Source organism: Tetrao urogallus (genome assembly GCF_951394365.1).
Source record: "Tetrao urogallus genome assembly, chromosome: 4".
Classification (NCBI taxonomy): Eukaryota; Metazoa; Chordata; class Aves; order Galliformes; family Phasianidae; genus Tetrao; species Tetrao urogallus.
In genome coordinates, this window is record NC_136817.1 from 61,802,610 (window position 1) to 62,026,565 (window position 223,956).

The window sequence follows — 223,956 nt, forward strand, 5'->3', positions numbered from 1 at the left end:
AAACTTCATTTTTATTTTTATTTTTTTAACCCCTTTACCTTTTCCCTTTCATTACCATATAGGAAAACCTTTCCCCTTCCTCAAAAAAATTGAGCCTTATCTGATTCCATCAAATGCTCCCTCCCCAATTATTAACAGTTCCCAATTATAACATGAAATAGTTTTCACTTACACACAATGCTATGTAAAACCTCTTCCTCCACACAGACTAAATCTAATCAACATACATATGGAGACAAACCAGCAGTTCTGGGCCCGATAGCAATCAGTGACTGCGAGGAATAGGTGACAGGTGGTGAAGGATTTGGCACAGCTGACTCCAGCCCGGTTTCCTGGAAGGTATGCAAGAGCACTGCAATCTGGCAGTGTAGTGCCTAGTAAGCTCCATTTAACAGAAAGCTGGAGCTGTATCACCACCTCTTCCAATGCTCTCCCCTAGGTGAAATACACCTGGTTGAGATGATTTCCCTACTCCACTGTGTTATGGAGTTAACAGGGTATTTAGTAAATCCATATTTTCCACAGAGGAAAAATATATATAAATTAAGGAAGGAAGGAGTGAAAAAGAAAACAAAATCTTATCTCTCAAGCAGCTAGAGAGCTTTCTAGTCAGGAGTATCTGCTGAAGTTTTGTCCTCGACATAAAAAAGATCTAAAACGATTTCTGCTTCTTAGAAACCTGTCAATGTGGATACAGCAAAGTAATTTTTTTTTCCACAATGTATTTCTGTGTAAATTATAGCAAGTATTTTATCACAGAGCTAAACATGGTGTATTGTAATCCAAAGTACTGAAGAGATAAAACACAGTACTGTGCTACGTGAAGTACAAAAACAGTATTACATCCCAATGTAGTCAAATAAGTAAAACAACTATCTAGCATGGAATTTACTAGTTCCCTATTCTCATTAAAAATAATTAGGCATGTTAACTTGATTTAAAGATTTTTTTCCATCAAAGAGAATAGAAATAATTGAGAATTACTGCTTTTGATAATTTGATGTTGTCATTCATAATTGAGATTTAGGTAATCTTAAAAGAAACAAGATTTCATTTGCTATACTATATATAATCCTAGCCACTGATGTTAAAGAAAGATTAACTGAAATAAGCACAAGTCAGATAAAAAGATACTGAGATGCTCAGAATATCCATGAGCTAATTTCTGAGAGAAATGAGCAAGGTTTGTTTATCCTTGCAAACCTATGGCTGCAAGACCCTGACTACAAATACATCAATAACGTAAAGATCAGGAAAGAAAGAAAGTTCTTTAAGCTTAAGGATACTGATGATGGCAGAAAAAGATGAGCCTAAAATTGATTGTGAATAAGTGTGAACTAGAAATGAAAAAAAAAAGGTTCCTTAACTATCATTAATACCTTTGTGGTCTTTCTAAAGAGGTCCTCCCTGACATCTCTGTGAGTGAGGGTCCCTCGTTGTCTTAAGAGGCATTAAAAACTGGACCCTAGGATGCCAGATGTTTGCCCTTTGGAATCTGCCAATGTTAATTTATGGATTTAGGAAGTCTAAAGCTCAATCTTGGCTTAGAGATCTTGAGCTAAATGTCCAAATCAAAAAGTAATGAGGAAATGGTTGGACTCTGGCAATATTTCTCCTTCACAGCAAGCAAGAACAGCAGGGCCTCTCCAGGCACAGGCAGTAGAAAGCAGTTGGTTCTGAGAAACCATGAGTCAGCAGTGAAGCCCTTATCTTAAGGTATAACTTTAACTCTTCCTTTAATACATGCCTCTAAGCCAACAGCAGGCACAGTCTAGACATTATTCTCTGTCCTGTTTAGTAACCATATGAATGTATTGACTCTTTTGATTATTTTCACCTAATTCCTGAGGTTCTTTGACAAAGCACTTAAACTGCTTAGTTTAGGTGATCTGTACAAAGCTATGGTGACAGCATCTGACCAGCCTTTGAGATCACTGCATGATTGTAAGACTGTTTAGTAAGCAAGATTTAATCTTACCAGAAGACTCCTTTGTTTGTTACACACATTTTCAAAGAAAAGCAGGAAATTCTTTTTTTCACTAAGTAATAAATACATTTTTAGGAGGTAACAGAAATATTGAGGTTGAAGCTTATGCAGATTGAAAAATGGGGACATAAATTTGGAAAACTCACCAAATATATCATTTTTAAATTAAAGAAAATATGAATAGAAATCCATGAAACTAAATTTTGGAATTTTTAAAAGCCTTTGAGTGTTTAAAGGGAGCTTATAAACAAGATCGACACTGATTTTTCACACGGTCTGATTGTGATAGAACAGGAATGATTCAACAGGAATGATAGAACGGGAATGGATTCAACCTAAAAGAGTAGGGATTTAGGCTGCACGTTGGGAAGAAATTCTTTACTCAGAGGGATGTGAGGCCCTAGCAAAGGATGCCCAGAGAAGTGTGGATGCCTCATCCACAGAGGTGCACGAAGCCAGGTGGGAAGGAGACCTGGGCAGACTGAGCTGGTGGGTGGCAACCAGCCACATTCACACAGACCTCAAATCACCCCCCAGGTTAGGCAATGAATATAACTTGATAAATCTAAACAGTTGCAATGTTCACCTCTCCTGCATGCAGTTTACTCTTCTACAAAGCAGCATTATTTCAAAACAAGAGTATTCTAATATCTACCCCACTGTATTTTCATTTATCAGAAAGTTTTTGCCATACTTAAGTAATGTCATATTTTCTTTTCCTCGCTGCTGAAATATGCTGCCTTGGCTTTATAATGTCAGCAGATGTTGTAGAGTACATGAAGACATGTGAGGCCAGTACTCCAATCCTGCTGTCCAAACAGATGGACACGAGATAAGACAGCCAAGAGAGCAAGCACGGACACCTAGGACAAGAATCTCCAGTTGTGGATGCAAAAAACTTCAGTTTTATATTTATGAAATATTATATGAAATATATGAAATATTGCTGTCACTGAGATTTAGATTTCTCCTAAAGAACACAAGCAACTGAATGGCTCTATAAACTTCTTTTTTTCTAGTTGCTCTACCTGCAAAGTAGTATTTTAATAATATGTTCTGTTAGCCAAGCTGTATCCTAAAGTTCCCTAAGAACCAAGTCATCAACTTTCTGCTGGCTGCCTGGCTTAAATTCAAGCATATAGGTGACCTAATTGCATAAATCTAATCTAGAGGTCTGAAAGTGTACAGAAGTGACACATAATGACAGGACTGACATATAATGCATCCAACCAAAGAAGGAATAAGAGACAGATAGTTTCAAATCATTTGTAATGGCATTTCATAGAATCCTTAGAGTCGGAAGGGATCATTAAAGGTCATGTAGTCCAACTCCTCTACAATGAACAGGGACATGCAGAGCTAGATCAGGTAGCCCAGGGCACGATCCAACCTTACCTCAAAAGTCTCCAGGATGAGGCATCAACCAGATCTCTGGGCAACCTGTGCCAGTGCCTCACAACCTTCACTGTAAAAGATTTCTTCCTTATATACAACCTAAATCTACCCTCTTTAAGATGGAAGCCATTTCCGCTTGTTCTATCACCACAGACCCCACCACAGCTAAAGAGTCTGTCCCCTTCTTTCCTGTAGCTCCCCTTCAGGTACTGAAAGGCTGCTATCAGGTCATCTTGGAGCCTTCTCTTCTTAAGGTTGAACAGTCCCAGCTCTTTAAACCTGTCCTTGTAGGATAGGCTTTTCACCCCTCAGAAAATTTCTGTGACCCTTCTCTGGACGTGCTCCAACAGGTCCATGTCCCTCCTGTACTGAGGGCTCCAGATCTGAACACAGTACTCCAGGTTAGGCCTCACCAACATAGAGTAGAGGAGCAAGAGCACATCTCTCACTCACCCTGTTGGCCACACATCTTTTAATGCAGCCCAGGATACAGTCGGCTTTCTGGGCTGCAGGGGCACGTTGCTGACTTCCCATCATGTTCAGCTTCCCATCGACCTGTACCCCCCAGGTGATTTTCGTTTGATTGAGCTGCTCTCAATCCTTTCATCTCCCAGCTTGTATTGGTAGTGAAGGCTGCCTCAACCAAGCTGCAAGATCTTGCACTTGGATTTGTTGAACCTCATGAGGTTCTCCTGCGCCCACTGCTCAAGCCTGTCTAGGTATCTCTGAATGGCATCTCATTCATCTGGTGTGTTGGCAGCACCCCACAGCTTGGTGTCATCAGCAAACTTGCTGAGGATGCACTCAACCCCACTGTCCATGTCAGTGATATATAAGATATAAAAAATATTGATCCCAACAGTGACCCCTGTAAGGTCAGTTTGAAAGAAGGCATATGTTTTGACTCATTACATAATATTAGAGCAAAAATTCTGACAACTACCTTTACTAGTCCAAAAACTTTATGAGGACACTGGGAGGGGGGAGAGGCAATTCTGTTTTAGAACTGAAGAGAACATCTCTAAAAGGAATCCAAAACAGTGCCCGAAGGAAGCAGATACACTGCTGATTGAAACTGTATTCAAGTAGAATTGTTGCAAAGAGTGAAGCAGTTAAAACATTTAAATACCTAAACCAATGATTATACAGCAAATAAAGAAGAAAATTCTGGTGCTAGTATGGTTAATAGATCAAAGTAAAGTCATTTCCGAGGATGAAGTCTCCAATTAGCTATTTTGGTTCACACCATTATATTTTCTGATACTAACAGTTGATTGGACCTGTGGGACATGTAGTACCCGACTATAAACTTCATGCCAACAGTGTTTTTAATATGAATGTATTTTCTAAATGGTGAAGCAGAACAGAATGAGCTGTCTTTGCTACTCAAGAGTTTAAGAAGTAGAATCACAAAAGCTCTTGTTGGATGTTGAGACTCTACAGACATCTTTGGAAACCACTACGTAATCAGCTGTGCTCCACAGCAGTCTACTCTCTGAAGGAAAACCTGTCACTTAATTCATTTTAAATCTAAGTATTGTTGTGGTAAGTTTTATCATTGAGTTCCCATGCCAAACTGCAAATTGAGATGTTGTAAGTAATCCATTACAGCTCGTTGCAATTATCAGAGCTTAACAGGAACTCTTTCCTAGAGGTCAGTGTTGATTACTACTACTTTATTTCCTAAATTATATTTCTTTATTAATTGATTTATTAATCAATATTTAACTTGTATAGAGTATTAAACTGTTACTTAGAACTAAAATTACCCACGTCTTCTCTAAATCTTTTTCCAGTACTGATATACGGCTAGTATTCTGCCTGTCTTTTGAAGCTTATTTAACAGACCAAAGTTTACTAAACAAAATTATTTGTCTGCTTATTTAAAAACTCTTGCATCCAAGTTTAGATTGCTTTTTAAATTAATTGAGTTTAGTAGTCATTTTCCATTTCAGCAGTAATCAAGAATGTATCATCAAATATTTTTTTAAATACATTGGACACAAACAAATATTTATCAATTACAGCTGTATGTCTGTAGTGTTATTTGCCTATCTACTTTTACTACTTCTAGCTAAAATCAGTTTGTGTTTTAATATACACATTTCTAGCAGTATTTTTGCCCCAGGATTCCCACTTGCTTCCTTAATTTTCTGTGGTCTCCAGTACCTCTTGCATTCCCCAGTTTTGACACCTGAGAGCTGCTGCATCTTGCACCTACAACTGGAGAAGCATGATAGTACAGGTGATTTCCCAGATCTGTTTGGCTTAGCATTACAGAGCACCTCTGATAAACAGCTGTACCATGAGAATCAAAAGTATTTAAGAACCTTGGATCCAAGAACAACAAGCATGTCAAAAAGATCAGAGCTGAACAGAGAATATTCTAGCATTTCAGTTTACTGTGGAAGCAATTGAGTGATGAAACAAGCTGCCCAGAGAGGTTGTGAAGTCTCCCTCCTTGGAGGACTTCAAATGCTTCCTGGGCATGATCTGGAGCATCCCGCTCTGTGTGGTTCTGCTTAAGCAGGGATTGGACCAGATGACCAACAGAGGTCCCTGTCAACCTCAGTCTGTGCTGCTCTGAACTCAGAATATGTGGCACCACAGAATGTGTTCCCAAAGCAGAGAGGTACTGACATGCGGTATTTTCCTCTTTCTTAACAGAAGCATAGAAAGAATATTGAACCAGTGTTAGAATTAACCCCTTAACTTCACCTGGAAGCTAAGGGATGACTCTACTTCATCTACTTCTTTCCACACTCACAACCTTACACAACTCAGCTGGAGGATATAAATATTTTTAATTAATTTTTTCTATAAAGGGAGTTGATATCACAAAAATCAGAACAAGCCAGTCATGCAACTGCAGAGATTGAAGTGTCAGATCGATAGGTCGATAAATCATCAATGAAACTCTATTAAAAAAATCTTCCTTTACATATTCATCAAGTAGTATTGTTACTGCTTGATCCATGGAGAATGTAGTCAATTGAACAGTTGCTACTGCTACATAAAAATACTTAAATCTTTCTCACTGTGGTGGTAGTGAAATGGTTATAAATTGATAACTTTCTGAACATAACACATTTTCTTGGAAACTCAATGCTTTTTTTTTCTGGCTTTTTTCATTTTGAAGTCATATAAAACCAACAATAAGGGAGAAGTTCAGATCAGAATCTACAATAATGCCCATATTTGAAACATCATAAGTTTCAAGCCCTACAGGAGGAAGAAAGACTCAATAATAAATGATGGGGAAAATGTACAAAAGAAAAAAGCCAAACAACAAGTGCATATCTTGTAGTAACAGACTGCACACCCTAAGGAAGATATGAATGTCCTTTGCCTTTTGTCCAGGCATTCTTGTATTCCAAACTCTTTTTAACTGATAAGATGGACTCAATTTTTCTGTCTTATAAACAAGCTGAAGAAACAACAAAGTTTTCAAATTCCTTTACAGTAAGGGCTTGTTTAAGTTACAAAAGAAATACGAACTGTGTAGGAAGGTTATCAGGCACACACATTCCAGTGATGCTGCCAAAGCTGCTTTCCCAGGAGGTATTTAACTAACAGTGGACAAAGAAAATCAAGGGTGTAGAGAAGCATCTAAAGATAACCATTTCAGACAGGCAAAATTCAGGAATGTGTTAATGGTGTCCAAAAAAAATGTCCACTATTTTGTAGATATGAAGTGTTTATGTCCACATATTCACATTTTTTTAATTTAGTGCCAATAATTTAATTACTTTTTTGAATATCTTCATGTTTCTTTTGCCAAGGACAGATGAATGGATGTGAGGTGATGAAAATCACAGCAGCAATGTGCACACCAAACACCAGAGGTGATCATTTGTAAGGTGTCTCTGGTGCACTGTTGATCTTGTTTTGAGTAAATGTGTTCCAGCTACAGGCAAGTCACAGTGACAATTTTACTGGCCAGCTCTGGCCTGAGGCTTACAATGTGAGCGGGGGACAGAAAACTGCCCACCCCAAATGTAAAAAAATAGAAATAAATACATATATAAAAAATAAAACAGTATTAAAGCTTGATCCATGCAGGAAAAAAAATAAAAAATGAAATGTGTTCAAGAAGTAAATATATTTAGAAAAATATTCTGGTTTAAAGAAGTGCAATAGGAAGAGGAAAATGGTGGCTCTCATTGAATAGTCGATAGATCAGATGTCCTCTGCTGAAGATGTCTATTGCATATCTTAGACACAAATGTTTTTACCAGTTAGAAGAAGCTTATAAGAAATGGGCACTGCAGAGAACTGTCTGTGCAGGCTACAGCTTGGATTTCTTATGAGAGAGAACCAATATTGAACGAACAGTGTTAAAGAGGTGCCTTTTTTTTTTCTTGCAACAGTTGGAGAATTAAATTCCTTTAAAAGCCATTTTTGTTCTCTGTAGAACTATAAGCCAGGGCTGGTCCCTGAAGCTATTTGTGCATCACCCCTGCTGCAGGAGGATTAAACTATTTCTCAGTGCACTGAGCCGATTCATTTTGCTTAGCCAGTGCAGCTTCTTTCTGGGCAGGGTAGAATTTACAGATTTACGATTTTCATTACCTAAGGCTAAAACTGTTAACGAGGTTTAAGTTGGCTGTGGGGGGTTGAGGGAAAGCACAGCTCCGCTTGCATAGCTTGACTCAAACAGCCCTTCAGAGTAGTCACTGGCTATTTCATTTGCTCAATATCAATACTTCCTTCCCAATTCAGATACTGAGGTGCAACTAGGGGCTTTTTCTTACAGCTGCATGTCCTTGCCCAGGTTAGACTGCTGTTTTCCCTAACAGTCAGTTCTAAATCCAGATTTAAAAGGAATGCATGTCATCTGAAACCAGACATCCTGAAAGCCCCAACCTTACTACTGCCGTATCCTCAAGGGTTTTCTAACTTCAGAATTTCTCCAGCATATAAAGTTGAGACTCAGTACTCAGAAAAAATTCATTTTATTGCTCTTTAGACATGGTTTAGTGAGCATGGTGTGATGAGTTAATAGTTGGACTAAAATGATCTTAGAGGTATTTTCCAGCCTTCGTGCTTCTGTGGTCCTGCTCATACCTATCACCTGTAGGAGACAGTCGTAAATCCACCATGGAACTCAGTCCAGCAGGCACTCTCACATCCACTACCCACTAATGTCTCTCTCAACTGCTGTGATGAGAGCTCTTTTATTTGAGTTAGCTGAGAAGAAGGTAGGAATCCCTTTCACACGGTTATTAAACACTCCCCTGAGCAATGAGGCATCCCTCTCTGGGCTCCGAGCTGAGCTCCATGTGAAGCATTCAGCATTTTTCCTGCTGAAGTTGTGCCACTGTGGGAAAATAACTCAGAGCTGCAGCAGAAAGTGTTGAGGAGGAGCTGGCATATGTGCTAAAGGCATCTCTCTGGACCTGCAGGGACTTGTCCTTCCAGCTCTGCACATCACAGCAGCAGCCCCCCATGGACAACCTGATGCAGTAATGGAGCTCCTCGGGGCTTCAGATGTCACAAAATGGCAGAGAAACTGGAACAGCTTCTTTTGAGCAGAAGATAAATGTGTGCACACAAGGAGGAGGCATTCTTCACAACTGGAGAAGAAAAAGCTCTGAGCCAGCTGCCTCCCTCCCGCCCTTCCCCCCTTCCCCCCTCCATGTGCAACCTGCACACAGCAGTGAGTTACAGATGTTCAATTTTTATTTATTAATGCTGCTTCCTAGGAAGGAAGAAGTTACTTTTCCCACGTAAATGACCAGAAGTGCTCCATTCGCATGCCAGTTACATAGTAGAATGTAACTGCTGGATTGCTGATGCTGCTACAGAAAGATGAACTGCTGTATGAAGTAAGGACATTGAACAGTTATTTGCCAGATATTTTCCACAATGCATTGTATTTAATATATTTAATTAAACATAATTAATTCAATTTAATTAAAAGAACTACCCTCTTTCCAGTTTTATAGCATGCACCACAGAACTGAATAATATACAAAATATTTTGGCGTTACCTACCATGCCTGCTCAAATAGAACAAAGATGGCAATAATTCTTCATTTTATACCACACTGACCCATTTTCACTTTCACAAGAAATATGACATACCTGAGTGCCAGGGAAAGATCCAGCTTCTGCTGCACAATATGATAGACAGCACAAACTTGGTATTCTACAAGGTTCTACAAGCTACAAGGTTCTTTGGAAGCCACAGTTCAGCACATCCAGTATTTGCACTGGAAGGAATCTAAAACCACTTAGGAAGTTGATTAAAAGAGCTCGAAGAAATAGTGCACTACAGACATGGGGGCAACACTAGAAATAACAGAGGTGACACAGAGCATCTGGGACTGCAGGTTTCCTTTATTTATCAATATTCACCTTTAAACTCATGTAAGGAAAATGGGGATCTTGCAGACTTCAAGCAAAAGATTTCTGCATGCTGTTATTGTTTTAATCATTGTTTTTGTCACCTTCTCAGAGAACGTAGAGAAAAAAAAAACAACACCGAAAAACTCTGGCTTGGGGTTCATTTTTCATATATTAGTGAGCCTCAAAAATGTTTGTTGTATAAGTTAGCTGTGCAACAAACGTGCTCTTGGGCAAGACAACGGGCAGAAATGCTATGAGGTGAGGTGAATTTTGCTTCAAAGGAACAGCCCAGCTGTGATCAGTAAAAAATATGGTTAGATTTGACAGCATGAAAGATACAGTATTGAGTTTCCCTTAGAAAAAAAAATGCATTTTAATAACACAGGGAAAAAAAAAAAAGAAAAAAGAAAAGAAAAAAAAAAAAAAGGAAGGAAAAAAGCCCTACACTGAGGCACTTTGCTATGACACAGAAATAGGTGTTTTACAGTGAGTAGTACATTTAAAAACTCCATGAATTTAAGCCTTCCATACCCAAAGCATCACACTGTGCTAAGTTCTGCTGAGTCTATCATGGAAAGAAAATTTATCCAGGTTTATTAAAGTAGGATGTCACCTGAGTTACACAGCATAGGAGAGTGAGGCTGACTGAGGCTGCTACTCCCAATGTAAACCATGTCAGAGTGACATGCACCAACCACTTCCAATGGCTTTTTAATCATGTGTTTTTCTCTCAGAGAAAATAAATTCAGTGAAATGTAATTTTTATTCAAAGAATAGGCTTGTGTTGCTTTGTAGATGCTCATCGCTGGGTTAATTTACAAACTCCTGTTGGGTTACAATTTGAAATGAGCATTTAATGACATGTATGTTCTCATCCAGAAAAAAAAAACAGCAGTTTAATTGCTGTATTGCTGACATTATCATTTTCCATAAGTATTCCAAGTATGTCAAGAATGCTGTCAAGGCAGTAGACGCATGTAATTCATGCAACAGTAAAAGATTAAAAATGGCAAGGGCTGATAAAAAAAAGATTTAGTGCTTTAACATTCAACTCCAGTTCAAACAGTCCCATTGAAATTGTAGAATCCCAGAATCAGAGAATGGTTTGGGTTGGAAGGCACCTATCACTGCAAACATGTTTCTTGGCTGCAGAAGGATTTGGTTGAGGCCTTAAATGGAAATCTGGTATAAAACACTTGCTGTCATATCCATATACATGCAGCTGCCAACAGTTACACACCTGAGCTGTGAAACAAGACATAGAGCTGACATATAGCACAAGCTTCTAATCTATCTGGAAGAGCTGTGTTACAGAGGTAATTTAGCTACTGGTGATGTGTGTTGAAGTGTTAAAATATATTATAATTATGAATAGATTCACTTTCTGGTGAAAGATAGAATGATAACAGAGGGTGTATCGACCGGAGCAAGAGGAAAAATCCCCAATTTGTGATTTCAGTCTCTAAATTTTCATAATGCAGAGATCTTGCCAAATTTTAACAAATATAAGCTAAAAAGCAAATCATTTATATTTCATCAGTTTTGCCTAAGAAAAATAAGGAAATTTTATCTCATTATGCATATAGCTCTGAAGTATACAATATAGAAATTCTGTATATTTAATTGAGATTTAGAGGTACGGAATAGATTGAAAATATTTGAAAGGTTCAGACTGAGCTAAAATTGGGCAAGAGAGAACAGAACAGATACAATATAGCAGAGCTAGAATGAAAATGGTAATCCAGAAAGAAAGAAAGAATACAGTGGCAGTCATCCCTGAATACCTGGCAAATAGTATCTCTTGGAAATTTACACCCTGGGAATGTTTGGGCAGAAGAAGGGATAAAGGCTGCTGGGTTCTGTGAGGTTGCTTTGTTTCAGAAGAGCATAAAGAGACAAGTGGAAGAAAATGAAAAGTGGGAAAGAAGGACAGGTACTACTGGTGGAGATTGAATAGAGTCAGTGCAAAGGCCAGAAAGGTTAACTGCGAAGTTTTACTTTGATCTAAAGCAAAGAAATACTTACCACTGGATTTGGCCAAATGCTATTTTTTTTATTCCTTACTTTTATCCAACTGATGCTAGGCATTGCTTAATAGGAAGCTTAACAAACAGCATTTCTGGTTGATTGTCGTTCAAAAATACATTTATGACTGTAATCCACAGCTCCTTATTCTTTTTTTTTTTTTTTTAATTTGAATAGGGTTTCAAGCCACTGCTAATGTCATTTTCAGGAACGGATCTCTTTTGCTAGTTAAATTCAGACCCTCAATCAACATTTCTTGCAGTCTTTATTTCTGTCTTTCATATTCACATTATTACAAACATCTTGGAGGAGTGACTTCTTCAACCTGCAGGTGATCAGAGGAAGTCTGTACTGAGCAGGGTGTGCTACAGTCATGTTGGGAAGAGATATCTTCTGACATCCTATGAAAAATGTTTCTGTCATTTAATTCTTGCTGCTTAATTCCTCTGTCAATTCACATAAAAAACATGGAAAGAACACTAACAAAAGTAATATGCTTTGCGTTAAGACAGATGTCTTACCTCTGTAATCTCTAGAGAAATTCTTCTTAAACTACGTATAATTGCAAGGAAGTTCAGAGATAACAGTCAGGCAAGTAAAGTCAAACAGGCACCATGTTGCACTTTTCATATTCAACACAACTGTACAGGTTGCATTCCCCTAAATTCATCACCTTCCACCTCAGGAAGGGAGAATTACATAATAGCACCTTGCTTAGCTCACTTCTCTAGGGGACAGCAGGAGCTCACTAATGTCCATTCACATCATGTTCAGCATGATAACTTCTTCAGCCCATGCTGGGAAGTGCCACGGAACCACAGCTGTGATTCAGTCAGTCTGCAAAGATTGTTATAAACCTCGTCCTAAAACAGTGATAATGCTAACTGACAATCATATCCCTCCTTTCAGGTGTTTGTGTACCTCCTGTTGTACGTGGTACAAGGGAATCCATGCCCCATCTCACTGCACCTGAGCTTGGGAATGATCTGCAGAGAGGGATGCTTTGTCTCATCAGCCCTTCTTGTCTGAAAAAAACAGTAATAAGTTAAGGAGTGAAGATAAATGTACAGAGATGCATTCCTTTTTTCTTTTTTTTCCTAAAATGAAAGTTGGTAAGGGAAAGCTGTGAAGATGAAGCAATATTTGGCACTCATACAGAAAATTCACCTTCTCCTGGCAGAATTTGTTACCCGAAACCTGCAGGTTTACTTGGAAATGTGGCATCAACCCATGATTGCATCCAAGCAGCAAAGCAGAGTGCTCCAATCAGCTCAAACTATGAATCTGCTCTTGTTTCTATTACAGCATGGAAACAAAGGGTCTCACACACTACCAGCATGAGATAACTTCTTCACCACAGTAAGACAGAAGTCAACATCTCCCTAAGAAAATTTCACAGGGCTCTCAGCATATTTCTCTACTGGATATTTTAAATTTCATTTTTACTTCATATTCCCGACTTCACTGCTCAACCACAAGCTAGAGGTCTAAATGACAGGAATTAAGCTTAAAATCCCATATATCTGTCTAATTTCTGCCAATCATTATGCAAATCAGGGCTATTTGTTCTAGCATCACTAGGAGAAAGAAACATGCACCTTCTGCACACTAACTGCACTTCTGCCAAAGCCCTTAAATCCAGCTTGCTGATGGAAAGGATTTTATTAATTACAACACACAGTTTGTAATTTTGACATCTCCACTGGAACAATGCTCCTGGTTTCTGAGCTACCATCAAGTCATCAATTTGCTCATGAACCATTGCCCTGCCTGCATCTGCTCCTTCAACAGTCTGTGCCTTTGTGCTCCAACTGAAATCTCCTACTGCTGTACAGGCACTGAGTCATAATGATGATTTCCTCTCTTAACTCATCTCTATCTGCCCCTGTTAAATGAACAGAATGTAAATGACAAAACATGTTCACTCACTGGAACTGTGGAAAAACAGCACTTTTGCAGCATCTCATTGCCTTTTTCATTTAAGACAGTCATACAGCCCCTAACAACCATGGAATCATAGTCATAGGATTATTTGAGTTGAAGGGACACTTAAAGGCCATCTAGCCCAACTCCCCTGCAATGAACAGGGATACTTACAGCTCCATCAGATGTTCGTACAGCCTGACCTTGAGTGCCTCCAAGGTCAGAGTATCCTCCACCACTCTAGATGACCTGTTCCAGCCATGACTACAGCCAGTCTACAACTACCATAAAATGGGCTGCTTCGATTGAAAGAGGACAGTCTCATACGAAGCCTTGAACAACTATAATTTAGGCCAGAATATCTGAATCTGAAGCTCAGACCCTCAGAGCTTTTTCTTCTTTCTTCCTCTCGTCACATTAACCATTTTAGTGGAAAGATCACCAGCACAATAAGTTACGTAATACAAAAAGTTTGAGCAAAGAAATAAGCACCATATGATATATCCTTAGCTCTGGGGAGCAGAGCAGCTGCATCACACAATATGGATGAATAGTCCCTTGACACCAATGAAAAGAATGAAATTATCCCACACTGATGGAAATTTAAACATTTAAACTGGAATATATTTGCAAACATCAGAGACAGATTTCCACTGACAAAATGTTAAATTTATAAAGTATAATTGGCTTTTAACCTTTCCGTGTGCAATAAAGCCATAACGTATTTTTATTAGTTGCTGTTTCTGTTTGTTGTTGTTGTTTGTTTCTGTTTTTTTAGGGATTTTAATGCCATCTGCATTACTGTGACAATGTTTAGCGTAGAAAATACCAACATTTCAGGGATAAACATATCTGGACAATAATTAATTCCCTTTATGAATAGCTGTATGTGAGAAAAATCAGGCTTCTTCACACCTCAAATCATGCTTTGCCCCTTCAGAACATTTTGTACCCTGTGATATAAAATCATCTCGGGCTTCACTTTAAAGCTCCACAGCATTTGCATGCTTCAATTCCAGAAGTTTCCAAATAAAGATTCAGAGAAGAGCAAAATGCTAGAGAGAGAATAGCCTCCCAGGATTTGGTTTTTGAGCTCGTGTCTGTTTTTCCTGCATAGGAACTTACAGTCTGTAATGCTGGCCTGGAGCCAAAAACTGGCAAACTTGACTTTAAACCCAGCAGCTCCTGCACAATAGGTGCTGTTAGTGCACTAGGAGTCAAATCAAAGTAGCATTCAAACACTCAGAGAGATTTGGGCACGTCCGTTCAAGAGGCCGATGCAAAAATATGGCCTGAGTATGCTGGTTAATCCACTCTGTTGTCCTTCATGATGTCCTTCAGCTCTTTCTTTCGCAAGCTAAGCTGCCCCCTGCGGCCCCCATACACTTACAGGCATCCTTTCATCTCAGTGCTATAACATGGTAGCCCAGTAACACAACATTTGTATTGCCAGCAATACAATATATGTATTGCTGTTGGCCACAGGGTTTGTACTGATTTCTCCAGACCTCAGGATTGAGGCTTGTCACGCTTGCTTTGTCTGAGTGTTTCTGGATCTGCCTGGAGCTTTGCTTTAATTCAGTTCAACAATTTTTCTTCCAGCCAGGTGGCTACGTATAATTTGTTTTAGTTTTGCTTATCTTTTAGGACACTAGTTTTTATAGGGAGAGTAGTAACAAGTAGCTATTCTGTGTAGGCTGGGCTATTCCTGACTGCAAGACAATGTTATGATAGAGAGAAGTAGGAGCCTGTCACCTGCGTAGGGACTACATCAGGACCTGCAGAGGAGTGTGGGCATGGGATGACAGAAGGTGGCCCAATGCTACAGATGTCTCGTCTGCAATGAGTTAAAGAAGTGCAGAACTGGAGCCAGACCAAACCTATTTTAAGAGTAACAGACATCAAAGAAATAGTATCTAGCATACCTAAAAGGCACTGCGTATAGGAAGATCAGATAAAACATGGAGCTGCAAACAAAGGCCAGAGTGTACAAGCACAGGAGGAAACAAAAAAATCGCCCTAAATGGATCTCCAAACAAGAAAGAGCCATTCACGTGACATCCTGGTTCTCCCACCAAGGGATTCGTGGCACAGATGTTTCATTGCTGCCCTAATAGGGCGCCAGGCTGAGGCCAGTGGCCTTAGGATTCTGCACAGCTGTGGAAGGGTGGCCCAAGCCCAGGGGAAGGGGAGCTGCTAGAAAGTGTGTGCTTCACAATGCTAACTGTTTTGTAGTCACTAAGACTTTTTCTGTACAGTTGTGTTCATTTTCTTTTTCTTTTTTTTTTTCTCTTTTTTTTCTTTTTTTTTTTTTTTTTTTTTCTTTTTTGGTGGGGTAGTGGTTAAACTTGGACTGATACTCATTTCTGGATGAGACTGCTAAGACATTAACTATACCGGACAGAAGAAAGTTGGTGTTTCCTTTCTGCCCACAAGATGATTGTATAGTAGCAGTGTTCCCATTCTCTTTCCCTAGATTTACACACTGGCTGATAGAAGATTCAAGTTTGTTTCAAGCATGCCAACAAGTGCTTTGTTTCTCAGTGAAGTTTTTATACTCATATCTGCATTTAGACAATCAGCACAAACCAAACTTTTAAGATACATGTTCCGTTTCCTGTAGTATCCCTGCAGTGGTGCTGCCTGAAAATAATTACTGCAGCATCTTTCTACCAGCTCCTTTATAGCTTTTTCCACAATGCAGAAGAAAAGCAGTCAGGATACAGTACAGTTATTCTGCCTTCTCAAAGGTCTGTGTCTAATAAACTAGATTTCATAAAGCTGAAAAAGGCAAAAGCAAGGCAATTGTTGCTAGTTGGATGTGCCAGTAATCATATTTCAACTAATTACTCAGAAACTAGAACAGCTTAATTGAGAAACAAAAGAAGCAACTCAGCAAATGGACTTCAGCTGATTTTAAAATTAAATAAACCTCACCATCCAATTTAAATGTTTCCAGTCAGCACTTTAATAGACCTTTCCAAGGCACAAGTACCCATAAATATCTCAAAAAGTAAATAAAATTCATTGTCTTTAAAACAACCCCTCTATGACTGTACACACACGTGTAGACACTGAAGGGCCAATTTTTTTGTAGATTTTTTTAGACTGAATGTAAGAAAAATGTTTTTTTGTGATAAGGATGTGAGGCACTGGAACAGGTTGGTCAGAGGGGTGGACGCCATGCCCTTGGAAACATTCAAGGTCAGGCTGGACAGGACTCCGTGCACCTGATGGAGCTGTAGGTATCCTTGATAATTGCAGGAGATTTGGACTAGATGGCCTTTAAATATTCTGTCTACCTCAAAGGAGTCTTTGATTGTATTCTATGCTTCTATAAATTTGGTAGATTTAATGTAGTTGTGTCAGTCTGGATGTCAACTGCAAGAACTCTTATTTGACAGAAACATGAACTAAAAAATGAAGTAACACTGCCATCCCTGTAAATGGAGGAAAACCTTTCTGCCACTGCAAGCAAAACCAACAAACAAACCTCCTGCTGAGAACAAACCTGTTTTCTTGCTAATATGCTGCTCCTGCCTAGCTGTATGCAGAGAGTTTCTGTGTCATTAGCTAACACAAATCCAGGTTCAAAGAGATCTTTGAAATGACAAATCTAAAATGACAGGAGATGGAAAAACAAACTGTGTACTCAGCAAGGTAGAACTCTCTTTAGTGACGAGTGTAACTGGAATACACAATAGGGCAGAAATATTAGCTTTAAGGTCCATTGTACAAACAACATTTAACAAGTAGTTAGAAGTTAATGAATGATATGTGTAGGGATAGCTCAAATGGTGCTAAATTCTGAAAATACTCCTCATGCAGGGACAATAAAGCCTTTGACTTCTAACTATAAAGCCCTAACCTTGTCTGAATTGTCATACCTATTTTGCTGCTAATAGTGTAGTGAAAATTTACGTCAGTATCAGGCTTCCCTCATTGATTTTGTTTGGACATCTTGTATAAACATGCAGCACTAAATTAGAAAATGGAGGATCACGGCATAGAAGTACATAGAAGTACAGCCAAAGGGAATGGCAGGAATAATGTTTAAGAGAGTAGGAGTAAACACTCAGATTAGACTAGACAAGAACAGGAATAAGGAAAACTTATTTATGTAAGGCCAGCAGAGAAGCTGACAAAATATTCAATGGGAGCCATTTGTTGCAGTGTCTTGTACTCTGAGCTTATATCCAGACAGAGACCTCCCTACACTCTGTCCCAAGTTGCTCAGCTCCAGCACTCTCACAGAACATTGTATTTGCAAAAGAGATCTGTTGGGAGCTCTTAGACTGGATCTGATCTTGCATGCAATTTTCCTAAAACTTAATAGGTTCAGCTGAGATATGAAATGAACAAAGTTCAGTGCAGAGGTAAAAAGAATTCTCACGGGCTCAAGGAAAGCATCTAAGCCCCAAGTCTGTAGGCACTGAAATAAGTATGTCTTGTCATCAGCTATGTATTATATGAGGTCTGGAGACCTTCTGTGGGTCTGCTTTGAAAACCTCTTATTGCAAATCAGATATTCTGTGGCACATTAATTGGGGGGTTGAGTCCCAGCTGTCAGAAATGTCAGCATCTTGGCCCATAGAGAAGGACCTCAGCAAGTGTTTTGAGGGTTTCAGTGACATATGAACATGGACTTCAGTGTCTAACATGGCAATATGCTACCATGGTCCCTTTGTCTATCCAGATCTAGAAACTTAAATACTGTGAATCTGAGCATTGAGCTTGAGTCTGCATCTTCTGTTCCTCCAGTTATGAGTGCTTTCTGATCTCTCTTTTGTGTAGACTCCAAGGACTAACGTCAGTTATTGCCTTCTCTGTTTTTGGTACTTTAAACTTGAAACTAAAGAACAAGTAGTTACCAAGGGCATGAAATGTAAGGACACACAGTATACATCTGAGACCTGGGAGCCAACATCAGAATCAAGCAGTTTAGCAGCAAAAGCATTCAATTTCTCCTTGAAATCTCCTAGTAAAACATCCAAAAGAGGCAAATTCTATGCCTGCATTAAAAGAAGTTTCATGGCAATTGGGATTCAAAGACAAAGTAATCTGACTTCAAACAACAGTAACTAAAAGCAGAACAATAAAAGATAGTGATTAACATTACACAAATTTATGAAAACTATTTGTACTTTTTCTTCCTTGTTAGGGAGAACATAAATAACAGCAAACAGTGAATTCTGAGTGTTTCCGTTTATGTTTTCTGACAATACAGGATCTAAAGAACATTCAATTACAATGTGCAGCAATGCATTAATGCCAAAGAGCTCTTTGTCATGAGACATCATGAAGATCAAACATAGAGCTGGTTTGGCATTTTCTAGAGGAACCATCAGAGAGTTGCTGCTTGTTGAAAACCAAAATAGAACTTCTGAAACCAGTTCTAACAGAATTAGTTTCCCAAGTCCAGGCTGGAAATCCTGATGAAGAACAAGGAAAGAAAAACCATTTTTTACCTGCTGTCCTAACAAATGAGCTTGCTGCACAAGGTGCTTTGTTGACGTGTTCTGCCTATTCAAAATTTCTGCCACTCAGAAGATGAATATCTTTTCTTCTCCTCTTAAGAGTAGCCTACAGAATGGGCTATGAACTTTTATGGTGTGATCAAGCAGGTAACTAGACAGTTATAGAAAATAGCTACTGAAAGAGAGAGCAACAAAGGTGAGGAAGGAGAAAGGATTAAAACCACAAATTTGCATGCAAGTACGTACTTCAGATACAAAGCATTATGAGCTTTCCTCATCAAAAAAATGTTTAGAATTTTTTTCAGTAAAATTTTTGGGGGATACTGACAGGGTTCTTTTAGCTCAAATTTAGAACAAATTAGCTATCGTTGTTTCTCCTAGGGCTGTGAAATCTTGCACATGCATTAACTCACCTGCATGAACTTTTCTGCTCTCAGACATAAGACCCTTAATGCTCGAGAGACACAAATTCCAGAAGCAGTTCTGCTTGTTATGTATAATGAGGAATTCTAGATTCCCCCATGCTTTCCCCACAGGGGTGGAAATTGTATTGAATATTGTAGGAACAGCTGGATTTCATTTTATAAACAGACAAATTAGGCATGCACAACAGAAAGGCAAATGGCATCTTTCAAATTTTGCTTTTTTGTTTTGTTTTATTTGTTTGTTTTTGTTTATGGCATTATCTCTAAATACTTCTTTTTTTTTTTTTTTTTTAAATTTCTTGCTAGCCATGACTAGGCTCTGCCTCACCTACATAAAATTCATTACATTTCATTGAAATATTGAGTGCTTCACAATACTCCCTGGGCAATCTTCCAGAATTATGTTGACTTCCTGAGGAATGATGAAAAGATCTGACTGCACAGTTGTCTAACGGCACTTTCCTTTGATGTACTTAGAAGTGTCATGCATTAAAAGACTAAACAACCCAATAATTGCTAGATAGAACTGAAGTAGGTCTGGAAGTTCCATTATGTCATGAAAATTGTGTCAAGAGACGTAAAAAAATTACTTTAGCTCAATCATCTTCAGTCTGGCTCAAAAAAGTGAAAACTTGAAATCATTGCTCCAGATGTCAGAGCTTGGATGACTCTGATGCTTTGGGCTAAATGGATGAACGTGGGTGTGAAAACTACTCTTTAAACAACATGTTTTCCAGGTAGGCAGCTCAACAGTTCTTTAGGTAATCACTTGTGCTTTTATCTAAGGCAGTTGCTATTAGTGCTCTGAAATCATGTTTTCATTCCCTGCAACAAAAGCATACATAAAAACAAGAGTCCTTACTAACCCAGGATCAAATTCTGGCATTTGATAAAACAAGTGCGAATTTCTGCAGAATGAAAAGTTCATCTGTGTTCTTTATTTTCAGCATTGAATTGGCTTTTCAGAAGTACACAAAGAATAGATTTTTTATAGTAAGATACTGTAGGAAGGCCCAAACCAGTGCTGTAAGCAGGTTCTGCAAGGTTTTTCTATCAAATGTGTATTAATAATCTCTACTATGTTGGACTTTCCAGACATAAAGGAGATAATTATTTTCTCCTTTAGAAAAGTACACATTTGCCACAGGACTGATTCTTAGTCTTGAAACAGTAAGAAGGTATAGGCAAGTCAGTTCTTCCTTCATTCTCCCAGCAACTCTTATCAAAGCCATTGAAAGCAAGTAGCTTGGAAGTGAGCTGAAGGTGTCTTTCGCAGGCAACTAAGAATGCCAAAAGCATGTCTACAGGAAAAAGAAAACAAAACAAAACAGAAAAACAAATAGGGAATCTGACTATAGCACGGAATTTGCTAGACTATATCCTGCCATTAGGAGTGGGAATGGTAGCTCTGGTGCATTTTTCCTAAAGTGTTTTATACCATCCACCCACTAGGTGGTAAAGATAGATAATTCCAAATGCATCAATTTGACCATGTTCCTCAAAAAATTCACAAGTAAAAAGGCAGGACCAATCTGTACAAGCCATTTCACAAAAGAGACCACCAAATGTGCTACATGCCCTGATATTGGCCGTTGTCATACTTTACGTGGATATAAAGTAAAAGAAAGATGTGTAGAGATAAAATACTAAAATGCTTTTGTATCTGTCTATAAGGAATCACCAAAATCGGTGAAACATATGAGAAAGTAGAAAAATACTGTAAAAAAAAAGACAAGTCTTCAGTCTGATTCACTGTGATACTTTGATACTCTAATAAAAGCATAAAATGGGATTGGGAGATGCTGTGGAGTAGTTGAAAACACCTAATTTTTGTTTGATCCTATCAGAATGAGGGACCAAGCAAAGAAATGTATCTCAACTAGTGATAAGGTAAATGATAAACTCTCAGTGCCAGATATTTGATATTGATATAATAGATGCAATAACAATAGAACCTGCAGGCATTATAGCAAATGTTTGTGAAAATCCAGATAAAGTTGCATTACTGATACATGTTGGCATTAAATGACTGGTTTCAGAGTATGAAAGTTAAGGGCAGTATCACACAGAATCACAGAATCACAGAATCACAGAATCACCCGGGTTGGAAGGGACCTCAAGGATCACGTAGTTCCAACCCCCCTGCCTAGCAGGGCCACCAAACATACACATTTAGATCAGGTTGCCCAGGACCCCGTCCAACCTGGCCTTGAACACGTCCAAGAACGGGGCATCCACAACCTCCCTGGGCAGCCCGTTCCAGGGCCTAACCACTCTCCTTGTAAAGAAGACGTTGGTGGTGCTGCTCACCAACGCTGAGGAGTATGTTGCCCAGTGATCATTTCAACTGCTGTTAATATTGGGAAAAGAATCATATACAGCCCCAGTTTGAGTGGGTACAATGCATGCTGAAGACGCTAGATAGTACTTGATAGAGATCTATGGAAAAATAACTAATCCCCACAATTTACAAAGCACCACAGATGGCTCACTGAATTTCAATAGCACTGGAGCGCCTGATTCCATTACATTCTCTTGAAATCCACAGAACACAATCTAATGGTGTTACAATACAACACATTCCCAAATTATATCAAATTGTAATTCAAACATGGCTGGCTGCACCAATACATACTAATAGAGCAAAGCACTCATACCCCTAATCCTCCCTGACGCTGCTGGCTTACATTTTTCTCTCTAGTGTCTTATTATGCACGTTCTCACTACCCTTATAAATTTTCATTGATGTCTCTTCTCTCTTACTTGAAATGAAAACATCTGGATTAAAGCAACTAAATTCACCCTGTCAGTTTTGTATGCATTCAATTGTTTTTAAAACAGAGCTCTCAGACTCTCTGTATTTTCAAACTTCCTCTCTGAAGATTTTCAAATCTTCATCATTAAGAACACCCAAACTCCCAGTGGATGGTTTGACTTTCCTGTCTTGTTCCTTAGAATGATTTGTGCTCGAATGTAAATATAGTCTATCTGGTTTGTTATCTGTTAGCAAGCTACAGATTCACAAATAAATAGAGCTACATGGCAACATAGCCTACATTTTTTATTAACAACAAATTGAACTGAAATGATCCTCAATCTTAGCAAGCTGTTCTTGCTAGCTCTGACCCACGTAGGTATTACTTGCCACTCCTGCGCTCAGCCTCTTGCACTAGAAACATTAATGGGTCTTAGCCTAGGATGGAAAGCTTTGTCCAACTATAGGACCAGTTCCACCACAGTTTATTATTACTATTTTTAATTTTTTTACACAAGGGTCTATATTTCTTTTTGTCTATATCTCTCTTTAGTGTGTTGACACCAAAACCGTATTTTGAATTTTCTTTCTGCAACATTCTCCTCAGCAAGGCATCTACAAGGCAATACCAGAACAAACAAGCTGTGTCACAAACAATTAGATGGAAATTATCTCAGAATCGCTAAGAAATGTGGGCACTACTTGTAGAATAAAGCTTAATGGAAAGAAAACAGAGGAAAATTACATTTTAACCTCAGAGAGGATTGAAATGATCCTTCACATCAAAGAGGAAAACAATGCATGCCAAGTATCCTTATCAAAAAAGACATTACCTTTCTCCTCCAATGTCACCCTGCAGAGGGAAGTCTATGTGCTGAAGTGAGCAGGTCAGCTGAAACCTAATTAATTAGATGATTTCCAAAGGTTTTTGACAGAAAAATTCTGGCACAAACTATCAAGGCCCAGATGCACTTCTGACTGTCTGGGGAAGGGACAGTTACGTTCTCTTTCCATCACATCTCAACAGCTGTCTATATTTTGCATTCTCAAAGCAGCACAAATTACTTAGGGCTCCTCTGTACTCCTGAAGCATACAACATAGAGGCATTGATCAGAGTGGAGCTGCAGGAAATTTAGCCAGCTTGTACAATGAACAGGTACTCAAGCTGGCAAGAGATGCAGCAAATAAATGCTTCTTTCCAGTAGTAGAAGGCCTACTTTATGAGGTCACAGAATCACAGAGTGGACAGGGTTGGAAGGGACCTCAAGGATCATGAATCTCCAGCCCCCCTGCCACATGCAGGGCCACCAACCTCCACGTTTAATGCTAGACCAGGCTGCCCAGGGCCCCATCCAACCTGGCCTTGAACACCTCCAAGGACGGGGCATCCACAACCTCTCTGGGCAGCTGTTCCAGTACCTCACCACTCTCTGAGTAAAGAATTTCCCCCTAACGTCCAACCTAAATCTCCCCTCCCTCAACTTAAAACCATTTCCCCTCATCCTACACATATCAACCCTTTCAAAGAGTTGATTCCCCTCTCCTCTGTAGGCTCCCTTTAGGTATTGAAAGGCTGCAATGAGGTCACCCCGCAGCCTTCTTTTCTCCAGGCTGAACAAGCCCAGCTCCCTCAGCCTGTCCTCACAGGGAGGTGCTCCAGTCCCCTGATCATCCTAATGGCTCTCCTCTGGACCCTCTCCAACAGCTCCCTGTCTTTTTTGTACAGAGGGCTCCACACTTGGACACAGTATTAGATGGGGCCTCACAAGAGCAGAGTAGAGGTGGACGATCACCTCCCTGTCCCTGCTGGCCACCCCTCTTTTGATGGACCCCAGGATACCATTTGCCTTTTGAGCCACAAGAGCACACTGTTGGCTCATATTAAGTTTTTCATCTATCAGGACCCCCAGGTCCTTCTGCACAGGGCTGAAGGTCTTCTACATATTTGGACTGTGAGGTGTGCCTTGGCTATTGGTTCCCAGCAGTGGCACTCCTTGAAATCATATTTAATAAAATTGTAATTCAAGCAGAGAAGAGAAGGAAGGCTGTAATCAAAAGGACTTTAAGTACAGTATGTCACTAGTCCTTTCATCTAGAAACAAGTGCTACCCACCACTGACAACTGTAAGACTTCTAATATACAGCAGTCTTTATTGTCTCTACAAATAAAAAAAATATTTTCCCTCAACTTTTCTATTTTTTTCCTTAGGCTTGGAAGGACTATTGGACCTTTCTTTTTCTTTTTTTTTTTTAATGCAAAATGGAAAATGATAGCTACCAAACTATCAAAAGTTCAGTAACTAGCTATGCCTAAGAATGTTTTTATTACATTCTTCATCTGTCAGCACAAAGGACCCCAAAGATCCTAATATGGATTTTGTGAAGTTTGTAACTGCACCAGTCATAGCCTCTAGCTGAAATACTGACATTTATGTAAACCAGAATTACACAACTGAATGGAAGATTTCTGTTCAGGCCAGACCTGTCAGCAGAACTGCAAGAGCAACACTAATGAGCCCATATTATTTCTTCTGCCATTTATTCTCTGTTAGCACTTCTTATGATGGTATCATGCAAAATCTCTGCAAAGTCCTTTCTTCCCTCCCCACAGCCCTCCCAGCTCAGACCAGAACTGTGGCAATGTTTCTCTTTGCAAGTCAGCTCTGTATAAAATATGGGAGAGCAGGATCTGAGCCAATAATGGCTTCAAATCCTGGGAGAAGTCTGTGTAGACAACTTGTTTAGACTTTCTATAGGTCTGAGCACTGACATTGGAATAAGCAGGGGAAACAAAGACCCCATTACCTCCTGCTGGGTTTATCCTGGGATCAGTAGTAGACAGAGCACCACTAAAGGCATTGGCTTTGTCACAGATTTCTCGTCTAAAGAAAAATAAGAAAAGCTGCAGCATCAAAAGTTCAGTAGACTGCTTGGCCAAGGCAAGGTAAATAGAAGAAAAACACCAGAAAAAATAGTCTGCATTCCAGGTTATTGTTGGTGAAGGATCAAAAAGTATTAGAGAAAAGAAACAGAAAAGGATCAAATGTTTTGTTTCATCTCCAGCTTTCTAGCTTCAGCTATGTGAAAGTAGAGAGCTACATGAAATGCTACAGGGTCTCTTTGCACATAACTCTTTTACCAGTGCCTTCCAGGAATAACTGTTTTTCAAGCCTCTGATAATTTTAAACATATATATATATACTATTTCTCTCAGCTCCAGCATAAATTGATCTGTTAAAAGGCAGATTTCCAGCACTTACGCACCATGGGCCAGTGGACCGTGTCCAAACAACAGAGAAGGAGACATCATTCTCAAACAATGTTTATTAAAGCACTGTTTTATTCTAGATGCTGAGCTACCCACCACAGTGTGTTACTGCTGACAGAGAGGGGTCGATAGCATGAACTGTAGACACAAGCTGCCACACGCAAGTGGCAGACATGAAAGGAAAGCATTTTCCCTAGAGATCACAGAATCATTGAATAGCCCAAGTTGGAAGGGACCCATGAAGATCATTGAGTCCAACTCCTGACAAAACTTCAGTGCTGAACTTCAGTAGCTTGCGCCCCAGTAGAACATGCCAAATGACATGATTCATTATCCTCCCCAGGCCTGCATTCAGCCCTTGCATTTCTTATTTTCACTGTTGATATGGATCAGGTGGCAGCTGGAGAAAAGAGGCCAACTTCCAAGTGCTGTTAACCTTCTCTGTGCTACTGTATGTGTCAGTTGCACAAGCATTTGCACACATATGAAAATTGCCTTTCACATTCACCAAAACTTTGCAAATCCAGTTCCGCATGAGCAGTTTTGAAAAATCAAAGTTCTTTTAACAAACTAGGAAATATTTTCCTAAGTTCAAATATTTAGTTTTATATTTAAGTTACTCCACATTATCTTAATTTTCAGGTTGTTTTCATTTGGCAAATAGTGATTTGTTAAAAAGGTTAATAAATGGTGTTCCTAATAATTTCAAAACTTCTTAGAAATATCTCTATTAAAATCATGAAACCGGTATCATCTTATGCCATGTTTGGTTTCAGCTGATTATTGCCAGAAAAAAAAAAAAAAAAAAGAGCAGAAACATCCTGATTAGGTCTTGCTATAAAATGTCAGGGAAGTAGTGTCTGCAGGGATGAGAAGCAATTAAATGTTCAAGTAAAACAATCAAATGTAGGAAAATGTGCTCTGAAAGTCAAAAGTCATAAGGTCAGCAGAGAAAATCATGCAAAAAAGAACAGATGTGAATAGAAGTTAGCAAGAAATAAAGACTTCAGGGCCTCTGAGGTGTGAAGAGCTGATTAGTCTCCTTTGTGAAGAGAATAAATAGAGAATAACATAGAAGAGAAATACAATTGCCAGGATGAATATTAGAGAGATGTGAAGCTGACAAATAGAAAAGAGATGCTGAGACCAAAACCAGAAAAAAATTAAAATGCCACAGTAATGTATTTTGCTCTTATTTCCGTGTAAGAAAAATAAAGTTGGCTGCTATAGCTGCCATAAGACAGAATGATGCTTCCTAGGAGTAGTTCAAATGTTTCCATAACAGTTTTTAAGGTTGCTGCCATCAAACTGTCAAATGCTGATATTTTTAGTAAGTTCATAATTTCACGTTTTCAGGCTAGCAAAGATATTTCACTTTTTTTTTTTTTTTTTTTTTTTTTTTTTTTTTTTTTTTTTTTGCTTATACAGGAAGAAGTAGATAATGTATGGTTGATAAATTCAGGCTGATGAGGTCCCTTTACTAGCTGAGAGATTCACTTTCACGTTCAGGTCTCTGCATATGGAGCACTCTATGAATAGCTACCAATTCAGGGCCAAAAGAAAACAAAATGTATAGATTTTAAATTAAAAAAACCCTTCATTTTCAGACACCTACCTCCAATACAATAGGGGATACATATCATTCATACTGAGATAAAGTTTCACTCTTTGTGAAAGGAAAGCTGTAGATGAATCACATGAATCAAAGATGAGTTAAATCAAATCCAGTCTGAAATTGTTGCTATTATCTATTAAGCAGATGAGGGAAGTAAGAAATTAAAATAAGCTCTTAAAATATTGATAAGCCTGGAGTTGCTGGGACAAAGATTCTTTGCTTTTCCTTTAATTTTATATGACGTTTTCTCACATACCACTGGCTCTGTTTGTTTAGAAATATATTCAGGTCTTATAAAGACTTCTGAAAAGGCATAATGAGTTCTGTGATTTGCATAAAGAAAATTGTATTTAGAAATGTCTGTTCCACTTTTTTAAAGCAATAGAAAAGAGTTTCTACTCAGTTGCATTTCTTCTTTCCATTCTCTGTGAAAGATAAAGGGTTCCCTTTGATCACTCCAAATCAACCTTTTCTCCAGTCAACTTTGCTCACTTTACATTCTGATGCCTCAGTTACATTTATTCTTTCCCATAGCAACATTAGTTTTCATTTCCTTAATACTGACATCTGCTAAAAAATTTGGAGATCTATAACTGCTGCAGTTAATGGGAAGTGCACACCTCATTCTTTTCCTCCAGCCTGAATCAATCTGGAGAGATAACAGAAGCACCTCTGGTATTAAGTCTTCCTTCACAATAAGACCTATTTGAATTATACTACTATACATTCCAGCAAGATAGCTCCCTCTAATCTTTTTGCACAGTATGTGTATGCAGGAAAATAAGCTCTTTTTCTTTTCCATCTGAATGTTAGTCTAGTGAAATATGAGTATTTGATTATAAAAAAGCCCCACACATTGATTACCCTCAAACAAGGCCACAAAATACAAGTGGGCATGGGAGGCTAGCTGGGGTGGGCAGTGGCATTCACACCAAGATTCTCATTAAGGTTTCTCCTCATCTAATTGACTACAGATTAACAGGTTCCTCCTATGAGCAGCAAGGCTGCTTTCTGGCTAAGAGGCGGAGCAAGCCAGATAACGCAAAGGGCAGCCCAGTTCAATTGGCTGATCCGTGCAAGCATGCATGAGTCAAGGACTGCAGCTTTTTGAGTTGCAGCTCTGACACTGAACCTCCTAAGGAAAAAGCTCAACACTGTCAGAGCACAGCAGCTGCACTCCTGCACAATTCCTGCATGCTCCAGGCTAAAAGCAGGGGAAATTGGACCTTTCTGATAACACTAAGCAGATCTGGCATGTGGATGGAGGAAGGACAGTCATATTGACCTCAATCTCCATGGGAAGAATGGAAAAAAAAACTTTCTCCGCCTTCAGTAGTTACTCTGACACCTGTGGTTCAATGTAAGATTTCATTACAAGAGAGATGTGATCAGTCTTTTCCTTTCTTTACAGTGAATTTTCAAAGCAGGATCATGTTGGTTTTTTTATACTAAGGTCTTTAACACATCTGGAACAGCATCACAGAATCACAGAATCACCCGGGTTGGAAGGGACCTCAAGGATCATGTAGTTCCAACCCCCCTGCCTAGCAGGGCCACCAAACATACACATTTAGATCAGGTTGCCCAGGACCCCGTCCAACCTGGCCTTGAACACGTCCAAGGACGGGGCATCCACAACCTCCCTGGGCAGCCCGTTCCAGGGCCTAACCACTCTCCTCGTAAAGAACTTCCCCCTAACATCCAACCTAAATCTTCCCTCCTTCAACTTGGATCCATTTCCCCTAGTCCTGCTATTGTCAGCCCTTATGAAGAGTTTACTCCCCTCCTGGGTGTAGGTTCCCTTCAGGTATTGATAGGCTGCAATGAGGTCGCCCCGCAGCCTTCTCTTCTCCAGGCTGAACAAGCCCAACTCCCTCAGCCTGTCCTCATAGGGGAGGTGCTCTAGCCCCCTGATCATCTTAGTCGCCCTCCTCTGGACCCTTTCCAAAATCTCCATGTCTTTCTTGTACTGAGGGCTCCACACCTGGACACAGTACTCCAGATGGGGCCTCACAAGAGCCGAGTAGAGAGGGACAATCACTTCCCTGTCCCTGCTGACCACCCCTCTCCTGATGGAGCCCAGGATCCCATTTGCCTTTCGAGCTGCCAGAGCGCACTGCTGGCTCATGTTGAGTCTCTCGTCCAATAATGAACATAACAGCTAAGTGATTAAAGGTTCTTCAATTATCTTCACTTCATGATGCCCAAGTACTCTCTATGACACTGTCCAGAAGGTCATGCATAACTTGGCAGAAATAATTTTATCTTTTGTCAAGATTCTACTATTGTCAAGAAATGGCAAGCAGAATTTTTTCAATTTTTCTTTTTTTTTTTCTTTTTTTTTTCTTTTTTTTTTGCTGTGACAAGGGAGACTTTTTTAATGTATTCATTGTAGCTGTGCTCCTACCTTCGTGTTCTTACATGTCCATTCTTCCATTTAACTTGCCTTGTATTTTACGTGTAGATACAAGTGAGGTGTAAATCTCTAAAATCACAGGAGAGATCTTGCTCACAAAGGTGGCAGTAAATTACCACTTAAAGCTCCACACCAAACATAAGTCAACAAACATCATAACAATCTGCATGGTCTTTCTGAGGTACTGCTATTAGCACTGACCTTGTAACAAGCTGGAATGCATGCCAAGTGATAACTCTTCTGAGTGACTATCAGGGCATAGCAACGTGGCTTTTTGCAATTCTAAACAGACATATGGGGGGAAAAAAGAAAAGACTTGGCATTAGAGGCCCTCTTGAGATGCACTTGCATTTCTAAACTGCATTAGACTCAATATGAAGACAATACAACTTTGAACACAAGAATATTTTTCTGCACAGAAAAGAAGGAAGTAACACCATTCGCTGCAGTCTCTCAGAAATAATCATAGTGCATATTGGCTGCACCAAAGAAAAGAGCTCAGCAGGGAACATCTGTCCTCAACAAAACACTGAAGTGTCTTGTATATGTCTTTACTGGCCCTTTGATAGACTTCAGACATCTTCCTTATTAATGTAGTATCTGAGTGCATGTGCTCTCAGGCACTCCACTCTTGCTATTGAATAGTTATAATATTTAAATCTCCTCTCAATTTTTATATTTTCATATTGTTACTTTACCCTACCATGAGATTCCTATATCAGAGAAATCTTAAGAGCTCATTAAACCCATTACAGTGGAATTCTGAAGAGGAGAAGAAAGCTCATGTGATATTAAATGTATACATATTTTCTTAAAAGCATTAATTCAAGAAACCTTTCTCTAGAGTTACTTTACCTTCTGATTTTCCTGGTTACTCTTGCCAGAATATGATGTAGGGAAGTGGTTCTCTATGCATGACTGAGTTCTACAGGGTCTATTCTGTTGCTGGCAGCTGCTGTCTTCTCATGAGTACATCCTCATTTTCTTGTTCTCATACTGAGGAAATGACAAGGTCTAGCAGTGTTAAAATGCACAAAGGATTCCTCTATCCTGCTATGCTCAAATAATGGAAGCTTGTGCCTGACAGTTCTGTAAAGCTGCCCCAGTGCTGGGCATCAGTTTATTGTATTTCAGTGTGTTTCATAGAAAAAAAAATCTCAATTTTGTTCCTTAATATCATTCCAGTGATGGAGAACCATCACTGTCATGAAGAGTGGGCTTTCCTTTGTTGCAAGAGAGAACTTTGTTGCCCTGGTTTATGCTATGGCATTATGCTATGATACGTAATATAGTTTATATTGCAAATTATATTTTCCCACTTCTGTTTGACTGACAGATGGATTGATGAACACTGGACTTGCAAAGAACTTAAAAAATTACTTCCTCCTCCAAAAAAGTGCACGCTGCCAGTCTTCAGTTAATGGCAATAATTTTACATATAAAAATGTATTTTGATAAGCAAAAATTTCTTTGTGCCTGAGAGCTGAACAGGTTGCTGTTCTAGCTAAAAGTAAGCAGTTTTCTGCTGCTTTGTTTCCACACACACTTTTCTCCAAATCTAAATATTCTGCTGGGCACTTATTTTTTTAAGTACTTCTCCAAAACGTTTTGAACCAAATTTCTTCCTGATAAATTTTGTCTAAATCTCATTTTTACTGCCAGGATTGTATCACATTTACATTTACCTAATTAAAATGAAGAGCAATTCCAGCAATTTTGTTTATCTGTCAAGAATTTGTGCCACTGAAAAAGAAGGAATTATGTCAAAATACTCTTTTTCTCCATAAGAACCATAAGATATAATCACTGAAATGTTTCTGCTTTGGAAAAGCATAGTGCCTTAAACTAAATGCTGGGTAGTACAGGTCCTATCAACTTTAGCCAAATACAATCACGTTCAGCCTGCTGAGACACGTGATCTTTTATTTGTATGTAAAATTTAAAAAATTCACTATAACAAACCTTGGTTATGTGTCTTTTCTCTGTCCGAGTGTCTGTGTGTGTACAACCTGCTAGTTGTCCGGGAAAGGAGAAAGGGAGGGCTAAGTCCTTGAGATAGCCTACGTATTCAAATCCTTAATTACAGATTTAGGTGCATTAAAAGGTTCTTCTAAATTTGGAAGCAACGTCCCAAATGTCTGCATATAATAATTACATTCATCCTCAACCCACTACCAAAAAGGAGCAGCACCTCTTTACTCTTCCACTCCAGCTTTCCCTCAGGGGTGAAGTACTTCAAGAAGCTAAGTTTTTTTTATTTTTAGAGCTAGGGATACTGCCTCCATCTTCCCTCCTTCCCTGTTCAAAAATTTCTCCAGTATCTAAACCTGGCATGCTATCTGCTGAGAGCTCTCTGAACTTATTTTTTGTTTTCTTGCCATCTTTTATTCCTTTGATCCAGGTAGTAACCGTTGTTCTGTTCTTTGCTGTCTTCAGTGGGCTGTGCTTCCTCTCCTTCTTCTACCATCCAGATAATGCCCCAAGTATCTTTCCCCTCTCTACTTCACAACATGGTCTTCCCCATTTTGATCTTCCTTTACGTTAGCACACCAGGTCCCTCTTGTCAGCAAGGTTTCTATATTTCAGACACACAGACACACCAAAGAGCATCTGACTTAAAATGTCATCCATAATCATGTTTTCCATTTCAAGCATTTTACGAATTCTTCCAAAATTTGGTGCACCACATTCTGCTCTCAGTTTGCTAACATAAATCTTATTTTCATCCTGGCAGTAATTCCAGATTTACAGTGGTATAAAAAAACATATTTTTGCACTAAAACTTCATTTGTTAGACATTCTCTTTTATTTAAGCAGTGATATGGCAGAACAAAACCTCTGAATGAAAAATAATGCGGGGATTTATGTATTTACGATAATGTTTAAGAACCTTAGCAAATATCATGAATCCTTTTTTGCATGAGAAAAATAAGTTTAAAAAAAAAAAAAGCTGTTCAAGAAGATCTATAGCACAATTTATTCCTGCAAAAGCCAATTCCATGTCTTTGCCACACCAGCTCTCCCTCACACTGATTGATTTAAAATTCATACTTACATACCAGAGAGAGTTTTTAGTGTTTCAGCTCTTCTATCATGATTCAGGCCGTTTTCCTTTGAAATTGAAACTATTGCCAAGTTACTGTGGCACCAATAACACTACATCTGCAGCACTGTAGAACCCTGATCAGGTAGGGAAATTTCAGAGCAGACTTAAAATGAGTACTGTTGTTATATATTGATTATCTGAACAACAACAACAACAAAAAAGCCTGTGGTGCAGGCAAATATTCAAAATCCTTCCACACCATAAGTTTCCATGGTAGTTGTGAATCACGAGTGCCCAAATTCAGTCTTACAAAATTCAAAAAGACAGTAGATACATTTTCAGAGAAGACTCCTGGAGAAGCCAAAGTGGGAGGACAAAGTTCGTGATCTGATGGGACAGTCTGATTTCACAGGTTCTGCCTTGTGTGTGAATGCTGAGTCTCCACTGAGAAGCTAGAATTTTCTTCTCAATCCATGTGAATATTTCTAAGGACCAGAACGGCACTTCTCGCATCTACTTGTCCTAGGTGATGTCCGTCTCTGTTTCTGACACTGCTGCACAGGGATCTCCATATATTAGAGAGCCCACAGAGCAAATGAGTCCAACAACCTCTCAATGTAAATATGAATCTACACAAAACTTGTTTAAACCCTTTCTGACACAGCTGTAAGTCAAATGAAAGGGAAAAGAGGTGTTATTCAGACTAGAACAAAGCTGGCTGCATTTGTACTTGAAAAAATTGTGCAGGAGACTATGAGGTGTTGATCAGTCAAGAGATAGTGCAGTCCATAGTGGCAGCTCTTAGTCTTGACTTCTCTGTATCACCAATAAGTGCTCAGCCAAATACTCTTATATTTGGATTTATTCAACCCATGTCACTTAAGCCTGCTTTGATGAATACTTAAAAAAAAGCAGTACAAGAAGCAAACTTTTTAAGCTCTCAATAGTGGCTCTGCAAAATATTTGGTATTCTTTCTGGAGTCTGAGCTCCTAACTCATGTCTGTACATAATCATCTCAGCTTTCACTTGGGAAACAAAATACAAGTTTCCAAGTTCCTGTGGCTTAAGAAGATAAGTGGAAAATGCACAGCCTAAAGGCTTCCACATCAGAAAATCAAATATAAAAATCTCAGAGGTGATCTGGTTTAAAATCGCGTGATTTGTAATCTGCTCTTGTACATCTCTGGCCTCTCTTTAGACTTATAAAGAGACTGGATTTAATTGCTTATTGTAAGCATAAGGCTGCAAACACTTCTCCCATACAGATTATTAGCAGGGGTCTAGCCCCAGTTCTGTTAGTCCTAACATATTTCTGGTCTTTCAGCTCATGGCCATCACACAGTAAAACCAGCCTGTATGGTACCTTTAGGGTTGTTTCTTTAACATCTGCTTATTACCCGTCACTTTTACACTCTGTTGATGGAATGTGATCTAGCCAGCAATAATCACTGATGAAAAATAGCACTGCAAATAAAACACCTAAATAGGATGTTTTATACTTATTCCTGATCTCAGCGACTGTTTGAGGTTTGAAAAACAGAGATCATAAATTTAATGCAAATGAAGTTAACTCATTCTCTCTCCATTGCTGCACAATCAAATAAAGTAGCAAAGGAAATGAGTGCAATTCCTTGAACTTGTTTGCCTATGCACCAAGTTCTGAATGCATATCGTGTGAGGCAGTAATTACCTTCCTAACTGATTTACTTCTTCTACTGGGGCTGCAGCTTCTGAGCCACTCTAATTTGGCAGGAATCCCATATATTTATCTATTATGAGATGCATAATATCCTGAACTATTCCATGCACTCATAGCTTAATTTGGAGAAAAACCATGAACACACCCGGGGTTAGACCATGGGCTTACACTTTTAGAAACAGAAATGCTACAGAAACCACAGTGAAAGACCTCTCAATAAAACACAAGAAATTTAAAACAGATGCTTTTTCCAGAAGGATTTGGTGTGAAAGACAATGTGAAAGCAACAAAGGTGGAAGAACACTGCTTTTGCTTTTGTACAAATCCCAAACAGTGATCCAAGAGAGTGAATAGACTTTGGATTTCCCCACACTCAGGCCCTTAAAGCTTGAAAGGCTTTAAGGTGGGTATTTCCAAGTCAGACAATGAGGTATCTGTCTGAAGATGACTGCAGTGATGAGCCCTGTAGTCAGAGCAGGGCTGGCAGCAGAGAATAAGAAGCAAAAGTCACTGAGGCGCTGCTGCCCACTGCGTGCTGAGATTCTCCCAAAGGCCATATAATCCTAAAAGAGCACAATCAGGCCAGAAACATAATGTCCCCAAGTTTCACTGTGATAGTGATACTTTGATAGCATGGGCTGACAATTTTTCCAGATCTGTTCTGAGAAAGAAGAATTTACCTTTAAATAAAGGCAGCCATACTACCTTTGTCATGACTTCATGGACTAGTTCAGCCATGTCTCCTTTATTCATCATAATTCTAATGGCGCTGGATGACTTTTGGTATACTAAGTCTTATTTATTGTTGTCTTTTTTTGCTTAAACTGAGATGTCTAGAAAGGAGAGAGAAACAAAATCAGATTTCAAATCTTAGAATCATAGAATCATAGAATCACTAAGGTTGGAAAAGACCTAAAAGATCACCCAGTCCAACCGTTCACCTATTCCCAATAGCTCCTACTAAACCATGTCCCTCAACGCAACATCCAGTCTTTCCTTGAACTTACTTGATCTTACTGATACATGAAAGATTACTAACCAATGAAATATTAGATGATCACATGAATACTTTAACTTATCACTTTGTAATTTACTTAGTCACTTTTCTCCCATTACAGATGGCCTTGAAAATTACATTAAGAAATTACCCTGCTCTTTCATTTTTTATTTCTAATTAGAAATGTGTACTAGCTGCTAAATTGCTAACCTGATATGAATGAAAATGTTATGGCAAAGCATCCTAAGCTAAAGTTCCGTAATATCAGTGAAAATACCTTTGGGGAATGGAAGTGAAGAGTTCGAAGTAGAGCCATGGCCATGAGATTTTCAGAACCCAGTCAAAAGAAGAATTGCTTCAACACTGGTCTATCATGTGTCATTTCTACAGAGAAATATGAAGCAAAAGGTAGTACAGAGCAGAATTCTATCTTACTATTTATTTACTTTGTTTTGTGTACATGATATAAAATGTCTTCTTTTCTGTGTCTTTTGTACCTTCCAAATAATATTGTTGTTTCTTTAACAATTTAGTGCAGCTTAAGATGTTTCAAAATAACAAGCATTTCCCTGATAAGACTGTGATTTTTCACTCAGTAAGACAAATCTCCATTTTGCAATGGCTGTTTAATTATAGTGGATGGTAATTGATCAACAACTACAATTATGAGCAGTGAACAAAAATGTTTACATTGATTTATTACTGTGTGTTCTGTCATTGCCACTGATGAATGTAAATAACTCTGATAAAAATACAGTATTCAGTGGATGGGAGGAATTTCACTAGAGCATAGGAAAAATTGCTGTATGCCAGTGATTTTTGTTTTGAAATAAAAACAGAACAAAACATAGCAGATGAGTAGGTGGTGCCCACCTAACAATATTTTGTTAGCACTGATGATTAATTTCACACGGATCAGAAGACTGGGGATGATTCTTCTTACCATGCCTACTTCATAGAATCATAGAATGGTTTGGGTTGGAAGGGACCTTTAAGATCATCTAGTTCCATCCCCCTGTTATAGGTCACTGGCCCTAGTGGATGTCAAATGACATCAATTGCATAACTGGAAATATTATGGTTTCCCCTAAAGCAAGAAATTTCTTTTCTCTGTATCTCAGCCCCAAGAATCCCAAACATGAAACAAATAATGGTTGTTTAAATGGTTGTTTAAAACAGAGTTTTAAAGAGTGTTGTTTTTTTTTTTTCTTGCATTTCTACACTTTAGATGCAGAAAACGCTCTCCTCTGCAAGTTCATCCCATCTAGAACTACATTTATCCAGAAGGATTCTTGTGATATCCTCCAGTAGAATCAAACTGAACTGCTTCAAGTGGTTTGACAACAGCTTGTAAGAGAACATATAGAATTTAAACCCTTTTCTAGGAAATTGCTTTCTTTTTTCTAAGTAACAATGCTGAGCTGTTGTACACATAACCATAAGATTGTATTACACGTCCACAACCTTTTCTTGTACTTCTATCTTTTCTTATACATCTCATCCCTTAGCATCATGTCCAACATCAGTTTACTAATTTCTTCAAGGCCTGCTCAGCACACTTATAGATGTCAAGAGACATAATGTGAATTTATTAATGTGGCAGTGAAAGAGGATTCATATATATATGAAAATATATATATATGTTCTGATAACATATGCAAACAATAAAGTACAAACAGAAACTCCAGTGTAGAATACAAGTGCAGCAAGGAAACACACTGTATTCATTATCCAAGTTACCATCACCGTCTGCATATCTAATAGTTCACACGGGTAAAAAAGCTATATATGGTAAATGTTGAATATATGTTTTCATCACTAATAATATGGACGTCTGAAACAGGAATCAAATGGAATATGACCATTTATTTGCATGTTATCTTTCTTAATGCCGTTCTCTAAAATAAATTTTTATTTCTTAATGCATTAAAAAGGCAGTCTAAATCTGTGCCTAGAATAGAAGATCCAAAGCAACCTCAGCTTCTCCTCCTCTGGTGACTTGCATTGTTCTCAGCTTCATGTATGAGAGAGAGAGAGAGGTTCTTCAATGAGGGGAAGCAACTTCAAACTGCCACTTTCAGTAGTTTTCCACTTATACATTAGGGGATTTTCACTCTACCACTTCTCAGCCTTCCTGAAGATAAGCAAATCCTATCTGTCAATAGAAGCCATGTTTTTTTTCTAGCTTCTCAACCTTTATCATTATTTTTGTTCATACCCTTCCCAATCCAGGCTGCCCCATGCAGAATACAGCAGTCCCATGAGGGCCCACTACAGCTCAAGGATTTCTTTATTTGTTCCACGATACTTTATCAAATCAAATGTTTGTTTTTTTTTCCCAGCATGCCAACATTATTGATTCATGCCTGATATGTGGGCCATTCTCAGTAATGGATCCTTTTCCTAAGGACAATTTCACTAGCAGTTCCTATCTACATCTTTGACATCTTCAGCCACTTTTGCAGCTCTGTAGTTATTTTAGAAGTTCATAAATTTTCCTGCTTTCCAGAGAGGGAACACTAGAACAGCAATCAGTTTGGTGCTTGTGATGCAGAGATGCATATAAATGGTATAGGTATTATACAGAAAAAGTAGAATGGGAATTTATGCTATGGTTTCTCACAGATAACTCTTGAGGAATTCATTTTAAACTTCCACATTTCTGAATATCTGTTCTTGAAAGAATGAAAAAATAGACAAACAAAATATAAAAACCGTTGAGTTTTACAAACCCTGGAGTGGGTAAAGAATTCTGAATAAAATCTGATGTTTAGAAAAATTAAATACAAATACAATTATTTACTACTCATTTACTCAGTATGATCTCATGTACGCTGTTAATAACAGCTATCGGTTGTAAAGCCCTAAGCTCTTCATTCAGCAAATAAGAGCTGTTTTTCTGAATCTCAGGGAAAAGATTTAAAGAAAAACAAACAGCTGGATTATTAAACATTAATTCAGATGCACTTACGAAAAAGAAACCACTTACCTCCTTTGTGATTGTATTTACAATAAGCACCTTTGTTATATTTTACCGTTAAGCTACCAGGAGATATGGAAATACAATATGCTTAATGGAAAATGAGGCTTCCATAAAGAAAAGGCTTATTTAAAGTTCATTATAACCATACAAAGCTATCTAAAACTCCCAGTTTCAGACAATGAAGTGAGGAGGGTCATCTTCAGAGAAAGCTCTGTTGCTAGGAAACTCAAGCCACTAAGTGCTACAATAGGTTGTAATGTACTCTTTTTGTCAAGAGAAGCCAAAGACAGATGTACTCACCAGAATGGGCAACATTTTTACCAGGTGTGCTTCATTTCACAGGAAAAGGAGGAACACCGGCTCTCCTCATTGAGAGTTGCGCACTTTCATTTTCTTGTTTTGCAGTATTACTTTTTTAGGTCATCCTGGTACATTAAGGACCCCTATAGATAGCTGGTTCCAGTGGGCAAAATAAATAAAGGCAGGGAATAGTCAGATGTTGAAGAGGCTGCAGTTCAAAAGATTTAAAAGGAAGAACAGAGCGTAGCAGTTAGCAAGGCATGACTAAAATAGTGAATCATAGAATCATTAAAGTTGAAAAAGACCACTAAGATCCTCTACTCCATCTATCAACCAATCATATAATCTAGTCCAGCCATCAACCTATATTGCCTAGCTTGAAAACAGCTCAAACTGGAAGAGAACGCCCACTCTTTCATCGCTGTCAGAAAATATGTTTTGGGATTTCCATGTGGACGAAGAATGGATCAGCATTCAGACGTACACAAGCACTAACTCAGTGCAGTAGCCTATTTGCTTTTGTTGGCCTCAGAAATCTGATACTAAAACCCAACCACCTTCTTTTGAGCAGCAACACCAGTGTAATAGAATTATGGAATCATATTCATATCATATCTTATTGGAAAAGACCTCCAAGATCATCTAGTCCAACCATCGACCTATCCCCATCATGCTCACTAACCACGTTTATCTGAGCTACATCTCCGCAGCTCTTGAAAACCTACAGGGATGGTGACTCCACCACCTCTCTGGGTAGGCTGTTTCAATACATCACCACTCTTTCTGAGAAGAAATTTTCCTAATCTCCAACCTGAACCTCCACTGGCACAACTTGAGGCCATTCTCTCTAGTCCTAACACTAGTTATCCAGTAAAAGAGACCAAACCCCACCTCACCACAACCTCCTTTCAAGGAATTGCAAAGAGCAATAAGGTCACTCCTGAGCCTCCTCTCCTCCTAAACAATCCCAGTACCCTCAGCCACTCCTCTTAAGACTTGTGCTCCAGGCCCCTCATCAGCTTTGTTGCCCTTCTCTGGACATGATCCAAAACTTAAAGTCTTTCTTGTAATGAAGGGACCAAAACTTAACAGAATACTTGAGGTGCAGCCTCAAATTTCATTCATTCCAAGGAACAGTCCTAGGGCACCTCATAATGAACAAATTCCTACAGAAATTATTTTTAGGAAGGGAAATGAAAGTTCTGAAAGCAGTTTGTCCTTAACGTTAAAAAGGCTACAGAGACCTGTGGGCAACTTTACTGTAAGATTACTGAGATAGTTCCCACACAAACGAAAAAGAATTAAGAATTAATAGAACAAAGACATCTTTCTAGGGACAGGTCGTTCAAGAGTCTCTGTACCTCTGATTCTGATTCTAAATGACAAGAAATGAAGGTATGATAAGGCTGGAGGGGTTGAGAAGGAGCTGGAGCAAGGAGTCTGGGGTCTGTAAGGATATTAATTGAATATAAGAGCTGAAATTAAATGGAGTTGAAGTTTTATTCATTTGTAAAAGCTTCTGTCTCTGTAGTTAGTTTGGATTAACTGTCAGACTCTTCACTGGCATAAAAGACTGCAGTAGGTTGATAATGAGGCTTTATTACAGATCTTCATTTGGTTAAAAAAATAACTACCCTAGACTGCCTAGAATTGTGCCTAGTGTCAACCAGAGACCTTTTTTCAACAGCATTCACATTTCACTTAAACTTTGGGATTGCATTTTTTTCCATCACTATTAATAGCGAGAAATATGAAAACATAAACCACACTAGTGTATGAAAACTAGGACAGCATTTTCTTAACACTGACTACATAGAGGTCTTCTGAAGTCAAAAGCCTCACTAAGAGCTGTGAAATGAAAATTAGTGGAATGAATATTCATTTGTGCCTACTGTCCTTTTGTCCTTCCTCTTATATTCTGTTCCCTCTTCCTTGTGTTTCTTTCCAGCTTCTTTAAGAAGGTTTGCACGTTTATTACCTTGTATTTCTTGCCTTTTCCTCGCTATGTTGAGAATTGGGAAGCCACATACCAAAATTTTGGATTTGCCCAAATGGCTATCCAACTGGAAGGAAACAAGAGGAACAATCGACACATTGACAACTACATGGTTCTGCAGTCTAGGCAGGCAAGAATTATAAATAATCAGCATGCACAGTGGGTTAATAAATGTGTGTTGTTTGATAAGTATGTGATGAGTGGCATCCTTACAAAATGGCCATTATCAAACTGTAATACTTTATACAGGCTAAAGTGCACAAAATTAATGAGGCATTTGTTCTCAGGGAAGAACCTTGCTAAGAAAATGTTTTTGTTTTTGTTTTTTTTTTTAAAACACAATGAATCATGTGGATTAATTAATACCAAATGACCTCATTTTTGCAAGGATGTGCTATGCTTTCATTCTGAATTCTGCTCCTTTAGTCTACAGAGGGGCTTAATAACTATGGAACAGATCAAAAACTATGGCACATCAAACAACAGATCTGCTTTGACAGCAACAGAAAGCCATGTACTGCTGCACAAACAGTAGTTTGTAGCTAAAGTGAAAGAACCTTAAATTTCTTAAGGAGAGGAAAGAGTCTTATAATAAAAGGTTTATACTGGATGCAGGACTTGACTTTGTCTTGACAACTAAGCTGTCTGGATTGCTATGTTCTGTAGAAGCACAGGAGCCAGTAGCTTCAGACAAAGAACAAGATACTTGCTGTCAGCAGCTCCCCTCTGTAAGGGGAGGTCTGCATCAGAGGCATAACCAGAATGCAGCCCTGAAACAGAGTAGGGACGAGAGATGAAATGAAATGGAAAGAAAGATGGAGAAGATACCCTGAAACAGAAGATCTGCAGACACATATTCTCAATTTGTTTTGAACTCTAATACCTCTCTAGAAGCCAGTAAATGAAGATATAAACACCATACAACTACCAGATGGGTAATTCACTTGCTGAGCTAAAACATATTATTAGCTCTGTTCAATTCCTAGAAGAAAGCAGTAAAGTGGTTACTGATTCATTGTGCAAGCTAATGGCTTTGAAAGGCCCCTATCAGTTAATGTTGAGTCAATCTCCAATGAAACCATAAAAGGAAGGCCTATCAAGAAGCACTTTCCCAGAACACAGTGGCAAACTCCTATCCACTTTCCTTCTTGCAAAATTAAGAAAAAATATATATTCAGAGCTGGGATACAACAGTCTGCAGCCCTGATTCCATCAAAATAAATAGGTTCATGTTCCTTGCTTCAAAGCTATTCCTGGAATATTTTCTGTAACACCATCATTCTTTGCTCCTTCAGAATGATAACTGCCAATTCTCTGGTGAGTGCATAAGCCAGTACTCTCTTTCCCTTTAATAACCACCAGATTTTGCAAGACAATAAATTCCTGAACAATTATCTGAGTGGACATTTGCTGCATCTCTTCCTATGTTATGCAGCCAGGAATATCCTCCCCTGGGCAGGTGCCATGCCATTGATTACTCCTAAGGGATGGCAAATTAAGGGGTTTGACTGACATCCCAATATGACCCCAGAGGTCTGGGGTCTCGCTTTGCTTCTGTGTTTGCCCACCCATCACTGGTGGTCAGCTGCAGAAGGGCAATCGCTTGTGTGTCCACTGGCTGATGTCTAACCTTGAATTTGCACTCAGCCTCAGAGGCTTCACCAATCAAGCACGCACCAAATTACATTTGACTGTGCAAGAGAAACGCATGCACAATAATTCCAGTCACACTGCAGGATTGAAAAAATACTTGAGACATGTGATGAAGTTTGCTTCCTTATGTACATCCCAGTAACTCTGTCTCTCACTGTCACTCACAGCTTGGTTCATTTGCATCTTAAATATAATTATAGTCAGAGCAAGATCATGGTGCATGAATTCATTCCATATTTACCTTTCGGTCTCCCATCAGTTCATGGACCAGAGGCAGTTTCAAAAGTGAAGGGCGCTTTAACACCTCCACGTCAGGTTTCTTCTCACCCTGTAGTAGCTCTGTAGGGACTTGGGGTTTTGTCAGGATGAGCTTCTTTGTCAAACATCTCAGCATAGCTGTAATTATGAAACCATTTACTTAGAACAGTTTTTGACACACATACTCTACTTTATAGATGCCTTGTTGCTTAATTTCCTTAAAAGTAAATATGAAATGGAAAGAGACTGGACTGCTACAGTGGTCATCTTTCACTTAATGAAAAGAGATACAGATGTGTTTTAGAAGTAAACGTACTATAAAGATTTAATTAGTATGGCCACTTAGGCTGATTGAAAAATGAATGAATATTGGTCACTTCACTGTGGGCAAAAGTGGCTTTCCTCTTGAAAAATAATTATGTTTTTCTGTCCAGCTGCATCAGAGTAGGTAGGAGAGTTTAGATTGCTTTGTTTGGTCAAAAGATGACAATTAGATGGAGGTAGATCTGTCCATTTAATTTGGGTTCCTTTTTAAATAGAAAAACCTCATCTTGAAATAAAGCCAAATTTAAATTCAATATTCAAATTGGTATCTGAATATTTTCCTTCACTTTTTAGTGGCCAAAACTATTTGCTAGGTTGAATCTGAACTGGAAAAGCAGCTTACATCTCCCTCTGCAGCTCAGTTTTTAATTGTTTTGTAGCAGTAGAACATTCAATGTCATTCTTGATAGTGAATATTATACATGCTTGAGTGGGTAAGGTTGGACCAAATGACCTCCAGAGGTCCCTTCTAACTTCAACCGTTCTATGTGTCTGTGATTCTGCCTCTATTAGGAGCATAAATAAATAATTGAAAATTCATTATGTTCACAACCAACCATCTTCAACAGTTATACAACCACACTACATTTTGCTACGAAAAACAAAAGCTACTATTCTACAGGGATATGGCATCAAATGGACAGCCTGTCCTGACATATCAGAAAGCAATAATGGCTCAAGTGGTTGGGAGAAAAGTTATTACTTGTGCTTGCCATTCTGTTGCCAGCATTTTTCCATACTTATTTTCATTCCAAGCATGGAAAGGCATCACTTTTTCTACACACAGAAAAAATGCTAAACAAGACCATGTCCTCCTTCAAGAGCTTATAAAATAGATGAGACATTGCTATATTCTTTCCTATTTGTCAGCACTGGGACTGAAGGTTTTCAGGTTGAAATTCAGGTCTTTTGGCTATATAATAGCTACAAAGAATAAATACAAATAAATGAAAACACTGAATCAGGGATTGGACACACTGTCATCCTGCTGTCCCAGTGCTGTGTTAATGACCATCTGATGCAGCATTTCACAGCTTAGTACCTCGTTTTGAATGGGGTTAAAGCTGAACTAGTCAGTTTAAATAGAAAATTATAAATAAGTTCGAAAGATTCTCTAAGGCCAACGTACCTGAAAACACCAGGAAAGATTTTAAGTTGCTCCAAGGAGAATGTGAACTTTGTGGGGTTGTTTGTATAATGTCTATGATAGTTATCTTACATTTATAGTCTGACTTCCCAAACCAAGACCCATTTGAAATGTCACCGAGGATCTGAAATGTCTCAGTTTAATAACAAGAGAAAACGAGCACTGAGAGGTCACCAGAGGTATACAGCTGTGGCAGTGTGCTGACCTCCAGAATATGTTACTTGAAATCATCAGATAAGTTTTCATCACTTCAGAACTGAACACTCTGCTAGCACGGATATAAACAAAGGAAGCATGATAAAAAAAAGTGTTTACTGAGCAAAAGCTGAACATCAGCCTGTTTGAGGAAAGATGACAGTTTATTCTTCCCACTGGGAGTTGCTAAATGCATCAAATATTCATCCATATAGCTCTGTGCAGTAGTGGAGGCAATGCTGCACCTCCAAGTAGCATCCTAAAACTTACTGATTTTAAACGGCAGAGCCCAGGTCTTGCACTATGCAACCCAGTGCAGTATAAAGCCTGGTCCAGGAGGTATAAGTGAAAAGAAAGATGTGGATAAAAAGAAAAGGAAAAAAGAAAGAAAAAAATCTGACCTCTCCAGGACTGAATGTCGTTATCTAACTAGAGCTGCTGCAAAGGGAGATACAGCACTGGAGGCAGAGTTCTGGCCTGGATTGGAAGCCCAAGATAAGCACATAGATGGGTTTTTAACACACCTTTCATGATTCAAGTCTTCCAACCAACTGCCCATAATCACCGAAAATCTCACCATAAAACTCTTGGCCAATACATCTGATAAGCTCAGAAACGGTTATTTTCTCAAGATAGGATGAAGATGACAGAATATGCCAAACAGATGTTGAAGCTGAAAAGTGTCTTGTGGGGAGAAAAATGAGAATGATAATTAAAATAGTATCACAATACACATGTACCTATACCAAATGAAACTTTCAGGAGTTGCTTTAATTGTGGAATATCCCAGGTTTTTGTGCTTCTTTTTGCCATCTTCAAATACCCTGTTTAAAGCAAAGTAATACTTTCCTTTATAGATATGCATCAGACAATTAAGGTTATTATCTTTCATGTTTCAGTATCACACACTTAAGAAAAAATAAAGTATTTATAAAGTGCTTCAAAATTTGCCTGTGAAGGTACAGAAATCCTAATTTATGGAGTTCTGGGGTATCTGTGCCCTGCCTGAACTGATCATGATGATATAGACGAAGCACAACTGGAAAGCATTTTATGTCTACTCAGGTTAGAATTACTTTAAAATGCAGGGTTTTTTCATCAAGTGATAACATAGGAAATAAAATCAATTTTCTTTTATATTAGTATGATAGAACAAACTGAAATCACTGCCTGTAAAAACATGACTAGACTGCAAAGCTGCTGACTGGGCATTACCTATAGAAGGCGTATAGCTTGTAAGACTTAGAGTAACATTCATCTTTCATCTTCACACAGGCTCATTAAGCTATCAGGATGCTCACATGCCACAGGGTATCAAGCAGCAAAATTCTTTCTGAAGAAGGATTGTAGCGGTTCTCAGTCGTTGGTCAGGTATGAAATCACTAACATCCATTTTAAACAAAAGATTAAACAACACATAACTTTGAACAAATGTATCTGAGTTTGTATGGGAGAGGATGACTTGCTGATGGCAACTTTATCCTGTTGTACATCAGATAATCAACAATTCTGTATATCTCACTCACTTATTGCATCTTTTTCTGCATATAAGCTACTCCTGACCAACTGGAATGATCAGTGCTATTACTCAATTCTGTGAAAATTATAGCTCAGTATTTCCAGACAATACCTCCAAAATAAAGGTACTGAAATACCTGCTGAAAAAATTTCTTATAGATATACAGTAGCTTATGTAATAGTCACGTTTGAGTTACCAAAGGGTTTTATTACTGACAGTCAACACTGAATATGTGATTTTGTCACTTGCTCACTGTCTACAGTGTAAGTAAAGATAATATTACCATTATGGACCTAATATTCTGTTCCTCATCAGAAGGAAGGTCTCCTCAACATAAAGGAAACTGGAATTGTGTAATCTTTTTTGAAGATCACTGTCCCTGTTCAAGAAACTTATAGATGTGGCACTGAGGGACATGATTAGTGGCATGATGATGATGGACTGATAGTTGCACTAGTTAGTGGTCTTTCTCAACCTTAATGATTCTATATGAATATAATTTTAATTTTCACTCCTGCCTGACTTTACAAATACTTATTAGTGTTAGTAGTATTAACATTTTTTCATAAGCAGACAGAGTTGTAGCTCAATGCACTGTACTGATAATGAAACATTTTTAAAAATTGGCATTCAAATACTTGTTTTATCTGTTAGTTTGTGTAAGATAGCAGTTTGAAACTCACCTTTGCAAGGGACATCAAGGCCTGGCTCAAGTTGGTGGTCAGATCTTAGCGCTGTGGGTGCCCAGGATGTTCAGAAATACAGCCCCTATATATTCAGCTCAATGAACAGGCAAATGGAGTGGAATCAGCATAGTGTCAAGCGGGCATCAGATACAAGGTGAGATCTCAGGCACTTGTATCTTCCCAATGATGAATCCATGTATTTTTTGTGCTTTCCAGCTGATGGTCAAACAACAAAACAGCTGTTTGGATGAAGGTGTCTTTGCAAGAGCTGTGCTTGTGCAGTTCTCTAGCACAGTGTGTCAGCAGGGATTATCATAGAAACATAGAATTGTTTGAGTTGGAAGGGACTTTCAACGGTGATCTAGTGTAACTCCCCTGCAATAAACAGGGACACTTACAGCTTGATCCAGTGCTCAAAGTCTAGTCCAGCCTGACCTTGAATATCTCCATGGGCAGTGCATCCACCACCACTCTGAGCAACCTATCTCAGTACTTCATCACTCTTTGTGTCCTAAACATCTTTCTCATATCTAAATCCTCTCTCTTTTAGTTTGAAAACAATTCCCAAGAGACCCTGCTAACACATCCGTCCCCTTCTTTCACTCAGCCTGTCCTCGTAGGATATGTGTTCTATCCCTTGGATCTAGATTATACCTGTGGATGATACAATCCTAGAGAAGCTGTATTAGAAAGAAATACAATCTTTATCCATCAGTCCATCATTTGAAGATTCAAAACTAGTCTTAGCTGGCTACTCTTACAGCATCTGTGAATGGATGCATCACAGCAATGACATAAAGCAGGTAATCAAAAATGTCATGGCCTTCTCAAAAGGCAGTGTACATACAAATCTACAGTCACTTTAGTCTTAACATCCTGAGTAAAAAGAACTGCACCTTACGAAAATCCGTCAGATATTCCTATATAAGCAGCCCTATCAACTGACATGCCTAAATGCTCATCGCTGATTTAGCCTGAGAGCTGTAAGGCAATACTTAATGAACAACATCTAGAAGAGGGGAACTGTTCACACTTGCTTATGTTGCTCAAAAGCCCACAGGTGTAAAGGATGATTTTAACAGCTTTGTAAATTAAACAGCAGCTGTGATTTGATTGAACTCAAGCAATCAACCACTAAAGCTGTTTATTAGAATAACAAAACAACAACTATAATCTTTGATTGCTGACAAAGTAATACTTCACAAATTCAGCATATCCACAAAGCCAGGATCACAGGTGTATTCTCCCTGTCCTAAGCTGTACATGCAGTGTGCATATATGCTATCTTATGCTGGAGAACAACTGATCACTCTGTATCAATCCTGAAGATCCCCTTCTGTTTCCCAAATGAGGTTTTCAGTTCAGTCAAAAGAACATTTTGAAAAGATAATCCTCTTCTACTCATTACAGTGGCATCTATAGAAATGGAAAACAAGATGGGAAAACTGGTTGCCCTGGTAAACCCTCCAAATCTTGTGCAGCCCATAGCAGTACTGAGAATATGGCATCACTCTCTCTTATAAAATGTGCTCATTTTTATTATTAACTTCCTCATTTTACAGCATGATTCACTGTTTTGTTCACATTTGAACTAACATGAGATAAAGTCCCCTACTTCTGTACAAGATAAATGCCTGTTTTTTCTTCCACTTGCTCCTAGGTGACTCCATTGGTAGCTGAGACACCCCTGATTTTTGCCTCAGTATATTAAAAAAAAAATACAACACAAAGTCACACAGAATAAGAAGCATAATTTCCTCAATGTTGTTAAGATTTATGAATTCCTTGGTTCTCCAAATATTTCTACTTGGCTTTTATCCATTATTGCATTATATCTGCAACAATATTATCTTTGCAGGAAGAAAAACAGAAAGGAAGTCAGGAATATTTTTGGCCATTCATGCGAAGCTTTAATAATTTTCTCTAATTTTTGCTCAGTGTCACCATTAAGAGTGTAGTTTCCTGGGTGTAAGTTTTTTTCCAGAAAACAAAGCTATACTTTATTACAATATGAGATTACAATTTATATTCTGCTGTAAGTCAGGGCACATAAAATATTAAAAACATTTTTCCAATCTAAGCACTGAGGTCTTGTTAATCTTCTGCGGTTTTAGAGTGATTTTAAAAGGTCACAGTCTTCTTTGTAAACTTTATAATACAGTGCACTGGCATCTTTCCATCATCCAACAGAATGCAGCTCTCTCTGAAGTCGAGTGGAGTAACACCTATTTCTAGAGAGCTTTAGGGTTTCTTCCCCATGAGTGTTGCTGTTTTTATCACTCTCATTTGGGATGTTTGGGATCTCATTTTATTTCCTGCCTGGTTTTAATGGAACAGTAAAGGAGGAGATACTGTCCATGCAGAATATATCTCTACTAATAAAGAGAAAGCATTTGTCATTTTGGTTACTTTTTATGCCTTGTTATTTCTGTGCCGAGGGAGTAATACCAATCTTTCCATATGGCCAAAGTAGCTCCTTAAAAGAGATTTCTAAAGAAGAGAGCTTTGTCTTTCTCACTGGGATTATATTGCATTTGAGATCTGTTTTCTCTTTTGGTTTCAGTCCAAGAACTTTTAAAGTCAGAGAAAAAAAAAATTAAGTGTATCTAACACACCCTCCATTCTAATATAAAGATATTTACAACAATAAACAATGTATTCAAGTAAAATGAAACTGTGTATGACAAGAGCATATGCCACAAATTAAGGCCTAATAGGTGAATTATTTGTTATTTAAATGCTGCACTGCCCGCCAGGGCTTTAGCACCTTTGTAGTGTGTGCACAACTCCTAAGAGTAGCTCTAAAACCCTGCAAATGTTACATCAGCTTCAGTGGAAGAAGCAAGTAGACTTCTGGCCACATGACAAACAGGGCTATGCAGCTTGCTAGACCACACACATTTGGGTAAAGAGGAAGGAAGACTGTTTAGTTGCCTTCACAACAGCTTCTGATCTGCAGGAAAACTATTCACAGCTCCTACAGTCATAGGATCCCATATGTTAGATGGGGCATCAAAAGAAGCTTAGTCAGCAGGGCAAGAGAGGTGATTTGCTCTGCTTTGCTCTTATGAAGGCTCACTTGCAGTACTGCATTCAGATCTGGAGCTGCCATTATAAGGATATGGAGCTGCTGGATTGGGTCCAGAAGAAATCATGAGGATGATCAGAGCACTTCTCCTGTGGAGTCTGAGAGAGTTGGGGCTGTTCAGCCTGGAGAAGAGAAGGCTCTGAGGAGACCTTATAGTAGCCTTTCAGAACCTAACAATCTACAGGAAAGGTGGAGAGGGACACATCATCAGGGAGTGCAGTGATAGAACAAGGGGCAATGGTTTAAAGACAATTGAGGGTAGATTTAGATTAGATATCAGAAAGAAATCCGTCATGATGAAGGTGGGGAGGCACTTAACAGGCTGCCCAGAGAAGCTGTGGATGTCCCATTCCTAGAAGTGTTCAAGGCCAGGCTGGATGGACTAGTGGAAGGTGTCTCTGCCCACGGAGGGATCCAGATGGTCTTTAAGGACATTTTCAACCCATACTATTCTATGATTTTGTGTCTGGTGGTCTTACTGATGTTCTGGGACTCCTCTTTTCCAGGCCTTCCATAAAAATGGAAAGATGGTCACTGCTACAGAAATTTAGAACTGATGTGTTAGATAAGAGATGAGAAACAGACACAACCCTGCTACCTCAGCCTAACAGTGGTCCAACTATCATCAGCATTCAGGTACGTGCAGTTGAGATGTGTTCTTGAGAGGTCTCTTACTACTGCTTAGCTCAGCATAAGCAATGAATTCTGAACACCGTGATAGAAACACTGTGAGGAAACTACCAGGCTGGCAAACACATGGCAATCAATGAGAAATGAGTTTGCACGCCAGGCTTACGTAAATGTCTACAAAACATGTTTTCTGTGAAAACATTAATTAATTTTGGGGTACCCTTCTCTGAAATGGCAGAAGGAATTGCAGAGGCTGCATTTCATCAACAAAACTTTTGCTTGTCCTTTCTAATCAGTAGATAAGAGAGGGGCAATGAGCCACATGAAAAAATATATATATTTGGGGATTATGTACTCTTATAGTTAACTGTTTTGCTTATTGAATGAAATACTCTGACACAGAAAAGATGAAGTTGTTAGGATCAGTGCATGAAAGCAGGAATGAGGGAATTAGCATAGCTATTCCCTGACATTTTGCTTACTGCAAATTCTTAGTGCCACAGAAGGTAATGGCATTTTAAAGACTTCAACTGCAAATCTGAAAGAAAAAGCTATGCAGCAGCTTCCAGAAACAGCTGAATGAGATGTTTTGTGGGTGATGTGTGAATTCTGTCCCTCTGGATCTGTTGATTAATCTGAAAGATAAACTGCAGAACAGAATGAATCCTACAGAATAAGTTCCCGAAGAGCCTAATCAAAGCTTATCGAGGTGGCTATGAAAGACTGCTGTTTCCTTTAGCAGCCTTGCCATGTGGCACTAATTTCTTCTGTAGGCTTGTTTCTATGTTTGTCTGCTACAAACATTCTAGCTATTCTAGGACTGAAAAATGGGGTAAGTTCATATTCAGAGAAAGTAAATTGTGAACTTATTATAATATGGCTCCATAAGTACTTAATTTTAGTATTAAGAATTATTTTTCCTTATCACTGAGGAATGTGGAGATATTTCTGATAACTAAAAATTGTAGTAAGAAAATCAGAGAACATTTATTAGCTGCTTCGGGGTAAGACAATATTCAGCAAATTGTTTTGTATTTATATCAAGGCCAATTACATGTTCATGTACTATCTATATACACAAAATGAATTCCTGCTCACTCTGACCTATTTTCCTTCTTTACATAATTTTTTGACCTGTATCTAGCATTTCAGTTTGTCCAGTATGACTCATACTAAATTTCCATGGTTAGAGCAATTTCAGATGTTGCTGTTGACACTTCTGGCCTTCCAATTCACACGTACCCATTTTAAGACTTTCTTGCTGCAGCTGAAAAATAAAGGATTTACCACACCATGTGATTATGAACCCAAATAAAAATATACTACATGGTATTCCTTGTGAAAAGGGCACAGTAGAGATAATATACATTTAATGATAAAGAATGAGAAGGCGTTGGAATCTGATATTGAATAGCTTTTCTCTGATAAATACCTGTGGCAGTGGAAAGTCATTTTCAGTGTTACTGGCTGTAGAGTTTCACAAGTTCCTGTGTTAACATACAGTCAGAAAAAAAAAGAAAAAAAGAAAAAGAAAAAAAAATGTGCCTTCTAGAATATTAGTGTTTATCCCTGCAAGAAATATGTGCCCAAATGCCAACATAAGTGTTCTCAGCTGATAGAAAAAGCACACTTACATTTCTATTCCAGTGTTACTGGCTAGGTGAGGGATGAAAGTTTGATCCATTCTTTTTCTATGGCAAAAACAACATTTGCATCACTATGTAAGTCCAATGGCCAATAGATCAGAGAACAGTTGTACATATAGAAATAGCCTCTCTTAACTATTTGACTTCAGCACCATTCTCCACCCAGTTGGTTATTTCTGTGTTACCTGCAACATCATAATTCACTTGATCAGATCTTATTTTTGTTATTATGGAAATAATATTGGAAAATAATACTGAACATTTCCACTGCTTTGAGGAAAGCTTTGTGTAATACTGAAGATACCTACCAAGAACCTTGACATGATGTCCCATGGAGAACAGACTCTCTTCCCTAAGCCCCACAGTGCAACATGTACTGAAAAAGGATTTTCCAGACCATGGGGAAGGATGCTGAGTGTTGTTCATGTGCCTTTCCTCCTCAGCCTACCACGCAGACACTGTTGACTGCATCCCATTGCACGCTTGGGTGAAAGGGAAGATTACTCATGTTCACACCCACTTTGAAGTAATGAAAACATGAAAGAAGAAGGGAATTAGACACTTGGAAGCAAATTCTGTTAAGAAAATAGAAGCACCACATTTAATGAAATTGCATCATCGTTGGAACTCTCAGAAAAGACATGAGGAGTCAGAGACTGTGCACTACTGCAGACTGCTGGAAGCAATGAATGACAGTGAACAACATGCAAGAAGAAATCTTATGTCAGCTCAATCAGGAATAAAAAGCTATGTACAGAGGCCATATGCAAATACATTTTAATCTGGCTGTTCTTTATCTAGAAGCAAAGCAGTGGGGAAGCTTATCTACAAAATGAGAAAAAAATAGTAATAATAAAAAAGCCAACCAGAAAAATTGTCTTCTCTTTCATTTTGGTGTGAAAGCCTTCTCCTAGAGAAAAGAGTCCACAGAATGGAGTGCGTCTATTTTAAGTACCTGCAGTGTTAAGGTTTGAAACTTGTGACATTTGAAAAGAAAAAAAAAAAGAAGAAGGAAAAATTTCACTGGTTTGGAAAAGCATATTACATTTATCTATGCATTATTCATTATCAAGTGCTTGCCTTTCTTTGTGCTGCAGTGGTTTTAAGTGGGATGCTAATCCCATGCCTGCTACTATTTGTCAGCAAAATCAAAGGTCACCAGATGAGAAGAACAAATTAAATATCATGAGTTGTCCAGGCAGAAGTAGAGGCTTTGGCAAAGGCAGGATCTCATTATCCCAGGAAGGTCTGGTACACTGGGTCCCATCTGCGCTCTGGGTCCACAGCCATATTTCAGTTTCCCAAATGAACAGGTACCTGGTGGATGCCCCATCCCTGGAGACATTCAGGGTCAGACTGAACAGGTCTCTGAGCAAACTGTTTGAGCTGTAAGTGTCCCCCTTCACTGCAGAGAAGCTTGACTAGATAATTTTTAAGGTTCCTTTCCAACTCAAACAATTCTATGATTCTAACTATATAAAACCAAAAAATTACTCTGCTCTGCGAAAAGCTCCTCCTTCTGGAATGCCCCAATCATGCACCTACTTTCCACAGCAGAACAAAATCCTTCTCACCACCTGCATAATTTTATCATGACATCAAGGTTTGGTGCCTGTTCAAACCATTATGTAAGTGGTACCCTTCGGTCAGGCTGTCCTCAAGGATCTAGGTGAGCCAACTGCAGCTGCCACTTCACTTCTGTCATCCTTCATGTCTTAATTCTTCCTCTCATCTACATTCTTCTTCCAGAAGAAAATGCAGAAAGTTCTCTACAGGAAGAGATCTCAAGGGATAGGATTGAGTGCAAGAGAACTGCTCCACTTGTAGCTTCCTGAGCAGACAAGTTACTGAGGCAAAAACAGTTTTCATTACAGTTTTGCTAACCACCCCCGTAAAGTGCATTGCACTCAAAAGCACTGGATAAAATATAGGTGCCATTGCTACTATTTTCTGTTAGCTGTCTCAAGGTGAGTATAAATGTGGCCCTAAATTTGTCAGGCACAACTTTATACCCTCAATATACCTTCAGTTGATGATACCTAATTTTTATACCTATACCTAATCTTTAGCAATCCCACCCTATGAGAGAACTTATATGAAGGTAGGAATTAAGATAAGAAGGAAGAATAGCGCAGAGAGATATGCAACACATCACTGGCATAGACACAGATATGCATAAGAAAGAACTTGGTGCCTCTTATGAAAAGTGAAATGAATGAAACTCATACAGTTTTAACCCTACCAGCTGTAACGTTTCTTTTAAACAGAATGTGTTAGCATGAAGGAGTGGAATCTTTGTGAGTCTCATCACTTTTTTATGGGGGTGGCTGATCGCAAGACACTGCTACTCTACAACAGTGAAGTCTGAACACCTCTTCACAGTTACTAAAGAAAAAATGCATTGCATTCAAGTACGATTTTACCACATTATACTTCAATATCTAGATATAACATGATATACTGAAATACAGCCTGCGGGCAAATATCTATCTTCAGCAAGTAGATAGCCAGCCCCGACGGATTATCTCCTCCTAGACATTTGTATAATCTCCTACTGTATGATGCTTCATTGCAGACTTCAGCAGGAAAATAGTAAGGAAAGAAGGAAGACTGATTATTCTAATTAGTAGACAGCCACTGTAGTGCCAAACGTTAAGATTTCTATCAGGATATCCAATATGGGAAAGAATTGGTCAGAATCTGTGGCAAACAGAAAGAACAAAGCTTTGAATAATGGAGCAGCAGTGATGTCCTCTGCTGCATGGAAAATTGGAGTATTCAGAACTGCTGATCCACTTGCAGTGCTTTGGTAGCCATGGCCATAGGGTGAGCCTCTTCCCTACTACATTTCTACACATTAACTACATGATCTCAAGACATGTAACCATGAAGAACAGTACCAACCACCAATGCTTTGTGACAGTATCACTCCTTGTCTCCTCATCTACATCTACCATACCTCTGCCATTGTGTTCTGATCACAGTTTACTAATTAAGGCCAGTTCACTCCCTCCCTAAGTAGGTACATACTCAAAGAGCTGTGTTCTAAAGCATCCATCTTACTTATCCATACTCTGGATCTTGCTTACCAGTATTCCTACTTGGCAGCTGTGTGTACATTTTCAAAATTAGTAGCAAAGACCAATAGCTGAGACAGGTAAGTATCCTGGCAAGATTAAATAGGAAGAGTTTAGAACAAAGATGACATTGTCACAGGCTTAAAATTTTACTATGTTTTAAATATAATACAAAGAACAATCTGCAATTAAATCTAAGACAAAATCTTGGATCTTGTTATACTTTTCCCTGCAAGATTAAAGAATCACCTACAATTGGACTGCTTCTTACAAGGGTCCATCCAGACACTAATTAAGGCTTCAACCTTCTCCTGGATAAACTGAGAAGACTGAACTTCTAGATACCTTCACAGTCATCTGCTGTGAACCTGTATAATGTGAAACTTGAGAAGAAGATGAGTAAATGTGATTGCTGAAAATCATTGATCAGAGATTTCTAAGGAAACAAGAGCTGCTCCTTAACATCATATTTTCCTGATCTAGTGTAATATAGTCCCAGATCACTGACATGGCCTTAGCTGCGTAGATCTTTTTTGCCCCATTCCCACTAAAGCTGGCTTTGGCTGTAACCTATTTCCAAACACAGACTTCAAGCCCCACTCTGTTTTTTTTCATAAACTGCTGACACATCACTATAGCAAAGCATTCCTTGCTTGTGATAAATGAGTGATAAAATCCTACAGGAGATGTCAGGCATACTAATATACAGAAGCATCTGCAGTATTGGAAAAAATGTCAAAGGACTGTCAGTCTGTGCCACGCCTGCACATAGAATGCCTTGTATGAAAGGAGCATCACCTTGGTTGCTTAGCAGTCACAGAACCATGTATCACACCATTTCTTCAAGTTTCTATGTAAAACACACCCATATGGACAATACGTGTCAGTGTGCCATATATCACTGATTCATCTCCCACTAACGTCAACAGAAAGAGTGCTTTAGGCTTGGCAGATCTCATAAAAGTATTAGCATTTGTGCACTTTGACCTGGATTCACATTCACTTGAATTCATATCAACAGAAACCAAAATTACATTGTGTAGTTCTGACAAAACTAAACAAAAATCTAGAACGTGAATCTCTTTGAGAAACTGAAAATGATACCAAATGTAAAGGAAGGCAGATGATTGTATGTACCTGAAAGCAGAATTCCCAGCCTTCCTAATATTGCTAAAATATTGCTAAACAATTTAAAGAAAGCTTTTCTTTTACTAGTATTTCGATTTCTTTCAAAACATTTCAGCAAAAAATAGATGAACTATTTTTTTAACTGATTTTGCTTTATTTTAAAAGGATAACTAAATTTATAAAACACAAAAATAGAGGAATTTGTTCTCATGTATTCATTGGAAAACACTTTGCCAAGTAGTCAGGATTCCTGCTACTCATGTCTAGAGTGCATCTAATACACCAGGCCCTGTTCCTTGACTGCATTACTAAGTGCTGCTATAGAACAAGCAATAAATAACAGCTGTAGCTCACTTCGCATATCTCTGTATGTTTTCATTTTACTCCTTTAACTATATAAATCATAGCTTTATGATACTGTGTAGAGGATTAACTGGAAAATTAAATTCCCACTCCGAGCACTCAAACACTCCTACATTTTCTTTTGATGCCAAAGCCCTATTTGGAAATTGATGTGATCTCATTACGATTCCATAAATTTTAGATTTTTACTGCAGTTAAGTGAGTCAGTGCTTTCTCCTATTTAGTGCCATTTGTGACATTTCACATAATTTTGTACAGTATTTGCTCCCCAGCAATAAACCTACAGGAGGGAGAGGTAGTGTTTCGGTTGTATGTGAATTCTGTATCTCCCTTAGAGGAAAACTTGGTTAAGGCTCTGCTGGATATCATAGCTGAAACTGTAGTGATCAGTGTCAGAATCAGAACAAACTTATGAAGCTGTCACACCTCAGAAACAGGGAAAGGGCTTTTAAAGCAAAATAAAGTGGAGCTTCTAATTGAGTTTCCCTGTACATAACACCATCTTATTTTCCCCAGTAAAACAATTAGCAGGGCAGCAGTGTCAGCTCTCTGAAAATAATTTCCAGAATCAACCGTCATTCTCTGCCCTAAACCTTTCACTTTTGACTTGAGTTGTGTGAAACTATTCCATGTGGCCTAATTCAAACCAGGAATAAGACAAAATTACCACGGCATGGCCATTTTATTTTCTGAAAAATGTTATTTCCAGAATGAAGTTTCTGGGCTCTCAGGATAAAGTATAAAACCTCCAAGTTCAAGAATGACAAATCATAACATTACTTTAGTTAAGTCCTTCCCTCTGACTGTCATTAGTCTGCTTGTTTGTTCTGAGCATTTGAGATAATCCAACTAACATTGTGTTGTATCTTGAAGTTTGCATTATCCTGGCAGGCTTCTCTGTTACAGTGTTTGCTTTGAGGACAATTTATTGCGGCTGAAAGTCCTGGAATGAAATGTCTATCTATTAATGTCAAGGAGTAAGTTGCCATAAAGAACTTCATACTGAAGAAGAAATATTGGTTGCACATGTAAAAAAAAAAAAAAAAAAAAAAAAAAAAAGCAGTATTTAGAAAGAAAAGTAGTTTTGGTTGAGATCAAATGTCCATGTGGCCCAGCATGCTGTCTCCACAGCAGCTAAAAGCAAAATTTGGTACAAGGATGCTTTCCCCTCACTTACCAGCTTCCAGCTATATTCAGTTCAGGGGATTCCTGGGCTGTATGTGCTTTTCTGTATATTTCATAAAATCATAGAATCATTTAAGTTGGAAGTCCTCTTTTAAGAGAGACCATCCAATCCAACTCCCCTACAATGAGCAAGGACAGCTCAATCAGGTGCTCAGAGTCCTGTCCAGCCTGACCTTGAACATGTCCACAGACAGGGCAACCACCATCCCTCTGAGAAGCCTGTGCCAGTGCTTCACTATCTTCCTAGACTCAGTGAAGTTCTCTTTCATGAAATTGTCCAGTATTGCCCTGAGTCCATGGCAAATTCAAGCCCAAACTTCTGCTAAAGCAGCCACGTCGTGGTCAATCATGTTCAAAGTTCTTCAACCAGCCCTGGGAAGAACTGCTTCCTTCTGTCTAATTAGAGTACAGTTCCCATAATTTTTGTTCAGTCTCCCTGCTTCCTTTTCATGGAGAGACAGAGAACAGTCCCCATCTAACTTCTCCAAATCTTCTGTGATCTTATGGCTTTCACCCCTACCTGTTCTTTTATAGTCAGAAGATTCCCAAATTGCACCATTATTCTTCATACAGGACCCATTTCATGCCTTTGACTCTTGCTTGCCTTCTCTGAATTCTATCATGCCAAACTCCGACCTTCCCAATGAGTGCCAATGTTAGTTTGGAGCCCATTATGTGAAGTTCACACAACTTTTTTCTATGTTCATCAATTTATCTGCACTAATTCCATCTGACATTCTCTGACTGAACAACTTATCTGTTCTTTCTGCTGCTCCTCACTCAGCTAGCACTTCAATATTCACGATCATGAATAACTTAGTACCTCGGCAAACTTTGTGCCAGTACTGTTCTTGACCTTTTGGAGGTGATAATACCTCAGTGGCATTATGGTGAGAATGCAGAAACAATGGCATTTTTTCTGTCTGTGAATTTTAACATCACAAACCTTAAAGGCAAATCACAAAATTTCTCCTAGGAATTCCATGCACTGGATTTCTTTGCCTGCTGCCACAATATTGGCAAACATGCTGTTAAGAAAATGTCACGTTGCATAAAGAAGAGAGTTGTGTATAAGGTGTGAAAAAGAAAACCTGAAAGGATTGGGGTGGTTATGTACACAGAAGACAAGAGTGAAAAAATGTAATGGTCTTCTGGCACGTTAAAGACTGCAACAAAGAGAAAATAGCAAAATGTTACTCAAGTCCACTGAGGATAGGATGGGTAGTAATGAGCCTAAATTGCTGCAGAGGAGAAAATGCTTTATCATTCAGGATAATTAAACACTGGAAGAGGCTGGGTGGAAAACTGTGGATTTTACATCACTGGAGGTTTTTTAAAAAAAATAGACAAGCATCTGCTAGGAAAAATGCATTTTTCATCTCAGCTTGGGACTGTGGATAGAATGGGTTTAAACAAACAGGCTTCCTAGTGATGAAACACAACAAAAGTGTTCAAATTTCCCTGGTTAACAGAAGGACTTAGGCTCTCTGTAAACATGATCTGGTTCTCAGAGCTGCTGAACTCCTTCAGCTCTCGATAGCTCATAAATAATGAAGGTATTCCCATCCTTTGCCATCCTAAACTTTTTTTGCTGTCTCTAGGTCTACCTAGACTTGATTCTACCATCAGCTACACAGGAATTAATTACTGTCTTTTACTTAAGTGGAGCCAGGGTTTAGACTCAATACCCCCTGTGGGTCCCTTCATCCAGTTTGGGATGTTCTATGATTTTATTCTTTGAAACAAGGAACTCATTTTACCTGTGAGAGGACAACAAAAGCATTTCAACCTTTGCCTGATACAGTGCTTGGGGTTAGGAAAGAAAGAAGTATTTTCCACAGTGTCATTTCTGAGAGAGGATGAGGTTGCAGTGAGTTTTTGTCTCTTCCATTGTTTTGGAGAGGTATTTTTGTTATGTTTTTATCCTGTCTGAAATGTAGAGTATAACGTTCCTTAAGAAGAGAAAGTAGCCTTTTTCTTATTAATCTTTACTGTCTGTGGTGTGGGAAAGCAGACAGCAAGGATATATCTGCTTTTGCTGGCAAATTACATAAATAATGCTAAACGGAAAATATGCTGATTGCACTGAACGCTAACTAAACAAGGACTGAAAACCTCTGTGCCACCCAAGCACTTATTAGTACAAAGACAGGAAAACACAATTTCTTCTGCACTGAATATCCCAGAGAAATGCAGACACTCAACGTGGATATTTGTATGTTTATGCAATAATGATGAGTAAAAATTCACCTATAAATTTCAGACATTGCCATAAACAAAATGCAGCATAGTGTCTCCGCAGGGCACATGGGGCACCAGAAGACACAGCGAGTTCTGCTCAGAGATTAGAATTCAATTTAAAGAAGAAAACATCTAAATGTAATTGCTACTTTTGAACACCTGCAGTTTCAGAGATGGAGGGAAATTTTTTAGATGAGGGGTTGAGATGAGGAAATAAATAAATAAATAGAAGAAGTGCAATCAGAAGCAGAGCTAAATCAGTTGAAGCTGGAACAATGCTGCAGGAGTCACTGACGCTTTGACAACTCACAAAAGCCAAGATGCTGGTCTAGAATATTCTCTGAACATGAAGCCCCTTTTTTATTGTACTGACTCCCATTATCAATGCAGAAATTGCTCCTATAGTCAGAAAATTTATTTGCTCTGAAACAGATGTGCTTCAGTCAGCTTTGGGAATCAGGCAAGTTCATGCCCTACAACTCTGAAATCCAGCAGGCTGCTCTTGATCCAGGATTTTTTTTTTTTTTTCTGAAGCTGTCTTCACTGAGTATTAAAATTAAAACTTCTGACAGGTGTGTATGAGAGTTTGTGACAGCCCTCTGCATCAGTGAGAAAATTTGATGGTCCTATTGCTGTGATATAACTAAAGCATGTGAAATGAAATGTAACTTCCAGTTCATCTGCAGGCAGAATAGGAAAGGTCTAAGCTCATACTGAAAACAAATGTGCTGTGGACACAGAAATTAAAGCCTGCCTTTTGGAAAGAATGGGTTAATCTTTAAGTTGACTTCAAGCATTAAACAGAAATGCTGTCTCGATATTTTTTTCCTCTTTGCTGAGACTAGAAGCTGTAAATACAACAGAAGGCAGGGTCCCTGACAAGATTTCAATCTTGTATAAACAAAATACATTCAGATTTCTAAAAAGCATTTTGCAGCCTGATTTGAAAATTTTGGCACTATCTAAAAATTAATGTTGTCTTTATCAAACAGATTGAAAGCATTCAAATTATGGTTAATGGAGCCACCAGCACTTAAGGATGCTTGCAGGAAAGAGCCAAAAAAATAAATCCTGGACCATGCTGTTACTCATTGTAACAGCATGGAAAATCAGTAATAAGAAAGTGGCAGGGTTTATTATACACCAAGCCAAAGCAATTAACATTATAAACAATTACTTCATTACTGACGCAAAAACAGTTTAGCTTTTAACAATGAAGAAAGAAAGATGTTCCTACCTACCCTGAAAACTAGAAATGACATCCGTGAAATCCATTACTAATTTCCTGAGTAAGGCAGATTATCAAGCTTACTTCAGTTTAATTCTACCTGAAGCAGAGTACACGCTTTAGGTAATCTACATCCTTGGCTTACAATTGCCAGTGATAGAAAATCTATCAAACACTTCATAATTTGCTCTACTAATTGTTTTAATTTGTTTTAGTAAAAAACTAATACATATTCATTTAAATACAGCAATAGTTCTTTTATCTAGACTAAACGGAATTAGGTTCAGACCTCTAAGTTTCAGGTTTGGCAGCATTATTTGCCTTCTTGACATAGGTTTCCTGGCTACAATTAATGGTGCTTCAGCAGAAGTGATAGAATAAGTAGAAAGCAGTGCACATCAGCCAGCATGATTCTCAGAAAAAGAGTCCTTTCCACTCTTACTGCCTTTTGGAAGACAAAATGGAATGGGGATGGGTCAATTCTATACTGTGGAGCTATGACACGTTTTCTAGAGAGGTGAGAGTGGCGTTACAGAAAACATCCACCACTGTGCCTTCCTCTTATGCAGAAGAACTAAAGGAATGAGAGTCAAAATATATGTCCACTCTTTGTAGAGTAGTGCGTGCCAAAACAGTGTAAGCTTCGTGTGCCAAAACAGTGTAAGCTTCTTAACTGCTTAAATTATATGAATACTTCATCAAAAAGCATTGTGTAAGCCACAAAAAAACAAAATCTATATACTCATCTCAAAAAAGACATGCTTTGCCATAAGCCATCCTTTTTAGGCAAGGAAATAACAAATAACTGACAATTAAATACATTAAGCATATAGCAATGCTCACTGGGAATTTACTTACTGAATCTCAAGTTGGCAAAAAGAATACCTGCATTACAGGTTAAAAAATCTAAGAGAAAGAGTAAACAGAATTACATTGTAAGTATTAACAGGAGTGAAGAATTTTATATTGCACATATGGATTTTCTAATTTGTTAACTCTGCCTAGTAGAACTGACAAAAATCATATTACTAACAGCGCCATCTCATGAAATTTCTGTGTTTCTTTGACCATTCTGCACTTGACAACTGCATTCAGTCTAACAACGAAAGGACTATTTATTTAAAACTCAAAATAACATTTTGACCTTCATCATACCAAGCTAAAAGAAAAAAATTACACATTTGTGAAGTATCAATTTGCATATTTATTAATGGAAATACATAAGCACTCTGCATTTTTCTTTCCAAATTAGTTGAAAGCAACTATAACATATAATTTAAGCATTAAAGCACATTTCTGTGAAATATATTTAACTCTTAATGATAAAAAAACCTTTCATTGAGCACAGAACAGCCCTTGTTATCTAATGTGCCATTGCTGTGACTTTTCTATTGAAATCTTTAAACATTCCCAAAGGTCAAAATCTTTGGCATAAATCAAGAGCACATTTTTTTATTAACTTGATTAAAGATTGTTCTTTTCTGTGATATTCAGTAAAGCCTGCTGTCTACTACAGAATACAGTATAAAACCTCATGAAGAGTTGAAATGTATATATTGAGTGGCAAAACAGTCATAAAATAAATTGTAATGGTCATTCCCTTTCTGGAACTGTGATGTATTTAGAATTGTACAGGTTGGTTTCTAAAGCTCAGATGAATTTAATAGACCCCATTTCTCCGAGTTGTAAAACCTCTGTCTCAGCTGATTATTGGCATGCTGTTCTGGAATGGTAACGGTTTGGCTGAGATCGAATACAATAAATGAGAAAATGCAGGACATACCAGGAAGGTAATTTCTCATAACAGGTTAATGGATTCACTTAATATTTCCATAAAGTCAACATCTCTTCAGTGCATACAAAGTGTCAGCAACCTATTTTTGCCACGCTGGATACAGGCTATGAAACTTGCTGTGGAAACAGGTTCAGCCTCGCTGCGGAAGCTTCGGCTGTATGAGCAGGGGATATTAACACATACACCTGCATCTCTCCTCAAGGGACTTTCAGATACAGAAAGGCAGAGGTGATTCAACGGTAGGCAGCACAGTGTGCCATGAAATACCTGCAATTGCCCATTCAATCAGTGGCTTACGTTTCTATCTGACTATACTGAAATCTTTAGGATCTTTTTTATGTGTTGTTTCATAAATCTGCCAAATAGCCTTTTTAAAGAACGTCTGACAGAGACATAGCCCTGACAAGAAGCAAAATGATTGCAGGTTTGTTTCTGTCAAAGGATTGAAAATTGTATCCTTGAAGCATCACAGGAAAAGCAATACATTCACATATCTCATTTTTAACACAGTTGAATCCTCTTTAAATGTCAATATGCTGTTTTAAAGGCTATCTTTATGACATTTTTACCTTCCTGAAGGAAACCTCCCTGCAGCTTCATGGTATCAGCGTGTCTTTTGGTCCTCCCCTCTAAAATTCATGGAGGTCACTCCTGACAGAAGGGTTCTTATGGGTGGATTTGCTATGTTTGATTAAGAAACACCATTCTTAGAATAACAGAATCATTAAGGTTGATCACTAAGATCATCTGTCCAACTGTCAACTCATCCCCAGTATGCCCACTAACCACGTCCCTCAGTGCCACACCTACACATTTCTTGAACGCCTTCAAGGACAGTGACTCCACCACCTCCCTGGGCAGCCTGTTCCAATGCCTCACCACTCCTTCTGAGAAGAATTTTTTCCTAATATCCAAGCTGAAAATCCCATAGTGCCACTTCTCAAAAATATTGCTGATGCCTTTCCAAATTTTGGCATTTTCAAAACTGTGGCACACACAGAACGATTATCTTTAGGTGCTAACCATTCTGAAATAATGCCACTTACTACTAACTACTGCTCCGAAGTAAACTGAACAAAACACACAGTCTGCGAGGAACTAAAAAGATAATTTCTTGAGAATCAGATTTGTTTGATGGCCTTAAGCCAAACTCCTTATTTCACAACATCTTGGTGTGTTTCCTCACTCAACATTCATGCTGAAGTACAGGCATTGAAATTTGTTGTTTTCATATACAAGATTATTGCTATAAAGAGGCATTCATATAAACAGGTGGGGAAAGAAGCAGGAAAGCACTTAAGTTAGTTGAATGCCAGCATACAACAAATAGTTGCAAAAGGAAGTGATCAATTTGAATCTATTAAAGCAATCTTATAATAAGAGTCTCTAAATCACATTATGTTTCCTCTCAGTTTGGAGTTATTTAGGACAATATGAGTCCTTTTGGAGGCATTCATTGAAAGTTTTGCCTGGAGGCAGTCTTCAGACAAATAGGCTGTAACCCTCCATATTCTGAGCATTCAACTAACAATACTTACAAGAAGCTTTGAGATTTTTAAACAACAGAGGAAATCTAAATTCATAACAAGGGCCAACTTTCTTTTATGCTGTCTTTGTGAGAATCAGGAAGTGAGTACCCCTGAGTTCTTACTCACCAGCCCTCAGGAAAAGAATTAACAATCAGCCCAGTTTTGAAGATGAGGAAAAGAAAAAGGTGAGGCTTGGTTTATAATTCACTGATACCAGTGTAGAAGCAGTTTACTAGCAAGACAAGAGCTTGCACAGAACTAGGATGGCTCTTTGTCAGTGCTGTTACACAAGTACATGTTCAGATGAAATATAATCACAGCAGAAACAACAAGACATTTAAGCCTGAATTTCTCTTCTCAAATTTCAGAAAAAAATATATCCTCAAATTAGTTGAGTGAAATTAGAAACAATTAATTTTGTAATACATGCAAACAATTATTTCTTCCCGAATCTGAAAAATCTGGATTCATTTGTTGCTACATGAAACTAATTCTTCCGTGTTACCATTCTTGTACTGTATTTTAAATTCTACCTGTGCCTGCTTGTGTTTTCTCTCTTGTTTCTTAGCTTTCTCTGGCTTAAATTCTTATTATTACGCCGAAAGGAGCTTGGATTTCAGGAAAGAGGGCATTTTCAGCTATACCCATCATCTAGCATAGTTAATACTCCAAATCCACAGCTGGAACAGTTCCAGCTGGCTAAGCAGTTAAAACTAAATAATGTATCCTACATTATTCTCTCATCACAGAAAAGCAAAACTGTGTGATACTCATGTAGGACAAAGCTAGTATTAATGTAATACAATTATTCATAGAGCTCACAGTTTTTTTGTCCAGCTTATTTTGCAGCTTTTTATGGACACAGTGTGCAGATTTTGTCACTCAGTTGATTAGAGAAACTGCAGTATTTGCTATGACAAATCATTAAAGCTACAGTTTCTGATTTTTTCACTGGGGTTGATTGAAGAGTGTAAAAAGCACACATTTCCTATCAGATTTGCACAGCTGTGGGACAATAACATATCTAAAAACTGGATGAAAAACAAACTCAGAATTAGTGTCGCCCTGGGAATTTCAAAAACATTGCCTATCATCTCAATTGGAGCACTTTCTTAGAAAAGCATTCTTCTCAAATGAAGTAAAAAGTATGAAAGTAGTTTCTACGAAACTACTTGCAAGACATGAACCATCTCATGTCACTGTAAAATCTGTGACTGCAATTTAGGTTGAAGGGTTCTTTGATTGTAATTAAACTCCAGCTTCAAGACAGGGAAAGCAAATTGTGTTCTCCACATGGCATTTCATTTTCAGATGCTGTTCCTTTACCTTTTTCCTCTGGAGGCATGGCTTTGGAGTTCAAATTATCAAAAGTGAGCTATAATTTTGGATCTGATAGAAAAAAAACTATGGGTGACTCACATACGCTATGCATCCGTTATCATAACCCTAAACACATGATTATCTGGTTGATTGAACTTGCAGTTTCCATGTGAAAAAGATGTAATTTCTCCTTTGAAGAACACTTTGGCTACAACAAATAATCACAGGTGTTCTTTTTCAGCTTATGACTATAATCACAGTAAACCAAAAGTGGCAGGTGTCTTTTAAGGAATAAAGATGATATAGGCTTAAGAGCTAAGACCCAACAATTTTGCAATAAGATATAGAATAGATCCAATTTTTCAGCAAAGCACTGAGTGCTGCTCAAAGCCAGTAACACTGTCTTAAAAATCAAGATGTAGAGATCCAGGCAACAATTCTAAGAAAAAGAACTGTTGACAAGGATGTGTGTTGAGAAGGATGGCAGGTCTCTACTTTTGGAATTTTTAAAGAATCAGTCTTGGGACTGATATCAGATAAAGTTTTCATAAATTATATGATGGAAAAGAAAGCATGCCAATGAAATTTCCTACTGACACAAAATTTGGATGAGTATAACATCACATGAGAAGAAGAATAACATGACCCCAAGCAAATCAAGTAAAGCAATGAAATCAGTCAAAATACCAATTTAATTTTACAGAGAAAGGGATCTTAATTTTATCAACAGTGACAAAAACATAAAATTTTCTGAGATGAAGACAAAATAAAAGCAAATGACAGTTTGAAACTGATTAGTACAAATGTTGTGGAAGCAAAAACTTTTTAACGGTCTAGTAATTATTTTTGATATAATTTAATAATTTTATGCTGTGAATTGGTTGCCATAGCTTCATGCACATGCACTGATTAGTGTTTTTATCCAGTTTTATAACAAGAAATTGTAACTTAAGTATTCTTAAGCACACTTCTTATGTATTTTTAGACTGATTTCCCCTGGAAATAAGACTATCTGATCATATCATTTTAGTTTCTTCCCAAAGAAGCTCCAGTAAATTTAATTATTTTTTCTATTCAGAAAGTATTAGTTGATACTTCAAAGATGATAATGTTCTTACTCACAATATACATGGATAGAAAAAGAGCAAAGCTTCTGCAAGTATGAAACCATGATCTCACCCTGCAAGGCAGAAAATCTGCAAAGCAGCTGATAAAAATTCTCCATCTGTAGGAAAAGCTTCAGGTAGTACTTGCTACCAAAGCACCTAAGACGCTAATACTGGAGAAACTATGCTGTAAGTACCCTATCTTCCTTCCTCAACCCTGCATGAAGATCCTAATGCACAACTCACCTAAAATCTGTATGGAAAGTAAAGGTGTTCCTACTAAATCTAGGCTTTTCAAGGAATCATTTAGAATTTAGAAGGAAACCATTTCCCCAGCACATGCTCTCAGTATTTTCTATTAGGCACTCAGCAACTGGAGTCTAGGACTGACCTTTCTCAGGGAAATACCACTGCTAGTAAGCTATAAAATCATTCTCATACTTATTTGCCATGGCCTAGTAAGCATTTCATTATTTTAAATACAGTGGAAGTGCGAGAGGAGGAATTTAGAACTGTGCCCTGTATTGGGGCCAGGACGGCTCTGCAAAGTGAACACTTTTGTTCTCACAACTGCCTTTTCTATGAACTACAGCTTGAAGGAAACCTTCCAGCACAGTGAAAAATAGCTGTAGAAAAGTCACACATTACTCTGTACAGACTGCCAGTGACTCCGGCTGACTGGGCCATAGGTAAATGTTCCTATATTTGCTACTGCTAGCAATATACGCAGTATAGGTATTAGCTTCACAGGTAATGTCAGACTCTACTGGTCAACAATAGAAGTTATGGAAATCACACTTTGCACCAGAAATTCTTGGCTGGTGAAAGAAGTAAACTCCTTAATTCTGTCTTGATACATTCCCTAAGGATTCATGGTTGTTATTTTTCACTCCAGTTGCTTCCTTGTTCAGCACAAGTGCAATGAATAGGCACCAGGCTGCCAAAAACCCTTCAACGCCTTCAATAATTGAGTGTTATCTCTTAGGAACCTCGGCACCAGTCACCTTGGGATTATAACACCTATGCCACAACAAAGTAGCTGAACTTTAATTCCCTGGCTCATGTGTGTAAAGCCCCTGAGTCCATGATTAAATCAACCTGTTTTCAAATGCTCCAGAGCTGTGAAGCACATGTTCTGTAACAGCAGCCAACCAAACTATGCAAAGCTTTAATCTTTGGTTAAAGCCTCTGCAATTCACTTTTTCCCTGTGGGGGACTGAATTGCTAGTAATCCTAATGAAACTTTTCCATCTCTACATACCTATGTCAAACAATATTTCTTTCAATTTAAAAACAATTGCAGTTGTGACAAATTTGGCAAATCTAATGACCATCCTGTACGTACCTCCTAGATGCAAGCTAACTATTTCCTTTTTTTCCTAATGAAATACATCTATTACAAAAAGATAATTCCAACAATGCGAACTTACTGATAGATTTTTCTGTACTTTGGGTAGATTCACTATAAGATATATTCTTGCAAAATAATACTATATACTTGGTTGTGTCTTTCTATTTCACAAGGATCTATACAAACTGATTTCTGATAAATCAGAAAGACAAAACTGGAACTTGAAATGCATGGAGAGTTAATCACCTGTAATTGTTATCCTCTTCTACAGTGAATGTTTCCATTTATCACCGAAACCATATCCATTTCTACAATTCTAAACAAGCCATTCTTTTAACCAAAAATGCATAAAATGAAGTGTTCAGGAACTGCTATATTTGCAACGTGAAATTAGAGGATTTTCCAGGTATAAACAAAACTTGGTTCTTGGTCTTTCTGTTAATAACTCATAGCAGCAATTCAGATTTCAATAAAGCCAAACAGAATCTTTGCAAATGATGCAGACCTCTTCCCTAAACTGTCTGTGTTGGGATGCCTTTGTGTTTTCCTAATATAAGCTTCTAAAAGTTCTGCTTGTCTGCTCAAAAGCAAAACTTTAATGGTCTCAGAGATCCTCTGGCACATTCAATAGCTGAAATATGTTCCCATACTATGTTCTTCAGAAGACCTAATTTGTCCCTTTGTTTATTTTCAATAAGCAAAAATGAATAGCTTCTACTCCTTGTCTGCAGTTACAACCCATATGCAGCATAACCAGAAAACAAAATATGGAGAGCAAGTATAGGAATTTCTTATCCATATCTTGCTGAAATTCCTAGAAAAGCTATAAAGTGAATTTTACTGACTATCTCATACAAGGAATTTCACCAGTGTCTTTGGGTCTTCGTTTTTAACGCATGTTCTGGAACTGTTTTTGGCAAAAACCTAACATATGAAACAGTTCATTATTTCCTTTTATGGAAAAAAAAAAGACCTTGTTTCCCTAATGTTATATTTACCTACATGGTAAATTTCTGATACAGAGGAATCTTCTAGAGGAAAAATAAAGAGTAGCAAGGGAGTTCAAGCAATTAATTGGCTTTATTAGCCTGGACATTGTTTGGCATCTTATTGTTTCTTTTATTGTTTACAGAGAATACACAGCATATGTTTCTGTGTACCTGCTTCTCCAGGGTCCCAAACTAATTGGGCCAGTGTCTCACAAATTGCCTAATTGGCTGAACATTCCTATCCCTCTGATTTTAATCAGTGACACATGGTGCATATCAATAGCCTGCTTCATTATGCCCGAAGAAGATCCAGGCGACTGTCCATTTTCAATTAAATTGTATTTAAAAAGAAAAGCAACTTGACCTTTTAGAATACTGCATAATAGGTTTAAAAACTTAAGCTGCTTTTTTCATTTTTTTTTCCCCCCCCCTTCCTGGAACAACTATCCAACAAAGAGAAATAAGCATCCCTTATTGCAGTGTATCACCAAGGAACTGCCTTTGACGCAGCATTGCATCCATTAGCTACATTTTGTGACGATAATAACACCTGAAAAAAAAAAAAATCAATTGCAAAAGAGTTCTGTCTCTCCACAGCCTGAGAGCACCCTGTTAGCATTTACTGTATAAACAGACCTAGAAGATGCAAAGAGTAGACTCAATCGAATCACAACTGGGAGAGCTCCATACCAAAAAGTTCATCCTTTAAAAAGAAACACTGAGAGAGAGAAGAACTTATGAAAGGCTTTGCTAAAGGTAAAGAGCAGCTCAGTGACAGAGATAGTAACAGAACACGCATCTTTTAATTTCTACAATGACAATCAAATGGCCAACTATATTTATTTCTCCTTAACTCTGACTCAGGTTGAAGTATCCTTTATTCTAAGACGCTGGTGGCATCCCTGAAAGGCTGTGAGACAGCCAACAAGATTTGATCATCAAAATAATTTTCCTCCACTTCAGATTTTAGGAGGTTGTTTTTTTTCTACCATGGGTGGCAGCTGTTGTCAATGTAGCTCTGCATATGATACAAAAAGAAAACTGAATTAAAGAGCTGTACATTAGATAGTCAAAGACATCGGCGCTGTGAAATACCTAGCTACTACATAAGATTTAAAAAGCATCCTGTTAAACAATGAATAGAAGACATGAGAAGTGTTTACTGTAAAACATCACTAGTCCTGCAAAGGTTGGAAACAAAAGAAAAATCGTGACCCTCCATTATGCACTGGCCATGTTGTTAAAAAGCTCTCTGCTTTTTTAAACTGTTGGGTTGTGCTGAACAACTGACTAACTAAAGCACACTTTTCTTTGTAACAATAAAAATCTTTAATTCATGTGCCCCAATGTTCAGGAATAATATTCTTCTTCAGTTTGAATGTCACAATGGTTTGTATGAGTGAAAAGTGCCAAAGTGCCAGGAACAGTCCCACACATATTGTGCTTTTTCAACATTAAATGAGATGAAAGCAAGGCAAAAACAAACAACAATACAACTGAAAAAAGATAAAATTACTAACTAAGAACAATTGCCTTACTAAAGAGTGCATCACATCTTTCCAGATTGAGGTCAGAGGTGATTTCATTTTATTTAATTGACTACAGGAAACTTTCAGTGTCTCAATACAACTATTCTCTTAGGTAGAATATTCAAAAAGTACCTATTTATCCTCATCTAGAAATTTATCTGGCAAAGACAAGAAAGCTACCAAAAAAACTGTACAATGTGGACACTACGGGACATTTATAGAGGATCCTCCAGGGCCCTGGACAAAGAAAAACCACTCTTCATTGCATGGATTGTCTCGGATAAAGTTGCCTTTGTGAATTCTGCCACCTCCCACTCTTCTTCCAACTCTAGAAACACAGACCTCCAAACACCAGTGGATATAGTCAAGTTGGTTTCTCCAAGCTTAGGTGAGAAATATTTGTGGACAGTTTTGCTAGATTGATAAAGGCATCAGGACCCCAGGAGCAAGAAGACAAGTTATTCTGTGCTGACATTCACAGGTACCCTCTTCTAAGCAACTAATCAGACACATCCAAAATCCATAGCAGCCAGCTGATTCAGGCTACATTCAGACTGGACAGAAGATGCAGTTTTCATCTGAAACTAATTAGGCATTCCAAAGACTGGTCAGATAATATAATGAATTTGTTGTCACTAAAAGTCTAGAAACAAAGTGTGGCATCTTTCTAAAAGCTGTGCTCTTTGTCTCAAGAAAAGCGATGCTGGGATTAGAGAGTTCTGTTCTCTGGTCTTGCTTACAGAAGAGGTCAGGTGAGACTATCTTAATGGTCTCTTCTAGCCTTCGAGTCAATAAATATTTCCATGATTAGCACAAAACAAAGAAACTGAAATTTGAGACACCTGACACAAATGCTCCTTCTTTCCTTAAAAACACTGGAAGGATGTGCAGCAACTTTTAAAGAGAAGCTAAAGACAGCTTTTGCAGGCCTATCAGAATTACTGTGTGAAGAGCATAGCTGAAAACAGCACTCAGAACTGTCTTTCACTAGAGGACCTCCTCGAGCCTTTGTACAGAAACAAGATAAAAGGGCAGCAGATCAGTAGCATTCGTTCTCTGAAACGTTTTCATTTCCAGATAGCCTAAAATGTTAGCTTAGAGTCTAAAAATTTAGCTTTTATAAATATGCTTTTCTAACTTTTAATATGATTTCAACTTTTCTTGAATATTGTTACTGACAAATTAATAACACAGATCAGAGAGTTGGCCCTTAGAAGCCTTCCTGTTCTTCTCTATCACTTTAGGAATTTGGCTGTCTTCAAACTCAAGAGACACAACAAATTACTTTCATTTTAATGTTTAACTTCTTGAGTAATGTATGGGACTTCAATATATAATTAACATTTTAAACATTTACTCACAGAAATGTTTCATTTCTAACTGTGATAAATGCTATTCTCACACTAAACTCTCAGACTGTGTAAATTAGTTGTTCCTGTCACTTTAAAGGTTAAATCCACTAGTCTCAAAACACAGATGACAGATTAACCTTCATTGAAAACAAAGTGGCAGATTCCATTTTCTTTCATAATACCCCGCAGTCATACCTCCTATTCATCTAAGAGCCACAGAAGGAGTGTTCAGCTCTCTTATCTGCTTTGGGGATTTAAAACCTGCAGCACTTTCTTCTCTGGAGAGTCCTCTAACTAATAAGCCTAGAGAACTTTCTAGGAAAGATTTATCTGGCCAGCTAAGAGAGAGTGAATCAGTAACCTACAATATTAAAGAGTCCTTTCGTATGTCTGGATTCTAATTAAGAAAAACATGCCCTCAGTCTCTGCTGAATACACTGAAAGTTCAAACTTTCTTAAGCAGGGGAAGAAAAATAAGACCTACCCTTTCCAGCTACGTACTCCAACCAGCATTAGCAAGAATCACACTCTCAAGATCTCAGTATTTTCAGCTAAACACTCTCTGGGCAGATTGAAACAGGTGTAAACAAGGGGCAAAGAACCCTCCAGCAGCACCATGATGGGCTGCAGTACTCACTGCTGCTTGTGTCACCTCCTGATTCTGGCTTCCATTTCAGAGTGCGATACAAAGGAAGGCATACACCCATAGCAATCTCAGCCAAGGATGGAGAAGCACACTTCTTTAAAACTCATTGTAGCTCTCTAATTTCTGTGCTGCCATTTTCTCTTCTGAAAGAGGATGATATATTCACAGAAGAATTGGGCAGACTAGCTGGTCACCACCTGCAAAACATAGCTTAAGGCATAAATCCACGTGCTGATCAATATGGCTTCAATCACTATTAAACAGTCAGTTCCATTCTCCCCTCAGGTATCTGCTTGCAAACCAGATTTGCAGAGGATAGAGCATGCCAAATTTATTATAGAACAGTATTGCCCTCCTGTGGCCAAAGACTATTCTGAAGAAATGAATCTCATGAGATTTACTTCCCTTTTATTTATTTGCTTGCTTATTATGCAATATTTCAGATACACTGGCCAATCTTTCTGAAAAGAACTCAGAACTGGGAGATTTTATCTCTGAACCACTACAAAATTTAGATTCAGAGCTGTGTTTGTTATGCTAGGGCACCACAGCTGAACAGAAAAAGAAAGAAGTAGATATTATGTGAGGCCCTCTGGCTCATTACATTTCTCCAAATGATGTCATTCATATCAAAAATAATTATTATCTTTGCTTATCGTCAGTAGGCATGTTTAACAGTCACACCTTTTCTTTCTGTGCACCATCAATTATTCCATCTTCTTCTACATTAGACTTGCTTTTTTATTGATCCAAAGTAGAAGCATATCCAGCCCTTTTCCAAATAAAGAGACAGCACTTTACCCCTTCTCTTCTCCAGAGACCTTCCAGGCCTTATCCAAAGTCCATGTTAGCAAAGGGGTTCTCTTCAATTTTAATGTCGTTGGATTAGGTCCTTAGTGACTATGAGTCAGATGTAACCTATGAGTTTGCAGACAAACAAAACTGTGAATACCAAAAACACTCTGAAATCCCTGTGATTAGGGACAGTCTAGTTTAACGAACACAAATAGCACTTTTCACAAGTAAAAAAACTCGGACATAGGAATTGGACTTCTGAAGTGCTGGATCAGCCATACAACTGGAGAGAAATTTGATGTGAGAAAAAACTTATTTATGCAAGTGACAGTATGAATGTAGAATAAAGCAGACTAAAATTTTCACCATTAAGTCCAAGCACTGATGAAAGTTAAGTTACAGTGTCTGTGAAGACAAATTGCATTTGATGTAGCCCATAACCTGATCTATTTTACTTGCCAATAGTCAGTTATTATGACTCAGCTTTTCTGTCCAGCTGTCAAGGCTGGAGAAATACAGATAAGCATCTCTATCCTTCTTTTACAACTGCAGCAATGCTATGCAAAAATGATTTACCTTTTCTTTCTCACAGATGGTCATTTTCTGACAATCTAATCACTGGCAATCTCACTGCCACAATGAATTTAAAGAGAGTATTGCAAGTAATTATGGTGATTTAATTCTACACTTTAAAATATGACTGTTCATGCTTGACCCTCGTGGCTCTTCTATGACATGGAATAGAAATAATTCCATGTGATCAAATGCCGATATAGAAGAAACAATCTTATCACTACGCCTAATTTTAAAAAGTACATGGCTCAGATTGATTTTCTAAAACTGATTTACGACATTTTTAGGGTATGATGATAAGGAAGCAGTCTACTATGAACTTCAATAGACCAGAAAATTCTTTATGTTCATTACAGAGAGAATGGTGAGGTGCTGGAACAAGCTGCCCCGGGAGGTTGTGGATGCCCTGTCCCTGGAGGTGTTCAAGGCCAGATTGGATGGGGTCCTGAGCAGCCTGGTCTAGTATTAAATGGGGAGGCTGGTGGCCCTGCATGTGGCAGGGGGGTTGGAAATTCATGATCGTTGAGGTCCCTTCCAACCCTGGCCATTCTGTGAGAAACAACTCCAAAACATCAATTTACACGTGTTTCAGTATCTCCTCTCTCAGGATTTTTGTGTACTGCATTCAAGTTAGAAATCCACTTGCAAATAATCCACGCAGCCAGAGAAAGTTGGTGAATATGTCTGTATTTAAAACAAAAAACAAAAAACAAAAAAACAAAAAAAAAAAAAGGTTTTAAAACTTTTTTCTTGAAAACATACAATCAAAAACAGTATGAACAGGACATACTTACTCTGCCCTGGCTGTGAATTGCTTAACAATGCACAACCTATAAAAATTTTCTTCTGATTAAAAAACACTTTTCTTCTGGATAAGAATTGACTGCAAATTTTCCAGGCAACTCAATATTTATTTCTGATCAATGAATTTTAATGATCACCTCAAGAGAAACAGTATATGCCCAGCATGATAGTCCAGATGGGTACAAAGTATATGATGGGAAGATAAGGTTTACATACCCAGCTGCGTACATAGAGACAGAGGGCAGAATAACAAATAACTTACTCTGCCAAAAAGATCTGAAAAGGATTTTTACATATGCTTCCCATCCAAAAATATTTTGTGCAGACCAAGCATGCAGAACAGCAGCCTGGAAGGAAAACATTCAAAAAGATTTATCAAGGCCACATTGAACACTGCCCACTTATTCATTAATAAATGTTTTGTAGATATGTGCCACTGAGGACAACGCTAGAGAAATTTGGTTTGTTAGCATTTGGTTTAATTGGGAAGATAACTAATGCATTTTGAATGAAGGTATAAAAACAACAGCATTTTTCCAGCTGCTGCTGTTTCAATCTGTTGCTGTGTTGCAGCAAGAATGGCCAGCAGCCACGTCTTTTTGTAAAATGTTCTGTATCACACGTGAAAATAGACAGACATTCATTCAGATTTTGTTCTGATAACCCTGAAGACTTTATCCATTTCCCTTTGTGCACATTCTTTCTAACATTAAGGCAACAAGGAAACAGCCATGTTTGGATCTTTTTACTCCTTCCCTAAGACAGCAGATTTTGGATTGTTCACTTTACATTTTGGTCTTCCCCATTATTTTGTTATATTTTTTTTAACTTTGGATACTATCTAGGAAAAAAAAAAAAAAAAAAAAAAAGGTTAATTGGCCTGCATTTAGATTTCAATTTATTTCAATGTTTGGCTGGCAGATTTGTTAATTGAGAGCTCAGTGTTAGTTATTCCACATTTAACACTATGCAGAACAATTCTTCTTAATTAAGCACTTTTCCACCAAAAATAATTTTCGCAACAGTACACTGATTTTTTTTCTTTGTTGATAGCTCATCTCGCAGAAGCAACAGAATCCAACTGAAACAACAGGGTGCAACAGCAGGATGCCTCCAGCTTGTGTAGTTTTGCCTGCCTCTCTGCCTTCTTTTTGATCAAGTCTATAGCAAAGAAACTCACTTCATCTCCCTCCTGTAGCTCACGCTCACCAGTTATCATGTACTTGTTAGCTTAGTACCTCTTAGTCTGTTCTGCAACCCCACCTGCACTCCTGCCAGCATTCTCTGCTTGGACTATGTATGTTTCAGACAAGGAACAAGTCTTTTTCTCTGTCTCAAAAGTTATTTTTTGGACTGCCATAGCACTATAACAAAATGAGGAGAACTGCTCTCAGTCTTCGGATTGGTGCAATTTCATCTCCCTTTACAATTATTGTCCTGCTGAGTTCACTCTTCCTGAGAGAATGTCCAGCCATGGCTACTTGGATACTTTTCCTTTGAATGCCTCATAGACAATAATGATAACAAAACACTCTGAAATCAGTGTTTGGCTTGTGAAATCTTTCTAGCTGAATTGTGGTTTCTCCCTCCTTGCATTATCTGTCCTTGACACCCATTGGGATTTGCTAAGATCTCAAACACAGCAGTGATTTATTAATTCTAGAATCCTTCCTTTGCATCTTTAAGAGTAAGAGGACTTCTGTAGAAGATCCCATCTGTTTATTTGGCTCAGTTTTCTATAGCTCCCATAACCCCTCTTCCTCCTAAACAGCTGAAATCTCAGGAACAGTAATTAGAAAGAAAAACTACTCCTTTTACATTCTTGCAATGTTCATGCCAGTGCTTGTAACAGTATGAGATGCCAAGCCTGCTTTGAAGGCCACTCACTAAAAATTCAATCCCGATGTAACAGTAACTTGAAAATTACTGCTGCTCCACTTCAAGACAACAACTGTCTGACAACAAATATGCTACAATACAAAATGTTTATCATATGGCTAAACAGATACAAAAAAAGATGCTGAGCTACATCTGAATAACAGAACTATGACATATAACGCTTTCTTCTGCATCTAGAAGAGTGTTGGCAGTTCAGATAAATTTTGAAAGGCATAGTTATTGCTTGCTAAAGTTCAAAAAGTACATAGGCAATAAAGGGGAAATTGAAGGAAAATAAAGGGATGAATATAGGCATTATATGATTATAGTTTAAAAGTAATGATAAAAGAGAAAATAATGGAAGCTTCTGAATATATCTAAACAAGGAAATGACACAGCTGAAATTATATGGGAACAGGAATTAAAAAGAGAAACAGAGAAGCAAGAGGTAGAAATGATTTGAGAAGGCACAACAGCCAAATATGAACACAAATATACATTTGCTCAATATTGAAGACCTCCTGTTGTCACACCTCATAGTGTGAATGCGCACTACAGGATTAATCAGGGTTGTTGCCCTATTTTTTCTGCAGGGAAAAAAAGAGATTTGGTTAAACTGCAGAGCTTTTAAGGAATCCCTAACAAAGTTCCAGACAAAAAAAAAAAAAATGTTGCTCTGACAGAAATCTGAATAAAGGAGCACATCTGTCAGGTTTGTTTCCACACTGCACTGCTGAATTCCCTAAAGGATCATTCAGGAGGAACAGAGTTACAGTCAATTATTTGTTATAGCTTTATGAGAGAATAACACAGCACTTGGTATTCAAGGACATGACATTTGGCATTTTTCAGAGTCCTTTTGGTATTACACGTTCTGTTTCATTAAACTTTTCTTGCATTTTCTATTGAAGTAGACCAATACATGAGTTGCAATGATGAGCTTCAACTCACAGAGCAGTTGCATTTCACTGGCAGGTGAGACACCTGCTAGCAATTATTTTAATTGGGGTTTTTTGCACTCATTATTTATTTCCATACTAATAATTTAAAAGAATCACAGAATCACAACAACTAGAAAGACATCTGGAGACCTACGAAGTCCCTATTGTCCCATCAGCAGTTATCAAGAAAGAGCTTTTAATGCACTCACTGGGAAATGGATCAAAAGGAAATTTGGATCCACCAGAGCAGCTGGACATTCCCTAAGCAGGAGCACTAAAACAGCTAGGAATTTCAACAAGTAGTTTATTTCTTCCCAAAATAAATCAAATTTTCTAGAAGAACAGAATTCGTGACCTGGTTTTGATATACTCATCTTTAGTATCTATCCTGAACAGTTTAGCTAAGGAAGAAATTTCAGCAAGATAACTGCAATAGAAAACTGTTAACATGTATGAGAATCAACCGCTCCACAGAGATGTTGTACAATATTACCCCAATACTTGCTTCTTTTTTTCACTCTAATTAAATTCATAAAATAAAGGATCCATTTTATGAGAATGCCCATTTAAAAATAAATTCCAACCTGGTTAGTTTTCTCTGATGTTCCATTAATTCACAGGAACGATATAGGTAAGAAGTTACTGTAATAATACATTTTCCCAACTTACATTTTCTGCTCGTTATGTGATTCATTTTCTTCACTTTGACATTGTTTAACTTCCCGCTTGAATGCACAGAATTAAATCCAATGAATAAAATAAAGAAGTCGTTTCAGAAAAAAAGTTACAAAGTTTAATTTAATTTAATTTAAATGAGCTGTGAGGGAAAAAAAAAAAAATAGCTTCATCCACACTACAACAGAGTGGTTTTCCTATGATTCGAAACTGGAACAAAGCAAGACTAAAGCTTCAAAGACTGAACAAGGACACCTTATCTGGGTTTGCCTTTACAGGGAGTTGAGAGACATCCGCACAGAGAATCACAGAGGCAGATGCTGTGATGAGGACTATTCATCTAATGGTTTTTGCAGAGAGAAGGAAGGCTTACAACACTAAGTTGTAAGAGCTTTGAGTTAAGAGCTATGAGGTTCCAGGCCTTCTGTAGATTGAACACAATGTGTTTTTAATACCACCATGACTTCCTATCACTGTCAGCTATTGCAGACTCTTGACGGGAACATCAGAAGAATCCTGTTTCTGGTGGGCCAGCTGAAGGAGTCAAAATGTCTGGTTGACTCTGACCCTGGTCACAGATTTGCAGAACAGCAGACAGCAGACAGTGAAGAAACTAGGCTTAATCTCTTGTCAAACAGGATTGTGCCTTTGATGAGAGATTTCTGCTCAGTTAGTCCACAAACTTATCTATGACTGCTTTTCCCTGGAAAACACGAGCATATCTGCGCAAATGCACTTTAAGGTGAATCAGAATATAAGGAACTAGACACTTCCATGAGAACGCACAAGAAGCGAGCATCTGGCACAAAGAATATCTTGGGTCACTGACTGAGCAAAGACCACAGGGAAACTCCAAAGCCATCCTGATTTGAAAGGTCCCTGTGACTTCAAATTACTACCCCAAGAGTGATTTATCAGCAAGAATTTGGATCTTTCTATGGCAAGAAAGATTTTAAACTACTAGGATTTAATCCTGCATAAAAATGAAATACTGCACAGACAGGCAGAACCGGTAGGATCATAGCAGAGTTAAAGGTATGCTTGTGGTTCACTTCACAAGATCAGGCTGCAACTAACTGCTGTGCTATCTTCTACAGGGAGTTTTGGTTTGCAGTCCCTGTTAGAATGGGATAGATGCTTTTATGACAATTTTACCCTTCCATCAAATTTCTTACTGTGCCTCCAACTGAATTTTGTATTAAAAACTACAGTTGGGGCTAGGTTTAAGGACAAGAGTAGGAACAAAGAGAATCGGGAAAATGGAACCCACTCTATTCTTCTAACCCTCAGAAACAAAGACAGAGAAAGGGTGTTAATAGAAGCTCATAATTACTTTAAAATCTAATAGAATAATAATTGATGTAACTTGGGCTTAAGGTAGAAAATTTCAACTTAAATTTCAACTTGTGAATTTAAGCTGATGGATGTTGCTCACCTCAGAAACTTAGAAGGATGGTGGAGCAGTGAAAATACTATTGTTGTTCAGAGTTTTCAGCTACAAAATAGCCTTCAGTCTACCTTAAGTGGTGATTTTTTGGAAAAACAGCAAGAAACCTGGCTTAGAAGATAAAAAAGCCTTCTTCAATAAAAAATGCAAAACAAATCTGGTCTGTTTCTGCAGCATTGTTACAGTTAGGTTAACATTTCTAAAACGAGAGTCATAAAAATGTTTATTGCAAGCTGCAAAGGCTAATAAAATGAGGAATTTAGTAGGAAATTTGTTCCATAATATAGTGGTTAATCCTAAAACTGATGGCTGATGGACTTGTTTTCCCATCACTTCACTAACATACTTCATATTTCAAAACATCAGCATATCCTTCATTTTAGAAATGAGGCAAGTCTGTGAGACTTTTGCCTGCTTCTACAATTCAGTTTTACAGCAACAGCTTCTAAGTCCATATGACTGAGAGTCTCAGCACAAACTTAGGAAAATGTGGAAGAGAAAAAAAGATGCTTATATTGCCTATGGAGAAATAAAAAAAAAAAAAACCCACAAAACTGGAGTCCAGTAAAAATCCTCCTCCTCAGAGTGCCATTTGCTCAGAAATCTCATTATAGTTTGGGCAGTCTATTTGTTTTCTGATTTATAATGCATGAAGATTTGGTGTTGACAGTAGTACAGCACTACACTTTGCTCTGCTCAAAGTCACACACAAGGTCCAAAGTAAATTCGAAGTAAATTAATGCAGTGAACCCTTGGCTCCAGCCAGGCTCTAGTATTGTGCTAAATAAAATGCAATGCAGAGACGCCCAACCATGCCAAAGATCTCATAATACACAAGTTTTGCAGCATGCAAAGAAGGATTTAGCAGGAAGACCAAAGAAAGAAAAAGTTTATTCTGTCTTTCCCTCAGAAACACCCATGCAGAGTATGCTCTGCATCTCAGTGCACATCCCCTGCTCTTCCATGATGGTGGCATTCAATTTTAGTAGATTTTTTAATTATTGGAGAGGATATATACCAGCCCTGGATTAATCATTTAACATCTTTCCCCAATATTACATATTTTTGCTTAATACAGTCTGACTTAATATCCTCCAAAAACACCCCATGGCCTGCTGCACCTCCTGGCTGTGTGGCATGAAGGGATGTGGGCACCATGAACTAATGGACTCTCCTGTCCAGGAGCTTTGTTCAGCACGCACCATTGACCTCAGGGTTGTTCTCATAGTCCACCCCCTTCACTAACAACCCAATCTACTCATTACTACATTTCCTACGGTCCTCCTCCTCTCCACACCATCGCACTCTATAGGCTGTTCTGGGCAGGGCTGTCTTCTTTCTCCAGTGGAGAACAAAGTCCTTCTCCCTCATGGAGAATAGAATCCTAGAATCATTATGTCAGAAAAGACCTCCCAAAGACCATCCAGTCCAACCGTCAACCCATCCCCACCATGCCCACTGAGCCATGTCTCTCAGTGCCACACCTACACATTTCTTGAACACCTTCAAGTACGGTGACTCCACCGCCTCCATGGGCAGTCTGTTCCAATTCTTGGCCACTCTTTCCAAGAAGAACTTTTTGCTAAGATCCAACCTGAATTTCCTCTAGCACAAACCAAGGCCAGTACCTCTTGTCCTTAATGCTAATTGCCTGGGAGAAGAGGTTGACCCCCCCCTCACCACAACTTTCCTTTAAAAAGAGAATCATTTAGGTCTCTCTTGAGCCTCCTCCTCTCCAGACTGAGCAGTCCTATTTCCATCAGCTTTCTGCATAAGACTTACACTCCAGATCCTTCACAATATTGTTGCCTTTCTCAATGTCTTTCTTATAGTGAGGGGCTGAAAACTGAACTCTTTACTGAAAATGCAGCCTCACCAGAGCTGAATAGAGATGGACAATCACCTCCTTGCTCTTGCTGCCTGTACTCTTTCTGATACAAGCACAACAGCACTGGCCTTCTTTGCCACCTGGGTACACTGCTGGCTCACATTTAGCAGGCTGTTAACTAACATCCCTAGGTCCTTTTCCAGCACACAGCTTCCGGTCACTCTACCCTAAGCCTGTAGCATTGCCTGTGGTTTTCGAAACCAAAATACAGTACTCGGCACTTGGTCTTGTCAAAGCACATTCTGCTGGCCTCAGCCCAGCAATCCATCCCATCCAGGTTGCTCTGTAGAGCATTCCAACCCTCAGACAGATCAACATTTCCAGCTTGGTGTCACCTGCAAACTTACTGAGGGTGCACTCAATTCCTGTGCCCAGATCACCAATTATTGTTCTTGCTTTCTGCTCTTCCTCAACTGCTCTTTGTTTTTCATACACTCTTGCACAGGGTTCTAATATCAGAAACCTTAATTGATTGAAGGGGCTGTGCCAGACCTGAAGAGTTGCCTTTTCCCACACAGCGGGTAAGGATAACTCAATTGAGGGTCACGCAGCACAGGGAGCAGCACACACTGGGCACAGAAGGAGAGTGCTTTATATACGCATCCATAACTGTATTTCCACATTTTGCGAAGCAAACGCTCAGAAAAAAAATTAAAAGATGCCGCTCCAACCCAATTCCTCTCACGCCAACAACCCCTCCCTCGCGGAGGAGGGCGCAGGGGCCGCCCCTCAGCAGCCGCCCGCCCGCCCGGCATCTCGGGACTCGTAGTTCCCCGCACGGAGCGACATGGCGGCGCCACGGGCGGCTATTATCGCCGCGTTCCTCCTCGCCGTCAGCGCTCGGGCCAGCAAGTATTCCCGAGAGGCCAACGAGGGGCTGGCTGACGCCAAGAGGCGGGAGGCCGGGGAGTTCCGGGTGGTGAGGCTGAATCAGGTCTGGGAGAAGGCGCAGCGGGTGAGTGGGGCAGCGCGGGAGGAGCTGCTGTAAGGCGGAGGAGGGCCGACCCGCGCTTCGGCCCCTGGGCAGCCGGCCGAGGCGGTGCGTGGTCGGCAGCGGTTCGTGCATGGCCAAAGCACCGCGTTACCAGACCCTAGCGCGGGGTTAAGCCTCCGATTAAGAGAGTTTTTGTCTGGGTTTTTAGGCCTGGTGCCTCTGCCGGGCACCTCACGGGCCGATCACGCTGCCCTGTTCCATGGGGCTGCCAACCGCGATGCGGGGAGAGGACCCTCAGGATGCGCCCCGTTCCTCTCTTCTGCCGTATGCACTGGGTTAGGAGAAGCGTATCTTCCCATAGTTATATCCAACAGTGACACTTTGTGCTGCGGAAGCAGAAAGAGAGTGTGAAGCCCCTCTGGTATGAGGAGGGTCCGAGGCTGACTTCTGCACCCACTGCTTGAGTGCTTCAGCTCAGTTCAGTGGCAGCAGCCATCATCCCTGCTTTGCTTATGGCAGGAACTCAACACTGTAGGATAAGAAACCCTCCATCGTGGTGGTTAGATTCCCTCTGGTGAGGACACTAAGTGATGTAGTCTCATGCAGGTGAGCCAGCAAATGGGTATTGCCATTCTCAGATTACAGAATCAAAGTGGCTTAGATTGGAAGGGACCTTAAGGATCATCAAGCTTAATCGAGCTCAATCTTACCCACATCATGGCTTCCAAGTCAGCCATCCAGCCAAGACACAAATGCCTCCAGTGACAGGCTACTCACAACATTCTGCACAACCTGTGCCAGTGGCTCACCTCCCTCTGAGTAAAGAATTTCTTCCTAACATCTATCTTAAGTCTCCCCTTTTATTTTAGAGCCATTTGCCACTGTCCTGTCACTATTAGTGAATGTGAAGTGTCAGTCTCCAGCCTGCTTCTAAGCTCCCTTCATGTACCAGAAGGCAGCAATAAGGTCTCCCCAGAGCCTTTTCTTCTCCAAGCTAAGTAAGCCCAGCTCGTTCACCCTATCTTCATAGGAGCCCACTGATAATCTTTACGTCTTTCCTGAGGACCCACTCCAATAGCTCTTCATTCTTCATGTGTCAGGGACCCCATGCCTGGACACAGTGTGCCATATGGATCAGAAGGGGGAAAATCACCTCTCGCCCTGCTGGCCACAGTTCTTTTGATGCAGCCCAAGATGTAGTTGGCCTTTCAGGCTGCAGACTCAGACTCACACACATATGATAGCCATAATTGTGACTGTTATCTTAAAATTCATTGTACTCTAAGCCAAAAAAAAAAAAGCAATTACAATGCAGCAGAACAACCTCTACCCTGCTCTGCACACCCATACTCATGTCCAGAGTATTGTGAGAGCTCAGTTCTTCCAGGCAAAAATAAGTTAATCCTGGATAGGCATTATCCCATCTAAGCTACTGAATCGAAACTATGGTATTCTTCCTTGGGCTACACTTGGAATTTGATAGGGTTTAGTTATAGGGTGATACGGCACCCTGCCGTACCACTGTGGAGTTATATTCATTGCCCAGCACATAAAAGAAAAAAAAAAAAAAATGCTCCTCTGCTCAATGGGAGACAGGTGGAGGACAGGGCAGCAGCATGCAAGCTAGCAGCTGAAGAAGAAACAGCACTGAGACTAGAATTAAACTAGTATAGTATTGTCTGTTTCCTCTTATCCTCCCCCCGTTGCCCCATCTCTCTCTTTTTTTCTTTAATCTACGTCTTCTGGAATTCAACCTTGAAGCTTCACATCATCAAGATTAATTCTTGGCCAAGCAGGCTAACATAAAAAAATGGAGATAAGCCTGTCAGGATAAGCTAAGTAACAGTAACTTTCATGTGTGTGAGGCAGATTTTAGAGAAGCAACACGTACTTGAGCTACACTTACTACCATTAGGCCAATAGTCCCATACAGAAGGAAGAACTGTACTCACCCAGCTGATGAACAACTACACAACACCCCCCTCATCAGAAAGCAGCCTGGACCCAAGATGTCCTGTCCTTAATGGCTGGCCCTTATTTTAGCCCAGGGTTGCTCCATCCTGGATCCACCCCTTCTGGTCACATGGGGGCACAGGTGCAAACAGTTTAGTAGCACTGCCTAGACCAGCCTAGGCTTTACCCTAGGTTTTATGGGAGATTTAATGTAAATTTAACTGTTTGCACCTGGGGGATGGGTTGATGGGAGAACAATGGACTTAATTTAATTACTTATTTCTCATTGGGAATTTAAAATGTTTGGTTAATGAAGATGCATCCCCAAGCTTTCCATTTAGATGATCTGATGTGATTCTCTGGTACTTTTAGAAAACCCAAAACTATGTGCTTATGAGGTTGTACTAACTGCAGTGGATGTCTAATGTGAACTGTACTGTGTCATCTTTTATACATTAGTGTGTCTCTGATGGCAGTTGCACATTTAAAAGGTTATATTGTCCTATTTTGCAGTATTTGTCTGAGTTATTGTTGTCTGAGTTACTGATGGTGACTTTTTTATCCTGGATTTGCTCAACCTGTGAACATATTATGGCATTAGAGTACAGAACTGCCAAGTAATGATGAGTCATTTCCTTCACAATTTATAGCAAACTTCCTCAGTCTTCCTCTCAGAACATCAAGACACAGTTCTGCTGAGCAAAATAGTATTACTTGGTGCCACCACAGCACTGAAGCTCTGGCTGTCCAGGTCAGCCTTTTCCAGAAAAGTAAATAAGTAAATAAGGTTTTCATTATTTTAATGCACAAAATTCATAACTAAAGTGGTTTCTGCTAAGTGCTTAGCTTTCATCAAACAGTTCTCCAAAGGCAAATGCTAAAGAAGATTACAGAGAGGCTTTAGAACTAGAGGGATCAGAAGTTTTAATACATTCTATAAATTACTTATTTATCTGTGATTCCAAGTACTCTCAATTTTGGTAAATTATTTCACTAGGCTAAGTGCAAGACACAGAGAAAAACCTGGTTTAAAAATTGCAGTAATTAAGTAATCTTGTGTCACTGAATATAATAGAAGAATTTACCGTGAAACCAGAAACAGTAACGTGCAGAGGTTCCTGAATTCCCTACAATTTAGTGCACTAACTCAGAATAATTACACTTTTCCTAGTAATTTTCAAATAACCTGCTGATGCTCAGATGAATGGCTGAGTCTTTTCAGTACCATCAGTTTAAACATCAGTTTCTGATGTTTAAAAATTATACCGAGATCTGAATCTGTGTATGTTAAACATACTGAATTCTCACTGAAAATGTAAGTTTTTGTAATCTTTTATCTGATTTTAATGACGGGGGGAAAAAATGGAAAAAAAAAAGAAAAAACATCTAGTCAGTAAATTTGTGCTATAGAATGGATGAACCCAGCCAGTCCAGGGGTGGATCTGAACTCCCAGGAGCTGTTTGCTCAGCAGCCTCAAGTAGGACAAAAGAAAGCTCAGGCAAAACTTCACTGGAGGTCACACTGCTGGCACGTGTTTTGATTACCTCTCTACTCTGGGCTTTTCTTCTTGTTATAAACACACATGCAAGAAGTTCTTAAGCATGAGCATGATTTGCTTCATTTTCTTGTTTCAAAGAATAACTGAAGCGTCTAGAATCTGGAAATTCAAATGTTTGGGCTCAGCTTGCAGCAGTGCTGCTTAGCCAGCTGCATGTTAGCTATTGTCTTTGTTCTTGTTTTCTCTGTGTATTTCACAAAATTTCAAGCTGGCTCATTTAAATCCTTTTTTTTATTTATAGTGTCAACCTCAGTATTTTCTCTTTTTCTTCCATTATGTAGGACAAGAATACTGCTAGGTTTTTATGTTTTTAATGCACATAAACCATGTTGAGTAGTGGAATCTTTGAAAACTGTGTACTTTGTTGCTAGTAAAAATTGCTGATAAATGGGTTGTGTGACCAGCAAGGCTGTGCTCAGCATCCTGGTAGTCTGCAAAACCATGCTGACAAAAGAAATTTACCAACTCACTAAGACTGTGTGGTTAGGTCCAAAAGAAAGCATACGTGCTGGCAAGGCACAACATTTGAGAAGTTTGGCCATTATTGCCTGTTGTATGTTAGTAAAACTGAATGGAGTCACTTCCTTCTTCTGTTTTCATTTAGCTTCATCTCTCTGCTGTGAAACTAGCAGAATTGCACAGCGATCTGAAAATACAAGAAAAGGATGAGCTAAGCTGGAAAAAACTGAAGGCTGAAGGGCTGGATGAAGATGGAGAGAAAGAAGCCAAGCTTAGACGCAACTTAAATGGTAAGGTACATCTTTGCAAAAGAAATTGAAACTGCATGAAACATTTGTTTAGACACCTCTATGTGTGTTTGAACCATTTAGTAACAGATTGACTTTCAAGTCACTAAGACACTCTATGCAGGAGTTGTTTGGAGATCAGCAGGGATGTCAGGAGGCTAACAGCCTCCTTTGCTTCTGATGTTTTCAAAAGAGATCATTAAACTCTTCATCTTAAACTGTTAACCTGACCACTGTGAGCTGCAAAATCTAACTCTGAAAGTCAAGGATGCAGCAGCCAGCCTTGTGTACAATCATAGCTGATTCTAATGCATCTCTATCTTCTATTTCCCCTGCAGTCATTATGACTAAATATGGAATGAACGGAAAGAAGGACTCCCACCTAACTGATAGTAACTACATTAAAGATGGTACAGAAAGCGATACACTGGATGACCCAAGACTGGAAAAATTATGGAGCAAGGTGGGTAAAATTTCCAGGATTGCAGTGTAGTAAACCAGTGTTTCTTCTCTTCTGAGAGTCTCCAATCTTGGAGCCTGAATAGCTTTAAGCTATACTGATCTATTTTTTAAACACAGGACATACTGCTGTGCTCTGTAGCACATATCACTGTGCACTGTGGGCATTCCATGTGCATCCAAGTCAGTAGGTTTGGCAGCTTATCTTTGCTAAAGAAAACACACCACGGAGGCTAAGATCTTCTATCCATTAAGACAAATAGAATCTTTCCTCAAATGTCACTGAACACATGGTTTTCTTTTGTTGTTTTTCATGTTCTTCTCGTTGTTCTTTCCGTGTTGGTTTGTTTTCAACTTTGCATTTAAAACAGAACTATCTCATGGAATATTTAGAAAGGAGAAAGAGGATGTTTGGGGAGATGTTAGAAAGACATTAAAGACATTCCCAACAATGTTTTCAAGTGAAACCTTCCAGGGTTTGCATGAAAAATAAATAGAAAGTGTACTGTCTGGGCAGCTAAAACTGGCAAAGTAGTAACCTTAAAAAATAAAGTAATTTGTTTTTTAGAAACAAGTAGTTGTATAGAGCAAAGAGTTCTTAGACAATCTAGTACAATGGTAAATAAAGCAGAGAAAAGTTAGGCTGTGTTACTGTAATCAGATGCAGCTCTGGCAAAGGATACATTGTCATGTTCTTTAGGGACTAGTTAAGTTCATCACTCAAAGTATTCCCTAAGGCTGAATAGGTGTGAACAATTTTCAATTTTGGTCTTGCCATTGCAAGAGATAAGTCTGGTAGGCAATTAGGGCTTCACCAGTTGCTGAATGTAGACCTATGAGGAACAAATCACTGCATGGCAAATAGAATCATAGAAGTGCACAGTAGTGATACAGTCTTCACTTGCCAGTAGAGTATGTTTTCTTGAGTAAAGATTGTGCTTAATATTGGGCTACAGCTATCACACAGACAGTTCCCTTTAATTTGCCCTTGAATCTCTATGGCCTTTCCTTCTCTATCAAATTATTTTCCACAGAATAGAAAAGAAATGTTTTCCATTGAGTAGTCTGTAGCAAGCCAACTTCAGTTTGATATGATTAAAGTGACCATGTTCCTGAATGTCTAGTTTTGCCCTCAAACTTATATCATGGGATTCAAAACAGAAGATCTTATGGAAGAGCTGGGCTTAATCATTTTCCTAATGTAGCAGGGAGAAGTTTCAGCAAGGGAATTCATGTAATAGCACTTGGCCTGGGAGTCATAATGAGCTCATGTTTCTTTCAGGCCAAGACCTCTGGGAAGTTCTCAGATGAGGAGCTGGATAAGCTTTGGAGAGAATTTAAACACCACAAAGAAAAGATTCGTGAATACAATATTCTGCTTGAGACCGTGAGCAGAACTGAAGGTGTCCAAACATTTTCCTGGTGTTTCTAGATCTCTGTCTGTTGCCTCCATTGTTTCCAAGTCTCTTTGAAAATCCCTCAGTCTGATGTTCCTGCTAGAACAGCTTGCAGATGCTGACATTCCCAGATACTTGCTTGGTTTAATTCCACATTAGCTGCCAAAAAATCATGCTAGCTAATGAAAGTGTTGCCCTTTCAGTTTTCTAATTCTTGCTTGTGTTTCAAGCAGTGAAGATACCATCAGATTATTAACAATGGCTTATTGGAGTTTAATGGAAATTATGCTGCAAGCACAGATTTACTGCTGCAGATTGTGGTTCTAAAGTCTGCAAGACATGGTTGTGTCATCCCATCAGTGGAAGCCCAAGAGGATATGTATCTTGGGCACTGATCCTGAGGATCTGTATCCAGTTTGCAGTATTAATCCTAGTTAAAGTTTTGTTAGAATCAAACTGTTCTAAAGCTTGCAGGCAGCTTCATGTTTGCATTGCAAAGTCCAAGCTGAAGCTGCTGAAAGTTATTTCAACATTGAATCTCCTGACTAATTCATGAAGTGCCTGAGGGAGGGTGATAGGATTTACCAACCATCCCTATTCCATTTCCTCGAGGTAATGCTAACCAGGGAAATTAGAACATTCCCTTACTAAAATTTCAGCTGATCACCAGCAGGAGGTAAAAGGCATTTGTGTAACATCGCCCTCCAGAGCACTGAGGAGCATCAACCTGCAAAAGGAGTTACTGCTTTTTAGAGTATGATGTTAATGTTTTACTGATTATAAGAACTGATTATATTTTATCCATCCCAGATTTGAGGGATTTCTACGGCTTCTTACCTGGTAGGATTTGGCCCACAGTCAGCTTTTCTCTTTCAACAGATATTCACAAAAATGTAATCAACCCATCTGAAGAGAACCTGGTGAAAGAGGAAGTCTTGCACAACAAACACAGAGAACTTAAAGACAAGCTAAGAAGCATCAACCAGGGGTTTGAGCGTTTGCGTAAAGTCAGTCACCAAGGATATGATGCAACCAGTGGTACGATTCAGTGGTATTTTTTTTCATGTTTATTTGGTATCAATTTTATTAAACAAAAGTCAGTGAGCAAGTTAATTCATTTAATCATAGTAAATTCATTTAATATGGGAAGGGATATTACACTTTCTGCAACAGAGGGCAGTTAAGTTAGGCAATGTGCAGGGCAAACAATGGCATTGATTAGTTTGGGGGATTTATTTATTTATTTATTATTTATTTATTTATTTATTGCTTTTAAATCATCCTTTTAAATAAATGGTTGCTACAATACTATTGTTTCAAGTGAAGTACTTGGACTTTTCTCCCTTTTTATCTAAGTAGATCTATTAGTAATATATTGTTTGGTGTAACTGTATGCTTATCTTGCATAAAAGCAGTATGTCCAAATTTTCATTTGGTGATATGTGTTTGTTTAGAATTTGAAGAGCCAAGAGTGATTGATTTGTGGGACATGGCAAAATCAGCCAATTTCACTGAAAAAGAGCTAGAATCTTTTCGGGTAAGTACAATTCCAGTAAGATCTCCCATGGAAAGATATTTTCCCACGTAAGGAAATACTCTTAGGGCAGCCAATTCTATATTGCTTTTCAGGCATCAGAAAAAAAAAGTCATGATTTAATGTTTCAAATATATACATATATGAAACTATTCATGCATTTTCCTAGGAGGAGCTGAAACACTTTGAAGCAAAAATTGAAAAACATCATCACTATCAGAAGCAATTGGAGATTTCACACGAGAAACTGAAACATATAGAGGGGACTGGAGATAAAGAACATCTGAACAGAAACAGAGAGAAGTATGCCATGCTAGAAGAAAAGACAAAAGAGCTTGGATATAAGGTCTGTATAAATCCAGTGTACATACCTGCTGAAAATTAGACTCATTAGTGGAGGGAATGTCAGTTACACAGTGCTAATTTTTTTCATGCAGGTAAACATCTTCTAGAAGAGGAGGCTAAGGCATACCTGTGCTTCATGTTTAATGAAGAATAGGCATGATTGGTTTTTACAGACCTAATTCTAAAATGCCCAAAAATGTCCTGGTCTCAGCTCTTCCTAAGAGCTGCCACATGTACTAATAACAAAATCTGAATATGTTAGATTGATTCATTTATTCTTGTAGCATCATTTGTTGTCGTACTGAAATTTGTTTCCTTTTTCTGCTAGGTAAAGAAGCATTTGCAAGACTTATCCAGCAGAATCTCTCAAGGTCTTCAACACAATGAGTTATAAACATCTGTTCTCCTTCATGGGATCAATTTATGAACATAAAACAAATTACAGAGGGATTTTATGAACAGGGTTAACCAAGCAGTCCTTCTGAAATGCTAAGGATTGAAGAGTTGTCCAGTAAGAAAACATTCTGTGGTCCACTTAGTTTTGTATATTTGCACTATCACAATAAATGATTACATTATAAATCTGAATCAAGTAACAGCCTTTGAAATAAGTCACGTCACAAGGAAGTGTGAACTCTCAGAAGATTCCTGCTAGTAAAATTAATACTGATCTTATAGTTAGTCAAAGTATTCTGATCAATGAAAGCAAACACCTGAGGTGCAGGTTGTTAAAGTTAAGAGAAGTTTAATATTTTGTTGTTTGGTTTGATGCATTTTCTACTGAAGGTAATTAAAATGTTTGTACTTGCTGAGCATTGACTCAGAGCTGCACTGTATATGAACCTTTCATGTGAGAGGAGGAAGACGAATAAGGAAGGAATAAGTATTGAGGTCAATTCACAAAACTTGCAGACTAACACATCTGAAGTTACTGAATGTGTGTACAGTTGTGTCATTCGTAGTTGCTTGGTTTTGTTACACTTAGTCATTAAAAATTAAAACAAGATATCAATGAGGTGTTTTTTTCTTCCCTTTTGTTTGAGGACAAGTAACCAGATGGAATTTTTTTGAGAATATATGCTTATTGGAACTGAAGTTAACTCACACGTATTTTTTTAATACAGAAGGTTAGTTTTCACAAGAATGTGATTCTGTATTCTGAATAGAGAGAAGGCTTTCTAAAGCAGCTTGTCTCTGAGTATGTACTCCAGTAAAACATTCTGTCAAAGTTTCTATTGCTTTCTTTTCAATACCAGAACTTCCTGTTGCACATCAGAACTTTGGCCACTTGGATTGAAACTTTCTATAACAATAATGATGACCCTTTATTTCTAAGGACTTTTTCTTATGAAACTGCCAGGAGCAAGACAAAGGCAAAGGTCCAGCGTAGGTAAATCATTACAGCTGCTTGGTTGCAAAGCTCTGTCAATCTCACAGAGCTGTAGCATGCCAGTTTAGGAAACTGCCTTCAAGTCTTGCTTGCTATATCTGTTCTGTGAGAAGCAGTAAAGAGAGACAGTTTGTCAAAATCAGCCACTGTGAACATTATTTATCCAGGTCCTGAGTCCATGGTGGGTTGAAAGTAATATGATTCTGCACATAGAGACTACTTCATAACACGCAGGTGATTTTAATGAAAACAGTGGTAGAGTCCTACCGTGAGATTTTGAATGCCTTACATTGCAGCAGGAAGTAATTTTTTACTGGTTTTGTTTTAATGTAAGCTGTTATTTATACTTCAGAGAATCGTTGTTCATCGTTAGAAACGCAGACCACAGTGAGTGAGAGTAAATCAATAACAGTTCTTAAAAATAATATGATTTAGATGTCTCCAGGGAATTGAGAGAATATTGGTAGCTTTCTGATTCTGGGAGCACCACTTGTGTCTGCAGTGAAATTGCCAGTGATGTACCAGACCTAGACTTCAGCCTAAGCACCACAGTTGATTGCCTTTGGTTGCATAAGAGACTTGAGCATAGCACGTTCATGGTGCTAGATCTCCCTCTAGCAGCTGTAGTGCCAAAGGTGGCATTCAGTAAGTTTTAGAGCAACCTCTATGTTTTCAGCTCCAGGATTTCATTAAGAATGGTCTGAAGCAAAGTTAACTGATGTACTGTTCCATAGATAATAGAATTTGTAGAATTATTTCTACTGTAGCTAGAGGCAACTGAAAGTTCCAGTAAAAGTTCATCATAGAGATAGTTCGTGTCATTTGTGGTGCATATCTCCTTTGGTTGGTAAGCTAAAAAAAAGTAAACCCAAAAATAGTGTGGCTGACTCTAGTTAAGAAAGAGAGATCTGTTTTTTTCTGTTAGCTGCATGCCATGCACAAGAGCATAGAGCACAAAGCTGGGTGTGTACCTGGAAAAGAATATGTTTTGTGAAGAATTCCTGAAATGCTGGATTCACAGGGCGCATCCAGGTTCAGAGCAACAATAGTAATGCTTGTCTCACAGTGCACAGTTGCTTCAACACAGCCTCAGCTCTCACAGAATCACAGGGTTGGAAGGGACCTCAAGGATCATGAATCTCCAGCCCCCTTGCCACAGGCAGGGCCACCAACCTCCATATTTAATGCTAGACCAGGCTGCCCAGGGCCCCATCCAATGTGGCCTTGAACACCTCCAGGGACAGAGCATCCACAATCTCTCTGGGCAGCCTGTTCCAGTACCTCACCATTCTCTGTGAAGAATTTCCCCCTGACATCCAACCTAAACCACCCCTCCCTCAACCTAAAACCATTTCCCCTTGTCCCGCAGTTATCAACCGTTTCAAACAGTTGATTCCCCTTCTGTTTGTAGGCTCCCTTTAGGTACTGAAAGGCTGCAGTGAGGTCACCCCCTTTTCTCCAGGCTGAACAAGCCCAGCTCCCTCAGCCTGTCCTCCTAGAGGAGGTGCTCCAGTCCCCTGATCATCTTCGTGGCTCTTCTCTGGACCCTCTCCAACAGCTCCCTGTCTTTTTTGTACAGAGGGCTCCACACTTGGAAGCACTACTCCAGATGGGGCCTCACAAGAGCAGAGCAGAGGGGGACGATCACCTCCCTGTCCCTGCTGGCCACCTCTCTTTTGATGGAGCCCAGGATACCATTTGCCCTCCGAGCCGCAAGAGCACACTGCTGGCTCAGGTTAAGCATTTCATCCATCAAGACCCCCAGGTCCTTCTCCACAGGGCTGCTCTCAACCAGTCTGTACGGATGCCCGGGATTCCTCCGGCCCGAGTGCAAAATTCTGCACTTTGCCATGTTGAACCTCATCAGGTTCACCCGGGCCCACCTTTCAAGCCTGTTGAGGTCCCTCTGAATGGCATCCCTTCCTTCAACTGTGTCAACCACATTGCCCAGCTTGGTGTTGTCAGCAAATTTGCTGAGGGTGCACTCGAAGGTGTTAAAGAGCACCGGTCCCAAGACAGACAGACCCCTGGGGGACACCGCTCGTTACCAGCTTCAACCTGGACACTGAGCCATTGATGACCACCCTCTGTCTGCGGCCTTTCAACCAGTTTCTTATCCATCAGGTGGTCCACCCATCAAATCCACATCCCTCCAATTTGGAGATAAGGATGTGGTGGGGGACCGTGTCAAAGGCCTCGCTCAAGTCCAGGTAAATGACATCGGTCACCTTTCCCTTGTCCACCGATGCCATCACTCCATCATAGAAGGCCACCAGATTGGTCAAGCATGACCTTCCCCTGGTGAAGCCATGCTGGCTGTCTCAGACCACACGCCCATTCCTCATGTGATCAAGCATGTTATCTAGGATGATCTGTTCCATGATTTTCCTAGGCACAGAGCTGAGACTCACAGGCCTGTACTTGCCGGGGTCCTCCTTGCTCCCTTTCTTGTAAATGGGAGTGATGTGACCCTTCCTCCAGTCACCCAGGACCTCACCTGACAGCCTTAAGCAGAGCTGAGGGTTGCACCAGATCTTTACCCAACACATCACAACAGTAATCAGGCTCAAACACTGGCCAAGCTCCAGCAGAGTGGCAACTACTTCAGTGTACAGAGACTGACAACATATATTTACATGTTGCAGTAATTTAAAATTAGGAACAAGTCACAGATCATTAGTAAGAAAGGCTGGAAGACTGGTTTTAGTGCAATCATTTACTTCAGTTGTTGAACAAGGCTGTTAATGAGTCATTAGGTACAAAGGTTGTTCATACAAACAGAGAAGAAAATGTTAAGCAGCATTGTTTGCTCCTCCTAAATTCAGCTTCCTCCTGAAAGCCTGAAACACTCCAGCAATTAGATGTTGCAGTAGCACAGAGAAAACATTAGGAATGACTTCCATTGCTGCCAAGGCTCTTTGCTGCTTTTTTTGAGATCTGGAGAGAGTGCACAGGCTGACATCTGATTACACTGCTTTGAAAGTCTATGCCTTTCACCCAGCAGTATTTGTACAAGTCATTTTATTGAGGTTTTAAGCCAGAGACATTTCATACAACCAAAATAACACGAGTGAGTGGGCTTTGAGATGTTGCTTTTAAAAATGGCTTGAATCGTCCAACTCATGTAAAAAGCAACAAAAAATCAAAGCCAAGAAAAAGGATACTTGGATTTGTCTATAATTCGTGTATACAGTCCTGTGCCTAGTGCAGGTTGAATTATGGAGGCCACAGATGAGACTGCAGGGAAATGCCGACTGAATAGGAAAGCAGTAACAGCTTTTCCAGGGTAGCTGAGGCTTCTCTTCCTTAACGGGTAATTTATCTAATTTATCTTGTAATTATTTAAATTATAGTTTTTCAAATCACTCCGGGAAAAAAAAAAGGAAATACAAAAATAGGAGCAGAAGAGGGAGGAAAAGAACTGTATTTATTAGAAGGGGGAAAAAAGATCAGAATGTTTTGTGCTTTATACAGTCTGTCAAACTCTTCCCTAAAAAAAGAACCTCAAATTTGTTAGTGATTTCATACAGCTTGGGGGGTTAGAAAATTAGAGGTAAATATACACAAGGCACAGCATAAACAAAAATAACCACGTCTTTCTTAATGGAAACATCATGTCCTATGTACAGGTAGGGGAGCATCATTCTACCCTGACACATATGGAACAACCACTACACCAAATGGATTGCAATACTGATATTACCTTCACCCCCTGCAGAAGCAGCAAGAGTATCTAAATTCATCATCTGGAGACCATTTATGTTTTGTGAGCTGCATCTGAGGTGCCACCACTTCCCAGCCCCACCTCCTAGCAGCCATCCAGTTCCAGCACATATATACCACAGCACCAGAAACCAGGGCATCACAGTGGGAGCTGTGCTGCAGGGGACCTGTTGGGAAGCACAAGTGCAGTGTTCAGCTCAGAACTAACCCATACAGAGTTAGCACACAGTTCTCAGTTTGCAATATATTCATGATCCACAGACCTTCCATCATCATTTGGAGCTTTGGAGATGTATTTAAATTGGGTTTTTCTTTTTCTTTTTCTAAAGGTGCTCTTTTATGTACAAAAACCTACCAGTGGTACACAAGCAATTTTGAAATCATTTTTAAACAGAACTTTTCTTTCCACAGCACTTAATTAGAATAGAATAAATAAATTAAAAAGTCACAAAATAAGTCAGTAAATAGGCTGTTTTTCAAAACAAACCTATCATTGTAAAGCCAAACAGGGAGCAGGTCATCAACCTACAGCAAAAAAAAAAGAGTGGATTTGTTATTATTATTATTATTACTAGTAGCAAGTCATAAAATAGAAGTGCAACTTTTATATCTGTCCAGTTGAGCCAAAATAAGTTCATAAACTTTCATCCAGAGAAAATACTTTGAGCCATAGTGTACAGTGACAATTGTCACACAAATGCTATCAATATTCCTTAATGCATTCATAAATCGAAATCCTCACGTGTATTATCCTACACTCAACGAGCTCTCCTAAATAAAAAAAAAAAACCTGTACACAGATATTAATGCTTCACATGGGGACATAAAAATGATGGGTACATTAATACAGCATGTAGCTGTTTTGTTCTGCCACTGACGTATTAACTTATCAGAAAGCTGCACACGTCTGCTTTAATAACATTTTGCCAGCCTCAAAAGTTGCCTGTCAAGAATTGATCTACCGTAATTTAAACCTGGTGGTTTTCAAAGGGCAAAGTGAGTGCTGAATTTCTTTGAAATAAGTCTCTGACTAAAATAAATGTCTAATATTTTGCCTTTATAATTTTCCAGGCCACTTATTTTAAAAAGGGAGGGAAACACCATTATTTTAAGAAACCTGCTGAAAACTGGAAACCCGCTTATGCAACCCAGCAATTTGCAATGCTTGGCATCAGATCCATATCCAAATTAAAATCTCAGTTTCTAATTCAAGGTACGTGAACCAAAACTATTAATTACCAGAGAATCATTCAGGTTGGAAAAGACCACTAAAATCACCTAGTCCAACCACTAAATTGCCTTTCAACGAGGAAAGAGTTCATTCTCCACCCTCAACCCCATGTTCTGGGACTCCATTTACAATACTGAACATGAGTATAGACACTAGAGCCATTAAACAGTGTAAAGAGATTCCACATACCAGCTCATGGGGCCACTGGTGATCTCATATTTTGTTCTACTGTGAAGTTCAAAAAGCAAAATGGGAGAGAACAATGTAGAAAAACAGGCATCTCCAAAAAGAAGAGGCTTCCATGGCAAGAGTTTAGGTGCCAAGAGTTACTGCTGATTTCAGTCCAACAGCAGGTTGCTGGCACCTCATTTTTGTTAAGAACTTTTCAGATTATAGTTTGTTCTTAGTCTGCACCAAACTAATGCAGATTCTCACACAAAATAAAACACATTCCAACCTGACAAGTACATGAATATTGCCTGGAAGACTGAAGGAACCTACCCTTTTCCAAGCCCTTCTTCAAACAGCTAATAGCCAGAATCTCTACAGAATGTATTGACGATGTCTGCTTTAGTCTCAGTTTGCCAGCATTGCTTAACCCTTGCCATTACCAATCAATTGATTCAAATCTTGTGCAAACTGATCTTCATTCCCCTGCAGAGACTGAGTTTGCAGAACTGCAGAGTCTTCATTTATGAGTTTCCAGAGATCTGCTTAGGGGTTGTTTTCCTTTTCATTTTATTGCCATCTCTATAAATAGCTATGCTGGAATTTTTGGAGTAGTTAAAAAATATTTATTTATTTATTTATTTAATTTAAAGTAGTTCTGCAGTATATATCCAGGATTACAGAAGAAACAGGAGTGAGCATTTTTAGCTACATGAATACAGGATTAAAAACGAGCTCTCTTTAGCTCCTTCAAACCAAGAAAAAGAGCAGCTCATCCTACTCAGCTTTGAGCACTTACCACTTTGCAGTGGAGACTGAGGGCAGGGGGTAGCTCAGGCTTTTTTCCCGCACTGGCAGCCTTTCTCCTTGGCCATCAAGTTTAATTTTATCTGCTTGCTTCCAGCTCTTCTGTGCTGTTCAGGGCAAACATCTTGTCCATATATGCAATGGGTTTCCTGTGAAAACCCAAACTGAAGATGTGGCTGCAAGCCGTAACTTGCATCTTGACAGCTCCCCAGTCAGGTAGAGGGTCTCAACACGTTAAATTTTGTCAGTGTGAAGGAGGGTTTGGCCAGAAATACACATGCTAGAAGATATATCTTGTGGCAGCAAATCCCAAAGGCAGACCACGAGGGGCTTCAAATCTCATTAGTGCAGAAAATGCATTCTCAGCTCTCACTGATGGTCTCTGGCATCAGGCGCATACTTCAAAAAGCACAGAGAGAGCAAAACTTCAATAAATCCACTTCATGGGCTTTCAGCAGCTCTATTCCCTCTCTAGGAAATCTCCCAGCTATTCTAAACTGCACTGACACAGCTGAACCCAGGGTTGGGTACACCTTAGTGCCAAGCCAGGCTGCTGCTTCATAGCAGGGCCCAGCAGAAGCCACCACTCACCCAACACACAGACCAACGCTTCATAAGCTTTTCAGCAAGGAGAAAAACCAGATACTGAGGCTAACTACTCTTCCCAGGGACCAAACCAGTGCACACTGAATCATTCAAAAGGCTGATGCAGGGTCAATAGGACACACGGTACCACATGGGCAGCAGGTCAGCCTGGCATTTAACCACTCCTCTGCCTTTGCTCCATTCCTGCTAAGGAGGTTGTGGCAGATCTGTTTGTGAACACAGCAGCACCTTCAGCCTTTTCCAAGAAACCTCACATCCTCACTACAGCCACAAAGAGGAGACCAGCACTGGTCCAAACACCACATGCTACAGACCCAAATATTCTTCAGCTGCACCCTCCTCCTGACAGTACACTCACCAGCAAAAAACTGCTGCTTTCCCTGGTGACACTTACCTACTTCTCTGTCAAACCCCCAACATGACCATGATTTTTTCCTGTGCTTACGGATTTGTAGCCAGTGCTGCTAAGCATCTCTTGTAAGAGGACCAAGCGTGTGCAGCAGCAAATGGCACTGCACAGGGTCTGTCCTGCAGCAGTAATAGAGACAGACATTGATATAGGATGAATCTGAGCAACTCCATATAAAATAAAACTCCGGTATCCAAAGGCCAGGTTTCCTACTGAGCACAGCCTCCTGTGTTTTCTGTGTGCTGAGCTACCCTTACATTTCCAGCTCAGCCTACAGATGAGCGATATTTAACTTATACAATAGCAGGTGCTAGGATTTATTTTTTTAAGGAATTCACAGCAGTATAATGTAATGTAGAGATAAATTACTGTCATGCTAAATCTGCTTTCTGATCCCACCCCCCACCTCACATTCCTCAGATAAACTGACACTTATTATTTCAGTAAAACGGTGATGTTACATACGCCTCTGTATATACAGTGAGATAATACATTTGAATTATTTCTAGATGCTCTGATGCAGAAAAAATGTATGAAAGCAAGTAAATTTCAAGTTAACTTTCCCTCACTCTGAAGTTTCTACTGAACTCAAAGCTCAGCTGGCAACTCTGCATTTTCCTAAGCCTGCCCACTGCATTATAAACGATTTACTGCATTATAATGCAGCATGGGAATTACAGATATTTTGCTGTCACTTACATGCCAGTCTCCCACAGACAGTCCACAGAAGAACTGTTTATGACCCGTATCCACCAGATCATTACTGACCTAAGCTTCAGCGTGAGACTGCCTAAAGGCAGATGTCTTTCAAGAAAAGCATGAAGCTGAACGCACTGGGGGGGGAAAAAAAATCTATATGTATATTTTAAATGGCACTTATAGAATCATGGAATCATTAAGGTTGGAAAAGACCACTAAGATCATATAGTCCAATCACCAACACATCCCCACCAACCCATGCCCCAAATTCTACCCACCTACACTGAAAAAGGATATGTTTACATAGCTAGTCCTTACAAATTTCCATTTAATAACTTCTAAGTCTTCCATCTTTATTTTGCATGGCTTCATTGCCGCACAGTGTTAAATTAACATTTCCCTTCAAGCTCAATTGCAAAGCAATGTTTTTGTGACTGGCTGAGGATCTTTCCAGGGAAAACGAGATGCATAAATATAACAACATCATCTGAAAAAAATGATGAATTATAATTGAAATCAGCAGCTAGAAATCTAAAAATCTGTATTCTTCTTGCAGTAATTTTAGCAAAGGATGGTTCAAGGAAAGACTGGATGTTGCGTTGAGGGACATGGTTTAGTAGGAGCTATTGGGAATAGGTGAACGGTTGGACTGGGTGATCTTCTAGGTCTTTTCCAACCTTAGTGATTCTATGATTCTATGATTCTATGATTCTATATGTTATCCCCAACAAACTGGAAAAGGTACTTAGTGGAGCTTAGTGGAGCATGTTTCAGCACTATTTAAACAACAATGTAATCGTTCATAATTTAAGTGCAACTTTCCAAGCTACAATAATTAAAACTGTTTTGTTTACCTCTATGGCAGAGAAGATGAGAATTTTTTCCAAGCTATTTGCTATAAACAACTGATTTTTATGCATATTTAGATACCTGCAGGCACAAAATGGCATTTCACCAATGAGGTATCACAATATGTCAAAACCCAGGCAACTATTTGCCTTATTTGGTGAGCAAGCACCTTCAAACCTTGGCCTTCCCTCCTGCAGCAGTTTTTGACTTGGAGAAATTCCATTATCCAAATAAAAAAAATGTTCTGCAGCAGCTTACAAGCAACATCATAAAAAAAAACACTAGAGCAGTATTTACATTTGGCAGCAAGCTACAGAGAAAGGCAATGGGAGTGAAGAGACATCACACGTTGCATGCAGATGTGCAAAACAAATGCATGGTGGAGAGCGTTCAACCCTGCTATGTATAGGCTGGTTCAGACCAAGTTGCAACACCCCAGAACTTCACTTTCTTGCAGCCTGTTTTCTCATCCCTGAGATATCTCCAAACTGGAACTTCTGGCACACTGAAGTACCTTGAGAACATCACCAGACCAACATCATTTTGTCCTTCTGGTAGTTAATACTCATTCTGCTCGCTCACTGACAAAAGAACACTAAATTAAAGATGAACAAATCTCTTGTTTGTGCCAGTAAAAGTTACGAGTCATGTTTATGATCAAAAGCTTCAGAGATTTCTCATTTTTAAAAAAAATTTTTTGCAAAGAGCTCAGAGTCTTACAACAATCACAATCACTTATGCAAGTGCTTATATATTAACTGCATTGCTAGAGTTGGAGGTGCTCAAGGACGGGTTGGATGAGTTCCTGGGAGCCTGATCTGGTGGGGGCAGCCAGCCCACGGCACAGGGCTTGGAACTGGGTGATCTTTAAGCTCCCTCCCAACCCAAGCCACTCCATGATTCTATGACCAGAGTTAACCCATGGAAGCTATGTGGTAAGCACGAGTCTACTCAAAGGATTGTAGCTTGACTTTCCCTAGTTTGCCACTGGAAATGGAAGGCACATTATTTACTTAGAAAAAAAGGTTTTGCATTTCTGTGAGTTCCTGCTGTTCTAATGAGAAAACTAATTTTTTCAACAGAAGCATCAAGCTTATAGCTCTAAAGGGGGGTGGCTGCAAGATACTGTAAAAAAAGCAAGCCATCAGTTTTTAACAGATTCAACAGTAAGGTCTGACTTGCTGCTTCAGCCTTCTCAGCATTTTGCAACACAATTTCTTCCATGAGGAAACAAATTTTAAAAATAAGAGAAAGTCATCTTTCCTATTTAACTTATTCAAGCTAAGAACAAAAAGAGAAATAGATGCCCGAAAAGTAAGTTACTTCATTTGTGGAGATGTTTCTGTTAACATTAACGAGACTATAAATATAAATCTATATCCAGCCATCTAGCTAATCCTTGCTGGAATTATTATGACATACGTAAGTAAATAAATGCACACGGAGAACCACGTGCAGACTCATGCCCTCCGTTGAACCTGGAAAACATTTTTAATGTTATGACCCCTCCTGTAAGGCCAGTAGCACTCTGATGGCAGCATCACTGCATGAAGTCTCTGTCCATGCTGCGAAGTCCCAGCTGCAAGAAGTTTTGAGCAATGTATAGAAAGGCAGCCCTCTGCAGAGAATCTGAGTGGTTTGTTTTCCTTGTAAATACGTGTTTTTTTACAATAGAAATATTGCAACTTCATTATCTATCATGATTCTGCAACACTTACAAGCATGGTTATGTGTATGGTTTGCTAAAGCCTGAGTCCACGCAGATGGAAGGTTCACTACTGTGCAGATGAGAGATCAAGGCCAGTGGCTTGGGGACTGTGAATCAGAGCATTACTCCATTCTGTTGTCACACATTCTAATACCACAATAGGAAGAAAGAAACTTGCTGCATCAAGAAAACAGTTCTGCACTGGCACAGAGGCTATACAACGGCACAAGGAAATCCACCACTTATGTCTAAACTCCAGCCTTCTGAAATCCCAACTTTTTATTCATTATCAGAATACAGCTCTGAAACAGTGGCTAAGCAACAAATGGAACTGGAAAACACTGCATTTCAGTACATCAGGCTAGCAAGACTCATTTTAAATATGAAATATAAATAAACACATCACAGAAGTTTCATCCTGCAAGCCCCGCAGTGGAGAACTTGTGATGGAACAACGCTGGTTGGTCCTGGTGAGCACTGGGCCCTAGAAAACCTGGGCCCAAGGAGCTTCAAGTCCAGGGAAAAAGTTCATGCTACTCCCTTTGTACCAACCATGTGCTTACAGAGTAGATCACTATGGCCTGTTTGTCGAATAGTAAGGAAATATTTTAAAATGAGAGTCTCATAAGAAATATTTATTTTTTCACTTCAGAAATAAGCTAGGGTAATAAATAATTTCTTCATACAGAAAATATGACAATGGCAGCTATCACCTCCCAAATGCTTTCTTTTTTTTTTTTTAATTTGAGAGATGTCTGATATTTTCCATTATGATTGAGGCTACAATCAGATAAATTTATAGGTCAAATTCTGCCTCACACAACATCTTGGAAGACATTTTGCTCTAACCCAGGACTGGTTTAATGCTACTTACATATACCGAAGAATTATTTTAAAAAAAGTGTTCATGTCAATGTGGATAATCCCATTTTTATGCTGGTACATCAGGCATAGCTTTGGAGAGATAAATAAAGAATTCAAATTTCAAATGTTTGTTTCCCTCTATTTCTTTTGAGTAACTTAATTTAATCTATTCTGTGTGAGAAACCTGGCATCTGATTTTGTCAGTATGTAATGTTAAATTCCAGGTGATAAGAATTGATAAGAATTACAGGTACACAGCAACTATGAAATCAAAACCCATTGTGTCTAACACAGGGCTTTTAAGAACAGAAGCATCCAAAACATCACTACAAATTACTTAGCTTTTCAGACATAATTAAATTAAACCATTTGTATGTGTATGTGCTCTTGCCTGTATGCACCCCTACAGCTGCAAAATGTAAAGCAGAGCAATTTTAGCCAAATATTGGTGAGGTATAAAACTTAATTACTCCTAGATACAGTTAAGTACGTCCTTCAATGAGCATATAAATTGAACAAAACCATGCCTGCAAATAATCAGGCACTGAGTTTTCTGGCTTTCATAAGATTTCATTAATACATTAATAAAGGTTTTACATAATTTATACACTCAGACATATACATATATTTTATCTGTAATGTGTGCTTACATACAAACATACATATGCACGCGTGCAAACATGTGTACACATACCACGCACACTCACATCCCCTTATCTGCACACATTCAAATTCTTTAAAGAAAATGCCACCATTTAAAAAGCACTGGAATTGGTTCCAGGTTCCTACATGACTTTAGACTGATAGAAAAAGGTAGTTTACATCTATTGCATATGAAAAAGAAAAGGAATTTACAACCAAAAAAATTTTTTTTAAAAAAGAAAGAATGCACCCCCCCCCCCCCTCCCCACGTTACCAGCTTTCCAATTAGGAATCAAAATATTGGAATGAATCTGGTATAAATACAATATGCAATGGCAGCTTTGTATTTTTTTCAAATAAATTTCAATCTTTTGGAATTTAAATTAGTACCAATTTATGGCGAGCAAAAGTTCTTTCATAGATAAGTCACTGCTGAGCTCCTTTCTTCTTCTGCTCCAGCTCCTGCAAGCGTTCCTCCCGGCACTGCGCATGCTGCGTTCCCACTTTGTGGGCTGTCTCGGTGGCTGCAATGTCAATCTGTGCATATCTGGATGATCCACTCCCTGAAATGCCAAAGGAAATCATATTGTAGACCATAGCCTTCATGCAATCTGAGACTCAGGTTGAAGCTATTGCTAGACTTCTCCCATAGATTTCCTGGGTGATCTTGGTCTGGTATTAAAATAAGCTCTATAAAGGAAGTAAGATGGTAAGTACGACAAAAAACCTCACAAGCTTGGTTATCTAATTATTTTAGGTATCTGATTTTTTTCAAATAAGCACTTGAATCACTTGTATTTATGCTCCACATTTCAATCTCCACCCCTCTTTCTCCCAGTAGAAGACAAAATTGAACAGAACAACAATTTAGTCCGATATTAGAGAATAAGGTAGACGAAAGTTGCTCTATCTGTTCAGGAGCAGAGCAGTACTGTATTGATATAGATACACCACTCTTAAAGAAGGGAAAACTTCAATATGAAAAAAGTAGAATACTTACAATCATTAGGAGCACCTCCAAAGTTACACAGCTTGAGCATGGACTAGTGTTATACAAACAGCAAAATTAATGACAGTTTACAGACGCAAGGCTCGTCACTCTTAATGCCTTGCTTCACTGTCTTTAAAATAAATATAAAACATGACTTCCATATCTCAATGGAGTGCTATACAGAGATCCAAATTTAAGGTCTGGGAGAAGCTTAGAATTACTTACCTAAAGTTATATGGCACTGAACAACAACACTAAGTAAATAAATAAAATAAAGGGAAAAATTGAAAGATACTTCAATAGCAAATGCGTTGGATTGAATGCCAAATCCCTGCTAAGAGTTTTCTGTAATGAAGGATGAATCTTTAAGTGACTGTACATGGTAGCTATAATTCATACTTGTGGGCTAATTCTCCAAGACAAGCATTACAAGAAAAATATCCACAATATACATAGGGGTAGGTGAGGTGAGCGAGAGGGGGGGGATGTAATCAAGTGCTTCTGCTTTCCTGCAACCCTTGTGGAAAGCAGACAGAAAACACCATGTTCTATTCTTACACATTTGCCATGTGGCTCTAGAGGCATTATTTTAATATTGTTAGAAGCAAGCCCAGTACACCTACACCCATGACCCTTCTGCTCAGTCCAAGCAAGAAAAGTTAAGCAAGTGTAGTCTTACTGCATGCAATGAAAATCTTGAGAAAAATGAAAGAAATTACTATCTGTCAAACTTCAGAGACATTCAGTTTAGGAGGAGTTCATATACAGTGCAACATTCTAGAGAACTTTGCTTGTTATGTCTTTTCCAAAAGAGTTGACATTTACAAGAATTAGTACAAAGGTACACAAGTACAAATTCCTCTGTTAGCCAGAGGCTGTGGGCAGATGAAATTAAGATATGGACAGAGAAATTAAGATTTTCCATACCACATATAGTTTGTAATGCTGTACCCACTGCTGTCTAAAAAGTCCTGTATGCTTTCTTACCTCTTATGCTTGTGCTGGCTTCTTGAAGTTCCAGTTCCATGTAATGAAGTTGTTTTTTGGAAGTAGGACTGACAGGAATATTAACGTAGGTGGCTGTCTCACTGTGGGGTCGATCTGATGTAGGGACATCAGCTGAATAACCTACAGCCCCTTCTAAAATAAGTAACACGTTATTATAGACACTGTTTGCAATGACCAGTGAACCATTTCATAAAACACACCATTCTGTCAAATGTTCTGAAAGCAAACATTCAGCAGTAAAAACTCAGGTCACCAAACAGCGCATTCTTCAGTCCTGAACAGGACATAAGGTTTCTACAGAAAATATCCTCAGAGAATGATCAAGTCAGGATCCATGCAAAAGGCCACAGACCATTGCTAGTGATCTCATGTTGTGACTAAAAGCAAACACTACACAGAAATTCGCTAGCAGACACAATGTATGCAACACTATTAACCTGAATTGGAGCTGAAAGCACCTGGGAGTAAAGCCTTATGTGATATTATCTGTCGTAGGAAGATATGGACTACTATAGCATCCAGAAGAAAGCAACCAAAATCACTAGAAGTTTAGAAAGTCACAAAAACAGACTGAAGACAGCTTAATGCATGGGGAAAACAAGCTTATGCAGACATTCCGATCAGAAATCACAGAATGGTTTGGGTTGAAAGGGACCTTTAAGATCACCTAGATCCAATCCCCCTGCTATAGGCAGGGACACTTCCCTCTAGACCAGGTTGCTCAAAGCCCCATCCAGCCTGGCTCGAGTGCTTCTAGGGTGGGGGCATCCACAGCCTCTCTGGGCAACCTGTTCCAGTGCCTCACTACCTTCACAGTAAAGAATTTCTTTTTAATATCTAGTCTAAATCCACCCTCTTCCAGTTAAAAGCCATTTCCCTCATCCTGTTTCTACATGCCATTATAAAAAGTCCTTCCCCAGCTGTCCTGTAGGTCCCCTTCAGGTATTGGAAGGCCACTGTAAGGTCCCTCTGGAGCCTTCTCCAGGCTGAAGAGCCCAACTCTCTCAGCCTGCCCCAGTAGGGAAGGTTCTCCAAGTGGGAATAGATCATCTAATAAAAGACTTAAATTTCAGGAAGAAAAGGTAAATTAAATGTGGGAAAATCTTTCTAATAGTAAGGAGCAAAAGAACATCAAAGGAAATCTCACAAAACCTGAAGAATTTCATCATCTAGAAATTTCTGAAAAAGAGATAGACTAACATCAACGAGGAAACAGTTCTCTATAAAGTGATTCTGTCTTACAGAAGATTTTGTTATCTATTAGATGACTTAGCAAGACCTTCTCTAGCCAAATTTTCAGTTATTCTAATTTTGCCAGAAGTTAAATAAAGAGAGATCTTGGTGGCTTCATATGTCCATGTCTCTGTTGTACAACTGAGTCCAGAACTGGACATGGCAGACCAGATCTCACCAGTGCTAAATAAAGAGGAAAGTTCCCCTCCCTTGGCAGACTGGCAGTGCTTTAAATAATGCTGGCCATGATTCTGTCAAATTAATTTCCAGAGATGACAGGTTTTCACTGTTGTTACTGCATGCATACTATCACTCATTTCATTTTGGTTTTCTTTTGAAAGCTTGTTAAATTTACTTTAAAAAGCTATTTCTCATTTTCTTCCACATTTATCTTTGGCTAGAAGCAATGTTTTTTTAAAACTTTTTGGCCAATGACTAAAGCCAGCTTTCTCCAGAACCAGAAAAAAATAATCCCACGACCGTGTATTTCACAGAATCACAGAATCACAGAATTGTAGGGGTTGGAAGGGACCTCCAGAGATCATCGAGTCCAACCCCCCTGCCAAAGCAGGTTCCCTACACCAGGTCGCACAGGTAGGCATCCGGGCAGGTCTTGAACATCTCCAGAGAAGGAGACTCCACCACCTCCCTGGGCAGCCTGTTCCAGTGCTCCGTCACCTCACTGTAAAGAAGTTCTTGCGCATGTTTGTGCGGAACTTCCTATGCTGCAGTTTCCAGCCGTTTCCCCTTGTCCTGTCTCCACTCACCACTGAAAACAGTCTGGCCTCGCCATTCTGCCCCCCACACCTTAGATATTTATAGACCTGGATCAGGTCCCCTCTCAGTCTTCTCTTCTCAAGGCTGAACAGACCCAGTTCACTCAGCCTTTCCTCATAGGAGAGATGCTCCAGGCCCCTCACCATCTTTGTGGCCCTCCGCTGGACTCTTTCCAAGAGATCCTTGTCTTTTTTGTACTGGGGAGCCCAGAACTGGACGCAGTACTCCAGATGAGGCCTCACCAGGGCAGAGTAGGGGGGGAGGATCACCTCCCTCGACCTGCTGGCCACGCTCTTTTTAATGCACCCCAGTAAGCCATTGGCCTTTTTGGCTACAAGGGCACACTGCTGGCTCATGGCCAACCTGTCATCCACCAGGACACCCAGGTCCCTTTCCGCAGAGCTGCCCTCCAGCAGGTCATCCCGCAACCTGTACTGGTGCATGGAATTATTCCTCCCCAGATGCAAGACTCTACACTTGCTTTTGTTAAACCTCATCCGTTTTTTTTCTGCCCAGCTCTCCAACCTATCCAGGTCTTGCTGGCAAGAACAGCCTTCAGGTGTGTCAGCCAATCCTCCCAACTTTGTATCATCAGCAAACTTGCTGAGGGTGGCCATTATCCCCTCATCAAGGTCATTGATGAAGATGTTGAACAAGACCGGACCCAGCACAGACCCCTGAGGAACACCGCTGGTTACAGGCCTCCAACCGGACTCTGCACCACCACCAATGACCCTCTGTGCTCTGCCAGCCAGCCAGTTCTCAACCCACCTCACTGTCCACTCATCTATCCCACACTTCCTCAGCTTTGTTACAAGGATGTCGTGGGGGACAGTATCAAATGCCTTGCTGAAATCAAGGAAGACTACATCCACTGCTCTCCCCCCATCCACCCATATTTATATATATCTGAGTAAACTGGTGGAAAAATAGTTGTCATAGGCAAACAGAAGATTCAGTGCCACAAGCATTGTCAGTCATCACTTAAAGATGTACTAAATTGAAGAAGAGATAAAACGATGCTTATGTGTAGTTCACCAATTATTATGAGGGGACACAATCACAAGGGATTTTCATTTGGAAAGTTCATCTCAAATGGAAACATAAAATCCAGTGTGAAATAAGGAAACATAACACAGTTTTTGAGCACTAAGGACTAGAGAGAGATCCCCTCAGAGCCTGCTGTTAAGATGGGATAGAAGAGTACAGAGAAAAAATGCTATTTCTTTCTGTTTCTTCCTCTCCCTAAAGTTCTCCCGTTAAACCCTTCCATAACCACACATAAAACTCACACCAAAATTTTACTTTTCCAAATCACTGCTTTTCTTTTTGCTCCATTCAGGCACTGTTGGAGTGGGAACGGAAAGGCAGTAGGTGGTCAAGGCTTTTCAGAGTACGGAAGATAATGACTTCATCCAAGGATCCAAGGAGAAGCAGCTGTGAATAACCATAAAGGGAAACTTTCTCTTCTTTTTGGATGGCAGAGAGAGCTTGTACAAGTTGGGTAACATTAAGAATTATCAGAAGCTACATTAAGATCCAGGATAATGCGGTCTCTCCAGACACAAGCTATTTAAGTCAAAGCAGACTACACTGTGGTCCAAGATTTTAAAAGCCTTGAAAGCTGACCAATTTTCTAACAGATATTCATTAAAAAAAAAAAAAAGAAGAAGAAGAATAAACCACTACCATCAGAGGAAATATCTAAGTGTACCAAATTACCATTCTCAGAAATAGGTGAATGATTCTGTCTAATGCATGTCAAAGAAACTTGGCCTGACCATGCCAAAAGGATTTGGCAGAACAAGAGCATTGAAAATCTGCATCCCAAATAGTTGAATTCATAAACAGATTACAACCTTAAGGCTGATACAGAGTCATGAGTAGTCATGAAGAAAAATGTTTTTGAAGTCTTTCCATTCATCGTTAAAGTGAAGCAGCAGGATTTTAAGTAAAATGTCCTCAAAGTTACTGAGCATGTAAGCTAGCAAAATCCTCTATAAAACTAAGCAGCAGGAAGGCAAATCTTATGCCTGGTGATTATCTGAAGAACTTAAAAAAAAAAAAAAAAGAATACAAGGAGAAAGAAACATTAATTAGTAGATCTTTGTGCAAGAAAGAAAAAAAGAAAGCCCTGGCAAAACTCAAAATTTCTTCCTATACCTTGACATAAAGAAAAATAAAATTCATGTACAAAATTAAGCAAATTGGAATAAAAGTGAAGGAAAGTGAAAGAAAGTGAAGAAAAACTCATTTTTCTTGTTTAGACTATGCTGTTTTAACAGAAACTTTGATTTCTTTGTAAACTTGGGTTTTCATTTTTTCTTTGCATAAAAATATCATTAAAAATGAAAAACTGGTTTATCTTTGTTTGCAGAAAAAGGTTTATTTGAATAGCACAAGGGAGTTAACATCTCAAAATAAGAAATAAAGGCACGCAGAGTGCCATGGACAAAGATGATGCTTTCTGAGGTCCTTTCTGGATGGACTGAAGTAATATGAAAAGGTTCAGAATACAAGATTTGTGTGGGTCATTATGGAGGGAGAATTTGGAAGAAAAAAAAAAGACCTGAATTAGCAGTTACAGTCTGGAGACATTGTGAAAGAACTGGCAGGGTATCATGTTTGAGGAGAAAGGGAGGAAAAGATAGAAACAAAATTGATAGTTAAATTAGTAGTGAGAAGGGTGAAACAGGATATCAAGTGGTACTTAAAAGAACTGGGGAGTTGGAGAAAAGACAAGGAAAGGAAAAGATAAGAATGACTGGGAAGGGGAGAGAAAACATATATTTGAAAGTGATGTTTCAGTGTTACAGTGTTTGTTGCTCACAGAAAGAAAACACTACAAACTGCTTGGTATCTATGTGTGTGTGTATGTATATGAGTGTGTATGAGTCTGAACACACTTGCAAAACTAACATCTGCAATGATCATCACTCAAAAAAATCAACAGTTAGAAGACATCACAGCATAAAAGAAAAAAAAAAAAAGTAGAAGTTAGCTTCCTCTGATGCAATTGGTTGCAGAGATCTTTAGAATCACTGAATCATAGAATTGCCCAGGTTAGAAAAGACTTTAAAGACCATCAAGCCCAACCACAACCTATCCATACTATCTTCATTCTAACAACTCTCCACTGAATCATGTCCCTGAGCACCACATCCAAACGGTTTTTAAACACATTCAGGGGTGATGACTTGGTTTACTCACCAGGCTCCTCAGAGCTAGTAGGAGTTCCAGGTTCTGCAGGTAGTGTCAGCACCTCATAACCACCTTTAGGACCTACAACAGAGGAATGCCATCAACAGTTTAGAATTCAGCGATTTGCACAATGTAAACAAAGCATCTGATTTTTCTGGTTTAGACTCATGATCTGCTAGTCTAAGCAATCATACCAGGAAAAAAATCTCAGGAAGTAGCTAGCGTTGACTTTTTTGGTGGTGATGTCAATGTTTTTTAATGAGAGCGAGTAAATAAACATGGCCATTTTTACATATATATACATAGAAGGGCACTAAAGTCAAAAGTGTGTTTTGCTATACATCAATGTGGGAGCAAAGCTGTCTTGAATGTATGAATCAGGGAGAAGTGGGTGGGTGATCTTGGGAGCATTTGGAAGACTCTTGTTAAAATTCCACCTCCAGCATGATGGATAACTTCTTGATTTTTGACAAAGCATTGTAGAAAGTGCTTAAAGTGTCCCTTGCAAGGACGACTTTGCATTTCAAGTGCAAATCATCACCCTTGCAAGAAGCCAAGCTGTGCAACATCACTGGTGCTTCCAGAGCAATAAGATGAAAAAGATTCCCAGGTTCCACCATGATCATGGACTCCACTCAGTTTCACATAAGATAAGCTAAAACACTGTGCTCTTAATATGGATACATTGGTATTAATGTTGAATGACAAACACTCACAAATTTATCTGCAGATGTTTTCTCCTTCATTATCATGAACTATCTTTAAACGTGCTGTTTTTTTCCCCATTGTCTCATTGCTAGGATTTCTCATGGCCTAAGGTGGGTTTTTTTGGTGGGTACCCTTTGTTAAAATGCTGGCAGCATTATACTGCTGTGAATAAGATTGCTGCCTATGCTCTGACACTTATCTCATCTGTCACTGTCTCTTCTAAACTTATCCCATCTGTCAATGTCTTTCTAACAAAACCCTGCGCATCAAAAAGCCCAAAGATATGTAAGTGTTACAAAAGGGAATCAAATCATATATTAACATTTCCTAAAGTTTAAAATACTTTAAGTCTAAATAAATTTAAACTTACACGCACACACATACTTCATAACCACTTATACCTACCAGCTTGGAGACTGTGCCCTCTCTGTAGTTTCAGAGACCCAGAAGCTGCCATGACAGAAGAAGCACCTGTTTCCAAAGAGAGAAAATCATATTAAATCTAAATATCTTCTGCTATTTTTAGATATCTGCTGTGCATCAGCAGCCTTAGTAAATGTTTCTGAAACATCAAGAAAAATTTCCATAAGTATTGTAAGTCTTTGGCACTTGCTCTTGTAAAATTTCATGCAGTTGCTAATTGCCCAACCTTCTAATTTGTCAAGATCTCTCTGCAAGAATTTAAAGCTGTCATTAAATTCTTATCAGGTGGATCCAAAACCTTCTAAAGAGAACTGTACTACACTTCAGTAGTCCACTGTCCAATGCTAAAGGATCTAGCTTCAGTGGGGTTTGAATCTGGGTCACAGCTGGTTCTTGTGAAATATTGTTCCAAGTGTTACAGCCAGAAAAGCTTTGCCAAGGACATATCGGATGGCACAGTAACTCTTCTTTCCTCTGCTCTATTCAGATCAGCATGAAATTCTTGAAACAGCTTTAGATAAGGAAGTCTAAGGGAAGATGAGCTGGAAACTTGGAAACGTACAAACAGGTACACATGTAATGCAATTTGTCTACATCCATATATTCAACAGGCAAGCTGAACAGCATTATACTCAACTTTTCATTATCATTAGCTGGCCACGAATTTCTTGTCTACTGTTCTTACAGTGGGCACCTTAATCAAAATGAATGGCATTTGCTTCCTGAGATGAATAATTTCATGGGACCTTCTTGTGCAAGTAATTGGTACTTAACAGAAATGAAGTAGGAGGCTCTGCTTATGAGCAACCCTGCCACTGGTGACAGGGCAGCTGTACAACGTGCTGCTGGGTGCTTGAGATCGTATAAAATTAACACTGTCTTCTAAACCAATGAATAGTCTCTGAGCAGGTGAGACAATTCTTTGCAAATTGTTTTTAAAATAGCAACCAAAAATTAACATAATTCATATGTAACACAAAGAAAATCTGTAAGATAAATAGCAATCTTTAGTACCTAAGAAATCTGCATGACCTGGGAACGAAAAAGGTACTTTCTTCACTTCTTCCCTTCACAGAGGATACACTTATAAAAAATAATTCCTAATTCTAATAGTTTTCATGCTTGGAAAATTATTCCTACACTTTTATAAAATAAACAAAACACATCATTTCATTTGATAAGGATGACAGATTAAAAAAATAGCAAATATCTCAAGAATGCATAACTGAACTAAAACCTCTTATCTTGCAGGGTTTTTTTTTGTACTTAAAAGCATATCTAGTGTAATCCAAGGTTACAAGAATGACAATGTGCCACATCGAGAAAACTGTATTAAAAAAATGAGATCAGATTGTAGAACTTTCATGTACCCTGGTGAAATCTTAAGCAACAAAAACCTTTTTATTACACTTCTGTCTTTAAAAAGACTGCTAACATAAATAAATGCAAGAACAGAACAAAGAGGTATGACATCCCAGACTAGGTCGTTCATTTATACTTCTCATCACCGAATATCCCCTTCCTGCATTATTAAGGACATCAGAACGTGCTTTATAAGATTGAAAGTCCCATCTTACTTTGAAAAGACAACTATAGCTTTATGCTAAATGTAGTTTCATCAAAACTGATTTTTTTTTGCCCCTCAAAAGTTTTTTGTAATTCAGTAGGAATTGTTCTTCAGGAAATTGGGATTTTGAAGAAATGTTTGTAGGATTTGTGAAAAGCACACAAGAGACGGAAGTAAATGTAAAACCACAAAGATTCCAGTCCATTTAATGTCAAGTCGAAATCTTGCCCCATGAGCTGCTTTAAAACATCCATGTTAATGCTTCAGGATTTGAAGTATTGCATTTTCCTCATCTTCAAGTCAGGCAAATAACAAATATTTACATAGTCAAATCGCTCATGGAATTTTTGTGAAGCTTCTAAATGTATTATGTTAACACATATCAAGAGAGATTGACCGATTTTCTTCCTTCTTCATGGTGCATACGCATTTCTTTATGCCCATTCTTCTAGAATAAGCACAGTTTTCAGTACATGTACCACAAGAACCAGCCATGGAAAAGAATACAAATGAGGAAACCTGGAACACATGTAATAAACCAAGCCCACGTAGGCAGGTTTTCAACTCTTGTCACCTACTCTTGTACAGTCAGTAAGAAGACGCATGTAATACGCAAGCAAACACCTCTTACTGCCCAGCCTCTCTGCCTTTATAGAGTAGGTCAAAGAACAGAAGAGTGCCATCAAGTCACCCTAAAACAGGAAACAGGAACCTGCTGGATCTGCTCAGCCCAGAGGATGAACCAGCAGCATATGATTTTGTGGCAATGACTTTTCGTCCTTAGTCAGGCCCCTAGAATTCAGATTATTTTCTAAGGCCACGGTTTGGTTTGCAGGTGCAATTAGCAATTCTGCCAAGCTTTTATTTTTCTTCTGCTATGGAATTATTTTAAGTGCACTTTTAAAATAAAGTACGATCAAGAAAGAGTGTGGCATATTATGGCAGGGTTTTATTAGTCAGCTTCTGATAATAATAATGCTGTTCTCTTGCAATATTTAGCCCTGTGACATACAGCTTATTGATGATGGACACTGTTGGGCACACTTTACTGACTCAACAGCAGTATCTCTGTAAACTTTGCCTTCATACATATGAAGCACTGTTGACATGTATCCTTTAAAATTTTTTAATTATATATTATTTCCAGCCCAAGCAGTGTGGGCCACATTCTTCTTAGACAGCACAGTCAAAAAAGAAAAGAAGAAATTTAAGAACCTCAAAACGTAATGATATTCAACTATACTGCTTCCAACAGAGGATGTTTCATTACTTCTTGACTTAATTTCCCATTCAGCTCTTGATTTTTGTAATGGTAGAGCCTGCAGCACAGAAGCACAGACTGATCAGAGTTTCCAATACAGATGTTTCATCTGGATGTTAAAATGCCAAAGTATTTACAGATACTTTTTAGCTTGCCATTTGAACTAGGTATGTTCCTTTGAAGTTGCTTAGCTGATTGCTTAGCATATGTAACTAGCAATAGAAAGATAACATTATCACCTACATTCTCTAGCAATAAACTGAAAAACATTCAAACAATTGATCCTGACTAATCCCATTTGTTGATACAGAACTGAAGCATTCAAAAGCAAAAATTGTTGAACAGAACAGGGGGCACATAGAGCAGTGAATGAGGTGAGTTTGCATTTGTATGTTGTATTTGAATAGAAAAGAAAAAAACAATACAATCATTTCTGTGCTAAAAATACAAAGTATTTGTGACTAAGTGGATTGGTACAGGAGCAAACAACCCTACTGTGTCAGGTCACTGTAGAATTATGCATATTAGTATGCATATCTTGCCACCAAGCCAGATTTTGAAAGTAATTACCTCAAATTAACATGCTTCTATGTTATCCGTGAATGTGGATTAAAACAGCATATAAGAGAAACATAGAGAAGTTTTAATGCTGCTCCTTTAGTCCAACAGAACTGTTTGAATTACTGCTTGTCACCAAGGGACTGCTTGGTACAAGCCTAGAATTAAAGACAGTAAAAGCAAGGAATTGAAGGGCTACAACATTGTTTTAAAGCTTTGTGATACCAAGTTTAATTACACTTAAAATGTTCACGTATCTAAAAACAATACTCCCAAATGAAATATCTCAGGATAATAAAAAAGGAACAGAGAAAATGTGGGTTTACTTTGCATTGTGAAGAACAGTACAGTATTGAAGAATGAAGCACAAATATATAATCATAGAATTACATGTAGCTAATGAGACTATCTGAGAGATGAAAACCCTACAAAGATGGCTAAAAATTTCAGTCACTGCCTTTAGATGCTTCATCTGTCTAAGGCATTGTATACTAAATACAACAAGAATTCTGTTTTTGCAGTGTGCAAAAACCCACCCAAACTTTTACCAGTGTAGTCTCTTCCCTTTCTTTTGATCCTAAAATCTGTTCTTTAGTTGCTTTTCCAGATTGTTTAATGATAGATATTAACAAAATAGCTAACTCCTTCACCTGCATGAATAGTATGAGATCAAGTTTTTGCCAAGTAATGCTTGCACCCATGCTTAATTTGCCACTGAAATTAATGTAGAAATATACCCACTACACACAGCTATAGAACCCTCTGTATTTACACACATTTCCATTATAAAAATTTCTCTGGTTTCCTTGGATTGGTTAGAGAACTAAAAACCTGTGTTATTAGAAGTAAGGAGAAAATCAGAGGTAATGATACAATTTGTGCTTCTATTTAGACTTCTATAAATCAATAGAAATTCCACTGACTCGAGTGGAATAACTAGGAACAAGATCTGCTACATGCTTTTAGATTTACTCCTGCTAAGACAGACAAAGGAATAACTTATGACCTTTTTCAGAGATATCACCTGATTCTGCTATCTCACTGAATTTGCTCACACAAGCAGCAAGCAGCTACAATTCTTTCTGTACTTGCTAAGATTTTTAAAATTCATAAAGAGTCCCAAACACGAAATGTTGTTCTGTTGGGAACAATGTACCTGGTATATTAAGTGAATCTACTGAATTATCAAGTGAACAGGCAAACAATATAAAGGCATTTAAGACACTATACAACATCCCTGTACAGACAACCCAAAGGAATGAGATGGGCACAGTACATAAAGCCAAACATACTTACAGACTTGTGAAGTATTACCTATGTAGTAAAATAATGATAATAAAGAAGCCAGACCACTCTGACTAAATGAAACAGCAAACTCCAGATGATCAACACCTTCCACTGCTAGGGAGATTTACAACGCAAAGACAGTCAGTGTGTTACCTTTGCCTAAATCTTTCAAGGCAAGATATTCAGCTTCCTTCCTTTACTGATTTATCTGTCAATTAGAATTTCTGCAGACAGGAGAGAAGCAGCTCCATGTTTTGTCTGGTAAGGATACGCTCCTGGGTTTTGGTGCTATTTAGAAAACATTGTATCTATACTGAAAATACAAATCAAGTTTGCCTTTGGTGTTCATGTAGCCTAAAAAGAACACCTTGACTTTGGGGACATAAACAGAAGAAGCACTACACAGTTTGATAAAGAACCCGATAAATTCAAACTTATTGATTATAAAGGGAAGGAAAAATTCAAATGCATTAATCTTTGCAACTAAAGACTGTATAGATTACAGTCTACTTCATAAATGCCAGTCTCATGAATTGCAGCAGCAAAACCAACCACAAGCTTCTAAATTAGGGAAGTTCAGTTATTCTTCCTTGAATATAATGCTTTGTTCATCACCATTTGGGTCTTAAGCATCAGTATGTACTAACAAAGTAAATAATTAAGTGGTTCCTACCTGGTAGAGCTGGTAAGACTCCTGGCTGTAATATTGCTGATCCCTTGAAAAAAAAAAAAAAAAAGAAAGAAAAAAAGAAAAAAGAAAGAAAATTTTAGAATCTTTACAAGAAATAGAAACTGTACAAAGTATAGGAAGAATGACAGAGCAAAGCACTTCACCATCACAAAAGCTTAACAAATGCTTTTCAAATCCAGAACATGGGCAGTGATTTTTCCAACCTGAAGGTGTTTAGAATATGCACGCACACCTTAGCAAATGCTAACTTCACTTTGACTGCTTTACAATTCCTATAGCGCACATCATAAGGCTTAGGACAATTGAATTGACTGCAAAAAGCAGCAAATTTGATTTTCAGACAGAGATAATAGCAAGCTGGAGTAGCAGGATTAACATTGTGAACTCAGGGTAGGAGGTGTGGGCAGACCAAAGCCTGGTGCATTTGTTTGGTTCCATAAAACCAACACATCCTAGCTTGCAGCCCAGACTGACTTCAGGCTGCCTACAAATCCCACCTGAGACATAGAGGTCTTTGTATCAAAGCTTTGTGTCATCTCAGCTACTTTACCATACTGGTATTGTGGCAGCTGAGGCACTTCAAAGCAGGCAGCTGCAAAGTACCAGTGCCCAGTCACATCCAACAGTAAGCAGATTTCAGAATGTGCAGGCCACGATTCTCCCAAAACACACACTGTCATTCACAGATGGTCAGGAACAGTGACACTTTGATCACCTCCAGACAGCACCGAGGCCTTTCCTGGGCTACAACATCAGGGTAGGCTGTAAGGTCAGCCTGCTCTGTGCTGCTGATCCCCATGCTGCCAAGGAGATCTCTTATTTCTGGGCTCTTCGCAAGAGCAAAAATTCATCACCACAATCTATTCTTTTTGATTAATAAATGCATCTTCTGAACTTTGAAGTGAAAAAACACTATCTGGCTACCAGAACTGAGCCATAATGTTCAGTTACACTGAAGTAAAATTCCATTTTATGCTAACACCTGACAGCAATTTTCTTAATTTCAATACACACACTGTGACCTCTGACCTCTGTTTCCTATGCTTTCCTAAGAAGTGGAAGCTTTTGAGAAATACTCAAGATATACTCAAGGCATCTCTATATAGGCACTGTGTTTACTTCCCCAAATTTCTTAATAGGAAACAAAATAGATTTTTGTATTATAAAGCTCAAGTCATACTAATTCCTACACAATATTTTCTTAGGGCAAACGTATGGAGATGTAACATTAATTACATAATGCACTGCTTAACACAGAACAAGGTGACACTATGCAGCAAGATGGAAGGAAAAGAAATTCACAGAAATACTTGAAAAAAATGTGAGCACTGAACCAACCCAGACATAGCATTTTCTGTGAAATAATCTGTCAGGCTGCTTTCAAGTGGTGCTGCAGTTTCTTAATCAGAGATTATTTTCTTGATGGTATACTAATTATTTCCCCTTTGTTTACTACTTCACAATCTCTTTTGCTGAGATTCTTTCTAGAGTTCAGAAATTACAAATGTAACATAGAAGAATAACTGTCAGTTAGCAACTGGATCCAGCTTCAGTTAAAGTAAGTGAAAAGGCTCTTTTGGCTTTGATGAAACTTGCATGACATGCAAAACAATAAAAGATTGCAATGATTCTTTTTCAGATAATAAAATATGCATTGAAAAGAGCTTATTTGGACCATTTGGGGTACATTTTTTAAAGTACAGTTTTAAAACGTGTAACACAACCACCCTTGAACAGGGGGGTAACACACATCAGACAGGAGACCATCACACAGACATGGAAACTGATCTCTGTGTTTATGGAGATTTTTGCAAGCTGTAAGCTTAACATGAGAGACACTGAATATGAGCAACTGCTCATATAGAAGGAGTGGGGTGGAGAGAAACAGAAAAAAGAAATCCCACAATGTTTTATTTAAACACATATATCTGTATTTGTTTAACATAGCAGATGTTATTTGTTTCTATAGTTACTGTATTGCACCACAGAAGATATGGATTTCAGTGGGGGACAATGCATAATTACCTGTAGAAGCAAAGTACAGAGAGCTTTGGAAACTCTTACGGGTATTATATTGTATATTTAAGCATACGTTTCCTTCTTCCAATAATTTATTGGGGAAATATATTAATATAGAACATAAAATATCTCCCTGACTTCATGAATGTGGATATAAAGCAGAATATGCTGTCCCAAAGTTAATAGCTGCTAGCCCAGCTAATGGAATTGATAGTGGCAGACTGCAGCATCAAAATGCATAACATTCAGATCTTACTAAAGAGGAAGGATCTCATAACGTTCAGGTAACTTGTTTTTGCTTTTAAAAATAAAGGATTTTTTGTGTTTGTTTTTTTGTAACTGACAGGTTTGGAGGGGTGGAACCGTATGCTACTGCAAGGGCTCAGTCAAAAATTGTTTGAGGACGGGGAAAAAGTCTTCGTCTTCCGCCCTTATGTCTCTAGAACTGGTGCAGCTTTGCTGCCATTCAGGGACCGTGGTTGGTGCGTGAAATTAGACAGAAAGACAAAAAATCTTTTTAATTTTTTTTTTTCCATAAATGCATTGCAGACCAGAATATCCTAAACTATGGTAAAAGCAGGGCTAGAAATAACAGACAGAAAACAGAAAGCCTGTAAGGAAGTTACAAGTTCTTTAAAACAGAAAGCATTTGCATTCTCTATCCATAGCCTCCAGACAGGAGTCCTCTTTCAACCTTAGATCTTAGAAGCAGCAGTGATGCACATAAACAAGTAATAAACTGAATAATTTTCACTATAATTGGTTTTCTTATTAACTTCTAGCAAAGTTCTTTATTGCAGCATCAGCTACTATGTGCTGAACAGCACTGTTCCTCCTGTAAATCCAAATGGTAACTACTGGATTTATTTGCAAATTAAGTTCAGTTATTTTTTTCCTCTTCCCAGCATTGCACAGGTAAGAACCAGGAGGATTAAGAAGCCTTCCAGTGCTGAATGCTTCAGTTGCAGAAAATTTTTTTTTTTGCAGTGTGCTGCTTAATTCAACTTAAAACCCATCACAGGGTCTTCCGACTTCTGCATGTGAGCACAGAATTCAAGCCTTCATTTTCTGTTTATTCTGCACAGAAATAACCAAAAATTAAATGTGTCACTAACTTAAGTACAGTTTCTTCGACAATTGAACTAATTTGATGGCTTGAAATCCTAGTCAGTCTTACAAAATCAATTCTAAATAGCCTTTCATTTAAAAGTACAGGTTAGGTGATTAAAGTATTAATCGATGAAAGTTGGACAGAAAAATCACAATTAATACTTTCAAAGCCATTCAAAGGAGATTAGATGATACCTGACAAAAGAAACATAAAGGCAAGCAGAAGTTTGATGTAATTTCACACATCTGATATTGGGCAATGATAAAACATCATTGGAATTACAGCAAGATGTAAAGAGAAGAGCAAATAAATAGAAAAAACAAATATGATTACATATAAATGAGTCAGAGATAATAACAAAATAAAATGAGCCTTTTGTTTTCAAGTGGTTTTTCAGACTATGAAATTGTTGTTTTCATTTTCATTTTACTGAATTTATTCCATTATTTCTGCAACCATGAAGTCTCCTGCTCTGACCCTTTATGAGAGACTTCACTAACTTACAGTGGCTGCTGCTGAGGCAACTCACTGGACAGAATGGGATCAGTGACTTTAAAGCTTTTTTAATTCTATATGCCTAAGACAAAACATGCTTTTGTCAATAGGAGGAAGTTTTATATTACTGTGGCATAATGTAAACACACAGTTTTCAAATGTAAAGTACAATACAGATCTCAAACTGCCATTATGGCAAAGAAAAAAATCAGTAGGTGACCTCACTCCTGTAATATGCTTTTGTTATGACTGGTATGATATTCAGACAGTAACTAATGATGTGTTTATTTAAATCACACAGATCTGCTGATACTTATAACATAATTTAAGGCAAATAACTTTCAAATGTAGTTTACTGCTTTCTTATTATCTGTGACCCAAGAGCTGAGTGCTGAAATATGTGATGTATGGTTAGTTCAAACAACTTCACCACAACACCCACAGTAAGTGGATATGTACCACTTGTATATCACACATCATGAACTATGTGTGCAGGGCTATTTTAACTCTGACAGTGATCTGGCTGCTGTCAGATGACATGCATTTTTTAAGTTCTCCTTCCAAACCTCTTGGATAGGGTTCAGTGATGGATGTTAGGAAAAGCACTAGTTTGATACGCTGAATCATTATTCATAGATTAGTTTCACTGCCTTAAGCAGAACCTAAACTTCAGCATTTTTGTCTGTTTGCAAACAACCACCATAATACATAGTTATTTTTTACAATTTAAAAAAAAAAAAAAAAAGGATATCTTTTTCCCTGATTTGTTACATTTTTTTCCTCTCTCTTTCCTTTTCATTTTTAATGGTTTTATTTTATTTCATTCACTTTAAATTCCATGAAATATATAGTTTACCAAATCAGTCTTCATCTAAAGAAAATTACCATACACAAATATGAAGCGCAGTATATTCCTCTTTCTCTCTAAAGGGCAAATCACTTTTCACCTTGTTGAGGTTAATTCCTCCTCCTACTGGCCCCAAGGGTATAAAACATACACTTTCAAAGAACAAAAACATTTTTCTTTCAGATTTTTAAACATAGCTGATTTAAAAAAAAAAAAAAAAAAAAGAAGAAGAAGAAGGAAACCACTCTTCCAAGAAAGAGACCAGTTCAGCTCTGCTTCTCTAGATTGTAATATTGAGCTGGGGTCCATCATCACTGGCAAGAGGAACGAAATGCCATTTGCCTGATTACTGTCAATATTTCAAATACACATCATCAGCCCACAGCTTACATCATTCCCTTTGGGCATCTTTAGAAATAAAGCTTTTCTTTCAGCTGAGCTACATTTTTTTTTTTAGTAGCTCCATAATTCTGAACCTAGTAAGAGCCAGATGTACAGTCTCTTAAGTGTCATTTGCATTTGTCTAAGCAGATGCATGAAGCTTTGTCCCACTCTGGATTCTCAGAAAGACTTAACAAAGATGAGAGGGTCTAAGCTTCTTTCTCTGAAAGAGGAAACAGCAATAGTAGCAACTGTTGTCACCACACATATCAAAAAACATTTATAAATGGAGAGGATGCACTGCAAAACTGTCCAGCTACTTAATTTTCAGTAAATCTTCTCTCTCCTTCAATTTTAAAGCCACTGTGCAACGTCAAGGACATGCAAAACATCCATTTATTCAATTGAAGACCATCAAGATCATCATGACCTCTGAAGAAAGAAAAAAGCAGACTTCTCCAACAATATATGAGCAAATATTCTCATGCCTGCTATACTCAGCTGATAGCTCTTCATCAGAATCCCTGTTTATATGCAAAAAGAGGCAGCAGATTACACTTATGTAGTTTATGACTATAGCATCTTGGACCGTGTGCAGATTCACAAAGGAGCAAAGGATTCAATAGGAAATCCTGAAGGAAGACTTTGAAATTAGCATCACAAAAACACATTGCTTTTGGAAAACAGAAAAAAAACTTGAACACACACAAAGTTTTGCAAAGCTCAGATATTTCAACATAAAGACATAAGTTCCTAGTGAAAGTTAATGTATATTTATCATAAAGATGAAAGGCTATGACTTATTCTTGGAGCAAAGCCACAGAAAAGTTTAAAGTTGGAATGCCCATGCTGTCACAGGAAAAAAGTTCCCAGGAAAGGTCAATAAATACAGACACAAGGAGCAACCTTTAATGCAACACTTTAATGGCCTGATTCACAATGCCCAGCAGTTGATCAAGTTTGGAACAAACAATACAAAAGTATTAAATTTTCATAATATTTCATAACAATTCCAAATGAAGCAGAAATCCCTGACCATCATATGCTTCAGGTGCAGTGCTCCAATTTCAGCCACAGACTTCTGATTACTCAACTTCATCTGTCACAAGCCAACTGCCAGCTAACAGAAAGATTGCTGAAGTCAGTTCAGAAACACCTCAGTTCGTTCAGCAAAACCCAAATATCAGCTATTTTCTAAAGCGTGAAGCTGACGATTTTAGTGGCACTGGCAAGACAAGTGTCACACTAAAACACACCTCCTAAACCCCGCAAGTAATTGCAGCTCAACTAAGCTATGAGTGATAGGTGTTGTTTAAGCAAAGAGATGAGAAAGAATTTAAAGTATTGTTTTATTGTCCAGATCTGTGTGCTGTTCTTTTTCTTATTTTGATAGAGGAACATCTCAGTGGGGACTTTGAACTACCATGCCCAAACTACCATAGACTAGAGGGAGTGGCATGAAACTGCGACAGAGGAGGTTCAGGGTGGATACTGGGAGAAGATTCTTCATGAGATGGTGGTAGGGTTCTGGAACAGATCCCCAGGGCAGTGGTCACAGCAGAAAATTTGCTGGAGTTCAAGCATCTGGACAATGCTCTCAGACATATGGTCTGATTTTGGGTTGTCCTATGTGGAGCCAACACTTGGACTTGCTGATTCTTATGGGCCCCTTCCAGCACAGGGGATTCTATGATTCTATGCCAGTTATGTATGCTTTTGTTTTTCTTCTTGCCATGGGCTTCCTTTCAGACATGAGCAATTTGCCAGAATATGACCAGTAACCTCACACTGGAGCTCCAAATATGACAAAATTAAAAGATAATTGTTCCTTCCATTCACTTCAATTTAGGTAGAGAAAGGAAAGATGGCTGGACTGAGCCTTCTGGCACAGCCACCACAAAAACCAAAGTACCTGGCCCTAGCTAACACCTTAAAAGGAAAGTCATTTACAGTTAGTAGCCAAACTCCAAAATTCAGATGGTAGGAGTCTTGGTTGCAACACTAAAATGACTGATTTAATGCCCTACACTGATAATATATAGACACGGGGGAGCTGACAGAGTGACAAGCAACATGATTTGTTCTTGCCTTTTGCTTTTCAGAAATGGACCCAGAATTGCTCTGTACCAAAGAGTTACACCAGGATAGTGCAGAACTGGATATCCTGCAATTACATGGTCACACACTGCTTTTTATGCTGGGACATCTGTCTCATTCATTGCCCTAGAGGGACATACACGTGAGCAAAATCAAGACAGCATGAGCAACTGTAAATCTGTCAATTCCTTAACAGTAAGGGGCTTCATTTTTCATCCTAAATAACTTCCTTTTTACATCACACACATATCTTGTTATGCACAAAAACGTTTGGTCAGATTACTGAAGGAGACAGCTATGCAATACAATCCAATACATATTAAATGTCTGGCATAAGCACATCAGTAAAGCTTGTGTCTGTTTCCAAGCACTACTACAAGTCAAGCTTGCATGCTTCTAGACTAGAACAAAAATAAAAAATAATAATCAAGAGCAGGAACAGCTGGCCCATGCCTGTAATATCTCACCCCTGTAGACAGCAAAGTCTGAAGGCACACAGCAGTGAACCAGCATAAACAGTCACAGCACTAGCATCAGCTAGACAGTTTGCAGTGCTCATGGTTACAGAGAAATTCCCCAAACCACAAAAACGTAAGAAACAACACAGTACCTCCCACAAACACGGATCTTGACTCTTTTGTCTTAAAATTTGTTTTAGCTATTTTCACAGGGTGTTTTTTTCTCATGGTTCTTCAAAGAAAAAATTGGTATGATGGTTCCAGTTCAGACAAGATGAAGGAATATGTCTGTGAATTTGAATATCCATCCTATTTAACCACAGGGGAAAATCAGAAGCAATGACTTGTATAGAAGTGGAAGCACTTAATTGCTCCATAGAGGTACCGCAAGGTACAATGACAGGCCATAGAGAAAGACACTACAGCAGCAAGTCCTCAAGGTGGGTCAATAAAAGCCACTCCAATGAAGAGCCAGATGCAAATGATCATTAGCATTCATGAACAGAGGATCTCATTTAAGCAACTTGACAGACCTCACAGCACCAAGATCCTGGAGTATGAACAGAACACTTCTTGCTCCCAGCTCATAACAGAGGTCTTTCAGAGCAGGAGCTATGGATAGGCTAAGGGTTCCAGCCAGACAGAAGAAATAGCTAAGCCAGACACAGCAAATTGCCTCAGGCACTAATTGTAGCTCACTGTATTTGACAAACATGCCTTGAATTGATGCAGGAATTAGAAGGCAGGAACTAAAACCAATCCTTTACAAGAAATAAAAAGAGCATATGCAAATGTCAAAGGGTATACTTGTCAAACATGACAACTGGAGCATAGCATCTCCTGACTTCAGAGTACAGAACTTTGAACAAATACACTTAAGAACTGATGCTAGATACAGAATAAAATTCAATTAACATCAGCTTTCACTGTCTCATCTTTCACTAGATGTATCAAATAAAATCATTCTGACATTCAGAACATGTAAGGCTCCTTAAACAATTGCCATTAAAATAAACCATCGAATACGTTCAAGTTCAGAAATGTCACTTCTTTTTCTCCAGTTATGATAGTTCTCTTAAGAGACATTCAGGTTTAAGATCCAGGGCAGATACGTCTCCTGATATAATGTTAAATTCATCATATCATATATTCTAGGGCCAAATTGGTAGCCAGCTCCTCCAGGCAATAAAAATCATGTACACTACCTTCCCTCCAACTGCAGCTCAGCTGTTGTGCTTTACAGAAGCAGATGATCTATTCTGAAATTTGATGAAAATAATTAATTTTTAAGCTTAGGACACTTGGGAAATCTCCTAACTCAAGACAGTGCTGTCAACACTTTAAGGAGGCTTTCATTATAACATCCCATTCCCTTTTCCCCTTCTCAGAGCCTTGCTCAGTCAATCTCATTAGTCAAGCCACCTCTCCTAAAAAATCCAGCTGCAATGATTAATCAAAAAAGTTCAAATAGGTATTTGCTCTGGCTGTTGAAGGCATGGCAATGCAACCCACAGCACTGATTTAACCATTCATGTTTTCACAGGTGAAGATGAGTGCTGTTATTCATAACACTGCTGAATAGTGTACACAGCAACTTCAGCCACGCAAAAAAAAAAAAAAAAAAAAAAAAAAACCCAAACAATGTATTTTCCTTTCAAACGAAGCAAAGACTTTATGAACAGATAGGTGTTTATGAGCAATAAAAATCAGCATTGATTATAGGGGGCTATATATTGGTATTCTCACAGAAAGACAGTAAAATTGCAACCACCTATGCCTACAGCTGTGTCTCAACATGAAAAGGAGATTGTTTTAAAATCAGTTACGATAGCTCAGGTAAAAAGCTTTTCTATTTACACCAAGCATGCCCTTTTAAATAGACTGACATTTCTGAAGTCCCATCCGTGTACAGTGGAAATGAAGGCATGCATGCAAACAGTTTTCACTTCCCTATGTGTTCCAGTTTATACTCCAGATATTCTAATTTCCAACAGAGGGTAGCATTACACTACTGCAAGAGCATTCCACCTTTAAAATACATTCAATTTCCCCACATCTGCTGGCCTGAGCTTCCTTGTAAAACAGATCCATGAAATTCCACCCTTTCTGTACAAATGAAATCCACTCAGGGCAGAGACTCAGATAAAACTACTGTACCACTGAAAATAAGGCTCAGATGGCGGTAAATTAAGTATGAGTAAGAACAGAGTTCACTCTGCAGATAATTAGCAGCATGCTGTCTGCATCCCATTCTTCTCACTCTGCACGTAAAAGAAACAGAAGAGGTAAAGGGTAGGACCAGATGCAGCACCTCACATGACCCCTTCCTTTTGTATTTTCAAGTTCACGAGATCAACAGTGCCACCACTGAGCACCTCAGTACCACAGAAATAGCTGTGCAGTTTGGAAGTTGTGACAAATGAGAAGTGTTTCCCTACACTTTCTTAAAAGAGCACATCCCAGAAATAACAGAATTCTGCTGCCCATACCAAGATTTTAGAAGTCAATAGAAAAATACTGTTCAACAGGGAGAGATTGAATACTAATTTAAAGGACAGTCGTTAACAGAGAGACATGCACACACAGAGAGAGATATGCACACACAAAAGGATTCAGATGTTTGATTAGGAAAAGGGTGATTTATGTAAATTTACACCTGAAGAGACATGTAAGAAAAAAGTTCAAATAATTTATTGACACAGAACTATTTCTTCTCTGATGGGGAAATGAGATGAACCTAAACTAATTCATGTAAGAAACATCTAACATATTTCACTGAAAAATAGTTCTGCAACTGTACTGAAAAGTATTCTACACCAGCACAACTACGCTCGTTAAACAGTTCTCAATTAGCAGAAAATTGATTTCACTTCTTATCAAAATTAAAGAAAGTTTTCCTTTTACGCAAGTTTTCTCCTTGCAACAGGATGTTAAAACTAAGCCACCCACCTTGGAAAAAATCAGAAATTTTTGCAAATAAATAAAGGCAACTTGTGGATTCAACTACACTGTCATAGTTGAAGTGACAAACAAGGGATGAAATATAGAATATTCCAAAAGCTAGCAAAGGAGAATCCCAAACATTAATAACAAATTAAAAATCTAAAAATCAAATCTACAGATTCTCAAGGAGAAAGAGAGAGAGAAGTTTACATTAAGCTGTTATTACCATTTTGAAATATTTACCTAGCGACTGCTCTAAGAACACTCTGTTGCTACTACTTCCCTCAAAGAGTTCTGTTCAACACTGAGAGCTTAGCTTGTACTTGCTCTAAAAATATACTGGGGCCTGTTCTGCAGTCAAGGAACTATGCCAAGTTGCATTACATTAGCTATTTGATTCCCGCCTTCCAGCCCATTCCACATAAAGGCAGAAAGAAAAGAATCCTTGTGCATCCTGCTCCACACAGAGAGAACTAGAGTGGGCTTATTTATGGACCTATGAAGAACAAAGATCAAAGCCTTGAAATACCATCTTTGCACTCATTTTCCTTCTGTTTCAATTGCAATCCCATATTTACAGCTAAGATTAGTCAACTTTTCCCTGAAAAACAATTAACAAGATAAACAGTGATCATTATTAGAAAGAAATAGAGGGCACTAAAAAGATAAACAAGGGAAAGAAAACTCAGAATAGTAAGATTAAGACAAGCTCAGCCATCACCGAAATTATGGTTTGTCAAAGGTAATGAAACTATAATTAAGCATCACATCTTCAAAGCGTACAGATACTTAACTATGCATGGAAGCTGCTCGCAAACCTTCCCCACATTGGAAAGCACTGCTATAAATTATTAGGTATAATGATTTCTGTAGCTTTCCAAAGCTTTCTATAGCAGTTATCTCCATAGCACGTGTGTTCTGCTTGACTTTGAGTCTCAAGGAATGAGTTGAATTTGCAAACTTCATCCAGTAGTTTTGCTAGTTCTACAGAGGACTCAGGCATTCAGTTACAAGCCTTGATACAGCCCACTTAACATTTCTCTGTCCTTGCAATAAGACAGATCTGGAAAAGGCTTATATTTTCTTAATATTTTCCAGTGTCGAATTTCTTGTACATTCAAAATTGCTTCCAATCAACATTGAATTAGCAGAGGATTCCAGAGAATCCAAACTGCTGCAAAGGATGTGGTAGGGGAGAGGGAACACAGCCAGAGCTCATGTCCCACTGATTCCCAGCTGTTGAAACAGTCATTTCAATTGACTGACAGCTGGCTGCTGCAGTTTGTACTGTGAATAGTCTGATATCCTCATGTGACAAGGCTTAGGAACACAAAGTCAATTTCAAAGCCCCTTTTACTTCTAACCTTTGGACTTGTGTGGGATTGTGATGCTACAGCAAAGAGTTGCTCACAATGGCTTCTTTCATCTATCCTGTTTTACAAAAGGGAAAATGGAAATACAGAAAAAGGGAAGCTTACATGCAGAGCAAAAGACAATCTTTGGTACAGCCCAGAATCTGTACATAACACTGGTATTCACTCACCCCATCCTGGCAATCATTTATCACAGAGATCACATTAATAGTCACTTGTTTGGATCTTAACATCCCCACACACCCTACAAAGCCTCAGTCTAACTTTTGCAGACCAAAAAAAAACCAGTGTGCACTGTTACAGACATTGATGCAGCAAATATTGTTGGAGTTGAAGCACAGAGGATGAGAAAGGAATGGTAGCTCCACATAACATTTTCCCCACTCTTATGTCCATGAATTGGATTACTCCCTGAAGCAAGTCAGAGTTTTTCCAAGGGGTCCTTCAACAGTTAGAATGCTATTACAACAGCAAGGATAGCCAGAATCCAGGAAGTCCCCCTTCCCACAATATCATTGAGGAAGGGTAGTGAAAATGTTGCATGAAACTAGTAAAAAAAACTAGTAAAAATTGGGGGGAAAAGCTATTTTTTTACACTGTAAAAAAGATTGGCTCAACTGCTCAGATGCAATAATTTTAACATTTTTTTGTGCCATCTTGATTCTGACCCAGAATTCCTACACTTAGGTCTGAGTTTAACCAGCATCACAGAAATTCAACAGTATCTACTTGTTAAGATGGGTCAATTGACAAGCTGAAATATTCAACTGCAGCTCTTCAGAGAGCTTGAGCTGCTACAGAAGTTCCCTGTGGCTATCTACTCTTACACCTCACACAATGAAGAAGATTTGGAATTTCACCTGTTCTCTATACAGGTAAAACTGCCTTTCACCTCAAATAACAACAAATAAAATGATTTTATTTATTTAAACAAACAAACAAAACAAGCACCCTTAGATTTGATGCAACAAGTCTCTCCATAGTAATTTAAGGGCGCAATACATGCATTTGCAGATATTGAGAAGGCAAATTTCCTCAGAACACAGAAATTCTCTTTTTGATAAGCATGATGTCAGCTTTTATGTGTTTTTTTTCCTCCCTCAAGCTTTGCTTGAATTTCAGTGCTGCCCCCTGGACATTTCTTAATGCTAAAAAATAGTTCAATTCCCTGATTAATCCCATGTTTATAAAGAACTAGTTTTCAACTGCCATATCTTCAGACTCTAAATCCACTGTGTGCAAAGGTTCCTTCATTAATAACTTCTTTTCAGTTCTGTTGTTCTTGAAAGACATCAAAAAGACAGAAAAATTTTCTGCGAACTAGCATATCCATAGCATCAGCACTTTTCTGTCTTGAATTCACTGGGAGATGGCTATCTGAAATTATAAAAGTTAGTGATAGGCTTCCCAGCAGTTTAAAAAAAATTATATAGGAACTGCTCCATCTTAGAAGATTGATTTCTTCTTTAGTGACTCTTATTAATGAGTTCCTTACCTGTTCACAGTTCAAATAAAAGGCAAATGGCTTTCTAGCTCTCTCTCTGCTGCCTGGGAAACATCAAATTTAATAACCTATTTAGTACTTGAATAGAATTCTCCACATTCAAATCACTGCAGACAAACTGATCAATCCTGACAATAGACTTGGAAAGTAAATACTATTCTAGTAGGTATTATGGGGATGCACTGACCAAAGTTGGTTGGACCCATAGTATAAAGACCATAACCCAAAATTACTAGACCAGTCTAAATCTCCAACTTCTTACCTCCCTCGCATGTGTTGGGATTCAACTTCAGTTAAAAGTGAGAGATTGCCCAAAATGCTGTCATCTGCATTTCATCATCACAAGCTCTTACCAGGAGTCTGCCTTAAACAAAGCAATACATAAATTGCAGGACAAATTCTTTCTTGGAAACTTTGTCAAACATGCGTTGGTTTTCTTTCCGTATCAGAATGGATTACCCATACTGACAAGCCCTTATGTTTAGTGGAAGTATTCATTCTGTTCTGAATATATAAATATGCTTCAACAATTCATTCTTCAAATGCATTTCAGTGAGATTTTTTTGTGGAACAGTTAATAGAGAATCTTATCTTCAGTAGGTTTGTTGACACAACTGCTATCTTGCTAATCAGTGTGAAAAACCACGCTGGCTACCCATATGCTGTTATTTACTAAGACAATATTGGAAACTTTACTAAGACAACATTGGAAAACATTGCTTGATCTTTATCACTAGGTGCAAGGTTAAATTTTCATATTAGAAACAATAAGAATTCATCAATAACACAATTTCTTCATATGACTGATACCTTATCACAGAGTCACAGAATTGTAGGGCCTGAAAGGGACCTCTAGAGATCATCCTGTTCAACCCCATATGGATCTGATCAGACTACAAATCCATATGGGATGTTATCAAACTGCCTGATGGTATTTCCATAAATACCTTGAAGTATTAAGCGTACCAGGCACCTTGCATTACCAGAACTAGTTCTTCTCACATGCAATGCCATAGATTGTGGAAAAAATAAAGTTTGTGTCATTTAGTTGGAACACATTTCATCCTTTTAAATTCATACATTTCCAGTTTTAAGTGGCTCTGTGAAAAAGGGTTGGTAGGAAAGGTCCTACACCTACTGAGCATCTATTTTTCACTCTTTCCATCTACTCACAGTAAGCTGCTGTCAAACCTCCAGATATCCCACCCGAATGATTGCTATCCTGCTGACATTCACCAATTCTTTCCCTGTGCTGTGCAATTTCTGTGGTATCAGTAGATTTTATTCAAAGCAGAGTATTTTCTGCATAGCCTTCTTCAATCTGTGATCTTAAAAATAAAATATTAGTAAATGTTACCATCATATTGCAGAAATAATTGCCAAGTGATTTTTACTTTTTTGTTTGTTTGTTTGTTTTTAAGTGACCTTGCTTACCATATTACAGAAGGAAATAAACTATTTGGGAGTCAAATCTCAGAGTCAGTCTGGGTTGGTGCTGTAGTTATATTTGCTTCCATCTGAGCTTCCACCTATTCCTAATCTTTTTGTGCCTGCCTCTGCAGGTAAATTCTACTTTCTCTCTTTTTGAAAATGAAAACAGAAAATGTTGTCTGCTGATATTTTATACGATTCTGTAGTTGTTGTGTTGTTGTCTTTCCAGAAGTAAGTGGATTTCTAATTTAAATAAAAAAATAAAAAGGGAGGGAAGAGAGAAAAAAAAAACCTTTCCCTTTTCATTTTGGCCACACTGCCAGCAGTCTGATGAGTCTCTTTACAACTGGATCAAAAAACAAAACAGAACAAACACAACAACCCTACATTCCAAAGGGAGTAATTTTTCCAGCTTTCATTGTTGGAAGCCACCTCCTTCTTTCTCTCCTGAAAAGCTATTGCTCCCGACAGAGGAATAAGTAGTGGCCAGCTGTAGTAATAACAAAAGCTGTCATCCAGCTTGATTCTATTTATAGTAGGAAGTAGCTTTTCCTATTTATTCATACCAATGGATGAAAGGTCAATACTGTGGTTTATCAATGTCTTCACAGACTCTGACAGAAAAGCAATCCAGCAACATTTCTGTTTGGTTCAAAAGAATGAGTTCTGCTGAGCTATGCTGTCTGCATTCAAAGCATGTAGAAAATATGCCATCTTGGCATTATTACCATTTCACTTACCAGTAGTTCTGTGGCAGGCACTTCCTTCCCCACTGCAGACACACAGTATGTATTTCATTTAATGTCTGATCTCAAGAAGTGCCAAGAGCAGTATTATTATTTAGATCAGAGGTAAGTGGCAAAAATAATCTGCACAAATGTTGTAGGATGGGCATGTCTTCTATTTCACTGCAATAATTCAAATTCAAAGTCACTTCCATTAGGTGACCTCCTTAGGCAAACATTTGGTCAACTGCATGAGCTCTTATCAGCAATAGCAAAGTAAAATGGAAGCTGTGTCTCTTCTTGTTTATATGGGAGTAAAGCTTATTGCCAATAAGCATTATAGCGTTGTACAAAGTAACAGCAAGGAAAAAAAAATAATTCCTCCTTTCTCTGTGAACTGCTGATAAGCGACAGCTCTAAACAGTGTATAAGCAGACCCAAAAGCAGTTCAGTTAAGAGGAAGGCAGTAACTTTAGGGCAGCCCTAGCTAAAACTATGAAAAGGAAAATAAAATAAGTCAGTTTCTGAGTTTGCCACTCCTCTTACCTCTTTCATGCCCCTTTCCTCTGTCAGTTTAAACTGGAGAATACATTTTTGCTCCAAACTTTGGGTTGGATGGTGCTGGATGCATTTGTCAGCACAGATAAACAGCACCAAAAATGACTGCATTTCATTGTCAAGGACAGCAATGATCAGGGATATCTTCTATTTCAAAAAGCTGTTGTGGGGAATTCAGTGTCTTTAAAGATCTCTTCAAATCTATGCAAAGTTAAAAAAGAAAATACAACACTATCACAGAAGTTTCAAAGTTGTTTACAATAACTGTAAACGAAATTACACAAAATGTAATATGAAATTATTAGCGTGTACACTTCCTTCATTAAGCAGTGACACGTGATGGCAGGTGCACTTAACTGCAGGATTAACTTTCACAGTCAGGACTTAAATAATACATGGAATTAAACCCAAAAAGAAAGCACAAAGCAAGCTTTCTAGTTCATGCCAAAAGCTAAGAGCACCCAGAATCAGCAGTCGCCAGAACATAAGAGAGCCTCACAAACACATTGTTGCTGAGGTCAGTAATGCCAGCTCTCCTGACTTCCAGATTCTTATGAGGTGTGAATTGTTCCTTTTATAGTTTTGACGGCGTTAGTTGCCTAACTGCCCAGAGCTCTGTGATTAAAACAGAAGTACAAGCAAGAACAGAAACATAAAAGATTATAAATGCATCGTTCTTAGCCGAAGATTTACACAGCATGGAGCTTTTTTGTGAAGGTGACAGGAGGCATAAAATGTTACAGCATCACACATCAATATAGATCTATATTAAAAAAAAAAAAAAAAAAAAAAAAAAAAAAAAAAAAACCTTTGAAAATAAATATGTATGGTGTGTGATTATTAGTAATCATGTTCCTCCGCTTTAAGAGAAAGCAGGAAACACACTGCAAGATCAGCATAAGATGCTCAAACCTCGTGGAGAAAGCGGTAATGCTTGCAAGAGGAAAAGCAAAGCTGTGTTTAAGTGGTATATAGCAACAGTGTGGTTGCTTAAGTATCTACTTTAATACTACTACCTGATTAAAAGCCAAAAAAAAAAAAAAAAAAAAAAAAGACCATTCTCAGTTACATGAATGTAACAAAGTAGCCTGCAGCTGCTGCATCTCGCAGAACAGAAGTTTACGCTTCACTGCTCTCAAAAGCAGCAGCATCTACAACGAAGAGAGAAAATCCAAGTTTGAGTCTTCTGCAAGATTAGAAGGCTGACGTGGCATTCCCTACCCAGTCACAGGCAGCTCACAGACTTGGTTAGATCAGTCCAGGCAAGAATGGAAAGCAGATCTAGCCTTCTCTGTGCATCATCTCCCTGGTCTACGTTGCACAACAGAAACAGAGATATTCATAGCTCTGGGTCTACTCACAGACTGCACTCAGCAAAGGTTGCATTTTATTAAAAAGCCCTGCAGGGACCTATAGTGCTGCCTAAGTGCCTGCTCAAGGATCACAGTACATACATGCACATGCAAAGTGCAATGCAAAATAAAGCAGTTTCTACAGAACAGACTAAATGAGTTATATTTCCTATCAGCTAATCAAAGCAGCACCCCATGTAAGTAGCAATCCACATCCCCCCAGCACAGGTGTCAGATCTCCCTGTGCTGCATAGGAAGATCTTAGCCATTCAGAGCTTTCGGCTCTGCAGACATGCTGGGTGCTACAAAGTTTGAGGCACAGTGGAAACATACAAACATCACAGAGGATTTTGGTAGATCTGCTCCTGATCTAAGACAACTGTCTCCAAGGAGAGCTTGGCATTTTTAAATGATCAACTAAAATATTCAGGTGGCTGAATACCAGTGCAGGTTTGATAATAAGAGATACATACAAAATGATGCTTTCCTTTTTCCTCTATCATGACAGATTTACTACTGAAGCTGTAAACAAGTCTGTACACAAGAACTCCAACTAATGTAAATATGAATTTACAGTAAGACAGAAATGCATAAAAGTAATTTATACTGAAAGGCACGTTTTGAGCTGTCAACATTTCATTCATTTGAACACAACACTGAGCAGTAAGAAGAGACAGCCATAATCATCCCATATTAATTCAAATTGCAAGAAGGTGAAGGTCAGGGGACAAAAAGAAAAAAGAAAAGCAGTATTTGTCAGATGGAAAAGGACAAAACCAGTTGGAAAAGGATTTTATTTTTCAGACTTCTAAGAAAATTTACAAACAGTGGTGGTGTAAAAAAAAAAAAAAAAAAAAAATAGACACCCTATAAAAAGTGTTGACAGTTTCTCAAACTACAGCATCAAATGAAGTTACAGAGCAACAAACAGTACAGTATAATGCTATTCCTCAAATTAATAGCAACTAAGTAGCTGAAAATTGAATAAGTCTAATAATAAATCTCGGTAGCTTACTTAGAAATCCCACAGCAATCCAACATTCTGAGCTTAAAACATTCTTAAAATACACACAGATTTCATCTGGGCATTAATCTATAGCACTGAAATCACCTAGGCAAAAATTGCATAGCAGAAGGCACGTCTTGCAAAGGTTATAAAGAGGGACATCACGTGCACACTACAGTCATATACAGCAGAAAGCAAAACACCCTGTATATTTGCTTATTAATCCCCAACGCATATTATGAAATACAATATAAAAATAAAAAAGCAAAATTTAGTAGTTTCATTCATGCTTGTGCTATTCTTCATCCACAGTGAAACAGAAAGGCTTCCTTCTCCTTTTTTTGTTTGAATCCCTCTGTGTTCATCATCAACTCTGCCACTAGCAGAGCAGGTGCTTCCTAATCTAGACAATCCCCATCACCAATGCTACCATCACTTCCACATATGCGTGTTATCACACTGCATCCTGCCTCCAGCTCTTCACATAGCTTCTCTCAGCTCCAAAACAAAGATGACATGCCCAAACCTAACCTTGATTTGCTATAGATTGCATCCAAGGTAGCAAACAAAGGCATACCTGTTTTACTCATGCTGCAGGCTTCCTACTATTCACTCACTTTAAATAGTAGGCATGTAAAAAAACATCACCACAATTTAATTAACAGCTTAATTTGAAATCGCAAAGGCACTCCAAACACTGGCCCAGTAAAGCCTTCTGAACATGAATTCCAGTCAGTGTGAAACCTGGTGTCTCATTAATTCATAAATGAACTTCTCTTGGCCCTAACCATATCTCAAATTAATTCTGATCAAAGCATGAGAAACAATTATTATTTTTAGTTAGATCACATAGATTTGTGCTTTCACTGTATTCAGCATGAGAAAAGCCAGACAAAGCATCCATTAAATACTGATAAAAGAACTTATTTTGACAGTTTAAGACAATGTACCTAAAAGTCACTTTTTCTTTCCAAAGTGAAAGCGAGTCCAATCATTCCTATTACTGAAAGTTCTTTCCCAAATACTTCCAGTCAAGTAGAAGAAAGGGAAAAGAAAGAAAAAACAAACAAGCATGCACATAATGTGAAAACACCATTAAAAAAAGAGTCGGTAAGAATGTTCTATCAGTGTCTCTCCGTCACTAAATTTGCTTAAATAGCGACTATTCCTGACACTCTTACTAATTAATGTTAATAGGTAATTAGAATCAATGTGAAACCTGTTGGCTCTTCACAAAAAAAAAAAAAAAAAAAAAAAGATATTTTTATATGTATACACACAAATATATATAAAAATAAAAAGATCTGGCTGCGTATGTCATGGAAGTGAACAGGCAGTTAAAAGAGGAGCAGCATAATTTTGCCTTTAAATGTTCTGATTAATAGAACAGAATCCTTACTTTCAGTTGCCTGTTTGCCACAGACTTCCAGGGTAAGTTTCAATAAATGCATATCTGAAGTGACAACTGAGATCACCCAGAAACATTTAGACCATGTGAGCTAACTCCATGCCAGCTAATTCTCCCCTGCTACAACAAAGCCATCTTGGGCTTGCTCTTCTCAGAGTAGAGACCTTCTAGGAATCGGTTTCACGCATTCTTTTCCACTTTTCCACAAAAAGCCAGCAGCAGAAACTGTTTTCCTCAGCTCAAAAACAGCAGAAGCTGGAGGCTGAACCTCAGCCCTTGCATCCAGTCAAACTTTCAAAATGAAACTGGGGGGCTTGCAAAGGTGGCCTTGGAAGAACACTGTTCCTAACAGTGAATGTAGACACAACCTTATCCTGCTACTCAAGCATTTTCTTGCCTCCCAAATGACACAAATACAGGGCAATGTCCAAGGTCCTCTCACACTGCTGAGGCAGATGCTACACAAGCACCTCAGGCACAAAGGATTTTCTTGTTTTCAGACATGAACACAGCCAATGATGCAAATGCATAACACACCACAAGAAGAAAACTGCCCCTTAAGTCTTTTTATTTCTTTTATAGCTTCCCATACACTCAAGTCCTTTTCATAGCAGTATTTATGTAATCCCACCTGCTGAATTAAAAAAAAAAAATACACAATTGAACCATAGTATTTAATCCTTCATACAAAAATCTTTGCTGAATCCCCACTTCACACATTCCTAATTTGAGCACACACTCTGACCTTACCATCATTTCAGCAGCTCTGACAGTTTTACCTTCATCTTATTTACCAAAACTGAAGTATTCTCCAGAATAGATAAAAACAAATGTTTTCTCCATGCCTTGTAAAAAACTTGCTGCAATAAAAAGCCAGGAATTTAACAGGGTTCAGAAAGAACTCTAGAGAGAATAAAGACATACAGATATTGTCAAATGTGTTTAGAAAAGCGTATGAACCTCCATGTCTTCTGTGACTGGTGATCAAGGATAACTTTCCCTGTAAATACACTGCCCAGTAGTAGATCAGTAATGGATTTTTGAATACATCCCCTAAAGCATCTCTCAGTGGTCAGTTATAAATACAATAAGGTAATTTGTCTTGGACTGATATGCTAACCAGACTATCTTCTCTTTCCCTAGTAAGAAGCTTCACTAATCTGCCTTCTTCTTGTGCAATATATGCTCACAAATTACAACAATAAAGAAAAACATGAAGAAAAAAAAAAAAAATGCTACAGCCATTCCAAAGAGGAGCAAATAGTACATAGCCTCAACCTTCTGTCTTTTGAAATACCAGCAGCAAGACAGGTCAGTGTTCTCCATACCAAGTTATTATCATTATGGGACAAATTCAGCCCTCTCATGTGCCTTTGTAATTTCTCTCTCTGTCACTGCAAGCTATTCACATACACTCAAAGAAAAAAATTGGTCAATTTAAAAGCAACGATTGATGGGCTATATTATTCAAGCGTTCTCTTGATCAGGCATAGATTTTGAGGAAATAATGTATGAAGCCTCTCCACTTGAGCATAAACAATACAAATATAATTACCTTAATTAAAATGATAAAGGAAATAACATGACTTGTAAGTTAAGCCATTTAAAATTAATCATGCTATATTAAGTAAGGCTTGTTAGCATCTGCTCAGCGTTAGGTATTTACCTTTAGTCCACCACAGATTGGACAAGCTGAAAAAAGAGCTCTTGTCATCCCAAGGTGGGGGCTACATGTGTCATAGGGGTCAGCTGAGGCTCCACTAGGTGGCGCTAACTCACTACTTTTGGAGTCTGACACCTGTCCTGGTGGTTTTGTATCTGACCACCTCGAAACAAAATCCACACACGCTTCATTACTTGAGTCTTTGGTGCTTTCTGGGAGTAAGGATGACGGTCTCCCTCTGTCCTGGCTGTGCTCTGGTGCCCTCTGTGCTTCTAAGTGTGGAAGGAGCAGTTTTGGATCATTAACACCATGAGGCAGGGCCTGGTCCTTGGGTAGCGTGGAATCTGCACTCTTGGGTTGCACATCTTTAGCAGCTGCCTGTAACAAACTCCTGGGTATATCATAAATATGTCTGAGAGAGCTGGGAACCTGATACTCTGATCCCACACCTCTCTGAGGATCACTGTGAGGACAAGTACATAAATTCTGATCCGAAGGAAAGTTCAATGGCAGGCTAAGCAATGATCCAAACTCATCGCCATGGCAGATGTCCAAGCTCCCAGCATAGGAAGAGAAGCTTCCAGAGTAAGAAGAGTGACTACCAGTAGCTATTCCACTGTCAGATGAGCTCTGACGGCCTATCTCTTGCAGTTGTCTGGACCGAAGGGGCTTTGGAGGCGGTTTGGCAGTGCCACGTGCCCCTTCTGGATGGATCTTTTCTTCCCCAAGATGAATGCCCTTTGCAGCTGCCAGTCCATGACTCTCTTGCGAAGTGCTGGCTGAAGACTGTTCAGGCCAAATTGTCAATCTGCTCCCAACGCTAACATCCGAGTGGCTGGTATCTGAAGATGAGCTTGAAAGACTTCGATCATCTCCTAAAAAAAAGGAAGAAAAGAGATCAGCCCATGTTTAAAACACAGCACACAGACTGGAAGCAGGGCTAGTACACACAGAAAGAACCCTGATATTCCATCTGCTTTGTACAGGGATCTTCTACTGGAACGCCATCATTCCTGCAATTATCCCTATCTCTGCTGGAAAAATAACGGGCAGATAATATTTTTAACACAACCCTACCACGCTGTGTAATACACTGCATTCAGGACTACATTTTTAGAGTTCATGCAGCCAGCTCTCCTCTTTTTACAGGTGTTTCACTACTGTACAGTTAACTAGCTTTATTTTAAATACTTCAGTCTTATATCACAGGGAGTCGTCACAAGCTTTCAGAATAGCTGAGGGTGCTCTGAAAAAAAAAAAAAATAATAATAATAATCCACAAACTTGTTAATGTAATCCAGAAGCATATAAAAGATTTCAAAATTTCTATTGAAATTGAATGAACCAGAAGATTGTGGTACTTTTTCTCAAGTCTTATCTGAATGACATCAAAATGCACATTAGAAACAGAAAAATAAAATCAAGCTTGAGATTGTCCTGTTCTCTGCTGTCTTCTACACTGTATTTCTCCATAATATCCATACTAAAAGACAATAATACAACACAGACACAAACAAAAGTGAGAATGCTACTACATTTACATATCTATACAGAAAAAGATCTAATGTACAATCTGCAAGATTTTTTCTTCAGGGTATTCTCAAGGAGGACATTTTTACAGTATCTATAGCTATCTAAGACAGAATATGGAAGAAAAAAACTAAACACTGATGAAAGTGTCCTCATGCTTTTATGAGAAACATACACACCATATTTTCCTGTACCAACTCCATAAAGTTATTTTCTTCACTCTCACCTAAATATATTGTATTTAGACAAAATAAAGAAGACAAGGCCAACAACAGGATAATTTTGTAGATATTAATTCTAACTAATTTTAAACCTTGAGAAATAAGTTGCCAGATGGGTTAGATAAATGAAGGATCCACTAAAAATCAAGATCTGAGCTTTGGTGCTACTGAACTATTTGTTTTCAATTGCTATAGGAAAAGTTTAGAACAATTTTCCTACATTCTGTGGAATGATTCTTGTTTTGTACTAGCAGAAAATATCTGCATTCATGCTCTGAAATTTAATCCTTTCTTTTCCCTTAGTGCCCACTACTTGACACTAGCTTCTGACCCCCTGCACAACTTGGGATGAAATGATGCTGCCATCTAGACAGAAGACATGAATCACAAAAATATTAGTGCAGTTCTCAGCAACGTCTGAAAAAAAAAAATAATAATAAAAAAAAATTACCCTAATAAAAAATTACCCTGAATAAAACAGTTATCTACTGGCAGAAATACACATGCACATATACACACACACTGACGTATAACAAGATTCTTCAATTTCTTTGAATTCACTTTTTCCCAGTTAAATATTTTAGAATTTTGGAAGGGAAGCTCTCCTACAATCATACATGAAGTGTCCTAAGTACAGCTTAGAACTGCATTTGAACGAAGACAGTGGGAAAGTCTAGATCTCCAGATTCAGGCAAATGACCTCCCAAACCTACAGAGACTCTTGGTATTATAATTTCTCACAAATGTTTAATTTTCCTGTGCAGAACTCAACAGAATATGAAAAGCTCTCTTTGTGATTCCTCATTCAGCCACATAACTGACCACAGAGACTAGATTTAAAAAGCAAACAAAAAAAAAAACTCAGGCATGCTTTTCTATTGTATTACAATATTACGTCAGTCTGGTAGCTCTATCTAAGAGAGACTTCCACAAGGGTCAGTGGCATTTAGTCACAAACCACATTACTCAGCAGTGACTGAAGCGGCCAAGGACAAGAATACCCTAAATGAAACATGTTGACCATTATTTTATTTTATTTTTTTCCTCTAAAGCTCATCATCTTATAATTACATATACACGGTTCATTGCTACAGCTTAGAAAATAAGGGAATACCACCTATATTTAATTAAAGAAGTTACTTACCTCCGCTGCCCTGGCGACTTGTATGAGACAGCAAGCTCAAGCGCTTCTCTAATTGCAAAGCTTCATGAGCCAATCTTTCTTCTGAATATGCCGGATTTGTAGTTGGATCTGTAAAAGGAACATAAAATGAATAAATCAAAAAAGACATGGAAAGAATACATGAATAGAAATTAAAAAGCATTTTTATGTTAGATATTCTGTTTTTGCGTTATAAGAGAAGGAAAACATTGATTGGAAAACGTCTGGGACATCCTTCCATCAAATAGAGAATCCTGAAGAAATGCAACACAGTCACAATTTTAAGCGTCAGTGACTTTAAAAATTGTAACTAGAATTTGTGGAGCTTACCACAAGCCCTGAAAAGCACAGCATTAGAGGCAATAGCTATTGGAATAATTAACAGGTCTAGAAGAGTTTAAAGCTAATAAATGACCTGTAAAATGTGTCCTGACTTCACTGAACTCACTAGGAATTTCATCAAGACTACAATTGTTTCACCCTACAAATATAAAAATCATAATAAAGTTACAGTTATAATAAATAAACTATTTTATACCCTTATAACTGATCCAGATCAGCTATTTAGAAAGATACTGTTTTCAAGTTTGATGTTTAGCAGGCTATTAAGTCCAGAAGTCAGAGATGAAGCATCACAAAAGGGTCTCTGTCTGCCTATTCAATACAAGATAAAATAGAAGTACAAAACCACTACTAAAATAGAATCATGGAATCACTAAAGTTGGAAAAGAGCTCTGAAGATCATCTACTCCAACTGTTGACCTGTCACCATGCCCACTAAACCTCATCACTCAGTGCCACATCTACCCTCTTCTTGAATGCCTTCAGGGATGGTGACCCCACCACTTCCCTGGGCAGCATGTTCAAATGCATCACAACTCTTACTGAGAAGAAATTTTCCTAATATCTGGCCTGAACCTTGCTTGAAGCAATTTAAAGCCATTACCTCTTGTCCTAACACTAAATACCTTTGGAAAAGAAGTCAACTTTCTCTCGCTACAATGTCCCTTTGGGTAGTTTAGACAGGAATAAGGTCTTCCCCAAGCCTCCTCTTCTCCAGTCTAAATAACCAGAGTACCTTCAGTCATTCCTCATAAGGCCTGTGTTCCAGATCCCTCACAGCTTCATTGACCTTCTTTGGACACACTGCAGGGCCTCACTGTCTCACTTGTAGGGAGGGGCTCAAAACTGAACACAGTGCTATATAGGCGATTTTCCTCATACATTTTAGTGAGTTTGCCCTTCCAGCTAAAACTGCTTTAACTGAAGGTACTTTCTTTTCCGAAAGAAAGATCAACAGATATACAGAAGATGGAATAATTTTCATCAGAAAAACAGTATGGTCTCTTATAAACAATTTTCTTTCCAGCTGGGCACAGCAACAAAACTAGATAACAAAAGAAACCATCATCACAAGAGAAAGCTCACAGATTTCAAGTGGCACTAATAGTTGTGTCACATTCAGCAATTACAGAGGATATTGTCTGCTAACTTGCTCATTATCAGAACCATAGAAAATCCAAGGTTGGAAAAGACCTCCAGCATCATGTTCCAACCATCCACCTACCACCAACATTTCCCCACTAACCATGTCCCTTAGTACAACATCTAAACATTTCATGAGCATCTCTAGGGATGGTGACCACCTCCCTAGGCAGAAGTTTTAGTAGGGTTCGTAATTATCTAGAGAAAGTAATTAATGACAGATAAAACAGATTAGTTTCCTCACAACTAAAGGTTTTGCATATCCAATCAACTTCATCAACACAAAAAAATATTTAATCCCTAAATTATTTAATAAGAAGGGAAGAATGAAAAAGGCTACACGTTGCTGTGGTTAAGTTGGTAAAACAAACTAAAACAAAAAAAAAAAACAAAACAGTTGAGATGAAAGAAAAATTTTCCTTTTTCAGCCCAAATAATCCCATTTTTTAAAGACTTCGTTTTGATGTTGGTAGTGCAGCATACAAAGCAAGCTCACAATCAAAGGAAACAGCTTTTCCAGGCAAGCTGAAGCTCTAAAGGAATCCCTACATTATTAACTATCAGAGCACCTAGCTGCCATATTTCTCCTCTTTGACTCCATTCCCCCTTTCTGAATGGTCCAGGATAGGTGGGAGTATATCACAGCAGAAGTGACAATGCTGAATTTTCCATCTGCACATAATGAAATTTTCCATCTTTAGCAATCTACAAACTGGATTAGACTAGCAGAACAAGCCAGGCATACACTCAGTCTTGCTATACCAGCATATGTTGGAAATGCTAACAGAGACAGGGCAACAATGCCTGTTCAAAAAGTGCCTGTGACCTCTGTGTCTCCCAGCTCCAACAGTATTTGATATCAATGTCTGGCACCCCCTGAATCTAACTTTTAGAACAGAAAAGAGGCCTTTTTCTTCAGATTTCCATTCCTATTTCTCCTGCAATACACCCCATGTTAAGTACAGACTAGTTCAAACCTGTGTAATTGCTTACTCAAACCCAGTGCTTCCATGTGGATCTCTGCCAAAGGTAGATACCAGATTTGGCCGCCGGCACCTATGCTGCAACTCAGACAGGTCTATGCAAGGATCACCTCGTTGGCAAACTGTTATAGACTGCTGCTTGGATCTATTTTCAGATGTCCTCTGCTCCAAATAATCTACTGTTAGTTAAATATTCATATGTCCAAAAAGGTTCTATGACACTTTGAAAAGAAAGTTGGCACAACAGACCAGTAAATGAGTCAAACCAAAACGGGACATCAATCCTTGCAACAACAGAACCGCCAGTAGGAACGATCCTTCCACTTTCCTCAGAAATTTGACTGTTGATGCATATAGATTTTTCACATATGCAACTGCCAGCTTTTTAATAACTATTATCCCTTTTGAAGAAGGAGAACATTATTTATAATTTTTTAAAAAGGTCTAGAAACTGATCCTGTAAGAACAGCCTGGGGTAAACATGAGAGAAAATTGTAAAAGTAAATCATCAAATTCTGCATTTCAGATGTTCGACCGCTTTTATAAACAATCAGCTCATACACAGCTACTGAAAGCAACAGGTTTCACCCAGCAATATGGAATCTCTAGGCACAATGTCTCTTCAATGGGTCTGATCATTCTTTGGTTAAATTTTTCCCCTTGATGTAGAAGTAGACAGGCTCATGAGATAGAAACTGCCACCTGAACATCGGGTTCACAGTTATGTGCTCTGACCCCTCTTTGCTCAGTCTTATGGAAAACAGCTTGGGTTTTTCACTACACACTAGGAGACTTCTAGAGAAGAAACTTCAAACCTACCAGGTATATGTAAACTTAAAAGCCTTAGATGTTAATTACAACTGTTCATCAGTTTTACTGCAGAATTCTTGTCAACAAGGATAACACCCATTCCCAAGAAGAAGCAGGTTCTCACAGAAGAATTTTTGGTTGTAGTCTATCTACTACTCTTGAGGAGGTTTTCCCCACAAGATCAGATCAAGAACCGAAGTCACTGGCAGTCACATTTTAGAGACCAGCCCTAACTGGAGGGCATGATCTATAACTCCTTTCATATCATATATGTGTCTATAAATAAGGTTTACAAAATGAAAGATATAAACAAGCTGTTTTCTTCTTTTGTCAACAGCTGTACCTCAAAGCCTCTAAATAACTGTGGAATAATTTGCCATGTTACTAACTCAGGAAGAGAGCAGCAATGTGATGGGTACCAAGACAGCTGTCCAAGGAAGTTCAGGCAGCTTCAGCCCACACAACATCCTGCCGCACTTCCAAAAACTCTAAGAGCAATTTGGTACCTTTATTTCCCAAATTCAGGATAAATGCATCCTATAACATAATTTACTCCTGTGGAATCTAGGCAGTTAAATTCACTAGTCTTTCAGTTAAGAAAATGCTTTATCAACTGTATTTCTCAATGAGAAATAGATTCCATGCTATAAAGAAAAATCTTTTAGGCAATTACTGAAATTTTCCTGAACACTGCTTCAAGGCAAAGGAGAAGCTTTAAATCAAATTTGGCTGGACTAAAAACGTCTCTGATGGAGATTTTATTTTTACATTACGTTGGTGGCTATTCAATACAGCCACATCAGCTGCTCATCGTGGGAGATTTAGAACACTTTGGTAATACACAAATAAATTGTCACCATAATTTAAAGCTCCAAGGTTCCTGGGGAAGCACCTGTTGGGAAGAACGTACCATGTCAAGTTAAATCAGCAGCTACCCAAGATAATCTTGGTCATACGCATCTTTAAAATGCAATATTGTTTAATTACTTTGGTAAACAAAGTTAGATAAGTTATGCTCAATGCCTGTTCTTTCTTCCTTTGTAACTGTAGTCAAATTTGCAAATCAGGCCTGGACCCTCACCTTCATGCTAACATCTCCACACCTTGTAAGATGTCTGGAGGAATGCAAAGGTGTCTCAAAGTTTGAGGAGGATCCACTTGGTACAGATACTGCTGAAGGCAGCCATAGAGCTGTCTTGCAGTGGTCGAAGGTGTATCAAGCTTCGACAAAAAAAAAGAGCATCAGATAAATCCTCAGCAAGCAGCACTGCACATTCTCCAGTCAGTCACAAAGCAGCCTGAAAAAGCTTCCAGGATTAAAAAAGAACATCAAGACTATTGACATTACACTTGGAGTCTTTCCAACCTGCAAGAACTAGGCTGCCTTAGTCAAATTAACAGGGTACAGATCTCCCATGTAACAAAAGATATCACTAATAAACTGTTCAGCTTTCACTGTGTTCATGTTTGGAATTCAAAATAAATCTCGGTATTGAGAAGAAGGAATTCAACACACACCTGATAAGCAAACATTTCTCAAATAATATGCATGCAAATTTAGCATAGATTACAAACCATGCAATAAGTGATTCAGTATTCTGTCAATATCTAGACTTCTGACAATACAAGAAAACAGAATTCTATGGTTTGTTTTCTAAATATCTTCTCAAGGAGGGGAGGGAAAAAAAAGACTAAGTGACCACAATTATTTTTCAACTAGAAGCTAGGAAAAATTAGCCATCAAAGGACCTCCTTTCACTCCTTTAGAGTCTTTATTAAAATATAACACTGCCTAAAAACATCTAAAGATATGTGCACTACCTTTGGATTTCAACTTAACATTATGTCTTAACTTTAAGACCTGATTACACAGCCTTTAACAAACCAACTGTATTTTGGTACAGTTAAGCTAAATTAGCGGGCACCCAAAATAAATGTTCCACTGTGTGGTGGTGCTTAAAACAACTAATGCTCTTTTTCTTTGCCATTTTATTTTCATTTTATTTCGTATGTACCTATAATGGAATTATTTTTATCATGATAATACTCCCTATTAGTTGCATACCTGTATATTTGTGTACCTTTTAACCATATTGTTAAGTCAGGTGTCTATACGTACAAAGCCACTGGCTTCATTCATTACCCTGTTGTGAAGATTAACTAAGCAAATGCTGACTGCATAATTATATTTATTCTATGTGCATTGGAGCCCAAGAACACTGACTTTTTTCCCGCACCACACCAAGTCATTTTCTCCACTTTTTCCTTTCTTGGGACTACTTAGCAGTTATTCAAGTATATTTCTTGCTTAAGTTAGAAAGTTACAGTTAAAAGCAAGAAGTCAAATTCAAAAGGCAGCCTGCAGAGAGAAGGGTTCTCCCTATGAAAGCTTTCAACCAGAATATTGCATATATAAAGCACAATTAAGGCTGTGTAGCACTCCTCACTGCCATAAATAAAATCACTTTCAGATGATATATTTTTGAAGAATCCTCAATCTGGAGATTTACACCTAGCTATCTGGGATGTATAGGTGACTTATTTAGCACATCCATTTCAAAAGATTCTCTGAATTCCAATACTCCTGCCAGATACAGCATGCAGCTGATAGAGACTTGAGCTTCTCAAGCAATATAGCGTGTTCTGTGTAACATTACACTTGATAAGAAAAGTCAGTTTATGAATGAATCACTGGTATTGTATACGTGTATGTGCCTTAGACAGGTCTGCACAAGCTTCTGAATGGGACAATAAAGAAAGGAGAACACCAGAGCTGAATAGGTAGCTAAAATGCAAAAGCAAGTTTACATCTATGTGACATGGTCCTAAAAAGCTTTTTTAAAAGAATGCATCATCTTACAAAAAAATAAAATCAAATTTCTTAAAAAATTACTTTCCATACATTTTTGCTAAACAGAGATTTGGGAAAAGTTTTAGAAATGCAGAAGAACACACATTCACTACCAAAGTTTTAAGTATCAGCAGTGTTGAGGGGGAGGGAAGGTTCATTGTGGGTTTTTTGTTTCTTTCTTTGCTTTTTGAATACTCTTCTTAACTTTATGCAAACACAGCTCGTGGTGTTAGAAGGATGAGGTGTTACTGCCTGCTCTGCTGTTTGGTTGCTTTGTTTACCTTAGTGTTGCAATTTCAGGAAAGAGGAGACAAACTGAGTCTTATGTCTACTGTGTTTACCTTAATAAACTTGCACTTTAAAATGTTTCACATCTAGACCTAATCTCTTCCACCATGTTTCCTTCCCAAATTGATTACCTTCATCTTACAGCAGCAATAAAACTCTGCCACACATCTGTTAACTAACACTTCAATTCAAAACATTTTGTACCAACCCTTCCTCATCCTTCACAATTCCTGGATTCTATTCCCATTATATCCCATTGCCAATTCCCAGATAACTTTCTGCAGTTTCATTTCCACTCTCTTACCCTGTTTGACAGTCACTCCAACTCAACATTTTATTTTTTTAATCTGCTTAAGTCAAAAGGCAGCAGGGCTCACTGTGATTCTGATTTCCTTTATTAACATTACAGTACATGCAATACTTACCATGAAACAGGAAAAGGAATTTAACCCTTGCACTCCAAGAAAAAAAAAAGTATAAAGCAAAGCTGAAACTGAGGCCTGACAAAGTATCTTTTGAGGTTAGCAAGGCTTTCTAAATGTTTGGGATGAATTCAAAATACCCAGTTAGTTTTCCCAGTTTCAACTAATTAAACTATCAAAAATATTAATTCAGACATGGATCTAAGTTGCACTGTACAAGTTTAAAATTGCCGTATTTTAGTACCATTAAACAAGAGAAGGCCAAAGGTAGCAATATCACCAGAATGAGCCAGAGCAGCAGGGTGAAACTGGGTACATTTGGTGGATAAATCTGTACTGATAACATGTCTAGAATGGAAACAGCTTTGCACTTTCTGCACCCTTGGTGTCTGCAAGCTGTTCTTAAAATCAGAGCAATAAGTGCTAGACATGGCAAGTTCCTACTTTGCTCAGTCACTCTGTAGTTCCCATATTAACCTGGTAGCACTGGACGCAAACCAAAAGGGCCTTTCGTCGGGGAGATGCCGCGGACGATACAGTCAAACAGAAAGCTGATCTGCTCTCCTTCAGCACAAGAGAGGAAGAAAACACCAGCCCCTGCAAGAAAGAACATACGTGTGCTTTTCACCTGGATACATTAGAAATACATTTAGTTGAAGACATTTGCTATCAAATCAAAATACAGTGCAAGTCATGAAAAGAAATCGATGAAACATACTCTACAGAGGGGAAAAAAAAAAAAAAAAAAAAGAGTTCAGCATATACACTGAGTCAGGAAAATATACAAATTCAATAGATAACTAATAATGTATGCTAATTTTCTGCAACTCAGGCACCTAGAGCAATGACAAAATGCAAGCCATATGCTTAACAGCTGTCTGTCTTTTATTCTCATTTACCCCTAGAATTTTGTAGACTTGATCTTAGCTATGCAAGTATCATGGTTACTGAAAGTGTCTTCATTGAAATGACCCAGGTTAATTCTGCTTTTACCAAACTTTATCAAAGAACAGCCTTTTATATCCCTTATAGAGGTCAGGGTTTGGTTATATTGTTTGATTATAATATAAATTTTCCCACTTATTTAAACAGCCTAGACTAAGCCCTATGTGCCTATTATTAAACAGAATGTAACACAACTCCACAGGCTGTCATCAGATCTTTACCCTTAGCTCTATTCTGATATTTTGCTTTCCATTCATTAAGAATAGCCCCCAGCAAAATTAGAATGAGAATCGCTAAATAAACAAACAAGTTCTGAGCCACATGATATACAGCTATGGGGACAACACACAAGACTAAAAATGTTCCATGTAACATTTGATTTGAGAATTTTCACCCCAAGTCCTACTTGCAACAGAAAAGCAGCACAGTTGGCCTTTTCAATGAACTGAAGGCATCGGGCAAAATACCCCCCACCCCAAGTTAACAGTGAGATTACTATATAGAGCTTTTAAGAAATGCTATCAGTTCACCAGAGCCAAGTACACTACAAAACCAGATCACCATGTCAATAGAGTTTTATATGTATCTTCCCTAAGAGCCCTTAGTCTGGACATAAATTTGACTTCTCATTTCTCTAGCTTATTCTGAGTTGAATGGCTACTTTTGTCCATTTTAATTAAAGCAGCAGCACTGATCTTGACCAGAATGCTTACACCCCTATAATATCCCATGCATACACAAGTCTTATCCAACAGGTTTTCTGCATTTCACTCAAGCAATGGATCTGCTTGACAAAGGGCTACTGGATTCAAACAAGGGGGGATAGGGGGTGGGGTGAGGTAGATCACACATTAAATTATTTTAGAAAATTAGATACAGCTGGCAAGTGGTAAATTGATCACTTCAAGAGAAAGCACATTCTGCTCCATGCTCTTTTATCACTCTCAGTTTATGTAAAACTGAAGTCCCTGCCTGCTTTGTGTAAATCTGTTCCAGACTGCACTGTTTGAACCAACTCCTAATTTGCTTTGTCAAACAATCAATTTTGTTCCTTTTCAGATCTAACCGATCAACAGTATCCCACATTTTCTCACAGCAAATACACATGCAATGGCTTCAGTACCAAAAACCATCTAGGATATTACAACAGTAATCACACAATCTGACAGGTATGAAAGTTTCAGGTACTGACTCATATACAGCCTTGTCACATTTTCTCTCCAGGAGATGCCAGAGTTGGAGAACTGTATTAAAAGAAGTTGGGTGCAAAATTTGCATTCAGAAGGTATTTGAAATTCAGCTCTCTCTCTTAGCTATTTTCTCCTTCCCCCATTCAGTACAGAATGGTTTCCCTGATGTTTAAAGGCTGTGACTCTTCTCCTGTGAATTGCACTGATGGCAAAGGACATGCCTTTCTTGAGGAAGCAGGGCAGCACAAAGCTCTGCAGGGCTCTGAAAATGACCTTCTCATTCCATGAACAATAAGCAATCAAGATACGGAAACAACAGAGAACATTTATATCTCAGGCACAGTGATGGACTACAGCCTGATAATTCAGCAGAAGCCTGCGCGCCTGTGTTACCATTCAGGAAAAGATACCTCCAACCTGCCTGTACCTAAAGGTTACATCTGGACCACTTGCTTCGTTACTGTTGCAAAGAAATGGCTTACTTAAATTTCTAAGAGGCTCTGCTAGCCTGTGACTTCAGTGGAAACAAAGAAGTAAACATTTCCTGACATTTGTTTCCACGCAACTTGGCTAATTAACTCAAAGAATAATTTGCGTGAAAAATTATTCCACATTCAGAAATGAAAAACAAAAACAAAAACAAACAAACAAAAAAAAACCCCACAAACATGAAAGCTTTTATATAACTTGTGAAAACAGCTTATGGACGTGTGCCCATGAGTACAAACCCAACATACATGTGTTCCCACCAAATATTTCTTTGTAGATTCTGTTATTCACACAATCACCACAAACACTGGTCAGCTTTACGGGAAATGTTTTCCTTCTTGTTTTGTTAGACAGAACTAAAACGCAAAGGATGAAGGAAGTTTAGGAGTCCTTAAAAAATACAGCAGAAGAGATGAATAAGGTTCAACTGAGTTATGTTTTAAAAACATACATAAAAGCCAGCAATTGCATTTTTTTTCTGCTTTCTTGAGAAAGATGATGAATTCACAACTGGAAATTGCACATCTGAGTGCTGGAATAGATTTGGTGCACAGGCATTTGGTAGCCCAGGAGTATGTGGTATACATCACTGTAATACCATGCAGCTGTTTACTAGACTGAAGAGCGCTCTCTCTCTTCATGGGGTAAGAGACTTGGTGAGAGATATTGCTTGAACTCAGTATGAAAAGTTTCCAACAATGGCAGACCAGAAGGAATATATACTGTTTGTCCTTTTGAATGTACACATGCAGGTGATAGGAAGCAAAAAAACCAGGAGTCTATGGCAACTGAAGTTTCTCAGCTGTCCCATGTATTGAGAAACACACCCCTTAAGAAAAAAAGAAAGAGTAACATAATGCAGAAAAATATAGAGGGATTCATTCCAAAATGCTTTCTAATTCTGGTCACATGCAGCCAAAGAGAAGATTAATGCATACTGGAAACCAGGTACACAAATGAGCAACTGCTGAGTTCTCACAGGGAAGACAAGACAGATGGGCTTGTTTAGCCTAGCAAAAGAAACCGAGTGCATAAATAAAGGTTCTGTAGGTAATTGAGGAGGTAAGCATCAGGGAGAGAGAGAGAAAAAACATTATGCTAAAGAACAATGCCAGAATAACAACCTTGGATATAAGAGCAAAAAGTTAGCTTGGAAACCTCATAGAAGGATTTTAAAGGATCATACATGAAAGGATCTACAGGACTCAAGACCCTGTGCTAGCCTAATACACATTTGGGTCCTTTTTAAAGGACTACAGTCACGACAACATCAGTATTCAAACAGTGTTGAACTTTCAGAAATAGTTGACAGACACTCAGAAATCAGATTCTTTATTTCTGTATGGCTCACCAAAACTTCAAACACCACTTCAGTCGGTGGTATACCAAGAAAGGCAGAATATCCTCCTCAAACCTGAAGCGTTTCCCTTGAAAGAAAACGCATCTCATTTTTTCATCTTTATCACTTTGACATGTATTGCTGGGGAATACTCCTGATTACAGTAGTGTGGAAAACTACAGAATACACCACCAGGTAAAAGCAGCACCCAGAAATTAGGATAAGCTCAAAGGTAAGAGGGGATCCGAGAGAAGAACTTCAGCATAACAAGTAATTCAAGTACTTCAAAGTCCCACAGCAAATCCATCAACTACAGCTTCCCATTTGTATCATTCATTTACATTTCATATCACATATTCTTTACACAACTGGCATCCTGGCCTATGAAGTAGACCATTTAGGTTTCATGCATTGAAGAAATAAGACACAAGCAACAACTGATTGAAATTCTCAAAGTATAGAAATTGCATCAACAAGAACATAGAACAAGTCACACAGGATCTGCAACAACTTAACTAAGGAACCTAAATGGAAGGCTATTTATATAGCCCATTACTTTCTTTCTGCTGTCAACAAGCACTTCTCAGTAGGAAGCAAAGAAAGATTTGAAGTCCTGAAGGGTGAAGGAGTCTAGGAAAACGTTTCCCACTCTCATAACAGCATGATGACCAGAAGAAACACACAGAGCAACACAGCTACCATGTCATCTTTTCTAGCAACGTTTCAGAGTGTCTTCTACAGCTAGGCAACTCAGAAAAAAAGATTCCAGTTTTGGCTTTGTTTTTTGAATGCTTACCTAGGGACCCAGAACATCTGCACTCCCACTTCCCAGAATCAGTCAGCAGGAGCATACTTTGGCCTGTTCAGGAAACTACTTGGAAGCATCCCAAGGTATCTGGTCCTGGAGAGAAGACGGATCCAGGAGAACTGGCTCATTTTCAAGGATCACCTCCTGCAATTTCAAGCCAAGCAGAGGTGGCAGGAAAGCCTACACAGAACTCCATGGTCAAACATAAAGAGGGAGCACACAGGTAATAGAACTAGGGTGACCAAGATGATGCAGGAGAAATACAGGCACACTGTCCAAGCACACAGGAATGGGTTTAGGAAAGCCAGTCTCTAGCAGGAGTTGAATCTGGGGTGAAGGGCTTCTGCAAGCATATCAGCAAAACAAGGAAAACTTCAGCCTGCTGCTGAACTGGGTGGTGGACCTGGTGTCAGAGGACATGCAGAAGGCTTATATACTCTAAGTCTTCCCCATTTTGGTCTTTACTGATAAGATCCAACTCCTCTGTCAGTAATTGCAGACCCTTCAAACTAGTGGGGAATGAGGAAGACTTTCCCTGGGTAGATAGGAATGGGTTGAGGTATATTTAGACAGGTGGTGAGGGAGTTGGTCAATGTCATTGCAAGGAAACAACAGACCAGGGGAGGTGATAGCACAAATAATCCTAGAAAGCATTTCCAAACACACTAAGGACAAGATGATTACTGGGAATAATCAGCATGGAATTTACAAAAAGGAAACAATACATAAACAAACTGATATTCTTCTCTAATAAAATGACTAGCTTGGTGGATGAAGCAATAGATGTCTTTTGTTTTAACTCCAGGAAGGCTTTCGACACCATCTCCTATAAAATATCTACTGACAAAGTGATCAAGTGCAGACTAAACAAGTGGACAATAAAGTGGACTGAAAACAGGCTAAACTGCCAGGCCGAAAAGATTATTATCAGCAGCACAAAGTCCAGCCAACTACTACTGGTGTATGGTGGAGCAAAATTTTGGGCCAATGATGTTTAACGTCCTCATTCATGTGGATTGTGGCACTGAGTACACCTTCAGCAAGTTTGCAGAAAGTAGAAAACTGGGAGTAGCAGCTGATACACCAAACTGCAGGAAGAAGTTGCTCACAGAAGTTATGGAGTATTCATCCATAGAGATGTTCAAAACCTGAATGTGATCCTGGGCAAACTGCAGCAGCAAACCTCGCTCTAAACAGGGGGCTTGAAGTAACTTCCAGAAGTTGTTTCCCAACTCAAACATTTGGTGATACTTAGGCACTGTTAGATCTAAACTTAGTTTCTTTCCAAACTCATTCATTACTTTCATACTGCAGCGTAGAAGCTTCATAATCAGCGTTATAATGCTGCAGAGCAGACTGGCAGTGTATCATCAACACTTCAATAACACAGAACGGCTACAGCAATTTCTCTGTACTAAAACATCAATTTTTCCACAATAAATTACAATGTTTTTAGCTGTGTCATCAAACAGCTAAGGGAAAACTAACACAGTTAAAGAACCACAAATATTAATCTCAATAACTAGACAGTTTTCAAAACTCAAGGATTTCTGTGAACCGATGGTGCTTTACATGTTTGAAGCACAGAATATTCTTTCAGATCAGTTAAAAGTGAACATAAGTTTCTACTATATTAGTAATGCTTTAATATGTGTAATATATGTATTTTTTTACAAATTCCAGTGAGAATAATAAGACATTCCCTAGATACTGTAATGAAAATGAAATGTACAAACAGAAGGTGATCAACATTCACATACAAGACATTGTACATATTGAATACTACATAAAACTAGCTTGTATTATTCACTGCTCTGCTTCTAGTTATGAAAACATACATCTTTAACAACATAAAATAAGCAGTGCTTGGAACTGCAGGGTGATACAATAGTAATTGAATACATTCAGTTCCAATTATATATACAGATCACAACAAATACTACATAGTCGATAACAGAGATCTACCCTATTTCATAATAAACCAAGGAAGAGAAAAGATACTCACTAATTTAGGGCTGATCTAGATCCTATTAAAATGTACCTTCAATCTTTATGCCAGTATCTTAAAGTGCCTTATTGCTGAATTCTCAGAATTTGGACAGCCTCAAAACACTACGTAGAAGTGCTTGACTTGCATTTCTGGATGCACGCAACTATCTGATAGCAAATGTAAGATGGACAAACACAAGACCTGGGTAAGCTGAACAAAGGAGGAGCATGTACTGCACACCTCAAAGCAAGGTCTACAAGACTTCGTAGAAAGGTGTGGTAAAGACACGTCCAAGCAGACAAGACCCAGCCATCAAATCTCTTGTTTTGATGGCTCAGCCACCAAATTTCTTGTTACTCTCCTCCTGCGATCCTCATGCAGGTTGCAAAAGGAGTATCAGGGATACTGACATCCTCAAGGAATCTTTCCAGGGAATAAAGTACTGAATACTAGAGACATCTCCTTACTTATCCCTCATCCCTGATGTGTTCAGAAATCCAGCCTTACCCTGTGCACACTTTGTGGCAATATGTGCTAAAAACCTCTGTCACTCAGTGCTGAACAGTCACTGAAAACAAGCATGAAAAAGAAAAGATCAACTGTTGGGAAGTTTTTGTTTTAGTTTGCTTTTTTTTTTTTTTTTTTTTTTTTTTTTTTAAATGAGACCATACCTACCATCCATCCATCACTATTTTCTGCTACTCATTTCTGCTTGTGAATAGTCATTTCCTTCCATACACTAATGTATGTCAGCATAAAATACATACTTGAAATCTACAGATATTCCATTTGCAATCAACTATGTATTTCAAAAAAATCAAGCTATTAATTGAAGGCCTTATTAGTAAAAAAAATTACTAATCTTCTTTCTTGAGGCACCCGCTTATAAATATAAATAGATATCATATAAATGATATCTATTACTCAAGTTATCAACCTGTTGCTAATATTAAAGACTGCTTAGCATTTCTATTTCAGCTGTCTATACTTCTTAAATACAAGTTTTCCACAATTAAATGATTTCAGATTTCATTAGTTGAAGAACTGGTAGTTCTACACGAGCTTCCCAGAAAGCACAGCTGTTCTGAAAGCACAAAGTACACCACGCTTACAAGTTAGGAAAGTTTCTCTCTGAAAGCGTTCTGAAAGCATAGCCTAAGATTTCTATGTTCAGTTAAAAATCCAAAGAGTGGATCCAAATTATGTCTGCACAGAAATGCATGCATTTAAATACAGAAATACAATATTTTATAACAAGTTATCTAGCTGACATTCTGAACTATGGTACTAAGAAACAAGACTCTCCTGTTCTAGGCCTCACACAACTTCTTAACCAAAACACAATAATCTTAACTAGAAGCATTTGTTTTCTTACAGACTATACCTATAACACACTCCTTCAGACAATGAAAACACCTCTCTGACCCCAACATCTAAATTAAGAAGTGAAGGACTTGAACTAGAATGTTCTGCAGTGCAATCCAGTGCCCTAGTTCAGAATTGAGGGTATGAATGTCAAGTTCATACTTACCACCACTTATAACTCAGCTGTGCTTTTCAACAGACAAACCAATAAACTGTCATTATAAAACAGTCAAAACAGTTGATTTTCTCTTCCTCTCAAAATTTCATTAGAATTCCAAAGGAATATTTTTTGGATTTCTGCCAACTTGGAAACCTTTTAGCTCAGGTAATTGAAGAAAACAATTATTTTCACATTTCAGCATGCAAATGTCACACAACTTGCTATCCAATTTGGCAGTAAACACATCCATTTCCACTCACAGACTGTCAATACAGCAAATTCTGCTACTGAAGTTAAAATTCAGTGCATTCAATTGATGTATATGATTGCATTAACCATCTTTCCAGCTCTCACGTAGTTTTGAACTGAAAACATGACAAGCCATAAGCATAACATCAGTGCAAGAGATTCTGCCTTAGTAGCTAAAGAGTACCTTAGCTTCTAGGCTACAAAAACCAGCTTGAGCTTGCTTTCTTTCATTTTGACCTCATAAAACCTGTGGTCCTACAGCATGACAAATCTAAAAGTTCCTAAAAGTAGGAAGTCCTCTCTATTGGATTTAGCAGCATTTACACAGTGAGAGCCTTGGTTCTACTTCAGTATCAACTTCCTTCTGCAGACAACAGAAATAATCATAATTTAATAATCTGAACATTAAACCATTTTGCTTCATCTCTCACATGACAGGCCTTAACCTTCATTACTTTATTCTTGTTCTGAGTCCACAAGCAACCGAGTGAGCATCTTCTGGAGAGCCACATGGCAATGTTCAGACATAGCTCCACATTTTTACTGATTGTGAGGGTTGAAGCAAGCAGAAACCTACTCAGCACAATAGAACAACTGATATGAAGCTGATTGTATGACAAAGCTGCATAGCTGTTTCCAGAACTTCCACATTGATTTGAAAAAAATTTACATTCCCACAAACAGTTTCAAACAACTTTTAGAAGACAGGTTCTATTTGTACTTACAGAAGCCACACCTTGTACCCCCTTCAAAGATGAATCCATTTGGGACAGCTCCATATCGACGCAGATCTGAGAGTTTCCATTGCCCCATAACACTAGGAGGAAGGTCTTTTGCAAGGACGAGAATGTCATTGCAGAAATGCAGCGTAGCAGGCCCGCTCTCTAGTTTAGTGCCAGGTGCTACAAAAACTTGAAATCTATGAACTATCAAATAGGGAAGAAAAAAAGCATTACTGTAGAAAGCACGAGTAATGTACCGTAACTTACGTAAGTCATTCTGCACAGCTGTGGTGTGTAGACTGACCCTACCCACATCACAAGGCTAGGATAGGGATTCTAGGTAGGGCCAGATAGCCCCACGTGAGTAGCTAATGTTTCAAGTTATTAGGTTGTAATGCTACAACTTAATGCTACATTAATCCATCCAAACTCCTACAGAACAAACCCCATATCAAATTAGTCAGTTATCCAGCCTCCTTCCATATTTGCATAAACACAGGGAGTTCTTTCTGTGTCCTCCTCCAAATAGCCTTTGCCCAGCCTTTCTGAATTGCATGCACACAGACACACAACACAGCCCAACAAGGCCAGAAGTCAAGGCTCAAAGAAACGGGCAAGTTCTAACAAGAGGTCTGTCACTGACTGTTACAGCCTACAAAATTTTAAAGATTTTAAAATTTAAAATACAAAAATTACAAAGATTTTAATAATCTGCTTCACTCCCTTCCACACATTGCCTTCCCTAACAGTAAAATGAGGAAAATTACAATTTCCCACCTTTGTGACTCTTTTGTGAGCTGATGAGGCTAGATGCCCTGATATATAAATTGAATTGGAAATTAGTGATTCATTGGTAATGTACATTCTTTAGATGTCAGTTAAGTCTTTATATTTCTCAGCCTAAACTCCAGAAGAGCTTGGGAAAAGGGAAGACACCTCTCTCATTAAAGTTTATGAAGTTCTTGCAACCAGATACACACACACAAATCTGTCCTGGCACAGAGAAGCATAAGGACTATCACATTTTCAGAGGGATTGATCTTCAAGGAAACATTTATCAGGAAACATGTAAATTTACATTTCTTGTTATCCATTTAATATCTTTTAAACAGCTTCCTGCCTATGATATCTACACAGTAACTTCCAGGTACTCTCATTTCTTATAATTATTCTTCCCTACCTCTTGCCTTTGCTCCTTCAAGCATCATTAATTTCAACCAAGTCTGAGCCTTGTTTCTTGTTTAAACAGTTGCTATATTAGTTACCATCTTAGCTGTAAGTCAGCTCCTATGACGTACATTTGCAAAGTTTCCTACGGCTTCAGCAGAATTAGCCACAAAGTCATTTGAGGGAGATGTGTAAGGAGCCAGAGATAGATCTTTAAGCAATCACAGCTCTACTTACAGTAGTACTGCTAGGGTGCAAGTCAATAGACACAATGTTCCCTTCAATTCTTACTTTACACAACCTAACAATAATGTAAAATATGAAGGAGATAACAAAATCACCCTGACAAATAACATTCAGTAAAAAATATTTCATATCATTTGGACAATTCTGCACAGTTAACTTCAGAGGTACTTTGACATCAATTAAACTATAAGAAGCAGAAATATCAGCATCCTTCCTGTCTCATAAATGGAGAAAAAAAGAACACTTTAACACAAGAGGTTACAAGTTACCATAGCTGCCAAAACCTAAGAGTTGCAACTCAGATTCCAGAACGTTGGAAACAGCACACAAAACCAAAACAGAGGCAAATTCAGGTCTGGACATGCAGGTTTTGCCATATTTTCCTTTCCTGGTAATGTGTGTGTGTGACTTCTCCTACAATTCTCCCCATGCATCTACTGTTCTGGCTGGGAGGGGGGAGGAATAAATAAAAGGCAAAAATGGAAACAAAATCATCAACAAAAAGATACTTAACTGAATACAACCATGAGCAAGAAATATTGCTAAGGTTTTTAATTTCCTTTAGGTAATCTTTTCTCTTCACAGCTACTCACTGACCTGCACTATGCTAACTTCCTCAGAATAAGCTGTGGACTTGAGCACACTGTTCTCACAAATGGCCTACACCTCATTCACTTAATTCCACTGCTTTCTCTAATTCTCTAATCCTGAATGGTTTATTCCCTTGAGCTGCCCCGGGAATTACACTCACCTGACCTCCAAACCAGAAAGAAAACACCAGGAACCTCAGTGAACTCCTTCCACTCTATGGTCCTCACTTAACAGCATCAACTTGTTTCACTCTTTTTTTTTTTCCCCCTTTCTGCTTCCCAGACTCTGAGGTCATTTGCCCATGGCCTATTTTCAGCACCCAGCCATGTTACTTCCAAGGCACACAAAGGCATCCTTACTAGTCTTTAAGAAAGAAACACCAAACAATCACCAATTCCTGTTTATACAGTAGCCTCCTCTTTATTCTTTCTATCTACTCAGGCTAGATTCTGTTGTTCCTTTACACTTCATTTCTTCACCTGCACACTGCCCTCGTCTGTCTCTGATTCAGAGCTACCTCCATCTCATAGACTCTATCCCTACCTTATTCATAACTTTAATAAATTGCTCACTTCCTTTGAATTTCCTCCTACCACAATCATAACTCTCACATTCAGATGAAGACCAAACATTTTCTTTATCCCAGCACTGAATCAATGCAAGATCATGAAAATCAGACCAACTCTGTCAAATTCAAATTCTCTTCCAGCTGTCGTACATTTGTCCTAATTTGTCCTAAAGGACAAATCTATGCTGTAGAGAGATCCCAATGCTAGTAAAGAAACAGAAGTGGAACACAAAACAGCCACACTGTCAGAGCGTACTCACTACTCCCTCTGTATCTGCCGATGTTCAGGGATCCCCTCTAACCTTTGCCCTTGTGCAAAGCTGATAGCTGCAAGCAATAAATCTGTGTCTCCATTCCTATACTGCTACATTTTATAGCGTAAAATTCTCAGACCATCTTTGCACGTATATACTGAAAAGTAATGAGTCCAGAGCTACAACAGATGGCAAAGCATATGTAACAAATGATTATGATAGCTAATGTGTCTTCCACACACCTACCCTCCTTCCCTAGTTATAACTAAACAGACATAAAAGCTACGATGGATTTTCAACATTATCACTCCTTCTTCATTGCTATATACTTTGCTAAACAAGGAAAAAAAAAAAAAAAAAAAAAAAAAGAAAGAAAGATGTATGAGTAGATAGCTGGAAAGACTTTATCTACTGCTATTGAGAGATGTCTCTTCTTGAAAGGGGACACCAGCAACAATGTGAATTATCAAGGGCAACACCTGGTATGCTTATACATAGCTCATACAATTGGGATCGAACAAGTCAACTTCTAACCTGGGAACTACTTCTCTTAATTCAGACTCTCTCTGAATTCTGTCATCCAAATCCCCAAGTAAATTGCATTACCAGAGGAACTAAGATCACTTTGCTTCATAGCTACACACTTTCAGTGGTTAAGTCAAAAACAAAGTAGAGAACTTTCCTTGTTAGTGACCAATATCCGGGCAACACTGTAATCACAGCCTACCAGAAGGGACAGCTGCTTTAAGACATAGGGGAAGAGTAGTCTTTTCACTCATATGAGTGAGCCTCTTCCCTAACTTACTTTTTAATTTGCATTTTAGTTATGGCTTTCTCTAATTTTTTTCCTGTCGAGGAAAAAAAAAAATAGGAAAAAAAGGGAGTATGAGAAGACAAAGGTTACCTTCCCCCAAACTGTAGCGGATTCGTATATCCCACGCATACATTGTTTCCTTGTTCTCAAATCCTAGCATCACGACTTGAGAAAGACAGATGATTGCAAGGGTGTGATTCAAGCCCTCATAGGAGAGCCCAGGATCCAAGCCACAGATGTCTTCTAAGGTCACACTGCTTCTCTCCTTGTGCCCTTTCGCTCGTTCAGATTTATCCTTGTACACCAGCATGAGCAAACAGTCTAAAAGAAGCAAAACTGTCAGAGATGATGAGGCAGAACAGAACACAACACGTTTGTACCAAAGCAAAGAATTAAGAAAAGTGCTTCAGACAACTGCAGGGTCACTCTGATCAAGCCAATACTAGAACGCAGCCTCCTTCCCCCACTCAAGTAGGGGGAAGGAGGTAGGCTGCAGTCCATGTTCAGAAAGCAGACATGTTTCAACAGTCATCTGTGGGATCAGAAATATGAAGGCAAGAAAAAAGTCTTCCCAATTACTTTGCAAAAACACAGTGATTTTTGGTATTGTCTCCCTAGTTTAGAAGGAACTGACTCATTAATTTTGAGCATTAGAAGCTGGAGTACGATAGCTACCCACATTACAAGTCTAAGGACCGAGAGGCTATTGTCATCTTTATTTCCATGAGAACATGCTGAACCACAAACGAAATTCTTACAGTAGTTCACAGATTACTCAACTACTAAATGGTGAGCAGACTGCCTGCACTGCCAGACATTGTGTCAGCTCAGGTTTCCTAGTGAAATGTTACACAGTAGCCATGCTCAATAATCATTATGTGCCACACCTCTATTTATTATTATTATTTTTAAACATGTCACCTTTTGTTTTTAGCCCCTTCCTGGGCATGTTCACTATAAAGTAAATAAGCAATGAAAGAATGTAACTCAAGCATCGCAGTGCTCTAGGAAAAGCACGTTTCAAACAAAAAACAAAGGGAGCATCCCTTTTCCATCTTTTGCATGTAATAACAAGAGCATTCATTTTCACCCAGATTCCCTTCCTATTGCACAGCACTGGGTTATAACCTGAATTAATGGTGCATAGCAAAGCTGCAACATCCGCAGCTGCAGCTGACCTGCGTGCCACCAGGAGGAAGCCCCTGTGCACTATGTCATGAATGTTGGGGTGTGGTGCTTCAGCCTTGGCAAGGTGCCCTGCAGCACTCAGCTGGGCAACAGCCTGGCAAAGCTCTAAAAAGGTGAAAAATGACTGAAAGACTCAATGCCTGCTAGCCAGTGCTCTACATACCCTCCCAATTGTTTTCTTGCACCTGTTAGCAAAAACAGCTGCCACTATGACACTTCTACATTCTGCTGTGCAGTTGTGTATCTGAAGAAAGAACTGCTATGGCATACAGACCAAGTGAAGCAAATCTTGGGGGAGGGGAGTTTCTGGTAGATCTGACTAATTTTGATAGAATGAAAACAGCATTTTTGAGGAATAACATCATCAGTAGGTTTTCTTTTAGAACTTCCCTATCTTTCCCCTTTAATTTGGTTACAAATCCAGGCCAGTATTGGCATGTCTAGATGTCAACTTTCACAATCTGGAGTTGCCCATTCGTGGAGAGAAGTTTAACATATGCAGTAATTAAAACACCAACATTAAACTGTAACAACTGAGTACCAAAGAATTGGTCTAAAGAACAAGAAACATTCGCTCTCTCATCTAGAAAGGGCTCGGTAATGGGTTCAGAAGCACTGCAGATCCATGTTTGGACAATAAGCAACAATTTGCCCTGGAAATAAATACTTCTGGGGCCAAATAGTTTTCCCATCCAAAAAAAAAAGAAGAAAAAAAAAATTGGGAAACATGAAGCCTACTTTTCCCTCTCCGACATTAAAACATCAACTCTTCATAACATTTTCAGTTCTCCCTTGCAAACCGTGGAACTGAAGTTTTTAATTCAAGATGACATCTTATTTTTAAATTGAAATGCTTTATGTCAAAACACAGAACAAAAATAACTACAGAGCTCACAATGGCAGCCTTTCACAGCCACCAATCACCCTGAAGAAGTAATTTCTAAAGCAAGCCTTTTAAACGGGAACTAAACTCTCGTGTTCGTTACGGATCTCCTTTGATATCCTCTTTCTATTTCTGGCCGCCTGGCTCTCCGCCAGCTGAGCTCAGAAAGAAAATAAATATATATGCATACATGTATTTATTATTATTTATTTTAAAGAAGGAAAGAGCAACGACGGCTCGTGGAAACCTCCAGCCAAAGGGTCTCCCCCTGCAGCTGCGCACCCGACTGGGCGCCCCGTAAAGAGCTTTTCTCCCTTTCCCCGTGCCCCGCACCCTCCGGCGGACGGAGGAGAGGCCCCGCGGCCGCCGGTCTTCCTCCCTTCCCCCGCTCCCCTCGCTCTCAGGCACGGGGTCCCCTCCGCCCCGCTCCGTTCTTACCTGCCACCGGGGAGGGCTTGCGCAGCACCAGCCACCTACTCTTCCACTGCAACGAGAGGCAAAAGGACAGGGTTAGCCAGGGCCGGGCAGACAGGGCTCTATTCCCCTCGCGAGGAGGGGGCGTCGGTCGGAGACCCCCGGCCCGTGCCTGCCGCGTGGCCGAACCGAAAGGGCACAGGCTAGCTCGGACCTTTTTTCCATCTCTCAACTTGACGTGACCCTCCACCACCACGGAATCCGTCATCTTCAGTCATGATTCCGGACAGCTGCGCCCGGCTCGCTGCTCCCTCCCCGCGCTCTGGCCGAGGGGTCACTTTCAAAATAGCTTTAGTAGGTCCCTGCTGAGGCACAGCGAGCGCGGCGGGCGAGCGGCCAGCGCTGCCCGGCCCTTCCCGGCGCCCCCCGCCCCGCCGTGCAGGGGCCGGGCCGGCTCTGGCTGAGGGGTTCTTAGAAAGCCCCCCGCTGTTTCTGCATTAGTGTATTTTATTGCTATGTAGAGTTTGTGCTTGCTTTTATTTTATCGCTTCTTCGGGGTTTAAATACAGGCAGGTGCGAAGCGGAGCACCCACAGCCCGACGAGGGCCGCCTCCGCCGATCTGCTCCGGCCGCGACCCCGGGAGGCGCCGAGCTTTGCGGGCAGCCCGGCTCCTCCAGCGCCCGGGGCCGGAGCGAAAGCCCGGAGCGGATCGCCGCTGCCCGGCGGCCAGAATTCATGGAGCCACGCAATGGTCTGACCTGGAAGCGTCTTAAAGCCCATCCGCCCCCATCCCCTGCCGTGGGCTGGGTGCCCCCCACCAGCTCAGGATGCCGAGAGTCCACCCAACCCGACCTTGAGCACCTCCAGAAATGGGCTGCCCGCAGCTCTCTGGGCAGCCTGAGCCGTGCCCCGCTGCCCTCTGAGTGAAGAATTTCTTCCTAAATTTCCCATCTTTTAGTTTAAAGTCACCCTCCCTTGTCCTGTCGCTGTCAGATCATGTAAAAACTCCGTTTCCCTCCTGTTTATGAACTCCCTTCAAGTACTGGAAGACCACAGCAAGGTCTCCCTGGATCCTTGCCTTTTCCACTCCTCTTTCAAAGTGTGATTACCCCTTCCCTTGGCTCTCAGTCATACCCCACCTCTAAGAAAAACACTTATTTTTTTTCTTTTGCAATGCAACTGCCATGAGATAACAGCCCACTTACCCCTAACCGAAGCTGCTACAATTAATAGAATAAGATGTGTTAATTATGTCTTTAAATTCATTTCAATGAGAAATGGACTAATTAGAGTCCATTATTCTAAAAATACTCCTATTGCGTCTTATTTGATGCTAATTAGTCCTTCAGCTTTTTTTTTTTTTTTTTTTTTTTTCAACAGCAGCACAGCACATTTTTCTTTCAATAGCACAATAGAAGGGTTTTTTTAGATGTTTGCTTTTATTTCTTCTCTTTGAATCGGTCAGTTTGCATGGAATAACCTGTAATTTAATAAAACCATCCTTAAGTGTGTGTCGTAATGAATCGGGGACGTCATTGTTCAACTGGTTTTGCATTCTAATCCTATTTCAAGTTAAATGCTAGGGAAAAACATCAAGGAAACTTTCCTGGTAAATTTTAACTCTATTTCATTTTAACACAGGCGATGAGCATTTAAATAGAGCCCGGCAGAATAGGGGAAACATTTCCACTGGGAAATGCTCGAGAGAAAGACAGGAGGTGCTGGAGTGGCCATATGGATGTGACCAGCCTTCTCAGAGGTGTGAGAGTGAAGGCATAAATCTTTTTACTAACCCTGGGTGTTTGCTTGCCATCCCAGTCTAGGACTGCGGATTTAATGTAGTGCTATTCAACACAGCAGAGCACCAGATCATGACATCGCCATCAAATCAGTGCAATGAGGAAGGAGGGAGGGAGGGAGGAAGGGAGGGAGGGAGGGAGGAAGGGAGGAAGGAGCTACTTCGAAAGCCACAGATTCAGTGTAGTGAATTCACGTGTGACAATTCAATGAAGATTTATCATTTAAGCTAGTAAGTGCAGGAAATAGAAGTTTTGCAAGTGAAACAGTCTATGTGCTTTTAAAAATTATAAGTTAGTGATTATACTAGCTTTGCTACATCTAGAAGCAGCATGCATTTTGAAAACAAGAGAGTTAAAAATCTCTGCACAAATCGTTTGAAACACCATTCTATCACCTTTCTTACTGAGCAGCCACCATCTTTATAGCAAGAGAAGATAGAGAATACATACAACAAAAAACTACCATATTAAAAGCTTGAGTAGTGTGTATGGATATCAATTTAAAAGTGAAAACAAAAAGTCACAGAAGAGGCATAGATGTTCAAAACAGCATAAGCTTTGTGTTGGAATCTGTTCCAAATGAATCACTTCCAAAGAAAAGTAAATAGTTCCTCCAAGCTGATTTAGTACTTGTCCTTCATCAGTAGGTACAGTTAGTCTTGTTAAACAGTCACATTCATTTCACAACGTTAAGCAAGCCAGACTCGTACTGCAAATGGCCAGAAAGGCAAACTCAGACAATAATTGTCTTCAGACAGTTTTGGAATCAGGAACTTGGGACTTTCTTCTTAGTGTTCACAGTATTTACAACTGAAAATCTTATCCAAATTTTGTGACTCATTTTTTTTCTGCACTCATACACGTGTCTATGGGAAATTTTGCATGACACTTGTATGAAACTGGGAGGACCACCAGCTTTAAGCGATTCTTCTGCAGGGCATTTGAGGTACTTCTTGGCACAGAGAAGCATTGTTTCTTTTTCTACCAGCTCTCAACTTATAAAAAACCTGTACAAGCATTCAAATGGTTGCAACTATATACACAACACAGTAAGAGACAGAGGGTAAATGTTTTTATTTACTATAGAATCACAGAATTGCAGTTTATATCATTTGTCTAGATGAGCTCTCCAGCCCTCTGATCATCTCAGTGCCCTCCTCTGGACCTACTGCAAGAGCTCCACATTCTTCCCGTACTGGGGGCCCCAGGCCAGGATGTAGTACTCCAGATGGGGCCTCACAAGAGCTGAGTAGACAGGGACAATCACCTCCCTCTCCCTGCTGGCCAACCTTTTTCAATGCAGCCCAGAACACAGTTGGCCTTCCAGGCTGGAAGTGCACACTGCTGGCTCACGTCCAGCTTCTCATCCACCAGGACCCAAAGTCCTTCTCTGCAGGGCTGCTCTCAAGGAGATCTTCCCCCAGTCTGTATAAACACCTGGGATTGCCCCGACCCAAGTCAGCACCCTGCACTTGGCCTTACTGAACCTCATTATTTTCATGTGGGCCCACTTCTCCAGCCTGTCCAGGTCCCTCTGGATGGCTTTCCTTCTCTCCAATGTATCGACTGCACCATTCAGCTTGGTATCATCCACAAACTTGCTGAGGGTGCACTTGATGCCATCGTCTGTGTCGTTGGTGAAGATGCTGAAGAGCACCAGTCCCAAGACCGACCCCTGAAGGACACCGCTTGTGAGCAGCCTCCACCCTGACACAGAACCATTGATCACAACCCTTTGGCTGCGTGCAGCCAGCCAGTTCTTAATCCACCAAACAGTCCATCCTTCAAATCCTCACCCGTCCAATTTACAGAGAAGGATGTGGTGAAGGACCATGTCATTCACCAGGACTAAGAAATCCACGAGGACACTGGCAGTTATAAAACAAAACCCTCCTTTTTCTATATTATCTGAACAGTTAAATAACTTGTTATTACAAAATCTAAGACATCTTCAAAACACTGCCAAATTTAAGAAAGGCTTGGACATTTTCTATCCAAGGTAAAACATTTGCACTGCTATTCTGTGAGAAGAAGCAGAGGGTCTGCAACAAGCCCCACTGTGTTGAACAATATTATCTACCAACTTAAACCTTTTCTCAGCAATAAGCTTTGTGCTTTCAGGAGGTGTTGCGTTAACTTTGCCGGAAAATTGCACACCAAATTCAGCAGAGCTCTGAAGCACATTTCTATTTTTATTGCAACATAAAAATATGCTTACATGTTTTGAATCAAACCCTAAATCCTCTGTTTTCTTCCCAGAAGTAGTTTACTGCAGTTAGCTGGGGAGCCTATCTGCTGACGTCTTTCAGCTGAACTTTAACGAAATTACTTCTGAAGGAAAGATAATTCTATTTTTGGCGTTCATCCTTTTTATTTTGTTAACATCTGAAAATACAAGGCCAACATTGTTACAGGTTGTTTTAGGGGATGACAACTCCACCAGAAACTTTTAAATACTTATTTTCATGTAATCCACCAAAAGATAAACAGTTTTAGATGTCAGTACACTTAGTTTTGACATGTTAGCTTTATTAAGACAAATAAAGACAGTCTCACATGTTGAGCTATCCATAGCCCTAAAACTGCAGCTCAGAGTTACTGATATCAGAGGGATGAGGACTATTTTTAGTGGTCTGGTTTGGAATTTCTAAGAATTACCACAATAATTTTCATACTAGCTTATAGTAAAATATTTATGCCACTTTAATGAAACCAAAAGGCTCCTGGACCCTATTTGAAATGATATCATAGTTACACGTTCAACTAGCTTTTCGAGGGGCTATCCTCTCATTAATCCAATTTACATAGTTTGTTACTTTTGTATATACTCCAGGCTTGTTGATTCTGGCACAGCCATCTCCCCAGCTGATGACTCCATAAAGGTAAGAGATTTCGTTATTCTCACATGCCAGAGGTCCACCAGAATCTCCCTGTGTTAAAAGTGAGGAAAGATTATTTAACTTGATAGAAAATCGTTGGAAAAACAGTTTAAATGTAAGTAGAAAGAAGTTTTTTCCTGTTTTAAAGAGAAAATTATTTTCAGAGCAAAGTTGGAAGGAATTTTTTACCATTTTTTTCCACAATTACATGGAACTGTGTTGCCTTTATAAGATCTCAGTGATAAACGAAGTCCTGCACCTGAGATTAATTTACTTTGTCAGAACCCTCTTATGTCTGCACATCTCATCTCAGTGACTGTAACTTTGGTATCAATGCAGTTGTTTCTCAGTCTATGCAGCTCTCTTCAGACCATTTGTCTTTGTTTTTTTTTCTTCTCCACTTTCTTCTTTCTCTTTGAACATGTTTATGATCTCTATAGCAGTTCCAGCACACAGTATACATTATATTTTTTGCTTCACAGAGTGTCATTGCCAAGTATCAGCTATGTGCTGCCTGTTGCCAAAAATTATTCTAATAGAGCATAACCCCATCAAAATGAATTGAAGATAAAATCTGAAGGTTTATCTAAGAAATAACCTGAACCTTAGTTTCACACACATCTCATCTGTCACTACAGCAACTCCATACCCTTTATTCAAGGGCCAGGGTGTGACATAACTCAAAAAGAGACAAAATATAGTAAGAATTTGAAGCTCTTCCATTAAGAATGGAAGTCATGAAACTTTTTCTAATGGACTGTTACCCTACACCATTAAAACCCATGCATTGTAATAACCTCAAATATTTTCTCCTCCAAATCCACCACTATTCCCCACCTCCTATACAGCTACTCTTATTTCCTCTCACTGAGAGGCAGCAGCTTGACAGTTTGGCTTATCTGCCACCTGGCCTGCCATCACTGCCCTGCTTTGGCAGGGGGGTTGGACACGATGATCCCTGGAGGTCCCTTCCAACCCCTACAGTTCTGTGATTCTGTGATCACAGTACCATCTCACTCAGCCAGCAGCTCAGGCAGCTTCCCTCTTTTGTGTAGCCCCTGGCTTTTATGAAGGTAAGAGAAACATAACACCATGAAGGGTTGTTGTTGTTGGGTTGTTTGTTTGTTGCTTTTTTTTTTTTTTTTTTTTTTTTTTTGCTCCTTTGTAAAATTTAATTGACATTAACAAGTTAAAAAAATAACATAGGAACAAACAGTGCAGTCACATTCAATGCTTTTTTTTTTTTTTTTTTTTGAAACTTTCTTTTCTTTAGGATGACTGTAATGTCAAAAGTAAGCACTGTAACATTTCTTCTAATTATACACATTTATATTCTTTGTCTGGAGATGACTCATAACATTACCTGACAAGCATCAGATTTGCTGTCTAAGTAGCCAGCACAGAACATATTTTCACTGATTTCTGTTCCATAAATTTCAGGGCTTCTGCACTTCTCCTCAGGAATAATTGGAACCAGTGTTTCTTGCAGTACATCTGAGTAACCAGTTATATCTTTAAAAAATTCCCAGAGAGGAAAATAATTAGTTTTTACAAAATGCAAATAGCTTAACATGGGAACTCAACACAAGATAGATACAACATATAAACAAACTTAACACATGTCATGTTATGGATCTCTTTGAAAGATAGCAATTGTTCCTAGTGATCAGATCATTCCCTAATTCTTCAGTCAGAGCCCATGTCCACTAGAATAGCAGAAATTTCATGCCCAAGCATCAATTCTCTTCGGGTTTTATCCTTTCCCAGGGACCTGGGAGTACTTTGTCAGCATTCTTGTGATTTGCTCTTTCCTGATGTGATTTTAAATCATAAATTTATTAAAGGCTGTATAAAATCTTTTTGTCTTTAAATCACACAGTTAGATTAGTACAACCTTTGCTCATGCTGAGTTTCTAACGAATATGAGGAGGCCAGGTCCCCCCCCATCCTTCACCTATCTGTATAAATCTCTGTTATCTCCTAACCAAGGCAGCATTGGCCATATCTCACAATCCTGAAATTCCTTTTCTCAAAGGATGAGAAAAAGATGAAGCATTTCCTTCTTGCCTTTCTTAAACTGAACGTAGCCCAAAGCCCCTCCAGCCTTTTCCAATAGATACTTCCAAGGTTTCCTGCATGGTGAAGCTAAAGATTGCTTCCATCACTGACCACTAAACTGACTGTGTTTGGTTTGCAGTCTTTAGTATCTACCTTGAGAAACCTGGAGTAGGAATCACTTAACAATTCTTGGCACCTACAGCTAAGCTACTTGCTCCAGGTTCCACTCACTTCCCCTAATTTCTTGTTCATGTGAACCACTCACTGAATTTCAGGGACTATAAGGAAGGCTTGGGAAGACTATTTCAGATGTAAATGATACACAAATCCAAAGGTAGGTAATCCAATCAGAAGTCCCTTGGAAAATATTTTACAAGACTACCAGCTGTGCAACATATCCTTGAGCATTTTGCTTAGCTTTCATCAGTGTTTTCCACAGATATCACCTTTGCCATTTCACTTACTCTCATGCTTGTGTCCCCATCCAGAAATCTGACATTTGAACTGATCGGGGAAAATGGTGTTGCTTTCTGGCAGGCAGATGGGCTGAACAAACTGGGACTTGACGGCACAACGTTGGCCATTCTTCTTCAGCTTAACCAAGGCTGCAGAATAGAAAATACAGTAGGAATAAAGTGTCTGTTCCCTTTTTTGATAGGATTGGCAGCAGTGGGTCTCAGCTACAACTTTAATTATCCCCTAAGCCTCTCTTAATTAAGATATTTCAATCAAAGACAGACAGACTCATCTCAACAGCACCTGATTTCACATTAAATTGAATGCTGAAATATTCACCTACTCCTCTTGTGGGAATATTTATTTTTTGCTGCGCTCACTGAGCAGATTTTTCTTCACTGCTTTTGTAGAGAAGGGGGAAGACAGAAAATACGTCTCCTCCCACCCTAAAGTTAAATAACAGTGACATATCCACAACTTTCAGCTGAAATAAGTGGGATGTGCAAGCATTTGCTGCTTCTGAAAGTTTGGCCACCTGCCTAATTCTACTTTGATTTTTAAAAAATTAATTACTGCAAGAGCTGATGTATTACATGCTCTTTGTTATCACTGAGTTCAGCAATATTCAAATTTTGGAAAACTAAGGACTAGAAAATTAGGCTATTTCAAAACCAAGCTTCTGAAAGCTGCTGAGAATTGCACAGCCTACACAACTTTTTCTCTTCCCTCACGAGGCTGAAAACACCATAAATATGAAGCTGTGCAGCACTGTGAGTTCAACAGTGAAAGTGGATGCCAAAAGTAGCAGAAACTTTGCTTTTCCTGTAGCAAACCTCTCATGAGCCATAAGCTGAGGTTGTGTTTGGTGTAACAAGGGCAGTGTAGTGGCACCACTCAAAGAAAGTAGAGCTGAGGTACTATGGCTATACCTATTAAAATTTCATACCACAGCTTTCAGAAGCTGCAGGTTTTCTGAACACAGCGGTGTGGAAAGCAAGAGATCCCATTGGATAATCTCATTTCTCTATGGACTACTACTTTTGGCTTTTGTGGAATACATAACAGTATCTCACAGACCAAGAAGCCTACAAAGATTGCTCCAATATTAAGCAGCTTGTCTTCCTCACCTTCCCTTTCTCCCTCACCAATTCTGCCTGTTTCTAAATCTCCCACGCTTTCCATCAAACATTCATGTGGTAGGTTGTTTACTTATAAAATGCATTTTCAGCACCAAATAAATCTGCTGCTGCATCAGCAGAAGTCACTGGTAAGGCAGAATATGCCCACAAGACTTTCCCCCAAGTTTCCGCCTGCTCATTTGTTTGCAGTGGGGCACATCTTAGGAACTCCATCTCCAGGTGACCCTGAATTTGGACACTGCACATGTGATGCATGCCAAATTTCAGAGTAATCCAGAAAGTTTGGAGATCCCGAAGTGTAAACTGTGATTTACACCAGGATATTTCAGAGCAAAGCAATGCCCCACAACAAGTTCATTTCTTGGTACACTCTGACAGAGTTCCCACCAATACAGAATCTAAATGCTTTTTGCTACACAGTGGAAAATATTCACCATCTGGGAGCAAAAAAGCCAGTACATTCCTGACCTAAGTTATCCCTGATGCCAGACTATTAAATAGTTTCATAGACAAAGTGCTCACACAGCTTCATGCTCCAGGGAGATATGCCAACTTCCATAAAAGCAGATTAGAAAGTAAGAAGTAAGTTTCTCTCCCATTGTCGTTCTGAGTAATATTATAAGGTCAATCAGAAGGGCATTTAAATTTTGACTGATGAGACAGCTGATATTTAAATGTCTCTCAGTGTAAAGAATGATTCTTAGAAACATCGATTTTTCAGAGCAGATAGGGCTATTATATTCATCCAGTCAGATGCTCTATACAATACAGACAATAAAATTTTACCAAGTAATTCCTGCATCAAGCCCACAGTTTCTGGTATGGTTGAAAAAAAAGCATAATCACATGAAGACTTGAAGTGATGATGAATCTGCCATACATCAAGGTAAATTGCTCCAAAGGCTAATTACCATAATTATTTAAAATTTGCAATTTATTTCTTATCTGTATTTGTCTAGCTTTCAGATGCTCTTATTTCTCTGTTAGAGATAAGAACCCTCCGTTCTTAAAAGCTTCTCTTAATGTCTATTATTTTTCCCCTAAGAAAGCAGTTTTCAATACATCAGCTAAACTTGGAAGTCAGCTAAGCAGGAAATAAAACTACAAGAAAAATACTCACCAATATCATGTTCAGTAGGGCTGAACACTGAATACTGAGGATATAAGATGTATTTCTCTATTTCAAATGTTTGTGTTACATCGGTTGTTCTATTAAAGAAGTGCTGACCAAGAACAACTTTAATAGAGGATTTTTGAGGACTGCAATACAAAAGAGAGAACAAACAATTCTATATTTAGAAACACAAATGAAAACCAGTTTCCAATGGCCATGTGCACCATGAACTGTTAATAAATTTAGATCCCCACCATGCCCATTATTTACTCTCTCATAATGCCTTGTCTTTCTCCCAGTCTTCTACTCTGGGCTAAGAGAAAGCTGACTAAAGTTATAGTGAGTTCCATGCGCTGTGGGCCATTGTTAACCTAATTAAAGGCTGTTCCTTCTTGACAGAATCACCAAATCACTGGATCAAAAGAAACACTAAAGATCATCTAGTTCCAATCCCCAGCCATGGGCAGGGACATTTCCTACTAGATCAGGTTGCCCCAGGCTTCATCCAACCTGGCCTTGAATACCTCCAGAGACGGGACATTGGCAGCTTTGCTATGCAACCCATACCAGTGTCTCACAATCCTCTTGAAGAATTTCTTTTGAATATCTAATCTAGTTAGTGATAAGACCCCCTGTCTTATCACTACACTCCTAGACAAAGAGTCCCTCTCCAGCTGTCCTGTAGGATGTTTTTATGTTCTGGAAGGACACTATGAGGTCTTTCTGGATCCAGACTCTTCTCCAGTGTGAACAATCCCAGTTCAGCTTGTTCTCACAAGAGAAGACAGAGAGTTGGGAAGAAAGGGAAACATGGGAATAATCAGGAAGAGTTTGGAAAGACAATAACTTTTCTAGCTTTGAAAGCAATAGAATTAAAATTTCATTCTTGCTTTAAAACCAACTTGATTTGCACTCACCTAAGTCCACAATCAGTTGAGCTACTAAGCGCCCTTAACATAGAAGAGCTCAGATGTTTTGTTATCCTGCGTAGGAGCAGAAAAACTTATCGTGCATCATGCACAGATCCAGAGTGGTTAGTACCATTACAAAGTTTCCCCAGCTGTGATCCTGTGCATCACTGGTGGCCATCAGAGTGAATTCTGCTCTGATACTGAGCATAAAGCAATAATAAACAGCAGTGTACTTACTGGAGAGAGATTCTGACTAATTGAAGCACAGAGAATAGGCAGCTACCCTGCAACAATTACTATGTGCATGGTTAACAGACCTTAAAGTTTTTTTGAAGCTGGAAAGCAAGAAAATATATGTATATATTCTTCAATCAATATGGAAGGCCATGATTTTCTCAACACCCTTGTGGAAGTAAACTAGTCCCTTTGCAAATCAGATTTTGAGAACATGAAATAGAGTGGAAGCTCATTTCCCAGGATAGTATTTTAATAAGATTTTAAAAGCACAAAATAGTTTCATTCTGACATACAGATGATTCATTGAGGAGAAGAAATAAAAAGGGAGAGGCTGCAGAATAGGAAAAGAAAAAAAACTACCAAGTTAGCTCCACAAGGATCTATTGTCGCCTAGTGGAAGGCAGTTGAAATTGTGGCTAACTTAGAAGTACTAAACATACAGAACAGTGCAAATTACAATGCAGTAATTATGGAAAATCTGTATGTAACAAACCACCAGCTGGAAGTGGGTAGAAATGTCCTGAATAGCTGCCAAAGTTAGTAGCTATTTCACAACATTTGAAAAACAAATGCATTGTGGCTCGAGCTCCAAATGCTTCAAGTACAGCATTCACAACAGTATTATTAGGTCTACAAGCTATCAGCGTATGCATTCTGGCACGAGGCTTTCTGTTTCTCTTGGCTCTTTTACTATGCAAAGGAACAATTTGTATGAAATAATGTAATATTTTTACCATCTACATGATCAAACTGAAATCAGAAAAAGCGTTCAGCATTTGTGGAAAATTAAATATTTAGAATAAAGTAAGGGCATCCTACTGACAATCATTTCCCTGGTGACCTGCAGCTGGAGGCAAAAAAAAAAAAAAAAAAAAGTTTTTTTTTAAATCACCGCTTGATTCCTTCAGCCTTTTTGAACAAAAACATAGCAGTAAACAGCCATCTCAGTTACACCTCAAAGCAGGAATACGCTTGCAAAAAGGTAGCTGAGAAAAGACACACTTATGACTCCCTGCAGATACCTGCACATGCAAGCTCTCATTCTGTGTCCTGACACCCAACACAACCTTACTCCTTTTGTTGGCCCATTTAGCATTTTTGAGTCTCCTTAAGTAAAACTGGGCTGTGTGCTGTTTGTCAGTTCATGTGCTACACTCAGATTACCAGCAACTCCATTTGAAAAATTCATCATTTTGTATTCTCATCTTCCTTCTTGCTTGTTTCAATTCAGGTTTGTTGTGACTCACAAGAATACGGTGCCAGAGAGGAGGGGACCTACTGTCACACTTATGGCTGTGAGTTTACCTGTTAGCAAAGCAGTGTGCTGCTGACACAACCCAGCAAGTCTGAATAAGAGTTCCAGCGCAGAAGCTCTCTCCAATATATATAGCTGCTGTCCAGGGATGAGATCCAGGCAAAGATGAAGATCCTCCAACAATCCTAGGTCTCACAAAACTTCTTTTTTTGTGCCTTCTCCCACATGGCCTTCTGGGAACTGCAAAAGTGTCAATATCTTCTGGAACTGCTGGCCTCCTTTCCCTGCTTGCTAAGATACAAAGGTAAATGGCATCAGACTGCAAATTATGTGTTTCTAAGGAATACGTCATCATGTTTGGATTCTGGACTGAGCTTAGCCATTCCAGCAGCAAGGACTAGTATGCTTGTGTTAGTGTCATCAATCAAATGCACTGGAACCATAAATGGAGAATAGAAGGACCACATGATTGATTTTTCAAGCCCTATTCTGAAGGTCAGCTTTAATATAAACAACAGTTTAATATTAATTTAGAGAAGGAACACTATCTTTAGTTTTCAGACTTGCATACTGTGTCATATGACTCCAGTCCTCTATCTGCTCACAGGGGGCCACTCATCTCCTGAGTCTGCTTCACAATTTGTTAAAAAGCATTATTTATTTCTGATGCCTTTCATGCTTCAGTAGAAATTCTGTTCATATTGGAATGACTGTAGTGGAAAGCAGTTGTACGACACTGCTGACATACAATATTGCATGACAAAAATCACCAGTCATATCACAACTCAAAAAAAAAAAAGAAAAAAAAAAAAGAAAAATAAGCTTGCTGTCACTTGATTTACTGTGAACACTAAAACATTCGGTATTCCTGGGAACAGCAGAACATTCAAAATGATACAGTGAAAGCTTTTTCCGAGTGTCAATAAATCTTTCGTCATTAATTCATAGGATGGATTTTAAGAGTTCTTTAACATACCACAAGATGTAATGTTACAGTATTCCCAAGACAAACTGTTGTCCTTCATGATGTAACACCATGGTTTCTCATCTTCATCTGGATTTCTAATGAATTCAAGGAAGAATAAATTAAATGTATTAACCATACTTTTATCCCAAGCTTCCCAGATGTTTTCTGTTTTTTCCTATTGCACTATGCAGAAGAGAAGACTGATAGGATTGTTAGGTTTGGAGCCATCTAAGAAAGCAGTGAAGAAACTGCTAACATCTGAATGGGCGAGTAACTTCTTAGTAGGGATCTTTATGCTTAAAGCTAGCAAAAAAAATGAAGCTCATTCGGACCTAAAATGCAGAAACATGACTAAATATCTGTAGAATTTTCCTACAAGTATTCAGATGCATGAGCATGTTCACTCGGTTTAAATACAGTGCTTCAACAGATACCAGCTGAGCTATTTTCAGTACTGAGTCCCATGGGAGAGATTCCTCTGTTAGATTATTTTTTTTTAAGTGAGGAAATTCCACCACAGGTAGATTCATAGAAAATCCATACCAAGAATAGATAGCAAAAACTAATTTGAAGTACTCAAGTCCATATTCCCTGGAGACAGTCTGAGGAAATGATAGACTACTTCAAGATAATATTATATTCCTCAAAAGGCAATATCAGAACCAATTTAGTCTTTTATTACTCTGATATTAGACTACTTTGGTGTTGATCCCATTAGGATTTCTCCACAGTACAGCAGAATTGCCTTTATTTGTGCTGCACAAGTAACCCAAAATTTGACCAGTTTAGTCCTCCGAGAGTACAAAACTTTGAAGACTCAGAAAGATCTTGAGTAGGCCAATAAAAATAGACAAGATAATTCAGGACTTTGGATAAACAGTAATTCTAATTTCAGTTGGATTTATCAAAAGTGTGATCTGTTATTTTAAGATTCTTCAATATAATTTTTTTTAAATCTGACTGCTATTCAAAAAAGATTAAAGCACTTTCAAATTTTCAGAACTGAAGAAGCAACACAGGTTGAGTCATATTCCACCAACAATGTTTCTAAATTAGACAATTTGAAGAAGATATCTGAAAGATTATATAGTGCAGCAGAGATATCCCCAGAAATTATAACAAGCTGACAAAAAAGTGAAAAGCTTTTTTCTCAGCTTTACAGAACATTAACACATCAGCTCCTATATCATTTTATTATTTGCACTTGAAATCTGCAAGTGAATACTGTGCTTAAATGATGCAAATTGAAAGGATCAGGATTTATCAAAGCACAAAATACATGCCCAATAAATTGCCATGATGTACTGGGACACCATACATTTCATACTTAAATGTTTGAATCCATACCAAGCCTTTGAAAGCAAGCCAACTTAGATTTGGCGGGGGGAGGAGAGGGAATAGTAATAGTTTGTTTTTGATAGAGAAGAAGAGCTGTTTGAGCATGCATGCATGCTTCTTGTCAACAAACAACTTCACAGTAGTTCATGGAGAAGTACCTAAGATTCTCAGCTTTAGGATGGCCTCTTCTAGAAAAATTTATTCTATTTATGGATATTGTTTGACCTCATGAAGAACTCAGAGACAAGGGGAATATAAAGTGACAGGAGAAAGCCATAAAAAGTTTCATTAAAACTGAACACAAAACTTAAGCAGAAACGTAATTTATGCATGTGATTTGATCAAAGTTGAAATGCCAACATTATATTTTGCAGCCATTTTTCTTTGAAAGAAATTTGACATCCCAGCTCAGCATTACTGAAACACAGCAGCTTTGATTTTTTCACTTTTAAAAGATTTTCTTTTATATTAAAAATTCCACAGTATATAATTTGAAATAAATGCATTACACAAATTAAGTGGTGAACATCGTTCTCCTTTTGGATAGTCATTTTTTAGCAATTTATGTATTTTTTTAAGGTCTCATTTAAAAAAAAAAAAAAAAAAAAAAACAAAAAAAACCAGGAAAAAAAGGATCAGGATTTTCCAACGTTAGATTGTACCTAAGCTTCTTGTCAGAACCACATGTTAATCCATACAACCTACCAGATCTTGTCTTCTGGAAACTTTTATCCCGTGTCAGGCCGCTAAGCCAGCCCAGATTTTCCAAGGCTGCTTTGATATTCCTGCCCCTTCTCTCTTCCAAATCTGCTCCCACAATATATCCATCCACCCCTTGTTTTATAATCACAGGGCAAACTTCCTCACCTGCAGTAAGAGAAGGGCCCCAAGCCTAACTGTAGTGCTTTCTCAACACTGTCCACATGAAGCTCCTGGTAGAGTAAGTCCGAATTCCATGGCAAGCAGCTATGTCCAGAAATGGTCGTCTTGGCCGTACCTCTGTATTCGGTGCCATTGCCACGATAGCAGTGATGATTAGGAACTGTAGAGGAGTAGATTTTGTGCTAATTAGCTGTTAAATACTAGTTTTGCGGCTGAGGTGATGAAAGGCAGTGGACCCAACCCTGTAGTGCGTTTTACCTTTCAAAATAGTTTGTGTTTTTTTCAAATGAGGACTTTCAGCTTTCAAAAGCAGTTAAAACTTCTAAAACAGCCTCGTTTTGCATGTGCATAAAAAACTATTACACAGGCAGAGAATTAGACCTAACATTCTTGTTGCATATGGAGGATTTTAGTCAGCAATCTACAGCAAAGTCAACAATATGGCTGAGAATAATCTTGCCTAATTTTAGAAACACCTGAGCTCATCAATGGAGACTCCCATTTTAGCCAATAAAGAGAGACAGGCATTGCTAGCATCAAACTAATCTAGCCCGTTTGGAATGACTTTTTCAAGGTGAAGATGAATCTTGACATGTGCTCTTGCCTATGTTGACTGAATCTCACTTGACAATCAAGTCAGCAAGCTCAGAAGGCTGCCTGTGTTGTAAACAAGTGAAAACAATCCTGTCCTGCCAATGAGTGCTTAAAAGGACTGATTTTGGAAAATACTTCTCTTTATGGCCTCGTACATATCCATATAGATATACTTACCTTACCCTTATGTATGTGTATATATACATAGAAACATATTGCAAATATCAGTTTTTCAAAAATGAAACAAGTAGGTTGAATTTTCATATTCAAACTCCATTTCTTTGTCACCTGAACACAGGATATTTCTTCGGATAGGTCTGACATACTCAGCTGCCAAGATCTATCAACAGCACATACCAGTATCCTGGATGAAAAGCATATGGAGATGCATTTCTATACAAATAGCTATAGTGAGCAGAAAGTCTACACCTCAAAACATGGCTTAGAGTACTGCAAAGGAAATACAAAACCATCTAATGTACAAAGAGGATTAATCGTGACCAAGCCTTAGAGGGTTTCTTATCCAAGCCACGCTGGTATGACTTATTCTTGACATCTGCAAGACTGGTGGAATCTTCTGAACTTATAAACAAACTGAAATATATAGCATCAGTGTGTTGAAAAACACACTGTGAGGATAATCAATCACAGCACACAACGTGGACAACATTATCAAATATCTGTTATTTTGACAGAACCTGGTGACACGTGAACCAGAGCGTACAAGCAGCACTGAAATGATGAACTGCAACAGGGAACTTCTGATCTCAATTATCCTTACAAGTCATCAGTACAGCAACAGCCCTCAAAACCACAAGCAAGCATATGGCATAAATATGGGAGCTGGGGGTCAAGAAGTTTGATGTAAGAATTTAATATGAGTTAGCAGAGAAGTATGTAGTTTGCAAAATCGGCTTTCTATCTTGGCCTGGCAGACACACCAGAGATAGGGAGAGTTTCTCCTCCTCCCTACCACTCCTTAAATCAAAGAACTTTTATTTCAATAACTGAGAATATTACATTAAATCAGATAAATATTTTAACAACCATGATCTCCGATCTCACATAATAGATTTTGTTTTCCATTTGCATTGCTAGCAATAGTAACCATTTCTTGGCAACCCTGCCATTTATTTTCTGGGCAAGATGCAAGTTAAGCTGCTCTGTTTGCCTGAAACTGTCATGAAAATGCCACTATCATGCTGCATACAAAATTCTTTCACTTATCTAGGGAAATGGCAGGTGCTGTTTTTATTTGTAGTGTATTCATTAGATTCAGAAATGATTTAGAGTTGCCTGCTTTTATGAGGATGAAACACGATTCTGTTTCACTGCAGAACTATGGCCATATACTGCAACACTGATGGTTTGGACATCTTGCAGATGGTGTTTACAAGTTGTGCTCAACCTCATCAGGCTAAAAATCCAATGCACCTCTGTTTTTGTATATCTGCCAGTCACCACAAAAGTTGCTAAAAGATTATAATTAGAAGAATTTGGCCCCTTTCTAAATCATCATCATTTTCTCCTCCAAGAAGTTTGCATTACATATTGCACTTGTTGCGAGGAACAGTATTATCTCTTAATCTGTTTTTTGTTTGTCTTTTTGTTTTCTAAGAAGTATTTTTGGCACAAGAGTAAACTAACTTAATCTCACATCTTGTGGAGGAGCATCTGGGTTAACAGAGTTGTTTCCTCACTTTACTGGCTTGTATTACTACTGTGGCACCCTCATCACAGCTATTAAAGATAATCTTGTGAAGAATATAAGGCCAGAAAGAAATATATCCAAAATCTAATACATTTTTTTCTATAATTCAGGAAAAACAACACTCAAAAATAATCTCAGGAACTACAGCAGTCCTACAGATCTTTTTCTTCTTCTTTGTTTTTTTGTCCTTTAACCATTGCAGCACTGAAAACTCTCCTTTTCCTCTCTCACAGGCAGTGTGTAGGTGGTCTGCTTCCAGCAATTCTTAATGGATTGCTCTGACTGGAAATTGTTCACTATGAATTCTCTATAGTTTCCTTAACTCCTCATAACTCTGAAACACATTATTTTCTTATGTGGAAGTAAGGAACTGAGGGTATAACATACGTATTTTTTTTATTCACTTCATGTGGCACTGCCAATTAGCATTAGAGTAGAAATGGCCTGAAGCTTCAGATGAAACTTGCTTCAGTGAAAGCATGGATCTTACTTACTTTTTTTTTTCCTGAAAATTATTGAAATTTGAAAACAATTTCCAGTTGTGTTTTATTCTGAAAATCCAAGAGATGCAAATAACTCACTTAAAACATTCACATTGTGTTCTGATGGCATATTTTATCAGCATGTCATGCCAATTCTTTTCTTTTAAATTTTAAAAAGCAGTTTCAGGTCTTAAAATTAAAAGCAACATGAAATAGCATTTATTCAACAAGTTCTAATTGGTAACTTCCTGAAAACATTTTAGAAGGCCTTTTTGTGACAGAGCTTTAGGCTCTATATTTACATACCTGAACATTTCTATGTTTCTTTTGGAAGCCCTTCTGTAGAAAACAATGCAACTTACAGATGTTTTCCCCAAATATCTCATCAGAAATTTCCCTAATGTCTTTGAGATTCACCTGTATTGTCTTTTCAGATTTTGCCTATACTGTTACATTCTGTTAACATTCTTTTCTCTGATGGCCCTTATCCTTGAGCAGAATAGCTTCAAGTTTCATTTCATTCACTAATGCTTTTTTTATTTTTTATTCCTGACAAACCCATAAGGCTTTTATTAAATACAACGTTAGATGAGTTTCTTTCTTTCTACTGCTCTGCATTTGCTTGTGACAGAAAGGGAGAGGGGTAAGAAGACAAAGACAAAAGCCCCTCTCTCTGCTTGAACTTGCTCTTACAAGATGTCTTCCTCATTGTCTCAATTATCAGTTATCCAGATGGAAAAGATCTTCAGAAAATTAGAACCAAAAATTAACCTTGGTGGAATTAAGAGACCATCTTACACCCAGAGCCTTCCTGGAGTATATGCCCACTTCTGTTTCAGTGCAAAATGTATGTTCTGCACAGGTCAGAACAAGCTCTTCAGCTCTCACTAGATAGCAGATTATTCACATGAGAGAGTATTGATATCTATTTGAAGCCTTCTAACGTGTCTAGCACTTTATATTTCAGTTTCACATTTCATCTATTAGCAACGATGATAAATACAAATGAACAATGAAGCTTCATGTCTCTGCATCCATCTCAGACTCATTGGCTGCCTGCAGAAATCCCTGTCTTTCCTTGATCTCCCTAGGAGTTCCTGTATCTCCTGTCCTGGATAACTGCGACCTTCCAGGATAAATATAAACATGACACAAAGGCGTCTTCAGAATCCATAGACATCGCTCTTACAGACTTCCTCACTACTTTGCATGGAAAAACCCTCAGCTGTTTTGAGAGCAGAAAGGCAGACATTGCCACATGAAGTGAAGCAAACACCATGCTGGACCGTTCCTGGCTCGTAGCAAACTGCTTCCCATTGCCGTGTAATCCCTCTCTCTGAAAGTGAGAATAGCAGCACCTACTCCCACTTTTGGATCTTGGTAATTAATGAATATAAACAGAAATATAAGGAAGTGATATTTCTACATAGCTATGTTTCCATATAATTCTGTCATATATCTAGAACGCAATATTTCTATTTGGGCTTATGATTTAATACAATAGCAGATAATACATATAACAAATTTGTAACAAATAATTGGTTCATATTATGTGCTGCTTTCCCACCTCCAGCCTGACTGCACATACCACTGAAATATAACCCCAAAGAAACCATGGCTCGATTATAAAACATACTTAACATCTTTAAGCCAAAAACAATGAAAAAATATGAGAAAATTGGCAGCCCTTTGTAATGCATTAAATATAATAGAAACTCACCATGTAAAAAAGGAATGGTTTTAGGGCTGGAAAAACAGGGTGATTTATATGGCACAAAAGATCTTTTGAAGTTGCATCCTAACTTAAGGATTGCTCACATCACTTGCTGCTGCTGGACTTATGATTTAAAATATCTCTCTTTCAACAAATCTTTGTAATCTTGCATTTGCAAATACTCCAGATCAACTGAGGCAAAACTGAAGAGCTGATTTGTTTTTCTTTTATTAAACTTGATTTACAAATCTACCTTCTGAGTAAGCTGAGTCCTTTTAAATAGAGGTTTAAATTCAGAAATCTATAAACTCTGAAACAGAAAAAGAACCAGACTTTCTGGCCAGTGGGGGAGCAGTTGCTCATTAGAGAGCCAGTAATGAGAGGAGGATCTCTGAAGCACCTGAAGATCCAAGCATGGCCTGGTGAGAGAAAGTAGGCAATTGGAGAGGGAAGTGCTGCAAAGGAGATTTCTTCAGTAACTTTTAGCTTCTGAGCTGTACCACAAGCCCACTGAATCTTCCCCTCAACAGCCTCCCTAATTGACAGTTATATAGCATAACACATTACTTGGATCAAAGGGTGTCAGTCCTCTCACATTTTCAAGAGGATGTGCCCACTGTGAAACACAATTAACTGATACCACTGTGCTGTCCTCAGTAAATAAAAAATGAGATTAAAAGCACAATAACTCCTTAACTGAATCATCGTCCAATAACTAATGCCGCTGCCAAGTCAGAGACCTTATAATGAAAGTAATTATCAGCTGCTAACGTTGATCATATTAGTTTATGCTAAAGTTGAAAACAAAGATTTGTCATCTAAAAAGGCACCAATGTAGGCACGGAGAAGGTAACACAGACACTTCAGTGCCCACAAACATCTCGGGGGGAAAAAAATCACCCACTGTATTTCTTTATAAAAATGAAGATCTCCAACATATTCCTGTCTGATTGAAGAAATTTCTGTCTATTGTCTGATATTCACCTTACAATCATCATAACTGTTTTTCCTATACAGCGAAGCAGTATAGCAGTTTCTCCTCTCTAGCCCAGATTTGCTACGTCCAGTGCAAAGGACTAATCCACAACCTCCATGCAAATGGTGCTCCTTTATTTGCTTAATATTTTTCTCTATACCAGCCAAGCTTTTTGTTAAAACTCCTGACTGTAAAGAAGCCTAGGACATCAGAGTAGCTTCTGTATCACAGTTCACATCAGCATCTCCATAAACGATGCCTTACAGTTACCATTTTCTGAAGCCACTTTCGTCTCTAATCTTCTGTTCATCATCTGCTATGTACCGTAGCGCAGTGAAACAGAGGAGAATTCTCAGTTGATGATACCATGCTCATGCACTTCATCATCTTTCAGTTCTTCCTACTATTTGCCATTTCACATCTTAGCCTACTAAACATAGTTTTTCTCCATTAAAATGTCTCTAGCTGCTTTTTCAAAATCTGATGAAAATCTAACTCACCTTTACTATTTCTATTATTTCTATTATATCAGTGCCCTAGGCTTCCTCTTCATTACCTTTGTCTTAGTAAATCTAGCACTAACTCTGTGCAATTTCTTGGGGGCCCATAATACTTTGCCACTGCAAACCACCTAGTCACCTCTCCAAACAACATTGAACTGTATCAAAAAATAATGAAATAATTTATCTGCTCTTCTACTTGCCTACAACTGTAGAGGAATAGTAACCTTATTTTTTTCTGTCCTAGTTTTATTACTAATCCCTCTGCTCCATACATGCAAACAGCAAACAACTCCAGTATCATGTGGAAAGCCCCCTCAGCCATTAGTATCAGAACTACTGATTCGACCTCAGTGGGCCATCAACTGATTGAATATTTGCTTACCCTTGTCAGCCAAATGAATTTATTATTATATTTCACCCTTTTATTTTTATCCTTCAAGATTCTAGAAAATAAAAAATTAGACACTCATCTGAAAGCATTCTGGTAGACTGTAGAACACCATTGGTAAACAAAAAAGCAAAAACTTTTCATTATCACTATACTCTCAGAAGAAAAGATTTAAAACTTTTCCTCCCGCACCAAGAGCTACATTTCCTTTACAAATGTACCTTTTTTAGCAGAAATCTGCAAACACACTATTTCAGTAAAATAACCACTAAGAGGGTGGGCTTGCTGTCTTTTCTTTTGACTCCTTTTATTGCCTCACTCCCCCAGTTACTCAAAGATGTGGCCGAGAGTTCTTCCTGTATATAATTATATACTCATCTATCCTGTCATCTTTCTTCTCTAAAATTCTTCAATCTATTTCTGACATAAAACAACACATCTCCTTATATAACCATAAAACTTCCACAATTATCATTGCAACTCATACTTTCTTTAAAGCTATGTTGTCTCTCTAATTCCATTACCCATAACCTACAAACCAAAAGAGAAAAAAGAACTGCAAAACATAAGGGTTTTTCATAAATACTCTTAAAAATTTCACATTTTGCTGTGCCCAAACTACTAGCAAAACACTATTGCTACCTAAACCTTAACCCAAAAAGCCTCAAATAAGGCCCTACAGATTTCCCAATTAAAAAATAAATAAATTAATTAATTAAAAAATTAACAACAAATTAACAAATAGTTGTGAATGCCTCATCCCTGAAGGTGCTCAAGGGCAAGTTGGATGGGTCCTGGGGAAGCAGATCTGGTGGGTGACCACCAGCCCATGGCAGGGAGTTGGAACTGGATGATCTTTGAGGCCCCTTCCAACCTAAGCCATTCTACAATTCTATTCAATGATTCTACTTTCAAACCTAGCATCTGGTGCAACTCACGACCATGGTGACACAAATCTAAATGGGCTTTCCATGGCTCTGTTTTCTACTTCATCTTTTGTTTAAGCATGAGAAGCACAAAAATCAACCATAGCTCACCTATTACCCAGCTGCCTAAATTTTGTAAGTAGCTCCACAAGAACCGGAATTATCGCTAACTCCTAATACAACAAAAAACAGAAATAAACCCCAGCTAGCAAAAATACTGTATCACCCAATGAGTAAAGCAATTCTGCACCCAAGAAAAAACAGATAAAGGCTGAAAAACCACCGACATTTGTAGTGTGAAACCCCCCTTAATTACCCACATAGGATTTCAAGTTATTTCTCTGGTCAGTGATGGCACAACAAAGATATCCGTAAGTGTTTTAGGAAAAGGCTTGGCAGCTAGTTAAAGAGAACAAAAATATGCCACTAACATGCTTGCCAATAAATCAAGAATAAACTTAAAAATGCAAATGAGACTCCCAATTTAACTAAAAACCCACATCCAAAAACAATACCAAAGCACTAACTCCATGTTGAGGAGAATGAACTACTTTTACCCTAGAAATGAAGCAAAATATACATGTTTCCATTTATATTTCAGCTAAGGCCAGTAGTGTGAATACAATAGCAGGTTTTCAATCATTGAAACAGAGTCACCAATCCCTTAAAACAAAACAAAACAAAAAAAACAAAAAAAAATTCTCCTTCCCTCACCATCCAACTCTGACTAACATCTCAGGCTGGAAGGAGCTCTGCACAACCTGATGTAGCTGTGGTGTGCCTATTCATTGCAGGGGAGTTGGACCAGGTGGCCTTTAAATGTCTCTTCCAAATCAAGTGATTCTATGATTCTATAAATGCAAAATATAAATGATTAACATATCCTCTGGCCAAATAGCTGCACATAAGCTGTGTTCGCCTCTGTATTCAGGTAACATTTCTACTGCAGCTCCTTTCTGCTCAAAGAAACCTGGAATATCAAAGTAATTTTACAATTACATCATCACAACTGTTCATCATGAGTTGTTGACTCCAACAAAGCTAAACATTCCTGAAGTTAAACATTTCCCGCTCAAACATTCACAATTCCCTCTCCACTCTCCTCACCAGTTTGGACCACCAACAAAATACCACCCTCACGAGCCTCTGAGTTTTCACTTCTTATCACTGCCAAAGTGGCTGACTGAACCCTATCTGTTACCATTCCTGTACAATAAGATCACAACTGCTACTCATGTTTGGATAATTAATTATGAATTTTCACTTAAAACTTGGATTCAGGCTCTCTCATCAAGAGCTCTGTGTCCAAAGTGAACACAACCACTTTCTTAATACAAAGAAATTTTTTTCCTGAAAATTTACAAGTGCATTTTTTAGTGCAATTATTACAAATCAAGCTTAATTAAAAAAGGACACTTTCATAAATTAAAACAGCATCTGTGTGGGGAGGGACTTTTGGTGAAATATCTGATTTCCTTTCCTGAAATCATATGCATAAACTGCACTAGAGCATTTTTAAATGGCATGTCTTTCTTTAGTACTGAAGATTTGTTCTTTAACGGCAGGAAAATACAGCATTATCACAAAAAATAGAAATCTATATTAGAACCTGTCTTTTGTATATAGATCTCCTTTGTTATACACATCTTCTGTGTTACATTTTTCACCTCCCATTTTGTTTTATTTATTTATTTTTTAGTCATCTCGTAATGTGCCAGCTTGTTCATACCTATAATGACTGTTTGCAAGGAAGTTATAAGACCAGTGAATAACGTCTTTGAGCCCCAGCAAGGACCCCTTCATCTGAAAAAAGAAACAAATAATGGGCAGATAAAGAGGTACCTGCAAAATCATAGAAGTTACAATTAATCTTTGCTACTCACAGTACAAAGGGGATAGAAATAAAACTACCAGAGAGTAGGTTTTAAGCTAACAATAGAAAATACTGTTTTTCTTCATATCTATTTAAATTTTGGAACTTCTTCTCATGGCATGAAGTTCTACAGACTTCAGATAAATTCAATGGAAAACAAGCAAAGGACTCATTGGGCCTTCCAGTACTTAAAGGGAGCTCATAAGCAAGAAGGGGACTGACTTTTTATATGGTCTAATAGTGATAAGACAGGAGGGAATGGTTTTAAACTAGAAGTGGGGAGATTTAAGTTAGATGTTAAGCATAAATTCTTTACTCAGAGAGTGGTGGGGCACTGGCATAGGCTGTCCAGAGAGCTTATCGCTGTTCCATCCCCAGAAGTGCTTAATGCCAGGTTGGATGGGGCCCTGGGCAGCCTGATCTGGTGGGGGACAACCAGCCTATTGGGGCTGGAACAGGATGATTTTAAGCTCCCTTCCAATCTCAGCCATTCTGTGACTCTATGAATCTATTAAACAAGAATGTCCACCAGTTTGCTGAGAAAAATCCTCAAATGAGAAGTATTACTCAGTAATTCCCTGCTCCTTATACTTGTCAGTAATCTTCTACTTTGCCAGCGCTCAGGGCACAGCAGAACTCATGATCTCAAGAAGGATGACAATGCATTTATTTAGATTTGTGCGGTGTTAAGATAAATTTGCTGTTTTTCTATTAGAAATAGATGAAGATTGCCTGGTTATTCTTGTAGATGCCGAGAGCAAAAGGTGACAGAAAGACCCCCATCCACTTCACAGCCCAGTAACATTTTGGAACGCTTACTGTTTATTAAATCAATGGGTTTTTCTTTTATTTTTAAAGACATATTTGCATCACAATTTGGTTTTAAGGTTGCCTCTACAAATGAATAATTTAGAATAAGTACATTCTGGTGACTTTCCAACTTTCTCTGGATCAAGCGCTATAATCAGAGGCTACTGAGATTAAAGTGTAAGCTCCCAACTCAGTCGTGTGAGCAAAGGGAAACTAAAAACCAGCTGTGCTCATAGCATCAAATTGAAGGGTTGAAGAATTAAACTAACCTAACACATATTTAAAAATCATCTTCACACACTGTGATATCACCAGCTCCCAGTGTTCTCACCAGCATGCCACTGCCCTGGTGTAATGGCAGTATCAGGTCAGCAGACTCCAGCACTAACTTATTGGCTTTAACTTAGAATAACTAAATCCTGGTTAAGAGGTTTTTTATTTTTTTAGATTTTATTTTTATACTTCTTTGCAAGCCCCTGACACATAAACACAATCCCTCAGTTCCCGTTTTGTGTGTGGGTGTTAGGCAGCTGAACACAGATGGTTTGTAAGCATCTCAAAGCCATTTGTTTAGCAAACTAAATGCTTGCTTTATTATTTACAAGTAATCAAAGAACACCTGCTTATTTCTTGTTCTGATCTATCCAGACAGAAACCAGTATTACATCCACAAGGCTGCCCTCTTGATGTTTATAATCGTGGCTGAGCTCAGTGGATGTTTATGCACAGCACTGCAGATATTTGGGTAGAAGAAGCTGATAACTAAACAGGAATGTGGAAAGTGTGAAGAAGAGCAGTGTGCAGTCCTCCCAGGATTTTAGACTGCGTATGCATGACATACATGCAGCTTCTTGCCCACATCCATGCAGCAGTAATGCCTGGAAAAAAATCTCAGTGGGGCAACAAAATGACAAAAGCACAGAGATACAGTGAGGGACTTGCAAGAGTCACAAGCTCACTTCACATAATTAATCAAGAACCTGGTGAGTCAAAGCTCAGGACCAGTTCATGAATCATTCAATTTGCCAATTAATTCTTGCAATTTGTTGTTCCATCTGTACTGCCAGTCCCTCTGGTGTTTGTTTTTGTTTGTTTTTTTTTTCCAGTTGAATAGATGGCTGCACCATTTTTCAACCTCCAGAACAGAGTGGAACATCAGATAGTACTTTGATACATCAGAGCGCATTACATCCATTATATTCCTCTAGGTGCCCAGTGCAGCCACCAAGAGCCTTGCCTTTGTTTTTGATGAGACCAGTCTTGGGATATATGCCCTGAGCAATCCGTTGCTATGAGTTACGGGATCATGGGCTGGTATGACTGCAGGTCTGTTACAAATTACACCTAACACCTTTGGCAGTTGAAAAGTAGCCACTGATATAACTTGAAAATTTAGTGTGCATGGGAGTTTTGCAAAGAGCCACAATCTCAGAAGTGAGAAAAGTTGAATTTTCTTCATGGAAGTTGCACCAAAAACTACGAAGCATGAAGTAAGAAGCAACACAGAGCTAGCACACAGACAACTAAGGCAGGTTTCTCTGCCCTGACCCACCAGTAACATAAGGATTTTTTAGGTAAACTGTGTTGCACTAAATGTGCTATTAATTTGAAGTACTAAATAACCCAAACAGAGAGTGTACGTTCTATCTCTGTCTACATCTCACAAGAGCCCAGTGCTTCCAAATATAGCCAGATGCTAGATTTTGTCAAAGCACAAACTCCTATTTCATGAGTAGACAGCATGAGATTCCTGAACCCCTGGGGAAGCATTTACGCTGGATAACAGCACTGATACCCTGACCCTACAAAATGGACCCACGTACTACTTTTATGGACATGAGTAATTAGATTAAAATTTCTGCGTTTAATTTTCCAGAAGGTTGAGGACAGAAACAAGTACTTTTAGAATCAGGGTTCCAATGAAGAAGAGAGTGTTATGATTTGCAGTGGAGGAATACATTAAACAGTTGTTTGTGAAGTTTTACATGACTCTCAGTTATTACAGGAAATGTCTGCAAAGGCAAAAAATCCCCAGCTTCGCATACAGCTGAAAACTCCTAATTCCCTTCCCACAGTACGTTGTTATACTTACCAATATTGCAGTACTTTCCTACAAAAGGTCCTTTGCAGTCACACACGGTTTTCCCACTGGAGGCAATCATTTTACATTCTCCACCATTCATGCAAGGATCATGAACACAACCTACAATCAGAAGCCAAAATCAAATAAGGATACAGACTTATCAAGAGAACCAATCCAATTTTAACGTAATTTAGTACATCTTCTTCCTGTACATGCATCTAAGGGAAATTTTCTTTTTACTCATCTTAGACCTAGACCTCATATAAATTGAAGAAAAGGAAACCACTGATTTCTGCCTACTGAGGTCTGCCTCACTGCTTTCATTTTTATTGGATAATGTCAGCACAGCTTTTGAAAAATATTATTAATGAACAATAGGGAAAAGGAAGTGGTGATTATTATCACTGGTGGCGATGATGGTGACATTTGCATTTCTTTCTGTACAGAGGGTTCTGCCAGTTCCAAGTTTACCACTGAACTGTGTTGAAATTTGTAATAACATATTTAGCAGGGAGCTCAGCCAAATACATAGGGTCTGCAACAAGAAAATATTCTTCCCAAATCTCCTATCATGTCCATGGACTGCCATTGTCCTAGAAAGCCACCAACTCTCTCCATGCTTCAACTTCCACTTCTTTCAATTGGGAATAAAAGTGCATACCTTCTGCAAAAGGCTTTTATGAAGTTTACTCAGTACTGTAAGTCTGGAGAGATGGATCTGGTCAGCTGGACTCAATAACAGAATAGCCATGCTGGAGCATATAGAGATCTGAGGGAAACTTTTGCTTCCTACCATCTCTCCTCCCACAGGGAGATGTCATGGTGGCTTCATCAGATATATGACAACCCAGGGTGCATGCTCAGCTCTTCCTCACACCTCAAAACAAGGAGGAGGCTTTAAAACATGAGCTTTGCCCTGACTTGGAATGGATATGTTGAATCTAAAGTAATAGGGACTCTGGGGTCAATGCAGGGCAAATGGGATCCTGGAGTCAGGTACAGTTAATGTGCTGGAAATTCAAGAGCAAGACAGGCTGGGAAAGAAATCCCAGAGAAAGCAGCAACTGGAAGAGATTGTGGGTGTTCAGGAAAGAGTAAATGAGGGTGTACCTCTCAGGCACCTTACAGTTTCGGAAGAGAGCTTGTGACACCAGAAATTTCACCATTTCCACTGTATCATCTGTCGGTATTTCTACACAATGCGGATCAGGATTAAATCACTGTCAAGGACAGCACTAAGGCTTGTCATTAAATTCAGCTTACTATGTTTAATTGCTTCCTCAAGTAAGGATTGACAAACTGAAGTGATTTCCTGGGTCAGCATTACTGCTCACACACGGAAGGATGTGACCCCATTGTGAAAAGTATACATGAACAAAGTATACAGCCTTTCTATGATAACACCACTCAGGTTTTATATTCTTATTATAATTTATCCCCACTCTACACAGGTCAAGAGCTGCAATACAAAATAATGCACTTACTTTTGTGTTCAACTCTCTGGCATTCCATCTGCCCATCCACGCAAATGCACTGCTCCACAGATCCTTGCTTGACTCTTGACCAGCTCACATCCACATCAAAGAACTCATAGAGACTGTCATCAAAACATTTCTCTAAAATGAGGTTTGAAAAATAATAGTCTTTCTGAGATTATTTCTTGCAGGGGATGGTGCCATGTATGCTACACTCCCTTTCTTCCTATTGAATAGATACATTTGTTGACAGCTAGTGGTTCTCCAACAAGCCATCCCCCAAGGTGTGAAGACACAAAGCCAGCATAGCAGTAGCTACAAGGACCTAAAGGCAGAGGTGACTTTCTCCTAAAGCTCTGTGAACATGATAGCATCACTTCAGCACCCCTAAAAGTTCAGCCACCAAATGCAAAAAGATAAAAATCAGTGATGTATCACTGTGTCTGTCTCATTTTACAGCATCAGTCACAGATGATGGGCTATGCTGGAGAGCTGACATTGAAAAGGGCATCTTTGCTTATGCTGGGAGGCAGTCCAGAGCTGTAGGAAGAAGCCTCTGTTAAACAAAGACAAGCACAATTGGATGTCTTGTTGCAAAAGCCTGATTTTTCTCTTGGCATGCACTAAACTGGGAGTGACAGCACCATAAAACTGGAGAAATAACCCAAGCAAAGCTCTCTGGCCCCTCCTCCACCTCTGGCACTGCATTCCCTGCAGGCAGAGGAGCTGCACAGGCATTAGGGTTGGCATCACAGAAGCTGAAATGGCCCCAGGTCTACATATGCAGAAAGGGTAAGGCATCACCTGAAGTTTTGCTGCTTTTTCATGTCTCCCTGCCCTATTGGATGGTATTATTAGTCACTTCCAAGCATGTAAGTGATATTTAAATCTTAAAAACAGCAAAGGGAGGGGAGAAGGCTCTTTGTGTTTCCCATACCTTAATACCTCACTGGCTCAGAGCATGCTTGGATTTATAACTGTATAATCAAGTTATTTTCAGCTGTCCTGTCACTAATGGATGTCTGTCATAACCATTTGGAAGTCTGCCTACAGAAACAATCATGCATAACAGCACTGCCTTTTCATTAAGGAAACTTTAATGAGCTCTTCTTGCTGCCCGTATCTCTTGGAGTAACACTTGAGGAAGAAGATACTCACTCATCTGACAGTCTCTTCCCATGAATTCCTCGAGACAGGCACAGTGGTACGTCCTATGACCATGAGCGAGAAAACAGGTCCCTCCATTTTGGCAAGGGTTGTTTGCACAGTAATCTAAATGGACCACACAAGAAGCTGTTGTTAATGTCTGCCAGATAAACTATGCTTTGTTGCGTTGGGAGTTGGCGTGGTTACCTTAACCATTTTGGTTGATGCACAGTGGCTTTAATACTACCTCTTAATCTGAAATAGTGTTAATCCAGCCAATGTGTATTGGTTTTGTTTTGAGGTGCAAAACAATTACACTCTTCCAGCTTTTTAAAACCATATAACAAATCACTGTTCTGGATGTTTTCCCAGATGATAGGGCAAGGAGAAATGGTTTCAAACTAAAAGGGAGGAGATTTTGACTGGATATAATGAAAGAGGTTTTATATTATAAGAATGGTGATGCACTGACTGGCACAGGTTGCCCAGAGATGATGGATGCTCCATCCCTGGAGATGCTCAAGGTCAGGCTGGAGGGGCTCTGAGCACCTGATGGAGCTGTAGATACCCCCGTTCATTGCAGGGGAGTTGAACCAGATGACCCTTAAGGGTCCCTTCCAACTCAAACGATTCTATGATTCTACTTTATGAACAACTCGTCCCAGGGCGGTGGGCTCAGGCCAACCGGAGGCTGTAGCGAAGAAGAAGATGGGCCGACATCCACTAGATGGAGCTGTGCCTTTGCACTGGGGAGGAAGGCGCAGCTCTGGCTCTGCCCGGATTACTGCCCTGCATGCTTTGCATTTCAACAGAAATAACCAGGATTATGTATTTCTCTTTCAAATTACACCAAGGACCATCTTCCACAGAGGAATTTGCTGTGGATTTTTTTGATTATGTCTAAAATGAACAGACAGCTGGAACAAAGGAAAAAGCTTTTGAAGCAAGGCACATCCAAATACATCAGGCCAAACAAGATTAAACTGGAGCAGAGCTATAGATCTACTTTTACGAGAATCTTCTAAATCATGGGAAAATAAGTTGGGAGAGTAAGTAGGTGATGTGCTAGGACAGCTCTCTCACGACACAATGGAAGCTTGACTTCCATCAAAGCAAGTTGTGGAAGCTTTGGTGGCTCCTGATTGCAGTGACAAAGTGTGTCTCCCCTGAAGTCAACCAACATCTTGTTTTGACATTTTGTTTTGCACCTGCAGAAGACATGGCCCAATAACCTGCCTGCATTTCATCCTCCTTGCTACAGCTACTCAGACTCTGTGAGAGGTTACTCAATCCAGGTGCTCCTTCCACTGGAGTGGCGTCTAAGCATAAGAGGCAATGTGTGAAAACAAGCACACACGTACAGAGCTAAGAAAAGTATGAAAGTCAGTTCCTGAACTTGGCTACAGCAGTGGAAATGTGAAAGTTCCCCTACACAGATCAAAATATTTACTGTAGAACAGAGTGGTGTAATTGATGTGAAATACCAGCTTTGGGTGTATTCTCTGCTAGTTTCACTCCAGGATAACATCAAGGGAAAGCAAGTATAGGCAGTGATGATTCTACCGTTCGTGCTGTTTGGTAGTTATGAAATTTGTAGTGACGTAATGTTTCCTCAAAGGCAAATTCGGTATTTCCTGTACCAATCACATCAAAACCATGACTTGCTCTCCATCTTCAGGTACAGCAGGGCTCTGTACAGAGACTACACCTCATTACACCCACGAAGAGTACTTCCAGCCCCTCCTATCTTTCCTGGTTGGAGATCCTCACTGCATCCCACTCACCCCTCTGGCCAGACTTCCCCTGGCTATTCCACACCCCTTCCCTCCTGTCCTGGAGTCCAGCTCAAACTTCTACCTCCAAGAGGTGCTCCTAAGCAGATGAACAACATCACTTTCTCTCTGAGGACTCCTATCCAACACTAAATATGTGTTAAATGGGGAGTCCAAGTCCTTGCCTGTTCAGCCAGAGTCTAAATCTCATGGGAAAAACAACTTGTTCTTGCTGGCAGCCACCCTGACATCAGCTTCACCTCTCAAAGGCTGCACAGGAGACTTGCCTCACCTTTCTAACCATATCTTCCCACAAAAACTTTTGGTTTCTGCCACCCACCTTTCTCAGGGGCTGCTCTTCCTCAAAGCCCCTCATGGGACAGAGCCTCTTCCTCATAACTGCGCAGCCCACGTGCCTCTACTTCTTCTTTTCATATCTCTTCAAGCACCTCTTAGGAAAAAGAAATCTCTTGGCTGGTTGTCTGTCACCTTCCAAAACTAGGCCACTCTAGGGTTCTGGCTATTTGTCTAAGATTTCCAGATATTCAGCAGTCTGGTCAGAGCAATAGTATTGACAGACTGCACAAGATCTGACAGTTCCAAACACAATGACACTGCACACTTATGCACGTATATTTGAACGTATATCTGAGCTGTGCATGCACAGCCTGGTTGGCCCCGTTCATGACTGTGTTCACCTCAGGCAGATCCTACACATGCTCTTCACAGGATTTCTCGGGCAGGAGAGGAAGATTCTCCAGAAACCTGAACAGATATCTCCTAAAGGCAAAATAAAACCCCTGCTAATTTTGGGGGGGCTGAACAAGCACTGCAGGGGCTGTTTCTGTGAGCTCTGGCTCTGTGCTGCACAGCACAAACATTTCCCTCCAGCAGAGCCTTTATACAAGCGCTTCACTTCACCCTGGAGCCAAAGGTTTGGTGATTAAACTTTCTCTGGAAATTGGCAGAAGTATTTTTCTGGATCGATGCCACAAACACTTGCTTAACACCGACTTGTATGCAACTCTGGTGGTTTCAAGCAGACTTCCCACATGCATGGGGCAATCTAGATCTGGAGAGAATCCATGCTTCAGCCTTTGATCCTTCCCCATCCCAATTCACACACTTCTCACAAATCTCCAGTCAAGGAGTCAAATCTCCCTGGAATTTCATTTTTTACTGCTTTTTGTGTACTATAAAGCAGCTGAGATTTCCTCAAAGTTGTAATATCTTAGCTGGATTTTTTTCACGATAAAAATCGTGCATCTTCCACATTTAGAAAATCATCATTATTCAACTGGGCTGTTGCTCTCTTCCCAGCTATCTTCCCAGCATGTGAGCTTTCCTCCATTTTCTTGAAGTTCCCTTCAGCCATTTACCACTCCTTCCTTTTGACCTTACCATAAACCCTTTGCCTTTAACCTGACAATCAGCTAAATGTTTTTCAAGTCCAAATACAGCACTTGCTGCTTAAAAGAAATAAATAGAACTATGCTTACAAATATATCAACTTGTACAGACTTATTTAATTGTACAAAAACCTTAATGCTCCTGTATTTTCTTTGTAGCAGCTGTGTTCCCTTCCCTCTCCCTCATTCCCCTTTCTCTTTTCTTTCCTCTTTCACACATGTAACTTTCTTTTCTGGAGAAGAACGAGAAATCAGGACAAGGTCTCTCCAGGATTATGGTACATTGACAGCCCTCAGCAAGAGGCAGGCTCTTGAGAGGGCTTTCTCTTGGCAAATCATCTTACCCAACCCTATGGTGGATAACAGACAAAAATGATCTGGAGAGTCCCCAAAGCCTTGTCTCCAAAATGAGCAAGACAAGAAACTATCAGGACTGCAATGATGGGAAAGGAGAGGGACAGAGGTGACATGAGGAACCCTGGGGCAGCAGTGGGGAGGGGGAGGATGGAGGGATCCCCAGTAAATCCAGCCTCCACTGGGGAGCGCTCATCCTGGCCAAAATGACTATCTTGGGTCCTGAAAGCGTGCAGCTTTTGTAAGACCTGGTCCTCTGCTTTCTGCACAGGAGGAGCAGCGGGTGATGCCAAGGTGCTCCATGTCACAACAGTAAAGAGTGTTTCTTGTAACTAATAAGAGTGAGGCAGGAATGCTCCTTTTAAATTCACAGCAGAATGAGAGTTACTGTTTCCAAGCTCTGAGAGGGCACTCATGAATAAGCAAGTGAAGCCCTCATAACTTGACTCTTGCAAGCATGAACTATCTATATTCAGCATTCACATCTGACATACTTGCATTACAAAGGCACATGTGCTGCTGCTTGTTATGGGATTAGGTCATTTGTCTCTGATCTACTGTTAATCTGTTTTAAAACCAGGCTGGAAAATAATTTAAAGTTGTTCAGTTTAAAATGATGATGTTGCACACTGCTTAATTTTAGATTCTCAGGATGATTCAGCTTGCATTGGCTTTTCAAGTGCTCTGGTAGATTGTAATCAGTTTGGCAATGAGACTCCTGACGTGACAGAGAACTCTGCAAGGGAAAGGTAGAAAATGCCCTTTGTTCGAAAGTTAGAAGCGAACAAGTAAAGGTACCCATCCTGATCCCACAGACTGAAGAAGACAGGTCACAACTGAAAGTAGTTCCAAAGAGAAAAGAGGAAGATGATCAGCATTCAGATACAGATCCAAAATAGATACTGGGACATGAAGTTTGGTCAGTACATCAGATTTTTCAATGCTGGTCAGTTATTGTGCAAATGAGGCCTAGATATCTATATGTTCCTTACAAAATGAATGAGTTAGATGTTTCAAAATGAGAACCCCCAGTCAATCAGCCCATGAAGGCTGAAGGTGGGGACAGCAAGGGCCAGCCATCAAGGCAGTGCTGAGGGCAGCATGATCCCTACCAGAATACTTGGGACATGGTGTCTTCACCCACAGCATTGCTTAGAAGCAGCATATAGACAGCTTGCCACAGACCCTGGCTTCTCCATTTAGACAGACTTTCACAATGTGTGTAATCACAGCACTTGAGTGTGGTGACCCACATGAAGCTGTTACAATGCTAAGTAACCCATTCATTGTCCCTCAGTACTCCTGCAATGAACCACCCGTCCTCTTGTATTCTCCAAAACATGAAGAAGCTTGGTTGCCATAGAATCACTGAACCATCATAGGATCATTTGAATTGGAAGTGACCCCTAAAGATCATCTAGTCCAACTGTCCTGCCATGAACAGGGACACCTACAGCTAGATCAGGTTGCACAGAGCCCCATCCAGCCTGACCTTGAATGTCTCCAGGGATGGGGCATCTGCCACATCTCTGGGCAACCTGTTCCAGTGCTTCACCATCCAAAGGAGAACTGCTCCTTACTGAGATCACTAGAAGGAAAATCTAAAAGACATCTCCAAGCTGATGATCATCTCTGTGCTCAGCTCCAGCAGGAGCTCAGATTTCCATGTTTGCTCTGCCATAGTTTCTCTCATGGCTTCAGGTTAATCAAGAGTGAATTAAAGACTCTGTAGTATTCACAGCCCTATGCTATGGTTATGTAGACTCACAGGAAGCTCTTGGGAACACCTAATGTGAAGGCTTGTTCTGTGTTCACAAGTTAAAAGCCACAGGGAAGGCACAGACTATTACTACATGTGGAAAATGGGAAGCAGGCACACAGAGTGACTCAGCAGTGGCTCGCCTTACCTGAGTGCTCTGTGGACAGCCACGCGCAGTACCCCCATTTCCTGTCCCGGTCGTAGTTATGTGTTGTTGAACACCTGGAAAGAATGAAAAGTGTGGTTTAGCACAGCTTCAAAGAGCTCAGATGTTGCATCAGGTGAATCAAGAGTCTCCATCACAATCACAGAGCATGAAGGCAGCCATGGGAAGTTCATTTACCCCATTGTTGTGTGCAGCATATTGGAAATTTTTACTTAAGATAAAAATCCTGCAGAGAAAATGCTTATGAAGATTTACAGGATTACAGCTACCCTTAGAGGACCCTTGTGTCCTTGAGAATATTGCTTCAATAGAGCTAGGCACCTTCTTTTTGTCCTCAGTCCAGGAAGGCCAAGTACATGGCTGCACTGAAACTACCATAGAACTACTAAGGCTGGAAAAGACCTCCAAGACCATCCAGTCCAACCATCCACCTACTACCAATATTTCCCCACTAAACCATGTCTCTTAGTACCACATCTAAGCATTTCTTAAGCACCTACAGTGAGTCAACCACCCCCTAGGCAGACCGTTCCAGTGCTGGATCATTCTTTCAGAGAAGAATTTTTTCATAATATCCATTCTATATGTCTTTGACTCTTTGTTATAAGGAAATTCGTTCTTGTTTTCCTTATTAGCATCTATTTCATTCAAACTCTCAACACCGGAGGAAAAAATGTATGTGCTTTTGTGGGTTTTTTGTTTTGTTTTTGTTAAAGACACTCTGCTTCATTTATCTTAAATCAAATGCAGACTGAGATGTGGAAGCAGGATCTGAGATCTCCAAATAATCCTCCAGGGGGGATGGTGGGAAGGGGAAGTCTGCTTTCTGTTTGTAAGATAAGAAAACAAAAGACAGAAATGAAAAACTAAACAAAAGCAAATAAATCATGGCTCCCATATTCATTACAGGAGACAAACAAAACAAGCCAAGCAGGACCCAACCCCTTTCTCATGCCTGCTGTTACCTTCAATGATCTGCAGAGGCAGAAGACTACCCAAAGAGGGACCTTCTCCTTGCTTTCCGTGGAAACCGTATTTTATGCTCACTTCCTTTAAAGTATTCCTACTTTCCAGCTTGCCTGACAAGTTGAGGAAATAATTGACATGAGGATGGCTTCAAGAGGCACAGATAAAACCCTGCATCTCTTTTGAAACCTGCACACCACAGGCACTTTGTGAATGTTACCAAAGCACCATCCAGATGGACTTTGACAACTGTGTGATCTGTGCACTTTCCTTGTCCTTATCCCTCTGTTCTCCCCAAGATTCATTACATTCCAAGGAGCATTAAGCTTATATTCCTTTCTTACAGAGGTAGATATAAGCTTCTGAAGGTCAGACAGGCAGTGGCTGAACAAAACCTTAACTCCACAAGTCCACATCTTGCCCCAGCATCCTATGCATCAAAACTTTGTTTCTAACCATACTTGGCACCAAGGGACACAGTTTTGGGATGTGGTTTAGTGATAGAACTCAGTAGGTCAGGTTGGTAGTTGGACTTGTGATCTTAAAGGTCTCTTCAAGACTAAACGATCATCTGATTCCATGATACTAAAATAAATATCAGCTATATTTGCTGTCACTACACAGGGAAATATGTGGCTACAGGGCATAGCAAGCAACAGGAGTTAGCTTTATTTAACATCAGATAACTTATTATGTGCAGTTTTATCATGTATTGAACAGTTACGTTATCTTTCTACCACAGAACTTCCCAAGCTAGAACAAAATTTAATTGTAGAGCACATCTACCATTTTAACTGCCTTACACTAATCCTTCATTAGATTCTATGAGGTATTTTAAATGCTTTATTTTCTATGCAACATCTGAATAGGCTGTGCATAATAGGTTAGGTGACCTTAATCATAAAAGATTCATAAAAAAAACAGTACTGAATAGTGCAGTGCAGACTAAAGTGACATCCTTAAAGATGCAGTTTTCTCACAGACTTTAAAGTCCATGATGATCTGAGGGAGTTAAGGGAAATTTCCTTGTACTCTTTAGTGGGAAGCAGATCACGTTCTTTTAAAGGTCTGCAGCACACGAAGATTACAGTGACTCTCAGTAGCGTGTCAGCTGTGTTACTGTTGGCACAACAGGCTCAGACTTAACATTTCAGTAACAATGGAGAAGCAGCAGCAGCGCTTTCTGACTGACATAATTATTGATTTAGCAGAGAGGTGTTACACTGGGCAGCATGGGAGAGGCAAAAGGAAAGGAAAAAACACTTAAAAGCAGAACTGAGTATTTGTCAAAATGAATTTAAGCAAACTCAGTGGGATAAAAATATATGAAAAATGATGCTCTCTAGACTCTGTCAGGCAGGTAACCAAGTTCTAAGCAAATAGAGAACCAGATTTTTACTTCCTCAATGCCTTTTTTTTTTTTTTTTTTTTTTTTTCCTCTCTCTCTCTCTCTCTCTCTCTCTCTCTCTCTCTCTCTCCACACTACCAGAGATCCTGACTGCTTCTCCTTCTGGCTTCCCACAAGCCACTGATCCTCTCATCCTCCCACACAGGGACTATGAATATATTAATCTCAACCTGTGCTGCCAGGCTGCCTGCACATTTGTATCAACCTTTCATGTTTTCTGCCATGTTCTTCTTATTCCACAGAAGAAGCTCAACACATCCTCAAAGCTGCTTCACTATTCTTCAGTGTTCATTACATCTTCAGTTTCTCTGTCCCTGTGCTGTTTTGTCTTTTCCGGAAGTGAGAATGAAATTCAGCAAGAATTCAAGCTAAATTTTTCCTAACAGAAACTGTATATTTACACAACCTCTTAGTACCTAGTAAGAGACTGCTAAATGGGCTTCATTAGTGAGAACAGATTATAAATAAAGGAAAATGCAATACAGAATTCTGTTAAAGGAAATTTGTTGCTAGAATACTGAAATTGTTTTGTCTTCTTTCCTGCATTTTCAATAAATATTTATAAAGATACCACGTTGTTTGTTGTTCTCAGAGAAAGCAAGGAGAGATTTCTGCAGAACTCCGACTTGTGTTGAAATATTTATTGTTACAAGCCATCAAAGTAATGCCTGATCTTCTTAACATATTTAGCCCTTGGAATCAACACTGCATTTCATAAATGAAATGCTCTCCTCTGTGTTAAGATAGACGCTACCTTCCAGTGCTTTCTGAAGTAGGACAGTCTTTTTATTAAGCCAAATATGATGAGTTAACACATGATACTTACGTAGTATAGGTAGTATAAGAATGCATATAAGAAAACTAAAGCCAGTGGAAGCCAAAAAAAGTCCCGCTTTGAGTCATACCTTAAGGATTAAGAAGGACTCCTTAAGTACACAATCCAGCACTCTCTTAGGTCTGATAAGGCACAAAACCTCCTCAGGTTAAGAAAAGCATTCAAAAACTAGCAAAACAGTGTGCTATTTTCTCCTAGTCTGGTTTCCTTGCATTTGTCCCTGGTCTCCCACAACCTCCATCCTTGTTCGCAGGCAGGAAGGAGAAGGAGGGGGGTGAGCCTTCTCCTTGTCTGCTGTGTGTCCCTGTCAGCTGTCAGTGGCAGCCACATATGGGCTGGTTCCAGGTCACATAAACATGCCCAGAGTACATTTCCCAGTTGCCCTTCAGGTCTCTGTTCCCAGCATCTCCATGCCTAGAGTCACACGCTGGATTGCTTTTAGCTCATGAAAGAAGAGTAAATATTGGCCAGCAGGTCAACCAGAGAGAAATGATTTGTCAAAACCAAACAGCTCCAGCCATTCTCCTCATCTTCATGCTTGTAAATGGCTTTTAAAAAAAATAGGAACTACAACTATATGTTCCTCAAGGTCACCTGCAAAGCACGTTCTAACCTTGGATCTCATACATACCCTGCCTTTCCATTTCTGTGGTCTAACTTGTTAATTACTGATTCTTCGTGTATTTGTTTTTAGCAAGACTCATCTTAAGAACTGCTTGAGAACAAGCGGTCCCAGAAGTCAAATTCTTTGTGGCTACAGTCCATCAAAAACAGGTACCACACAAGAAAATGATTTTTGCTCCCTTTCTCAAGCGAAGATGTTCCCAAATTCTCCTTCTCTTGAAGATTTTATTTTCTGGATTGTACTGATGTAGTAGTCTCCTAACCCAAAGCTCTGTGCCTATTTGCAACAAAGAATCATAGGAGCATTAAGATTGGAAAGGACCACTAAGATCATCTAGTCTAACTGTCGATCCAGCCCCAACTATTGCCTACTAACCTTGTCCTAAGTTCCACATCTCCATGTTTCTCAAACACCTCCAGGGACTGTGACTCCACCACCTCCCTGAGCAACCTGTTACAATTCATCACCGCTCTTCCTAAGAAGGAATTTTTCCTAGTATCTAACTTGAACCTTCCCAGCATAACTTTAGGCCTGTATCTCTCATTCTATCACAATTACCTGGGAGAAGAGGCTGACGCCCACCACACCACAACCTCAAATCAGAGAAGATGTAGAGAGCAATAATGTCTCCCCTGAGTCTCCTCTTCTCTAGACTGAACAATCCTAGTTTCCACATCTGCTCCCTGTAAGACTCATTCCTGACCCTTCCAGCTTTGTTGCCTTTCTCAGGGCCCACTCCAGGTCTTCAGTGTTTTCATGTAGAGTTTTACTGTTCACATTACACCAGCACATACACTTAAAAGAGATATATCATCAGAAAAAGGATACAGATCACAAAAAAAAGTCAGGAAATACTATATAAAAACTGTGAGTTCTGTCTGGGCCAGCAAAACGCACTCTATAAAATATTATCTCCATCCTAAAAACATGTATGTACATTTCTTTAACAGATTTCATCTCTACATACATATTTTTCTCATTCCTGATAGCTACTTATTACCAGTTTAATTACTTTTAGCTTCTGTTAACATGCTTGTTACAAAGATACAGCTGCAAAATTACTCTTGCATATTTGCTACTTACTAGAGTTCCCACATAACTACCCTTAACCCTAAAAGAATAACAAGTATTGATAACAACTTACATGTTTGAAAGAATAGCCTTCATCCAAAATAAGGAACCTGGTCTCAAACATACTAATGGAATGAATTTCTACGCGCAAGCAGGAGCACTACACCACATGAAAAGAATCTGATGAAAATCAGGATAAAATGAGGAGACATTAGGGGGAAAAGCCAGCTTTCTTCAAAGATCAGCTTGTCCCTGCAGCAGTACAAATACAGTCAATGCAAATCAATAGATTCTTTAAGAAGGTCATTGCTTACAGGTGGTCCTTATCTTCCCTTTTGCTTTCAGCAGTGGCTAACTCCTTGTTCTGGCTCATTCTGTACCAGCTGTTACCAATCTGAAGGCCAAGAAAAAAACATTTCTGTAGGTGCTAAGCTTTCTGTGGCCTTAGGTCCTGCGTGACTGGGTTCATTCCTATCTGTGTGCTCTTTGATCCAAAGGCTATGAGCATCAGCAGGGTAACATAATTGCGCTCAGTAGATGTGAGATGATGAACCCATGTTAGTTACTACAAAAAAACTACAGACACTAAGGACAAAAACACTAAAAGCATATTTTCCTTTAAACACTGTCTGTGTTTATGAGAAATGTTAACTTACCATTTCTTTCGGGAAAATAGATTTGATAAACACGAGTGATAAAACCTTCCACCATACCGGAAAGGAAACGTGCATAAATTTCCATCCTCTGTAAACACTGCAATACAAGAATAAAAACTTCACCATGCAGCTGAACACCAGCCCAGAGGTGCGTGCATATACGTATTACGTTGCTATTATATTAACTTGTAAGTCATCACAGAATCATGAAATGGCTTAGGTTGGAAGCATCTTCAAGGATCATCAAGTTCCAACTCCCCGGCTATAGATGGCTAACTTCAAATTTTTCAGCTATACTTTGGTTTTTCTGTATCTTTACAACTTTATTATTTAAGAAAAAGTCTAAAATCTCATATAATTACTAAATCAACAGAGAGTGATGGGCTCTGTGGTAAATAGAGCCTTTCAAGTATAAAATACATTGCAATTTCTGGTACAGCAAATGGCAATTACATTCATTAATTGCAATTATAATTTCTAATTGTGTAGTATTGTAACAGCAGATTAAATTGATTTCTGATGTAGTATCCTTCCAGGCTACCTATCACTTTGTAACATCTGTTTAAAACAATTAAGGCACAAGGCAGTACAAGTTGAAATAGAAACAGCCAGGGGAAAGAGGATTTTAAAGGTTAGGAGATGGCAGAGAATTTTGATCTTACCACCTTTCCCTTGGGATAAGTGGATAGAAATTGATGGGACAGGTATCTGAGAAGGGCAAGTGTTCTATTTGCCAAGTCAGTGATAACTGTAGTATAAGAAAGGGTAGTGGTAGTCTAGCAGAAAAAAATCCTTCAAGATGAATGTTGAGAATGAAAGAGACTGGAGACAGAAAAGACAACGAAAAACTGTCGGAGCTTATTTAACCATTAACTAAAATAAATCTGTTCTGAGAACCAGGAGGATAAATGGGAAACCAGCTGCTGGGATAGGTGAGGAACAGGGCATAGAGCCATGGTCAAATACTGCCTATTTCCAACATTTTGGTGATGACATCACCCTCCTCATCCTGAGCCTACCCCTGCAGTCACAGCTGGGGCTCCTGCACAGCACTGTGATATCAGTTAACCCTGGCAAGCCCTGACACATCATCTCAAATCACTGCTGAGGCCAGTTATTAGCACCATGAAAAACAACCCATCCCTGTGGTCCAAACTTTCCTAGCCAGCTACAATTATGGTCACTTTATTGGCCTTGGCTGTCCCTGTGTCTGCCAGTGCAAAACAATTACGCCAGTCACTTTGCTATCTCTTCTTGAAGCCTAGTATTCATTGTCGGAGCTAACTGGGTGAATGTTCAGCTATTTACCTTCACTGTTTGATGGCTCCCTTTAGAAGTAGCTAGAACGTTGTGAAAATAATTCCATTGAGAAGACATATTTAATCCCAACGGTCATTAAAGACTGTTCTAAGCTACAAAGGCACAAGTAACAGCCCAATTCATACAAACCACAACAGCAAAAGCACAGGGCAATAAAGGCTTTAAAACTGGAAGTCTGCAATGTCTGCACGCAGCCAGGATGTCTGAAACTTCAGGTTTCAAAACAAATGCTACACAGCAAATTGTATGGAACTCAAATCCTCCTCAACAGAGATCAAGGGCAGTTGCAGAAATTGAACCCGTACATTCAAAGAGCTGCTTGTGTACTTTAAAGCATAGGGCAGACACAGCTCTGATGAAAATAAAGGGAGTTGCACATCACAGCCCCACCATTTCAGGAGACAGGATAAGCCACACAAGCTCAGAAAAATGAAAATCTCATCAGCATTTTCGCATTAATCCCCACCTGAAGGAAAATTACCTGGGATGTCTGAGCTAATCCCAAGTTCACATCTACACAGAAATTAATAGTCATAACCATTCCATAATCCTTATGCATGTTGAAACAAAGACAGGCTTACTGCTGGCTTGCACAGTGTGGATGCAGATAGGCAGATCATTCTTACTGTCATGAGAACTACTGGATTTGACTCTGTACCTTGCAGGTGAGTGAAGCCATGTTTTGAGTCTCTTCTTGGCCCAGATTTGTGGTGCTACGAAGAGAGAAGAAAGAATGTGGAATGAAGAAAGAAGTTCACTCCAGGAAATCCTGTAGAGAAAAATGTGCCCTCAAACTGTATTTCTCTCAGTTCTTCCACACAGATCTCATTATTTGCATCTGATTTCAGCTGGGGCACAATCTGATGAATGGGAGTAAATAAACACTGGATAGCAGAAGCTCTCTTTTAAACCAGGAGAATCTAGCACAATACCATAAGGGCTGAGGATCCGTTCCATTATATCTTGCTACTGCCAAGAGACACATCTCCTTTTTTCCTCTGTGAAATGAATGTATGCATTCTGGGGCCAGCTCACAGTTACAAATAATATCCTAGGATTTGACTTTTTCTGCCATTTAGCTGTATCCCTCAGGGCATTAGCTAAGAAAGCAACCTCAACTTTATTTGGGTTTACCAATCAGCAAGCAGAAAGCATCATTGCTCGTTAGAGCTAATCTAAAACCACAGGAAATAATAAAAAATGGGGAATACACATAAAGTGCTGCTGCCACCAAAGGTGCTGACAGCTGATTTATAGCAAAACAAAAATATCACAAAACAGTCAAGGAAGCAGCGCATCATGAACATGGATGTGGATACAGAATCCAATAAGCAAGGGATAAGGCAAAGCTGTTGCTAAGATATACTGAGAGAGCTTGATCATTTCTGAGGAAGAAACAATTTTTGCACTCAAACTCCGCACTACTTCTGTTTGCATTAGGCAGTCTGCAATGCCAAGGCTGAGCTCTGTCATAGACATTGTGAATATCCCCTTCTGCCCCAACATAGAATGTTTAAGAAGATACTTCTGCAGTTTGCTCAAATAGTTGGGATTACAGCATCATTTGAGTACATCTGGGCTAGTTTTAATGTAGCTGATGAAGTAAAAATAACTATAAAGATACACAAGTGTGGGCCTGGGCTATCAGCTATGCAGAAGGGATGAGCTATCCTATAAACATTGCTTAGTCAGCACTGCTGTGGGCCTTGATCTAGCAAACCCCTCTGCGTTTGAAGCACTCCTTCTTTCCACCTGGTTGGTGGCATCACTCATCCAGCCCCGGGCAGCACTGCCTTGCTAGGCAGCACGTCGCTGATCTGCCACTCTGAGGCAGAGCAATCAGACTTACCTTCTTCATACAGTCACCGCTCAGAGCCAGAGCCAAGATGAGAGTGAAAGGAGCACAAGCTTTCATCTTCACTCCCCTCTCACTGAGGTTTTGCCTGGCGGAAGGAAACTTCCAGGGCTGGGCTGAAGCAGGAGGGTGAATAAGCAACGAGTTTTCTCAAAGGACTGCAATTTGTTTGACTGTAGGGTATTCTAGTTCTCTAAGTAAGCAGAGCTCTTATCGTTGTTAATCATTAATGCCTTTGCGGGTAGATGGGAATGCCATGTAGCAAGATACACTGCCTAAACTGCATGGAGTTAAGAGTTTATCATGTGTCTGACCCTGGCTGCTGGTTGTCAGTGTCCTTTCTTCTTCTGTGGAACTCAGCAGGTGGTAAGGGCTCCTCCAGAGCAGCTGATCCAATGGTGCTTGTAATCAGGAGCTGTCTAGCACCCAGACAGTTTCCGTCTCTTTCCCCTCACGAGGATGGAATAATAATAACAGGGAGCTCCCAATAAACCCTCTCAGAAAACAACATTGTGTTGCAAAACATGGAACAGATCAATGCCAATATCAGGCATAGGAATTACTCATTAACGGATGGTTACCTGTCCAACCGTGACTTACAACAACAGTCTTTTAGCAACAGATTGCAAGAATTAAAAAGAGGGAACACACACCAATGACAAAATACTTGCTGTACCGAAGACGTCCCTTCTGCAGCTGCCTGAACAAGCCCATCTTAGTCTGTAAGTGAATGTAAGTGACTTGGCCATGATAACTGCACAGGAGAACTAATGGGGATGCAGAAAGAATTGCTAAAACTGAAATTTCACCAGCAGAGTCTGTTTCAGCCCCACCTTGCCCCACAACCAAAATCCACAGGTTTGGCTGGTAGAACTGTGCTTATGCTTGAGGCTCAAGCCAGCCATCACTGTCAGTCAGGGACCACACCTCTTCACACCCAAAATGCACAGAGCAGCAGCAGCAGACAGAATCCCATAGTCCTTGCTTAAGTTTTGTTCTACACTTTGAAGTTTCACAGCTATGAGGGGAGTGGGAGTTTATGTTTTAACCTAGCAAGATTGGTGGTAAGGCCCTGGGCCTGAGTGGAGCTTCCCATCACCATTTTGCCAAGATGGTTTATAGTGCTAGAGGGAATTTCCACTGGATGTGCTATTACACTGCTATGTCTGTCATCAAAGTAATAGCTCCTGTTAGCACAATTATGAGATGCAGATTTATGGACAAAACTTTCCTACTGACAGTAAGACTTCAAAGAGCAAAAACCAGGTGGATTTGGAATTGTCTCCCCACGCTCAAGCAAAGAACAAACAAGCGGAAAAAATTTGCCTTTATGCATTGTTTGTTGGCTGACGATTTGAAACAAATAAAGCTTTGGCATAGATTAATGGCATAGATGTGTCGTATTGTTCATCAGTTTACAAATAGGAAATAAGAGGTGCAGACAGACTGGGCTCCCTGGGGACACCTGGCAAAGCTAAAACATAAGTTTCTATTTCCTGCCCTCATGATTGATGTAGGTCATCACGCTTTAATCTAGCAACTCCTATACAATGCCTTGTAGACACAGCTTAGAATCTAGGCTCCTGAAATTGTGCAAAGAAAGAAATTTTTTAGAAAAGCCATTTGCTGCTGTTCCATCCAGTGTTGCCAAAAGCTCTGCAGAGGAGCAGGAACTGGACAGCTAGGGAGGAGGAAAATACTTCTTTAAATGCTGTTCAGATGCTTCCTTCCATATATTTCTAGAATAAAATCCTCCTCACCATCCACTTCTGGGACCAGAAGCACTGCATTTCACTGATGACCAAGGCAGCTTGTAGGAAAGCCTTTACATGTCCCTAAACTGAAAGTGGGAAAGAAAGGATGTGTTCCCTGAATATATGTCTGCTCCTGGCTGCCCTGTGTAGGCATCAAACTACAAGCAATAGTCATGGAGTGTCTTTCTGGAAAGTCTCAATTCTAACATTTTGGCTGAAACTAATTCCGTAACTTAAGGAAAAGGAGGAAGCAATATCAGGAGCTACTTCAATTGCTAGGGCATAGCTGGCACAAAGCAAAAGGAGAAGACATTAAAGGAAGAGATTGTAACAGGAGTTGCCAGAGAAGCATCCCTATATAATGGGAATCACCCCTGAGTAAGATATGTATAGCAACCCAACAGTGACTCCAGGGTTCAGACAGATATGAATCACCCAAAACTCTAGCTACTACATGAACTACCTGCATTGGTTCAGCAGAGAGGTGTCTGAGCAGGTCTTACAGTGATAGGGAAAAGGTAAGATTTGAGAATTTTTTAAAATCATGTTAAATGATTAGTCATCTTTGGCTTTTTTTCATAACCAGAAGAAAGTCTGCCTGCCTCTGTGAGGCTTTTCCTGGAATCTGAGAATCTACTCAGAAAAGTGGAGGTTTGGTTTTGGTACTGAATTCTCAGAAACCGCAGAGGGCATTGGGCACTTGGGACTTCATGGGCATAAGGAACGAGGGAGGCTGCTGATATTTGTGTCGTACCCTGTGAAGCTCTTGGTCACAGCACAAGAAACATGCGTGATGGACAGTTTGGGAACAGACTTGGGAAAAGAGCTTAGGGCTCTCCAGTAAGCACAGCCTATTTTAGTCACTCACTAACTTCAGTGCTGCAACTGTGGGTGCTCAGACATTTACAGGAATCAGTGTGTGTGACCTTGGGACTCAACTAACCAAAGATGGAGGCAGAGCACCACATGACGACCCATGGGTCGGGCAGATGAGCCCATGCAGCTGCTCTCCTTTGCCTTCTCAAGTCACTTCATCTGTGACTCATTATTTCCAGCATAGTGCTGGAAACTGTCTGTAAAGGGAGAAAACAGTCGTATGTGGATAGAACAAATACCACAAGATCAACAAGTGAAGAGATGAAGATGTGGGAATAATCCTTATCACACTCAGGATGGAGTCCCTAACCTTAAATTTCAGGCTTCTTCAAGTGCTTATTTTGAGTGAGGCTCCATAAAACACTGAAGGCATATATATATATATACACACTCACATATATATACACACATATATATACATACATACATATATAAATATGTAAGAAATCTGAAAACAGGAAATTGTGGAAAGACCTGGTGTTGGGGTGTCATTGGCCAGCTCTAAAGTCCAAACCCTGTATTGCAGCCTATCCCACCAGCAAAACTGCAGCTAGAGCCTGGCTCTTGTTTTACAGGAAAATCCCATTTTCCTTTTAAAGAATCATAGAATCATAGAATCACCAAGGTTGGAAAAGACCTAAAAGATTATCCAGTCCAACCGTTCACCTATTCCCAATAGCTCCCACTAAACCATGTCCCTCAACACAACACCCAGCCTTTCCTTGAACACCCCCAGGGTTGGTGACTCCACCACCTCCCCGGGCAGTCTCGATTCTTAATTTTTTTGCACATAATATTGAACATTTCCTGTGAAGTACACATAATCTAAATGCATTCAGAGCCAGCTTCAGCTACCACTGAAGTCAATTGAAGGTTTCAAAGTAGCACTAGGAAGTCTTTATTATGTTTGCAGGCTGTAATCCTAGTGTATTAATGGCAAAAAGCCCTCTGTTTCAGCAGTTATTTTCCTTTTATAATAACATCATCATGGGAAAATGAAAAAGCAAATAAACACACAATAAATGAACAGAAAGAAACAGAAATATTTGCTGCAGGGGGTATATCACATACTGATTGTGCTGCCTCATATGTTTGCCTTTTCCTCACTTCCCACATTGCAATGGTTTTGTCTTTCCAAATTTAACAACAATTATTAAAAGCCCAAACTGAGCCCAGACTCTGAACTATTGATTAACAATGAAGTGATATTAACAGCAATCCTTAATCATTCGATATAAACAAAAAATAACAAAAAATAAATCATCAACCTCCAACATTAAACAATAAAATTGCAGCTTTCCTTATCAAGGCACATACTAGACATAAACGGAGAAAATAAGTTTAGATACATCCATATGCATTCCTACCTGTGTATCACCTTTTGAGCAGGCTGGGGGAGGAATGTCCCATGACTGAACGTTTGGCAGTGTTTTCCAAGTTTCATTTCTTGATCGATGTTAACATTTCTGAGAAATCTACCACACTGTTACCACAAAACAAGAAAAATATAATCTAACAAATGATCCCCCCATGTACTTTTGCAAACCTTTATGCTTTTTCAGATCATGTTTTCTTCTTGCAAAGGCAGTTTCCTCTTCCCTTTTGAAGGCAATACATGGCAGCCAACTAACAGCAGTGTTGCCTCCTGAAATAATCTGATTTCTGATTAATTGGTGTTAACACTAAAAAGCCCCAGCCTACTGCCCTGGCTAACTAACTGGCGAACTAAGGGCCAGATATGGACACTGGCCCATGGACAAATGCCATCACCTTGCTGCAAACCTTGCTGTGGGAAAGGATTGCCTTCATCTTTACCAAAGTTTTTTTGGTAAAAAAAAATTGCCTTCATTTACCAAAATTTGGCTTCCCTCTTGGTGAATATCCTAATCACCAAAACAGAGGCTAATACTCCTGGGATCCAAGGCTGTTGTGTTTTTTTTTTTTAAGACTTAAGGCAAGACAGGAACCGTGGTGAGAGAATGTGGCTTAATAGCTGCCTTGAGACATGGAGTGACCTCAGCCTGATTTCTTACATCCCAAACCAGGGTCTTCACCACTGGGTAAGACGTGAGCCTCCATATCTTCCTCTCTTCTCTGGAGCAGTGCCTGGAGAAAAGCCACTGTGCTCCTTTGCTGAAGATGTGGAATGGAAGAAAGCTGAAACTGTTTTGCTTGCTTGCTTATTTCTGCAAGGAAAAATAAAAGCCTGGGTTCAAATCAAGATGAACAGTGCCCCAGACTGATGAGTTATTTATATGGACCCTTTCCCCGAGAACTTCAGAAATCTGAGGGCAAAAATCTACATGGTTTTGGCTTCCACAAGAACTGCAGCCCTGTTTCATCCTCAGCTGCACCAGACTTTGCTGGTAATATTTGTGGCCATGTAAAACCTTAGCCACAGTGAAGCACAAACCATCCACCACTCTGCCAGAGCAGCTAGACTAGTAAAAGGACATCTGCAGAGGTCTGGTTTCTGGGCAGCTGGGCTGCAGTAAACATGGATTTGAAACTGTTGTGCTGTAGCAGCTACTGCTGTGATTTAAAGACATGCCTTCATCCAAATGTTTACTCCTCCTCAGCCCTCTCGCTTCTCACACTCCTCCAGCACCTCTCCTGGCTTCCCTCACCCAGAGCTCACAGTCCTCCCCTCCCCTCCCCTCCCCTCCCCTCCCCTCCCCTCCCTCCCCCTCCCCCTCCCCCTCCCCCTCCCCCTCCCCTCCGATGGAATCTATTCTCTGAATATGCATTTTTAGTTTCAATGCCTATCTGCCCTAATCCCCTACCACAAACATCTTTAAACATGTTGGCTGGTATTCCTCACACCTTGTCTTCTGCAGCGGTTGGGTCTCTCTTTGGGGTCTCTGCAGACCTTCATGTTGCCATCACAATACATAGACACATCTGCCTCTGGATTCTGGGGTTGCCTCCCTGTGGCTTTTCTGCCCACCATCTCACTCTCCTTGGTTTGGTTTCATTAAATGTCGCTAAATCCTCACATCTTGCTGCTTATCCAGTGCTTCCACCCCTTTATCATTGCTGCCTCTTGGAGGTCACCTCTTACTCTTGGTGTGCTCCAGCAGTGCAGTCCTTTGCCAAAGTTTCCTGTGTTGGTCTCCTTTCCCCAGCCCAGTGCTTCACAGTCTTTCCACGTCGCCTGCTCTCAACAGGAGGAGGCAAAAGACCCTCACACAGAATGCAGCAGATAGCTTTCCTAGCAGCAGCAAGCACCCCAACGTGCCACTAAGCAGCATGGCAATGCAACTCTGAGAGCACAACCTTCTGTTTCACTTTTTCCTAGTGGCACACCTGGACTTGCGTTGGCAGGCTGTGGCATCAGACAATATCCTACCTGCAATCTTTCTCTTTTCAACTGACTGTTTTGTGTATGTTCTGATTTTGTAACGCCTCAAGCTCAGTAAAATCACATTTCAGCCACTGCTGTTGCATCTATATTTTAAAAGATCCCTGCCTTTATTTGCAGCTGTATTTAGCAAAGTTTCTTTCATGCATCCAGAAAATATTAGTTCTGATCTGAAAAATGAAATCATATAAAGTAGCTAAATTTGAGCTGCAAAAAGGAAACCAGGCAGTGATTTCATACCGCCAAGCACACAAATCTGTGAGTGATTTAAGGCTGTGCTACAAGCCACAATATGCAGAATCCTCATTTACACAGATAACATATGGATCCAGTTGCAAAAACTAACCAAGATTTTAGAAGAGACAGTTTCAATAGTTCTATTCACGCTCCCAGATGTTGTGGCATATCTAAAATACTCTGCCTGCAACCAGTCTAGGATGTGTTTACATGAAGACACTGTTCCTCCTACTGCATGAATAAGAGCGGAAAGTAGGTACCTATTTTTCAGGGACTTTTTGATATAAACCTTTACTGATAACCCTGGCTGAAACAGCAGGTCCATACAGCGAGGCGTATGATTTTTTTTTAGCCGTGTACTCACAGAAAACTGACAAGAAGAGGTGTAGAGGCACCCACTTTCCACTGATGCCAGCCCATTTAGGTAACTTCAGCAGAGGCTGATTTGCAATTGTTAGGCATGCACATTTTTAGCTGTGCTCAAATTCCTGCTCTTCCACCCACTTTCTTCATTAGCATATTAGACGCCCCCATGGCGTTCTTTTAAATGGTCTGTAAGTCAGGCATGTGTGAGGGGAGGTGGCTCCACTCCAGCAGCTGAAGGCAGCTGAATTCCTCCCTTTCACAGCAGGGGTGACACTAAGGGGTAAGGGACAGCCCCATGGGAAGATACCAGCCCCACAACCTGCCTTGGCTTAGGGGTTATTGCCTATGGTTGGATGGAGAGCAGAGGCTACCCAGAGTGCTCTACTCATTCTAATTGCAGCCCTAATAATAGGCTGTATGGAAGCCTATATATATATATATATATATATATACACATACGCATGTATTTTCCATATTTTTTCCATGTATACATATCTATGGCAACAAGATGTCTTTCTTGTTCTATGCTCACTTGGTGCTTTGCAGGTAGCTCACATGCCAAGAATCACCTGTCTGTGCCTTTTGTGTATGGTGACAAGGCAGAGCCACACGATGGAGGTGTCTTCTACTAAACCTGCACTTCTGCTCAGGGAGTATGGCTGTCACTCACTGCCACAGCTGCCCAGGGTCAGCAGGGCAACTCAGATGTTGTGGTGTCACCATAAGCATGCTCACTTTGGATTTATCAACCTGTATTTTCAACATGTTAATTGAGCACAGTGTTTGCCTAGGCTTTCCCTGGGGTTTTTATATCACAAACCCTGCGGCAAACCTCTAAGGGGCTTTCCCAAAAGTTATTTCTAATAATGATGTGGGTAGGTGTTGTTTCAGTCAAGCAGTCAGCTGCTTAGGACAGCAAAATGTTGCCATTTCTTTCCCCATCTGACACGAAATCCCTTTTTTTCCTTCTTCCTCCCACTTCCTCTCTCTCCCACTATATCCCTCAGCTGAGCTTTTCTTCCTACATGGAAACACAAGCCTTGGCTCTCAGCACCATGCCTCACGGTGCATTTGGGAGAGTCTGTGCCATAATGCACCAAAGGTGGGGTGGTACACAGATGCCCTTCAGCAAGGGCTCTTGCTACATACAAAAGCCCCACTACTCACAAACTTCTCTTCTGCTGTAAGACCTTCCTCTACCACCACCTGTCCACAGCTTCATCCTTTCACACACTGCTGCAGTTACTCATTGTCAGAGAGAGTGGTGAAGGCCAACAGTGCTCAAACCCAACTGCTTGGGTGGTAGAAAACCCAGCTGAGTTCCATCAGGCAGAGGCAGAAGGTCAGCAGAGGCAGAAGGTGCCCCTGGGCTTTATGGTACAGAAAACATGTACTGAGGGTATAGTAACTTTCTGCGTTTTCATGTTTCAACCCTCAGCATCTCTTGCAATAGAGATTCTGTTCCTGACAAAGCCTAACCAGCCCAAACATAAAGCAGGGAGATGTATGAAATGACAAAACTGGGGTCACTGCCAGCAAGCAGCCCTTTCTGCACTATACAAATCCGAACTTCAGAAAAAATGTGTATACTGCTCACTGCTAGCCCCAAGAATAGGTCTGGGCTAGGGATTGTACAGTGTGGTTAATGTCCCTGCTGCGTTTCCTCTTTTTTCCCTTAATTTCCCTGTAACTCTGTGCCACTCCTTGTAATTGCTGCAAAAGTGTAATTGCTGCTCTGTGTAATTTCTGCAGAAACAATCTGAGCTGTCATTGACTTACATTGTTCACACATCAGGAGAAACTGGCAGATCATACTCACCCCACCATCAGAGACGTGCTGCATATGTATCTACATCTGAGGCAGGCACTGAGGATCCCATTACAAGCAGTGGAGATCTAGAAAATGCAGAAGAATGAAATTTAAGGTACAAGCCACCCAGCCAAATATATGCATTAACTCTAGGGTAAAACAAATAATTTATTATGTCCAGGGACCTGAGCTCTATCAGATCATCTCTGTTAGGATTACTTTGAATTTAACTGGACTTTTGTTCACACTTTGCCCAGTGCTGTTAGTCACGCAGGTACCAGTGAGGAGCATCATGTCTTATGGCAACAAGAGACCTGAAGCACTGCAGAGTTTTGAGCACCACAATATAAAGCGGACATAAAACTATTCGAGAGCATCCAAAGGAGGTCTACAAAGATGAACAAGGGTCTGGAGGGCAAGGTGTATGTGGAGTGGCTGCGGGCCCACAGTTTGTCAGGTCCAGAGTGGGAGGGGAAGCCTCATGGCGTCTGCAGCTCCTCACAGGGAGTGGGAACACAGCGCTGAGCTCTGCTCTGTGTGACAGCAACAGGGCCTGAGGGAACGGCATGGAGCTGCGTCAGGGGAGGGCAGCTGGGGGTGAGGGAAAGGGTCTGCACCAGAAGGGCGGTGGGCATGGAATGGCTGCTCAGGGCAGTGGGTGCAGCCCTGAGCTGCTGGAGTTCAAGGAGTGTTTGGACACTGCTCTCAGACACAGAGTTTGCGTTTAGGTGATGCTGCGTGGAGCCAGGAGCTGGACTCAGTGGATGGTTCTTGTGGGTTTCTTCCAGCTCGGACTCTACAGGCTATGGCAGATGTTAGCTACGTGTCTGTGTAGAAAATGGTTGCAAAACTTCATATTTTTCTATCTGTGTCTTTGCAACAGGAAAATAAACAGACAACGTGCAATGGAGGAATCAGCATTCTGCAGGAAGCTGCCATGGTGTCAGTTTTGTGGTAGCCACTTTGGCCATTGAGCACTTTCCAAAGGGAAGATTGTCATAAGCATGCCTGTGCCTTCGCCTCCTCCCCAAGAGAGTTCAGCAGTGCCATGTGTTGTGCTGGGTTTTCTAATAAACGCACAGATTTTACTCAGCGCTCAAATTAGCAAGGTCAAGATCAAAGATATGTGCCCACTGTCATCAATTCTCCTAGCTGCAAGTAAGTTTCAGCTAACTGCTTTGCATACAGAGAGCTGATCTCAGCCAGGAATTGCTTCATCATAGTTGTAGGACTGGCTCTGGAAATTCTAAAGTTGTGGAAGAGATGGAAGTTATGTGGATACTATGGACATTTGAGTTCATGTCGTTCACAGAATAGTATAGCTACTGAAAGATGTGCTTGTGGAAGTCTATGAATAGAGGAGAATAGTAATTAAAGGGTAGTTTCCTCTTATAAAGTATTTTCATCTTTCCAGGAAATGCTCATATCATTAAGAGATACCCTGGTTCTCTCTCACAGGAATGGGGATAGACATTAGCTTCATTTCTGTGCCCCGATTTAAGATTACTCCACTCCAAGGCATTATCTTAAATTAGATGAATTTATAGCTGGCCTTTCATTGCTTTTCAACCTACTCGAGATTTGAGGCTTGAAGTTGTATAATAACTAAGCCATATACTGTTTTGAAATCATGAGTAGAGGAGGGAAATCAAATAAAATCCAGGTTAGTGTGTCCTGGAAAAGCAGACACCAAGTACTTAAGAATACCTGATGTGAACTATAGGCACTTAAGATGCTCTTGTTTCAACTCTGTGTATGCACAAGGGTAGAATTTATCTTCATCACTGAAAACTGGTACGAGATTGTCATGGGGATAATGCAGTGTTGGCACAGACTTGGAAGAATTATGTTTCATCCCCATCAGTCATTATTTTCTACTGCTGGTACCCACATTTCTGTGCCGCCCCTTGCTCTGGCAGTGTTCAAAGCTCAAATGACAAGGGTGACAAATGAGATGGGAACCACTTAAGAATCATTACATCACTGATTCAAGTTAGTGTGCACTGACACTGACAGTTCTGGGCAGCCCTGGTTCTTGCAAAAGGGCAGCCAGAGGGGGACTAGTCTGTATGTGGAAAACATACAGCTGCTCCTTTGCCTCAGGATTGCAATCCCTTCATGTTGCTAGAGTAGAGCAAAAGGAATTAATTAAAGGCTAAAAATCTAACCCACTATTATTAAATTCCTAAAGATGAGCTATTTTTAAGGTACATAAATATTTGGCAGAAATTCTTAACAATTCTTTTTAAAGAAATTCTTTTATGTAAGCCAGGTTTAAGTAGACTTCTTTGCAAACTCTAATAAGATGCAGGCTGCTTTCAGGTTCTCTCATATTTTCATTAAAGCTCTGATATAAGTAACTGCTAGGTCCAAATGTCAGGAGGTCCCAGCAGCTGAGCCCAGAGGACAAGGGCTTGCTCTACAGCCTTTCATCCTCTGTGCCACTACCTGGTCCAGCCATACTCCACCAAGGGGTGGATGGGGACAAAATGCAACTACTCTAAAATGCATCAGCATAAGTTTATATATATAGAAATGGTTATAATGTAGATATTTTTCCCTGTGAGCAACTGGGGGAAAAAATCTTATTTTTCACCTTCACATTGAAATTAGAAGTCAACAAAGCACTGTCAGGTTCAGAGTATAAATTATTTATTTACTAATACACAGTAAACATTTTAAATGAGTTTGACACACTTAAGACTCTACAAACATCATTGTGCGGTCAGGATTCCTCAATACTTTGGAAATACAACGCATGAGAAATTAGTCCAATGTGCATTTTCATATTAGAAAGTCATTATATAGAAGTTTAAAGTCACAAACACAAATAAAACAAGAATACAAATCAAATTCTGTACAAGATCCTTTTTAGTCTGTACAACAGAATCATCACTTAAGATGAGAAAATACGAACAATTTTCTTATCTTCCATACAAGAAAGTTAGAAAGCATGTTAGTTCACGTGTAACACATTGGATTTGTTAATATTTTGAGTAATGTAAACAGGCAAGATCTGCTTACACAAAGTCATCCAGTACTTCCCAGCAGGTTATAGAACCACAGAATCATTAAGTTGGAAAAGACCACTAAGGTCATGTAGTCCAACCATCAGCCCATCCCACCAGCCCACTAACACATGCCCCTCAGTGCCACAGATAATGGTCTTCTGAAAAAAGTCCAGAGAAACCTGGCTAAAAATAATGGTGAGTCTACAGAAAGGAAGTATTTTAGCAAGACTGATGAAAGTTTTTCCTGTGTTTTAATTGGCATTGATGCAGGCCTCACAAACCCATTGGTTGTTCAGTGCCCTGATGCCACACTGCTAATCTTGGGATGCTGCTCCAACAATGACAGAAGTATTTGGATGTAACACTCGTTTTTGCTGCAGGGCAAACACCCACACCATCCACAGAGCAGCCCTGTTGTCACACGGGCTTTCTACATTCCCACAGAGCTTGGAAATCTGCCCGGTGATGCAGAAAATACAGCGATTTCTAAACCCAGCACAATGAGCTGCAGTGGGGATTGAGGAGTGGCTTGGGCTTGCAACGGTTTTGGCTTCTTGCACCTATTGAAATGGACCTGCCGTTGGGCTGGGGCTTTCTCAAGCTGAGCCTTTGGAAACCTTCCAAAATCTCTGAGCACTCTGGGTGTTTGCACTCCAGATGCTGCAGCACACTACCACACACGCATCTGGGCTCTCAGTCACAGAGAACCTCAGGAGAGATGATTTCAAAAGGCAATATTCACTACCAATGCTGTGTTGGAGTTGATGTAAGCAGTAGCACCACAGCTGAGAAACAGCTACAGCAATGATTTCAGTTTTGTGGTGAAAATCAAACTACTTCTAAAAAATAAAATCATAGAATCATAGAATCATAGAATGGTTTGGGTTGGAAGGGGTCTCAAAGGTCGTGTAGTTCCAGATCCCTTGGCCAAGGGCAGGGTTGCCAACCACTGAATCACACATGAGATGAGGCTGCCCAGGGCCCTATCCAACCTGGCCTTGAACACATTTAGGGCTGTGGCAAACATAATTTCTCTGGGCAGCCTGTGCCAGTACCTCACTACCCTCACAGCAAAAACCTTCCCCCAACATCTAATGTAAATCTCCCCTCTTTTAACTTAAAACCATTCCTCCTTGTTCTGTCACCGTCTACCAGTGATAAATAGGTTCACAAATATGTCTGTGCCAAAGAGACAAGGAAGCTACTGGCTGAGCCACTCCTTTTGGCTGTTTTCTGCTAAGAAAGTAAATTCTGGCATAAGAAGAGGAGGAATAAAACAATGCACATGGTAGCAAATGCAAGAAACGAGACCGAATCTTTCAGGCAGAGAAGTAATGCAAGAAGAACCTGGCATCCCTGAAGGATGTGAAATAGCCCCCAGTAGACTTTCAGGGCCATGAGAAAGTGCAGAGTGCAGTCAGGTACTGGCTCCTTCCCATGGAGCAGTAAATCTTTTGCAAAGTCCCTTTGCAAAGCCTGTTTATGTGCCTTCATAAAACAGCAGTTATTTGTCATGCAGTCCCCAAGAGAGAAATTGCACAGAGGTTTAGTTTGCATGTCTGTTATATCACAAATCTCTTGTCAAGGAGCACTGCTATTGTACTATAGTAATCCTGAGGTGGAAGTCCCTTTTCGAGTTTGCCTATATGTATATTTTCTATTCTTCACAGAGCCTTTAAAACAATAAACAAGACGACTGTCGCTGTTGTGGAGCCTGTGAGGCTGAAACAACTTCAATTTGAAGCCCAGATGCCATGACAACAAGTGAAATATGAGAGAACTGGGATACCCAATAAAACTTAGAATGCTGCAGGATTTTCTAAGTGTATTTTGATATTGCTGGAGTTGGCCTTTTTTACACTTAGCAGTTCAAGAACTGATATAGGTCAGTGGATCTCCCACATCCACATGAAAGAATGGGAACATCAGATTTTTCATGTACGTGGGCTTAAGAGTAACTCTTCTCAAGTGTGTTTCAACAGGAAAAACTGGGAGAAAAAAAAGAGGAGAAATAAAGCCTCATAAAAGTTGATTATCTTTAGGAAATAACTGGCAAGAGAACAGATTACACTATCTAGGAGAGCTTCAATTGGCCTACTTTTCTGATTGTGAGTAGATGTCATTAGTAGTGGAAATCACAGGATAACGAGGCAATATAAAATTATTAGATTTAGGTCATGTAGTAATTAATCCTGGCCAACATCCTTAGCAAAATAAGGACAACACTAGCCAGAGACAGGCCACGTACATCCATTTTTGTTATCTCCACAACCTGAAGCAGCTGATTACTGCAGGCTCAGTTTTGCTTTTCTGACAGATATTGAAAAGGAGAGCTAATAAGTCCAAGCAATGAATCTCCATGACCTAGCTGAGAAGTCATTGTTTTAAATAATAGGTCAACAGCTGGCATAGCAGTGCAGTGCAGGGATGAAGGTTTTTCCCATGTTCCCTCGTTTATAGGATTTCCAGACATTGTGCCAATATTTTTCCGTATGTTAAAGAAAACTCCATTCTTCCACATCCTTCACTTTTCTTCAAGCAGCATTACTATTCCTTGCTGTCAAATTCCCTTTGAATCCTCAATACAGTCAGACCGTTTGCTGCACTCAATGTAAAAACGCCTTTTTGTTTTCCTTTTTCCTCAGCTCAGCAGCTTTCAGAAAGAAAATAGTGACCAATTTTAAAGATCTGCCCTCAAAAGGTTGTGAAACGTGAAATAAATGTATGCATTTCTATGGGCAAACATACACCGTCTCCGTGCTGTAATTTTGTGCCTTTATCTCAACTTAACCAACTAGTTCTAGTGGTTAAGTCTGCTCAAAGGCTGGATAACCAAGTGCCCTTGAGCTGTGCCCACCTGAGCTCTGTGTATGCAGCTGCCCACCTCAAGTGGAAGGGTTTCAAGCTCAAGAAGTCTGTTGGATCCCACATGCTTTGCCTATTTGGTAACCCCAGTAGATCTCTTTCAACTACTTGCCCTTGTAAAATTCCTACTTCCTCAATGCGCCTTGGCAAGGTGTTTCACCAGTGTCAGGTTCAGGGGAACCACCTCTTGGAACTGAACCTGGTTTCTATCAGCAGAAGGCCTCTAGCTCTTGTCTTAGAAGAAAGTGAACAGCCTGTCCCTGTTCACCCTCCTCACGGCACTCGAGTGTTCTGCGACTCCCTTAGATCACCCCTCAGCTGTCTGTTTTTACAGCTGAATTCAGTATTGATCACCAATTGTCACTGAAGTAGGTGCAAAGTTCGTTTTGTCTAAAATACTGATTGGAGATTAATGAAGTGTTGAATTAAAAGAGATTAATTAGCGTGTCTGAGTTTCAAGTTTTTATCTGTATGAGATCAGGATTTGATTTTCCAAAAGACACAAAAAGTGCAAAATGTGTCACGTGTCACCAAGCCCTCTCTTGGCTTTCACTGGTTTCATGTTGGTCTTGATTAGAGCAAAGCTCCTGATTTGCTGGAAGATACCTGTCTGTGCAAACAAGTGGCCTATATCTCAAGCAATTATTAGCAACACACTACTAAAACAATAAGAGGAAACAAACATGGGAAAAACATTTTAAAAATGCATCGTTATTTTAAGCATTTTCTCATAGTCACCATGCTACCACTGCTGTATTACAGTGTGTCCTGTAAGGATGATAAACAGTACGGTAGGATGCAACCTCCCGTACCGACCAAAAGGAGCAATCAGTACAGTAGAGCAGCATTTCCCCTTTACCCTTTTATCCTCAGGTCTCACTACGCCGACCTGCACTCTCTGCACTGTGGCTCTGCTGGCAGCTCAGCCCATCACACCATGGGATGGTTGCATCAGCTCCCAAGCCTGTTCACCCACTCCCACTCCAACTTTGGTTGCTGCCAGCTGTGTTTCCCTGGCACGGATACCTGGCCGCACTGTGAGCTGGGCTCGGGTAACCAGCTCGTTTCGTTCACTGCCATGAGAAAGAACATTCAGATACCATCGAGCACTGACAGCCTCACAATGCTATTGTGAATTCCCCAAGTATCCAACATTGTTACACCACCACGATTTTACCATGCTCTCAAGCTGGTTTTAATCTTGCAAGTTTTTAAAATAGCAGCTATTCTCACAGCTCACATCATCCTTCAGCCAGCCACACGCTGCATTGAGCCTATCGTTAACTAGGGTTTCCCTCAACAATAAGCACAAAATGGCTTTTTGGGGAAAAAAGAATTGAGGTTTGAAAGCTAATGGGTGCTATGTCCATTTATATCACTGGAGTGTTTAGTTTATTTAAAGCTTCAAGCTTTAAGAATCATATTTACTGCTGTAAAATTCTATGTAGCTCTTTCTTATATTACAAACAGATTTGAGTTTAAGGATCTGAGTAACAGTCTCCAGTATTCTCTGCTATTCAGAAACTTCACAATCCTTGGTAGATCTTAGCAAGAAGGGACAAAGAAAAATAATTTAATTAATTGTCACGGTAATGCCTCCTTGTGTGGCTCTGCAGCCCAGGAGCTATGGAATATGACTTTCTGAGTCCCAAAATAATTTCAAAGCAGTGAACCACCAGAAGATCTCAGTATATACACTCAATATTCTATCAGAGATGAACAAAGATCCAGCACTTTCCATGTACCCTCTTGCTTGTCCAGACTCATAACCTCTTCTCAAGAAAGAGGAAAAGAGGAAAAGAAGAATGTGGGAAAGCAATAAGCTCAGTAATATCTTTTCTTTCTCAGAACTGCCTGAGGCTAGAAGATGAACTGAAAGTATTA

At 39.3% G+C, this 223,956-nt stretch overlaps 3 protein-coding genes across 3 annotated transcripts; 1 reads left to right on the forward strand and 2 right to left on the reverse strand.

The window, feature by feature from the left end:
• Positions 1-82,433: 82,433 nt before the first annotated feature.
• Positions 82,434-90,967, forward strand: LRPAP1 (LDL receptor related protein associated protein 1; the record flags this gene model as incomplete). The annotated part of the gene is made up of 8 exons (XM_079534748.1): positions 82,434-82,601; positions 86,697-86,841; positions 87,177-87,301; positions 88,580-88,700; positions 89,574-89,732; positions 90,149-90,231; positions 90,398-90,574; positions 90,902-90,967. 8 exons carry the CDS (start codon positions 82,434-82,436, stop codon positions 90,965-90,967), a joined length of 1,044 nt encoding a protein of 347 aa, XP_079390874.1.
• A 13,128-nt stretch (positions 90,968-104,095) lies between these two features.
• Positions 104,096-164,147, reverse strand: DOK7 (docking protein 7; the record flags this gene model as incomplete). The annotated part of the gene is made up of 12 exons (XM_079535149.1): positions 104,096-104,232; positions 105,648-105,800; positions 110,889-110,960; positions 111,993-112,058; positions 117,357-117,399; positions 138,749-139,620; positions 141,641-141,748; positions 148,975-149,094; positions 157,758-157,958; positions 161,485-161,730; positions 163,904-163,949; positions 164,094-164,147. The coding sequence occupies 12 exons, from the start codon at positions 164,145-164,147 to the stop codon at positions 104,096-104,098; spliced, it is 2,118 nt and encodes a 705-aa protein (XP_079391275.1).
• A 4,291-nt stretch (positions 164,148-168,438) lies between these two features.
• HGFAC (HGF activator) lies at positions 168,439-207,852 on the reverse strand (the record flags this gene model as incomplete). Its single annotated transcript, XM_079534990.1, has 14 exons — positions 168,439-168,609; positions 169,922-170,070; positions 171,081-171,221; positions 173,332-173,471; positions 175,779-176,019; positions 176,705-176,790; positions 178,901-179,075; positions 190,985-191,095; positions 192,460-192,591; positions 193,609-193,722; positions 199,039-199,112; positions 204,618-204,714; positions 206,596-206,650; positions 207,787-207,852. The coding sequence occupies 14 exons, from the start codon at positions 207,850-207,852 to the stop codon at positions 168,439-168,441; spliced, it is 1,752 nt and encodes a 583-aa protein (XP_079391116.1).
• Positions 207,853-223,956: the final 16,104 nt, after the last annotated feature.